General features: G+C 47.2%; 3 protein-coding genes across 5 annotated transcripts; 2 read left to right on the forward strand and 1 right to left on the reverse strand.

Moving 5' to 3' along the window:
* The first annotated feature begins 841 nt into the window (after positions 1-841).
* On the forward strand, positions 842-41822 carry ZBTB8B (zinc finger and BTB domain containing 8B). The gene is made up of 5 exons (XM_075336163.1): positions 842-875; positions 18986-19121; positions 23638-24567; positions 24893-25071; positions 36569-41822. Exons 3-5 carry the CDS (start codon positions 23664-23666, stop codon positions 36860-36862), a joined length of 1377 nt encoding a protein of 458 aa, XP_075192278.1. The 5' UTR covers positions 842-875; positions 18986-19121; positions 23638-23663; the 3' UTR covers positions 36863-41822.
* Positions 41823-119683: 77861 nt separating this feature from the next.
* ZBTB8A (zinc finger and BTB domain containing 8A) lies at positions 119684-188738 on the forward strand. 2 transcript variants are annotated; one of them, XM_075336164.1, is made up of 5 exons: positions 119684-120034; positions 120139-120246; positions 145265-146208; positions 179852-180021; positions 188071-188738. In XM_075336164.1, exons 2-5 carry the CDS (start codon positions 120236-120238, stop codon positions 188386-188388), a joined length of 1443 nt encoding a protein of 480 aa, XP_075192279.1. In that variant the 5' UTR covers positions 119684-120034; positions 120139-120235; the 3' UTR covers positions 188389-188738. The 2 variants fall into 2 exon arrangements, with proteins under 2 accessions (XP_075192279.1, XP_075192280.1); XM_075336165.1 differs by lacking the exon at positions 120139-120246.
* Positions 188739-188814: 76 nt separating this feature from the next.
* ZBTB8OS (zinc finger and BTB domain containing 8 opposite strand) lies at positions 188815-229115 on the reverse strand. Of its 2 annotated transcripts, XM_075336167.1 has the most exons (7): positions 228975-229115; positions 228870-228894; positions 228228-228349; positions 204261-204343; positions 204101-204153; positions 200797-200833; positions 188815-189135 (listed from the first exon to the last, which is right to left on the reverse strand). In XM_075336167.1, the coding sequence occupies exons 1-7, from the start codon at positions 229054-229056 to the stop codon at positions 189049-189051; spliced, it is 489 nt and encodes a 162-aa protein (XP_075192282.1). In that variant the 5' UTR covers positions 229057-229115; the 3' UTR covers positions 188815-189048. The 2 variants fall into 2 exon arrangements, with proteins under 2 accessions (XP_075192282.1, XP_075192283.1); XM_075336168.1 differs by lacking the exon at positions 228870-228894 and having other exon boundaries at positions 228936-229021.
* Positions 229116-288358: the final 59243 nt, after the last annotated feature.

Here is a 288358-nt window from a genome sequence, read left to right on the forward strand (position 1 = left end):
AAAAACGTATCCTCAAAAAACGCAGCAAAAATGCTGTGTGTGAATGCAGCCTTAGATCAGGAATAGAACAGACGTTTATAGGACATTTCATAACTTTCCAAAATTCCTATGAAAAAATATTCAGCACATTCTGGATTGCACCACTGTCCACAATTTATTATATATTTTAGGAGTCGGAGTCGGTGCATTTTATACCGACTCCACAAAAATGAGCTCCGACTCCACAGCCCTGGGACAAAGGTTTCCCAAAAACTGAAAATCCCTTTACAGATCCTGCGTCTTGTGACATTTCCCATTCACTAACAGGAAGCAGAGATCTTGACTCTGGAAGGACAGGAGGCCTAAAGTACATTAGAAAACTGCATAATAAGATTAATAAGAGTCTCTGAAATCATAAGTAATGTGAAGATGGACAGTCAATATGAATATAACCGCTCATGAACCCTGTATGGCTCTGCCTTTCCCACATTCTGCCCACTCCCCTCTCTTCTATAGCTGGAGGCACTGACCCCTCAGTCTGTGCTGCCGGTATACCATGACACACTGCCACAGTGTACACCCACAGCGCGCTGAACCTGCCCACGCCACGGTCCACACCGAGACATGTTTTTTTTCTGAAATGTTCCCATGTGAACAGTAAGTTGCCTTTTGCTACATCCTTTCGGCACTGCACGAGTTAAACAGCCAGTATGGCAGGTTTTCCAGTTGCATGCCGGAATCTGTAGTCAGAAGTCAATAATAGAAAACTGCCTGATCGTCACAGAGACTACAGTTCCCAAAAGTCTCCACGACTCAGGGCGCTTTGATTGGTCAATTAGTAAGTTACGTTTACTTGCTGGGAAGTGTGGTTGCACCGTACAAGATCTGGCTAAAAGGTGAGGCGAATGGGGTATGATATTTTGTATGATTTAGGATAGCGGCTGCTTTAGGTAACAGGTCGCCATAGAGCTGACTGACTTTCTGTACCTCTCCTACACCCCGGGCTGCAGCTAGAAGCAGAATGCTGAGTATGTATGAAGCAAGGCAGCACATATGGGGACCTATGGTGAATGGGGTCTGCAGGATACATAGCCACATTTCTGGGGTCTATGCAGTGTGTTGGGCACAAAGCTGCTGCACTTCATAGCACATTGCCTGTTCTACACAGTGCCTGCCAGTGATTAGTGATGGAATTCATTAATGACCTCCTGGGGTGGAGAGGAAGCGAGCTTATTCTGTATGGAGACTCCTTGGAAGTCAGGATGAGGATGGGAGTCCTCTAATAAGTGCCCCTTTCTTCCAGCCACCCTCCCTGATCAGCACCCCGTGTGGTGCCCCCAGATCTGCAGCTTTTCTGACACTTGTCACATCAACAAAACTTGTGTATTGTGGAGTTACATAAATTGCCGCTCTTTACTGGACTGAAACACCTAGGGCCACAGTCACACGGGTGTTTCGTGAGTTTTACCTCAGTATTTGTAAGGCCACGTGCACACGATGAGTATTTGGTGAGTTTTACCTCAGTATTTGTAAGGCCACGTGCACACGATGAGTATTTGGTGAGTTTTACCTCAGTATTTGTAAGGCCACGTGCACACGATGAGTATTTGGTGAGTTTTACCTCAGTATTTGTAAGGCCACGTGCACACGATGAGTATTTGGTGAGTTTTACCTCAGTATTTGTAAGGCCACGTGCACACGATGAGTATTTGGTGAGTTTTACCTCAGTATTTGTAAGGCCACGTGCACACGATGAGTATTTGGTGAGTTTTACCTCAGTATTTGTAAGGCCACGTGCACACGATGAGTATTTGGTGAGTTTTACCTCAGTATTTGTAAGGCCACGTGCACACGATGAGTATTTGGTGAGTTTTACCTCAGTATTTGTAAGGCCACGAGCACACGATGAGTATTTGGTGAGTTTTACCTCAGTATTTGTAAGGCCACGTGCACACGATGAGTATTTGGTGAGTTTTTTTTTACCTACGTATTTGTAGCCAAAACCAGGAGTGGAACAATCAAAGGAAAACTATAATAGAAACATGAGCACCATTTCTGTATTTCTTAGGCTGCTTTCACACATCCATTTTTCGCCATGCAGCACAATCTGGTAAAAACCAGAAAGAACGGATTTGACGTTCATTGCCGCTGGATCCGTTCTTTCCCCCATAGACTTGTATTAGCACCGGATTGTGCCGCATGGCCTTGCGTTGCATCCGGCTTTTGCCGGATCCTGCATAAATAGCTGACCCGGCGGCCAGATGGAACGCTGCTTACAGCATTTTTTTTGTCTCCGGCGAAAAACCGTATGGCGCCTGATCCGGCGCGAGTTACAATGAAAGCCTATGAGCGCTGGATCCGACATCATCTGGCATATGATGGAATCCAACGACGGATCCGTTTTTTTGAACTGCGTATGCTCAGTAGCACAATGGAGTCATCAAAAACGGAACGAACGTATGGAAAAAACTGATGCAACGGATCCGTTTTTTCGCCACATCCGTTGCATCAGTTTTTTTGCTGGATTGTCCTGGATGGTAAAAAACGGATGTGTGAAAGCAGCCTAACCCACTCCTGGTTTTAGCTTACAAATACTGAACATGTGCACGTGACCTTACAAATACTGAGATAAAATCTCACCAAATACTGAACGTGTGCACGTGACCTTACAAATACTGAGATAAAATCTCACCAAATACTGAACGTGTGCACGTGACCTTACAAATACTGAGATAAAATCTCACCAAATACTGAACGTGTGCATGTGGCCTTACAAATACTGAGATAATATCTCACCAAATACTGAACGTGTGCACGTGACCTTACAAATACTGAGATAAAATCTCACCAAATACTGAACGTGTGCACGTGACCTTACAAATACTGAGGTAAAACCTCCCCAAATACTGAACGTGTGCATGTGGCCTTACAAATACTGAGATAAAACCTCACCAAATACTGAACGTGTGCACGTGACCTTACAATTACTGAGGTAAAACCTCCACAAATACTGAACGTGTGCACGTGACCTTACAATTACTGAGGTAAAACCTCCACAAATACTGAACGTGTGCACGTGACCTTACAAATACTGAGGTAAAATAACAAATACTCACTGTGTGCACGTGGCCTTAACACACACACTGTTCAGGTCCATCCTGTGTTATTGGTCAGCATGACAGAAAATCACAACTTTGATTCATAGTATCCATATGCTACAAACCCTAAATATAAAAAATGCATTAACCCACATATAGATTTATATGTGGGTCATCAAAATTGTAACGTAAAACTGAAAAAGGGGCAACTTTTGACATTTTCATGCCAAACCTAGACAGCGCCGGCAACTTTCAGAAAACTGTAGAGATCGCCCAGATTGGGGCATGGCCAAGTGCACCCAACAGATTTCTTCATAATTCCTGACCTACATTACTCCAGAAGCCTCTGGTGGTTTACACTTTTGGCGGTTCTGTAAATTTATTAAATGAAATCCAAGAGCAGCATAATGTAGGGCCTGAGATCCTGATTTCAGCGGTCACTTTTTGGGCTGCTAGTTTCTTGCAGCAGATTATCACTGCAGGACTAGTAAACCTGCTGCCATGTAGTCATGTTCATGAGCTCTGGCCTCACCTGAGAACAGAGATGGCAGTCATGGTCATCATCTGAAAGCCCCCAACTGCCATGGTACAATGGAAGGTATATCACAGCTGGCATCCAGGGCTGTGGAGTCGGAGTCGGAGTCGTGGAGTCGGAGTCGGAGTCGGAGCTCATTTTGGTGGAGTCGGAGTCGGTATAAAATGCACCGACTCCGACTCCTAAAATATATAATAAATTGGGGACAGGAGTGCAATGCAGAATGTGCTGAATATTTTACTAAATAATAACATTTAGTATAATGCTTATATTTAAGTGAAAAATTTATTGTAGTACAATGTGAACATCAGACATTTAATTGTTTTTATGATACAATAATCAAGATATTTGGATAGAACATAAAATATTTATTGGAATACAACTTTAGAACACAAAAAACTAATAAATTGTAAATATGTAATATATATATATATATATATATATATATATATATATATATATATACACACACAGTGTATATACACACACAAGATATATATGTAATCTACTGTATATTACATAGTGTATTACATATTTACAATTTATTACAGTTTTTTGTGTTCTAAAGTTGTATTCCAATAAATATATGTTATGTTCTATCCAAATATCTTGATTATTGTATCATAAAAATTATTAAATGTCTGATGTTCACATACACATATTCATGTACTACAATACATTTTTCACCTAACTATAAACAATATATGTAGGAGTCGGAGCCGGAGCCGGAGCCGGAGCCGGAGCCGGAGTCGGAGCCGGAGTCGGAGTCGGTGCAAGAGAATTTGAGGAGTCGGAGTCGAAGGTTTGGCTTACCGACTCCACAGCCCTGCTGGCATCTCCCAGGTATGGTGCAGGCTCAGCTCCTGAGACTGCTCCATACATTGGCACCCTACATGTAAGCTGCCAGTATGTTATATATCAGGTCAGGGTTAAGGAATTTTTTATTTCATTTTGCTGTTAATGTAAAATGCTGCACTTTTTTTCCACATGAAAAATGTGTGTTTAAAAACTAAACAAAGAAAACCACTCCATGTGAACCAGCCCCTAGTGTTATGCATTTAAATGTGGAGAATATAATCAGTCTAGGTATCAAATGTAGGCCTTAGACAATAAGGCCATGTGCGCACTTGTGCTTTTTTTCTTGCGTTTTGGCTGCATTTTAAACTGCAGCGTGTCATTGACAATATGCATGCGTTGTGCTTCCCCAGCAAAGTCTGAGAAGTCAGAAATTTCCATGCGCACGTTTTTTTTTTTTTTTAGGCAGCGTTTTGTTTTTCAAATATTTGTCAAAATCGTTGCGTAAAAAAAAAGCAGCATGTTATTTCTTCATTGCGTTTTGGATGCATTTTCCACCCATTCAAATGAATGTGGTATGTCAAAACGCAACCAAAATGTTTAGCTGTGCATTTTGGTTGCATTTTGGATGCATTCTTGTCAACAAAAACGCAGGTCTTTCGGTCGGTCTCTCTTCCTGACGGTCGTCTTTCCCTCTCACCCCCTCTCTCATACTCGCCAATCTCCGGCAAGGCATGACACAGCTGTCACACTGCTCCCGCGGCTTCTCCTGCTTCTGAAAGTGCCGGACACTCATTAGGCCATCTGATATTCACTGCTCCCCCCGCCCACCGGCGCCTATGATTGCTTGCAGTCAGATGAACCCCCACACTGAGTGACAGCTGTCTCACTGCAACCAATCACAGCCACCGGTGGGCAGGTCTATATCGTGCAGTACAATAAATAAACAATAATAAAAAATGGTGTGCGGTCCCCCCCCAATTGATACCCAGCCAAGATAAAGCCACACAGCTGAGGGCTGGTATTCTCAGACTGGGGAGGCCTATCATTTTTAGGCTGCCCCCTAGCCTAAAAATATCAGCCAGCAGCTGCCCGGAATTGCCGCATCTGTTAGATGCGACAGTCCCGGGACCTTACCCGGCTCATCCCGATTACCCTGGTGTGGTGGCAATCGGGTTAATAAGGAGTTAATGGCAGCCCATAGCTGCCACTAAGTCCTAGGTTAATCATGGCAGGCGTCTAGGAGACCCCCCCATGATTAATCTATAAGTGAAAGTAAATAAACACATACCCCCAAAAATCCTTTATTTAGAATAAAAGACAAAAAAACACCCGTTCACCACTTTATTAACCCACCAAACACCCCTCCAGGTCCGACGTAATGACACGAGCTCCCACGACTCTTTCAGCTCTGCTACATCGGAAGCTGACAGAGAGCGGCCATAAAAATACACTTTGTGTTTTTGTGTGAAACACTTTGAAAAGTCTCAACATTTTTTCTCAACATGAAGTTGCACAAACATTTTGCGACTTTTGGCATTTTCACGCCAGTTTCATGTAGATGTGCCTAAGTGGGAAGATCCTGGATGGATGGATGGAGCATTGTTATGCCCGTTAACTTGAACCTGTCAGGTGCTCTATGCACCCAAAACCACGAGCAGTTCTGGGTGCATATTGCTAATCCCTTCCTAACCGTACCAGCATAGACTAGCGTAAATAAAGAGATCTTTAGAAAAAGTATTTCTAAAGATATTTTATCATATGCTAATGAGGCCAGGGACTAGTTGCAAGGGTGTGATTTTCACTGGCTTGTCGGCCCCTTAGCATGTTAGTCGACCCCTGTGGGCGTGCTAACATGCAAATGAATGCGCAGCGTCAGAAGATTATCTCACCTCTCTGCTGCCCTCGCGTTTGAGTCCAGGATTTCGGCTCAGTGTGCATGATCCCGGACTTTCGGTCGTGGGTTTGAAGCCAGGACTCGTACACCTGGCGGTCATGCACACTATAAAGCTGGGTGTAGGAATACTGACTTCAATCCCATGTAGTGCGCATGACTAAAAGACTGGGATCATGTGCACTGAGCTGACGCGATGGCAGCAGAGAGGTGAGCAAGACCATCCTCTGATGCTGCGTATTCATTATCATGTTAGCACGCCCACAGGGACGTAATAACATGCTAAGGCCGGGGCCACACGGGGCACTAATGTGATCCTCGCATGACACTCGGCTCGCGCTGGCAGCACAGCAGGAGCCGAGTGTCACTGTGACTGAGGTCCGGTCATGTGATCGAACCTCAGCTGCGGGGGCGGGCTGTCACTGAGGAGGGGCAGGCCGGCACAGAGGAGTAGAGGGAGGGATTTATCTCCCTCTCTCCTCTGTAGCCTGCTATTGCCATTCTTGCCCTGCACTCGCGGTACACCAGTGTACCGCGAGTGCAGTGTGATATTTCTCTCGCCCCATAGACTTGAATGGGTGCGAGAGAAAGAATCTCGCATTACAGTCTCAGCATGCTGCGATTGTTTTCTCGGTCCGATTGGGGCCGAGAAAATAATCGCTCATGGGTGTTGACACATAGGCTAATATTGGTCTAAGTGGAATGCGATGTTTTATCGCATTCCACTCGGTCCGATTTTCATGCCGTGTGTCTTAGGCCTAAGGGCCCAACTAGCCAGGAGAAATCACGCCCTTGCGACTAGTCACTGGCCTCATTAGCACACAATAAAAGATCTTTAGAAATACGCTTTCTTTGTCGCTCCATTGGGAGACCCAGACAATTGGGTGTATAGCTTCTGCCTCCGGAGGCCACACAAAGTATTACACTTTAAAAGTGTAACCCCTCCCCTCTGCCTATACACCCTCCCGTGCATCACGGGCTCCTCAGTTTTATGCTTTGTGTGGAAGGAGGCACACATCCACTCATGCATCTCCACTTTAGTCAGCAGCAGCTGCTGATTTTATCGGTTGGAAGAAAAGAGGGCCCCCACAGGGCCCCCGGCATGCTCCCTTCTCACCCCACTATGTCGGCGGTGCTGTTAAGGTTGAGGTACCCATTGCGGGTACAGAGGCTGGAGCCACATGCCGTTTTCCTTCACCATCCCTTAGAGGCTCTGGGAGAAGTGGGATCCTAACCGGTCATCCATTCACTGGGACCGGGCTCCCTCCGCAGCCCCTGTGGGAATCTGCCGGACAGGAGTCTATGTATCCTCAGGGACAGGGCCTTGCATCTAAAGGTACTCTGTGTCCCCATGGGGACGGTGCATGGAGCGCTTGTTTCACAGACGCTGCAGCAGCTGCTGGTTTGTGAAGACCGGGACTTCCGCGCCTGTTTGTCGGCCGTGGTATTAAATTTAGTCCCCGGCTTCATTGCGGCCTAGTACCATAACTCCCGCCCCCGGGCCTGCCAGTCAGGGGTAAGGGCGGGACGGCCGACCTAACGTCGGCAGTGAGGGCTGGAGCATACTTTAGGTTTCCTCCCCCCCCCCCCCCCCCCTCACTGATCACTGTAGGGCCCCAGATTCCCGCACTTTAATAGTCGCCGCCCACGGCTCACTCCTCCCCTGAGAGCTTCGGCAGCCATTTTTATACAGCATTCTGCCGGTGGAGGATTTCAGGAACGAGCTGGGAGACCTAAGGCAGGGAATCTGGTGGACACACACGCCGCTTTGGGCGGTCGGTAAGCCACACTGGTCCCCCTAGGGTGCCGGAGTATATATATATATATTGTATATATTTTCTCTGGTTGGCCGGGTTGTTTGCTTTTGGCTATATACCCTCAGTGATCACTCTCCTAGGAGACAACAGCATGTCATCCACAAGGAGCAAGGGCGCTAAGGCAAAGGGTTTTTTTGCAACCTGTACCTCTTGTGCAACTATGTTACCTGCGGGTTCCACCTACCCTCACTGTGAGCAATGCTCGACCCCTGTTGCACTTGCTCAGCCGGAGCCTCGGTCACTAGTTGGCCCCCCGGCTCAGGCAGACCCTCCTGCTTCCCCTGTCCAGGCGGCAGGGACAGAGTTTGCAGTTTTTGCTGAGAAACTCTCTGAGTCACTTTCACAATCCATGGCTCAGTCTATGGACAAATGGTCTGCCAAGCTACTAGAAGCCTTGCAGTCCAGACCGGTCCTTACACAGGCCCCGGGCACTGTTGGATCGTCGCCTCCAGGCCCCTCTCGGTCTGCGCTGCAGCGTGCTCCCGGGGTGGGCCCTAGGTCTCACGTGGAGGACTCCTGCACGGACCACAGTCCCAGACCGGCTAAGCGGGCTCGCTGGGAATCTTCCCCGACTTCCTCACACTGCTCGGGGTCTCAGCTTGAGGACTCTCTGGAGGATGAGGCGGACGTCGCAACTCAGGGCTCTGACCCTGACGTTGCTCTCAATCTTGATACACCTGAAGGGGACGCCATAGTAAATGACCTTATACCGTCCATCAACCAGGTGCTAGATCTCTCTCCCCCAGCTCCACCTATAGAGGAGTCGGCTTCGCAACAGGAGAAACACCAGTTTAGGTTTCCTAAACGTACACGGAGTGCGTTTTTCGATCACTCCAACTTCAGAGATGCTGTCCAGAAGCACAGAGCATTTCCGGACAAGCGCTTTACTAAGCGCCTTAATGACACACGTTACCCCTTCCCCTCTGACGTAGTTAAGGGTTGGGCTCAATGTCCCAAGGTGGATCCTCCAGTCTCTAGACTGGCGGCTAGATCCGTAGTATCAGTTGCAGATGGCTCATCGCTCAAGGATGCCACTGACAGGCAGATAGAGCTCCTGGTGAAATCCATCTATGAAGCCACAGGTGCGTCTTTTGCCCCGGCATTTGCAGCCGTGTGGGCACTCCAAGCTATCTCAGCTTGTCTGTCTGAGATTAATGCGGTCACACGTACCTCTGCTCCGCAAGTTGCGTCTTTGACTTCGCAGGCGTCGGCTTTTTCGTCCTACGCCATGAACGCCGTCCTGGACTCTGCTAGCCGTACAGCGGTAGCATCCGCTAATTCGGTGGCAGTCCGCAGAGCCATGTGGCTACGCGAATGGAAGGCAGACTCTGCTTCCAAGAAGTTCTTAACCGGTTTGCCGTTTTCTGGCGACCGATTGTTTGGCGAACGATTGGATGAAATTATTAAGGAATCCAAGGGAAAGGACTCGTCCTTACCCCAGTCCAAACCGAAGAGACCTCAGCAACGGAAAATACAACCGAGGTTTCGGTCCTTTCGGCCCTTAGCCAAGTCCCAATCCTCCTCGTCCAACAGGCCAGAGAAGGGCCAGAGGAACTCTTATGCGTGGCGGTCTAAGTCACGCCCCCAAAAAAACGCCGGAGGCACTGCCTCCAAGGCGGCCTCCTCATGACTCTCGGCATCCCCTAGCCGCATCCTCGGTCGGTGGCAGGCTCTCCCGCTTTTGCGACGCCTGGTGGCCACATGTCCAAGACCGATGGGTGAGAGACATTCTGTCTCACGGTTACAGGATAGAGTTCAGCTCTCGTCCTCCGACTCGATTCTTCAGAACCTCTCCGCCCCCCGCTCGGGCCGACGCACTTTTTCAGGCTGTGGGCTTTCTGAAGTCAGAAGGAGTGGTGATTCCCGTTCCCCCTCAGGAACAGGGTCACGGCTTCTACTCCAACTTGTTCATGGTGCCAAAGAAGGACGGATCTTTCCGTCCCGTTCTGGACCTCAAACTGCTCAACAGGCATGTGAGCACCAGAAGGTTTCGGATGGAATCTCTCCGTTCGGTCATCGCTTCGATGTCACAAGGAGACTTCCTAGCATCAATCGACATCAAGGATGCTTATCTCCATGTGCCGATCGCACCCGAGCATCAACGCTTCCTGCGTTTCGCCATCGGGAACGAACACCTTCAGTTTGTGGCACTGCCTTTCGGACTGGCGACAGCCCCACGGGTCTTCACCAAGGTCATGGCATCCGTTGTGGCGGTCCTACACTCTCAGGGCCACTCGGTGATCCCTTACTTAGACGATCTCCTAGTCAGGGCACCATCCCGGGTGGCGTGTCAACACAGCCTGACCGTCGCGCTGGAGACTCTCCAGCAGTTCGGGTGGCTTATCAACTTCCCAAAGTCCAAGTTGACACCGACCCAATCACTGACTTACCTCGGGATGGAGTTTCATACTCTCTCAGCGGTAGTCAAGCTACCGCTAGACAAACAGCTTTCGCTGCAGACAGGGGTGCAATCTCTTCTTCGGGGTCAGTCACACCCCTTGAGGCGCCTCATGCACTTCCTGGGGAAGATGGTGGCAGCAATGGAGGCAGTGCCCTTCGCGCAGTTCCATCTGCGCCCACTCCAATGGGACATTCTCCGCAAATGGGACAGGAGGTCGACGTCCCTCGACAGGAACGTCTCTCTTTCCCTTGCAGCCAAAACCTCCCTTCAGTGGTGGCTTCTTCCCACTTCTCTATCGCAGGGAAAATCCTTCCTGCCCCCATCCTGGGCTGTGGTCACGACGGACGCGAGCCTGTCAGGGTGGGGAGCGGTTTTTCTCCACCACAGGGCTCAGGGAACCTGGACCCCGATAGTCTTCCCTTCAGATCAATGTTCTGGAGATAAGGGCAGTGTATCTAGCCCTAAAGGCGTTCCATCGGTGGCTGGAGGGCAGGCAGATCCGCATACAGTCGGACAACGCCACGGCGGTCGCGTACATCAACCACCAGGGCGGCACGCGCAGCCGTCAAGCCTTCCAGGAAGTCCGGCGGATTTTGCTGTGGGCGGAGGCCACAGCCTCCACCATCTCCGCAGTTCACATCCCGGGCGTAGAAAACTGGGAAGCAGACTTTCTCAGTCGTCAGGGCATGGATGCGGGAGAATGGTCTCTTCACCCAGACGTGTTTCGAGAGATCTGTCGCCGCTGGGGAACGCCGGACGTCGATCTCATGGCGTCACGGCACAACAACAAGGTCCCGGCCTTCATGGCACGGTCTCAAGATCACAGAGCTCTGGCGGCGGACGCGTTAGTTCAGGATTGGTCGCAGTTTCGACTCCCTTATGTGTTTCCTCCTCTGGCGATGTTGCCCAGAGTGTTACTCAAGATCAGATCCGACTGTCGTCGCGCCATTCTCGTCGCTCCAGATTGGCCGAGGCGGTCGTGGTACCCGGATCTGTGGCATCTCACGGTGGGTCAGCCGTGGGCGCTTCCAGACCGCCCAGACCTGCTGTCACAAGGGCCATTTTTCCATCTGAATTCTGCGGCCCTCAACCTGACTGTGTGGCCATTGAGTCCTGGCTCCTAGCGTCTTCAGGGTTATCTCAGAATGTCATTGCCACTATGAGACAGGCCAGGAAACCAACGTCCGCCAAGATCTATTACAGGGCTTGGCGGATCTTCTTGTCCTGGTGCTCTGATAATGGTTTTACTCCCTGGCCTTTTGCCTTACCCATTTTTCTTTCCTTCCTTCAATCCGGAATGGACAAGGGTTTGTCACTGGGCTCTCTCAAGGGACAAGTATCGGCGCTCTCAGTGTTTTTTCAAAAGCGCCTGGCAAGGCTTCCGCAGGTCGGCACGTTCCTGCAGGGAGTTTGCCACATAATTCCACCCTACAAGCGTCCGTTGGAACCCTGGGATCTTAACAGGGTACTAACGGCTCTTCAGAAGCCACCTTTCGAGCCGCTGAGGGATGTCTCTTTATCACGTCTTTCGCAGAAGGTGGCATTTCTAGTGGCAGTTACCTCACTCCGAAGAGTGTCGTAGCTTGCAGCGCTGTCATGCAAAGCCCCCTTCCTGGTTTTTCACCAGGATAAGGTGGTTCTGCGTCCTGTACCGGAATTTCTCCCTAAGGTGGTATCTCCTTTTCATCTCAATCAGGATATCTCCTTACCTTCATTTTGCCCTCATCCAGTTCACCAATGTGAAAAGGATTTGCATTCATTAGATCTAGTGAGAGCACTCCGGCTCTACGTGTCTCACACGGCGCCTCTGCGCCGTTCAGATGCGCTCTTTGTCCTTGTCGCTGGCCAGCGTAAGGGTTCGCAGGCTTCCAAGTCAACCTTGGCTCGGTGGATCAAGGAACCGATTCTTCAAGCCTACCGTTCTTCGGGGCTTCCGCTTCCTTCGGGGCTGAAAGCCCATTCTACCAGAGCCGTGGGTGCGTCCTGGGCATTGCGACACCGGGCTACGGCTCAGCAGGTGTGTCAGGCAGCTACCTGGTCTAGTCTGCACACTTTCACGAAACACTATCAGGTGCATACCTATGCTTCGGCAGACGCCAGTCTAGGTAGGCGAGTCCTTCAGGCGGCGGTTGCCCACCTGTAAGAGGGGGTCGTTTTCGGCTCTCTTTTATTGAGGTATTCTTTTACCCACCCATTGACTGCTTTTGGACGTCCCAATTGTCTGGGTCTCCCAATGGAGCGACAAAGAAGAAGGGAATTTTGTTTACTTACCGTAAATTCCTTTTCTTCTAGCTCCTATTGGGAGACCCAGCACCCGCCCCTGTTCCCTTCGGGCTGTTGTTCTTTTGTGTACACATGTTGTTCATGTAGGATTGTTCTTTTGGTTCATGGTTTCAGTTCTCCGAACATCCTTCGGATTGAATTTACCTTAGACCAATTTATAAGTTTCCTCCTTTCTGCTTTTGCACCAAAACTGAGGAGCCCGTGATGCACGGGAGGGTGTATAGGCAGAGGGGAGGGGTTTACACTTTTAAGTGTAATACTTTGTGTGGCCTCCGGAGGCAGAAGCTATACACCCAATTGTCTGGGTCTCCCAATAGGAGCTAGAAGAAAAGGAATTTACGGTAAGTAAACAAAATTCCCTTCTTCTAAGGGCTCATGTCCACTTGCGGTTTTCATGTGCGAGTGCGATCCAATAAAAAATCAGATCGCACTTGCACCAGTGTGACAGTGTCCTCTTGCTTAATTTTCTACGGCATGAATCCTGCTCTCGGTACAATCACAGCATGCTGCGTTTTGTACTGAGTCTCGGCTCACGCGTGTGTAAAATCTCACTGCACTCGCATGTTATGCTACTGCAGTGCGGTGTACGCAGAGACAGGCAACGGAGGAGATAGGGAGAAAGTGCTCCCTCCATCTTCTCCGCTCCTGTGATGCGATCGCAAGATTGCATCACAGTCGCATGACCCTCGGCTGACACCCGCAGCAGAGGCTCATTAGCATATCGCTTCCGATGTTCTCGCATCGGAAGTGGTACACAAGTGGATAAGAGCCCTAGTAATCTCTTTATCTATGCTACTAGATACAGGGACAGTTAGGCAGTGATTTTTTTAAATGGTATAACCAGACAGTTAGGCAGTGATTAGCAATATGCACCCAGAACTGCTCGTGGTTATGGGTGCATATTGCACCTGACAGGTTCATTAATAATGGCAACATTTCTTATGCCAGAATATTACTCCAGTTTTTCACGAGTTAGGCTGCCACATGCAAACGTCGAGTATTGGCAGCGTGCAGAGACCAGCACTGCCGGGTACTCTGACACTGCACACTGATAGGGCTGACACTATGTGCACTATTAATCTGAGCCGGCAACACCGACCACGCTGTCACTGTGCAAATTGTACAATGACCGCGCTGGGACCAGATCAGTCCCTGAAACAAGCAGCACTTATGGCGCTTCGTTTCATGGAGGAGGCACTTGCTGCAGCAGTGACTGTAGCTTCTAACTCTGATGATGCTTTGAGTGTCCCATCATGCACTAGGATTCTCAAACAAAGTCATCAGACATGAAGTAGGGGGAAAAAATCATTAGCAGTTATCATGTAGTTAGGGAACGGTAAGGTATTTTTAATGAAGCCATGTTAGAAATTAGTTTAGATCTAATAAATAGCGATTTAGATTAATTTTCCTACAGCCCTACGGTGATGAGTTTTTGATGTAGAATTTCTACACCTTTCATGTAAATGAGGTTACTTATGTTTTTGAGTGTTATTTTACACAAGTTTTAATTGTATTTTTGATGCTGCATTTTTTTTGTCTTTCTGGTACTGTCATTACTTAAATGAAGAGGTTTTGCTTTTGATACCTCCTGGTAATTGGCTTTGACACAGTCATGTGCGGAGTACATGCATTTTTGGTGCATTTCCACACATAATACTCTGAATTTTATGTGCAGAGTATCTGCAAGAGAAATTGACATGCTGTGGATTTGGAATACGCACTACAGATGAATGTACACTGAGGAAAAAAGTGCACATTGGGCATGAGATATCTATAAATCCCATCCACTTTGAGAAAAGACGCAGCGTCAAAAATTCATTATGGGAACATAGCCATGAGTTTTTAGTGCAGCATACTTAGCTGAGCAAAAACCACGGTATTTATAAAAATTTCATGCCCACTGTTTTGTTTTGTTTTGTTTTTTTCTTTCTTTCTTTACTCTGCATCAACTGACCTGCAGATTGTGTTTGAAATCTACGTCGTCATTTTTTTCCTTTTTTTGTTTTTTTCGGATCTCCCCATAGACTTGCAATAGAAGCAGAAACTCCACAGGTAAAACCCGCACTAAAAACGCATGCAATTTGCATATTTAGAGAAAAAAAAGGAGCCAGCACGACCTGAAATTGGCATGCATCATATAAAAAGTGAAAATTCACAGATTTATTCCAACTGTACTATAATAAAAAAAAAGAGATTTTTAGCAAATAATTGATCAATTTTTTGAGCCACCCCTGCCAACGTCACGGCAAATCTCAATAGGGGGGTCCTACTCTATATTCTGTATTTCATGTGCCATGCGGCCTCCTAGATAAAGTTAAAAGCAGAACCATAATGGAGCACACATACCTGTAACCTGTATATAGCCGCTTCCATGTTGCAAAAAAGGCAATTGTGGATAGAGACCAGCCCAGGTCCCAGCATGTGGAGCAAGCTCTACACATACCAGGACTATATCAGTACTGATCCTCCCAGTGCCAAACAGCAACCATTGATGAAGGCGGACCAGATCCAAGAATGGTGCTTAATTAGCATTGCCTGTGGAAAGGGTGAGGCAACTGAATGTGTACAGCTACCAACAGGAGGAATATATTGCAAACCAAAATCAGGCGTGCATGGTATGGTGATGGTCAGTCACCAGAAATTGTAGCATAACTACAGTCATAACAGAGAAAAAAAGGAGCCTGCACGACCTGAAATTGGCATGCATCATATAAAAAGTGAAAATTCACAGATTTATTCCAACTGTACTATAATAAAAAAAAATGAGATTTTTAGCAAATAATTGATCAATTTTTTGAGCCAATTTGCATATTTATCAGTAAAGTTTTGTCAAATGCTGCGTCAAAAACGTGAAAAAAATGCAAATGTTATTTTTCTTGTATAGTAATGGACAAGGATATGTTAGGAACACACAACAATTTATATATGGATAGGAGAGATGTCCCTCTTGTGGTTGTAACAAAAATCACTTTCTCTTATACATTTTGGTTCTTGCGATTCTGTCCTTTTTCGGTTGTAACCCACTGCACCATTTTACTTATCAATAAAAATGATTGTTTTATTCATCCTCTATATTGACTATATATTGGTTCTATTTTTCCTCCTCTTGGAGCATTCTTTTTTATATAATAATGGGTAGCATGGCAGTAGCGTGCTTCACGTTGCCGGATCTTGCTACTCTTTGCCAATACAACTGCTCCCTTTCCATTTCCCCCCATTCCTTTCTTAAGAATTAAAATAAGACCCTACTGTTTGGAATCTAGCAGACTAAAAGAGATGATGAGATTTTGGGTTGTCTTGTCCAAATAATCTTGGGAGACAGCTTTAAGGGGGCGCTTTTGAGCGAGATGCATGTCCTGTAATTATTCGTTGTCTATTAACAGATAATGAGAGACTATAATATTCGGAATGGTGCTAGTACTGCTGATGATAAAATCAAGCAGCAGCCACAGCACTGGAGCTTATTGCGGTTATTGCCCTTCCCTGGGGATAGTCGGGCACTAGACTGTGCTTTTGCTTTTCTAGCTACCACAAAGCTGTATACTATGTCAGTAGGATCTCCTGACGTATTCCTCCAATGGAAAGCTGTAGGGTCCCATTGTTAAAAACCTGCATACCATTTTTATTTTCACAGGATCCAGTTGTTTGGTATGGCCTATAATCCACTCACTATTCCATCCTTTTAATATTAGCAAGACAAAACAATCACTGATCTCGGGGAGACCAGCCAGAGAAAACACTGCCGGCAGCCAGCAAAGGCGCTCAACACAGTGAAATCCTAGGTGCATTGCCCCATGGGAAGTATGCAAATCAAAAAAGGTCCGTGGAGCCTCTGTTAGGAGTCTCGACAACGAAAATAGCCAGATCTTCCTCCGGGATGAACCTAGCCAAGGAGTGGCTCTTTTTAAGGAGGCCACCATAACCACCATATTAAGTGGCTTTCTTAGTCAATATCCAACTCTTTGACGAGTTTGAAGATATGACAAGGGAAATACCAAGGCCAGGTATTCATCCACCTAGGATTTCACTGTGTTGAGCGCCTTTGCTGGCTGCCGGCAGTGTTTTCTCTGGCTGGTCTCCCCGAGATCAGTGATTGTTTTGTCTTGCTGGTGTACTAGACATTGCTCCCACCTAGCCAGAATCCTACTCCACGTTGATGAGGGGCAATACCCTGAAACAGCTGTCTGTGGATGGATACCTGGCCTTGGTATTTCCCTTGTCATATCTTTAAACTCATCAAAGAGTTGGATATTGAATAAAAGGGTCACTTAATATGGTGCTTATGGTGGTCTCCTTAAAAAGAGCCACTCCTTGGCTAGGTTCTTCCCGGAGGGATATCTGGCTATTTTCTGTGTCGAGACTCCTAACAGAGGCTCCACGGACTTTTTTTGATTTGCATCCTTTTAATATTGTGATATACAAAAATATACCGTCCCGACAGAGGCCATAAAAACGCTTGGTTTGTCCTCCATCAGGATGAAATAAAGTCCTGTACACTTTCACATGCCTGGCAGGGGCGTTAATGTATATTTTAATAAAACATAAGTACATTGTGTGCAGATTATTCATATTCCTCTTATGACTTATTTTAACATGGTTTTAAACATAATAGAGAATGAAAATTAAATATAAAAGTGCCCACACACATTAGATAAATGTCTGATGAACTCATTGGTTTCCGGTCGACCATATAAACCATAGAAAATGTGTGCGGGCATAACGACATTTAAGCAACAGCATATGTAAAGAGAAATAAGGATCAGGCTGGTGAGATTTCAACTTGCCCAATCCTTTAGTTCCTCAATAATCTCCCATCAGAGGTTTATGGCCTCACTCTATTCCCCTCTCCCCAATGAGTCGGAATAAGCATTCGGCAGACAGCTATCTAAGGTGTATGACCACCTTAACGTAACCCTCCACTTCCCCATATAAAATGTAGCTATACAGTTTTCAATGTGTAGTCACTATACCTTATGTCCTCTCATTTGCCTCTCTCTGAGATTGGTGCTCAGATTTCATCTCCAAAATGCAGAAATGTGGAAATGTGGAGTTGGTAGAAATGTGCTGACTAACTGAATTTATTTTTCCATTCTTAATATTGGTCAGTTTAATTTATTAACTTTCAAAAGAATTTAGAAATGATAGAACAAAAAATATATTTAAATTTATTATTAGTGATGAGCGATCACTACAACGTTCGGTACTCGGAACGAGCATTTTGAAGCTTGTGCAGCCTCGATTCGTGTACTGAGTATAATGGACTCTAGCAGTAGGGGACTCAAGCATTTTGAAAATCTCCAGGTAAAAATGCTCAAATCCCCCATTGACTTCCATTGTACTCAGTATATGAGTTTCACCCATCCAACTGCTAATTACGAGTATTGAGCTCCCGAGCATGATAGTGCTTACTCATCACTAATTATCCCTATTTTTCAAACATACACTGATGTTATCATTTTACCAATTATTGGCTATATATGAAGGAGCTAAAATCAAGGTATAGATACATAAAGGCTTTGGACCCTTGACTTATCAACTCCACAGTCTACCCAAAATGGCCATTACAGAAGCAAAAAGTGAAAAGTTTGAACCACTCCTCTCCTGACTGTCATCTGCCACAGAATGGACCAGCACCATTGTCATTGTTACTGATCCATCCCACACCATTGGAAAAACAGGGGCGGCAGGCCACTGCAGCTAGATATTGGCCAAAAAGGTCACATGTTGTGCCTGAAAACTTTATTTTCATCAAAAATTATCATTTTATGGTACACAGGTTGTTTTTTTTTTTTTTTTTTTTTTAAAATATAAATTTCTAATTAGGTTATCAAAGGTAGATTGAACCCAAGTTCTTACATTTGTCACTCTTGCCAAATTAATTTGAATATTTTATAGTTTTGCTGTTATTTGTAAGGTTAGGGAATACGATGACTATTCGCCCTGGCCTGAATTGTGTGCTGTCTGATAGCAGAAGATCCTAAGCTCAGCCTATCTACAGAGCAGTGTTTACAATGTGCATTGTGTGCACAAATTTTAGGCAACTTGGACTCTTATTGCTTGAGAACAGAAAGGATTCTTATTAAGAAGTTGTTTGCAAAGTTGCTTGTTTTTACAACTTACGCCATTTTATGAAGATAACAACTCCCTGTAATATTTGCTTTCTGTATATGTGCTGTTTTTCAGGCCTCACCAGAATAAAGAATCTCTGAAATTACCTATGCTTTTTGGGGAGGCTGCCGTACAGACCGGTGGTACTTCTGCATTGTTGTTTTGACAATCTGCTTAATAGACCTCTCTGGACTCCACATATCAGATAAAGGTAAACACTAAGCAAAATTGTAGACAGCAATCATTTTTACTAGATATATTTTGATTGATCCTGGTTCTTAAGGCCCCTTTACACACTGAGACTTTCTAGCGATCCCACCAACGATCTCGACCTGGCCGGGATCGCTGGAAAGTCTCTAACAGTCGCTGGTGAGCTGTCAAACAGGCAGATATGGCCAACGACGCAGCAGCGATACGGACCTGCAGAACGACCTCGCTGGAAAGGGAACGCTAGCACGCCTATGGGCTGGGTCGCTAACTATGTTGTTGTAACTGTGTCAAACACACCGATGCATGCTGTACAGCAGGAAACAAAGGACCAAAGAATGGTCCTTAACGACTTGTAGCGATCAGCGACCTCACAGCGGGGGCCAGGTCGCTGATACGGGTCACACACTGCAATGTCGCTGGGGAGGTCGCTACTACGTCACAAAACCAGTGACGATACAGCGATATCGCTAGCGATGTTGCAGTGTGTAAAGGGGCCTTTAGATTTACAGGTGACTTTTCTGCCATACAATTAAAAGAAAAAATTGTAATAGTAATAGCCTGTGTGTAGATGTTTTTTCACAATTGAAAGATAACTGAAATGCATAAGTAAATATTCTAGAGAATAGAGTCCCACTTAATCTTATTGAGCACAACTGATAGCAGTATCAGTCAGGAGAATGTGATCTGTATAGGTGGCTTTAAGGGTACTTCACACACAGTGAGATCGCTACTGAGATCGCTGCTGAGTCATGTTTTTTGTGACCTCATTAGCGATCTCGCTGTGTATGACACTGAGCAGCGATCTGGCCCCTGCTGTGAGATCGCTGCTCGTTACACACAGCCCTGGTTCGTTTTTTTATTGTTGCTCTCCCGCTAATAAGCACACATCGCTGTGTGTGACAGCGAGAGAGCAACAATCCTGAATGTGCAGGGAGCGGGAGCAGGAGCCGGCGTCTGACAGCCTGCGGTAAGCTGTAACCAAGGTAAACATCGGGTAACCAAGGTGGTTACCCGATATTTACTTTCGTTACCAGCCTCCGCAGCTCTCACGCTGCCAGTGCCGGCTCCTGCTCCCTGCACACGCTAAGTTAAGCGGTGTGACCTGGTAACTAAGGTAAACATCGGGTAACCATACCCGATGTTTACCTTAGTTACCAGTGTCCGCAGCTTCCAGACGCCGGCTCCGTGCAAGCGCAGCGTCGCTTGCACGTCGCTGCTGGCTGGGGGCTGGTCACTGGTCGCTGGTGAGATCTGCCTGTTTGACAGCTCACCAGCGACCATGTAGCGATGCAGCAGCGATCCTGACCAGGTCAGATCGCTGGTCGGATCGCTGCTGCATCGCTAAAGTGTGAAGGTACCCTTACACACTGCAACATCGCAAACGACATCGCTGTAACGTCACCGGTTTTGTGACGCAATAGCGACCTCCCCAGCGATATTGCAGTGTGTGAAACACATCAGTGACCTGGCCCCTGCTGTGAAGTTGCTGATCGCTACAAATCGTTCAGGACCATTCTTTGGTCCTTTGTTTCCCTCTGTGCAGCAAAGTCTCAGTGTGTAAAAGGACTTTACAGCGACTTCGTTAGCGACTTCCCTTTCAAAAAGCTGCTTTACAACGTCCCCAAAGACTAGCTAGGTCGTTCTGCAGGTCCGGATCGCTGTTGCGTCGTTGGCCAGGTTTGCCTGTTTGACAGCTCACCAGAGACTTTGTAGCGATCCCGGTCAGGTTGGGATCGCTGGTGGGATCGCTAGAAAGTCTCAGTGTGTAAAGGGGCCTTATGAAGCACAGGGTCACAGCCACATGCGCCAGCTGGACTTTGTCATCATACCGAAGCGCGGTGGACTGGCACACAAGCAATTTTTCAACTAATTGTAAATTAAGAGCAATCATTTACAACATGTATTTCAATTCTGCTTAATACCTTTATGGAAATGGGGCACAATTTGAGCCCTGATAATATAATTTACATAGTTTTAATTTTAGATTAATGAATAAGTATCCCATCTTGTATAGTGACAACTCAAAAAGATATATCATAACTTAATGAACCTATGGAACCAAATTGAGCTTGAAGATGAAGGGCCTTTTTCACTCTCAAAATTACTGAGTCCCTCAAGTCGGACCCCACTAATCATAAAGTGGTAACAATATTCCATCACATTGAGGTGGGAATACCCCTTTTAAAAGGGCTCTGTTGTTAAAATTCACAATACAAACTCTTATAGTTTTAAGTTTTGCCTTAGATCTAGTGAGGCTGATGTACATACATTGAAAATACACATCAGAATCACTATATAATCTTGATATTAGGTGCAGGAAACCTTCAAAATTGATTATATAGCATTATTATATAATGTAAACACCACACACACCAACCTGACGTATACTAAACTACACACACACACCAACCTGACGTATACTACACTACACACACACACACACCAACCTGACATACACTACATATTCTCCATACGCCACATGGTGTCCGTAAATAATTGGAGCTAATTTTCCATTCAAATTGTTAGCAGACACCATGTCGCGTATGGTGCTCCCCCAAAAGTGACCCCCATTTTGGAAACTAGACCTCCCAAGGAACTTCTAGGTGCATAGTGAGTACTTTGAACCTCCAGGTGCTTCACAAATTGATCCGTGAAAATGAAAAAGTACTTTTTTTTTTTTTTTTTTTTTCCACAAATTTTCTTTTAGCTTCAATTTTTTTCATTTTCACATGGGCAACAGGATAAAATGCATCCTTTTGTTGGGCAATTTCTCCTGAGTACATAGATACCTCATATGTGGTCATAAACCACTGTTTGGGTGCACAGCAGGGTTCGGAAGGGAAGGAGCGCCATTTTACTTTTTGAATGGAAAATTAGCTCCAAAAGTCAAATAGCGCTCCTTGCCTTCCGAGCCTTGCCGTGCACCCAAACACTTGATTTCCACCACATATGAGGTATCTGTGTACTCAGGAGAAATTGCACAATAAATTTTATGGTGTAATTTTTCCTGATACCCTTGTGAAAAAAAAGCTACCTGGTTGAAGTAACAATTTTGTGGTAAAAAAATATATAAATATTTTCACGGCTCAACGTTATAAACTTCTGTGAAGCCCCCAGGGGTTCAAAGGGCTCACTAAACCTCTAAAAAAAAAAATCCATGATGGGTCTAGTTTCCAAAATGGGGTCACTTGTGCAGGAGTTCCATTGTTTAGGTACCTCAGGGGGTCTCCAAACGCAACATGTCGTCCCCTTACGATTCCAGACAATTTTGCGTTTGAAAAGTTAAATGGCGCTTCTTGCCTTCCAAGCCTTGCCGTGCACCCAAACACTTGATTTCCACCACATATGAGGTATCTGTGTACTCAGGAGAAATTGCACAATAAATTTTATGGTGTAATTTTTCCTGATACCCTTGTGAAATGCTACATTTTATGGCTATAGTAACATTTTTGTGTAAAAAAAAAAAAAAGTAAATTTTCATTTTTTCCTTCCACATTGCTTTGATTCTTGTGAAGCACCTAAAGGGGTAATAAACTTCTTGGATGTGGTTTTGAGTAGCCTGAGCGGTACAGGTGGGGTCACTTTTGGGTATTTTCTGTCACCTAGGCCTCTCAAAGTCGCTTCAAATGTGATGTGGTCCCTAAAAAAAGTTTTTTGTAAATTTTGTTGGAAAAATGAGAAATTGCTGATGAACTTTGACCCCTTCTAACTTCATAACAACAACAAAAAAATTTGGTTTGAAAATTGCGCTGGTGTAAAGTAGACACGTGGGAAATTTTATTTAGTAACTATCTCGTGTGACATATTTCTCAGATTTACGGGCATAAAATTTCAAATTTTGAAAATTGCGCAATTTTCTAAATTTTCGCCAAATTTCCGAAATTTTCAAAAATGAACGCAAAAAATATCAGCCTAAATCTACCACTTTCATGAAGTACAATATGTCACAAAAAAACAATGTCAGAATCGCCAGGATCCGTTGAAGTGTTCCAGAATTATAACTTCATAAAGGGACACTTGTCAGAATTGCGCAAAATGGCGAGGTCATTAAGGTCAAAATAGGCTGGGGAATGAAGGGGTTAAGGGGGGCAAGAACTCAGATTCAGAAGGGGTTGTCAGAGTAGTGCACAACCACTGTAGCTCCGGTAAGTGACCGCTGCTGAAGTGAATGGCATAATATCACTGGGCTCAGTGTTAGGCTGCAGTGACTATGTACTGTATTTCAGATATCTCTGCTGCAGCCAGGTCAGCAATGACCGAGGGCACCAGTGACTATCTGTCCCTGGAGCAGTGAAGGATAGACTGGTTTTACTTTTTGCATAATACAAGCTTTTGGCTTAGGGGATAAAAAAAGGAAAACCAGAAAACACATGTAATCAGCATTATATGTTTAATATTTATTTCATTATTTACTTCACTTATGTTTCAAACTAATCTCACGTAACAATATAATGTCATGAATATATTGTACGTAAAGTTCTTTGACAGTAGCAGTTCTAACAATAATTGTGTTGCAGGTGCCTAGAGTTCGCTGTCGGGAGCCATGGAGATGCCATCATATTACTCCAAGCTCCTTGGAGAGCTGAATGAGCAGCGTAAAAGAGATTTCTTTTGTGATTGCAGCATCATTGTGGAAGGTCGAATATTTAAAGCCCATAGAAACGTTCTTTTTGCCAACAGTGGCTATTTCCGAGCCATGTTAGTCCACTACATCCAAGACAGTGGAAGACACAGCACAGCTTCCCTTGACATTGTGACATCTGAGGCCTTCTCAACTATCCTGGATTTCCTATACTCAGGAAAACTAAACCTGTGTGGGGAGAATGTAATTGAAGTTATGAGTGCAGCAAGCTACCTTCAGATGACTGATGTGGTTAACTTCTGTAAGGCATACATTCGATCTTCACTAGATATCTGCAGGAAAATAGAAAAGGAGAGTTCTTTTGGACAAGCTGATAGTGGTAGTGACGGTCCTAGCAGTGGAAGAGGTGCAGTTGGGTCACTAACAGTAAAAACACCTCGGGGTGATTGTCAGAAAGATCCCCCATGTGGTGATTGTAGTAGCTGCAACTCTGAAGAAATCATGGTAAAGGACCCTACAAATGAAGCCTCTCCAGATGACAAAAGTCCTAGTAAAGTTATAGAACCTAAAGAAGAGTTTGACTCTGATGTAGTGGAAGTAACAGAAGGCGTTCAACCATATCCAATGCAGCAAGATCTGGAGCAAGGAGAAGAAAGTCCGCAAGGCGGTCCAGGAATGGACATATCATGTAATAATTATCATATGAAGCAGTTTTTAGAGGCGCTTTTGCGTAATAGCTCTGCACAGAGGAAAGAGGACGCTGGGCATCACTTTCCTCGAGACTTTGAGTCCAGACAAGAGGAAGCAAGTGTCTCGATGAGCTCCATGATGGATATGCAAGGTGACTGGTATGGTGAGGACGCAGGTAATATATCCATCCAGGTATCATTTCTATTTTTCTACAACATCTTTGTGTCTAACTTACTCTGTTACTTATTGAAAATATTAACAGTTATTCTCTTGATAAAATAAGCAGCATTCTTTTCGTTTAGATAAATGACAACAATAATTATACATATAACACTATAGTAAAAATATAATTCACATTTGTTTTAAAATTTTCATAGAGTAAAACTGTTTACTTCTGTCAATAGAAAGGCAATCCTCTATGATAAAGCAGATCATATAAAAATTGTTACATACAAAGTCAACTCTGTTTTAAGCAGAAATAAATGTGTTTTTTTTACCAGGGGACGTTTTAGTAGTTCCAATTAAACTACACAAGTGTCCTTTCTGTCCATACACTGCCAAACAAAAAGGAATTTTGAAGCGTCACATTCGCTCGCACACAGGAGAGCGACCATATCCTTGTGAAATTTGTGGCAAAAGGTTTACACGTCAGGAGCACCTGCGCAGCCATTCACTTACAGTGAGTATATGGAGTCTTGTATGTCATCCTTTAAAGGGAATCTGTCAGCAGGTTTTTGCTACCTCATATGAGAGCAGTATGATGGAAGAAAGAGACTCTGAATCCAACAATGCATCACTTGGCTTACTGGGTGCAGCTGTTCTGACACAATCAGAGGTTTTAGATTTAGCAAAGCAGCAGAGTCCTGAGGGCTGTCCCGCGCCCACACCAAAATCTCAGTAGAGACTGTACATCAACAGTGAGGTGTTAATCACAGGAGAGGCCGTGTCGGATGACATGGCACGAGCCAGCTTGTCACAGTAGTGATGGTCATCAGGTGATAAAGTCTTTAGTGTAAGTAAACAACAGCACAGAGTCTGATAAGAGAAACACAGTTGATTTGTTTTTTTGAACCCCTACAGCATACTGTCCTCAAATTACATAGCAAAAACCTGCTGACAGATTCCTTTTAACCTGTTACCATTTTGGGCTTTTTAATATATATAACAATTTTGAATCAAAATTAATTTATATTTTTACTCAACAGATGAACTTTGTCAGGATTTGTTTCACTTGGACATTTAAGAAAGTGATGCAATTTTTAATCTTCAACTTTTAATGAACTTGGGCCATCTTTCAGCTTTTGTACTCCAGCCTTAAGGGTGCTTTACACGCTGCGACATCGCTAAAGATATATCATCGGGGTCACGTCATTAGTGACGCACATCCGGCGCCGATAGCGACATCGCAGCGTGTGACACCAATGAGCGACGATCAACTAACACAAAAACGTGAAAAATCGTTGCTTGTTGACACGTCGTTGCTCGTTGACACGTCGTTGCTCGTTGACACGTCGTTGCTCGTTGACACGTCGTTGCTCGTTGACACGTCGTTGCTCGTTGACACGTCGTTGCTCGTTGACACGTCGTTCATTTCCTTAATATCATTGCTGCTGCAGGAACAATGTTGTTCGGCGTTCCTGTGGCAGCACACATCGCTGTGTGCGACACCGCAGAAACGACGAACATCTCCTTACCTGCGTCCAGGATAGTTAGCAATATACAATAAGAAGATCCACAATGATTAACAGACAAAGTAGCTGGACCAATCACTGAGCTAAAAATAATAATAAGACCTAAAACGTAGCTTTTACTATTCAACATATAAAAATGAACTGTAGTTCATAAACGAGTTAAAACCAGGGTTAACAGTCGTCCAAATAAATGGACAATCAGATGGGCCTAAATATGAGGAATATAAAGACCCTAAACAATACGGACTGCCTCAGCTGGCTTGCATTCAAATGGACAATTATGCCATCATAAGCACTATATCCAACTGAAAAAGAATATACACACAAAATAGTTTGTCACATTAAGAACCCCAATTATGGGAAAATATTTCTGTGTGTATTATAGGCAGATAGTCAAACACTGAGGAATTATAAATAGAAGATATTCCTCTCTGATAAGGAATGGTCTTACCACATCCCAGAGTCATAGGCAGGCATTATACAGGTTACCGGCTCAAATAAGGGGGGCTGTTACTCAGCACATCAGATCCCATACAGCCAAATAACCTCAGTCAGGCAAAATCAATGGTTCCCACTCCCAACGTTTCAAACTGGATCATCAGGGGAGTCCAAGTGGGATATCAGCAGTGGACGTCACTAAGCATCGCTTTCACATGACCCTCCACAGGTGCCCGAATCACTACAATATCAATAAACAAATATCAGAAAACCGCCCAGGGAACTGCCGATCAGGCCGCATTTATCGTGCCCCATGGTTATATTAACTCACCACATCCAGGCGTGTGTCAAACCTAATTCAAGCTTGCCGCGCTTGGCATCTGGAGTGACGCTCCAAATATAGCACGGCGCATGCGCGGATTAGTTGAAATTATCATGACGCGCACTCCCAGAATGCCTCCGGGCCGGAAGTTACGCATCATCTAAGGCAGCGTCGCTTAAGAGACGTCACCGTCCTCACCCAATGTCATCACATCCAGGTGAGTGGAACGCAAACAGCTCCATTACATGGATACACACATTAACTCTGCCTAGCAACCTCGGTTCCAAATACCATGGCCGCGATTATAATTATCTGGCATTAGGCACAAATCCAAATAGAAATGCCGGTGTATATATAAGCAATGTCACAGGTCAGGTTTGTACTGTAATAAAAAAGCACTAGGCTAGTGCAGCCAAAAAGATGTAGAAAAGAGACAGATGTGAAAAGGAGATTAAAACAGAGAGCTTATTTAAAGAATAAAAACGAGCCCATTTCAAAAAGCTATCGAAACACAGGGTCAATAAAGAGTCAGTGTTCTAGAGGGAGGGCCAATCCACAGGAGGCGGCCACCAGGGCTGGAGGGGCAAATCATGTAACCTACCCAAGAGGGAGGGGGGGGGGTGTTTTAATGTTTTAAGGAGGGGAAAATGGACAAGAACATCTAAACATGGTTCCCAGAGGACGGCAGGGCCGATGGAACAGGAAACTAAAGTGCATACTGGCCACTGACCCTAGATATAATTGCACACTACTTAACATGTGTGGGTCGGCACCCTACAGTCACCCACGCCCATGGTGCCCCCACTCGGGCGTCGACTTTCCCTCCTAGTAGGACCCTAATCCTAAGGTGCTCCTAGGAAAGGGGCAGTCCGTATTGTTTAGGGTCTTTATATTCCTCATATTTAGGCCCATCTGATTGTCCATTTATTTGGACGACTGTTAACCCTGGTTTTAACTCGTTTATGAACTACAGTTCATTTTTATATGTTGAATAGTAAAAGCTACGTTTTATGTCTTATTATTATTTTTAGCTCGGTGATTGGTCCAGCTACTTTGTCCTTACCTGCGTCCACCAGCAATGAGGAAGGAAGGAGGTGGGCGGCATGTTCCGGCCGCTGATCTCCGCCCCTCCTGTGCTATTGGACGGCTGCCGTGTGACGTAGCTGTGACGCCGCACGAACCGCCCCCTTAGAAAGGAGGCGGTTCGCCAGCCACAGCGACGTCGCAGGGAAGGTAAGTCCGTGTGACGGGTGTTAGCGATGTTGAGCGCCACGGGCAGCGATTTACCCGTTTCACACAACCGACAAGGGCGGGTACGCTCGCTAGCGAAATCGGTACCGATATCGCAGCTTGTAAAGTACCCTTTAGACTGGAGTTACATTTTTGTTATAATCTACACCTTGTGTGGTGTAAATTATAGCATATTTGTTGGGCCACAATAACGCATGCCCCCACCTTTTAAGCCCCACTCATTTTCCCCCAAAAGTTTGCATTGCTAGCATAAAAAAGCAGGGCTGTGGAGTCGGAGTCGTAGAGTCGGAGCTCATTTTGGTGGAGTCGGAGTCTGTATAAAATGCACCGACTCCGACTCCTAAAATATATAATAAATTGGGGACAGTAGTGCAATGCAGAATGTGCTGAATATTTTACTAAATAATATTTAGTATAATGCTTATTTAAGTGAAAAATGTATTGTAGTACAATGTGAACAATAGACATTTAATTATTTTCATGATACAATAATCAAGATATTTAGATAGAACATAATATATTTATTGGAATACAACTTTAGAACACAAAACTAATAAGTACATTTTGGGTACTCACCGTAAAATCTCTTTCTTGGAGCCTTCATTGGGGGACACAGGAAACCATGGGTGTATGCTGTGCTGGGACTAGGAGGTGACACTATGCAAATAAGAAAGTTAACTCCTCCCACGTAGTATACACCCACTGACCGGAGCTGAGGAGATCAGTTTGTGTAAAAGCAGTACGAAGAGAAGCTTGAAAACCAGAACATTCCGGATCCATTGAAGACTTAGAAAAGGGCGGGTGCTGTGTCCCCCAATGAAGGCTCCAAGAAAGAGATTTTACGGTGAGTACCCAAAATCTACTTTTCTTTATCGCTTCATTGGGGGACACAGGAAACCATGGGACGTCCTAAAGCAGTCCCCAAGGGTGGGAAGAGAAAAACCCGAAAACAGGGTTAGCAGAGACAAGATTCCTTGACCGGAACCTGGTCCTAGACCCCGTAAGGACCCCTAACCGGCCAGGGGCCGAAGTACAGGAGAAGAGTTAGAGTACTTAGGGAGTACTAAGAACTAGTGTAAAATACATGGGGAATAGGATGATCAGGAGAAACTGCATCCTCTGAGGTCTGTACCTAAGGAGCTAAGGCGACTGATAGCAATAGGTCGAGCTAAGAAGAAAAAAACCCAACAGGCCCTGGAACTACGTTTGAGAGGGGAAGAATGAGCAAAGAACTAGGGCACCTGGTAGAGGTAGGTGCCAGGTAAGCGGAGGCCAAAGGAGCCTTGGCCCATTATTGCCGCAGGATGATTAGACGGGAAACTGACCGCCTAAGAGGGTGCAAGGGAGTCGAGATACTTGAGAAAAGTGTAAGGGGATTCCGCCATAGGGGAACCTGACCTGTTGATTCTACAGCACCTGAGAGAAGTGACCTGACTCTAGTGGACGAACCAGCCTGCAGGCGGGGAAAAAAATATGGGAGACAATTCCCCTGTGTATGGAAGAGGTCCAGAGAACTTGTGAGGTTCGGAGAAAAAAGACAAGGTTAAGGAGCCAAAGGAATTCCAAGAACCAATTCTCACTATGACGTGACAGACAAGAGAAGGGAGCCCTAGCATCTATAATGACGTGACTGGGAAACTCGAACTCTGGAATCGGGTACTGGGTGACCATTGCGGTGAATTATGGGAAGGAGAACCCCCATGGGGGGAGGGCTCCTGTTAATGACAAAAGGCACAAGACCTGGCATGTATGACCTGAAGTGGGAGAAGGAAGAACCCTTTCGAGGGGGACTCCGAGAAAGGGCTCGGCCTATGTCGTCGGCCGAAGCGCTAGCCGACCAGGGGAGGTCTGAGCATTCAGGGCTCCCTGAAGAATTCTGCTGTGGAAAGTAGACAGACAGTTATATGAAACCTTACAGCTTGTCCGGAAGAGTGGGCCCAAAGACTGGGCCGTCAGGATACTAGAAGTCCCTTGGTGGAGCTGGTCCTCCGTGGAATCAATGCTGGTTAGACGATCCTGTGCCTGGTTCTTAACTTCATCTGTTGACTGTGAGGGGACTGAGGAAATCTGATCTCTATCTGAAAGAGAGAAAATGTAAGAAAAGATATATGGTTTTAAACCTTTACAGTGCCTGGCCGGAACCCTAGTGAGGGGTGCGGCCAAGGCTGTTCTAGACCAAGGAATAGGCAGATACCAGAATTACCACGAACCACCCGGGGACGGTGGCAGGAAGCAAAACGGACAACCTACTGGTTAGCGGACAGAGCTGCACCTTGCCTACCTCATTTGAAAACCAAAATGACAGCTATTTCAAGAAGCGATGCAGCCAACGTACGGTCAAGAGAGAAAAACCCTACCTTGTGGCTACCTTAGATGAATGGTGCGAGGTCGGGTAAGGTCCCGGGCCACTGGGAAGGGACCAAATGAGAGCTGCTGCTGCTGTGCTGCGTCATGGGGTCCGTGGCTGCTGCAGGGAGTGAATCACACGACCCTCCAGTCAGAAGGTCACGTGTTGCCTTACCTCAAGATCACGTTACATGTATGGTGTGAGGTAGGAGATGGCTGCAGATCGCTGAGAAGTGAACTGGCCAGGGAGTCCTGGCTTACCTTCAGGTTACCTGAATGAGTACGCTGAAGCAGGAGAAAACCCCCTGTGTCACTGGGAAGCAACCTGATGACAGTTGCTGCCGTACCACGTTAGGGGTCAATGGAGACCACAGGCCTCAGTCGAAGAAGAAGGAGATACCTGACCCGCCAGGTGAGGTAGTACGTTTGACTCGCTGGGTCGTAAGCGGGCAACACCTACCTGTTACGGTATCCAGCATCTGGTCTGGAGAACGCTAGCCCCTTGGATAGCGAACAGGATCATTGATCTTGAATACTGGCACTGAAAATGACAGTTGCTGCCGTACCTGAGACCACAGTCCTCGCTTCAGTCAGAGATGAAGGAGATACCTGACCCGCCAGGTGAGGTATTACGCTTGACTCGCTGGGTAGTGAGCAGGGCAACACATACCTGTTACGGTAACCAGCTTCTGATCAGGAGAAAAGCTAGTCCCTTGGATAGTGGGCAGGATCAGTGATCACTGAATGTGACAGCTGCTGGCGGGCCGCCTCATGGGGCAGTGCTGGATGGAGCTCTCGCCTAGGTCAAAGATGAGCGGAAGGCTGAACAAGGCACTCAAGCCTGCTGCTGTATCCGGCTTCTGGTGCTGGTAAGTGCTGGCCCATAGGTAAGTGGGCAGGCTCCCCAAATCACTCTCACGCTGTAGTAGACAGGGGGATATAGAAATGCTGCACACAATATATAGAGGGTACGTTTCAGAAATACTAGCACACCGGATGGTGGGTAGGTGGATAGAGAAAACACTGGATAGTGGATACTGGCACCTTGGTAGATGGGCCGACATATAGAGACACAGGTACACAGGCAAGTGGACAGGTCAATGGAACCCTCAATCAGAATGGCGGACGGGTTGATAGAAAAAAAACCTTTAGCACACTGAAACTTACAGGTGCACATAGAGACCTGACACCCTAAACAGTGGGAAGGTTCACACAACGCTGTTACAGTGGTGTAGACAGGTGCGTATGGAAACCCTGTTACACTGAGTAGTGTAAAGGCTTGTGAAAACCCTGATACACCAAAGCCAACAAATGTATGTGGAAACGCTGGCCCACGGAACAGCGGGCAGGATCCCCAAAGCACCTGGGTAATGGAACATCAGGCTTGACACAGACAGTGGCACACTGAGAAGTGAACAGGTACAGGGAAACGTTGGCCCATAGGAGCAGGTCAGTGTCTAGAGAAACGCTGGCCCACTGGATAGTGGACAAGTAGGAGACTAGCACACCGATGAAAACTAGTACATAGAGAAACACAGGCACACTGGTGTCACTTGTGCACAGGTAGAGACTAGTGTAGAGAAAAAGGCAACTGCGCACTGTAACCGTCAGGTGGCACGCAGAGACACTGACACGTGGGACAGAGGACAGTTACATGAATACACAGGGCGTAGGCATGGAACACACTGGAAAAAAAAACTGACCTGTTCACGGAGACACTGGAACGATCACGGAAAGGCCAAGTCATGGAGCGCCGGGTAACAACGTGTGTAGCGAGATGTGAACTTCTGATTGCTGGGTAGAGTGCTATAATCTATCCGTAACCTGACGGATAACCAGGTGTAAGCATAGTACTCTGGGGAAGATTTAGAATGCTGTAGTGACGTTCGTAATTTGTGCCACAGGCGCATAATACCGCTGGACACCTAGGATTAGTAATTAGTGCTACCGGCGGTAATATCTAGACAGAATGGCAAACTGACAATGAACACCCAGAAATCAGGAGCACATCTGGGCTAGGAAGGATGTGAGTACAACACAAGACAGAAGACAATAAAATTGTGCGACATACGGCTGCTTCACAAAGCGGAATTCTAGTGAATGGGCCTGTCCTCTCACCAACAGGACTGCATGTTCAGGGAGAACAGTACTCTGGAGAATGAGCCCTGAGGGGGAGCTTGGTGCCTGTTGGAGGACTCAGATGTGGCGCACTGAATGCTGCAAGATGAGAAGGGGCCTATAATCACTGTCAGAGGGGAGCGCTGGGTCCAGCACTGCCTGCGGGTGAGCGTAGCGTTGCAAACCTGCGGCTGTGGTGGCGCAGACGGCCTGGGAAGGGAGAGTCGCGGCGGTGCCAGGAACACTTACCCGGTCGGTGGAGCGGGCTTGGCGGCGGCGCAAGCAGCGCCCACCCGGGCGGAACACGGGCGTGGCGGCGGCACCGGTGGCTGCAGGGTCGACCTACCCGGGCGGAGGAGGTCGGAGTTCGCAGCGGCGGCAGCGCCGCTTACCCGGAGGGAAGGGCCGGTGAAGGCGCAGGGCTGATGCGCGCTGGGGATTGGCGCCCGGAAGTGACGTCAGACGCCGGGAGGAGGACTGAGGCCGCGCAAGTGGACAAGAGGCGGGAGATTTGAAAAACCCCGCGCGCGGACAGAAGACCGGCTGGGGGCGTGGCCTGGAGGGCGCGCAGATACTGAGGGGGCCGCAAAGCCGGGGGCTAAATTTTGAAGGTAGGCCGCCGGAGGGGGGACGCAGGGTCGCAATGGAGCCACGGGCCGCAATGGAGCCGGGGGCTAAAGTTTAAAGGCAGGCCGCCGGGGGATGGGGGGGGGGGAACGCCGGGCCGCAATGGAGCCGGGGACTAAAGTTTAAGGGGAGGCCGCTGGGGGGGGGGGGGACGCCACGGCAGGGGGGCCGATCGGGAGAGCGCAGCTGGGTGGGGCTCTAAGGGAGATTTGGGACCCCCTGACCCAAATGGTGAAGGGGCAGGAGATTATGTAGACGGGATCCCTCCCCCCCCCATAACCCGGGACGGGGGGGTGCAGAGTACTTACCCTGAGGTCCCGGCTTGTCTTGAGGTGATCCTGGATGCATCCTGGGAGGCGAGTGAAGACATCTCGACGGTCGTCCCAGGGATAGGGGAGACCGGAAGGGTACCTCTCCATCCTAGGTACAGTCTTCGTCCTCCTACCCCACAATCAGACTCGGGAGCGAGAGAGTTTTTGGGGAGGGGGGCAAGGACCATCCGCCTGTCCCTCTGTGCGGATGCCCCCCAAACCGCTTGAAAGTGTTAGGGGGGTAGGGTCCTGCCAGACAGACACGGAGGACAACGGAAGTGGCGGACGGACCCCACTTCTGTGCGACCGGTCTCTATGTGGGAGAGCAGGGTGAGCGATTACACCCTGTCGCCCGAAGAGCTGTGTCTGAAAAACAAAGGAAAAAGATTAATAAAACACAACAATACAAACCTGAGGGGCTGAGAGCAGCCCCTGCGTGTCCAACCTCCTCGGACACTAAGCAAAAACTGATCTCCTCAGCTCCGGTCAGTGGGTGTATACTACGTGGGAGGAGTTAACTTTCTTATTTGCATAGTGTCACCTCCTAGTCCCAGCAGCATACACCCATGGTTTCCTGTGTCCCCCAATGAAGCGATAAACAAAAATTGTAAATATGTAATGCAATATGCAAAATATATATTTTACACACATATATATGTAATCTACAGTATATTACATAGTGTATTACATATTTACAATTTATTACAGTTTGTTCTAAAGTTGTATTCCAATAAATATATTTTATGTTGTATCCAAATATCTTGATTATTGTATCATAAATATTATTATTAAATGTCTGATGTTCACATACACATGTTCATGTATTACAATAAATTTTTCACCTAACTATAAGCAATATATGTAGGAGTCGGAGTCGAAAGTTGGGTTTACCGACTCCACAGACCTGTAAAAAAGTCTCAATGTTTTTGCGCAACTATACGTTGAGCAATATTTTTGCATCATTTGCAATACTTTACAATAGTTTTCTGCCTCAAACTCATGAAACTGATGGTTTTTTTAGCATGACGACTCCCCACTTAAAGCCAAAGCAACTTTTTTATTCAGCTATTCTGTAGTAATGTGTGTACTTTCAATGTAAATTATTAAGCAGCCCATTTATTAACCCCTTCAGCCCCCAGGCACTTTCCGTTTTTGCGTTTTTGTTTTTTGCTCCTTTTCTTTCGAGAGCAGTTACATTTTTATTATTCCGTCAATCTTGCCATATGAGGGCTTGTTTTTTGCGGGACGAGTTGTACTTTTAAATGAAACCATAGGTTTTACCATATATTGTACTGGAAAACAGCAAAAAAATTCCAAGTGTGGAAAAACTGCAAAAAAAGTGTGATCGCACAATAGTTTTTGGGATGTTTTATTCACCGTGTTCACTATATGATAAAACTGATGTATCTATGTGATGCCTCAGGTCGGTGCGAGTTTGTAGACACCAAACATGTATAGGTTTACTTGTATCTTAGGGGTTAAAAAAAATTCACAAGTTTGTCCAATAAAAGTGTTGCACGTTTTGCGCCATTTTCCGAAACACATAGCGTTCTTATTTTTTGGGATCTATGGCTCAGTGATGGCTTATTTTTTGCGTCTCGAGCTGACGTTTATAATGGTACCATTTTTGCGCAGATGCTACGTTTTGATCGCCTGTTATTGCATTTTGCGTAAAACTTGCGGCGACCAAAAAACGTAATTCTGGCGTTTGGAATTTTTTTGCCACTACGCCGTTTACCAATCAGATTAATTGATTTTATATTTTGATAGATCGGGCATTTCTGAACGCGGCGATACCAAATATGTGTATATTTATTTATTTTTTAACCCTTTAATTTTCAATGGGGGGAAAGGGGGGTGATTTGAACGTTTAGGTTTTTATTTTTTAAAACTTTTTTTTTTACTTTTTTTTTTTTATTTTACTAGTCCCCCTAGGGGGCTATAGCGATCAGCAATCCGATCGCTATTATCTATCTGCTGATCACAGCTATACAGCTGTAAACAGCAGATTCAGTCACTTTGTTTTTCCCTCTGCTCTCGGCCGAGGGAAAATGAAAGTGAAAGATCATAGCTGCAGGCGTCATCACATGACCCTGTGCTACGATGGCAACCACCGATAGTCACGTGATAACACACGTGACTTCCGGTGGGGGCAGCGGTAAGTAAAAAACATGGCCGCGCACATTTAGATCTTGCTGCCAGACTTTGGCAGCAAGATTTAAGGGGTTAATGGCCGCGGGTGGAAGCGATTCCACCCGCGGCTAGCAGGCACACATGTCAGCTGTTGAAAACCGCTGATATGTGTGCCGACCGCTGCCGCCTGCCCGCGGCAGGGGGCGGGGCTTAACGGGACACTATCTTGGACGGATAGATCCGTCCAAGGTCGTGAAGGGGTTAAAGCTTTTACAGATAGTTCTGTAAAATGCTTTTAGAAGACGCAGGATTTGGCAAAAATTTTCATCTCCGTTGCTCTAACAAAATGGGCAGAGCTGGGAGGGATCAGGATTGGCTATGTCGGCCGTCAAATTCAGAAAAGTGCCGGCGTTTTTCACTCCAGAAATGCCATCCCAGTCTGTAATTGGAGTAGCTTTTCTGGCAAGATGCGCGGAGGGGCACATGACTGACCTGATGCGTTGAATTCTTTAAGTGGCAAGCCACTTAATGAATTCGGTGCCTCATACTCCAGTGAGCCCTTCAGTAAGACTGCTGTGCACAATGCCAGTCTTAATGAATTGGACCCTAAATATTTGTTATTTATGTTTAGGGAACGTAAGAGGGGTTATAGAAAGAGAACCATTATTATCACCTGAGTTTTAAACTTGCTACTCCATACATTGTGATTAATATATTAAAAGTTGTAGATACTTTGTGTCTCTGCTGACAGCAGAATGCCACTGCCTGCTGGAGGGTGAATAGGAGGCCAAAAAGAATTAGTATTTTAAGGGATTTATTGTCTTGTCATAGCAAGTGGGAACTATACGAGTCCAAAAATGTTATGTAAGAGAATTATGAACTTTTATTTGCTGCATTGGATGAACATGAAAATGTCTCCATTACCTTTTGCTTATCCAGGTCCATCGCTCCAACCGTCCCATCATCTGTAAAGGTTGCCGTCGTACTTTTACCAGCAGTTTGTCTCCTGGTTTGAGGCGCTTTGGTTTGTGCGACAGTTGCACATGTGTCACAACTACAAACGATGACTCCCAGCATCCAGGCAATGCAGAAGCTGCCTCAGAAAGCATGGACAAGGATGATGGAGATGGAGATGGAGATTGGCCTATTTATATCGAGTCTGGTGATGAGAATGAAGCGGCAGAAGAGGATGTTGAAGATAAAGAACAGATACACAGGGAAGTACTAATGTGATGCACACCTAAGAAGATCGTGCTGTCGCCTCTTTACACAGGCCATCTAGGTAGCATCCTACTAGAAAGCTCCTGCCGTCCTTTTTCTACCACTGTTGGTGGTGAGTTGGTTCCAAGCCTTCTTGGTTATACACAGTGCTACTAGTTCAGTAGCAGCAGAACATTTTCTATTTTACTCTTGATTATTTTAGTGCTGTGCACTAAACTCCTTTCTTATCCAATGTCAAATGACCAGTTTAGTTTTGATCTTCATCTCCTGGGATGCTCTTCTTCTGCCTGAAATCTGGGGAACTTGGATAAGACCGACCCCATCCTTTATTCTATTATCACTTTAGATTCAACACAAATTGGCAGTCAATGACTCTTATTAATTTTATCAATGAAAAGGTAAAGTATTAGCATCTTCAGACATTTTTATACACATTCACCCAGCCTGGGCTGGATATCTTGCATAGATAGTTACAGGTTTGTCCTTCAAAATGTTCTTACAATCTTTGCCGCCATATAATGATATTTGTATACATGAACCATCACTTTAGTGGGCATTCACGAATTTTGTGTCACTTTTAAAGGGAACCTATGACTGCAGATAGATTGTAAAATATTTGCTAGCAATTTCACATCAGAGGACCTTCTCTGGCCGTAAATTGCTCCACTGACGTTTAAGTGCAGCCCACGCCATATTTTAAGAAAAACTGTATAAAAGATAAATGATATATAATTGCAAATTCTAGTGAAAACACCTGCTGGTTCAGTGCCTATGCAAAGTGTGCACTGCTGTGTTATACTCTGAAAAATGTCGTGCTCCTTATATTGAGAATACAGTGTGTATCTTCAGCAGATAATGTAGGGCATTATGCCATTCATTATGTGTACCCAATAATAAGTGTTGGCCTTCCAATGGAGAGATCTGTTTCTCCCATTACTGAAATGCTAGTGTTTAGAGATGAGTGGACCCGTGGAAGTTCGGTTCGGCTGCTTCAGCTGGCTTTAGATAAAATTCGGTTTGGGACCTGGACTTGACCTGAACCCCAATGGGGGTCACTAATTGGGCAGTTCGGGTCTCTGCGCACATGCAGCCAGCCATAAAGAGATCACTTACAGGGGGGTTTGCATATTATTTTTTATTTTTTTATTTTGTTTTGGGGGGGGGTGCAAACTACATCCAATAACTCTGCTGTTAAACACCCTAAGCGTCTCACACTAGGCTGAGCACCAAGCTCACCCGAGCACAGTGATGTTCGTGCGTGGTCAGCATATGAGAAGCACTTGATTTCCGAACCCAGACTTTTTTTTTTTTTTTGTGTAAAGTCTGTGTTCTATATAAACACGGAACCTCAGGTTTGCTCATCTCTACTGGTGTTGAAATAGGTAAGATTAATTTAAGAGGACTAACATTCCAGATTAAACTCTGTTGCCAAGTTTCCTAAAGTAACCATTTAATACTAATTTGAAGAGTAAGCATTTTAATAAGTATAACCTGTCACTTTTATGTAGGCTAGAGACACAGGCACTAAAGAGTATTCGTAGTTCTCACAAAAGCATTACTTTGTTAAAGGGATTTTCAAAGGTGAAATAAAACTCTTGTCACTGTGTGACTGCAGCCTGCCAGATCTTGACTAGTGATGAGCAGTTCCGTCGAGGGTCAGTTCACCGGCAGCAAACAAGCTTCGCTCCACAGGCTCGAGCATGACACGAACCCCAGATCCAGTCACTGATAGGAAGTGTGAGTCTCTGCCCACATGCAGCCAGCCATAAGCAGAATACTTCCGGGGGAGGATGGGTGTACTTCTTCTTCAAACTTTTTTTTTTTTTTGTGCACACTACGTCTGATCACACTGTTGTTACCCCTGTGAGCGCCGTTTAAACACTGCAAGCAGCATGCACAGGGCTGAGCACCGAGTGTTATCTGAGCACAGCATTGCTTGCACGCATTTTGTTCGCACGTAAAGCACCCGAACCCTGATTTTTAAAATGTGCTGTTCGATTCAAAAACCGAACCTTAGGTTTGCTCATCTCTAATCTTGACAGTGGGCGATGCACACACTCTCACGATTGCTTGGTATTCCCTAAGCGATTGGGTGGTCACATGATTGCATGTATGTGATTTGCATATTTTTGTTCACATGCCAACTAGTTTCATTCAGCTTTTTTGAATAGAAGAAAATGGGGAGAAGCTGGAGAAGATAATTCGGTGAGTTAACACCAGAATACAAATTGCATACATGCAGTTATTTGATTGCTCACATGGTTGGTGCAAAAAGGGGAATCTTTACTGTGAGCATCACCAACTAGAGTGACTGCAAACTCTCTATTTCAGACTGGAGAACCACTTCAATGTAAAAGTTTGCACATAGATAATAGAAGCTGTGAAGCTTTTCATTCTCTGTATAAATTTGAGAACAGTTCCATTCACTACACACTGCCAGTTTTTGTAACAGAAAAGAAACATGTTAAAGGGGTTGTCCCTCAAAGAAAGTTAATTTTAATCAATAGGTGGCATAATAATTTCCACATTTGGAGGTGTTTGAAAAAAAAAAAAAAAGTTCCTGTGCCGAGATAATCCTATATATGTGTCCCTGCTGTGTACTGTGTAATGGCTGTGTCTGACCATACAGGGACATGGTCTGATCATACCACAGCTCCTAGGCAGGGGAAGAAGTTAAAAAAAAAAAAATAGACATTACAGCACGGGATTGCAAATAATTCTTTCTTTAAGGTAAAACTTTTTTAAAAAACAAGCTGGGAAATGTTTTACCTTACAAAAAGAATCAGCTACGAGCCTCTTCTGTAATGTCTTTATACTTTTTTGTGTCCTTCCCTGAACAGGAGAATTGGTATAAGACCATGTCCCTGTACAGTCACACATCCATTGCACAGTGCGTAGCAGGGACACATAGAATTATCTCCGCACAAGAAAAAAATTTTAAAACCCATCCAATTATTGAATAATTATTATTCTAAGATCTGTTGATTAGAATGAACTTTTAAAATGAACTTTGTTTCTGGATAAAACTCCTTTTAAGTGTTGTTTATGTATTTAAGGCTTAAAAGGACACTAAACCTATAAATCAATGGTGTAAGTAAACTGAAGATGAACTTTTTCCACTGTTTGTAAGTCTGCAGTTTATTCTAGATGTCACTGCGACAGAGAACAAAGTTAATTTTTGCTTACATCTTCTCTTTACCCTACTAATCGGCTGAGGGGGCTTAACAATGTTTACGTCCTATTTCAGACAGCATTGCTGCAGACTATGGGTCTCGTTACATGTAGCGACATTCCAACGATCCTGACAACGATATGACCTGATCAGGATCGCTGGTGCTTCGCTAGTGAGCTGGCAAACAGGCAGATCTAATTAACGACGCAGCAAAAAAACTGCGATCTGTATAACGACCTCGGCGGTCGTTGGGACCCTGTGACAGCAGCTATTCTGACGACTCAGACCTCCATAGAGGCGTAGTGTTTCCACCCATGCGTGCCAACGAGGTCGCTCGTCGTTGTTATGGCGTCAAACACAGTGATGCATGCTGCCCATTGGGACACCAACTATCAAAAAATGAACCAGGACGATTCAGGAAAAAATGAAGTCAGGTACGATCAGCGATATTGCAGCGGGGGGGGGGCGATCGCTGCTATGTATCACACATAACGAGGTCGCTGTTGCGTCACAAAACATGTGACTTTTCAGCGATCTTGCTAACGACATCGCTATGTGTAACGGGGCCTTATTGCTGCAGCCAGTTGTCTTACAATCAGATAAGAGATACTGAGATTATTTTTATAAATCTTACTGTTTTAAATGCAATGTTTGGAGTATAAGGATCAAATGAGAGGAGGATATTAAGGGAGGAATTGCTGGACTTCTGTTTTATTTTTCTTTTGGTGTATTTTTTTTTCTTTCTTTTATGTACAGAGCAACTTTTTAAAAGGATTGTCCAAAGCAGGAAAGTTGATAAAAGAACAAATTCTACTTTCCTGGTAAATCCTCCACCATTTTAGCACCAAGACTTTAGTGGCTCTGCTTGTCTTTGTCAACTGTCTTAGGCCTCATTTACATATCTATTTAAAACATGTATGTTAAAATGTTGGTATAGGTGTTTTGGATCACTGTGTCTGTTTTGGCCATCAGTGTGTCATCAGTTTTTGTTTTTTTTATGGCTGGATAAAGAAATTACAAAGCTTCTTCTATCCTATGCAATGTTTAATATGGGTAGCACATCGACGATGCCTTCTGTGTTCTGTATGTGTTTTTCACGGACCTATACACTTGTATTGGCCTTTTTTATCTGAAATACTGTAAAGAACAAATACAGTACATCTCCCCAAGTTTGCATTGACTCTTGTGTTTATAAAAAAGAATGGAGATGTAAATAACACCATAGATTGTAAAGGGTACGTGTTCCATTAGTAAAACTGATACAAAATGGATGTTTGAATGAGGCCATGTAGGGATGATATGCTGATCATGTGCAGATCGAGGTCTTTACTACCATTACTGCTGACCACCCAGTGATGGACTGCAGTGGTCAAGTGAATCAGGTCAGTATGTCACTACTACACAACCTTTGACAAAGACTGGTGAGCAATAAACTTTTTATTCTTCCAAAATGTAACCCCTCCCCCCCCCTTAAGGGGTGGTCCACATTTTTTTTTTCTTAATGGCCATAAAGCTAACTTTTATGGCATATGCAGAGGTATAAACTGGCTTTTTTCCTTACTCATAGAATTTTTATGGCATGTAGTCAGTGGGGTCTTAGTAGTGAAAATACCACTATTTAGACTTAATGGCCTTAATTCTTACAGGCCCCTTTTGCTACCTTACCTGAGCATAATATCATGTAGGAGATGCTGAGCACAGAATACGTAGTTTTCCATATAGCAATATGTTTTCCATTATTTCTTTTTTACTGTATTTATAATATATATATATATATATATATATATATATATATATATATATATGTGTGTGTGTGTAAACAAACAAAAAACGAACGGGTTGAATTCTGCTCCGAGAGAGCCTGTGACTCCTGCTTCCCTAGTCCACAACCAGTATTTAGTTACCGTAACAGCTTTTCTTGGGTATATGTAAGATATATAATATACAGTGAAGGAAATATTTGATTTCTTGATAATTTTATAAGTTTGTCCATGAACAGTCTATATAATTTTAAGGGTAGGTTAATTTTAACAGTGAGAGAATATCCAAAATAAATTCCAAAAAATCACATTGTATAAATTTATATAAATTTACAGTGGAACCTTGGTTAACGAGAACAATCCGTTCTGGGAGTGTGCTTGTTAACCAAGTTACTTGTTCAGCAAAGCAAGATTTCCCATAGGAAATCATTGCAATGCAGACAATTAGTTCCACAACTTGTTAAATATCCCATCCTGGTCCCATATTCTGCCATTCCACCCACACAAACACACACGCACATATTATATGCTCACCTTACCTTCCGTTCCATCGCCGGCCTGCTGGGACTTGCTGTTCGCTAGCACGGGCTGTGTATCGGGTAACCATGACGACGAGGGAGGAACTTGCGCACCCAGAGCGCTGACGTCAAAGGCAGAGCCGCTTGCCTCTGATTGGTCAGCGCGCTGCCTTTCAGTAGCGTCTGACAGCGGAAGTTCCTGCCTTGTCGCCGATGGTTACCGATACACAGCCTGGAGCGGTGAACTACAGGACCCAGGAGGCCGGCGATGGAACGGAAGGTACACATAATATGCTCACCTTACCTTCCGTTCCATCGCCAGCCTCCTGGGTCTTGTAGGTCGCCGCGAGGATTCCTCCCTCGTCGCGATGCACTGGCAAACTACAAGAACCATGAGGCCGGTGATGGAACGTAAGGTAAGGTGAGCATAATACTGTGCGTGCATGCATGTTTGTGTGTGTTTTGTGCGTGGATCTGTGTGTGTTTGTGTGGACTGCAAGAGCGGGTTAGAGCACGGTGGATGTACGGAACTGGAAGTGTGTGCGGTGAGTATTTTGCTCGTACAGCAAAGCTTTCTCGTAAACCGAGTTACAAATTTACAGAAAGCTTTGCTTGTTAAGCGAAATTCTCGTTAACTGGGTTACTCGTTAAGCGAGGTTCCACTGTATATACATTTTCGAGAGAGAAATAAGTATTTGATCCCCTACCAACCATTCAGAGTTCTGGCTCCTACAGACCACTTAGCTGCTCCTAATCAAGTTGTTACCTGCATAAAGGACTGCTGTCTTAAATTGTCACCTGTATAAAAGACGCCTATCCACAGACTCAATTAATCAGTCAGGCTCTAACCTCTACAACATTGGAAAGACCAAAGAGCTTTTTAAGGATGTCAGGGACAAGATCATAGACCTGCACAGGGCTGGAATGGGCTACAAAACCATAAGTAAGCTGCTGGGTGAGAAGAAGACAACTGTTGGTGCAATGGTAAGAAAATGGAAGAAATACAGAATGAGTGTCAATCAACATCAATGACCATGCAAAATCTCACCTCGTTAAGGTGTCCAGGATCATGAGTAAGGGGAGAGATCAGCCTAAAACTACACTGGGGGGAACTAGTTAATGATCTCAAGGCAGCTGGGATCACTGTCACCAGAAAACCATTGGTAACACATTATGCCTTCAAAGTCCCACTGCTCAAGAAGGCAATGTGCAGGCCAGTCTGAAGTTTGCCAATGAACACCAGGATGATTCGAAGAGTGATTTTGATAAAGTGCTGTGGTCAGTTGAGACAAAAATTGAGCTCTTTGGCCTTAACTCAACTCAGCATGTTTACAGGAAGAGAAATGCTGCCTATAACACAAAGAACACCATCCCCACTGTCAAGCATGGAGGTGGAAACATTATGTTTTGGCGGTGTTTCTCTGCTAAGGGCACAGGACTACTTAACACCATCAATGGGACAATGGATGGAGCCATGTATTCATAAAATCCTAAGTGACAACCTCCTTCCTTCCACCAGGACATTAAAAATGGTTCATGACTGGGTCTTCCAGCACGATAATGACCCAAAACATGCAGCCAAGGCAACAAAGGAGTGGATCAAAAAGAAGCACATTAAGGTCATAGAGTAACCTAGCCAGTCTCAAGACCTTAATCCCATTATTAAACTTATGGAGAGAGCTGAAGCTCTGAGTTACCAAGCGGCAGCCTCAAAATCTAGATGATTTGTAGAGGAGTGAATCAAAATTCGTCCAGACATGTGCGCAAACCTCATTATCAACTACAAAAAAAGTCTGACTGCTGTGCTTGCCAACAAGGGTTTTGCCACCAGGTATTAAGTCTTGTTTGCCAGAGAGATAAAATACTTATTTCTCTCTGCAAAATGCAAATAAATTTATATAATTTATACAATGATTTTTTTATTTTTATTTTATTTTGGATATTCTATCTCTCACTGTTAAAATTAACCTACCCTTAAAATTATAGACTGTTCATGTCTGTCAGTGGGCAATTAAAATTAACTAAAAAGGAAAATGGGGCAATGCAAAAGTTTGGACACCCATGGAGATTAATGTGCTCAGATAACTTTCACCAAGGTTTCAGACCTTAATTAGCCTCTTAGGTTTATTGCTTGTTCACGATCATCGTTAGGAAAGGCCAGGTGATGCAAACTTCACATCTTTATAAAAACCCAACCTCTTCTAACCTTATAACAAAAAACAGCAGACACAGGTTCTTCTAAGCAACTGCCTAGCACTCTGAAAGGATATAAGAAGATAGCAGAACAATTTCAAGTTGCCCTTTACTCAGTTCGAAATGTAAATAAGAAATGGCAGTTAACAGGAATAGTGGAGGCTAAAATAAGGTCTGGAAGACCAAGTCAAATTTCTGTGAGAGCTGCAAACTTAACACAATCTGTATATACTAATATATATATATATATATATATATATATATATATATATATATATATATATATATATATATATATATAAAGCTTAAGATGAAAAGAGGGTGGCTTCTACAAATGGATAATTATCCTGAACACACGTCAAAATCCACAATAGACTACCTCAAAAGGCGCAAGCTGAAAGTTTTAAAATGGTCCTCACAATCCCCTGATTTGAAAATCTGATCCAAAACCTAAAAAGAACAGTGCATGCAAGACAACTCAGGAATCCCACAGATCTGGAAGAATGTTTGAAAATCCCTCAAACACTTGGAAGACTCTTGGCTGGCTACAAAAAGCATTTACAAGCTGGGATACTTAGCAGAGGGGGGTGCTACTAGGTACTAACCATAGAGAGTGCTCAAACTTGGGCATCAGCCCATTTTCCTTTTTTGTTAATATTAAAATGTAAACGATGAAAATATTTTTTGCATAAAATACAAAGGAAATGTGTCATTAACTTTATGCCCTTTTAGAGGTCATTTCATCTTCAACTTTCTCAACTGTTCACAAGAAGAGTAATTTTGACAATGGTATATACACTGTATTTTTCGGATTATAAGATGCACTTTTCCTCATAAAAATTTGAGAGGAAAATGAGGGATGCGTTTTATAATTCAAATGTAGCTTACCGGGAGATGGTGGAGAATTGGCACAGGAGGCAGGGGCAATGCTGCAGGCGCTGTGCTGGTGCTTGCTGCAGGTGGTGAGGCCGGGGCTAGCCTGAAAATATCGGTGGTGTGGGCTTCAAATAATGGCGCCCAGAGTCGTTGCGGGTGCAGATGGAGGTCTCAGCTCATCTCATCTGGGCACGCGCCGCCTCCGGCCCATTGATCTACCAACAGCGGACTTAAGAAAAATGGTGCCTGTAGGAGGTGCATGTGCAGATGAGATCACTTCTTCTCATTGAGCCGATAGCTCAATCTGCGCACGCACCGATTTCAGGCGCCATTTCTTTGAAGCCCGTACCGCCAACAGTGTCTGGATGTTCCCAGCCTCACAGCGCCCGCAGCGAGAATCTGGGATGCCCACAGCATTGCCCTACTCCACCAGCTCTCCTGCGACCCCGCTCCACCACCGCTGTCCTTCCTAATTCTCTCAATTTTCAGTGGTAAACTACAGCTCCTGCTTCACTGAGAAGCAGGAGAAAAGATGTCATGTGACCATAAGTATGAAAATCACATATGAGTGGAGCAGCTATGTGATGAATGCTGGAATCCGCAAACAGAGCTGAATCCTGAAAGTGAGTATATTACATGCTGTTAGGATTGTGCATGCTTCATAATTAGAGGACTTTGTCATGAATCTGTAGTCATTTTAGGTGGCTTCAGAGTTCTGAATTCTCGCAGCACACACGGTGCACACTTTTTTGAATCTCCCATATTGGCGGCAAGAGTGTATGGTAATGTGAGCACAAGAATGCGATTTACATACTTCCTGACAAACTCTGACTAGATGTGTCCGCCCTTGCTCAATTCACTTGTACTGAGGAAGGCCACACATGTCTAGCCGGCACGTGACTATGTGTATGTAAATTGCATACATGCAGTTTCGTGACCTCCCATTCTCACTGCCGACACCAAAGAATCCTAAAAGTGTGCATGCTGTGTGAATTCCGAAGTCTGCAGTAACAGAGTGAGTGCAAACTTTCATAACACATCTTCACTACCCTCATCAGTACAGAAATGCATTACAAGAACCACCAGAAGTACAGTTAGGTCCAGAAATATTTGGACAGTGACACAAGTTTTGTTATTTTAGCTGTTTACAAAAACATGTTCAGAAATACAATTATATATATAATATGGGCTGAAAGTGCACACTCCCAGCTGCAATATGAGAGTTTTCACATCCAAATCGGAGAAAGGGTTTAGGAATCATAGCTCTGTAATGCATAGCCACCTCTTTTTCAAGGGACCAAAAGTAATTGGACAAGGGACTCTAAGGGCTGCAATTAACTCTGAAGGCGTCTCCCTCGTTAACCTGTAATCAATGAAGTAGTTAAAAGGTCTGGGGTTGATTACAGGTGTGTGGTTTTGCATTTGGAAGTTGTTGCTGTGACCAGACAATATGCGGTCTAAGGAACTCTCAATTGAGGTGAAGCAGAACATCCTGAGGCTGAAAAAAAAGAAAAAATCCATCAGAGAGATAGCAGACATGCTTGGAGTAGCAAAATCAACAGTCGGGTACATTCTGAGAAAAAAGGAATTGACTGGTGAGCTTGGGAACTCAAAAAGGCCTGGGCGTCCACGGATGACAACAGTGGTGGATGATCGCCGCATACTTTCTTTGGTGAAGAAGAACCCGTTCACAACATCAACTGAAGTCCAGAACACTCTCAGTGAAGTAGGTGTATCTGTCTCTAAGTCAACAGTAAAGAGAAGACTCCATGAAAGTAAATACAAAGGGTTCACATCTAGATGCAAACCATTCATCAATTCCAAAAATAGACAGGCCAGAGTTAAATTTGCTGAAAAACACCTCATGAAGCCAGCTCAGTTCTGGAAAAGTATTCTATGGACAGATGAGACCAAGATCAACCTGTACCAGAATGATGGGAAGAAAAAAGTTTGGAGAAGAAAAGGAACGGCACATGATCCAAGGCACACCACATCCTCTGTAAAACATAGTGGAGGCAACGTGATGGCATGGGCATGCATGGCTTTCAATGGCACTGGGTCACTTGTGTTTATTGATGACATAACAGCAGACAAGAGTAGCCGGATGAATTCTGAAGTGTACCGGGATATACTTTCAGCCCAGATTCAGCCAAATGCCGCAAAGTTGATCGGACGGCGCTTCATAGTACAGATGGACAATGACCCCAAGCATACAGCCAAAGCTACCCAGGAGTTCATGAGTGCAAAAAAGTGGAACATTCTGCAATGGCCAAGTCAATCACCAGATCTTAACCCAATTGAGCATGCATTTCACTTGCTCAAATCCAGACTTAAGACGGAAAGACCCACAAACAAGCAAGACCTGAAGACTGCGGCTGTAAAGGCCTGGCAAAGCATTAAGAAGGAGGAAACCCAGCGTTTGGTGATGTCCATGGGTTCCAGACTTAAGGCAGTGATTGCCTCCAAAGGATTCGCAACAAATATTGAAAATAAAAATATTTGGTTTGGGTTTGGTTTATTTGTCCAATTACTTTTGATCTCCTAAAATGTGGAGTGTTTGTAAAGAAATGTGTACAATTCCTACAATTTCTATCAGATATTTTTGTTCAAACCTTCAAATTAAATGTTACAATCTGCACTTGAATTCTGTTGTAGAGATTTCATTTCAAATTTAATGTGGTGGCATGCAGAGCCCAACTCGCAAAAATTATGTCACTGTCCAAATATTTCTGGACCTAACTGTACAGGAATGCATCAGCAAATTCACCATCAGTACATGACTACATCAATTGTAATATCAGGTCAGACCCATATACCATTTGTATTTCATGACCCTACAACTCCCAGTATGTCCTTTACAATGGTAAAGAAATACTGTAAATTATTAGCCTGCTGACCATACAGGAACCACATGATCACAAACATTTTCATCCAGGTACCTTTATAGATTGTCTCTGATCAGAGACGTTCTCTTTATTTTCTCCATCTTGTCTTGTTGTCTCTGCAGACTTCCACATTTTCCAGTCGTCTGCAGTACAGCCCGACACAATGCCCTTAAAAATAGCAGCGTGATATATATTAGTGATTATAATGCTCTTGAATAAAAAAAAAAATCTGCCCTATGCTGAACCCGTGAATAAATTGCCCCTCACTGTGTTTCCTGCACAAAATAGGACCCACCCTCTTATGATAAATGCCTATACCATACCCATCGTCCACACTGCCCTCTCCTTTTCATGCTGGGCCCCCTCTTAACACTGTCCTCACACTGTGGCTCTTCTATACTGCCCACCCTGTATACTGTGCCCCCTCATCACACTCTGCATCCTCGGCATATTGTCTCATGCTGCCTGTGCCCTTACACTGTTCTCTCATGCTACTCCCTATCAATTTTAAAGACTGGACCTAATTTAGCCTTAATGTCACAGCATAATGTTTTTATTTTTTTTTTTTGTCATATTCCAGGAGCTGTAACATTGTACTTGTTTCATAAATGGATATGTTTTAAGGGTCTTCATTTGTGAGACGTTATTTGTACATGGCTCATTTTGGGATACATAGAATCCGCTTTCCTGGTGTTTACTAATTTTTCTAGGAAAAAGAGCAGCAATGTTGCGTTTGTTATTGGAAGTTTTATATTTTACACTAGTCGTGCTGCGTAATTACAGTGCTAATGTAATTCTGTAGGTCAGCATGATTAAGGCGATTGCAGTTATATAATTTTATTTACATTTTATTACTTTTTTAAAATAAATACACTGAAAAAAGTGGCTATCATTTTGAGAGCCATAACTTTTACAGTTTTCGTATCAGCATAGCTGTATGATGGATTTTTTTTTCTATGGCAAGGTGTAGTTTTTTTATTGGTACTATTTTGGAGTACATATGGCTTTTTAATTCTACCTATTGGGAGATGGATTAATTTGAAAAAACAAAATGCACAAATGTCATGTAATGACATCTCTTAATTTTGTGCTTTTGTAATTTATTTTCAGCGCAGGTACACATCAGTAAATAGTGATGGCCATAAGTAATCAGAAAAATTGAGGAATAACTACCCAGGAACCATAGTAGATAACAGCACATACTGGTGACCTGTATTTCTATATTCTATATTTGTCTCTTTAGAAAACCTGTTTAAAGGGAACCTGTCAAGTTCAATATGCACCCAGAACCACGAGCAGTTCTGGGTGTATATTGCTGATCCCTGCCTAACCGTCCCTGTATACACTAGTATAGATAAAGGGATCTTTAGAAAAAGTATTTCTAAACATCTTTTACCGTATGCTAATGAAGCCAGGAACTAGTCCTAAGGGTGTTAGTTCCCTTGCCAGTCGCCTCCATTAGCATGTTAGTACGTCCCTGTGGGTGTGCTAACATGTTAATGAATGCGCAGCATCAGAGAATGATCTAAGTCACCTCTCCGGCTGCTTTCGAGTCCAGAGTTTGGGTCATGCGCACTATGAAGCCAGGTGTACGAGTCTTGGCTTCAAACTAAGTAGTGCGCATGACCCAAACTCCAGGATCATGTGCACTGAGCCAAAATCTCAGCCTGAGCCAGACTCGCAAATCTGAGTCTGATGCGATGGCAGCCGTAAAGGTGAGTGAGATCAACCTGTGATGCTGAGTATTTATTAGCATGTTAGCACACCCACAGGGACGTACTAACATGCTAATGGGGGCGACTGGCAAGGGAACTAACGCCCAGTGGGCTAGTGCCCTCGCTCATTAGCATATGGTAAAAGATCTTTAGAAATACTTTTTGTAAAGATCCCTTTTATCTATGCTAGTGTATACAGGGACGGTTAGGCAGGGATTAGCAATATGCACCCAGAACTGCTTGTGGTTCTGAGTGCATATTGGACCTGACAGGTTCCCTTTAACCCATTTCAATGAGTTTAATAGCTTTTTGCATGTACAGTAAATACCTAATTGCATTCTAGAAAATGGCATAGCTAGGTTCTCAGCATCTCCAACTTTGCTATATATTATCCTCTGATAAGGTATGACATGTTTTATGGAAATTATCCTTTGAACTAGAACAATGGGTTCTTCACCTAAAATTTTATACCAAATTGAAAAGATATTCATAAAACAAGCCGGTAACTACAATTTCCAATCATTTCCATGTCATGTGCATCCAGGGGTCTTTTTAAATTTTTATTATTTTGTATTTATATACAAGCATTGATACTGTTCTATGGGGTATGTCCATCCAAAAGAATCCTTCTACATCAAGTACCACAAGAAGTATTTTCATTTGGATTTGCGGCTTTCTTTTTTTCTTGCTTGATAAGACTATGAATATATCCTACAGAATCATTTTATACGGACAGATTCTGCATCTTTATATGTGAGGTTCTCTGTGTCCAAATGTGATTGTGGCAACTGCCTTTGTGAAGAATAAAGGGGATAACCATTAAATGTATGTTTTAATTGTAAATATGGTTTTAAGTAAAGGATTGCTTTTAATGCAACTCCAATGCATGTTAAGGTAGAAATGTAAATGACATTAAAGAAAATTGAATCCACTTTTTTTCTATGAACCAGACCAAATGTCAGTGTCTTTTATGAAATCATAAGCAATGTAGCCTTTTTTGTTTTCAGTTCTGACACAAAAAATATATTCTCTAATGCTATTCTATATATTTAGTACACTGCATCTTATCATTTGACTCTGTATTTTCTCCAAAGGTTAATTATGTAAATGTAGTACATATTTGATATTTATTATACTTTAGTACACATTGGCAAATAAATCCATTCATTGCCGGTCTCTTATTTTACATCATGTTGTGTATGATTTACAGTCTTAATTTTTTACATGCCTTTGCCCTAGGCATAGAAGGTTTAGCTTTGTCCTCCGTTTAGGCTCCGCTCACTGGAGCAGGGGCCATGGAAACAGATGATATTGACTGAGCTATGTCATTTCTGTATCTACGCTATATATCGATATCATAGCCACATTAATAGTTGCCATAGCCCCTCATCCAGTGCTCAGAGCCTGGACAGAGTTATTTTCATTTGTCATGAAAGGCAGGGATAAATCTGTAGTAATTCATGCCATAGGCTGTGCCTCTATAGATTGCTACTGATAGGCAGTCACAATCAAGACTACCACATTGACGGACAATTGTAGTAACACTATACTGTAATTTTATAATTGCCCCTTTACTATAGTGAAGGGTTGGATTCCCCCTATGAACTACAGTTTACTGAAGCACAATGTTTATTAAGAGGAGTATGTTTCTTATTTGATTTCACAAATCTGTTGGTGCCAGAAATTGAAATCTTAATTGTTATTAGTGTAGGTTTGTGCTCTCATTTAGAGTTGAAGGGGTTGTAATACCAGACACAAACCAGGTACCCTTTTTAGAAGGGAAAATTGTCATTTTTAGGCTACATTCCCACATTGAGCTTTACTGACATTCTGATATTGCAGGTTTTCTGCCCCTATTAAGTAAAATTTAATTACTTGCGGTTTTTCACATGCATTTTTTTTCTTCTTGTAATGTCATGTTTTAAATAAAGCTGCTTTGTTTTTGATACTTACTGGTACTTGGCTTTGACAAAATTTTATTAGTATAGAGATGTTTATTCTTTACCTGTTTTTTTTCCCCCAGATATAATGTAAGTCAATGGGAAAAATCTGCAGATAATACACCCCGACTACCCGCATGAGAAATGGACTTGTTGCTCATTTGAAAGGGCGCAGGTCAATTTACACTGAGCTAAAAAAGCAATGTGGGTATGAGATTTCTAAAAATTCCTGTTACGGGCAGTGAGCGTTTGGGGGTGGACCCAGTGGACCATGCACCGGACTCCCCCCGTAGATACAATCAGCAGCGAACCCCTATACAGGAACTGTGTGGTGCACCAACAGAAGGCCTAAATGCACGGCAGCCATGGACCTGTAGAGATAGTCTTAATGTCTGATATAGGAGTACTCAATGGTGGCACCAGGGTACTGGCTCTGATGAAACAGCATAGCGGTGATGGCTCTGGCGTGTCGGCACAGACGGGTAAAGACTGGCCTTTAGGACGAGACAGGATAGATACACAAGACTGGTACAAGGACTTGACACAGTAACATACAGGGACTTGAGAAATAGCAACGCACTATAGGCAATGTTGCTCAGGCACCTCCTGTCAGGGGAGGCAGACATAAATACCTTTAGGGTAACAAATGACCTATAGAATTGCTTCCAGGTAATGGGACACCAGCCCTTTTAAGAAACGGGGCGTGGCCATGTGCGCCGCCTAAGGGGATACACTGAATGCCTGGGTGCGGCCAGGAAGCAGGGAAAGACTGTGGCAGACTCTGGGGCAGGAAAAGGGAGCATGGAAGCGATGGAGAGGAGAGCGGCGACCCCCACCGAGGCTTGGGAGCGGGAGTGTGCCAGGATGCCGTGCTAGGACTGGGCATGGAGACAGGTGAGGAGAAGGGCGCCCCCTCTGGCAACCGGGAGTGTGCAATGGACCTTCGCAGGAACTGGGTGCTACAATTCCATTCAGTTTGCTGAAACTGTAAGACGCTTCGTTTTAGGCTGGAGTTCACTTGCGTGTGACTCGTGCGAATCTCGCTTTGTATCACCCGGCACGGCCTGACACTGGACACAAGCGCTTCAGCTGCATGGAAATACATGCAGCCGACCTGCTCCTGTGAGGAGAGTGTGCGGCCGTGCTGGGTGATACTGATGCGAGACTCTCGTGAGTCATACGTAAATGTTACCCTTAGAAACAGTGAAAATACACTGTACATGCTCACCAAAAATTCATCATGGGCACAGTCTCCTTGTCCACTACTTCTGTCAGTGAACTCTACATGCAAATGAATATTCATCTCATGACAATGGCACCTGTCAATGGGGTGGGATTTTGTAGATATTTCCTTGGATGAAGTGGTTAGTATTAGTAATGTAATAAAGGACAAGTGGTGAATCATTAGAATTAAATTAGTGAAATGTTTCAATGGTTGCTAAAGCAAAATTATAAACATTTAGTTATTAAACTTTTATTGACAAATGCATCAGATTTATGCAAAGACTCAATATTTAGTGTTGTCCCTTTTATTTTATTTAAAAGACTTGTGGTGCAATTTGACCAGTTATTCTCTATCAGCTTCAGTGCCAAATCGTGATTGACGGCGAGCAATTCTTGCCTAATCCGTGCTTGGAGTGCATCACAATTTTTGTGTGTTAGTTTGTCCACCTGCTTTTTGAGGATTGACCACAGGTTCTCAATGGGATTAAAATCTGGCAAGTCTCATTTCCATGGGCCCCAAATTTCAATTTTATTCCGAGTCACTTAGTTATCACTTGTAACATGATGCTCCATCATGCTGGAAAAAGCAATGTTCATCACCAAATTGCTCATATCTGTGGGAGAAGTTTGTCTTTGTAAGATGTTTTTGTTTTTAAAATATCTATATACTGTATACTAAGGTCATGTCTGTCTCTTTAATGTGGACTTGCACAGGTCCGCTAATTTGATGAGCCAACATGTGCAGCTAAGAAGCTCTTAACCAGTTAAAGCCCACTGTCAATCACTGACAGCGAGATGTAACGTACATTGGCGGGGAGTGTACCATTACCCACCCTCATCGGCGGTCCCGTGATGATAGGCATGCATCGATAAGGCCAGTGCCATGGTAGCCTCAAGTCTCAAAGGTTTCATTTAACACCAATGTGTCCTTGAGTCATTCTGACAAACCCTGGCAAAAATTATTTCTTAGGGCTGCGTTATTCCACCTAGTGTCAGTGACCCATGTCTAGAATTCAGAACAAAAATTCCTCTGCCGGCCACTCTCCCTGCTGCAGCTTGGGTAGCTGAGACTTGGCAAGAGAGATACAATCAAAGTACTCACATACAGGGCCTAGGGCTTCAAAAAATGTGTTGACCGGCTGGAGTGATGAAGAGTCAGTCGGAAGAGAAAAGGATTGAGGGTTTTCCTGAAGGAGTGAGATCACAATCCCCACTTATTTGTCACCCCTGGAAGAGTGTGGGCACAGCTCAAAATAAAGCTTGCAGGATTCTTGGAATACAAAAACGTTATCCGGGTGCGCCACCTTGGATTTGGGTATGGTATAGCTAACTGTCAGACCTGCAAACGCTGATGTGGTTGCAAAAAACTGGATCGCAGTTTGTCAGACCAAGGGATAGGTTCTGCAAGGGCCTTTATAGAATACATTTAAGGTCCAGGAGAAAAAAAAGTGGGCCAGTTATAATGTCCTGCAGTGACTACTGGGGTTCCACCAGGTTTAAGGGAATTCCCAGTGAGCACCGCAACTCACAGGATACACAGTGAACACAATACAATAATGAATCCTGGAGAGTGGGGTGGGGTCACCACCTGCCACTCACCTGAGGCTGATCCTTGCACTACCTAACATCCCCATGGAGTTCCTTTCCCCCTCCACTGATTACATGCCTAGGCTCTTGCTTACCTTGAATTCACCCTGGCTATTGAGAAGGCCAGCTAGAGCACTAGTCTCACTACTGGAATAATGCCACACAAGGGAAGGAAGGAAGACAGACAGAGGGAATATATACACAATAGGAAATCATTCCAAGCTCTTCCAATGCAGCTAAAAACCACAGCTGCAACAACTTTTAAGCTTCCTCCAAAAACTAGGTCCTCCAATAATCGTCCTAGTAGTGAAAACAGCCGCTTTATTATGAATTTATTATGGATTGTTGCAATTCTACCCAAGCTCAGCATTATTTAATTGATACTAATTATTCATGATGTCAGACTAATGGGGCTTATTGTTTTTAATATTGGAACACAGATCAGTTTATATTATGACTAAAGGCCGCTTTACACGCTGCGATCTCGCTAGCGTGCGTACCAGCCCCCATTGTTTGTGCGTCACGGGCAAATTGCTGCCCGTGGCGCACAAAATCGCGCGGACCCGTCACACTAACCTGCCTAGCGATGTCGCTGTGACCAGCGAACCGCCTCCTTTCTAAGGGGGCGGTTCGTTCGGCGTCACAGCGACGTCACTAGGTGGCCGCCCAATAGAAGCGGAGGGGTGGAGATTGTTCTGTCCCCACTTAAAGGCGATGGAAGGTGCGTAGTTGTGAGAGGTTGTGAGAATCTTACCTTCGTTTTTCCTATAGGTGGGGCAGACAGGACCAGAGCGCTCCAGAGTGAAACATGCACATGCTGAGATGAAACAATGATGGTTTATTTTCTTCAAAGGTTAGGACATGCAGAGTGCAGTAATCCAAGCACTTGGCATTGTAATTCTCCAGTGATGCTTGCCTCTGAAGCTACTACGTGGTCAGAAGACTTTGCTCCTAGTAGCTCCAATCCAATAAGGGATGTTGTTCTCACAAACTCTGGTTTGGAATGAACATACCAGGATGTGATGCAAGAGGGTCATCAGACACTCCCATGGGCTGGACAAAAGAAACAGGAGCCGAAAGGTCTGACCAGTAGATGGCAGCAGAGACAAGCATGAAAAACATTAAATAACAGTGTTAACTAAAACGAATAGAAACAGCACACTCCCCGTCTGAAATTCACTTTGGGGATTTCACTATTAAGTCCATAATACAACCTGAAAGGAAAGGCATGTTAAATGCAAAAACAAGCTCAATTGAGTCCAAAACAAGAAGGATGGCTCAAAGTTCAGGTCCGGTAGCGTTCATCCTGTAGGGACGCTCTCTATGGGCAAAAGCAGAACAAGTTCGTGGATTGGCCTTGCAAAGGTCTTCGTCTCACCTTTCCTGATGACCTTTAGCTTCACCTTCCGAACATTGCCGTTTTGACTAGGCAGTATCCTAGTAATTAGTCCCATAGGCCAGTCAGTCGTTTTTGTGGTCTGATCTTTCATGAGGACTAGGTCTCCTTCCTTGAGGTTCGGCTTGGGATGTCGCCACTTCTTTCTTCCTTGAAGAATGGTGAGGTATTCCTTCCTCCATCGGTTCCAGAAGTAGTCAGCCAAGTATTGAACCCGTTTCCAGTGTTTTTGATAAGCGTTCGCGTGGGTGAACTCCACTGGGCATTACCGTGATGTCAGTTTTTTGGGTAATAAGAATAGTAGGAGTCAATATGGTTGGTGTTTCTGGATCCATGGTCACCGGCACAAGGGGTCTTGAATTGATAATGGCTGAGACTTCAGCTAAAAGAGTGACTAGAGTCTCATGTGTGAGTCTTGAGGAATTGACGTCCATTAGCATGGAGTTCAAGATGTTGCGTGAAATCCCGATCATCCTCTCCCAGGAGCCTCCCATGTGAGAACTGTGAGGGGGATTGAAGATCCAGGTGCAACCTTTCTCTGCCAGCTGATCTTGGATAGGCTTGGTGTCGATGTTCAGTTCTCTACATGCACCGACGAAGTTGCTTCCACGGTCAGACCTCAGCTGTTTCACTGGTCCTCTGATGGCAAGGAACCTTCTCAAGGCGTTGATTAGGCTGGAGGTATCCATGGACTCTAACACCTCAATGTGAACGGCTCGAACACTCATGCAGGTGAATAACACAGCCCACCGCTTGCTGTTTGCTTGGCCTCCGCGAGTTCTGCGTGTGGACACCATCCATGGTCCAAAAACGTCTAGGCCCACGTTGGTGAAAGGTGGCTCTGTAGAAAGTCTGTCTGTAGGCAAGTCAGCCATTTGCTGGTACAGTTGTTTTCCTCTCGCTTTACGACAGTGCACACAATCGTGTAGTATTTGTGCTACACGTCTCTTCATTCCAATAAGCCAGAGGCCTGCAGACCGTAAAGCACCTTCTGTAATTTGCCTGCCTTGGTGTTCAGTCTTTTCATGGTGGTGTTGGATCAGCAAGACTGTAACATGGTGTTTGTTGGGAATGATGAGAGGATTTTGTTCTGCAACTCCAAGATGAGCCTGATTTAAACGACCACCAACTCTCAGTAAGCCGAAACTGTCGATGACTGGGTTTAAATTGGCGAGAGGACTTCTTAATGGAATCTGCTGTTTGTTGTATAAACACTTCCATTCTATGGCGAATTCACTCTGTTGGAGGTGGCGTATTATGAGGGACTCGCTATAGGAGATGTCCTCAGCAGAAAGGGGTTTGTGGCTGACATGCCAGCAATGCCAGTCTTTGTTTTTAAGGTCCGTATGATAGCATCTGGTAATGTGCACTAACCTAGCGACAGTCCTGACGAGCCTCATCCAGCTGGAGAAACGTTCAAAACGTTGGCAACCGAAGTTGGAAATTTTTTCTGCACTGGTGGCCAGGGTATTGACTTCAGCTCGGACATCTGGATCGTTGTCTGGATCTAGGATGCTGAAGGCTTCCTGGACACCTTCTTCTGACTGTCTCAGCAGGAACTCTGGACCTGTAAGCCAAGAAGAGTTAGCAAAAGAACTTATAGACCTAGGTCTGGTTGCGTGATCTGCTGGATTCAGTTCAGTTGGTACAGGTTCTGCTAGGTTGTTGCAGACTTCCTTGTCCATAAAGGCAACAATATGTTCTCTCATTTCAGGTTTGCTGTTCATAGAACGCTGAAGAGAGTTAAATCTGGTCTGAGCTTGATCTCGGTTGTTTGGGAGTCTTACCCTGGTAGATCGGAAGGGTAATGGAGAGACCCAATGGTTGGTTTTGTCTTTAGAAAACTCACAGTCCAATATTCCGATGAATTCTCTGTCCTCTACTGACAAGGCTACTTTATCGTCATCCTTGGTTGTGAGAAAGACTGGTCTTCCCAAGTTGTCGATATGCAGAGAAGAAGCAATGTCAGGTAGCTGTATTGTGTCTGGAGACTTCTCTTTCACTCCATAGTGAAGAGGACATGGCTTTAGGCAGGTTGTGCGTCCATCTCCATGCACGTAAGTTTTGAAGGAATCAATTCCTGATCGGTCAACGCACACATTTCCTATGACTACCCATCCCAAGTCCAGTCTCTGGGCGTATGGTGCATAGTCAGGCCCATTACACTGCTGTCGCACCTTGTGTACCCTTAGATTGTCTCTGCCGAGCAGGAGTAAAATCTCTGCGTTATTGTCCAGAGGTGGGATAACACTAGCGAGGTGTCTTAGGTGTGGTTGATGAAATGCAGCTTCTGGGGTAGGAATTTCATTCCTGTGGCTGGGAATTTGGTCACATTCAACGAGCGTTGGTAGAGGTATTTCAGTCTTCCCATTGATAGGAGAAGCAATGAATCCCTGGGCTCTTCTGCCACTAGTCTCTATGCGACCCGAGCAGGTGTTCAAGGTGTAGGGTTCTGATGGTCCATTAATTCCGAAGGCTTCAAAGAATTTGGTTCCTGCTAGGGACCGGTTGCTTTGGTCGTCTATGATGGCATACACCTTCATTGCGTTTTCTGGATGTCCCTCGGGATAAACCTTGATGAGGCATATTCGGGCACAACATTGCTGTGTTTGGCCCTCTCCACATACCTCTGAGCATGAGCAGGAGACGGCTGTGGTGGTGTCAGTCTGATTCTTGGACTCCCCGCCATGACTTGGAGTGGGAGTGGTGGTGACTGCAGCCGGTGTGTCTCTAGCTAGCTGGGTTGGGTGCATGGCTGAAACGTGTTTTTCACTATGACACTCCTCACACTTGACGATGGATTTACAGTCCTTGGCCATGTGCTCAAGTGATGCGCAGCATTTGAAACAGATCCCAAGCTCTGTGAGGACTTTCTTGCGCTCCTGTGGGGTTTTGGATCTAAACCCTCTGCACTTGTTCAGTGAATGCGGTTTTTTATGGATGGGACATTTTTGATTGAAAGACTTATCTCGTGATGAGATGGTGTTCTGTTTATCTGTGCGTGCTGCAGGTGATGGTAGTTCCGTCTTCCTAACACTCACAGTGTTCTTAATGTCTCTGCGTTTGTGTATGGCACCTTTATACCTTGATGATGATGTTGCAGCTGCCGAAGTGTTGAACTCTAGGAAGTCGAGGCTGGGGTCATTCCTCATCTGGGCCTGCTCGTTGATGAACTTGCAGAACTGAATAAATGGGGGAAAGGTGACGTCATGCACTCTTTTGTACCTTGAGACTGACATTGCCCATTTCTGCTGCAGACTGTATGGCAGCTTCACCACGATTGGGTTCACTCCATGGGCTGTATCCAGGTAGCACAGCCCAGACAGACGAGGATCTCTTTTGGCGAGCTCCAGCTCCATGAGCAGATCACTTAGGTCTTGAAGCTTGTGGACTTCTTTAAGGTTGATCTTTGGGATGTCCTGCAGTCTCTTGAATAGGGCTTTCTCTATTGCTTCTGCGCTGCCAAAGTTCCAGTCTCTGCCATGCAGCAGCGAGTCCTGCTTCTGCTTGTCCCACATAGACGGTTCTGAGGCTCTTGATACGGTTTGTAGAACCTGGGCCCAACCACTTGATCAGGAGGTCGAGCTCCTGTTCTGCAGTGAAGTTGACATTGGCGATGGCTGCCTTGAAAGTTGCTTTCCAGGCCCTGTAGCTCTCTGCACGATCATCAAATTTCGTGAGACTAGTGTTGATTAGCTCTCTGCTCACCATGAACCTGGCAAACTCAGACATATCTGATTTCTCACCACTTGTTGCCACGATGACTCGTGATGCCCCTGGGGCGTATGGGCCGCCTGGCGTGAATAGATGAGATGTTCCCGGGTAAAATGACGTTGCTGCAGGGTTGAGCTGTGGTTTAGCCTCTGTAGATTCTGATGACTGCTGCTTGAGCTGTGGAAGTGGGTCAGGAAACACTTGGTTGCCATCTTGCCGTGGTGACTGTGTTTGAGAGGGCACCTCTTGGTGACTGTTATTAATTTGCTTGGGTGCTTTAGGTGGCACTGGCACTGGTAGAGGTAAGTTGGAGGTTTTGGTGTTGTCGGCTTGGACGGTACTGAAAACCGGGGTTGCTACAGGTAACTGATTCAGTACATAGTCTCTTGTGGCGATCAACTGGATTGTCTGCTTCCAGTGGTGGCGAGTGAGCTGGATCAGGACCTTGGATCAGTGCTTGCTCAAGTAGTCTCACTTTAGCTAGCGCAACTTCCTCTTCCATCTGTGACCGAAGAATCTTTATCCGAGCCTCCGCTTCTGCCCTTTTGGCTTCCGCTTTAGCAGCTTCTGCTTTTGCAAGGGCTTCTGCTTTAGCGGCTTTTGCTTTTGCAAGGGCTTCTGCTTCTGTCCTTTTGGCTTCTGCTTTAGCGGCTTCTGCTCTTGCAAGGGTTTCTGCTTCTGCCCTTTTGGCTTCTGCTTTAGCGGCTTCTGCTTTTGCAAGGGCTTCTGCTTCCGTCCTTTTGGCTTCTTCCTCTACTTCTCTTTCTGTGAAGGAACGTCTCACCTTGGATTCCTCTGCTCTTATGCGGGCCTCTAGTATCCTGTCGCTCAGGGCTGAGCTTCTTGAGGATGATGACCTGGATGACCGAGAGGAACGTCTAGATGAGGTTGATCGGTGTGATCTGGTTTCTTGCTGGTGAGAGATACGGTGTTCTGCCTTGTCTATGGCATCTTGCACCTTGGCATCTCTTTCCTTGTCTACCTCTTCTGCCTTGCTCAGGTCTGAAAGAGCTTCATCAATTTTAGAGTCTTTTAGAAAGGTAATGTACCTTGTTGACAGTCTCTTGTATCTTTCATGAGCTGTGTTCAGCCGTTCCAGAGCGGCTTGTAAGCATGTGGCATCACCTGATGAGGATTCAAGTCTTGACATGTAATAGGTGACTCGTTCCCACTGTTCCTCCAGGTGTTCACATAGCTCATCTTTCATAGTGTGATAGTTTTCAGTGGCCTTTATCGTGGGTTTGGAAGAGCGCTTCGGTCGGACAACTTGGTTTGCTGAAAGCGTGGGCTCTGCCTCCTGGGCTTCATAATGGACAGTATCAGATTGTATTTGCTCTGTTTCAGCAGTGGGGAACTGTCCAAGGTCTTTTTCGGCCATTTTGATTTAAGGTGTACTGTCTCTTTAAGAAACTTGACTTTTGAATAGGGGTCCAAAAATCGTTGTGCAGCTCTGCAAGGACTCCCTGATGAGATTCCCAAGGTGTCTTTAGCAAAACTTGGGGTTCGCAGTGCAGCGATGTGCAGTAATGAGGTATAATGTACTGCAAGTCTATAGAAGTGGTATGGCTAGAGGGAAACAGCAGGTGCATAAACTGTCCCTTTACAATGCAAGCAGAGGTGACACAGGACGTAGCAGATGGGAGAGCTTCCCCTTAGGCTTGTCCAGGCATGCACTGTGCAGGCAGACTAGTGCACAAGGCTTGTTGCTAGGCAGATTACATGGGAAGTTACAGGGTTCTTAGGGATCTGTAGCCGTGGTATTGAGCTCTTAAGCAGTCTTCTGACTGTTCTGTCCCCACTTAAAGGCGATGGAAGGTGCGTAGTTGTGAGAAGTTGTGAGAATCTTACCTTCTTTTTTCCTATAGGTGGGGCAGACAGGACCAGAGCACTCCAGAGTGAAACATGCACATGCTGAGATGAAACAATGGTGGTTTATTTTCTCCAAAGGTTAGGACATGCAGAGTGCAGTAATCCAAGTACTTGGCATTGTAATTCTCCAGTCTTGCTTGCCTCTGAAGCTACTACGTGGTCAGAAGACTTTGCTCCTAGTAGCTCCAATCCAATAAGGGATGTTGTTCTCACAAACTCTGGTTTGGAATGAACATACCAGGATGTGATGCAAGAGGGTCATCAGACACTCCCATGGGCTGGACAAAAGAAACAGGAGCCGAAAGGTCTGACCAGTAGATGGCAGCAGAGACAAGCATGAAAAACATTAAATAACAGTGTTAACTAAAACGAATAGAAACAGCACAGAGATGAGCGGGACGTAACATCCCGCCCACCTCCTTCGTTCCTCATTGCCGGCGGCCGCAGGTAAGGTGAGGTTCCTCGTTCCTGCGGTGTCACACATAGCGATGTGTGCTGCCGCAGGAACGACGAACTACATCGTACCTGCAGCAGTAACGATAATTGGGAATAGGGGGGCATGTCACCAATTAGCGATTTTGAACGTTTTTGCGACGATTCAAAATCGCTCATAGGTGTCACACGCAACGACATCGCTAACGCGGCCGGATGTGCGTCACAAATTCCGTGACCCCAACGACATCGCTTTAGCGATGTCGTAGCGTGTAAAGCAGCCTTAAGACTTCACGGTTGAAACGGGTGAACAGGATTTGTCCCAATACTGACTTTATTTTATGGATTGATATTTAATAAACAGATTTTTTTTATTCCATGGAACCACTGAAAAATATTTCCCTTTTCAATGTGCTTATCCGCTTGTGACCAACGGTGTTTTAGGTTGTTCATATTTGCGGGTGCGGCAACCTGAACATCTTGGTGAGTTATTTGTTGTTTTTTTTTCTTGGACTATGTAGCTTCTGGATCCCCACACAATCTGCTTCTATCGATGGAGAAAGACATCTGTATGTCCAAAATGCACAGTTACACAGCACTTGTTGAATTCACACCCCTATAATACTCTAAACAAGCGCTTCACGTAAGCTATACAGAGACATGGCTTGTTTCCTCTGGCTGTTCCAGTCCAGCCCGCAGACCTAGAGAGCCAAAGGGCTGAAAACAGTAGACTGTGGGCTGGACCCTGCCCTCCCCTGCCGCTGCTGTTCATTTCCTAATGTCACCGCTATTTGCACCCACAGGATGCAGACAGCGGTGAAAATATTAGCAGAGGATAGAGCCAGCGGCTCCAATCAGCGTGAGGTATGAGACGCAATAATATTACATCATCGCGTGTGCAATGTAGAGCATCAGGTCACCGGAGGCCGTAGGAGGGTGACAACATCAGGGAAACTGGAGCAAGGTAAGTATGTGGTGGGTTTTTTTTCTGGGGCTCATAATGTATATAACAGGCTATGTGGGGGTTTATTCTGTACATATGAAGCTAAGTGGGGCTCATAATGTATATGGGAAGCTATGTGGGGTGCATAATCTATTTAGGAAGCTATTTAAGAGTTCATGTAAGTTCATGTAAGTGGCTATGTGAGGGCTTATCCTGTACATACATATAGGGGTCTATGTGTGGGCTCATATTTTATATAAGGGGATGTCAGCATACTTATTCTGCTCAATATTAAGTGATATTTTATTTTGTAATATGTTAATATTAATATTGACCAGAATTAATTTCAGCCTATTGGTTCAGTCCTCCGCACCATTCACGGTCTATCATGTGGCCCCTTGGAAAAATGAATTGCCAACCCGTTATAGTGTGTAAAAGCTTCATCTAGTGTCATAAATGGAATCTCACATTAAGCAATGCCACTTACCTGGAGTTTTAAAGGGGTTTTCACATGAAAAATAAAATTTTAATCAATAGATATTTAAATAATAATAAGTTTCACATTTGGATGTGTTTTAAAAGAAATGTTCCTGTGCTGAGATAATCTTATATACGTGACCCTGCTATCTGCTGTGTAATGCCGGAGCCTGACCGTACAGGGACATGGTCTGATCATACCACATCTCCTGTGCTGGGGAGGAAGTAAAAAGGTATACAGACTTTACAGCATGGGATTGCAAATTTTTCCTTAGAGGTAAAACATAGTTTAAAAACAGGCAGGGAAATGCTTTACCTCACAAATAAAATTAGATATGATCCCATGCTGTCCTTCCTTTTACACTATTTGCAACTTCCCCTGACCAGGAGATGTGGTAAGATCAGACCATGTCCCTGTACGGTCAGACACAGCCATTACACAGTACATAGCAGGGGCACATATATAAGACTAGCTGTAGTACCCGGGCGTTGCCCGGAATAGTAACTGTCTCTCTGTCTCTCTCCCAGTCTCTGTCTGTGTGTCGCTGTCTGTCTGTCTCTCTCTCTCTGTCTGTCTCTTTCCTTGTCTGCTTGTGTCTATCTCTCTATGGGGAGATAAGGTATGCACACCAGTGACTATGTAAGGGGAATACATGGAATAGCAGAAACTGCTGTGTGAATACTGACTTGAAAAATCCAATAGCTATATGTAAGAGTGAAAATGTGAAAAATGGAATCTGCATTACTGCCATGAACATATGAATCAAGAGAAATTTAGCTACTGAATTGATCAATGCAATAGAGCCCCAACACTACGCCAAAGTATTTCTCTACGTTGGGGTCCCTAGCTTGTGTGTGTCCTCTCATGCAGTTAAAAAACTTACAGTGTATGGGAATTGTATTGCCAATCCATATCATATGCATAAATAGCCTGGGTCTCAGCTTCCCATACACGGTAAGTTTTTTAACTGCATGAGAGGACACACACAAGCTAGGGACCCCAACGTAGAGAAATACTTTGGCGTAGTGTTGGGGCTCTATTGCATTGATCAATTCAGTAGCTAAATTTCTCTTGATTCATATGTTCATGGCAGTAATGCAGATTCCATTTTTCACATTTTCACTCTTACATATAGCTATTGGATTTTTCAAGTCAGTATTCACACAGCAGTTTCTGCTATTCCATGTATTCCCCTTACATAGTTACTGGTGTGCATACCTTATCTCCCCATAGTGATGTTTTTTTAGGTTTTTGCACCCAGTTCAGACTTAGAATGGTGTTCCAAACGTTATTCCTTATTGTGTCTATCTCTCTGTCTGTATTTGTATCAGTCTATCTGTCTCCATCTCTGTGTCTGTCGGTCTCTCTCTATCTCTGTGTCTGTCCCTATGTGTGTCTTTCTGTCTCTCTTTGCCCGCCTGTCTCTTTGCCCGCCTGTCTCTTTCCAGGGCTGGCTCCTTCCAGGGCTGGCTCTTTGCCCGTCTGGCTCTTTCTGTCTCTCTATCCATCTCACCACCAACATCATATTACTTCACACATAAGCTTCTTATACTAACAATTTATTTTGTTCCTATAGCAACAACTGACAGCTGCTATTAATAGCCTATAGCTCCCACCTCCATTCAGATTAATGGAAGCAGGATTTTGGAGATTAACTGTAAAGCGTGGGGTTAAATTTTCCCATCAAAACATAGTCTATGACGTTCCCTGGGTCACATGAGGCGTCTGTGCAAAATTTCGTGATTGTAAATGCGACGGTGCGAATTCCTTTAGCGGAGACACACACACACACACACACACACACACACACACACACACACACACACACACACACACACACACGCACACGCACACACATATACACTGAGCTTTATATATTAGATTATCTCAGCACAGGAACATTTTGTTTAAACACAACCAGTTATGGAAATTATTCTAAGATCTACTAATTAAAATTAACTTTGGTGGGAATCTGCAGGTAAATAATGTTTAAATCCTGTTTACCCAGCTTACTGGAGAAGCGGCTACAGGGAGAAAATGATGGCCTTGTTATATCAAGACTGACGATGTTCACGCCTGTCTTGATAAGGACAGTGAGGTAGATTTAGAGGCTTCCAATTCATAAAGCGGAGTCATGGACTGGAGTAGAATTATTGGCGTAAGGCACATCGCAGCTCATCATGAATTAGAGGAGCTATGGTGTCACGCCCCCGTCCCATCAATGCCTATTTCAGCTGATATGAGAGAAACTTGTGTAAAAACACCAAAAGTCGCAACATTTTTGATCTAACTCCACTTTGCGCAAAAATGTTGCTACTTTTCAATGTGATTTATTCTGGCTTAATTGTTTTGATGAATCCTAAGTTTTGTTCTCCCTGCAGCTGCTTGCTTCCAGTTATTTGGGTGATGTTGGGAAGATGGCTGTAGTGGTTTCCCGGTATATTGATTGACAGCCTGCACAGCACACGCATACTGCACACTGCAGACTGTCAATCAAAGTGCCAGAGTGATTTTCAGCTGCTCTCACTGTTATGAGTGGCGACTGTAACTGACTGACAGGATTTATATGCTATTTACCTACAGATTACCCTTATTGGCTATTTTAAATACTTGAACACTGCTGGAGTCTATTAAAGGTGCTGAAAAATAAAAAGCAAATAAATAAAAAGCAAATAAATACCAATCCTTTAATTGACTACTAAAAAGAAAAAAAAATGCACATAAAAATGTATTTACATCTTGCATAGTAGCATTATGGCTTTCCTGTAATTAAGATAATCAAGATCACAACTATAATCTATTTAGATAAAAACCATGTGCACACACCCAAGTGCATCTCAATAAATTAGAATATCCTCAAATTTAATTTCAGTAAATCAATACAAAAAGGTAAGCGCATATATTATCGCATATATTATATAGTCATTACAAACAGAGTGATCGATTTCAAGTGTTTATTTCTGTTAATGATGAGGATTATGGCTTACAGCCAATGAAAACCCAAAAGTCATTATCTCAGAATATTAGAATAATTACCAAAAAAACACCTGCAAAGGCTTCAGTGTTTAAAATGGTCCCTTAGTCTGATTCAGTAGGCTACACAATCATGGGGAAGACTGCTGACTTGACAGATGTACAGAAGGTTGTCATTCACACACGCCACAAGGGGGGTAAGACACAAAAGGTCATTGCTAAAGAAGCTGGCTGTTCAGAGTATCCAAAACTGTTCAGTATCCAAAAATATTAATGGATAGTTGAATGGAAGGAAAAAGTGTGGTAGAAAAAGGTGCACAAGCAACCGGGATAACCTTGATAGGAATCTTAAGAAAAGGCCATTTAAAAATTTGGGAGAGATTCACAAGGCATGGACTGCTGCTGGAGTCAGTGCTTCAAGAGCCACCACACACAGACGTATCCAGGACATGGGTACAACTGCCGCATTCCTTGTGTGAAGCTACTCATGACCAAAAGACAATGCCAGTAGTGTCTTACCTGGGCAAAGGAGAAAAAAAACTGGACTGTTCAGTGATATAAGGTATAGTTTTCAAATGAAAGTACATTTTGCATTTTATTTGGAAATCCAGGTCCAAGAGTCTGGAGGAAGAGTGGAGAGGCCACAATCCAAGCTGCTTGAGGTCTAGTGTTAAGTTTCCACAATCAGTGATGGTTTGGGGAGCCATGTCATCTGCTGGTGTAGGCCCACTGTGTTTTATCAAGACCAAAAGTCAGTGCAGCCGTCTACCAGGAAATTTTAGAGGATTTCATGCTTCCCTCTGCCAACAAGCTTTTTGATGATAGGAATTTCATTTTCCAGCAGGACTTAGCACCAGGCTGTCCACACTGCCAAATGTACCAATACCTGGTTTAATAATCACAGTGCTGGATTGGCCAGCAAACTCGCCTAACCTAAACCCCATATAGATTCTATGGGATATTGTCAAGAGGAATATGAGAGACACTAGACCCAACAATGTAGATGAGCTGAAGGCTGCTATCCGGAGGCGTAGCTAGTGGTTCAGCTGGGGGGGGGGCATCTTAATGGGCCCCTAATCAGGTAACAACTATGCTAGTGCGCCTTACAGTGGGTATACAGACACCTTAGCAGATGACCGCGCTGTTACTGAAAATAAATCTATACAAAGGCCAACAGCAATATTACCACCATATGGTGATCATATGGTGGCAAATACCAGTCCTGCAGTACATGTAAGAGATAACAGTCCAGTTACAGATAGTGGCTTACAGCTAATGTTTTTTTCTGATTGACCCTTTTCTCGTCTTTTCCATCTGGCCCAGACCGACATGACTTCTCCAGCCGTGACTCATCTGCAGAGATTACAACAAAGACACATCTGACTTCTCACATTTCTAGGACTGTCCTCGTCTATCCCCGACCTGCAGAAATTCCTCATCCTGTTGATACCCCAATACTGAGCCACTGCTGTCGTGTGTGCCCCCTATTACTGCAACTGCTGTGTGGTACAATAACAATGCTCCTTTTAGGCTACATTCACACTTCCGTTGTTTTAAATCCGTCAGGTCGGTCGTTGCGACGCAACGACGGATCCGTCATTTTTTTACATGTCAACTGACGCAACGAATGTGTTATTTCACAGGATTCCGTTCACAGGAATCCTGTGAAAAAAACTGATCCGTCATGTCCGTTACATTTGCTGTGCGTCCGGTTTTTGACGGATCCGTCGTGATCCGTTTATGTTTGGGACAGCCCAATGGGTGTGCCAAACATGCTGGGCATGCTCAGTAGAGCATGACGAAATCCAGCACTGGATTCCGTCATGTGATGGATTACGGCGGAATCCAGCACCATCGACATCCATTACAGCTCTTGACAGATTGCGACGAATACCTACGGAGTGCGTTTTTTTGCCACTCCAAAAAACATTACATTCAGCTTTGCTCCTGCCTGACAGTCAGTCAGTGAATGACTGATCCGTCACTCGGCGGATGCAGCGCAAGGCCATCAGTCACAATCCATCGCTAATAGATGTCTATGGGGGAAAAACGGATTCCTGCAAAATATTTTGCAAGATACCGTAATTCCTCAAGGCAACGGATTGTGACTGATGCAAAACAACGGATGTGTCAAGGTAGCCTTACCGCCCCACATACTAATGCCACCGCTGTACCCCTTACATGGTAATAATGCCTCATTCGTGCCCTCTACATGGTAAAATTGCCCCCTGGAAAATATTGTTGCCTTAGCAAGTGCCCTAGAAAAGTGTCCACATTTTGCCACTAGAAAGTAATAATGCTCCAGTGTGCCCGTGATGGTCACAATACCCTGAGTGCTCCTATAATAATAATGCTTCTTAAGTGTCCATATCAAATATTATAACCCTTTAAAAGTCAAATTTTATTAGTCACACTTAAAATATCCAAAAACCCGTGCAAAATATATAAATAGATAAGGAAAAAGGGAGGAGGGTAAAGTTCTCACCCTAGAAGATGCACCTCCCTCCTGTCCTATACCTACCGCGGAGGTTGGCACCCTAATGAGATGCGAAAGTGGTGCCCCCACTCAACGACGGCTATCCCTGAAAAATCCCTATTAAGCCCTCACAAAAGTCATGAAAAAATATAGTCAATGATGTACGGGCAGGGAATGCTTAAGGTTATTGGGAAGGGTAGTGGACAGGGTACTGAAGACGCACAAGTGAACCGCTATCCAAACATATTATAAATCATGGATGCGGATGGGGGGGTCCTGAAAACATTAGATATAGAAACCTCTTGTTATTCTCCAATCACCAAAGGGGGCAATACCCTCGTGATAGAGAATCTGGTACCCCCAAACTAGACTAACCTCAGGTTGCCCTCCTATACCTTACAAATGGATAAAAAACAGGTATAGAGGTAACAGAAAAGAGGCACAATAATCACAAATGCAAAGCTACCATAGTCAAAAATAAAGTGCTTAGTGCATATAAATAGCGAGATAAAGTGCTAATGCAATGTAATGTGCAAATATCCCATTTCAGCATGTAAAGTGCACATGCTTCAATAAATCAACTAAAGTGCTAATGCATACAGTGCTATAGAGTTTTTGGGCAATCAATTGATAAAAAGAGGAAGTCAAACACTTAACGTGCATAGGTCACATGTGCGTCCCAAACGATATTTCAAAAATGCCTCTGCCTTAATATCTCGCTATTTATATGCACTAAGCACTTTATCAAGTGTGTGTAATTCCCTATCAATTGTTGCACTTTCATATGATATGATGTTTTGTCCTTTTGTATAAATTGCAATTTAAAATGAAATATAGAATATTCCTAAAGGAATATCTACATATGAAATACATGATATTTACTTTTTGATTAGATCTGAAGTTTAGATGAAATTTATAATATTCCGCAAGGCTTATTCTATATATATGAAACCTTGTGTATTTATTTGATGGATTTTCTCCTGCTATACTGTCCAGTCCACTGTATTATGTATAAACATGAATTAATGTGTAAAAAAATCTATTTTTGTACTGGATATATTTTTCATTACTATATGTAATATAATATAGCATATGTTTCTTCTTTTTTATGTTTAGTGTGATTCTGATGAAGGTCTCATATGACCGAAACGTCAACTATCATTATATTGAGAAAAACATTTTTTTCACACATATGAGCCATTATTGAATAAAAATTCTGTTTTTCACGCATTGAATTGTGAGTGCCGGATTTCTCTTTTTCTATTAATTGGGTTTGGACCCTATCCTGGCACCGCCAAAAAGATAACAGAGTGCCATACTTTCCTTCTTTTTGATTATATAATACCAGGACTCGTTCCTAGCTCTAGGTGACCATCCCCTTACTTGATTAACCCTTTAGCCCCGGTGTGGAGTGGAGAACTAGGATTTTGGTTATGCTTTGGTGGTATCGGCACTGGTACTCCATGTCCCAGGGGGTAGGTCCTGCATCCACAAGAGGCTGCAGTTCCTTGTAGTGCCCTGAGTGGCTCAGGGGCACTAAATTCCCCTTTGGTTAAACACAGCACGTCCTCGGGCTGTAAGCAAGATAGAGTTTTATTAAACCGGAATGAAAAGGTAAATTGGTTAATGCATAACATTCTTCCCACACAGGGGAGGCTCAATTCTTAAACGTTACAGCAATCCCCCATCCACCCACCACCCAAAGGTCCTGGTCTCCCGAACCCCCTATGGAGGCAGGTCACCGGTCCCTGTGGTGACCAGGTCTGGGCCATCTCTATCCCAGACCTTTCCTCCAATCTTCCTCTCCTTGTTGGCGGTATCAGTGTTGGCGGTACCTAATGGTAAAAAGGATTACTCTGGGAGGCAGACAGGGTGCAACTATTTACAAGACACAAGTTTGTGTTGGCTGCTGCCAGTCCTGCAGCCTGGGTCCATTTTTATCAAAACATATCAATTTGCAGAAAATCAGGTGACTTTTCCAGAGATTATTCAACCAACATATATAGCAAAGCATTTTTTTTCTCAACATTTTTTACATTAATGACTGTATATTCCTCCTACAGCTCTTACTCTGTATATCTGAGTGGGGGTTGACCTAAGTTGCTTCGGGTCGACCTACCTAACTCTGGTCTCTCATCTAACCCCTGTTGTGTTCTGGTGTCTAGGGCAGGTGTCTCCCTACTGTCTGCAGATGTACTAGGCAATTGTCTACGTATTCTTGGTAAGCCTGTAAGTGTATGGTCTGAGGGCTCTTCTGGGACTGGTTCTTCCTCGGATTGGGGAATGTTAGGACTGGCACAATGATAGCTCCATTGTACTGGGGCCAATTCTCTGGAAAGTCTCCCAAGATGGTATGAATCACTTTTTCTTCTCTTCTACTTGTGGTTGGTTCAGCACCTCTTCTTTTGGTTTCAGTGGTTCTGGTCATCTTTTTAAGTGTTCCCATGAAACAGTGGATGTGGTTTTTCCTTGATCCTTGCTGGTTAGGCAGGTTTTCTGGTTATTGAAATTAGAAAGGAGTACTACATATGGTTCCTTCTCCCATTGATCGTCAAGTTTGTGAAGTCTTCTCTTCTTTTTGAGAACTGTTTCTCCAGGCGTAAGAGGATTAACATCCGCTTTCTTATTGAAGTCTTTTTCTTGTTTTGTTCGACTGCGGTTTAAATTCTGCTCAACATATTCTTGTATTCTTCTATACTGGGCTTGACGGTTAGAGTCCCAATCTTCATCTGATGAGCTGTTTTCTGGCATTTCAACCTCCATTTCGAGATCTACTGGTAGTCTTCCAGGTCTCGCTCTCATGAGATATGCGGGGGTGCATTTTGTGGAGCTTACTGGAATGTTGTTGAACATATCTACCAAATCAGGCAACTTCTCTGTCCACAGGTTTCTCTCCTCAAGTGGTAGAGTTTTCAGCAGATTGATAACAAGGTGGTTCATCTTCTCACACATTCTATTTGTTTGAGCATGGTAGGGTGTAGTACATATCTTTTTACAGCCATATAAGCCTCAGAATTCTCTGAAGATTTCGGCTTCAAAGGCGGGTCCTCTGTCTGTCAATACCTGTTCTGGGTATCCATGAGGTCTGCAGAAATGAGCTTAAAACGCTTTGGCTGCAGTGCTCGCCGTCAGGTCTTTTACAAGTATTACCACCAGGAATCTGAAGTAGCGATCCAACATTGTTAGAGCATAGGTGTAACCTGTTCTACTGGGCATCAACTTGACGTGATCCAGGGCAACAATCTCTAAAGGTTGCTAAGTAACGATGGGTTGTAGTGGTGCTTTTTGACGGTTACCATCCTGTCTTCTCAAGGTACAAGGGCCACAATTTCTGCACCATTCCTCTATGGTGACTCTCATCTCAACCCAATAGAAACAGTCACGCAATAAGGCTTCCAGTTTCTTCCAGCCAACATGTCCTGCTCAATTGTGGTACGCTTCTAGGACTAATGGAACATGGGCTTTTGGTATCACTATTTGACATACCCTCTCATGTGTCTTAGGGTTAGTAAGGCTTTGGCACAGCTTTCCTCGATGAAGATACAATCGACCTCTGTCCTTCCACAACCTCTGAGTCTCTTGTGGGGCTCCAGGATCCAGATGTGAGTCTGGTTGGACTATCAGCTCTTTGATCAACTTGACCGCAGGATCATTATCTTGTACTTCTTTCCATCCATGATGGGGTAATGGATCTAATGTTGTTTCTTTTCGCATACTGTATGGCTGTTGGTCTCTCAAGTCATTTGGGCGATGGAAGGCTGGCAACTCAATTTCTTCCAGTTCATCTTCATCTACCCCTTCATCAGACAGTGAGGCATTCTGGACAGAGGATTGTTGTTGGTGTACACGGTGAATTTTGCAGCTGCCAGGTAATGTTTAAACCTCTCCGTCACAGCCCAGACTAATGCCAGGAACTCCAGCTTGAAGGAGCTGTAGTTTTCGGGATTCCTTTCAGTAGGGCGGAACTTCCTGCTGGCGTAGGCAATCACTCTTTCTCTGCCATTGTGCTCCTGTGACAGCACAGCTCCTAATTGCACGTTGCTGGCGTCAGTATACAGCACGAGAAAAAAAACAGGCCGCAGTCAATATAAGAGGGAACAATAGTATAAGACCAAAGAAGAAAAATTCCCTTAAAAAATAACCTTTAATATGACATTTTAAAAGGTATAATATTAATAATTTATCATTTACCAAAGTGTAACGCTCACCCTAATAGTGTAGGGACAATGAAAAATTACCAGGGGGAGGGAGGGGAAAAAGAAAATATCCCTATTCTATCCCTCCAGTGACCCTACCTAGCAATGGAGGGTATGACGCCCTAGGCTTGTGGCACCCCCATTCACCGACGGGAAACCCTAGAGTAACCCTGGATAGCCCTACACTACACTAGTATGTGCACAAAAGTGAATTAAAATAAACCTGATAATAGAGGTCGTCAACATAATAGTATGACTTATCTGGCTAAAATGTATCAGATCCTCGTGATTAGACGTTGTCCCGACGCTTTTCTCCCTGTTAGCTACACAGGGTTCATCAGGGGACAGTTATAGATAGAGTCCAGGAATAAAATTCCATACTGGTGACAGCCAGAGTCCAGGTGCTGTGAGGAGAATCCCTGAGGACCAACAGGATATGACACACTTTTAAAGTAAGTGGGGATTGAGAGTGAGGCCTGGGCAGCAGAACCGCCCCCTAAAGTTTTGTCAATGCCTAATTATAATATTATCATTAATCTTATGGAGGCCGGCAGCAAAATAAAATTCCCTTAGATACCAGGGCAGATGTGCTAATTATAAACATCATCTCATAATAAACTTGTATACACAGCCGATGATAAATAAAGTTAAATGGTGGAACGCACATGCGTTCCACCACAAAAAACGCGTCACCTGCATGCGACAGATATCCGGCACATAATCAGGTGTGTATCGCATATCTCATTGTCTGTAAATCCGGTAATAAATAAAGTTACTTGGTTGAACGCAAATGCGCTCCACCAATACCGTTGTATACTAAAGCGGCAAACCAATAGTAACAATAGCATGTGACCACTCAGGTCACATGACTAAGGCAGAGGCAGCGGAATGGGACGCAAATGGGTGGAGCGCATTTGCGTCCCCTTTCGGCTACCTCCACCTTAGTCATGTGACCTGAGTGGTCACATACTATTGTTACTATTGTAAACCAACAATTGAAAAACCAGATCCATTATAATACATAAATCCTCAGATATATCTATATTTGACCATGATCCCAACTCATGACAATTTACTTACAAATGACCACTGGTCACTGCTGAGCATATAGGGTCTGAATATTTAGACAGACACATAATTGTAGAAAAAGTTTTACAAATCTTTATTTATATTCATATAAAGAGAGTGCACAAAATAGTCAGACAGCGGTGATTTAAAAAAGTGTAAGTCTGTGCATAAAAACCAACTAACCAGGGCAGTGTGGTCAATAGTACAATTATAATCTGTGATTCATGGCTGGATAGGCATGCAAAAAGGTCACAATATAGCATCACAAAATAACCTAATCAAATATATAACGTATTTTTATGTATACTTCATAATGTGTCAGTGTTCATAATTACAGTAAAGGAAAGGGTTAATACACCTCAATAAATAGTTCATATTTGAAATTGACATTTTAAGGCCAGGCAACTTAAGGTAGGTGATTTGACCTGAGCCGTGCACCAATAGTAATCCCAGTGTCAATAGTATAGTTGTACACAACCAAATAACTGGGCTGAGTAAATCCTCTTAAATAGCCCGTTGGTTAATAGGATAAGTATAGTACCTGGCTGAGGTCAGTCATCACCCCATATATGATACCAGAGCATACCGACCCGCTATTGCCATACGTGTCACGATCACACTGCCCTGCACCTATGAGGATTTACTCAGGTAGTGGTAGTCCGGCTACACCAGAATCTCATCCCGTCAGAGCCAACTTCATCTGTTAAGGATGTTGGGATGCAAGTTATCCCTTTCGATCTGACCGTTGTTCCAAATTAAAAATATTGTGTGTGCACGGCGAAAAAGAATAATAATTAATTGGAAATCAATTATGACTCTTCCTCTCACGACCAAAGCTGAGGCAAAACTGAAATCTTTATTCTTGGACAGCTAGACCACGAAGTAAAAGGGGTGTAAACAAAAGTTTAGTCCAATCAAGTATCGCAGGGCTTCAGGACGTAGAGAGATCTACACATCCTCCAGACTCCAGGAATTTCCTTTGTCCATCTGTCTTGGGTGCAAAACAGGAAATGGCAGCCATCTTCAAGCTGTATACATATATATACATATATATATATATATATATATATATATGTATATATATATATATATATATATATATGTATGTATGTATGTATGTGTATATATATATATGTATGTATGTATGTATGTGTATATATATATATGTATGTATGTATGTATGTGTATATATATATATATATGTATGTATGTATGTGTATATATATATATATATGTATGTATGTATGTGTATATATATATATATATGTATGTATGTATGTGTATATATATATATATATGTATGTATGTATGTGTATATATATATATATGTATGTATGTATGTGTATATATATATGTATGTATGTATGTGTATATATATATGTATGTATGTATGTGTATATATATATATATATGTGTATGTATATATATATATATATGTGTATGTATATATATATATATATATGTGTATGTATATATATATATATGTGTATGTATGTATATATATATATATATATATATATATATATATATATATGTATATATATATATATATATATATATATATATACATGTATATATATATGTATGTACCAGTATGTACTGCGTCTTAAGGAAAAATCACTGAATATGCAATTTACATATATACATGTTAGTAAGAAACAAAAGCATTCACAAATATGTGTATTAGTTCACATCTACTGAACTATATACCTGAGTCTATGAAATGGCTGAATTAAGTATTTTTATATACTCAATTCTTGTCCTCAACAGTCCCCCCTAAAGACTTTACTTCTGCCATTTCTAAATTCTAAGGGTACTGTGTTCCCTTAGGAAGAGAGGTAGAAAGATCTGTTGAAAAACCTGCCTAACTGAACGTTGAAACATGGGCGGAAAGGGGAAAGGGGTTTTCTTCACCGGTTTGAGACCAAGGACTCCTAGGCGAGTCCTCACCCTTTGTAGTTGGACTTTCCCATGTCTCAAGGTTCTCTAAGTCGTCTCTTCTAACTGTTCTGGCAATGCTGGTCTGAGACTGTACAGGGTTTTCTGAAAAGGATAAGTATGAGCAGAACGCTCAGTGCAGCTCTGGTTGATCAACCCTTCTACAATGCGAGGTGTGGATCCATAGATGTTTCTGCGGATTGGATCAGCTCCTCTAGTGTTGACTCATGGCTCTTTCTCGCTTGTCCTTTAGGATCAATCAGTCTCCTGACTGGAGACCATATGCTAATAGCTCTGATTTAAGATCTGGAATTGGAAAATACACCTGATTATCACACTATTCAGTCAATTATATAAAAATATACATGTCTGTGCTAAACCAAAAAATATCTTACATAAAGACCTGTTTATTACGAAAAGTAAACAAAACATATACATTTTATACACGATTTACTAGTTTCCACTTTTCTATAAAATATACACTTTTGTAAACATATTTTGTTACATACCACCTTCATGTGCTTCTCAACAATAACATCGTTTTCTGCACTGGAATGCCTCTGACGATACCTGGAGAGAGATTTACACAACACGCACAAACTTGCATACAACGTGCTCATAATATACATCTATAATCAGTTTGCAGTCTCTAAAAATGGGTAGAGTAGGTGCAGGGTGTTTCTATGGACTCTTTACAGTTTTTTCTCACTTCGTTCTAGGCACTTGTCTTACAAGACTGGGTGAGTCTACCCACCTGGGTACTGAACCCTGGTGTCACCAAAGCACACACTGACAATTGTCTTTCACAGATGTTACCTGGGCCATCATTAAGAAGAGCTCTCATGGCAGAGAAAGCTTACCACCCTTTGTCCACAGACCTTCCTCAGTCAGCTGGCTCCCTGCATGTCACACTCAATTCCTTATTGTTTTACTTGTTCCTGTAGGGATTTAAGAACACAAGGAGTGACAGAAGTCACTGACGTGACAGATGTCACTGAGGCATGGTCGGTATCGGTGAAAGACTCTCAACTCTAGGCCCGTTCACTGCTTCTTGGTCAGCTGCACCTGTGCGGGGATCTCCATCCAATTCCATCAGCTCAGATCTAGACTTTCTCTTCAGCATACCTAATTCATTTGACAACAGGAAAAGATCTACAACCTACAAACACATCTAAAAACTCTTACCCACTCCTGTTCTACCCATCTAGAGAGGCATTCAATGCGGCACTGCCTCCTGTATCGATAGGAGGGGAGAGTGGCTCAAATTTAACTACCTCATGTTGTGTAACCTGTAGCATATCCAGTGCAGAATCGACCACCATCTGGTTTCATCTATAAAAACAAAACTAAAAAAATATACATTAGATCATTCTTATAACTTTAACTCTGACCATAATACAGTTAGTGGTCATCTATACTTCACATGACTGAAAATACTAAATAAATAAACAAACAAACAAATAAGACAAGACTTTCCTATTTCAGTTAACAGATGTACCTCATAGTAATCTAATAAACATAACCTATGGGAAAAAGGTCAACTTCAAAACCTAAATAATATGCCTGCTGCGCCCTCGAAGAAACTGGAGAATATAATTAATACCTTATTCCCCCTTGTTTAATTGTTTATTTACCAATATGGCAAAATTCAGAGTTTTTATACTGGTATTCCCTAAAAGAAAAGATAAAACAGCAGGTAATAAATTAGCTACATACTAAAACCTAAAATGAACAAACACTGAAAATAACGTATATCTTACAACAATATACATTGCTGGGGAATTTTAAAACCTTACGATAAACAACACTGTATCCATAAAGAAAAGAAAAACCTTTGATAGTAGAAATAACTGAGACATGATTAAATGACAGCTGTGACTAGGCGACTAACCTGCAAAAATATATATATTGTTTAGAAATAATCATAAAAACAGAAAAGGTGATAGAGTCACAAAATAAAAATATATTGTTCAAATAAATCGCCATTAAAAAAACAAAACAACACAGAAATTAAATTGCACATTCCATGAAATTTAATATTCCCTATTCAGGTATAAACAGTAAACTAAAAATGGGAAATCCTGAACTCTAAGGGTTAAACCAAACTTACATCACTATTGGGGAAAGACACATTCCATTCTTATCTCTGACTATTTATCAATTCAGTAAAAATTTCACTTACTTATCTTTGACTTGCATGTATTGGATAGCTGAGTAAACAAATATACTATTTATACTTATTCAAATGTGTTTGTCATATATACCAGAGAACACCTCCCACCGGGGATGGGTGGAGAGCTTTGAACAAAGAGCCATTGCGAGAGGTGTGGCTTATGACGTGTACTGCCATCAGTGGGTGTAGCAAGACGGCTGCCACAGGAAGTTCCAGGCACCTGACTTCCGGGTGTAGCATCCATGTTGTGACTCCTGGGTGTACTGGGAGTGGCTGGAACTACGTAGTAAACCAGGGATACTTTTAGTGCCTGTAAATTTGCATTCCAGCATACAAAGGAGAGATTTGATTAGCACCAGATATGATGACTTCTAAAGGAAAACAATGAGGCACAGCTAGAGAAAGACATTTAGTGATTCTACAAACAGCAACACACAGTGAATAGGGTCTTTGTCCTCCAGTATACTCTCACTGGAGATTAATATGAACTTCAGTACATGGGTTGCAGCCTGCCATCTAGTGGTAGTCCAACGATTTTACACAAGTTTTTGCAATCTTTTATATTTTTTCCCGCTTTTTTTTTTTTTGTAACTAGGGTGATGGCGTTCTCAGCTCCTACTAAAAACAACATATTTATTTTTTGAACAGAGTATACAGTGTTCTAATTGGACCGGCCGTTCCAACGGAGTTCTTTCTCGCCTCGTCCGCGTTTATAATGCGCAGACAGTGACTCGCGTCTAATACGCAGGAGAATACGCTAACTCCAACACATTTACCTTAACTAAAGTGAGATCCTTTCCCGCCTCGTCTGCCACGCAGACAGTGACATGCGCCTGAACCGCAGGGGAATATGCTAATTCCACTTTAAGTTAACTGAACCCTTCCCGCCTCGTTTATCTATCCAATATTTAATATTCAATATTTAATATTTAACAAACAGTGGCTGTGTCATCCGCAACACAGGGGAATCGCTAGTTCTCATACTTCTGTTCAAAAAGAAACTCAATTGTAAGAACTGAAAAACGCATGAACCCGTCAGGTTCTGTTCCAATCCAAACCAAAATAACACTTGTCTTTCTTTCAAATCATTACAACTCCTCCGTTTGCTGTACTATACAAAGGCTGCAGCCACCTCCTGTATGTTAGCCCACTGACCCCTCCTTTCTCCTCACTGCAAAGAGCTGCGCTGTCTCTGCCTCTTCACTCCTAGCAGGGATGGGTAATTCACTAACCCCCCCTTGCTTCCTCTCAGCTACAAGATGGCAGGGACGTAGCTATGTAATTCGATTTCTGCTCTTTCTCAAGCAGCCGGTGGACATATGGCCCCCACCCCTTTTTTCTTCCTTTCCCTTAATGTAAAGACTGCAGGCAGTGGGTGATTGTTAACTTCCCCCCCGCTTTCTTTGTGTAAGAGACTGCAGGCACAGCGCGTAATACAACTCCCGCTCTCTGTCCCGTGTAAGCAGCCAGTGAGGGACTGACCCCCCTTCTTTCTAACACACACAGACTTTCCTTCCTGCTGCCCTCTCAGCAAAAGAACGTAGCTGCATCTGTGGGCTCTATCAGCCCCCCTCTCGCATTCTTTGTTCTCAATAGAAAGACTGTCATGCATGTCCCTGGGCTCTACCAGACCCCCGCAGTCTGCCTCTTCGCTCTCAGTGAAGAAGAAAAAAACTGCAGGCACTGGGCTTTCCTCCACTCTCTATAAGTAGCAGCAGGCAATTAACTCTTTGAAAAGTAAATCAGAGCGTAGAATCTACACCTTCCCTATGAAGCTAAGACCTCCGCTCACAATTAGCAATAAAAACAGACGATCAGATCGTATAACCCACGGACCCTATGACGCTATGGGGTCTGGGTCCGTCTCTTTGTTCGTAAACTACCGGCGAAAGATTCAAGCCCGCTAAGGGTCAATAGCGTCAAACCCTTCCTCAGTTCAGGGATCACACCTCTCGCCACAGATCTCCGAAATCGCAGGTAGTACTCATATACATTATATATGACACTTACCTGCTATTTTGAGTGATCAGCTCCTGTTTCGGCGGCCTGTGGGTACTAGGAAACGATCCCCTGGATCTGAGCTAGAGGTTCGGCCAATCTTTCTTACGGTGTATCTCAGCAGTGCCTCCAAATTGTTAAGGATGTTGGGATGCAAGTTATCCCTTTCGATCTGACCGTTGTTCCAAATTAAAAATATCGTGTGTGCGCGGCGAAAAAGAATAATAATTAATTGGAAATCAATTATGACTCTTCCTCTCACGACCAAAGCTGAGGCAAGACTGAAATCTTTATTCTTGGACAGCTAGACCACGAAGTAAAAGGGGTGTAAACAAACGTTTTAGTCCAATCAAGTATCGCAGGGCAGGGCTTCATGACGTAGAGAGATCTACACATCCTCCTTGGATTGGTCAGTCCAGACTCCAGGAATTTCCTTTGTCCATCTGTCTTGGGTGCAAAACAGGAAATGGCAGCCATCTTCAAGCTGTATACATATATATATATATATATATATATACACACACACACACACCAGTATGTACTGCGTCTTAAGGAAAAATCACTGAATATGCAATATACATATATACATGTTGGTAAGAAACAAAAGCATTCACAAATATGTGTATTAGTTCACATCTACTGAACTATATACCTGAGTCTATGAAATGGCTGAATTAAGTATTTTTATATACTCAATTCTTGCCCTCAACACATCTGTCTGAAGGAGTTTTTCTCTCCTTCACCCCATATGAATGGAAGACCAGAAGTCTTGCCCTTCTTGGCTTGGCCCATTAGGAGTTCTTGCAAGGGTGCAGCCATCTTCATGTAACCCTTCACGAACCTCCGGTAGTATCCTACCAGGCCCAGGAACTAGCGTACCTCCTTGATGGTACTTGGTCTTGGCTAGTTCTTGATAGCTGTTATCTTTTCTTTTCAGGGTCGGGGGACACTCCCTCGGCGCTGACCACATGTCCCAGGTACTGGACCGTAGGTTTCAGTAGATGAAACTTGGACGGCTTCTGCTTCATCCCATATTTCGCCAAAGCTTCGAATACCTCTGCCAGGTGTTCCAGACGTTTTTCGTAAGTTTTTGAATATACAATCACATCATCTAAATATAGCAGTACGGTCTCGAACTTGTGGTGGCCCAGTCAGCATTCCATTAGCCTCTGGAATGTTCCTGGTGCGTTGCACAGTCCAAACGGCGTGCTGTTGAATTCACACAGACCCATAGGGGTGGCGAAGGCAGTCTTCTCCAGATCCTCTTCAGCAACTGAGACCTGCCAGTAGCCACTGGTTAGATCTAGGGTAGAGAAATAGGTAGCAGCCTTCAATGCAGCCAGTGACTCTTCAATACGGGGTAATGGATAGGCATCCTTATGAGTGATTTTGTTGATCTGCATATAGTCCACGTACATCCTCATGGTGCTGTCTTTCTTCTTAACCAGAACCAGTGGAGCTGCCCAGGGGCTGCAACTATCTCAGATGACCTAGGCTTCCTTCATGTTCCTCAACATTTCCTTGGCACATTAATAGTGTGTGGGAGGTATAGGCTTATATCTCTCTTTGATGGGTGGATGGTTGCCTGAGGGTATGTGATGTCGTACCCCTTTTATCCTCCCAAAGTCTAGTGGGTGTTTGCTGAAGACCTGTTCATACTCTTGTACTACCCGGTAGACTCCTTGTTTCTGATGTGAGGGTGTAGAATTAGTACCTACATGCAGTTATTGGTTCCAACCCTCTAGCTGATTTTGGGGATTGTCATGTTCTGTCTGTTCCCGTGGGGTTGTGGGTTTCGCTGTCTGGATGGACTCTTCAGTGACAGTGAATAAATTGACAATGGTGGCATACCTGGGCAATTTGGTCTCCTCATTCCCAAAGTTCAACACTCGCACGGGCACTCTCCCCTTGCGGACATTAACTACCCCTCTAGCTGTCAAAACAGTGGGCCAGTGCTCAGAATGTAGTGGCTCTACTACTGTCTGGTAGTCCTGTCCGCTAAGGCCTATGGCCGCCCGGCACCATGTCATCATTTCACTTCTCAGGGGTACCACAATAGGACCAGCATCAATCACCCGTACACTGCCAATCTCCCCACCAGACAAGTTTACCTGTTGCCTCTGCAGGAGGGCTCGGTTTTCTCGCTGCAGGACCCTCTGCTGTCCAGCACCTGCAGTTTCAGCAATCTGTTGGAGCTAAAACAGCACTTCTCCCAAACAGTTTTCAATGACATTTGTCCCCAGAATCATTTTAGGGTTTTTATCACTAGCATCATTCTCTACCACAATCAGTCCTTGGTTCTCTAGCTCTACCCGTCCCACCTTTATGGTCACTTCTTTGAACCCAATCTGAGTCACTAGTGAACCATTGACGGCACAAATAGTAAGGCCTGCATGGGGCCGGTTGAGTTCAGCATCTGACCAGAACGTCTTAACAGTACATAAGGGATGGTTGTTACCTGCGAACCGGTGTCCAACAGGGCAGAGGTAGGGATCCCGTCCAAGGTGATGGAGATGATGGGACGCCCCCCCACATACCGGTCTCGACAATCAGCGGGGCCTTGTTGTCCTATTTCTGGGGATTGGCCCTTGGCCCCAGGTATTGCCAGTTTAAAGGACACCTTCTGGCAAGATGGCCGACTTTCTGGCACCTGCGGCAGATGGGCTGTCCAGATACAGTATAGTGGTCGCTGTTCCTCCCTCGAAGCGGTGGGGTCCTTCTTTCTCGCATCCAAGGAACATCCTCAGGGCAATCAGCTAGCTGGATCTGTTCCGCCGGCTTGTCCTCTTTTTGGAGTTGCATCACCTCTAGGATTCTGGCCACATCTTTACTCAGCTGCTGTAGTTGGAAACACAGATCACTAGGAGCACAAGAGGGCGCTACATGAGGTATATTCTTTGCCACAATTGAAGAAGGAGGCTTCGCTCGCAGAGGGGAGGTGTTGGCTTGCCAGGATTGCGGATTACAGTCAATGGTCTCTGGGGGTTGCAAGGCTTTGATGGCCCAATTTTAAGAACGACAAGTTCACATTTGGGTGCTCCAGGGCCCACAGCCGCAGCTGCTTGCGGTCCTGCACTGACTGTAATCCTGCAGGAATTGCTCCACCATAATTTTATTTCCTCCCTTAATGGGGTCAACAAGCTTTAGGGTCCGCAGTGCTGCCTGCAACCTTAAGGCGTAATCTCTGATACTGTTCTGGGACCGCTGCTTATAGTTATAAAATTCCATTCTGAGCTCTGCCTCACTGCTAGTTTCAAAGGCAGCTTTGAGTTTTTCAATATAGTATTCACTGACTTTCGATCGTCATCTGACCAGGTCTCCACCTCCAACTCGGCTGCACCCGTTAACTATCCCAACACCACAGACGCCCGTTGTCTGCCAGTCATCGCGTACATGTCCAGTACAGTGCAAATTTTCTTTTTAAATCCCGGTAAGGCGTCGGGTTTGCCATCATATTAGGGCAGCCAGGCTGTGCCGGGTACATACGGTAAGGTGATTGGCATTATTGGGGCGGCTGCCATGGCTAAGGGTGCTGCTGCTTGTTCTACCTGAGCAGGTCCCTTAAGGCACACGTCACCCGAATTAACGGGCCTTGTCAGTATCCTGTTTGTGACACCAGAAAAAGAAGCTGTGTCGCCCAGGGAAGGGGGTACTCGGTCCCGGGCGGTTGCAAATGGGAATGTTACTCTAGTGGCGGTTGCCCGGTCCTGTGCCCTGGGGCTTCTCTTGTAAAAGGGGGATTATTTTAAGTAGGGATGAAAGTTAGTGTGCGTGACGCCACCTGCGGGTTGTGGTTAAGGTTGAAGAACCGCTGCTGCGTAATGTGGGTACTCCCAGGGCTGATGGTGGTTGCAGCAATGATGTTGGGCCCTCCGCAGGTAGGGCCGTGGCTGGGAGTTGTGAAGGGCAATAACTGAGACCACACAAGGTTGTAACCAACAGTCTCTACTTACTCCGACCCGTGGATGACTGGTTCAGGTCCCATGGAGTATCAGTGCCAATGTAGTGACCCAGATTGCTCTGTCCCTGGCACTCTCTGTTGATTGGGTTCCCGTAGCATAGAGCGTTTGGGGCCCGGCTGTCCCTTTTGGGGTATTAGTCTCCTTCTCCGTACAGTGGGCAGTGTGGACCCTGTGGGGAGGTAAGTGTCCGAACCCCGATCCTAGTTTACTGCTGATGCCCCCGGATTATTTGGTTCGGTGAAGTCCATGAAGGTGTACACACTGTGCAGGTGATTATCAAGCCGTGTTGAACTGGCGCCTGATCTAGGGCCCTGTGCCCCGTGCGTGCTCCGGTCCCAGCGGTACTTGTCCGTACCCGCCCTGGCGACCTCTCTCCTGTGCCTCTGAGTCACTGTTGCACGGACCCAGCTCGAGCACGTCCGCACACCTCTCTGTGTGCCACAGTTCTCTCTGTCTGACCGTGTGTGTTTCCCCTCCCACCGGGATGGCTAATCCCAGGACTCTTCCTAACTCTAGGTGACCATCCCCTTACTTGATTAACCCTTTAGCCCCAATGTGGAGTGGAGAACTAGGATTTTGGTTGTGCTTTGGTGGTATCGACACTGGTACTCCATGTCCTAGGGGGTAGGTCCTGCATCCCCAAGAGGCTGCAGTTCCTTGTAGTGCCCTGAGTGGCTCAGGGGCGCTACATTCCCATTCTGCACTTTACAAACTTTTCTCCCAATTCTTGTCCCCTGTCTCCTCTGGTTGCATTCCTCTTCATGTACTTTTTTACACTCTGTATCTGTACTTGTATAAATTGTCTGGTGACCGGTTGATGCGGCTGTATTTGAATCCCCTATTAGATTGATGGTTGGGCTACATATGACAAACATTTTTTTTCCCCCCAATTTACCTTTTCTGCCTCCCCTATTTCCACATAGATTGTAAGCTTGTGAGCAGGGGTCTCACTCCTTTTGGTAGCTGTTGAATTTTGATATTCTGTAATGTCTCATATTGTCTGTACATGTCCCCTCTGAATTGTAAAGCGCTGCGGAATATGTTGGCACTATATAAATAAAAATTATTATTATATATGTATAAGGAAGAGCACTGTACTTTGCACAGTCATATTGCTTTTTAGGGGACAGTGCTGTACATGCAGCACCTGACAAAGCATGCTACAGCAGCACGCCACTAGAATCCTCAATGATCAAATGAACAAGTGAGTAGGAGTATGATGTCCCCATTTAAATGGAGCAGTGGTCAACTATGCTAAATGACGTATTCAAAGATTATAGAACTGGCAGAGATAGCAGATAAACCTAAAGATTATGAATGGAGCAGCACTCCAAATGTTCCATTTTGGTCTTGTGCTCGCAAGGATTCCAACAAGTAGGCCAACAACAATAAGGCAGGCTTTACATGCTGAGACATCGCTAGCAATTGCTAGCGATGTCGAGCGCGATAGCCCCCGTTCCCGTCACACATGCGATATGTGGTGATTGCTGCCGTAGCGATAATGATTATCGCTACGGCAGCTTCACACGCACATACCTGGTCAGCGACGTCGCTGTGACTGCCGAACAATCCCTCCTTCAAGGGGGAGGTGCGTTCGGCATCATAACGACGTCACTGCAGCGTCACTAAGCAGCCGGCCAATAGAAGCGGAGGGGTGGAGATGAGCGGCCGGAACATGCCGCCCACCTCCTTCCTTCCGCATTGTTGGTGGACGCAGGTAAGGAGATGTTCGTCGCTCCTGCGGTGTCACACATAGCGATGTGTGGTGCTGCAGGAGCGACGAACAACATCGTACTAGCAGCAGAAACGATATTAAGGAAATGAGCGACGTGTCAATGAGCAACGATTTTTCACGTTTTTGTGCTTGTTCTTCGCTTATTGGTGTCACATGCTGCGATGTCGGTAACGGCGCTGGATGTGTGTCACTAACGACGTGACCCCGACGATATATCGTTACCGATATCGCAGCGTGTACAGCACCCTTTAGACTCTTTTAATCTGTCCTATTTATGGTGGTTTTGCATTAAAGGGGTTGTCCACTACTCACTACTGGGTCAACTTCTTCTCAATACCCATGTATGACACAAATAAAATAATAACACTTATGCTCACCTATGGTGCCAATTTCGTATTGGTGTCAGCACTATTTCTCCTGGGGATTGTTATGTCACGCAATACATGCAGCTAATTAGTGCCGCTTCACTCTCCTCTTATTCTGATGTATCACATGCATCCGAAGGAAAGTAGAGAGTCGTAGTATGCACTTCCTCTGGATGTATGTGATTTGTCGGAAGGCAGGGAGAGTGAAGCAGCGCTGATTGTTATGTGATGTGATCTTTGCAGCCAATGTCACACAATCTCTAGAAGAGGCAGTGCTAACACAGCAGGAGCGGCGCCAGCACTGCAGGTGATTGAAAGTCTTGTTATTTTATAAGGGAAAACCACAGGGATTCAAACAGGTTGTCCAAATAGTGGGATTTCCTGGGCCAAGCTGCACCTTTGGCACTGACTGTATTGTAAAGCCTCAAGCACACATTTGATAAAATTAGTACCAGTGTCATCAGTGTTTTGGATCTGTGTGTCATCTGTGTTTTTCACAGAGGGATAAATAAATTACAAAGCCTTTCCTTTACTTTTCAATGTTAAATAGATATAGGGATGGTACAATGATGCCATCCGTGTGCTGTACGTCTTTTGCCTGGATCTATAGCCTTGTATTGGACCTTGTAATCCGAGCAATCAAAAAATAAATGAACATGAGTATTTTGCATGGAGTCATTGACATAAATTAAAATTATAAGCCATCTCTGGATAGGAGACATATTGAACAAATGGGATTAATTATAAGTGGTGAAGTAAGAAACAAATTAAAACAGGGGTAGAGAGAGGGATAGCTGACAGTTCAAGCTCCATTGAAATAAGACCTTTTGGTGTGAACAGGTAATTGCTATCCAGCAGTTGTACTAGTTTAGACATGAAGTCTTGGATCTCTATATGTAGGGATTGAAAAACATAAAATGTGTCATCTCTGAAGACAGCTTTGCTGAATTTCAAAAGATTGTCTCATACTTTTGGGCACCAGTGGTCAGTGAGAAATATTGGGGTTCGTAGCGATCTGATATTTATGGGAGGTACATTTTCAGCTTTGAGATCACAAGGGGAAATACATGCTTTTATTTAATAATTCTGAGGCCTGCCTATGAGCTACAAATTAAAAACGGGCACCTAGATGACAATACATATATCATATTCCCTATCTGTGGAAAGGGAAATCATGATCAGAAATTTGGAAGTAAAATTTTTTGCCTGGCACCTCCAGGGGCGAAGATATACAGAAACTTGGGGATCTCATCATTTTTAGAGAATGACGCCAAATCCCATGATTAGGGGATTTATGTGTGTGTAACTTGTGTTAATAAAAGCAATCCTCAAATTATGATCTTTGTTCAATGTCAGGAAGACACATTGCCATGTATGGTTGTTGCATGTTTCCTTGGAGTTCTTCCCTACAAAAATCTGAGCCATTTTAAAGACAAAGGTTTATTAATTTTCTTTTGCTTATACCTTTTATATCATGTTATTGTATATGCTGTATTGTTTTGTCGACTTTGTAACATCTTTTGTATATTTTTATAAACACTGCCTACTTTTCGGATTAAATACCTAAAATTTAATAGCTTTTATGCTCTTCTCTATGAACTGAATTGAATCCCCAAAGTTATATGCTACCTGTCAAGAGTGATCAACCAGCCTGTATCAGCGATTGGTGGTGGCAGCTAGTAGTTCCTTTTCTAATTTTGGGGTTGGCAGTGACCATACCGAGGTGTGTGTGTGTGTGTGTGTGTGTGTGTGTGTGTGTGTGTGTGTGTGTATGTACTGTATATATAAACCTGACAGCGCACCTGTAAAGTGAAAACCATTTCCGGTGACTACCTCTTGAAGCTCATCAAGAGAATGCCAAGAAAAAACAAAAAATTATGAAACAACTGAAAATATGTCTTATATTTTAGGCTCTTCAAAGTAGCCACCTTTTGCTTTGATTACTGCTTTGCACACTCTTGGCATTCTCTTGATTAGCTTCAAGAGGTAGTCCCTGGAAATGGTTTTCACTTTACAGGTGTGCCCTGTCAGGTTTAATAAGTGGGATTTCTTGCCTTATAAATGGGGTTGGGACTATCAGTTGTATTGTGCAGAAGTCTGGTGGATACACAGCTGATAGTCCTACTGAATAGAATGTTAGAATTTGTATTATGGCAAGAAAAAAGCAGTTAAGTAAAGAAAAACGAGTGGCCTTCATTACTTTAAGAAATGAAGGTCAGTCAGTCTGAAAAATTGGGAAAACTTTGAAAGTGTCCCGAAGTGCAGTGGCAAAAACCATCAAACGCTACAAAGAAACTGTCTCACATGAGGACTGCCCCAGGAAAGGAAGACCAAGAGTCACCTCTGCTGCGGAGTATAAGTTTATCCGAGTCACCAGCCTCAGAAATCGCAGGTTAACAGCAGCTCAGATTATAATCTTGCAGCGGCATGCTATTCCATCTGGTTTGCGTTTAGCTGGACCATCATTTTGTTTTTCAACAGGACAATAACCTCGAACACACCTTCAGGCTGTGTAAGGGCTATTTGACTAAGAAGGAGAGTGATGGGGTGCTATGCCAGATGACCTGGCCTCCACAGTCACCAGACCTGAACCCAATCGAGATGGTTTGGGGTGAGCTAGACCGCAGAGTGAAGGCAAAAAGGCCAACAAGTGCTATGCATCTCTGGGAACATCTTCAAGACTGTTGGAAGACCATTTCTGGTGACTACCTTTTGAAGCTCATCAATAGAATGCCAAGAGTGTGCAAAGCAGTAATCAAAGCAAAAGGTGAGTACTTTGAAGAACCTAGAATATAAGACATATTTTCACTTGTTTCAAACTTTTTTGTTAAGTATTTCATTCCACATGTGTTAATTCATAGTTTTCATGCCTTTAATGTGAATCTACAATTTTCAGTCATGAAAATAAAGAAAACTCTTTGAATGAGAAGGTGTGTCCAAACTTTTGGTCTGTACTGTGTGTGTGTGTGTGTGTGTGTGTGTGTGTGTGTATATATATATATATATATATATATATATATATATATATATATATATATATTACAGTATATATATATATTATATATATATATATATTATATATCCATGTGTTGAATCAATTGTACATATACTGTACTATCACTGTGAACACCCCAATAATCGTCCTAGTAGTGAAAACAGCAGCAGCCTTGTCCAATGTTGTTTGATTACGGAATTGTCCTGACGATTGGGGGCAGCAGAGTGCTCTTCGTGACAAATTAGTGGCAGCAGTGGGATATCTGCCTTACCCCTCCAGGTGTCTTTCTGACACACTGGTGGCAGTGGTGGGATATCTGTGCGACACCCCCTTACTGTGTTAGTGACTAGAGTTGAGCGCAGTTCGCGGTTCGTGGTTCTCCAGTTCGCGGTTCGAGTGATTTTGGGGGCTGTTCTAGATCGAACTAGAACTCGAGCTTTTTGCTAAAGCTCGATAGTTCTAGTTACGTTCGAGAATGGTTCTAGCAGCAAAAAGCCAAGCTAATTACTAGCTGGCATTGCGCTGTAATAGTGTAAGTCACTCTGTGACTCACACTATTATGAAATTTCAGCGTATAGTGTGCGGGAACAGCGCATTCAGATCACTGCTGCTGGGATAATGGCGATCTCCTTTTTTTTTTTTTTTCCCTTGTCTTCCTTCCCTAAGCGCGCGCGTGTAGTGGGGTGGGTCAGCATGTCAGCCAATCCCAGACACACACAGCTAAGTGGACTTTTAGCCAGAGAAGCAACGGCATGTGTGATAGGATGTCCATGTCACATGTCCCTGCATTATAAATATGGGCATCTGCCCGTCTGAACGCCATTATCTGCCTTCTGCATCTGGGTGTCAGTCCCCGCTGGCGTAGCTCCTGTCTCCGATACTGCTGTGTACGCTCTATACACAGCGCTATACAGAATAGGGATAGCAGTTTCTTTCAGCTCTTGTAAGGGCTAATTACAGCAGGCTCAGAGCCGTAGGTGACAGTCAGGTCCGTGGAAACAGATTTTAACAGCTACACAAGATAACAGCGTCTGTGTAGCTAAGGTCAGGGACTTCCTCGCTGCATTTCCCCATTAGGAGGGATAGAAAGTCAGGCTTACTTTCCTCTACCCAGACCCACAACCCTGCCACTGTACCCTCCTGCCCTTTGCACACTCAAGCTCATTGTTACTAAGCCATTATACTAGCAAACACTGAGTAAACTTAGTGGCATCCTAAAAGTGGCAGTTGGACTTCCATTAGTGTCCCAGTAGTGCAAATCTATTTGCTGCACCTCTGCATTGCACACTCAAACTCATTGTTACTAAGCCATTATACTAGCAAACACTGAGTAAACTTAGTGGCATCTTAAAAGTGGCTGTTGGACTTCCATTAGTGTCCCAGTAGTGCAAATCTATTTGTAGAACCTTTGCATTGCACACTCAAACTTTTTGTTAGTAAGCCATTATACTAGCAAACACTGAGGAAACTTAGTGGCATCCTAAAAGTGGCAGTTGGACTTCCATTAGTGTCCCACTAGTGCAAATCTATTTGCAGCACCTCTGCATTGCACACTCAAACTCATTGTTACTAAGCCATTATACTAGCAAACACTGAGTAAACTTAGTGGCATCCTAAAAGTGGCAGTTGGACTTCCATTAGTGTCCCACTAGTGCAAATCTATTTGCAGCACTTCTGCATTGCACACTCAAACTCATTGTTACTAAGCCATTATACTAGCAAACACTGAGTAAACTTAGTGGCATCCTAAAAGTGGCAGTTGGACTTCCATTAGTGTCCCACTACTGCAAATCTATTTGCAGAACCTCTGCATTGCACACTCAAACTCATTGTTACTAAGCCATTATACTAGCAAACTATGCTGCCAGTTTAAGGGCCGTAGTTGCATTGTCAGGGATAATTATTGTTGTTTATTCCCCTGTTAATAAAGCTAGACCACCGCTGCAATCTACACCACCTCTCAATTTTTACTACCACATTTTAAGTGCACAATCTTGTCGCAATCAAAATGAGTGGCAAAATGACAGATGCTGGTGGAAAGGGGAATAGGTGTGTTGGAAAAGGAAAAAAAGGGTTTGTCCGTTGGGAAGGTGGCAAAGCTCCATTAACATCTGCTGAAGATAGACCATCTTCCAGCAAAAGTAAGATGTCTACTACTTACTGTGGACAATCCAATGTGCTCCCTTTTTTACGGACACGAACAACTGGAACAAAGGTAGATGATGGCCAAAAAAGGAAAATGCTTGAATGGATCTCAAGTGGTCCAACAAGTGCCCTCTCCGCCACCTCAACTACCGCATCCAAAAAAACACCAGTCCTCTGAGTTGTCAGCCCAATCACACTTGCTTTCTCCCAGCTCTGAAGTCTCCATCCGCCCTGCACAGTATGGTGGAACTGAGATGGCTGAGTCTGCAGAGCTGTTAAGTCACACTATAGCCTGGGAATCAGAGGTCTGCTCCCAAGCTACAGTGAGTACAGACCAGGAAATGGTCTGCAGTGATGCCCCGAACCTTTGTGACTCTGATTCAGGCCGTGAGGACCAAGTTTCTGAGCATAATGTTGACCCTTTTTCACAAACTGTAACACCTGTTGTTATAGACAATGAGGAGCATACTGATGACAATAAGACGCAGATACCAGATTGGGATGACAACTTAAATATTCTGTCAGGGCAAGAAGAGGCTCAGTCTGAGGGTGAGGGGAGTGCAAACACAACAATTGATGAGGAAGTTCTAGATCCCACCTACTGTCAACCCACAGTCAGGCACTCGAGGAGGTCAACAGAGGCGGTGGAGGAGGATGCAACCAATGACGAAGTTACCTTGCGCCTTCCTGGACAGAGTCGGAGCACTGGCAGCACGTCTACAACTGCATCCTCAGCCACCACTCTGCCTCTGAGCACTAGTCGGGGTGGATCAGCAGGTCGCATGCCCTCTAAGCCTTGCCTAGCCTGGTCCTTTTTTGACATAGCAAAAGATCGCCCAAATTATGTGATCTGTAAAATTTGTCGTGATTCTGTTAGTAGAGGGCAAAACCTCAGCAGTTTGACAACTTCTTCCATGAATCGTCACTTGAATAAATATCATATGTCTAAGTGGGAAGCTCACCTGTCATGATTCGCCTCCCTATCCACATGGCTAGGGGGCGGAGCCTTCTCTCGGGCCTCACTTCCGGCCCCTGGATGCCTTAAAAGCTGACACTTCCAGTGAACCAGCGCCGGCTATAAGCTTAGCTCTGCTTTGCCTGTGATTGCTGGTCCTGTGAGTGATATCCTGATCTGTCTGTTCCTGTGCCCCCGTGCTCTTGTCTGTGTTCCGTCCCCTGGCTCGTCCCTCCTGTCCTGTGTCCCCCCTCCTATTTCCCCACTCGGTTGCTTCCTCCGGTACTGACCTTAGCCTGACTTTGACTTCGCTTCTGCTTGCTCCTCCGGTCCTGCTTCTGCCCGTACGGTGTTTGACCTAGCCTGTCTGACTATTCCTCACATACCCTGCAGTTCTGCCTCTTAGCTGTGCTGATTAGGCAGTGCATGAGAACGCTGTGCATTTCCTTCCTGGTTCTCATTGCTCTGTGTAGTGTTGTCTGCTGCAGAGCTCTGGCTCCCCCTGGTGGCAGCATTACATCACCGTGCTGCAATGCGGCCTAGCGGAGCAAACCATCCACCGCCTGCCCCTTCCAGTGCATCTGCGCGCTCTTCATCTTCTAGGACTGTGGGGACAGCTGTCACATCTGGTTTTCCACGCACAACTTCCACCACTGTAACCGCAACAGGCGGTTTGCTTGGTAGGTCGTCAGTTGGTTTGGAAGGGGAAACAAGTGCGTGTGTAGAGCTCTCTCAGACATCGATAGCACCAACGTTGGATGAAGGCAACATCATGTCTACGCCTGCACTTTCCTCACAAACCTGCATTTTTCCAGGGACACCCTACTCAATACCATCTACACAGCAGCCAGATCTCTGTTTCTCAGATGTGGGCAAATAAAAGGCCATTTCCTGCGACCCATGACAAAGCTAAGAGGTTGACTTTATCCCTCTGTAAGCTCTTGGCTACCAAAATGCTGCCTTTCCGCCTGGTGGACACACAGGATTTTAGAGACTTTATGTCTGTCGCTGTGCCCCAGTACCAGATGTCCAGTCGCCACTACTTCTCTAAGAAAGGTGTGCCTGCGCTACACCAGCATGTCGCACACAACATCACCGCTTCCTTGAGAAACTCTGTGTGTCAATGGGTGCATTTCATCACCGATACTTGGACCAGTAAGCATGGACAGGGACGTTACATGTCGCTGACTGGGCACTGGGTAACTATGGTGATAGATGGTGAAGGGTCTGCTGCACAAGTCTTGCCGTCCCCACGACTTGTGTGTCAATCCTCTGTCTGTCCAAGTTCCGCCACTGCTTCTGCCTCTTCCACCTCGTCTGAGTCCTCCACCTCCACCCCAAGCCTGCCTGGTCAGGCCACCAGCGTTCTAACTGCGCAGAAGGAATCACACACCCCTCATTACTATGCTGGCAGCAGAGCGCAACGGCATCATGCGGTCTTTAGCTTGAAATGTCTTGGAAATAAGAGTCACACAGCGGCTGAGTTGTGGGCAGCTCTGGAGACTGAGTTTAATAAATGGTTGTCTCCACTCAACCTGCAGCCTGGTAAGGCCGTGTGCGACAATGCTGCAAACCTGGGTGCGGCCCTTCGCTTGGGCAAGGTGACACACGTGCCTTGTATGGCTCACGTGTTGAACCTTGTTGTCCATCAATTTTTAACACACTATCCCGGCCTAGATGGCCTTCTGAACAGGGCATGAAAACTGTCTGCTCACTTCCGCTGTTCAACCACCGCTGCTGAGCGACTTGCATCGCTCCAGAAGTCTTTCGGCCTGCCGGTTCATCGCCTGAAATGCGATGTGCCGACACGCTGGAATTCGACTCTCCACATGTTACAGCGACTATGGCAGCACCGTCGAGCCCTGGTGCAATACGTCATGACGTATAGCCTGGGCCAACGAGATGCAGAGGTGGGGAAGATCACCTGATGGAGTGGTCTCAGATCAAGGACCTATGCACCCTTCTGCACAGTTTCAACATGGCGAAGAATATGTTTAGCGCTGACAATGCCATTATCAGCATGACAATTCCAGTCATTTACATGCTGGAGCACACGCTAAACACTATTCGGAGTCAGGGGGTGGGACAACAGGAAGGGGAGGAACTACAGGAGGATTCATATGCGCAAGAGACAACAACATCACCAAGGTCCAGACGTTCATCATCACCAACGCAGCAGGCATGGGACCATGGGGGACAGGGATCAACAAGGGCGCATAGTAGCAGGCGAAATGTTGAGGAAGGTGCAGGAGAACATGAAGAAATGGAGGACGAACTGTCCATGGACATGGAAGACTCAGCGGATGAGGGAGACCTTGGTCAAATTTCAGTTGAAAGAGGTTGGGGGGAGATGTCAGAGGAAGAAAGAACGGTTAGCACCTCTATGCCATAAACACAGCGTGGACTTGGTCCGCATGGCTGCGCAAGACACATGAGCGCCTTCTTGCTGCACTACCTCCAACATGACCCTCGTATTGTCAAAATTAGAAGTGATGATGACTACTGGCTTGCCACACTATTAGATCCCCGGTACAAGTCCAAATTTTGTGACATAATTCCAGCCATAGAAAGGGACGCACGTATGCAGGAGTATCAGCAGAAGCTGTTACTCGATCTTAGATCGGCTTTTCCACCAAACAACCGTGCAGGTGCAGGGAGTGAATCTCCCAGTTGTAACTTGACAAACATGGGACGGTCTCGTCATCTTCAACAGTCTACCCGTACCAGTAGCACCGTATCTGGTGCTGGTAACAGCAATTTTATTGAATCTTTTCATAATTTTTTTAGACCCTCCTTTGCAAGGCCACCAGAGACAAGTCTGACACATAGTCAACGGCTGGAGAGGATGATACAGGAGTATCTCCAAATGAACATCGATGCCATTACTTTGCAAATGGAGCCTTGCTCATTTTGGGCTTCAAATCTTGAAAAATGGCCAGAGCTCTCCACTTACGCCTTGGAGATTTTGTCGTGTCCAGCTGCCAGCGTTGTCTCTGAACGTGTCTTCAGTGCTGCTGGGTGTGTGCTGACAGATAAGCGCACGCGTCTGTCCAGTGACAATGTGGACAGACTAACGTTCATTAAAATGAACAAGTCATGGATCCACAAGGAATTTACTACCCCTGTGTCATCCTGGGGAGAGTAAATGCTTGTGGATTTGGAATGTGCTTGATGCAAATGTACCTGTGAAGTGTACAACTGGGGCACAACTGCTGCTACTGGAGGGGTGGGTGTCTGTGTGGCCCAATTTTTGGAAAAAAGGGAGACTCTTCTTGGAGTAACCCTTGCTGTGTTTTTTAAAAGGAGCCAAGATGAACAGAGCTGGGATCAGGAAAGACTTAGCTACCTACCCCGGTGTCTTCCTGGGGACGGTTAAGGATGGCGTATTTTTGAATGTGCTTGATGCAAATCTACCTGTGAAGTATACAACTAGGGCACAAGTGCTGCCACTGATGGGGTGTCTGTGTGGCCCAATTTTTGGGAAAAAGGGAGACTCCGCTTGGAGTAACCCTTGCTTGCTGTGTTTTTTAAAAGGAGCCAAGATGAACAGAGCTGGGATCAGGAAAGACTTAGCTACCTACCCGGTGTCATCCTGGGGACGGTTAAGGATGGCGTATTTTTTAATGTGCTTGATGCAAATCTAGCTGTGAAGTGTACAACTGGGGCACAAGTGCTGCCACTGATGGGGTGTCTGTGTGGCCCAATTTTTGGAAAAAAGGGAGACTCTTCTTGGAGTAACCCTTGCTGTGTTTTTTAAAAGGAGCCAAGATGAACAGATCTGGGATCAGGAAAGACTTAGCTACCTACCCCGGTGTCATCCTGGGGACGGTTAAGGATGGCGTATTTTTGAATGTGCTTGATGCAAATCTAGCTGTGAAGTGTACAACTGGGGCACAAGTGCTGCCACTGAAGGGGTGGGTGTGTGTGGCCCAATTTTTGGAAAAAAGGGAGACTCCGCTTGGAGTCACCTTGCGGTGTTTTACATGATTTTAGAAGGGTGTGCCATGCCTATATTTGTGTCTCCTCCTCTTTTTCCTTGTCCAGCTCTTTTGTTTTCGCATGAGTATATGTCCTTGTCACTTTCCCATGTGTTTGTGTTGTGTTGTGAGTTGTTTGTCACCTTTTGGACACCTTTGAGGGTGTTTTCTAGGTGTTTTTATGTGTTTGTGACTGCCTCCCATTGTTTCCTATGCGGTTCGAGTGGTTCGCTGAACCGAACTCGAACGGGACCTCCGTTCAGCGAACCGAACTCGAGCCGAACCACGGTCGGTTCGCTCATCTCTATTAGTGACACATGGGCATATAAATACCACCATAGATCATAATTAGTGTTGAGCAAAGCATGCACGCCACTGTTCGGTACTCGATCAAGCTTCAGGGTGCTCGGGTACTCGTGCTGCTCGGCCGAGTATGGCAGGTACTTGTATGTGCCGTCCCTGAAACAAAGACAACAAAGCACAATCTTGCTTTACTGCATGATGTGTGCTGGCACCCCAGGGAGAGCCACTGGCAGTCTCTGAATGACTCTCACTGTAGTTGAGGCAATGTTTTCGGACATAGTGTATATAAAAAAAAACAATGCCCTCGTCCTTCTGGAAGTGCCCTGTTTATGGCTGGCTATACGTGGGCAGAGCCGAACTGCTCAATCATTGACTTCCATTATTCTCGTTACTCGAGCACTTTCAGAGCATCTGACCTGCTCAATTCGAGTACCAAGCACTTCTCTAATTATGAGTACATGTTGTATCCGTGGAAATCCCCCCCAAGATATAACACATATGTGCAACACGGACACGTGAATGAGACCTAACTGTTGAATTCACACACTTAGGATTCTGCTCTGTTTGCCTGCTCGAGCGGTCTTATGTGACTATAGTGCCCCTGAAGCCATCAGGGAGCTACAAGGTACTGCATCCCCACTAGGATTCAGGGCCTACCCCCCCAAGAACCCAGAAGACCAATGCCGGTAACAACAAAAACATTCCAGTTAATCTCTGTTTTTCCCCAAATTCCCCAAAGACTGGTGCCAGACTAGGGTTCGACCTAATGGACGGCCACCTAGAGGTGGAGCCGATCCAGTCTACTAGACGACCAGATGGGAGGGGCAGACAGTGGGCAGTCAGTCTGTAGTAGTCGGTGACAGAGAGAGGAAGTGAGTGGACGCACTGACAGGAGTTTAACAGTGTGCGACTGTAAGCATTTATAGTTACTATGTTTTTTCAGTTAGCACCTGTTCACATTTGTTGGATGTGCGGGTCAGTTTTTTTATATTTCTAGTGAGTCTTTTTCTGACTGAGCACTCCGCCCTAAGACCTGGCTGTGTTCATAACCATTGTAGCAGGAGCCTAGCTGCCCATACATGGAGGTTTGTAGTCCAAATAGTGGCCTTTTGCCCAGATACGGATGTTTTTAACCTAGATAGTGGCATTTAAGTTAGGTTCCCGGATTACAGAGATATACCTTGCCGTTGGTGTCCAGGCTTACGTGCATTGGCCAATACATAAACTAAATATCTCTCTTTTGCAGTAATGCAGTGCCATATTTTCCTTTGTACAGTTTTGGCTTTTTCAGTGTGCGACTGTATGCATTTATAGGAGTGTAACAGTGACCCGAGGGCCCAGGCTGTTGGTTGCCGGAGGAGTATGGTGGAGTACTCCTGGAACCACAGCACCAACGAGGTACAGAATCCTAGGCCAGGCAGACCTGATAAAATCTGCACAGTGAGGGGACCATCAAGGACCTCACTGACCTTGAATTTTGGGACTCCGTAGCAATGGGAGAACCGGGTAACAGGACTAGAGACTCCGACCCCACAGGGTTCACGCTACCATCATACGGACTACCGTTAAGAGACTACCAGGAGGGGACCCCCGGCCGCTCTAAGCCACGGGGACCCACCAACCAAAGAGAGGTGCATGGAAAAGAAGCCACCAGGTCACTAAACCGGCACTGGGACTAAGGGGACCTGCGGTCAGCACTAGAGATGAGCGATGTTCAAGACTCGAGGTTCGCCATTTTCATGTTCGAGTGATTTTGGGGGGTGTTCGAGACGTTCGACGAACTCGAGCTTTTTGCTAAAAGCTCGACAGTTCGAGTTACATTTGAGAACGGTTCGAGCACCAAAAACGTGGCTTTTCACAGTAAGGCTATGTGCACACGTTGCTGTCTGCATCCCCAGCACAATCCCTCTCTTTTTCCTACTCACCGATCACGGGCGTCTCGCTGCACGGCTGTCACAAATCTCCAGTGGCATTTCCTCTTTTGAAAATGGCGGCCGCTTCATTATTCAATTAGTCATTCCGTGCTTTCCCCGCCCACCGGCGCCCATGATTGGTTGCAGTCAGACACGCCCCCACGATGAGTGACAGCTGTCTCACTGCAACCAATCACAGCCGCCGGCGTGCGGGTCTATATCGTGCAGTAAAATAAATAAATAAATAAATAATAATAAAAAAAAAAATGCGGTTCCCCCATATTTGATACCAGCCAGGATAAAGCCGCACGGCTGGAGGCTGGTATTATCAGGATGGGAGCTCCACGTTATGCGGAGTCCACCACCCTAACAATATTACCCAGCAGCCGCCCGGAATTGCCGCATCCATTAGTTGCGACAGTCCCGGGACTCCACCCAGCTCATCCCGAATTGCCCTGTGCGGTGGCAATCGGGGTAATAATGAGTTAATCATGTCAGGTGTCTCCCCGAGATACCTTCCATGATTAAACTGTAAGTGAAAGTAAATAAACACACACAACGAAAAATCCTTTATTTGGAATAAAAGACAAAAAACACCTCATTTATTAATCCCAAAACAACAATCCAGGTCCAAAGTAATCCACACGACACTGTCAGCTCTGCTACATGAAGATGCAGGGAACGATCTGTGCCCTCTCCACGTAGCACCTGAACTGAACAGCGCTGTAATCTGAGACTTCAGTCTGTAATGCAGACGTCAAGATTACCAAATCTGCCTATGTTTTTCATTAGAGTCAGTAGCTCAATGGTTAGAGCACTTGACTCAGAAGCATTAGGTCACTCACGAGTTCTAGTCCCAGTAAAAAATGTAATTTATTTTTAAATTAGAATTATTTATTTATAATTTTAATTTAATTATGCACTGAGGGGAGGAGCCGGACATCAGCTGTGAGCCACACCTCTAAAATCGGAGCAGTTCACGGAATGAGGCTGCATTGCTCTCTCTCTCTCTCTCTCTCTCTCTTTGTCTCTCTCAGTCTCAGTCTCTCTCAGTCTCTCTCTCTCTTTTTATCTCTCTCTCTTTTTCTCTTTCTCTGTCTCTTTTTCCCTCCCTCTCTCTCTCCTCTCTCTCCTTTCTCTCTCTCCTCTTTTCTCTCTCTCTCCTCTCTCTCTTCTCTCCCTCTGTCTCTCTCTGTCTCTCTCTCTGTCTCTCTCTCTCTTTGTCTCTCTCAGTCTCTCAGTCTCTCTCTCTGTCTTTTTCTCTCTCTTTTTCTCAGTCTCTCTTTTTCCCTCTCTCTCCTCTCTCTCTCTCCTCTCTCTTTTCTCTCTCTCCTCTCTCTCTTTTCTCTCTCTTTTGTCTTCTCTCTCTCAGACCTGGCGATGATCAGCTGATACGGTCACCTGACGGAATCAGCTGACACTATAAGTCGAGCGGTGAGGCCGGCTTTATACCGCCCGGCCGGCTAAACTAACAGCTGATGCTGTCGGACAGGAGTCTGCACACAAGTGTGTAGTTTGTTGTTTTTTTTTGCACTGATGCATCATCTGATTGTATAAAAGCCGTTTATACAATCAGCTGCTGTGTTGTGTGATTCAGGCCCTTGAACCTGAGACGTCATCTGATCGCTTTGCCTTCCAGCAAACTGATCAGATGATATTGGATCCGGATTGCACAGCGCGGGACTCTTGACCCTGGATTACTGCAGAGGGGGGTTCTTTATTTCAATAAAGATGTAGTCACTAATTGTGTTGTGTTTTATTTCTAATAAAAATATTTTTCTGTGTGTTGTGTTTTTTTTTAATCTGTACTAGAAATTCATGGTGGCCATGTCTAATATTGGCGGGACACCATGAATTTCAGGCTTAGGGCCAGTTGATAATATACAGCTAGCCCTAACCCCATAATTACCCAGCAAGCCACCCGTCACCAGGGCAGCTGGAAGAGTTGGATACAGCGCCAGAAGATGGTGCTTCTATGAAAGCGCCCTTTTCTGGAGCGGCTTCGGACTGCAATTCACAGCAGGGGTGCCCGGTGCCGCTGCGGGCTGTAAGCGGTACCATCCCCGCTGACAGGCGGGTTACCATAGCAACGGTGCTCCGATCACGTGACTCCCGGTGCCGCTATTTACCAGCTGTGACAGCTAGTCCCTGCATGTGGGTTGACTCTGTAAAGAGCGCACACATGCAGGAACAGGGAGTCGACCATGTGTCAGAGCATTTCGCCAGTACACGGACATGCTGGAACTATCACCGCGTACCGGAGAGATGCACTGACAGGACCTAGCATGATGTCATAGCCATGTGACCAGTCTGTAGGCAATGAGATAATAGACATGTGACTGGTCACATGCTATTTTGACGCCATGATAGGTCTTATCATCAGTGCTGGTTACCGGGAGGACGCAGTGATTATCGGAAGGAAAAGCGGCGGGAGACAGAGTGCAGGACGCGTCGCGGGGACCTGAAAGTGTAATGGCAATGTTTATTAACTGTATGTGTACATTTATAATGTGTTTTTATGTGTTTGTGTTTGCCTCCCATTGTTTTCAATGGGGTTCGAGAGGTTCGTCGAACGGTTCGTCGAACCAAACTCGAACTGGGCCTCCGTTCGACGAACCGAACCGAACTCGAGCCTTCAGAGGCTCACTCATCTCTAGTCAGCACCAGCCTTCCTCGGGTGACTAGTTTCCATCTGACTGTGAGTAAAGGAACCAGTTACACTGCAACCCTTGTGTGGCCTACCTTCTTTCAACACCCATCTACATCACCTATCCTCTGGGGCCTCACCCTGCTTGTGGAGGGCCTAACATCCAGACTGCCATCAACACCAGCCCCAGTAGTGAAAACTGTGCAGCTGCGCTCCATCTACACAGCCGCAACCCGCAAGTGGCGTCACGTGATAAACTTTCATTTAAATTCCCATGTAAATATCCCCCTTTTAAAAAGCACCCAAGGCACGGAACCGGGCAATGGCCACCAAGTGACATTTCCCTAATTATACAACGCCCAGGACCGAGTACCCCATAACCCTGGGCGACACATGACTGCTTATGAGCGATTTGCAGACTTGTAGCCAATTAACTTGTCTAAATGGAGAAGTGGAACATTGAGAGTAACTGGAAGATTAGTCAGTTAGCACATGATCACTGTAAGTCACACGTGTTGTCACGTGATAACCACTTGAGCTGGTAAACAGCGAAATCCTAACAGTGTCTATATTTGGTTGGTGCTAATTGATTTGCAGGACATGGTCCATCAGCCAATCTGTGGTTGCCTGACAGGAGACCAGAGAACCATTCCCACAGCCCAGCATCCATTGCCCATTTTGATTGGCTACAATGATTCCATGACAACACGCTGTCTAATTAAAGGAGCTGCAGACACCATCAGGTAATAGGTAGTTCTCAGTGCCTTTCCAGTAATTGTTACACTACAACACCTACCATCATGGCAGAGCCCTCCAGGAATTGTCGTTTCAGAACAGCTGGCGGCAGAGCATCAACTCCAAGTGACATGTCATGCTTTGTTCACCTGTGCTTGCTAATTCCTATGTTCTGCTCCATCATAGGACAACAGATAGATTTGTCATATGACGTAACCAATGGTGCCCAATAGACCACATTTACCATGTTGAGATCAGTCAGGGATAAGTCACGGTGTCTACCATATCAGCTGATAAAAGTAGCACACCATGCCGCAATACTTTAGGCCGCCGGTACATGTTTGGTACGTTTTTGCACGTACCGGCGGCACGGAGACACGTAGACCAATGCTACCCTATGGTAGCAGGCACACACACGTAAAACCACACGACACGCGTGTCTGTGTCGTTTGTACGTGTGTGCGTTTTCCCACACGCTCGACATGTCCGTTTTTCGCCGGCATCACGCAGGCACGCACCCGCTAAAGTCAATGGGTCCGTGCCTGCACGGACAGCACACTTAGCATGTCCGTGTGCTACACGTACCGTCAGTGTGCGTTTTTTAGTTAGAGATGTCGGTCAATCTATTTTTTTTTTGGTTGTCAGTCAATTAACCTTTTTTTCTGTGGTGGTCAGTCAATATCCCTTTGTCGGTCGGTCTGTATCTCCTCCTGTCCATTACTTACCGATCCCCGATCACCAGCGCGGCGAAGAACAGCTGTGCAAAAGATATGCGGCTTTAATTATTTTGAAAATGCCGGCCGCTCATTATTTAATCTACTATTCCCTACTTCCCGCGCCCACCGGCACCTATGATTGGTTGCATTCAGACACGCCCCCACAATGAGTGACAGCTGTCTCTCTGCAACCAATCACAGCATCCGGTGAGCGTGTCTATATTGTGCAGTAAAATAAATAATTAAAAAAACAGCGTGCGGTTCCCCCAATTTTTTATACCAGCTATGGTAAAGTCACACGGCTGAAGGCTGGTATTCTCAGGATGGGGAGCCCCACGTTATGGGGAGCCCCCCACCCTAACAATATCAGCCAGCAGCCGCCCGGAAAAGCCACATCCATTAGATGCGACATTTCCGGGACTGTACCCGACTCTTCCCGAATTGCCCTGGTGCGGTGGCAATTGGGGTAATATGAAGTTAATGGCAGCAGCCCATAGCTGCCACCAAGTCTTAGGTTAATCATGGCAGCCGTCTCCCCAAGATAACTGCCATGTTTAATCTGTTATTAAAATTAAATAAACACACACATTCAAAAAATCCTTTATTTAGAAGAATTAAAACAAACAAACACCCTCATTCACCAATTTAATAAAACAAAAAAACCCATCCAGGTCCGCCGTAATCCATGGATGTCCTACAACGCTCTCACCTCTGCTACATGACGCTGACAGGAGCGGCCACACACAATGACCGCTCTCTATCACCTCCAAGCAACAACTGAAGTGAGCCGCGCGATCACCGATGACGTCAGTCAGGTTACTCGTGGCCACCACTGGATTCTTCAACTGTGACAGCGAGTCACCCAAGTGACTAAAGTGAGCTGCGCGATCAGCGAAGAATGATTGATTGCTCTCAGTGAGAGAAACAAAATTAAAATTTTGTAGTTGTGATACCTTTTAATGGCTAAATAAAAATAAAAGGTATCACAACTACAAAATTTTAATTTTGTTTCTCTCACTGAGAACAATCAATCATTTTTCAACTGGCTAACACGGTACCAAAATCTTTTTCTTTTAACCATCAGTGAAGAAGTCACAGGTGAGTTGTGGTGTCGGGTGGGTGACTCCAGCTAGCTGCGGGTAACCTGAGTGACGGCAGCGCAAATGTCGCCGCTAACTTCAGTCACTCAGGGGATTAGCGGACTACGGTGATTCCATCACGGGTTACCGCTAATCAGGACGCCACACACAGACAGAGCCGTGGTATGACCATGAAGTCGGGTGAGGTTCACCCGAGTTCATTCTCATCGCTCGTCTCTGTCTGTCGGCTGTCAGCGGGTATGTAGCAACGACATTTTACAACACACACAGATCAAAACATACGGACACCACACAGACATGACACGTACGCATACACGAACATTCCACACGCACACATGGCAAGTATACACCATCACACGGATGTCACACGTACCGGAGAAACGCCCATAAAAAACGGAACACGGACCTGAAAAACGGAACGTGAGACATGTACGTTTTTTATGCAGAACTGTGTTTTAGGCCTTATCCAGCTCTGTGATGGAGCCTTTGCCTATGGATGTAAAAAGAAGGGAATTTTGTTTACTTACCGTAAATTCCTTTTCTTCTAGCTCCTATTGGGAGACCCAGACAATTGGGTGTATAGCTTCTGCCTCCGGAGGCCACACAAAGTATTACACTTAAAAGTGTAAACCCCTCCCCTCTGCCTATACACACCCCCGTGCATCACGGGCTCCTCAGTTTTGGTGCAAAAGCAGGAAGGAGGAAACTTATAAATTGGTCTAAGGTAAATTCAATCCGAAGGATGTTCGGAGAACTAAAAACCATGAACCAAGAACAATTCAACATGAACAACATGTGTACACAAAAGAACAACAGCCCGAAGGGAACAGGGGCGGGTGCTGGGTCTCCCAATAGGAGCTAGAAGAAAAGGAATTTACGGTAAGTAAACAAAATTCCCTTCTTCTTTGTCGCTCCATTGGGAGACCCAGACAATTGGGACGTCCAAAAGCAGTCCCTGGGTGGGTAAAAGAATACCTCGTTAAAAGAGCCGTAAAACGGCCCCTTCCTACAGGTGGGCAACCGCCGCCTGAAGGACTCGCCTACCTAGGCTGGCATCTGCCGAAGCGTAGGTATGCACCTGATAGTGTTTCGTGAAAGTGTGCAGACTCGACCAGGTAGCCGCCTGACACACCTGCTGAGCCGTAGCCTGGTGCCGCAATGCCCAGGACGCACCCACGGCTCTGGTAGAATGGGCTTTCAGCCCTGAAGGAACCTGAAGCCCAGAAGAACGATAGGCTTCAAGAATTGGTTCCTTGATCCATCGGGCCAAGGTTGACTTGGAAGCCTGCGACCCTTTACGCTGGCCAGCGACAAGGACAAAGAGCGCATCCGAGCGGCGCAGGGGCGCCGTGCGGGAAATGTAGAGCCGGAGTGCTCTCACTAGATCTAACAAGTGCAAATCCTTTTCACATTGGTGAACTGGATGAGGGCAAAAAGAAGGTAAGGAGATATCCTGATTGAGATGAAAAGGGGATACCACCTTAGGGAGAAATTCCGGAACCGGACGCAGAACCACCTTGTCCTGGTGAAACACCAGGAAGGGGGCTTTGCATGACAGTGCAGCTAGCTCAGACACTCTCCGAAGTGATGTGACTGCCACTAGGAAGACCACCTTCTGCGAAAGGCGTGAAAGAGAAATATCTCTCATTGGCTCGAAAGGTGGTTTCTGAAGAGCCGTTAGCACCCTGTTCAGATCCCAGGGTTCTAGCGGACGCTTGTAAGGAGGGACTATGTGGCAAACCCCCTGCAGGAACATGCGTACCTGCGGAAGCCTGGCTAGACGCTTTTGAAAAAACACAGAGAGCGCCGAGACTTGTCCCTTAAGAGAGCCGAGAGACAAACCCTTTTCCATTCCGGATTGAAGGAAGGACAGAAAAGTGGGTAAGGCAAATGGCCAGGGAGTAAAACCCTGATCAGAGCACCAGGATAAGAAGATCCTCCACGTCCTGTGGTAGATCTTGGCGGACGTTGGTTTCCTGGCCTGTCTCATAGTGGCAATGACCTCTTGAGATAACCCTGAAGACGCTAGGATCCAGGACTCAATGGCCACACAGTCAGGTTGAGGGCCGCAGAATTCAGATGGAAAAATGGCCCTTGAGACAGCAAGTCTGGTCGGTCTGGTACTGCCCACGGTTGACCCACCGTGAGATGCCACAGATCCGGGTACCACGACCTTCTCGGCCAGTCTGGGGCGATGAGGATGGCGCGGCGGCAGTCAGACCTGATCTTGCGTAACACTCTGGGCAGCAATGCCAGAGGAGGAAATACATAAGGCAGTCGAAACTGCGACCAATCCTGAACTAATGCGTCTGCCGCCAGAGCTCTGTGATCTTGAGACGGTGCCATGAATGCCGGGACCTTGTTGTTGTGCCGGGACGCCATTAGGTCGACGTCCGGTTTCCCCCAGCGGCAACAGATCTCTTGAAACACGTCTGGGTGAAGAGACCATTCCCCTGCGTCCATGCCCTGACGACTGAGAAAGTCTGCTTCCCAGTTTTCTACGCCCGGGATGTGAACTGCGGAGATGGTGGAGGCTGTGGCTTCCACCCACAGCAGAATCCGCCGAACTTCCTGGAATGCTTGCCGACTGCGTGTGCCGCCTTGGTGGTTGATGTATGCCACCGCCGTGGCGTTGTCCGACTGAATTCGGATCTGCCTGCCCTCCAGCCACGGCTGGAACGCCTTTAGGGCTAGATACACTGCCCTTATCTCCAGAACATTGATCTGAAGGGAGGACTCTGGCTGAGTCCAGGTACCCTGAGCCCTGTGGTGGAGGAAGACCGCTCCCCACCCTGACAGACTCGCGTCCGTCGTGACCACAGCCCAGGATGGGGGCAGGAATGATTTCCCCTTCGACAAGGAATTGGGAAGAAGCCACCACTGAAGGGAGGCCTTGGTCGCCCGAGAAAGGGAGACGTTCCTGTCGAGGGACGTCGACTTCCTGTCCCATTTGCGGAGAATGTCCCATTGAAGTGGACGCAGATGAAACTGCGCAAATGGAACTGCCTCCATTGCTGCCACCATCTTCCCTAGGAAGTGCATGAGGCGCCTCAAGGGGTGCGACTGGTCTCGAAGGAGAGATTGCACCCCTGTCCGTAGTGAATGCTGTTTGTCCAGCGGAAGTTTCACTATCGCTGAGAGAGTATGAAACTCCATCCCGAGATATGTCAGCGATTGGGTAGGTGTCAATTTTGACTTTGGGAAATTGATGATCCACCCGAATCTCTGGAGAGTCTCCAGAGCAATGTTCAGGCTGTGTTGGCATGCCACCCGAGAGGGGGCCTTGACAAGAAGATCGTCTAAGTAAGGGATCACCGAGTGTCCCTGAGAGTGTAGGACTGCTACCACTGTTGCCATGACCTTGGTGAAGACCCGTGGGGCTGTCGCCAGGCCGAAAGGCAGTGCCACGAACTGAAGATGTTCGTCCCCAATGGCGAAACGCAGGAAGCGCTGATGCTCGGGTGCAATCGGCACGTGGAGATAAGCATCCCTGATGTCGATTGATGATAGGAAGTCTCCTTGGGACATCGAGGCGATGATGGAGCGGAGAGATTCCATCCGGAACCGCCTGGTTTTTACGTGTCTGTTGAGCAGTTTGAGGTCCAGAACGGGACGGAAAGATCCGTCCTTTTTTGGCACCACAAACAAGTTGGAGTAAAAACCGTGACCCCATTGCTGAAGGGGAACCGGGATTACCACTCCTTCTGTAAACCACAATTTCAATGTAAGAGGTAGCTATTGCTCCAAAAAACCACCTGATTAAACACCTCTTATGAAAATATATACTTTATTAAATATTCCTAAAAACAGAACATTAGGGATGTTCTCTCTTTCTTATTCTAAAAACACATGAGGATAAAGACAGTTGTGCATGTGCTAAACAGTGTTCAACCCACACCAAGATTCAGCTATAGATAGATGGTTTGTGAAAGGGCATAGGGTTCAGAGGTTCCTCTCAAGGTGATGCCACATCACATATATCCTGTTTATCAACCCCTGTTCATCCTCCCGGGGTCCTCGACCTCTGTTCCTAAAATACGCTCACCCTCACTCTTATAGCTGTTTTAGGCGGGGGTGACCATCACCAGCGTGATAACAAATAGTGCAGGACAGAACCACATTTAACATAGATCATGCGTTAGTTTTCAAGGTTCCTCTAATACAGACCTGGGCAAGGGGCGGCCCGCGGGCCACATCCGGCCCGCCTGCTCTCTGTGACCGGCCCGCCCGTCTTCAGCCGGTGCAGTGGAGCTGGGCTGCAGCGTGCCGAGCAGGGAGAGATCCTGTGCAGGTCCGCACAGTCAGTGCAGGAGAAGGAGCAGCACAGCAGAGCAGACGGAATAATTCATCTTCCAGGACCTGCGATGATGTCACGCCCATGTGACTGTGTGGGAGGAGACACAGGATGCCGGGCAGAAAGCAAAGATACTGAATCCTGAAGGAGATGTGAACACATGATGACTGGTAATAAGATGGGACATGAGGGGGAGGGGGGCTGCAGGGTGAGTGCATATGAGGGCTGAAGACTGACAGAAGGATGTGAAGGGGTGCAGACAGTGTTTGAGAGGGATAAGTTGGGGTACAGGCAGGGTGAGATATGTGGGCATGGTGTGTGACATATGGGGGTGTAGTGTGTGTGATATGGGGGTGCAGGCTGTATGGGGAGCAGGTTGTGTGACATATGGGGGTGTAGTATATTACAGGTGTGCTATATGGAGGTGTAGTATATTACAGGTGTGCTATATGGAGGTGTAGTATATTACAGGTGTGCTATATGGAGGTGTAGTATATTACAGGTGTGCTAAATGAAGGCGTAGTATATTACAGGTGTGCTATATAGGGGTGTAGTGATGTAGTATATTACAGGTGTGCTATATTGAGGTGTAGTATATTACAGGTGTAGTATATGGGGTGTAGTGATGTAGTATATTACAGGTGTATATAGGGGTGTAGTGATGTAGTATATTACAGGTGTATATAGGGGTGTAGTGATGTAGTATATTACAGGTGTATATAGGGGTGTAGTGATGTAGTATATTACAGGTGTATATAGGGGTGTAGTGATGTAGTATATTACAGGTGTATATAGGGGTGTAGTGATGTAGTATATTACAGGTGTATATAGGGGTGTAGTGATGTAGTATATTACAGGTGTATATAGGGGTGTAGTGATGTAGTATATTACAGGTGTATATAGGGGTGTAGTGATGTAGTATATTACAGGTGTATATAGGGGTGTAGTGATGTAGTATATTACAGGTGTATATAGGGGTGTAGTGATGTAGTATATTACAGGTGTGCTATATGGAGGTGTAGTATATTACAGGTGTAGTATATGGGGTGTAGTGATGTAGTATATTACAGGTGTAGTATATAGGGGTGTAATGATGTAGTATATCGGAGGTGTATTATATAGTGGTGTAGTATAATACAGGTGTATATGGGGGTGTAGTATATTACAGGTATATGGAGGGAGTGTAGTATAATACAGGTATAGTATATAGGGGTGTAGTGGTGTAGTTTATTACAGGTGTAGTATATGGAGGGGGTGTAGTGATGTAGTATATTGGGTAGAACTGAGGTAATTATATTAGTCCGGCCCTCTAAACCAATCCCAATTTCTCATGCGGCCCCATGGGAAAATTAATTGCCCACCCCTGCTCTAATATCAATATAGATCTGTTAGGTAGGAGTCAAGAGGCCCACTTAACTAATGGACCCTCTTTGACTCTCCCGACGCGTTTCTCCCCCCCTAACGCAATTTAGGGGATCCTCAGGGGACCAATTCTGATATACTTCATAAATTATCACACCTGAAATATAGAGAGAATAATAATGACCATGATGCATACATGACTATACTATTATTATATATATCAGAGCCCTTCGTCACTCACACAGGGCACTATTCTCGGGTTTTCAGCCAATCGATAAAACATAGTCCTTCTCTGGTATATGGCTTTGTTAGGGGAAGGTTTGGTATCCCTCTCCGTCACTCCTGACTAGTCCCTGTAGGTAGAAAGCATAGTGATAAGACTGCATTCTCTATCCATGTGCGTTCTTTTAGCGCTAGGGCATACACGTGCTACCTGCACTAAGATGTCATCCAGCCTCTTGAAAGGTAGCGGTGGTTTGGATTTGTCTACCGGACGTCTTTTTGTCCACTCCAAAATACCATCATTCAAGCCTGAAAGTCCTGTAATAAACATATATAAATGCAGTCTCTATGTCACCATTGATCGATATAGTGTTAAGGCATGCATGTGCTACCTGCACTAGGACGTCATCCAGCCTCTTAATGTATAGCGGTAGTTTTGAATATGTCTACCGGACGACTTTTTGTCCACTCAAAAAAATCCGCATTCAAAGCTGAACGTCCTGTAATAAAAATATATATATATCTCGATACAGTCTCTCTGTCAATCTTGATAGATATACACACCCCAAGGCACTGATTCTATTACCTGTCAGGGGAATCAAGCAATGCACAATGGAACGACTTTGCAGTTATGCTAATATGCCTGTGCATCCATTCATAGATCTGGATCAAGTCTGGCCACAGTAAGTCCCTGTAAAGGAAGTCATACAAGCATTTTCATATTCAGTGTTCCAGGCAAAATTGCACCCTATATCCAGTGACCAGTTAGCATATACATATCAGGCTGATGAAAATGTTACCTGTAAGGAAAACCATATGCAGAGGAGGAGGAAATAGCTCCCTGTTCTACGAGTTTATCAAACAGACTCTTTTTCAATTGGATCGCCTGTATCCCCTGTAACACAAGGTATATGTTTTGTCTTAGATCTTTTAAATATAAAGCATGAACTTCTCATTTCAGAAGAACAATATGCTGAATTTACCTAGTAAATCTTCCCCTTAATAAACCGGGGAAAAAGGCAGAACGGGCAGTCTGGATGATGACCACGACCTGACCACATCACATCTACCCTGGAGGAATCGGCTGTGAGCTCCCAGCGTTATAGAGTAGCAGATACTCGGGACTGACAGTCCTTGCTGGTGGAGCTCACTACCTGGAAGGTAAAAACCTCTCTATACTAATAGGACTCTGTGAGGCAATCTCTAATCTGCTTAATCAGTCTGTCAGAGATGTTTATTCAGCATATTGTTCTTCTGAAATGAGAAGTTCATGCTTTATATTTAAAAGATCTAAGACAAAACATATACCTTGTGTTACAGGGGATACAGGCGATCCAATTGAAAAAGAGTCTGTTTGATAAACTCGTAGAACAGGGAGCCATTTCCTCCTCCTCTGCATATGGTTTTCCTTACAGGTAACATTTTCATCAGCCTGATATGTATATGCTAACTGGTCACTGGATATAGGGTGCAATTTTGCCTGGAACACTGAATATGAAAATGCTTGTATGACTTCCTTTACAGGGACTTACTGTGGCCAGACTTGATCCAGATCTATGAATGGATGCACAGGCATATTAGCATAACTGCAAAGTCGTTCCATTGTGCATTGCTTGATTCCCCTGACAGGTAATAGAATCAGTGCCTTGGGGTGTGTATATCTATCAAGATTGACAGAGAGACTGTATCGAGATATATATATATTTTTATTACAGGACGTTCAGCTTTGAATGCGGATTTTTTTGAGTGGACAAAAAGTCGTCCGGTAGACATATTCAAAACTACCGCTATACATTAAGAGGCTGGATGACGTCCTAGTGCAGGTAGCACATGCATGCCTTACCACTATATCGATCAATGGTGACATAGAGACTGCATTTATATATGTTTATTACAGGACTTTCAGGCTTGAATGATGGTATTTTGGAGTGGACAAAAAGACGTCCGGTAGACAAATCCAAACCACCGCTACCTTTCAAGAGGCTGGATGACATCTTAGTGCAGGTAGCACGTGTATGCCCTAGCGCTAAAAGAACGCACATGGATAGAGAATGCAGTCTTATCACTATGCTTTCTACCTACAGGGACTAGTCAGGAGTGACGGAGAGGGATACCAAACCTTCCCCTAACAAAGCCATATACCAGAGAAGGACTATGTTTTATCGATTGGCTGAAAACCCGAGAATAGTGCCCTGTGTGAGTGACGAAGGGCTCTGATATATATAATAATAGTATAGTCATGTATGCATCATGGTCATTATTATTCTCTCTATATTTCAGGTGTGATAATTTATGAAGTATATCAGAATTGGTCCCCTGAGGATCCCCTAAATTGCGTTAGGGGGGGAGAAACGCGTCGGGAGAGTCAAAGAGGGTCCATTAGTTAAGTGGGCCTCTTGACTCCTACCTAACAGATCTATATTGATATTAGAGGAACCTTGAAAACTAACGCATGATCTATGTTAAATGTGGTTCTGTCCTGCACTATTTGTTATCACGCTGGTGATGGTCACCCCCGCCTAAAACAGCTATAAGAGTGAGGGTGAGCGTATTTTAGGAACAGAGGTCGAGGACCCCGGGAGGATGAACAGGGGTTGATAAACAGGATATATTTGATGTGGCATCACCTTGAGAGGAACCTCTGAACCCTATGCCCTTTCACAAACCATCTATCTATAGCTGAATCTTGGCGTGGGTTGAACACTGTTTAGCACATGCACAACTGTCTTTATCCTCATGTGTTTTTAGAATAAGAAAGAGAGAACATCCCTAATGTTCTGTTTTTAGGAATATTTAATAAAGTATATATTTTCATAAGAGGTGTTTAATCAGGTGGTTTTACCACTCCTTCTGCCTTCAGAGTGCTCACCGCCTGAAGAAGAGCATCGGCTCGCTCGGGGGGCGGAGATGTTCTGAAGAAACGAGTCGGAGGACGAGAGCTGAACTCTATCCTGTAACCGTGAGACAGAATGTCTCTCACCCATCGGTCTTGGACATGTGGCAACCAGGCGTCGCAAAAGCGGGAGAGCCTGCCACCGACCGAGGATGCGGTTTGGGGAGGCCGAAAGTCATGAGGAGGCCGCTTTTGGAGCGGTTCCTCCGGCGGTCTTTTTAGGACGTGACTTAGACCGCCATGAATCAGAGTTCCTCTGACCCTTCTGTGGCCTGTTGGACGAGGAGAATTGAGACCTGGCTGAGGGCCGAAAGGACCGAAACCTCGATTGTACCTTCCGTTGTTGAGGTCTGTTTGGTTTGGACTGGGGTAAGGACGAATCCTTCCCCTTGGATTGTTTAATGATTTCATCCAATCGCTCGCCAAACAGGCGGTCGCCAGAAAATGGCAAACCGGTTAAGAACTTTTTGGAAGCAGAGTCTGCCTTCCATTCACGTAGCCACATGGCCCTGCGGACTGCCACTGAATTGGCGGATGCTACCGCCGTACGGCTCGCAGAGTCCAGGACAGCATTCATGGCGTAGGACGCAAACGCCGACGCCTGAGAGGTTAATGACACAACCTGCGGAGTAGAGGCACGTGTGACTGCATTAATCTCAGACTGACAAGCTGAGATAGCTTGGAGTGCCCAGACGGCTGCGAATGCCGGAGCAAAGGACGCACCTATAGCTTCATAGATGGATTTCATCCAGAGCTGTATCTGCCTGTCAGTGGCATTCTTGAGTGATGCACCATCTGCCACTGCAACTATGGATCTAGCCGCCAGTCTAGAGACTGGAGGATCCACCTTGGGACACTGAGCCCAACCCTTGACTACGTCAGGGGGGAAGGGGTAACGTGTGTCATTAAGGCGCTTAGTAAAGCGCTTATCCGGAAAAGCTCGGTGTTTCTCGACTGTATCTCTGAAGTCGGAGTGATCAAGAAACGCACTCCGTGTACGTTTGGGAAACCTAAAGCGGAATTTCTCCTGCTGAGAAACTGACTCCTCAATCGGAGGAGCTGGAGGAGAAAGTTCTAACACCTGATTGATGGACGCTATAAGGTTGTTTACTATGGCGTCCCCCTCAGGTGTATCAAGGTTGAGAGCAGTGTCAGGATCAAGAGCCCTGATCTGCCACGTCCGCTTCATCCTCTAGAGAGTCCTCATGCTGAGACCCTGAACAGTGAGATGAAGTCGAGGGAAGCTCCCAGCGAGCCCGCTTAGCCGGTCTGGGACTGCGGTCCGTGTCGGAGTCCTCACCGTGGGACCTATGAGTCGCCCCAGGAGCACTTTGCTGCTCCAACCGAGGGGGGCCTGGGGGCAATGATTCAATAGTGCCCGGGGCCTGTGTTACCGGTCTGGACTGCAAAGCTTCTAGTATCTTAGCAGACCATCTATCCATAGACTCAGAAAGTTTGTCAGCAAATACTGCAAACTCTGTCCCTGTCACCTGGACAGTGGCAGCAGGTGGTTCCAACTGGGCCGAGGGTCCCACCAGTGGCTGAGGCTCCTGCTGAGTGAGTGTCACCGGGGACGAGCATTGCACACAATGAGGGTAGGTGGAACCTGCAGGTAGCATAGCCGCACATGAGGTACAGGTTGCAAAGTAAGCCTGTGCCTTGGCACCCTTGCTTTTTGCGGACGACATGCTGTTGTCTCCTCTAGAGCAATCAGTGAGGGTATATAGCCAAAAGCAATAGTGCGGCCGTACAGAGTAAATGTATACAATATAAGCATATAAATATACACTTCGGCACCCAGGGGGGCCAGCACCTAGTAACAGGTGCGGCTTACCGACCGCCCTCAGCGGTTGTGTGACCACCAGATTCCCTGCCTGGGCCTCCCAGAGCTGTGGAGCTCGTCTCTGAGGTTCTCCAGCGTCAGAAGTGCTGATAGGAATGGCTGCCAGCGTTCTGAGAGGAGAGAGCCGTGGGCGTGCCTCAGAAAGTGCGGGAATCTGGTGCCCCACGGTGCTCAGTGAGGGGGGAGGAGGATACTAAGTATGCTCCAGCCCTCAGCGCTGACGTCCAGTGCAGCTTCCCGCCCTTACCCCTGACTGGCAGGCTCGGGGGCGGGAGTATGCGGTACTAGGCCGCAAAAGCCGGGGACTAAAGTTATAAGCGCGGCCGGCAAACAAGCGCGGTCAGCGCGGTAGTCCCGGCGCACAAACACACCCAGCAGCTGCTGCAGCGTCCATTACACAGGCGCTCTATGCGCCGTCCCCAAGGGGACACAGAGTACCTCAGAGGAGCAGGGCCTGTCCCTGACGATACCCGGTCTCCTGTCCAGCAGATTCCCCCAGGGGCTGCGGAGGGAGCACGGTCCCAGTGCCTGGTGACCGGTTAGGATCCCACTTCACCCAGAGCCCCTAAGGGATGGGGAAGGAAAACAGCATGTGGCTCCCGCCTTTGTACCCTCAATGGGTACCTCAACCTTAACAGCACCGCCGACCAGAGTGGGGTGAGAAGGGAGCATGCCGGGGGCCCTGTTATGGGCCCTCTTTTCTTCCATCCGATAAAGTCAGCAGCTGCTGCTGACTAAAATGTGGAGCTTGCGTGCATGTGTGCCTCCTTCAACACAAAGCATAAAACTGAGGAGCCCGTGATGCACGGGGGGGTGTATAGGCAGAGGGGAGGGGTTTACACTTTTAAGTGTAATACTTTGTGTGGCCTCCGGAGGCAGAAGCTATACACCCAATTGTCTGGGTCTCCCAATGGAGCGACAAAGAAAAACACCTTACAAATTACTATGAATGCTTGTACATTGTACAGTATGATTAAAATGTTTGCCCAGTGTAGCGAGTGCCAGCATATACCCCAATATCTGCCCAGTGTAGCGAATGCCAACACATACCCCAATGTCTGCCCAGTGTCGCCAGTGCCAGCAGATACCCTGATGTTTGCGTAGTGTAACCAGTGCCAGAATAGCCCCATATCTGCTCAGTATAGCCAGTGCCACCACATACCCTGATGTATGCTCAGTATAGCCAGTGCCACCACATACCCTGATGTATGCTCAGTATAGCCAGTGCCACCACATACCCTGATGTATGCTCAGTATAGCCAGTGCCACCACATACCCTTATGTATGCTCAGTATAGCCAGTGCCACCACATACCCTGATGTATGCTCAGTATAGCCAGTGCCACCACATACCCTGATGTATGCTCAGTATAGCCAGTGCCACCACATACCCTGATGTATGCTCAGTATAGCCAGTGCCACCACATACCCTGATGTATGCTCAGTATAGCCAGTGCCACCACATACCCTTATGTATGCTCAGTATAGCCAGTGCCACCACATACCCTGATGTATGCTCAGTATAGCCAGTGCCACCACATACCCTTATGTATGCTCAGTATAGCCAGTGCCACCACATACCCTGATGTATGCTCAGTATAGCCAGTGCCACCACATACCCTTATGTATGCTCAGTATAGCCAGTGCCACCACATACCCTTATGTATGCTCAGTATAGCCAGTGCCACCACATACCCTTATGTATGCTCAGTATAGCCAGTGCCACCACATACCCTGATGTATGCTCAGTATAGCCAGTGCCAGCACATACCCCGATGTATGCATAGTGTAGCAAGTGCAAGCACATACCCCGATGTATGCCCAGTATAGCCAGTGCCACCACATACCCTTATGTATGCTCAGTATAGCCAGTGCCACCACATACCCTGATGTATGCTCAGTATAGCCAGTGCCAGCACATACCCCGATGTATGCATAGTGTAGCAAGTGCAAGCACATACCCCGATGTATGCCCAGTCTAGCCAGTGCCAGCACATACACTGATGTATGTCCAGTGTAGCCAGTGCCAAGATAGCCCCATATCTCCTCAGTGTAGCCAGTGCAAGCATAGCCCAATGTATGCCCAGTATAGCAAATGCCAGCACATAGCACAATATCTGCCCAGTGTAGCTAGTGCCAGTTCATACTCCTATGTATGTCCAGAGTAGCCAGTGCCAGGACAGTCCGATGACTGCTCAGTGTCAGCATATAGCCCGATATGTGCCCAGTGTAGCCAGTGCCATCACATTACCCTGATGTATACCCAATGCTGCTCGTGCCAGCATATACCCTGATATACACCCAGTGTAGCCAGTACCAGCACATAGCCCAAGATCTGCTGTGTACCCAGTGCCAGCACAAACCCCCATGTTTGACCAGTGTAACCAGTACCAGCACATACCCCCATGTCTGACCAGTGTAACCAGTGTCAGTACATAACTCAATGTCTGCCCAGTTCCAGCACATACCCCAATGTATGCCAAGTGTAGCCAGTGGCAGCATATACTCCCATGTATGCCCAGTGTAGCTAGTGCCAGCATACACCCCCATGTCTGCCCAGTTCCAGCACACACCCCCATGTCTGTCCAGTGCCAGCACATACCCCCATGTCTGTCCAGTGCCAGCACACACACCCATGTCTGTCCAGTGCCAGCACATTCCTCATGTCTGCCCAGTGCCAGCACATACCCCCATGTCTGCCCAGTGCCAGCACATACCCCCATGTCCGCCCAGTGCCAGCACATACCCCCATGTCTGTCCAGTGCCAGCACATTCCTCATGTCTGCCCAGTGCCAGCACATACCCCCATGTCCACCCAGTGCCAGCACACACACCCATGTCTGTCCAGTGCCAGCACATTCCTCATGTCTGCCCAGTGCCAGCACATACCCCCATGTCTGCCCAGTGCCAGCACATACCCCCATGTCCGCCCAGTGCCAGCACACCCCCCCATGTCTGCCCAGTGCCAGCACACACACCCATGTCTGCCCAGTGCCAGCACACACCCCCATGTCTGCCCAGTGCCAGCACACACACCCATGTCTGCCCAGTGCCAGCACACACACCCATGTCTGCCCAGTGCCAGCACATACCCCCATGTCTGCCCAGTGGCAGCACACCCCCCCATGTCTGCCCAGTGCCAGCACACACCCCCATGTCTGCCCAGTGCCAGCACACACCCCCATGTCTGCCCAGTGCCAGCACACACCCCCATGTCTGCCCAGTGGCAGCACACACCCCCATGTCTGCCCAGTGCCAGCACACACCCCCATGTCTGCCCAGTGCCAGCACACACCCCCATGTCTGCCCAGTGCCAGCACACCCCCCCATGTCTGCCCAGTGCCAGCACACACCCCCATGTCTGCCCAGTGGCAGCACACACCCCCATGTCTGCCCAGTGCCAGCACACACCCCCATGTCTGCCCAGTGCCAGCACACACCCCCATGTCTGCCCAGTGGCAGCACACACCCCCATGTCTGCCCAGTGCCAGCACACACCCCCATGTCTGCCCAGTGGCAGCACACACCCCCATGTCTGCCCAGTGCCAGCACACCCCCCCATGTCTGCCCAGTGCCAGCACACACCCCCATGTCTGCCCAGTGGCAGCACACACCCCCATGTCTGCCCAGTGGCAGCACACACCCCCATGTCTGCCCAGTGCCAGCACACACCCCCATGTCTGCCCAGTGCCAGCACACACCCCCATGTCTGCCCAGTGGCAGCACACACCCCCATGTCTGCCCAGTGGCAGCACACACCCCCATGTCTGCCCAGTGCCAGCACATACCCCCATGTCTGCCCAGTGCCAGCACACACCCCCATGTCTGCCCAGTGGCAGCACACACCCCCATGTCTGCCCAGTGGCAGCACACACCCCCATGTCTGCCCAGTGGCAGCACACACCCCCATGTCTGCCCAGTGCCAGCACACACCCCCATGTCTGCCCAGTGCCAGCACACACCCCCATGTCTGCCCAGTGCCAGCACACACCCCCATGTCTGCCCAGTGCCAGCACACACCCCCATGTCTGCCCAGTGGCAGCACACACCCCCATGTCTGCCCAGTGGCAGCACACACCCCCATGTCTGCCCAGTGCCAGCACATACCCCCATGTCTGCCCAGTGCCAGCACACACCCCCATGTCTGCCCAGTGGCAGCACACACCCCCCATGTCTGCCCAGTGGCAGCACACACCCCCATGTCTGCCCAGTGGCAGCACACACCCCCATGTCTGCCCAGTGCCAGCACACACCCCCATGTCTGCCCAGTGCCAGCACACACCCCCATGTCTGCCCAGTGCCAGCACACACCCCCATGTCTGCCCAGTGCCAGCACACACCCCCATGTCTGCCCAGTGCCAGCACACACCCCCATGTCTGCCCAGTGGCAGCACACACCCCCATGTCTGCCCAGTGCCAGCACACCCCCCCATGTCTGCCCAGTGCCAGCACACACCCCCATGTCTGCCCAGTGGCAGCACACACCCCCATGTCTGCCCAGTGGCAGCACACACCCCCATGTCTGCCCAGTGGCAGCACACACCCCCATGTCTGCCCAGTGCCAGCACACACCCCCATGTCTGCCCAGTGGCAGCACACACCCCCATGTCTGCCCAGTGCCAGCACACACCCCCATGTCTGCCCAGTGCCAGCACATACCCCCATGTCTGCCCAGTGGCAGCACACACCCCCATGTCTGCCCAGTGGCAGCACACACCCCCATGTCTGCCCAGTGCCAGCACATACCCCCATGTCTGCCCAGTGCCAGCACACACCCCCATGTCTGCCCAGTGGCAGCACACACCCCCATGTCTGCCCAGTGGCAGCACACACCCCCATGTCTGCCCAGTGGCAGCACACACCCCCATGTCTGCCCAGTGGCAGCACACACCCCCATGTCTGCCCAGTGCCAGCACACACCCCCATGTCTGCCCAGTGCCAGCACACACCCCCATGTCTGCCCAGTGCCAGCACACACCCCCATGTCTGCCCAGTGCCAGCACACACCCCCATGTCTGCCCAGTGGCAGCACACACCCCCATGTCTGCCCAGTGCCAGCACACACCCCCATGTCTGCCCAGTGGCAGCACATTCCTCATGTCTGCCCAGTGCCAGCACACACCCCCATGTCTGCCCAGTGGCAGCACACACCCCCATTTCTGCAGGCCTGGTCTCACCCTACATTGCACACAGATGATGTATTATATTGTGGGGTTTCTGCACGTTAGTGTTGCCGATTTGCAGGATAAAACGTTGGCCCTGTACTGTGCCAGTATCCCCCACCCGGGTCACCACATGCCTTTCGCACAGGCACGCCACTCCTCCGGGTGTCTGCACACCCCCCTTAGGCGCGGCCCCTTTAAGACAGTCTCAGCCCTCGGGCGTCGTCACGTGACGGGTCTTTGTCCGAACATTCGGGCGACGGAAACAACACCGGAGAAAAGCGGGTGAGACGGGAAGCGGAGGCGACAGAACACCCGAAAGGGGGCGGTGTCCTGGGTACGTATGTCTGTGGCGCGGGGATACTGCAGCCGGGAGAGCAGTGCACGGTCTCAGGTGACCCGGGGGCGGGCGAGGTGTGAATGTCAGCATATTTCCTGCAGGACTATCGCAGCATCACACTGCTGAGCAGCCCGGGCTTCAGAACGCACCGCCGACATGGACCGGGGACTGTGGGATTCGGGTCACTGAGACCGGCTGATGGAAGGAAGGTAACGGACGAATATTAGAAATGGCATAAAGGGTGGAAGGGGGGCAACGGTAGTAGCAATGCACCGGCACCGAATCTCCCGGTAAGGGTGTGGCATATGACAGGCAGCATTGGCTTCCAATTACGTTTCTACGGTGCTAACATTCCGCCTCTTCTTGAGTGACAGATAGCGGAGCGAATGGCTGTGCCCGCCCTTAGTCCCGCCTTTACCGGCGAGGATGGTGGCCAATAGCAATTGCAGTTATAGACTAGGTGCTGCTGTGATTGACACGTCACTCCACCAGTCAGTGGCCTGTTATAAGGGTTCATTTTGCCTGTGTGACAGCTATTGTGGTGTCAGTGGTAGATGGCTAGGGCCGAGGGGGCTCAGTACACGGCTCTGCCCCGATACCTGGGGGGCCGAGGGGGCTCAGTACACGGCTCTGCCCCGATACCTGGGGGGCCGAGGGGGCTCAGTACACGGCTCTGCCCCGATACCTGGGGGGCCGAGGGGGCTCAGTACACGGCTCTGCCCCGATACCTGGGGGGCCGAGGGGGCTCAGTACACGGCTCTGCCCCGATACCTGGGGGGCCGAGGGGGCTCAGTACACGGCTCTGCCCCGATACCTGGGGGGCCGAGGGGGCTCAGTACACGGCTCTGCCCCGATACCTGGGGGGCCGAGGGGGCTCAGTACACGGCTCTGCCCCGATACCTGGGGGGCCGAGGGGGCTCAGTACACGGCTCTGCCCCGATACCTGGGGGGCCGAGGGGGCTCAGTACACGGCTCTGCCCCGATACCTGGGGGGCCGAGGGGGCTCAGTACACGGCTCTGCCCCGATACCTGGGGGGCCGAGGGGGCTCAGTACACGGCTCTGCCCCGATACCTGGGGGGCCGAGGGGGCTCAGTACACGGCTCTGCCCCGATACCTGGGGGGCCGAGGGGGCTCAGTACACGGTTCTGCCCCGATACCTGGGGGGCCGAGGGGGCTCAGTACACGGTTCTGCCCCGATACCTGGGGGGCCGAGGGGGCTCAGTACACGGCTCTGCCCCGATACCTGGGGGGCCGAGGGGGCTCAGTACACGGCTCTGCCCCGATACCTGGGGGGCCGAGGGGGCTCAGTACACGGTTCTGCCCCGATACCTGGGGGGCCGAGGGGGCTCAGTACACGGCTCTGCCCCTATACCTGGGGCAGCACTGCTGGGGCATGTGTTCTGTGTCACCACCAATGCAGTGCCTGTATTGGTCTACTGGTATGCATCAAGTCAGGGGAGGATACAGCAGAGACTATGCTTATTTTTAGCTCAGACTAAAGCTTTCCCCTTAATTACCTGCACTTTAATAGTGGGGTGCTGCCATATGGCAGGATTGCACAGATCAGGCCGAGGTCACAACGGCGGGGATGCACAGATTAGGCTGGGGTCACTTTTTTTATATGGTGGGATTGCACAGATCAGGTTGGGTTTTTCCCACTTAAAGCATTGCCCAGATCTGGATACATTGTAGTTGTTAACAAGCCAAGCATTGCGGCTGATGCATGTTCTGTCCGTGCACCCCAGAATGTAAGGTGCTTCCAGGAGAAGAAGCTTCCTGTGTCAGCCTATCTGCACCATGTCATTCTTGGTTTCCCTGGCAGCTGGGGGGCTAACTGGTGTCCGCTTAGGCTACTTTCACACATCAGTTTTTTGCCATCAGGCACAATCCGGTAGAAAAACTAATGCGATGGATCCGTCGAAAAAAACTGATCTGCCGCATCATTTTTTTCCATCCGTTTCTTCCGTTTTTCAACGGATCCGTTGTGATACTGATCATGCTCCGTTTAATAAAACGCATTCAGTCATATAGGATTCCATTATACAACATGCCGGTTGGCGCCAGATCCGGCGTGGTCTGTTTTTTTTTGCCGTTGTCAAAAAAACATTCCATGCTGCGTCCTTTCTAGCAGGCGGGCGAAGACATTTTGCCGGATCCGGCAGATGCCAAATGCAACACAAGGCCATCCGGCACAATCCAGAGCTAATACAAGTCAATCTAATATATAAAGCTGTATGTATGTATGTATGTCCACTAAAGAAATCCGCACCGTCGCATTTACAATCACAAAATTTTGCACAGACTCCTCATGTGACTCGGGGAACATCATAGACTATGTTTTGACGGGAAAATTTAACCCCTGCGTTTTACGGTTACTCTCTAAAATCCTGCCTCCATTAAACTGAATGGAGGTAGGAGCCACAGGCTATTAATGGCAACTGTCAGTGGTTGCTATAGGAACAAAATAAACTGTTAGTATAAGAAGCTTCTGTGTGAGGTAATATGATGTCGGTGGGGAGACGGGGAAAGAGACAGACACAGAGATAGAGACAGACTGATGCAAATACAGACCGAGAGATAGAAACCGACATACAACGAAAGAGACAGACATAGAGACAGTTACAATCCCGGGCAACACCCAGGTACTACAGCTAGTGGGAAATAAAATTGATCCGGCGCCAGATCAGTTTTATCCGCACTTCGCTGGATTGTGCATGACAGAAAAAAAACGGATGTGTGAAAGCAGCCTTAGACAACCTACAAGAGCATGCCTATCAGTGCAACACTATACCATATATTCCAAAGAACTATACAAGCTGACTAGGGAATATTGCTTCAAGTCCCTTAGTGTCACAAAAAGGAAAATAATGAAATAATGAATGTCATTAAAAAAACAAACACAAATTTCAAAAATATATGTAAATATTCAAATTGTCTCTCCAGTAAAGGAGACAAACTCTAGCACAGCGCCACCTATTGGAAGTAGCGATCCTAAAAGTATAATATATGTAAACATTGTTGAGTATACAGGACATGAAAACAGAAGATCAGTTAATGCAGAGTAGATCACCAGGTAAAGAATTATACAGCTCGTACCATATAGGTATGAACAGCTGACGTAGCATGAAAGAAGAATATTAATTAGCATTAGAACAGATGGCACCAAATTATATTTAGCAGGGCTAGCCTTATATTGTAAGGTGGGAAGAATATGGATAACATAAGGTAATGCGATGGTAATATACCCAGCAAAGTATTAGGCTATGTCCGCATGCTGCATCTTGAGTGTATCTTGCATCTTCGTGCATCTTTTTATCCTGTGGTCGCAGCTTGTGGCCCAAAAAACGTATGGCGTTTTTGTTAATGCGTTTTTTAAAGGAGAAACCAAAATATGATAGGATAATTGATAGCTAGAATAGAAAGAATTAGAAACTCCAACAGAATCTAACAGAATAGCTCCAAATAGTCATCTAATGATGATCTACTGCTGATTAATCAGTGATTTTTATCAAAACTACACTAAGCAGCACGATGCTGAAGTTGGTTTCTTATTCGTCCAGTTTCTTATTCAGGGCTGAAGTTGGTTTCTTATTCGTCAGTTTCTTATTCGGCAATTTAGTTTTTTCAGTTTTTTATGCATTTATCAACAAAAATGACACATCACAATAACAAAATACAATGCACTGATGAGCCCTAATATACATACACTCAAAACCAGCTGCGAAGATTACAAAAACTGGCAAAAAAATGGGCATCAAAGTGGGCACCGAAGTATGTTAGTGAAAGGGTTAAATGGCTTTGGGCCACTAATCTAACACCAAAATTGCATATCTAGTGATGCCTCTAATCAAACTCAAGTGTCTCCAGCCTGGCCCAAAGGGGTTCTGGGCATCAGAACTGGCATCAAAGTGGGCACACAGCCAATTTTCACAGATTTGAATAAGTAACCAGTGTTTTTGAGGGGTTAAATGGCTTTGGGCCACTGATCTCACACCACATTTACATACCTAGTGATGCCACACATCAAATTCAGATCACTCCAGCCTGGCCCAAAGGGGATCTGGGCATCAGAACTGGCATCAAAGTGGGCACACAGCCAATTTTCACAGATTTGAATAAGTAACTGGTGTTTTTGAGGGGTTAAATGGCTTTGGGCCACTGATCTCACACCACATTTACATACCTAGTGATGCCACACATCAAATCCAGATCACTTTAGCCTGGCCCAAACAGGATCTGGGCATCAGAACTGGCATCAAAGTGGGCAAAACCCCAGTTTTCACAGATTTGAATAAGTAACCAGTGTTTTTGAGGGGTTAAATGGCTTTGGGCCACTGATCTCACACCACATTTACATACCTAGTGATGCCACACATCAAATTCAGATCACTCCAGCCTGGCCCAAAGGGGTTCTGGGCATCAGAACTGGCATCAAAGTGGGCACACAGCCAATTTTCACAGATTTGAATAAGTAACTGGTGTTTTTGAGGGGTTAAATGGCTTTGGGCCACTGATCTCACACCACATTTACATACCTAGTGATGCCACACATCAAATCCAGATCACTTTAGCCTGGCCCAAACAGGATCTGGGCATCAGAACTGGCATCAAAGTGGGCAAAACCCCAGTTTTCACAGATTTGAATAAGTAACCAGTGTTTTTGAGGGGTTAAATGGCTTTGGGCCACTGATCTCACACCACATTTACATACCTAGTGATGCCACACATCAAATTCAGATCACTCCAGCCTGGCCCAAAGGGGTTCTGGGCATCAGAACTGGCATCAAAGTGGGCACACAGCCAATTTTCACAGATTTGAATAAGTAACTGGTGTTTTTGAGGGGTTAAATGGCTTTGGGCCACTGATCTCACACCACATTTACATACCTAGTGATGCCACACATCAAATCCAGATCACTTTAGCCTGGCCCAAACAGGATCTGGGCATCAGAACTGGCATCAAAGTGGGCAAAACCCCAGTTTTCACAGATTTGAATAAGTAACCAGTGTTTTTGAGGGGTTAAATGGCTTTGGGCCACTGATCTCACACCACATTTACATACCTAGTGATGCCACACATCAAATTCAGATCACTCCAGCCTGGCCCAAACAGGTTCTGGGCATCAGAACTGGCATCAAAGTGGGCAAAAACCCAGTTTGCACAGATTTGAATAAGTAACCAGTGTTTTTGAGGGGTTAAATGGCTTTGGGCCACTGATCTCACACCACATTTACATAACTAGTGATGTCGCACATCAAATTCAGATCACTTTAGCCTGGCCCAAACAGGTTCTGGGAATCAGAACTGGCATCAAAGTGGGCAAAATCCCAGTTTTCACAGATTTGAATAAGTAACAAGTGTTTTTGAGGGGTTAAATGGCTTTGGGCCACTGATATCACACCACATTTACATACCTAGTGATGCCACACATCAAATTCAGATCACTCCAGCCTGGCCCAAACAGGTTCTGGGCATCAGAACTGGCATCAAAGTGGGCAAAAACCCAGTTTTCACAGATTTGAATAAGTAACCAGTGTTTTTGAGGGGTTAAATGGCTTTGGGCCACTGATCTCACACCACATTTACATACCTAGTGATGTCGCACATCAAATTCAGATCACTTTAGCCTGGCCCAAACAGGTTCTGGGCATCAGAACTGGCATCAAAGTGGGCAAAACCCCAGTTTTCACAGATTTGAATAAGTAACTTGTGTTTTTGAGGGGTTAAATGGCTTTGGGCCACTGATCTCACACCACATTTGCATACCTAGTGATGCCACACATCAAATTCAGATCACTCCAGCCTGGCCCAAACAGGTTCTGGGCATCAGAACTGGCATCAAAGTGGGCAAAAACCCAGTTTTCACAGATTTGAATAAGTAACCAGTGTTTTTGAGGGGTTAAATGGCTTTGGGCCACTGATCTTACACCACATTTACATACCTAGTGATGTCGCACATCAAATTCAGATCACTTTAGCCTGGCCCAAACAGGTTCTGGGCATCAGAACTGGCATCAAAGTGGGCAAAACCCCGGTTTTCACAGATTTGAATAACTAACTGGTGTTTTTGAGGGGTTAAATGGCTTTGGGCCACTGATCTCACACCACATTTACATACCTAGTGATGCCACACATCAAATTCAGATCACTCCAGCCTGGCCCAAACAGGATCTGGGCATCAGAACTGGCATCAAAGTGGGCAAAAACCCAGTTTTCACAGATTTGAATAAGTAACCAGTGTTTTTGAGGGGTTAAATGGCTTTGGGCCACTGATCTCACACCACATTTACATACCTAGTGATGCCACACATCAAATTCAGATCACTCCAGCCTGGCCCAAACAGGTTCTGGGCATCAGAACTGGCATCAAAGTGGGCAAAACCCCAGTTTTCACAGATTTGAATAAGTAACCAGTGTTTTTGAGGGGTTAAATGGCTTTGGGCCACTGATCTCACACCACATTTACATACCTAGTGATGCCACACATCAAATTCAGATCACTCCAGCCTGGCCCAAACAGGTTCTGGGCATCAGAACTGGCATCAAAGTGGGCAAAAAACCAGTTTTCACAGATTTGAATAAGTAACCAGTGTTTTTGAGGGGTTAAATGGCTTTGGGCCACTGATCTCACACCACATTTACATACCTAGTGATGTCGCACATCAAATTCAGATCATTTTAGCCTGGCCCAAACAGGTTCTGGGCATCAGAACTGGGATCAAAGTGGGCAAAACCCCAGTTTTCACAGCTTTGAATAAGTAACCAGTGTTTTTGAGGGGTTAAATGGCTTTGGGCCACTGATCTCACACCACATTTACATACCTAGTGATGACACACATCAAATTCAGATCACTTTAGCCTGGCCCAAACAGGTTCTGGGCATCAGAACTGGCATCAAAGTGGGCAAAACCCCAGTTTTCACAGATTTGAATAAGTAACCAGTGTTTTTGAGGGGTTAAATGGCTTTGGGCCACTGATCTCACACCACATTTACATACCTAGTGATAACACACATAAAATACAGATCACTTTAGCCTGGCCCAAACAGGTTCTGGGCATCAGAACTGGCATCAAAGTGGGCAAAAACCCAGTTTTCACAGATTTGAATAAGTAACCAGTGTTTTTGAGGGGTTAAATGGCTTTGGGCCACTGATATCACACCACATTTACATACCTAGTGATGCCACACATCAAATTCAGATCACTCCAGCCTGGCCCAAACAGGTTCTGGGCATCAGAACTGGCATCAAAGTGGGAAAAAACCCAGTTTTCACAGATTTGAATAAGTAACTGGTGTTTTTGAGGGGTTAAATGGCTTTGAGCCACTGATCTCACACCACATTTACATACCTAGTGATGCCACACATCAAATTCAGATCACTCCAGCCTGGCCCAAACAGGTTCTGGGCATCAGAACTGGCATCAAAGTGGGCAAAAACCCAGTTTTACAGATTTGAATAAGTAACTGGTGTTTTTGAGGGGTTAAATGGCTTTGGGCCACTGATCTCACACCACATTTACATACCTAGTGATGCCACACATCAAATTCAGATCACTCCAGCCTGGCCCAAACAGGTTCTGGGCATCAGAACTGGCATCAAAGTGGGCAAAAACCCAGTTTTACAGATTTGAATAAGTAACTGGTGTTTTTGAGGGGTTAAATGGCTTTGGGCCACTGATCTCACACCACATTAACATACCTAGTGATGTCACACATCAAATTCAGATCACTCCAGCCTGGCCCAAACAGGCTGGAGTGATCTGAATTTGATGTGTGGCATCACTAGGTATGTAAATGTGGTGTGAGATCAGTGGCCCAAAGCCATTTAACCCCTCAAAAACACTGGTTACTTATTCAAATCTGTGAAAACTGGGGTTTTGCCCACTTTGATGCCAGTTCTGATGCCCAGAACCTGTTTGGGCCAGGCTAAAGTGATCTGTATTTTATGTGTGGCATCACTAGGTATGTAAATGTGGTGTGAGATCAGTGGCCCAAAGCCATTTAACCCCTCAAAAACACTGGTTACTTATTCAAATCTGTGAAAACTTGGGTTTTGCCCACTTTGATGCCAGTTCTGATGCCCAGAACCTGTTTGGGCCAGGCTGGAGTGATCTGAATTTGATGTGTGGCATCACTAGGTATGTAAATGTGGTGTGAGATCAGTGGCTCAACGCCATTTAACCCCTCAAAAACATCAGTTACTTATTCAAATCTGTGAAAATTGGCTGTGTGCCCACTTTGATGCCAGTTCTGATGCCCAGAACCTGTTTGGGCCGGGCTGGAGTGATCTGAATTTGATGTGTGGCATCACTAGGTATGTAAATGTGGTGTGAGATCAGTGGCCCAAAGCCATTTAACCCCTCAAAAACACCAGTTACTTATTCAAATCTGTGAAAACTGGGGTTCTGCCCACTTTGATGCCAGTTCTGATGCCCAGAACCTGTTTGGGCCAGGCTGGAGTGATCTGAATTTGATGTGTGGCATCACTAGGTATGTAAGTGTGGTGTGAGATCAGTGGCCCAAAGCCATTTAACCCCTCAAAAACACCAGTTACTTATTCAAATCTGTGAAAACTGGGGTTCTGCCCACTTTGATGCCAGTTCTGAGGCCCAGAACCTGTTTTGGCCAGGCTGGAGTGATCTGAATTTGATGTGTGGCATCACTAGGTATGTAAATGTGGTGTGAGATCAGTGGCCGAAAGCCATTTAACCCCTCAAAAACACCAGTTACTTATTCAAATCTGTAAAACTGGGTTTTTGCCCACTTTGATGCCAGTTCTGATGCCCAGAACCTGTTTGGGCCAGGCTGGAGTGATCTGAATTTGATGTGTGGCATCACTAGGTATGTAAATGTGGTGTGAGATCAGTGGCCCAAAGCCATTTAACCCCTCAAAAACACTGGTTACTTATTCAAATCTGTGAAAACTGGGGTTTTGCCCACTTTGATGCCAGTTCTGATGCCCAGAACCTGTTTGGGCCAGGCTAAAGTGATCTGTATTTTATGTGTGGCATCACTAGGTATGTAAATGTGGTGTGAGATCAGTGGCCCAAAGCCATTTAACCCCTCAAAAACACTGGTTACTTATTCAAATCTGTGAAAACTTGGGTTTTGCCCACTTTGATGCCAGTTCTGATGCCCAGAACCTGTTTGGGCCAGGCTGGAGTGATCTGAATTTGATGTGTGGCATCACTAGGTATGTAAATGTGGTGTGAGATCAGTGGCTCAACGCCATTTAACCCCTCAAAAACATCAGTTACTTATTCAAATCTGTGAAAATTGGCTGTGTGCCCACTTTGATGCCAGTTCTGATGCCCAGAACCTGTTTGGGCCGGGCTGGAGTGATCTGAATTTGATGTGTGGCATCACTAGGTATGTAAATGTGGTGTGAGATCAGTGGCCCAAAGCCATTTAACCCCTCAAAAACACCAGTTACTTATTCAAATCTGTGAAAACTGGGGTTCTGCCCACTTTGATGCCAGTTCTGATGCCCAGAACCTGTTTGGGCCAGGCTGGAGTGATCTGAATTTGATGTGTGGCATCACTAGGTATGTAAGTGTGGTGTGAGATCAGTGGCCCAAAGCCATTTAACCCCTCAAAAACACCAGTTACTTATTCAAATCTGTGAAAACTGGGGTTCTGCCCACTTTGATGCCAGTTCTGAGGCCCAGAACCTGTTTTGGCCAGGCTGGAGTGATCTGAATTTGATGTGTGGCATCACTAGGTATGTAAATGTGGTGTGAGATCAGTGGCCGAAAGCCATTTAACCCCTCAAAAACACCAGTTACTTATTCAAATCTGTAAAACTGGGTTTTTGCCCACTTTGATGCCAGTTCTGATGCCCAGAACCTGTTTGGGCCAGGCTGGAGTGATCTGAATTTGATGTGTGTCATCACTAGGTATGTAAATGTGGTGTGAGATCAGTGGCCCAAAGCCATTTAACCCCTCAAAAACACCAGTTACTTATTCAAATCTGTAAAACTGGGTTTTTGCCCACTTTGATGCCAGTTCTGATGCCCAGAACCTGTTTGGGCCAGGCTGGAGTGATCTGAATTTGATGTGTGTCATCACTAGGTATGTAAATGTGGTGTGAGATCAGTGGCCCAAAGCCATTTAACCCCTCAAAAACACCAGTTACTTATTCAAATCTGTAAAACTGGGTTTTTGCCCACTTTGATGCCAGTTCTGATGCCCAGAACCTGTTTGGGCAAGGCTGGAGTGATCTGAATTTGATGTGTGTCATCACTAGGTATGTAAATGTGGTGTGAGATCAGTGGCCCAAAGCCATTTAACCCCTCAAAAACACCAGTTACTTATTCAAAACTGTGAAAATTGGCTGTGTGCCCACTTTGATGCCAGTTCTGATGCCCAGAACCTGTTTGGGCCAGGCTTGAGTGATCTGAATTTGATGTGTGGCATCACTAGGTATGTAAATGTGGTGTGAGGTTAGTGGCCCAAAGCCATTTAACCCCTCAAAAACACCAGTTACTTATTCAAATCTGTGAAAATTGGCTGTGTGCCCACTTTGATGCCAGTTCTGATGCCCAGAACCTGTTTGGGCCAGGCTGGAGTGATCTGAATATGATGTGTGGCATCACTAGGTATGTAAATGTGGTGTGAGATCAGTGGCCCAAAGCCATTTAACCCCTCAAAAACACTGGTTACTTATTCAAATCTGTGAAAACTGGGGTTTTGCCCACTTTGATGCCAGTTCTGATGCCCAGAACCTGTTTGGGCCAGGCTAAAGTGATCTGTATTTTATGTGTGGCATCACTAGGTATGTAAATGTGGTGTGAGATCAGTGGCTTAAAGCCATTTAACCCCTCAAAAACACTGGTTACTTATTCAAATCTGTGAAAACTGGGGTTTTGCCCACTTTGATGCCAGTTCTGATGCCCAGAACCTGTTTGGGCCAGGCTGGAGTGATCTGAATTTGATGTGTGGCATCACTAGGTATGTAAATGTGGTGTGAGATCAGTGGCCCAAAGCCATTTAACCCCTCAAAAACACCAGTTACTTATTCAAATCTGTGAAAATTGGCTGTGTGCCCACTTTGATGCCAGTTCTGATGCCCAGAACCTGTTTGGGCCAGGCTGGAGTGATCTGAATTTGATTTGTCGCATCACTAGGTATGTAAATGTGGTGTGAGATCAGTGGCTCAACGCCATTTAACCCCTCAAAAACATCAGTTACTTATTCAAATCTGTGAAAATTGGCTGTGTGCCCACTTTGATGCCAGTTCTGATGCCCAGAACCTGTTTGGGCCGGGCTGGAGTGATCTGAATTTGATGTGTGGCATCACTAGGTATGTAAATGTGGTGTGAGATCAGTGGCCCAAAGCCATTTAACCCCTCAAAAACACCAGTTACTTATTCAAATCTGTGAAAACTGGGGTTCTGCCCACTTTGATGCCAGTTCTGATGCCCAGAACCTGTTTGGGCCAGGCTGGAGTGATCTGAATTTGATGTGTGGCATCACTAGGTATGTAAGTGTGGTGTGAGATCAGTGGCCCAAAGCCATTTAACCCCTCAAAAACACCAGTTACTTATTCAAATCTGTGAAAACTGGGGTTCTGCCCACTTTGATGCCAGTTCTGAGGCCCAGAACCTGTTTTGGCCAGGCTGGAGTGATCTGAATTTGATGTGTGGCATCACTAGGTATGTAAATGTGGTGTGAGATCAGTGGCCGAAAGCCATTTAACCCCTCAAAAACACCAGTTACTTATTCAAATCTGTAAAACTGGGTTTTTGCCCACTTTGATGCCAGTTCTGATGCCCAGAACCTGTTTGGGCCAGGCTGGAGTGATCTGAATTTGATGTGTGTCATCACTAGGTATGTAAATGTGGTGTGAGATCAGTGGCCCAAAGCCATTTAACCCCTCAAAAACACCAGTTACTTATTCAAATCTGTAAAACTGGGTTTTTGCCCACTTTGATGCCAGTTCTGATGCCCAGAACCTGTTTGGGCCAGGCTGGAGTGATCTGAATTTGATGTGTGTCATCACTAGGTATGTAAATGTGGTGTGAGATCAGTGGCCCAAAGCCATTTAACCCCTCAAAAACACCAGTTACTTAGCCAATTTTCACAGATTTGAATGTGTGCCCACTTTGATGCCAGTTCTGATGCCCAGAACCTGTTTGGGCCAGGCTGGAGTGATCTGAATATGATGTGTGGCATCACTAGGTATGTAAATGTGGTGTGAGATCAGTGGCCCAAAGCCATTTAACCCCTCAAAAACACCAGTTACTTATTCAAATCTGTGAAAATTGGCTGTGTGCCCACTTTGATGCCAGTTCTGATGCCCAGAACCTGTTTGGGCCAGGCTGGAGTGATCTGAATTTGATGTGTGGCATCACTAGGTATGTATAAGTGGTGTGAGATCAGTGGCCCAAAGCCATTTAACCCCTCAAAAACACCAGTTACTTATTCAAATCTGTAAAACTGGGTTTTTGCCCACTTTGATGCCAGTTCTGATGCCCAGAACCTGTTTGGGCAAGGCTGGAGTGATCTGAATTTGATGTGTGTCATCACTAGGTATGTAAATGTGGTGTGAGATCAGTGGCCCAAAGCCATTTAACCCCTCAAAAACACCAGTTACTTATTCAAATCTGTAAAACTGGGTTTTTGCCCACTTTGATGCCAGTTCTGATGCCCAGAACCTGTTTGGGCCAGGCTGTAGTGATCTGAATTTGATGTGTGGCATCACTAGGTATGTAAGTGTGGTGTGAGATCAGTGGCCCAAAGCCATTTAACCCCTCAAAAACACCAGTTACTTATTCAAAACTGTGAAAATTGGCTGTGTGCCCACTTTGATGCCAGTTCTGATGCCCAGAACCTGTTTGGGCCAGGCTTGAGTGATCTGAATTTGATGTGTGGCATCACTAGGTATGTAAATGTGGTGTGAGGTTAGTGGCCCAAAGCCATTTAACCCCTCAAAAACACCAGTTACTTATTCAAATCTGTGAAAATTGGCTGTGTGCCCACTTTGATGCCAGTTCTGATGCCCAGAACCTGTTTGGGCCAGGCTGGAGTGATCTGAATATGATGTGTGGCATCACTAGGTATGTAAATGTGGTGTGAGATCAGTGGCCCAAAGCCATTTAACCCCTCAAAAACACCAGTTACTTATTCAAATCTGTGAAAATTGGCTGTGTGCCCACTTTGATGCCAGTTCTGATGCCCAGAACCTGTTTGGGCCAGGCTGGAGTGATCTGAATTTGATGTGTGGCATCACTAGGTATGTATAAGTGGTGTGAGATCAGTGGCCCAAAGCCATTTAACCCCTCAAAAACACCAGTTACTTATTCAAATCTGTAAAACTGGGTTTTTGCCCACTTTGATGCCAGTTCTGATGCCCAGAACCTGTTTGGGCCAGGCTGGAGTGATCTGAATTTGATGTGTGGCATCACTAGGTATGTATAAATGGTGTGAGATCAGTGGCCCAAAGCCATTTAACCCCTCAAAAACACCAGTTACTTATTCAAATCTGTAAAACTGGGTTGTTGCCCACTTTGATGCCAGTTCTGATACCCAGAACCTGTTTGGGCCAGGCTGGAGTGATCTGAATTTGATGTGTGTCATCACTAGGTATGTAAATGTGGTGTGAGATCAGTAGCCCAAAGCCATTTAACCCCTCAAAAACACCAGTTACTTATTCAAATCTGTAAAACTGGGTTTTTGCCCACTTTGATGCCAGTTCTGATGCCCAGAACCTGTTTGGGCCAGGCTGTAGGGATCTGAATTTGATGTGTGGCATCACTAGGTATGTAAGTGTGGTGTGAGATCAGTGGCCCAAAGCCATTTAACCCCTCAAAAACACCAGTTACTTATTCAAATCTGTGAAAATTGGCTGTGTGCCCACTTTGATGCCAGTTCTGATGCCCAGAACCTGTTTGGGCCAGGCTGAAGTGATCTGAATTTGATGTGTGGCATCACTAGGTATGTAAATGTGGTGTGAGATCAGTGGCCCAAAGCCATTTAACCCCTCAAAAACATCAGTTACTTATTCAAATCTGTGAAAACTGGGTTTTTGCCCACTTTGATGCCAGTTCTGATGCCCAGAACCTGTTTGGGCCAGGCTGGAGTGATCTGAATTTGATGTGCGTCATCACTAGGTATGTAAATGTGGTGTGAGATCAGTGGCCCAAAGCCATTTAACTCCTCAAAAACACCAGTTGTTTATTCAAATCTGTGAAAATTGGCTGTGTGCCCACTTTGATGCCAGTTCTGATGCCCAGAACCTGTTTGGGCCAGGCTGGAGTGATCTGAATATGATGTGTGGCATCACTAGGTATGTAAATGTGGTGTGAGATCAGTGGCCCAAAGCCATTTAACCCCTCAAAAACACCAGTTACTTATTCAAATCTGTGAAAACTGGGGTTCTGCCCACTTTGATGCCAGTTCTGAGGCCCAGAACCTGTTTTGGCCAGGCTGGAGTGATCTGAATTTGATGTGTGGCATCACTAGGTATGTAAATGTGGTGTGAGATCAGTGGCCCAAAGCCATTTAACCCCTCAAAAACACCAGTTACTTATTCAAATCTGTAAAACTGGGTTTTTGCCCACTTTGATGCCAGTTCTGATGCCCAGAACCTGTTTGGGCCAGGCTGGAGTGATCTGAATATGATGTGTGGCATCACTAGGTATGTAAATGTGGTGTGAGATCAGTGGCCCAAAGCCATTTAACCCCTCAAAAACACCAGTTACTTATTCAAATCTGTGAAAATTGGCTGTGTGCCCACTTTGATGCCAGTTCTGATGCCCAGAACCTGTTTGGGCCAGGCTGGAGTGATCTGAATTTGATGTGTCGCATCACTAGGTATGTAAATGTGGTGTGAGATCAGTGGCCCATTGCCATTTAACCCCTCAAAAACATCAGTTACTTATTCAAATCTGTGAAAACTGGGTTTTTGCCCACTTTGATGCCAGTTCTGATGCCCAGAACCTGTTTGGGACAGGCTGGAGTGATCTGAATTTGATGTGTGTCATCACTAGGTATGTAAATGTGGTGTGAGATCAGTGGCCCAAAGCCATTTAACCCCTCAAAAACACCAGTTACTTATTCAAATCTGTAAAACTGGGTTTTTGCCCACTTTGATGCCAGTTCTGATGCCCAGAACCTGTTTGGGCCAGGCTGTAGTGATCTGAATTTGATGTGTGGCATCACTAGGTATGTAAGTGTGGTGTGAGATCAGTGGCCCAAAGCCATTTAACCCCTCAAAAACACCAGTTACTTATTCAAAACTGTGAAAATTGGCTGTGTGCCCACTTTGATGCCAGTTCTGATGCCCAGAACCTGTTTGGGCCAGGCTTGAGTGATCTGAATTTGATGTGTGGCATCACTAGGTATGTAAATGTGGTGTGAGGTTAGTGGCCCAAAGCCATTTAACCCCTCAAAAACACCAGTTACTTATTCAAATCTGTGAAAATTGGCTGTGTGCCCACTTTGATGCCAGTTCTGATGCCCAGAACCTGTTTGGGCCAGGCTGGAGTGATCTGAATATGATGTGTGGCATCACTAGGTATGTAAATGTGGTGTGAGATCAGTGGCCCAAAGCCATTTAACCCCTCAAAAACACCAGTTACTTATTCAAATCTGTGAAAATTGGCTGTGTGCCCACTTTGATGCCAGTTCTGATGCCCAGAACCTGTTTGGGCCAGGCTGGAGTGATCTGAATTTGATGTGTGGCATCACTAGGTATGTATAAGTGGTGTGAGATCAGTGGCCCAAAGCCATTTAACCCCTCAAAAACACCAGTTACTTATTCAAAACTGTGAAAATTGGCTGTGTGCCCACTTTGATGCCAGTTCTGATGCCCAGAACCTGTTTGGGCCAGGCTTGAGTGATCTGAATTTGATGTGTGGCATCACTAGGTATGTATAAATGGTGTGAGATCAGTGGCCCAAAGCCATTTAACCCCTCAAAAACACCAGTTACTTATTCAAATCTGTAAAACTGGGTTGTTGCCCACTTTGATGCCAGTTCTGATACCCAGAACCTGTTTGGGCCAGGCTGGAGTGATCTGAATTTGATGTGTGTCATCACTAGGTATGTAAATGTGGTGTGAGATCAGTAGCCCAAAGCCATTTAACCCCTCAAAAACACCAGTTACTTATTCAAATCTGTAAAACTGGGTTTTTGCCCACTTTGATGCCAGTTCTGATGCCCAGAACCTGTTTGGGCCAGGCTGTAGGGATCTGAATTTGATGTGTGGCATCACTAGGTATGTAAGTGTGGTGTGAGATCAGTGGCCCAAAGCCATTTAACCCCTCAAAAACACCAGTTACTTATTCAAATCTGTGAAAACTGGGTTTTTGCCCACTTTGATGCCAGTTCTGATGCCCAGAACCTGTTTGGGCCAGGCTGGAGTGATCTGAATTTGATGTGCGTCATCACTAGGTATGTAAATGTGGTGTGAGATCAGTGGCCCAAAGCCATTTAACTCCTCAAAAACACCAGTTGTTTATTCAAATCTGTGAAAATTGGCTGTGTGCCCACTTTGATGCCAGTTCTGATGCCCAGAACCTGTTTGGGCCAGGCTGGAGTGATCTGAATATGATGTGTGGCATCACTAGGTATGTAAATGTGGTGTGAGATCAGTGGCCCAAAGCCATTTAACCCCTCAAAAACACCAGTTACTTATTCAAATCTGTGAAAACTGGGGTTCTGCCCACTTTGATGCCAGTTCTGAGGCCCAGAACCTGTTTTGGCCAGGCTGGAGTGATCTGAATTTGATGTGTGGCATCACTAGGTATGTAAATGTGGTGTGAGATCAGTGGCCCAAAGCCATTTAACCCCTCAAAAACACCAGTTACTTATTCAAATCTGTAAAACTGGGTTTTTGCCCACTTTGATGCCAGTTCTGATGCCCAGAACCTGTTTGGGCCAGGCTGGAGTGATCTGAATTTGATGTGTGGCATCACTAGGTATGTATAAATGGTGTGAGATCAGTGGCCCAAAGCCATTTAACCCCTCAAAAACACCAGTTACTTATTCAAATCTGTAAAACTGGGTTGTTGCCCACTTTGATGCCAGTTCTGATACCCAGAACCTGTTTGGGCCAGGCTGGAGTGATCTGAATTTGATGTGTGTCATCACTAGGTATGTAAATGTGGTGTGAGATCAGTAGCCCAAAGCCATTTAACCCCTCAAAAACACCAGTTACTTATTCAAATCTGTAAAACTGGGTTTTTGCCCACTTTGATGCCAGTTCTGATGCCCAGAACCTGTTTGGGCCAGGCTGTAGGGATCTGAATTTGATGTGTGGCATCACTAGGTATGTAAGTGTGGTGTGAGATCAGTGGCCCAAAGCCATTTAACCCCTCAAAAACACCAGTTACTTATTCAAATCTGTGAAAATTGGCTGTGTGCCCACTTTGATGCCAGTTCTGATGCCCAGAACCTGTTTGGGCCAGGCTGAAGTGATCTGAATTTGATGTGTGGCATCACTAGGTATGTAAATGTGGTGTGAGATCAGTGGCCCAAAGCCATTTAACCCCTCAAAAACATCAGTTACTTATTCAAATCTGTGAAAACTGGGGTTCTGCCCACTTTGATGCCAGTTCTGAGGCCCAGAACCTGTTTTGGCCAGGCTGGAGTGATCTGAATTTGATGTGTGGCATCACTAGGTATGTAAATGTGGTGTGAGATCAGTGGCCCAAAGCCATTTAACCCCTCAAAAACACCAGTTACTTATTCAAATCTGTAAAACTGGGTTTTTGCCCACTTTGATGCCAGTTCTGATGCCCAGAACCTGTTTGGGCCAGGCTGGAGTGATCTGAATTTGATGTGTGTCATCACTAGGTATGTAAATGTGGTGTGAGATCAGTGGCCCAAAGCCATTTAACCCCTCAAAAACACCAGTTACTTATTCAAATCTGTGAAAATTGGCTGTGTGCCCACTTTGATGCCAGTTCTGATGCCCAGAACCTGTTTGGGCCAGGCTGGAGTGATCTGAATTTGATGTGTCGCATCACTAGGTATGTAAATGTGGTGTGAGATCAGTGGCTCAACATCATTTAACCCCTCAAAAACATCAGTTACTTATTCAAATCTGTGAAAACTGGGTTTTTGCCCACTTTGATGCCAGTACTGATGCCCAGAACCTGTTTGGGCCAGGCTGGAGTGATCTGAATTTGATGTGTGGCATCACTAGGTATGTAAGTGTGGTGTGAGATCAGTGGCCCAAAGCCATTTAACCCCTCAAAAACACCAGTTACTTATTCAAATCTGTGAAAATTGGCTGTGTGCCCACTTTGATGCCAGTTCTGATGCCCAGAACCTGTTTGGGCCAGGCTGGAGTGATCTGAATTTGATGTGTCGCATCACTAGGTATGTAAATGTGGTGTGAGATCAGTGGCCCATTGCCATTTAACCCCTCAAAAACATCAGTTACTTATTCAAATCTGTGAAAACTGGGTTTTTGCCCACTTTGATGCCAGTTCTGATGCCCAGAACCTGTTTGGGCCAGGCTGGAGTGATCTGAATTTGATGTGTGGCATCACTAGGTATGTATAAGTGGTGTGAGATCAGTGGCCCAAAGCCATTTAACCCCTCAAAAACACCAGTTACTTATTCAAATCTGTAAAACTGGGTTTTTGCCCACTTTGATGCCAGTTCTGATGCCCAGAACCTGTTTGGGCCAGGCTGGAGTGATCTGAATTTGATGTGTGTCATCACTAGGTATGTAAATTTGGTGTGAGATCAGTGGCCCAAAGCCATTTAACCCCTCAAAAACACCAGTTACTTATTCAAATCTGTGAAAATTGGCTGTGTGCCCACTTTGATGCCAGTTCTGATGCCCAGAACCTGTTTGGGCCAGGCTGGATTGATCAGAATTTGATGTGTGGCATCACTAGGTATGTAAGTGTGGTGTGAGATCAGTGGCCCAAAGCCATTTAACCCCTCAAAAACACCAGTTACTTATTCAAATCTGTGAAAATTGGCTGTGTGCCCATTTTGATGCCAGTTCTGATGCCCAGAACCTGTTTGGGCCAGGCTGGAGTGATCTGAATTTGATGTGTGGCATCACTAGGTATGTATAAATGGTGTGAGATCAGTGGCCCAAAGCCATTTAACCCCTCAAAAACACCAGTTACTTATTCAAATCTGTAAAACTGGGTTTTTGCCCACTTTGATGCCAGTTCTGATGACCAGAACCTGTTTGGGCCAGGCTGGAGTGATCTGAATTTGATGTGTGGCATCACTAGGTATGTATAAATGGTGTGAGATCAGTGGCCCAAAGCCATTTAACCCCTCAAAAACACCAGTTACTTATTCAAATCTGTAAAACTGGGTTTTTGCCCACTTTGATGCCAGTTCTGATGCCCAGAACCTGTTTGGGCCAGGCTGGAATGATCTGAATTTGATGTGTGGCATCACTAGGTATGTAAATGTGGTGTGAGATCAGTGGCCCAAAGCCATTTAACCCCTCAAAAACACCAGTTACTTATTCAAATCTGTGAAAATTGGCTGTGTGCCCACTTTGATGCCAGTTCTGATGCCCAGAACCTGTTTGGGCCAGGCTGGAGTGATCTGAATTTGATGTGTGGCATCACTAGGTATGTAAATGTGGTGTGAGATCAGTGGCCCAAAGCCATTTAACCCCTCAAAAACACCAGTTACTTATTCAAATCTGTGAAAATTGGCTGTGTGCCCACTTTGATGCCAGTTCTGATGCCCAGAACCTGTTTGGGCCAGGCTGGAGTGATCTGAATTTGATGTGCGTCATCACTAGGTATGTAAATGTGGTGTGAGATCAGTGGCCCAAAGCCATTTAACCCCTCAAAAACACCAGTTGTTTATTCAAATCTGTGAAAATTGGCTGTGTGCCCACTTTGATGCCAGTTCTGATGCCCAGAACCTGTTTGGGCCAGGCTGGAGTGATCTGAATTTGATGTGTGGCATCACTAGGTATGTAAATGTGGTGTGAGATCAGTGGCCCAAAGCCATTTAACCCCTCAAAAACATCAGTTACTTATTCAAATCTGTGAAAACTGGGTTTTTGCCCACTTTGATGCCAGTTCTGATGCCCAGAATCTGTTTGGGCCAGGCTGGAGTGATCTGAATTTGATGTGCGTCATCACTAGGTATGTAAATGTGGTGTGAGATCAGTGGCCCAAAGCCATTTAACCCCTCAAAAACACCAGTTACTTATTCAAATCTGTAAAACTGGGTTTTTGCCCACTTTGATGCCAGTTCTGATGCCCAGAACCTGTTTGGGCCAGGCTGGAATGATCTGAATTTGATGTGTGGCATCACTAGGTATGTAAGTGTGGTGTGAGATCAGTGGCCCAAAGCCATTTAACCCCTCAAAAACACCAGTTACTTATTCAAATCTGTGAAAATTGGCTGTGTGCCCACTTTGATGCCAGTTCTGATGCCCAGAACCTGTTTGGGCCAGGCTGGAGTGATCTGAATATGATGTGTGGCATCACTAGGTATGTAAATGTGGTGTGAGATCAGTGGCCCAAAGCCATTTAACCCCTCAAAAACACCAGTTACTTATTCAAATCTGTGAAAATTGGCTGTGTGCCCACTTTGATGCCAGTTCTGATGCCCAGAACCTGTTTGGGCCAGGCTGGAGTGATCTGAATTTGATGTGTCGCATCACTACGTATGTAAATGTGGTGTGAGATCAGTGGCCCAACGCCATTTAACCCCCTCAAAAACATCAGTTACTTATTCAAATCTGTGAAAACTGGGTTTTTGCCCACTTTGATGCCAGTTCTGATGCCCAGAACCTGTTTGGGCCAGGCTGGAGTGATCTGAATTTGATGTGTGTCATCACTAGGTATGTAAATGTGGTGTGAGATCAGTGGCCCAAAGCCATTTAACCCCTCAAAAACACCAGTTACTTATTCAAATCTGTAAAACTGGGTTTTTGCCCACTTTGATGCCAGTTCTGATGCCCAGAACCTGTTTGGGCCAGGCTGGAGTGATCTGAATTTGATGTGTGTCATCACTAGGTATGTAAATGTGGTGTGAGATCAGTGGCCCATAGCCATTTAACCCCTCAAAAACACCAGTTACTTATTCAAATCTGTGAAAATTGGCTGTGTGCCCACTTTGATGCCAGTTCTGATGCCCAGAACCTGTTTGGGCCAGGCTGGAGTGATCTGAATTTGATGTGTCGCATCACTAGGTATGTAAATGTGGTGTGAGATCAGTGGCCCAACGCCATTTAACCCCTCAAAAACATCAGTTACTTATTCAAATCTGTGAAAACTGGGTTTTTGCCCACTTTGATGCCAGTTCTGATGCCCAGAACCTGTTTGGGCCAGGCTGGAGTGATCTGAATTTGATGTGTGTCATCACTAGGTATGTAAATGTGGTGTGAGATCAGTGGCCCAAAGCCATTTAACCCCTCAAAAACACCAGTTACTTATTCAAATCTGTAAAACTGGGTTTTTGCCCACTTTGATGCCAGTTCTGATGCCCAGAACCTGTTTGGGCCAGGCTGGAGTGATCTGAATTTGATGTGTGGCATCACTAGGTATGTAAGTGTGGTGTGAGATCAGTGGCCCAAAGCCATTTAACCCCTCAAAAACACCAGTTACTTATTCAAATCTGTGAAAATTGGCTGTGTGCCCACTTTGATGCCAGTTCTGATGCCCAGAACCTGTTTGGGCCAGGCTGGAGTGATCTGAATATGATGTGTGGCATCACTAGGTATGTAAATGTGGTGTGAGATCAGTGGCCCAAAGCCATTTAACCCCTCAAAAACACTAGTTACTTATTCAAATCTGTGAAAATTGGCTGTGTGCCCACTTTGATGCCAGTTCTGATGCCCAGAACCTGTTTGGGCCAGGCTGGAGTGATCTGAATTTGATGTGTGGCATCACTAGGTATGTAAATATGGTGTGAGATCAGTGGCCCAAAGCGATTTAACCCCTCAAAAACATCAGTTACTTATTCAAATGTGTGAAAACTGGGTTTTTGCCCACTTTGATGCCAGTTCTGATGCCCAGAACCTGTTTGGGCCAGGCTGGAGTGATCTGAATTTGATGTATGGCATCACTAGGTCTGTAAATGTGGTGTGAGATCAGTGGCCCAAAGCCATTTAACCCCTCAAAAACACTGGTTACTTATTCAAATCTGTGAAAATTGGCTTTGTGCCCACTTTGATGCCAGTTCTGATGCCCAGAACCCCTTTGGGCCAGGCTGGAGTCACTTCAGTTTGATTAGAGGCATCACTAGATATGCAATTCTGGTGTTAGATCAGTGGCCCAAAGCCATTTAACCCTTTCACTAACATACTTTGGTGCCCACTTTGATGCCCATTTTTATGCCAGTTTTATAATTTTTGCAGCTGGTTTTGAGTGTATTTATATTAGGGCACATCAGTGCATTGTATTTTATTATTGTCATGTGTTATTGTTGTTGTTAAATGCATAAAAAACTGAAAAAACTAAATTGTCGAATAAGAAACTGACGAATAAGAAACCAACTTCAGCCCCGAATAAGAAACTGGACGAATAAGAAACCAACTTCAGCATCGTCTAAGCAGCCCAGTAAATGACACATCGCTGGAATCAGGATCTCTGCCCCTACATTATGCTGCTCTCAGATTAGGTGGCAAAACCTGGTTACAGATTTCCTTTAACAGTCCCTATCCTTAGACAGGTGCCATTGTCATGAAATAATGTAATTCTTTCACCTGACTGTAGCTTTAAAGTTATGGCTTTTGGATGAATGAAGCGAGTTGCAACATGTGTTATCACACTATGTATCCATATTTGTTCTCAATGTAACACAAGGGCATCCTCCTTTAATAGGTCATTTGTGGAATAACCCCAGAAAAGCAATAAAACGCAGGAGCTCCTCTTTATCCCTGTCAGCTAATCCCAATGTCTTTATATGTTGATATTTTATAGTGAGCCCAGTGAAAATGTCTGTTAACTATTTTAACAGTAAGGCCCCACTTCATAAAGGTGTGTACGCCATTTTTGTACTACAAATAATGCAAAATTTCACGTTGCGCAAAAATGTTGCCGTGTTTATGCCAGCCCTGGCCAGCTTTGTGAAAATAGGCCACTCATCTAAAAGTTAATGCTACTTTAGTGGTGTAGTTTTGGCAGAAATATACCCCAGTGCCTGACTAGAGTAATTTTTCTAATATACTCCAGTTGTAAGGTGTGCGTAATACATTAAGTGGCGTGCATTTCTTAAAGGGAACCAGTCACCAGATTTGGGGCCTAGAAGCTGCAGCACCACCAGTAGGCTCTTACATACGGCATTCTAACATTCTGTATATAAGAGACCATGCCGCTGGTTAGGACGTAAAAATCACTTTATAATACTCGCCAAAACGGTCGGTGTGGTGCAGACTGGTCGGATGGGTATCTCCGTTCTCCAGGTCTGGCACCTCCTCTTTCGGCCATCTTTGTCCTCCTTCTTCTGAAGCCTGGGTGCATAACGTGTCCTACGTCATGCACACTATCCGGCATTGAGGTCCTGCGCATGCGCACTACAATACTTTGATCTGCCTTGAGCATCAAAGAGAGAGGACCCCTATGTGCATGACGTAGGATGCGTCATGCACGCAGGCTTCAGAAGAAGGAGGACAAAGATGGTCGAAAGAGGAGGTGCCGGCACCGGAGAACAGAGATACCCATCTGACCAGTCTGCACCGTACCGATCGTTTAGGTGAGTATTATAAAGTGATTTTTACGTTCTATACAGCATGTTCGAATGCTGTATATAAGAGCACACTGGTGGTGGCCGCCGGTTATAGTCACCAAATCTAGTGACAGGTTCCCTTTAATGAATTAGGTGCACATTACTCCAGAGGACCCTTTCATTACCACTAGCATGCACAATGCCATTCTTACTAAATTGGGCCCTAAATATATTTTGGTGAATTTAGTTCCTCTAAATTTTCAATGGGGGCCTTCTAAACATCATTGACAGGCAATGGTTAGGAAAAGAAGGATCAAGAATGTTTGATTTTAACTAGCCTAATTTTTTTGTTACAAAAGAAGTTCAATCTGATAGTGACTTATATCTCCAATATAAAAAAAAATATATATGCATTCCCTGCAGAGTGTGGGAGCTGTTGGACTAAAGCGGGCTTTACACGCAACGACATCGCTAACGAGATGTCGTTGGGGACACGGAATTCGTGACGCACATCATTAGCGGCCTCGTCAGCGACGTCGTTGCGTGTGAAACGCACGAACTACTGTTAAACGATCAAAATTATTCACCTAATCGTTGATCGTTGTCCGGTCGTTCTAATCCCGATTATCGTTGCTGTTGCAGGACGCAGGTTGTTCGTCGTTCCTGCGGCAGAACACATCGCTATGTGTGACACCGCAGGAACGAGGAACTACATCGTACCTGCGTCCGCCGGCAATGAGGAAGGAAGGAAGTGGGCGGGATGTTACGGCCGCTCAACTCCGCCCCTCCGCTTATATTGGGCGGCCGCTTAGTGACGCCGCACGACCCGCCCCCTTAGAAAGGAGGCGGTTTGCCAGCCACAGCGATGTCGCTAGGCAGGTAAATATGTGTGACGGGTGTAAGCGATGTTGTGCGCCACGGGCAGCGATTTGCCCGTGACACACAACAGACGGGGGCGGGTGCTTTCACCAGCGACATCGCTAGCAATGTCGCTGTGTGTAAAGCCCGCTTAAGGCCGAATTCAGACGTCGGTATATCGCTGTATCAGTAAAGACCGCAGTTTATGGACTGGCCTCAGACCTCTTGACCCAAACTTGACTCATATGTGCCTATGAGCTGTCAAGTTTGGGTCTGGAGCCCCGCTGCCAGTTCGTGCATTGCTGTCGTACGCTTTTATCAAGAATACTTTCTTTTTAAAGCGGTTGTTTGACATCATGATAATAATGAGATCTGAGAGGTTGTGACACCTGGCACTCCCAATAATCATCTATTTAAAACTCCACCAACAACTTGATATGAACAGAGCTGAGCAACTGAAGCTCTCGGCAATGGCCAGTTCACTGTCGACTGTGCCGTACTGTTTTGGTTCCATTCACTTTTGGGTGACGTCGGAGATGAAATTAGCTGATCGATTGGGGTGCATGGTATCGCACCCCCACCAGTCAGATATTGATGCCTATTCCAGGGATGGGTCATCCATGCCATATAATCAGAGAACCTCTTTAAGCTGTATTTTGAGTGGATTGTTTTAATAGAATTCGAAACCTAAATCCTGTATTTCTCCCACAAGTAATTTTTCGCTCACCAACCTTTTCCTCTACTACACAGTATACTGGGAAGGATGGATTTCTCCTCTCACCATATTCGACTCCTGCAGCAGTTGGATGAGCAGAGAAAGAAGGACCTGTTTTGTGACTGTCAGATCATGGTAGAAGGTCAGATGTTCAACGCTCATAGAAATGTACTGTTTGCCAGCAGTGGATATTTTAAAATGTTGCTGTCCCAAAGTTCGAAGGATGTGAGTAAGCCCACGACCGCTACCTTTGATGTTTTCTCTGCCGATACGTTCACTGCCATCCTAGATTTTGTGTATTCTGGCAAATTACCCCTGTCTGGGCAGAATGTCATTGAAGTTATGTCAGCAGCTAGTTATTTGCAAATGACTGATGTCATCAGCGTATGTAAAATGTTTATCAAATCCTCCCTTGACATCAATGAAAAGGATAGGGATGGCTTTTTTAGTTTGTCTGACAAAGACAATGGCAGCAACGGTACTGGATTTTATGCAGCTGGGTGGAGGACTGAAAACAGCCCAACACACGCTCATGAAACTGCAGAGCATAGTCGTTTTATCGCCGGATACAACTACCCCCCTCCTGTCAACCCACGTTTGCATCGCCCTTTCTCTAAACATTCCCGTAAACCAGAGCATATCCGTAAGCACCGCAGGAGGTTAATGACTGAGCCCTTGAACCCTGCATGCCTTACATCAATACCGTTGGGCGACCTTGTGGGTGGTTCTGCAGAATGCATAGTCCATGATGAAGAGAATACAATGCAGGATGAAGAACCACAATCGCAGGAAAAATTGGTGTGCTCAAAGCCTGAAGATGATGATGATGATGATGAAGGTGACACAGCTCAAAGCTGGCCAGAGTCACCACAGCATGTTGATTCGGGAGACCAGGACCTGGCTCCACTTATCTCCAAGGCGGATGAGTTGTACAAAGCGATGCCTACCATCTTGGGAGTTATGTCTGGTTGGAGCGAAGGTAAGAGTTCTGTATGTCCATATTTAATTTCTATTCATGAAAATAAGTCTGTATTTGACTTAACCAATGACTTCCCAAGTGTTACATCATCATAACAGTGCATACATAACTGTACTACATGGAACGTTATGTCAGAAATGCATGAATCCCATTATTAATGGTCATATCCTAAAAGGAATGCATGCTTTATTAAAAGGGATCTATCGCCAGATCACACAAGTTACTAAAGCACTTTCAACTACCCTGTTTCCCCGAAAATAAGACACTGACTGTCACAAACCACCGGGGGGGTCACTCAGAAATCCCCCGCGCTGGCTACCAGTACGTCACGATCGGGGGGTAACAAGCAGGAGTCAACCCTCCTTTATACCTCCCGACCGACAGACAGAGCACGTGACGCGCTCTCTAGCGCCCCTCTTATAGTCAGGCCAATTATGGAATTGCCCGACAATAAGCAAGGAGGCCGCTATACTACTTATGCCGATTATTGAAGGGTCCCCGGTGAGAGTAGGGTATATATTCCCCCGACCTCCGCGGGCGGAATATATAATATCTTCCCGAATCTCACTGGCCTCCCCACAATAATCCTTGGCACAACTCGCTGCCACCAACCGCTTCACGGTAACTATTAGCCGAACACACAGACGTGGGATTCAAGATCGAGATAACAGAACAGCCCAAGATTAATTATATAATTTAATCGCCTAAAGCACACTAGAAACTACAATATATACAATAGGGAATCTACAGAATATACAGTTATGTCAGAGTACAGTTACAATCAAAGCATGGGTTACAAACAGGCATACACAGTTCCAGCAGTTACCTTGTGCGTCTGGCCACAGGGGGGCGCTGTAGACCAGGTTTCTAGGATCCTTCCCACAGATGTTTCCTACACGTGACCCCCAGCGAAAGAACCCTGGAAAATGGCCGAAGTAGGGTTATCAACCTGGGCAAATCCAGGTCCCCTCCTACCTTCGTGACCTCAGAGGGAGCACTGCTCCACCCCTGGCTTGAGTTATGGACAATATCCCAACATGGAATATGGGCCATAACTTTGCCTGGGAGCGTCGTAGGCAGACGCCAACGCTCTCATTGTGACAGTTATGAATTTAGCTACAGAACGAGGGGACTCATGACCTGTCTGCCAGTTCCCCATTGGCTGATATCACGCCGGGGGTATTTCCCAAGCCCCCGCTCCCATAAAAAAGGTGTGCCAGCATCGTCCGCATGCGCAAACACCATTTTTATGGTTGCCATATTTATCGGAAATATGGCTTGCGAGATATGAACCATTTTTTACTGGAGTCGTTCTGTCTGGCTAGGTCCATAGCCTTATAATGAGATGCAACTCTTGTTACAGGGTGACGGCAGGGAGTCATCCTGTGTCCTTTGTTCCCACATCACCTAATTTCCATATCACAGGAGATAGCCATGGGTATGTGTTGCTGGGATGTGACACGTTCACAGATGCTGGACATCTGAGAACAAGAAGGGAGGGGGCACTGCCAGGGAGTGATGAGAGCGATTATGACTGGAAATCATGATTTATCGTCATATCTCCGGATTTACCTCACACCTCCCCCCTTTTGAGGACGCTAGGGGGCAGCACACTCCGGTGTTCCCCCGTGCGCCCGTCCGCGACCTCTCCTTGTCGGGACAGCCCGTCTGCGTTACCGTGGTCACGGCCCCTTTTGTGGCGAATGGTGAAGTTGTATTGCTGGAGCGCAAGGCTCCATCGCAACAATCGCCCATTCGTCCCAGAGACGGTGTGCAACCAGCTGAGGGGATTGTGGTCCGTCTCCACGATGAAGTGGCGCCCGTATAGATAGGGTTGCAGACGCTGCAGGGCCCACACTATGGCCAGGCACTCCTTCTCCATCGTGGAATAGGCCACTTCCCTTGGTAACAGCTTCCTGCTCAGGTACAAGACTGGGTGCTCTTGGCTCGCAGAGTCCACCTGGCTGAGCACCGCACCGAGGCCGAAGTCACTGGCGTCGGTCTGTACTACAAACGGCCGCGTGAAGTCGGCTGCCTGTAGCACGGGCGGGCTGGACAGGGCGTCCTTTAGGGCCCGGAAGGCTGTCTCGCAGTCCATTGTCCAATCGACTGCAGAGGGCAGCTTCTTCTTGGTGAGGTCCGTCAAGGGCTTTGCCAGGCTACTATAGCATGGAACAAACCTCCTATAGTACCCAGCGGTCCCCAAGAAGGACATCACCTGCTTCTTGGTCCTGGGGGTGGGCCAGGATGCGATGGCCTCCACTTTCTCAGGCTCGGGCTTCAGTGTTCCCCCGCCTACCCGGTGACCGAGGTACTGGACCTCGCTCATGGCCAGCTGACACTTGCCCGGCTTGATGGTCAAACCTGCCCGGTGGACCCGCCTGAGCACCTGTGCTAGATGCTCTAGGTGATCTTCCCAGGTGGGACTGAAGACGGCAATGTCATCCAGGTACGCGGCCGCGTACCCTTCAAGTCCCTTGAGCAGGGTGTTGACCATCCGCTGGAAAGTGGCAGGGGCATTCCTCATCCCGAATGGCATCACCGTGGACTCGTACAGTCCAAATGGGGTAATAAAGGCAGAGCGTTCCCTGGCCTTGCGAGTCAGGGGGATCTGCCAATATCCCCGGCTCAGATCCATGATGGTCAGGTACTGAGCCCCGGCCAACTGATCGAGCAGGTCATCGATGCGTGGCATTGGGTACGCATCGGCGACCGTGACCGCATTGAGCCCCCTGTAGTCCACGCAGAACCGAGTGGTTCGGTCCTTCTTAGGGACGAGGACTACAGGCGAGGCCCAAGCGCTGTTGGATGCCTGGATCACCCCCAGCTTCAGCATCTCGTCAATCTCCTGGCGCATGTGTTGCTGCACCTCCAGGGAGACCCGATATGCTGAACGCCGGATCGGGGGATGATCCCCAGTGTCCACGTGATGGACAGCCAAGTCAGTCCTTCCGGGCTGGTTGGTAAACAACCCCCGGAAGGGGTGTAGGGTGGCCCACAGCTGGGACCGTTGGTCCTCCAAGAGCTGGTGGCCAACCTCCACATCCTCAATGGATCCGCCTGCCCTAACCTGGGCTAGCATATCCAAGAGGGTTTCCGCTTCTCCCTCCTCGGGCAGGTTGCACACGGGGAGCGCACATGCCTCCCGCTCATGATGTGCCTTCATCATGTTCACATGGAAGGGCTTCCGCCTTCCACGGGCAGGGTCCAGGGTGACCAGGTACGTTACAGGGTTGAGCTGCTGGTACACGAGGTATGGGCCTTCCCAGGCTGCCTGAAGCTTGTCCTGTGGTACGGGGACCAGTACCCACACCCTTTGACCCACTTGGTAGGTCCTCTCACAAGCGTTCTGGTCGTACCAACGCTTCTGATCGGCCTGGGCTTGAGCCATATTGTCGTGTACCAGTTGCGTCAAGGCCTGCATTTTGTCCCGGAAGCGCATGACATACTCGATAACCGACACTCCAGGGGTGGCCAAATCCCCTTCCCAAGCCTCTTTCACCAGAGCCAGGGGGCCCCGCACACGTCGCCCGTACAGGAGCTCAAACGGTGAGAATCCTGTTGAGGCCTGTGGAACCTCCCGGTAAGCAAATAACAGGTGTGGGAGATACCGCTCCCAGTCACGCCCATGGGAGTCGACCAACATCTTAAGCATCTGCTTTAAGGTGCCATTAAACCGCTCGCACAGGCCATTAGTCTGTGGATGGTACGGGCTGGCCACCAGATGTCGCACCTGGACTTGCTTACAGAGGGCCTCCATCAGCTGGGACATGAATTGGGTCCCCCGGTCAGTGAGCATTTCCTGGGGAAAACCAACTCGGGAGAAAATCTCCAGCAATGCGGTGGCCACCTTGTCAGCCCGAATGGACGACAAGGCCACTGCTTCTGGGTACCGGGTGGCATAGTCCACTACCGTCAGTATGAAGCGTTTCCCGGAGCTGCTGGGGATGGCCAGCGGGCCGACCAGATCCACAGCCACCCTCCTGAAAGGCTCATCGATGATTGGCAGAGATACCAGTGGGGCTTTGGGGTGTGGCCCCGCCTTCCCCACTCTCTGACAGGTTTCACACGAACGGCAGTAGGCAGCCACATCGGCCCCCATTTTTGGCCAGTAGAAATGCTGGTTTAACCTGGCCTTGGTCTTAGCGATCCCTAGGTGTCCGGCCATCGGAATCTCATGTGCGATCCGCAACAACTCCGTCCGGAACGGATAGGGTACCACTAACTGTCGGTCCCTGGGCCACGCCTCCGGTGAACCCTGCTGGACCGTGGCCCGGTACAGCCGTCCTTGGTCCCAGACCACTCGCTCCGGGTCCGAGTCCGAGGGAGGCTGTGCCGCCTGCTCCTTAAGAGCTTTCAGGCTGTCGTCAGCTTCTAACGCTGCCTGAAACCCCTGACTAGATGTGGCCAGAATCGACGAGACTGTCACATCTTCGGTCAGTACGCCGGGACCTGTGTCCTGGCCTCCACCTGACTCGGCTGCCACTTGGTCAGAAGGGGAAGAGCTATCGGACCTCCGGGAGGCCCCTTGGCTTCCAGCACTCCCACTGCGGGTGACAGCGGCCACAGCCGCTGCGACCGTGGGTCGTGCCTGCTCCTCCTCCGTTCCTGACCAAGTCGCCGGTTCAGGCAGACCTACCTGGCTTCCTGACACCCCGGTTGTGGGGGAACCATGCACCGAGATCTTACCTGGGAGCACCTCCGCTCCTGGACCGGCCCCAATCTCACCTGCCTGTTCCCCTCCTGCAGCAACAGAACCCCGCTGTGAAATCTCTGGGGACCCCACATTTGCTGTGGTAGCCCCCACCCCACACACTGGTCCTCCCCCTGCAGCACCCTGCTCTCTGCTTATCCCTGCAGAGGGCAACAGATCCCAGCTCACAGGCTGATTACTTGTAGAGGCATTGTCACACCTTTCTCTGACCCCCTCCCCTGTCACAGCTGCGGCTGTGTGTGTGTCTATGGTGTCTGTGCAAGCAGAAATATCAGAGTTCACTCCCTCCTCCCTTACATCATTCATAGATAACACATTAACATTGTCCGGAGGCCTGTCAGTACTGGCTGAAGGTTCAGCCCTTGGGGGGGGCCCAAACTGGGAGGTTATCTGCCCCAAATCTGTCCCAAGTAGCACGTTTGCGGGGATCCGATCAGTTACCCCCACCTCCCTCACCCCTCGCCCTGCGCCCCAGTCCACATAAATGTCAGCAACAGGCAGCGCCGGGTCAGTGCCTCCAATCCCGGAGACAGCGAGGGTTTTTCCAGGGATCAAGTCTTGGGGGGACACCATCTCAGGCCGCACCAGAGTCACCTCCGAGGCGCTGTCTCGCAGTCCTATGGTCACAGACCGGCCGACGGTGACAGGTTGGAAGCTGTCCAGGGACCTACCACCACCCCCACCCACACAATACACCTTGGGCGGCCCTTGGGACGGGGACGGAGCCGGGGCCTTGGGACGCTGAGGGCACATGGCCTTGAAGTGTCCAGGTAGGTTGCACTGGTGGCACCGTCTTGGCTCTGCCACGGGCCTGGAGAGGGGAGTTGAGGGGGACACCCCCTGCAGTCTAGGGGCAGGTGGGGCAGTCGCAGAGTTCATCTTACCCCCTCTCCAGGTGCTGCTGGTGGCTGCTCTCCTGGCCTCAGGAGCCCGATTGTTGGTGTAGTCATCGGCCAGGGCAGCTGTAGCCGTGGACCCCTTTGGCTTCTGGTCTCGGATGAACTGGCGGAGATCCTCAGGGCAGTTCCACAAGAGTTGCTCCGTGACGACCAAGTCCAGGATCTCTGGCCCGGTGGAAAGCTGCAGGCCTTGGGTCCAGTGGTCGGCAGCTCGGGCAAGTGCCCGCCGGTGGTCAGCCCAGGAGTCCTTTGGTCCCTTCTGCAGGGTCCGGAACTTCTTGCGGTAGGACTCCGGAGTGAGGTTGTACTGTTGGATCAGGGCCCGCTTGATGGTGTCGTAGCCCTGATCTGCCTCAGCAGGCAAGTCCCCAAGGATTTCCAGGGCCTTACCCCTTAAACGAGGGGTCAGGTATTTGGCCCACTGGTCCTTGTCCAGATGGTGCTGCAAGCAAGTCCGTTCAAAAGCAGTCAAGAAAGAGTCCAAGTCTCCATCCTTCTCCAGCACTGGGAAGTCCTCAACACGGACCTTTGGAAGTTTGGTGTCTTGAAGGTCACGTGTGGCTGATGAGGGCCGGAGCCGAGCTAGCTGCAGCTGGTAGTCACGCTCGGCCTGTTGCTGTCGCTCTTCACGTGCTGCCTGCCGCTCCGCAGCCTCACGCACTGCTTGCCGCTCCGCAGCCTCAGCCTCACACGCTGCCCTGCGCTCTGCCAGGAGTTCCTTGTAGCCCTCCTGGTCTCCAGCCTGGAGAAGGGCCATAGCCATTTGAAGAAGGCTATCCGAGCCTCCCAGGCTCGGTGGAATGGCACGTGGTGATCTGCGGCCCGCTGCGGAGCCTGGTGATTCACTGTCCATTTCAGAGCGGAGGACTGGCATCTGGCTCGTTGAGGACCCTTGGGCGAGCTCCTCCTCATCTTGTCCAGCAGTGCCAGGTTGTGCAATGTCCTCTGCAGAGCTGTTCTCTGGCGTCGGGCTCTTGGAGGGCTCGTGGACAACCTCCTCATCGTCTCTGGCCTGAGCATCGGCCATTCCTTTGGCTTTGCTCCTGGTGCTATCAGCCATTCTTGCAGACTTTTGGTCACTGACACAGAACTGACACCTGATGCCTCCACACACCTTACAGTATCTGCACTCTGACACTCTAGTGTTGGTCTGGTCTGAAGACCCCAGCAGCCACAGCTGCTGCAGGCAGTCTTTAGTGTCTGGGAGTATGGGTCTCACACTCACACACACTATTATCTCGATCCCACCGCTTGCCACCAATATGTCACAAACCACCGGGGGGGTCACTCAGAAATCCCCCGCGCTGGCTACCAGTACGTCACGATCGGGGGGTAACAAGCAGGAGTCAACCCTCCTTTATACCTCCCGACCGACAGACAGAGCACGTGACGCGCTCTCTAGCGCCCCTCTTATAGTCAGGCCAATTATGGAATTGCCCGACAATAAGCAAGGAGGCCGCTATACTACTTATGCCGATTATTGAAGGGTCCCCGGTGAGAGTAGGGTATATATTCCCCCGACCTCCGCGGGCGGAATATATAATATCTTCCCGAATCTCACTGGCCTCCCCACAATAATCCTTGGCACAACTCGCTGCCACCAACCGCTTCACGGTAACTATTAGCCGAACACACAGACGTGGGATTCAAGATCGAGATAACAGAACAGCCCAAGATTAATTATATAATTTAATCGCCTAAAGCACACTAGAAACTACAATATATACAATAGGGAATCTACAGAATATACATATGTCAGAGTACAGTTACAATCAAAGCATGGGTTACAAACAGGCATACACAGTTCCAGCAGTTACCTTGTGCGTCTGGCCACAGGGGGGCGCTGTAGACCAGGTTTCTAGGATCCTTCCCACAGATGTTTCCTACACGTGACCCCCAGCGAAAGAACCCTGGAAAATGGCCGAAGTAGGGTTATCAACCTGGGCAAATCCAGGTCCCCTCCTACCTTCGTGACCTCAGAGGGAGCACTGCTCCACCCCTGGCTTGAGTTATGGACAATATCCCAACATGGAATATGGGCCATAACTTTGCCTGGGAGCGTCGTAGGCAGACGCCAACGCTCTCATTGTGACAGTTATGAATTTAGCTACAGAACGAGGGGACTCATGACCTGTCTGCCAGTTCCCCATTGGCTGATATCACGCCGGGGGTATTTCCCAAGCCCCCGCTCCCATAAAAAAGGTGTGCCAGCATCGTCCGCATGCGCAAACACCATTTTTATGGTTGCCATATTTATCGGAAATATGGCTTGCGAGATATGAACCATTTTTTACTGGAGTCGTTCTGTCTGGCTAGGTCCATAGCCTTATAATGAGATGCAACTCTTGTTACAGGGTGACGGCAGGGAGTCATCCTGTGTCCTTTGTTCCCACATCACCTAATTTCCATATCACAGGAGATAGCCATGGGTATGTGTTGCTGGGATGTGACACGTTCACAGATGCTGGACATCTGAGAACAAGAAGGGAGGGGGCACTGCCAGGGAGTGATGAGAGCGATTATGGCTGGAAATCATGATTTATCGTCATATCTCCGGATTTACCTCACACTGACTTTATATTTTTACACACACACACACACACACACCCCGAACACAGTCACACATCAGACAGCATACACACATCACTTCTTCTCCCTGTGCTCTCCGGTGGGCGGTCCCAGCAGCTGTGCTGCACGCCATCCTCTGACTCCTGCCGACACTCACAGATCCGATCGCATACATTCTCACACATCAGACAGCATACACTCTCTCACCCACACACACACACACACACACACACACACAATATTGCACATACGCGCGCACACACTCGCAACATCCGGAGATACCACATGCTTCCGGCCATGTGATCCTTGGCAGGTCCTGGAAGATCACTGCACGCACAGTATCGCTGCCGAGAAGCAAGCGATATTGCTGAATGTGGTGAGTGTGTGGATGCGATCTGATCTGTAGTGTGTGTGTGTGTGTGTGTGTGTGTGTGTGTGTGTGTGTGTGTGTGTGTGTTTTCCGCCGCAGGACCTTGATATGCTCACCTGCTCCCGGTCGGCGTCTGGTAAGTATGATCGGGGGTCTTCTTTCTTCTGTCTTCTCTCTTCCGGGGGTGCCCGCTGCCTATAATGAAGTGTCCTGCAGTGTCTTTAACTTTTTCACGGCTGCATGACACTTCATTATTGACCGTAGCTAGGTCTTATTTTCAGGGGATGTCTTATATTAAAGCTTCCCTGAAAACTCCTGGGAGGTCTTTATTTTCGGGGGAGGTCTTATTTTCAGGGAAACACGGTATATGTTAAAATGACTGTATAATTTATTTATTTTTTCTTGTAAATAGACCAGCCTCGTCAGGTGTTTTATCTATTTAATAATATATACAGTATCCTTTCATTCTATCATGAAAGCTGGTGAAAAATTATAGAGATGGGTGCGCTTGCAGATATCTGGCCTCAGTGGGTCCGGCTGAACCTTTTTTTTTTTTTTTTTTAAAAAAAAAAAAAAAATTGGGACCGGACTTGAACCCGAACATCTGCCCGGGCACTATATAAGTCTATGGGGACTCTAACATTCTCTGTAAAATGTTGAGAGAAAGGGCTAGGGGTAGGACAGTTATACTCAGTCTCCCGCGCTCGCTCAATAACTCTCATACATATTCACTGCTTGCCTCACCCATTGTCAGTTACAGTGTCTGTGATTGGTTTCAGTCAGACCGCGCCCCCACCCTTTGTGACAGCATCTGTGATTGGCTGGAATCACACACAGTGTCCCTATCGTGGTGTAAAAATAAATAACTGAAAAACTGGCATAAGGACCCACTTATATTGTGATACTCAGCACAGTTGAAGCATACAGCTACAGGCTGTGAGCTGTCATTAATGCCTTATACAGAGGTGTATCTAGGCTTTCCAGCACCCGGGGCAAGAATTCAGTTTGGATTCCCCCCCCCCCCCCCCACCAAGCAGTTTGGGTGGTCGTCATGTGACCAATCACTCATACGTGTTTTGCACACTTAGTCACGTGATGACGAGCTTCTCTTCATAGTTCTCTCAATGCTCAATGAGAAACGTATGAAGAAAAGCTAATTGTCACATGCAAGAATGAAAATCACATAGGAGTGGAGTGGCCATGTGGCTACAGCTGGAACCAGCAAGCAGAGCTGAATTGTGACAGTGGGTATATTACACGCTGTTAGAACTGAGGAAACCTCACTGCTTAATTTTATAACTAAAGGAGTTGTACAGGCTTGCGATGAGTCTGCAGTGATTCTATTCGTGACTTCAGGCTTCTTTATTCTTTAAATGCATGCTCTTCACACTTTTACAATTCTCCGGTGCCAGTGACGAGCATGGACGATCATGTGAGCACAATTATGAGATTTGTATACTTTTGGCCACATTCTGATGTGTCCAGCCTTAGTCAATTAATTTTCATTGAGCATGTCTGTTCAGCACGTGACCACATCTATGTAAATCGCATACTTGCAGCTTTGTAACCTTCCACTTTCACCGCCAGCATAAGAGAATCTTGGCAGCGTGCAGTGTGCACACTGATAATTCAGAAGTCTGCAGTCACATAAAGTGACAGTGACTGCAGACTCATCACAAACTTGGACAACCGCTTTAATGGTTCTAACAACAAAAATAAAAACATAGTAACCCTTAACTTGTCAAACGGCACAAGACTTTATCAAAGAGATTGTCCACTACTTTAACATTGACGGCCTATCCTTAGCATAGGTCACCAATGTCTGATTGGCTGGCGTGCCAGGTGCTGGACCCCGATCATTCACCTCTTGTAGGTGCCGTGTCGGTGGTGGCAGGTGGCTGGAAGTGCTCAGTTCTGGATCTGCCCCGCCTTATGATAGTGGCAGCAGCCTCCTATTAAAATCGATGAGGTGGATGTGCAGTACCCTGCCGCGAACACTATTAGAGCACGGAGCAGATTCAGAAATAAGCATTTCCAGACACCTGCATCATAATCCGCTGATCAGTGGGGGTCCCATTGTGCTCACATCAGAAGCAATGCGCAAGTAGGTCCAAGACCTAATGATGGTACATAGTATCACAAATAAACATTTACATTCAGGTACCTTTATAGATCATGTTGTCTCTGAGTTTCTTTCTAATCTTCACCTTGTCCTGACGCCATGATGACTTTTCACATTCACATCTAGTCTCTGCAGATTTCCATCTTCTCCGGTCTTCTGCAGCACATCCCAGCATGATACCCCTAAAAATAGCAGGACGAATTAGAATACTCCTATTTAAGAATATCTGCCCTACACTGTGCCCCAGAATAAATGAGCCCTCACTATGTTCTCTGCACAAAATATGACCCCACACTGTCCCTCTTATGGTACATGCCCTCCACATTGCCCTCTCCTTTCCATACTGAGCCTCTTCACGCTGTCCTTAACACTGTGTCCCCTTATACTACCCAGTTTTTATACTGCGTTCTCGCTCTCTCATCACACACCCCTCCTTGCTATGGCCTCATACTGTCCTCCCATTCTGCCCCCTCCATACCGCCCCCTCCACTACCCAGTCTCCATTCTGTTCCCCCTCACATTTTTCTGATCCCTTACTGTCTCCTCACTATTTCCTGCATGTCCATATAGTTTTCCCCCCTCACGCCCCATTCTGCCCACTTGCACCTCATAACATGTAACTCTTTATTCTGTGTCCTCAAAAATTCTTTCCGGTTTACTCCCCATACCATGTCTGTATACAGCACCCCTCTCATCCTCTCTTTCCCCGTACAGGACACCTCATCCTCTCTCTCCCCATACATCACCCTTCATCCTCTCACTCCATACTGAGTCCAAAGATAGTTCCCTCGCCCCATCCCCTGTCCCTTCATACTGAGTCCACTGATAGTTTCCTCTCCCCTTCCTCTGTCCCCTCATTCTGTGTCCATAGATTCCTCACCCCATACTGTTCCTCTACGGTGTCTTCAGCTCCACACTGGAGCACTTATCATTAACGTTCTCTGCCGCCTCTACGCTGCGGCCCTGACTTCCGGGTCAGCAGTGTGATCAGCTGACCTGATCACATTACAGCCGTCTCTATGACCCGGAAATCGGCGCCGGTGGGCACTGCGTCAATTGTCCTCGCGTCTGACAGATACAAGGACAATTGAGCAATGGGAGTCGCGCGCTACAGTTTGTATGAGTGCGTCGGTCAGCGTGACAGCTGCGCTCAGAGAATGGCAGACTTCCACTGTGAGGCGGTAAACGCATCCTCCAGGGAGACTTTTACAGCGCCGCATCAGGCAGTGCGACAGCGCCCCCCTGACAGTTGCGCCTGAGGCAGATGCCCCGCCAGCCCTCCCCTAGATACGCCTCTGCTGTTTATTACCCGGTTGCCACCGCACCAGGGCAATTGAAATGAGCAAAGTAATGTGCCAGGATTGTTGCATATAATGAATGCGACAATTCTGGGCAGCTGCAGGCTGCTATTTTTAGGCTTTTAGGGTCTCCCAAAGCATGAGAATACCAGCCAGTCCAGCTTGTTTGCTTTATCTTGGCTGGCTATCAAAATTGGGATTATTTAAATAGTGGGTTGGGTTTTTTTTGTTTGGGGTAAAAAAAAAACCCCAAACCCCTGCATAGAGTCCTCTTCTCTTGATACATAACCAAAATAAGCAAATTACTGGGGGCTGCAGCCTGTAGCCGTATAGTTTCTGTGCTGGATATTATAACATGGGGGGGACCCTATGCCAATTTTTTAAATTTATATTTACACTACTATAGGGATTGTAAACAATAAATACATGGCTAATTTATTGATACACTGAGGGATACACTTCATAGAACCCCTCAGGAGGGGTGCCAACTTCAAAAAGAAACATTGTAAACACAGAACAAAGAAGGGAATGGCACAGAGATAATTGCAAAAAGTGATTTTATGGAATAATAAAATATTTTATATCAAAACAGTCAAGATGTATGCGAAGGGATGAAAGAATTGAAGTCAGTGGTGTAAGTGGATTAGTTAATATAAGAGAACACAATTGAAATGACATAAACCATACCACCACTCACAAACCCTGCCAAAATGATGGAAGAATGTATACAAGCCAGGTAAGTGGCCCCAATGTTTATAACCCATCCAAAATAAGGAAATTATGAAATAGGAGACCAATTATAATAGAGCCAAAGGCACAAGGTAATCAGTAAAACCGGTCCCATATCATAAAATATACCCAAGGCGTCACAAAAATTATACCAGTGAGACTGTAGTGGGTATGATGGTAACAGGAGAATCCTCTGGGTCAATGTGAATGTACCAAGAAAAATGAAAAGGACAAAGGAGGGCGATTACAACAGTCACAAAAGGTCCCTTTTAGTAGTGTGGAGGTAATACTACAGAGAAGAGGGGGACTTCTGGATGGGAGAGTAGTTGAGCTGTAGAAGATAGGGAAAATAGATGCACCATTGATAATTATCAAAGAAAAAGAGTAAGGCCCAGATACATAAACCTGTATGAAACAGGGAATGCCAAAGGGAAGACAATAAACGGAAAAAAGATATTTAACACTGATGCATCTTTAATTCTACCTGTGCCCAATAGATAACAAATAGTCATAGGTCATAGAGGTAAGCCTATAGTGAGTGTGATAGTAAAAACCACCTGTAGGTAAACAATGTACCTAAGAAGATTTGAGAAGGACACCAGGAGGGCAACTACAAGGGAATCACAAGAAGTCCCGCTAGATTGTATGAGGATCAGGTACCCCATGGATAATATGTGAAGTCCCTACCTGTGCTTAATGAAAATCCATATAGCATGGGGGTAGGGGATCTACAGATATGAGGTGATGGACCCACTGATCACCACGAGAGGTGTCGGAAGATATAAGAGAGGACTGGGGGGGATGGGAGGACCGTGTCAGCGGATATCAATAAAAGTAAGTGCAAAGTGCACCGCTATCACGGGCCATGGAGCTGAATAGGAGGCCAGAATTACCTGGTGGAGTGGCAGAGCTTGGTGGCAGGTCCCGACGTCCGTTTCGCTAGGCGCTTTTTCGAGGGAGTACTACTATAGGGATGCAGACAGTGTGATTCCAACCAATCACAGACACTTAGACAGCGCCACCCCTGCTTTATGTAACTGCAACCAATCAGAGGCCGGGACTGATTATGGGCGGGGGAAGCAGTGAATATGTATGAGAGGCAATGAGCGGACCTAGTAGTAGTGTTAGGGCTCGTGCTCACTTTTTTTTTTTTTTACGTTTCTTTGTTTTAAGCTTTAGCGTCACATTGTCAAAATGCATGCGTTCTGCGTCCCCAGCAAAGTCTATGAGAATCATGCAAAATCCGTGCGCATGTTGCTTTTTTGAACGCAGTGTTTTGAAAGTCAAAAGTTTGACAATCTCAGTTTAAAAATGCAGCATGTCAATTCTTTTGAACGTTTTGGCCGTTGAAATCAATGAGTTGTTGAAAAACGCTACCAAAATGCTAAGAATTGCGTTTGCACTGCATTTTTTGTTGCGATCCGCATGTTTGACATTACAAACGCAGCTCTTTCGGTCTCTCCCTCCCACCTCCTCTCTCATACTAACCGGCGCGGCGCTGCACGGTGTTCACACTGTGTGGCGGCTTCTCTTTTGAAAATGCCGGCCGCTCATTATTCTATCCCATATTCCCTGCTTCCCCCGCCCACCTGCGCCTCTGATTGGTTGCAGTCAGACACGCCTCCACGCTGAGTGACAGCTGTCTCACTGCAACCAATCACAGCCACCGGTGGGCGTGTCTATATTGTGCAGTAAAATAAATAAATTTAAAAACAAAAAAAAAAACCATGAGGTTCCACCCAATTTTGATACCAGCCAGGGTAAAGCCACACTGCTGAAGGCTGGTATTCTCCGGATGGGGAGCTCAACGTTATGGGGAGCACCCCAGCCTAACAATATTAGCCAGCAGCCGCCCGGTATTGCCGCATCCATTAGATGCGACAGTCCCAGGACTCCACCTGGCTCATCCCGAATTGCCCTGGTGTGGTGGCAGTCGGGGTAATAAGGAGTTAATGGCAGCATCCCATAGCTGCCACTAAGTCCTAGATTAATCATGACAGGCGTCTCCCCGAGATACCTTTCATGATTAACCTGTAAGTTAAAGTAAATAACACACACATCCAAAAAATCCTTTATTTGGAATAAAATACAAAAAAACACCCTCTTCCACCACTTTATTAATCCCCAAATACCCCTCCAGGTCCGACGTAATCCACATGAAGTCCCAAGACGCTTTCAGCTCTGCTACATGAAGCTGACAGCGAGCGGCCATAGACCACGACCGCTCTGTCAGCTCCACGCAGCGACTGAGGTGAGCCGCGCGATCAGCGATTACGTCACTCAGGTTACCCGCGGTCACCGCTCTCAAGTGGAGGACGCAAGCTGTGGCCGCGGGTCACCTCAGTGACTGCACCACTGATCGCGCTGCTCACTTCTGTCACTCAGGGGATTTGCGGTCACCGGTGAGTCCTTCACGGGTGATCGCTAATCAGGACGCGACATGACAATGAAGTCGGGTGAAGTTCACCCGAGTTCATTCTGATCGTGCAGCTCTGTCTGTGTCTGCTATCATCTGCCATTCAGCTCTGCTACATGGCTCTGTCTGTGTCTGCTGTCAGCGGCCATGTAGCAGAGCTGAATGGCAGATGACATAGTAAAAACGGATCCCATATGCATCAAACACGCATTACACACGCTCTGCTATCCTTGAAATCATAAAAAAAAAAAAAGGAAAGCACTTGCATTGCACACTGACCTAACGTGAACTAAAATCAGCCGAGTTTTTTTTTTCAGCGAACTCGGACCGATTTTACTCGCATAGATGGGTTTCCAGCCTGAAAGGAGATCTGTGACTATTATTGATCCAGCCATGGGCCCACCCCTCTGGTCCATCAAGAGTCACTCATCTCATCAGTCTATTCAACCTTTGAAACATGTGTCTTCAGATATGTCTTGGCCCCGTTTTGATGTTTCCAATTGTGTCTTGATCAGTTATGGCTGGGTTTCAGCCTTCCTTACCTTGGCCATGTCTGAGCACTGAACATTTTGTATTTCTGGGCCCTCCAGGGAGGTTGTAGTTCTATAATGACTGCACTGGAGGATATTTCCTGGTTGTCTCATGTTTGATTCTTCTTACCTAAGTGGCAGTTAATGTGTCGCTAATCAGGCCGCGACACACAGACAGAGCCGCAGGAAGACAATGAAGTTCGGTGAAGTTCATCAGAGTTCATTCTCATCGCCCGGCTCTGTCTGTCTGTTGTCAGCGGGCATGTAGCAGAGCTGAATTGCCGGGGGACCCCACTGACAAAAAATGCATCCAAAATACATGCGTTTTGGATGCATTCTTTGTCAAATCTGCCAGAGGGTATGCTTTTTTTTTTTTTCTGTACTGGTCAGGACGTAGTGTGCGCACGAGCCCTTATCGACCTTCCCTGCGGCTATAAGTATAAGGGCATGTGTGTGTATTGCATGCATTTACGCTGCGTCTAGCACTGCAGCGTAAAAATGAGTCCTACGTACCCTACACAATCTATAAAGATTGTGCATAATTCTTGCACACGATGCTTTTTTGAACGCAGCGATTTGGATGCTAAAATTTTGATCCGAATTGCTACGTTCAAAAATGCAGCATGCCACTTCTTTCGTGCGCTTTGGATGCAGCTCATGCTCTGTCTATGGGAGAGGCAGCATCCATAGTGCATGAAATCTGCATTTATTCTGCTGAAACACTGCATACATTATGCAGTGTTTCTGCAGTGATTTGAAGCGCACATGTGCTGACAAATCGCTGCAGAAATTTCAGCATGTATGTGCGCACACAGCCTAACAGTTTTGCTTTATTCCTTATTTTCTTTTCTACATTTCGATCATTATCCAGGTGACTGAACAGTTACACAGATTTCCACAAGAAGTCCTTGTTTGGGGTCTGTGCACGGACACTAGGTATCTGGTATGGACCCCGAACTTTACCGTTTGGGTTCGCCCATCACTAATTATAAACCAATCCCTTTTTTCTTTTTACACGCATCAAAAACAGTCGGCACATGATTGAGAAAGTGCAGCCAATCACTGAGGGGCTCTGCAGATATATAGTGATTACCTACAGTGCTGTTGACATTACATCATCATCACTGCATCTGATCTACAGAGAATGGACCAGTGAAAAGGCAGCGCTGGTCCCTGGGAAATTGTGTAAAACCTCATTTGTGAGTTTCTTTTTTGGGTTGTATCACTGAGCCTACAGCGTAATTTCGGTGAAATGAGATAACCTTTTTAACTGTAATCTTTGTTAGCTATTTAATAGATTTGAAAACACCGGAAATTTTTTTTTTTAAAATGTTCTTAAGAAGGTGTTTTGATGTACATATATTTGAAAGAAAGGATTGGTTTATGTTTTTTGTTTGTTTTTTTTTTGTTTTTTTCACATGAGAGGTTCCCGTTAAGGCTAAGTTTCAACGATGAGCTTAAAACTCTACATATTTTCACCATGAAGAGCATGCTGGATTAATGGTGCCAGATCTGTTTGACTGTTTTGTCTTATTTTGCCTTTAATTTCATTAATACTTGCAGAAAATCTGTAACCTCCAAAAAAAAATCACCAAATACTCGTAGTGGAAATGTAGCCTAAGTGACTACAGATGGGTGGTCATTTAATAGCCTTTTTAGACAGGACGACCATACTTCCATGTATACAGAATGATTTTGCGCATAGAAAATCGTTCTTGGCAACATATGTCCTGGCTACACAAGGTAAACAAAATATCTTTTGATTAGCTAGCCTGATGTGACATCATCACAACATGAAGCAAATGTGACATCGTGCAACACCGGCTAATCAAACAAGCAGCAGATACTGTCACTTAAGAGGTTTTCAGGGCTATCTTCTAGCAGCCATAGATTATCGACATAGCCAATGGATTAGGTCCTGCCAAACTATTTGCGCCAACTCTACCACTAACCGGTCACAAAAGCAGTTGGAGGAGTAGCTAAATATGCTCTTTTCCTGAGTGCTTAGAGGTCAGAGGAAAAGTTAGATGCTCGTGGGATGCATTGTTTACATGGTTAGCGCTGAAATAGGTTTTTAAAACCCTGATGCACATTAGACTGTCTAAAAAGGTTTAAATGGATTCTATCAGTATAGAATGAGACTGTTCAAACCCAGTACCGGCGCTTGGTGCACCCTTGGCGTGGCCACATTTTTTCTACAATAACAATAAAAGCAGTACTTTCTTCTGTCTGAGGTCGCCAATTGTCTACATTGGCTACATGTAGGTATGGCACATAATCACTGGCCGCTCAATAAGTCACTGAAGTGTATTGAAAAGGCTTTATAGGTTTTGCACTGAATGTGCACTAAAGACTCCTTCAGACATCTTTGTTTTTCACAGATGGAATAAAATAATTACATGATCTATGAGTCTGTTCACTTGTTATCTTTACAGTGTGTCCTCTTGTGCCCCCCCCCACCCCACCCCACCCCACAAAAAAGGGGTATAAAAAGGCAGGGTTTGAACACCTGCAAAATGTTTGCATAATGGGGAGGTCTGCACATTTGTTTTTTTTCATGCCACTTTGGATCAGCTTAGCCAAAATGCGTGGAGTTGCGGCAAGAGGGTGGCTATGCCTCCCTCCTACTATCTAATTCAGGGGTCCCCAACTCTAGTCCTCAAGTGCTGCCAACAGTGCATGTTTTCAGGATTTCCTTAGCATTACATGGGTGTTGAAATAATCACCTATGCAGGTGATTAAATTATCACATGTGCAATACTAAGGAAACCCTGAAAACATGCACTGTTGGCAGCACTTGAGGACTGGAGTTTGGGACCCCTGGTCTAATTTATAGAATTCCCTAGCATTTGTGGAGTAACGCTTGGAGGTGCACATCACTTACTAGAGGTGCTAAATTTATTATGCAGCGTGGCCTCTTAGGCACACGGATTATTTGGTGAGTTCTTTTACTTCAATATTTGTAAGCCTAAACCAGGAGTGGGTAAGAAATACAGAAGTGGTGCTCGTATTTCTATTATACTTTCCTCTGATTGCTTCACTCTTGGTATTGACTTACAAATGCTAAAGAAAAAAGCACCAAATACTGTGTACGCTGTCAACACTAGTGTATCATGAGTGTGCGCCATGCCAGTCTTGATGTATCGGCCCCTAGGGTCACTGACTAGGAAAAGATTGAGAAACCTACATTTCATTTTGTTTTTATGTTAGAAAAACTAATGGAACACTGATAAATACACAACCAAAATTTTCTCCTGCACACTGATGGAATTCGGTCTGCTATTTTTCCACTTCTAAAAAAAAATGAAAACAAAAAAATAAAATGGTTGATTAAGTGAAGTCTTGTAAACCATTATTAGGCAAGTGGTACTTTCCCCAGATCATAATTTCTTTTCATATTATCCAACTCCAAGCAGTATAAACCTGAATGCTTGTTGGACGAAGCAGATCAGATGTGTAATGAGGTAGGATACCAACTCCCTTTATCAACTTGTGCACGATTATTTGGCAGCTTGTTTGCCACAGGCATGTGAGCGAAGAAACAGATTTAACTGGCTTTGGCATCATCACAAAACCACCAAACGTTTGGTTGCAAATGGCACATTAACTGCCACTTGGGTAAGAAGAATCAAACATGAGACAACCAGCAACTATCCTCCAGTGCAGTCATTATAGAACTACAACCTCCCTGGAGGGCCCAGAAATACAAAATGTTCAGTGCTCAGAGACATGGCCAAGGTAAGGGAGGCTGAAACCCAGCCATAACTGATCAAGACACAATTGGAAACATCAAAACGGGGCCAAGACATATCTGAAGACACATGTTTCAAAGGTTGAATAGACTGATGAGATGAGTGACTCTTGATGGACCAGAGGGGTGGGCCCATGGCTGGATCAATAATAGTCACAGATCTCCTTTCAGGCTGGAAACCCATCTATGCGAGTAAAATCGGTCTGAGTTCGCTGAAAAAAAAAAACTCGGCTGATTTTAGTTCACGTTAGGTCAGTGTGCAATGCAAGTGCTTTCCTTTTTTTTTTTTTTTTTTTTATTATTTCAAGGATAGCAGAGCGTGTGTAATGCGTGTTTGATGCATATGGGATCCGTTTTTACTATGTCATCTGCCATTCAGCTCTGCTACATGGCCGCTGACAGCAGACACAGACAGAGCCGCACGATCAGAATGAACTCGGGTGAACTTCACCTGACTTCATTGTCATGCCTTGGCTTTGTCTGTGTCGCGTCCTGATTAGCAGTCACCCGTGAAGGACTCACCACTAACCGGTGACCGCTAATCCCCTGAGTGACTGAATTGAGCAGCACGATTAGTGCTGCTGTCACTCAGGTTACCCGCGACTAGCTGGGTCCTCCCCACCCCACTGTGACTTCATCGCTGTCACTCAGGCGACTTGCTGTCACTGTTGGAGGATCCAGCGGTGGCCACGAGTTACCTGAGTGACATCATCGCTGATCGCACGGCTCACCTCAGTTGCTGCGTGGAGCTGACAGGAGCGGCAGTATTCTTCTGCAGCTAATGTCACCTTCATGTAGCAAAGCTGGAAGCGACGCGGGACCTCCGTGGATTACGTCGGACATGGATGGATTTTTTGGGTACTTAATAAAGTGGTGAACGAGGGTCTTTGTTATTGTTTATTTTAAATAAAGGATTTTTTTACTGTGTGTGTGTTTATTAACTTTAATTTACAGGTTAATCATTGCGGGTGTCTCAGACGCCTGCAATGTTTAATCTAGGATTTAGTGGCAGCTATGGACTGCCATTAACTCCTTATTACCCTGATTGCCAACGCACCAGGGCAAATCTGGAAGAGCCGGGTACAGTCCCAGAACAGTCGCATCTAATACATGCGGCCATTCTGGGCGGCTGCTGGCTGATATTGTTAGGCCGGGGGGCTCCCCATAACGTGGAGCTCCCCATCCTGAGAATACCAGCCTTCAGCCGTATGGCTTTATCTGGCTGGTATTAAAATCGGGGGGGGGAGACCGCACGCGTTTTTTTTTTTTTTTTTTTAATTATATATTTATTTTACTGCACAGCATAGACACGCCCTCAGGCTGCTGTGATTGGTTGCAGTCACACGCCCCCACGCTGAGTGACAGCTGTCTCACTGCAACCAATCAGGCGCCGGTGGGCGGGGAAAGCAGGGAATACGAGATTGAATAATGAGCGGCCGGCTTTTTCAAAAGAGAAGCCGCCGGAGCAGTGTGAACGCCGTGCAGCGCCGCGCTGGTGATCGGGGATCGGTGATTATGAGAGAGGGGGGGAGAGGGATAGACCAACATGGACAGAGAGAGAGGGACAGAGAGTGACCGACCAACAGATTGACAGAGAAAGAATAGAGACAGAGAGGGAGAGACCGACTGACAGAGAATAGAGATTGACAGACATTTTGAGACCTCACTCGTTTCCAGTGTTTTAGGAAACATGCGAGAAATGTATTTAGAAAATCGGATGTCACTAGGATGGTGTGAGTGCCCGTCCAGTGACATCTGATTATTTACACGCTCCCATACTTTGCATTGGAAAGACTCGCAGGAGAAACTCGCCAAAACGCAGCATGCTGCGATTTTTTTCTGTCAGATTTCTCAGTCAGAGCTGAATCATTCCCTAACATGTGTCAGAGTGCAATGCGAGATTTTCTCGCATTGCACTACTGCGAGAAACTCGCAAGTGAGAAGCCGGCCTCACTCAAATGCCAGCAAGGTGGAGGTTGGGTCCCGCTATGGGCTGGAATTATTTAAAAATGGGCTAGTTGGACCTTCTCAGGTTGAAAATTGACTTAAAATCCTCTCCCAAACCTACCAGTTTTTAGACGACACTTTGTACAAGCAGTGGTGCTGAAAAAAAACTGCATTTTTATGCTGGACAATGTTCCATCTCATGTATCAATGTACTATATTGCTTAGCTAGCTAATGAAGGCCTTAAAGATAAAGAAAAATGAGACGTAGATTTAGGATAGGTTCACACACTGCGTTTTTTTTTTACGCTGCGTTTTTGTGCGGTTTTGTGGGAAAAACGCACAAACGCACCCCGAGGCAAAAAAACGTGGGTGCGTTTTACCGCGATTTGGTGCGTTTTTGCTCACTGCGGTTTTATGCATTTATTATCAGTGAACAATGCCATTAAAGAAAAAAAAAAGTGTAATTTTCTTCAATATGCAGACAGCTGCAGAACTACAAGGCTCAGCATGCTCCATCCAGGACTGTATACTGGAGGGAGAGGCCGGGGCGAGCAGAACTACAAGGCTCAGCATACTCCATCAAAATGACATCGGCTTCGCCATATTTTTGTATGCTAGCCAGGTACAGCAGGCAGGTACAGGCTGCCCCCAACTGCCTATTTGTACCAGGCTGGGAACCAAAAATATAGGGAATCCCTTTTTTTTTTTGTTTTTTAATCATGAGATTAAAGAAGAAAAAAAAATTACGTGGGCTTCGCCCAATTTTTGAGTCCGGCCAGGTACAACTAGGCAGCAGTGGATTGGAATTCGCAGTGCAGGGTGCCCATGCTTTCTGGGCACCCCCGCTGCGAATTGCAGTCCGCAGCCACCCCAGAAAATGGCGCTTTCATAAAAGTGCCATCTTCTGGCGCTGTATCCAACTCTTCCAGCTGCCCTGGTGACTGGTGGCTCGCTGGGTAATAATGGGGTTAGGGCTAGCTGTAGATTATCAGCCAGCCCTAAGCCCGAAATTCATGGTGTCACGCCAATATTAGACATGGCCACGATGAATTTCTAGTAAAGATAAACAAAAAAAAAAAAAAAAACACAAAAATATTTTTATTAGAAATAAAACACAACACAATTAGTGACTCCATCTTTATTGAAATAAAGAACCCTCCTCCGCAGTATTCCTGGGTTAAGGGTCCCGCGCCGTCCAATCCTGATCCAATATCATCTGATCGGTTTGCTGGAAGGCAAAACGATCAGATGATTTACATCCTTGATCCGGATACATCACATGACACAGCAGCTGATTGTATAAACGGCTTTTATACAATCAGCTGAAGCATCAGTGCAAAAAAAAAAAAATAATTATGTGCTGATTACTGGCAGCTCTTGGAGCGGAGTCTGTTCCCGTCCGATCGCTGCAGGAGCTGCCGGTAATCAGTGATGAAGTCATCTAACGGCATCAGCTGATAGGTGAAGCCGGCCGGGCGCCAGCGTCACCGCGAGACTAACGATCAGCTGATGCGTCAAGTGACCGCATCAGGTGATCCACCGCCAGGTCCTGCAGCCATTGGACGTGCCCGGGGAGACTGCACCCAGCCGGAGCAGCGGTACCGGGAGAGGAGCTGAGAGCGGACATGGCATCGGGAGTTTGCAGACAGGTATGACTTTTTTTTTTTTTTTTTTTCCTGCTGTTCACTTTTGATTTCACAGCTGCCTCCATCTCCTGCCCTTACATGGCGCCGCACGGGAGCAGACACGCTTCTGTGTTTACTGACAGAAGGAATCCTCTTCCTGTGCATGTCACTTTACTACCCACCCCTTGTGTTTATAGCTGCGTTTTTAGTCATAGAAATGCACTAAAACACAGCTATATTTGCACTTTGCGGTTTTCATTGCATTTTTGAACATCTCATTGAACTCAATGGGTGGAAACCGCAGTGAAAAATGTAAAAATAATTGACATGCTACGTTTGTGTGCAGCACAAAAACGCAGCTAAAAAGAAAAAAAAAAAACTGTGTGCAGACAGCAAAAATGAAAACTCAGACTTTGCTGGGGAAGCAATGTCACTGCGTTTTCTGAGCAAAAACGCACCTAAAAAACGCGCAAAAACGTTGCGAAAAGCGCACTGTGTGAATTTACCCTTAATCTGAAGGAAACCAGTCACCTCTCTGAACAGTGTCGTGGAGGCTGTGGTTTGCGCTGCCCAATCGGTTAACAGATTAAGAAAGTGACAGGCTCCATGGATAAGTTTATGACTTAAGAACTAGAAGGTGGCCCGATTCTAATGCAGCGGGTATTCTAGAATTTATTGTGTAGTTAATGTATGATTTGTGTGAGAGAGATAGATGATGTTGCGTGTAGCTGCCAAGTGTTTGTGTAGGGTGTTGTAAATGTTCTGGGTGTTGTCTGGGTGTGGGGTATGTGTGTTGCGTTGCTTGTGGAGCGCTGAGTGTGTGTGTGTGTGTTTTGGGGGGGAGGTATGTTTTGTGCAGTGTGTGTTGGAGGAGGATAATGGGAGGAGGAGTCGTGGGGGGGAGAGGAGGATAATGGGAGGAGTCGTCGTGGGGGGGAGAGGAGGATAATGGGAGGAGTCGTCGTGGGGGGGAGAGGAGGATAATGGGAGGAGTAGTCGTGGGGGGGAGAGGAGGATAATGGGAGGAGTAGTCGTGGGGGGGAGAGGAGGATAATGGGAGGAGTAGTCGTGGGGGGGAGAGGAGGATAATGGGAGGAGTAGTCGTGGGGGGGAGAGGAGGATAATGGGAGGAGTAGTCGTGGGGGGGAGAGGAGGATAATGGGAGGAGTAGTCGTGGGGGGGAAGAGGAGGATAATAGGAGGAGTAGTCGTGGGTGGAAGAGGAGGATAATGGGAGGAGTAGTCGTGGGGGGGAGAGGAGGATAATGGGAGGAGTAGTCGTGGGGGGGACAGGAGGATAATGGGAGGAGTAGTCGTGGGGGGAGTGGAGGATAATGGGAGGAGTAGTCCTGGGGGGAGAGGAGTATAATAGTAGTAGTCCTGGGGGAAGAGGAGTCTAATAGGAGGAGTAGTCCTGGGGGGAGGTGTATAGGTGCCCAATGTGTGTGTGGGGGGCGTGGCCGAGCGGGCAACTATGTAAAGCTGTTTCCATAGTTACCCAATGTGTATCATGGTTACCAGCCTACGCCGGCTCCGGGACACGTGTGCCGGGAGCCAGGGTAAGCTAGTAAGCATGGTACACATCAGGTAACTATTCAAAGCAACAGTGCTGGTTCACTTTTTGTTTGTTGGTCTCCTGCTGTGCAGCACGCATCGGCGTGTTTGACAGCGGGAGACCAACGATCTGAATGGGCAGGAAGCCGGCATATGCTGGTAACCATGGTACACAATCAGGTAATTACGCAAAGTTGTTTCCATGGTTACCCGCTGTGTACCATGGTTACCAGCGTACGCCGGCAACCCCAGCAACGCGAGGGTATGTTTCGGCTGGGTTGCCGATGTGGGCTTCCGGGGGTGCAGCACTCACCTGGGAGTCGGGGCTCCGTGTGGGTTTGGGGAATGCGTGCGGGGGGCGGGGCCAGGCCAAGCGGCCAATGCGTGAAGGGGCAGTGCCTGGCCAAGCGGCCAATGCGTGCGGGGGGTGGGGCCAGGCCGAGCCAAGCAGCCAATCCGTGCGGGGGGGGGGGGGGGTGGTGGCGGGACCAGGCCGAGCCAAGCGGCCAATGCGACGGTTGTCACTGTAATGACGTCATTTTTGTTAGACAGAATAAGGCAATTATATATAGATAATGGCTGTTACATTGGTTACTGATTTAATTATGATTTTTTTTAAAAAAGTGTGTGTGTGTGTATATGAAATATATACCTGACCACTACTAATCAAGACACAAGTGGAAACCTCAAAACTGGCCCAAGAAAGTGTGTGTGTATGTGTGTGTGTGTTTATAAATATACACAATATAGATATCTAATATCTGTGTCAATATGCACCCAGAGCCCTGAGCAGTTCTCGATGCATAGACAGGGATTAGCACTAACAGTCCCAGCCTATAGTAGCATAGATGAAGGGATCTTTAGAATCCCAGAGTGTCTATCTGCTATATCTTCCTTCTTCTCCTCTCGCTTCCTAAAGCTCAATGTGGCTAAAACTGAACTGATCATCTTTCCTCCATCTCACCTACACTCTCTACCTGATCTATCTATTACAATAAATAACATCACGCTCTCCCCAGCACCCAAAGTTCGGTGCCTCGGAGTGACCTTTGACTCTGCCTTGTCCTTCATACCACACATTCAATCCCTCACCACCTCCTGTCGTCTTCAACTCAAAAATATTTCCAGAATCCGTCCCTTCATCAATTCTCAATCTACAAAAATGCTAGTGCATGCTCTCATAATCTCCCGCCTCGACTACTGCAACATCCTCCTATGTGGTCTCCCTGCTAACACGCTCGCCCCTCTCCAGTCCATCCTTAATTCTGCTGCCCGACTGATCCACCTCTCGCCTCACTACCACCCCGCTTCTCCTCTCTGCATGTCCCTTCACTGGCTCCCAATCTTCCATCGTATCCAATTCAAACTACTAATACTGACTTACAAAGCCATCCACAAATTGTCTCCTCCATATATTTCTGAACTAATCTCTCGCTACTCTCCAAAACGTAATCTCCGGTCCTCCCAAGATCTCCTTCTCTCCTCCTCTCTCATTCGCTCCTCATGCAACCGCCTCCAAGACTTCTCCCGAACATCCCCAGTCTTCTGGAACTCACTGCCTCAACACGTCAGATTATCTACTACACTTGCAAACTTCAAACGGAACCTAAAGACTCATCTGTTCAGAAATGCCTATAACCTTGAATGACCTCACTGCCCCACCACCGTGCGGAGCTGCCGCCCCACCACCGTGCGGAGCTGCCGCCCCACCACCGTGCGGAGCTGCCGCCCCACCACCGTGCGGAGCTGCCGCCCCACCACCGTGCGGAGCTGCCGCCCCACCACCGTGCGGAGCTGCCGCCCCACCACCGTGCGGAGCTGCCGCCCCACCACCGTGCGGAGCTGCCGCCCCACCTACACCCCACCTACTGTCTCCTCCCCATAATCCTATAGAATGTAAGCCCGCAAGGGCAGGGCCCTCTTCCCTCTGTACTAGTCTGTCTACTGTAACTTGTATATGTATTTTGTATGTAACCCCCTTCTCATGTACAGCACCATGGAATCAATGGTGCTCTATAAATGAATAATAATAATAATAATAATAAAAAAGTATTTCTAAAGATCCTTTGATATGCTAATGAGGCCAACAACTAGTCACAAGGGCATTATTTCCCTTGGCTAATCGGCCCACTTAGCATGTAAGCACACCCTCAGGGGCCTGTTAACATGCTAATGAATGCACAGTGTCAGAGGCATGGTCGCTCTTACCTTTCTGCTGCCACCGCTGGTTTTTGGCGCAGTGCGCAGAAGTTCCAGGACGTCCAGTATGAAGCCGGGACGCGTACACCAGGTTTCATAGTGCACATGACCACAAATTTGGGGACTTCTAATCAAGCGCACTGAGCCGAAAACCAGCAGTGGAAGTAGAGAGGTGAGCATGATCATGCTGCTGACGCTGCACATTCATTAGCCTGCCCACAAGGGCATGCTAAGAGAACTGACTAGCCAAAGGAAATAAAGCCCTTGTGACTAGTCCCTGGCAGCATTAGCATATCATAAAGGATCTTTTAAAAATACTTTTCTAAATATCTCTTTATCTATGCTATTAGTTAGATACAGGGACAGTTAGGCAGGGATTATCAATATACACCCAAACTACTCGTGGGTCTAGTGCATATTGCACCTGACAGGCTCCCTTTAACAGATGAAACGCAACTGATGGAACACTTGTTTTTAATTTAGTTGCCCAATAATTCTGCACACATAGATGTTCTAAGAGGGGGAAAACCCCTCACTTTTTACTTTCAAATATTCAGGTAAATTTAACCCATTGGACTGATTGACAGTACTTTTAGTTGATTTAATAATAAAAAATTACACTGATTAATAATTGTGCACACAGTATAGGTTTGTGGTTCCTGGAACTATAATTTTCTCTACAGATTGGCCTGCTTAAGCCTAAACATGAGTTACTGGATTGATCAGGAAGGTAATGATTTCCTTACTGAGCCAGTAAGTTCATATGAGTAGATCAAGAAAAAAGAGAATTTTGTTTACTTACCGTAAATTCTTCTTCTTATAGTTCCGTAATGGGAGACCCAGACCATGGGTGTATAGCTTCTGCCTCCAGAGGACACACAAAGTACTACACTAAAAAGTGTAGCTCCTCCCTCCGAGCATATACACCCCCTGGATAACCAAATATAGCCAGTTTAGTGCAAAAGCTGAAGGAGAATAGCCACCCACAAGTAGAGATAGAGCAAAAAACCGGAACAACCGGAGCCTCTGTCTACAACAACAGCCGGTGATAACACACGGAACAAGAAACTGCCAACAGGCAACAGGGAGGGTGCTGGGTCTCCCATTACGGAACTATAAGAAAAAGAATTTATGGTAAGTAAACAAAATTCTCTTTTTCTTCATCGTTCCTATGGGAGACCCAGACCATGGGACGTCTCAAAGCAGTCCATGGGTGGGAAATAAACAGGAAAACTGAGAAGTAGGCGAAACCTAACTTCACAAATGGGCGACAGCCGCCTGAAGGATGCGTCTGCCCAAGCTCGCATCTGCCGAAGCATGAGCATGCACTTGGTAGTGCTTCGAAAAGGTGTGCAGACTAGACCAAGTGGCAGCCTGACAGACCTGCTGAGCCGTAGCCTGGTGCCTGAAAGCCCAAGAGGCACCGACAGCTCTGGTCGAGTGTGCCTTGATCCCCGGCGGGGGAGGCACTTGAGTACCCTGGCAGGCATCAGAAATGGCCGACCTAATCCAACGAGCCAGGGTCGGTTTAGAAGCAGAGAGGCCCTTGCGCCGACCTGTGGTCAGCACAAAAAAAGAGGTGCACCGCCTAAGAACAGCGGTGCGTGACACATAGATCCGGAGCGCCCGCACCAGATCTAAAGTATGCAACGCTTTTTCAAAGCGATGAACAGGAGCCGGACAAAAGGAAGGCAATGAAATGTCCTGGTTAAGGTGGAAAGGAGATGCCACCTTAGGGAGAAAGTCCGGAGTCGGACGTAGAACCACCTTGTCTTGATGAAAAACCAAAAAAGGTGACTCCGAAGAGAGAGCAGCTAAATCAGAGACTCTCCTGAGGGAAGTTATGGCCACTAGAAAGACGACTTTCTGTGAAAGACGAAACAAAGAAACCTCCCTAAGAGGCTCAAAGGGGGGTTTCTGCAAGGCCGTGAGAACCAGATTAAGGTCCCAGGGATCCAAAGGCCGCCGGTAAGGCGGAATGATGTGAGAAGCGCCTTGCATAAAGGTGCGCACCTGAGCCAGCCGGGCGATACGCCGCTGGAACAACACTGACAGAGCCGAGACCTGTCCCTTGAGGGAATTGAGGGATAGTCCTAGCTGCAGACCGGACTGTAGAAAGGACAGGATGGTCGGCAAGGAAAAAAGGCCAAGGGGCATGGCCGGAAGACCGACACCAGGACAGGAAAATTCTCCAAGTCCTGTGATAAATCTTGGCCGAGGAAGACTTCCGAGCCTGAGTCATAGTGGAGATGACTTCGGGAGGAATGCCGGAAGTCGTCAAGATCCAGGACTCAAGAGCCACGCCGTCAATCTGAGAGCCGCAGAATTCTGGCGGAAAAACGGACCTTGTGAGAGAAGGTCTGGGCGGTCCGGGAGATGCCACGGCACCTCTACGGACAGATGGAGCAGGTCTGGGTACCAAGCTCGCCTGGGCCAGTCTGGAGCAATGAGGATGACCCGACGGCCCTCCATTCTGATCTTGCGCAGGACTCTGGGCAAGAGAGCTAGAGGGGGAAACACGTAAGACAGACGAAACTGGAACCAATCCTGAACCAGCGCGTCCGCTGCAAAGGCCTGAGGATCGTGGGAGCGAGCCACGTAAACCGGAACCTTGTTGTGTCGGGACACCATTAGATCCACTTCCGGAGTGCCCCACTTGCGGTAGATTGACCGAAACACTGCCGGATGCAGAGCCCACTCGCCGCTGTCCACGGTTTGACGGCTCAGATAATCTGCCTCCCAGTTTTCTACGCCTGGGATGTGGACTGCGGATATGGTGGAATTGGAGTCCTCCGTCCACTGAAGGATGCGTTGAACCTCAAACATTGCCAGGTGGCTGCGAGTCCCGCCCTGGTGATTGATGTAGGCAACCGCTGTCGCGTTGTCTGACTGGACTCGGATGTGCTTGCCCGCCAACAGGTGGTGAAAGGCTACGAGAGCTAGGAGCACAGCTCTGATTTCCAGCACATTGATCGAGAGGGCCGATTCGGACGGAGTCCAAGTGCCCTGTGCTCGGTGGTGGAGAAATACTGCTCCCCAGCCGGATAGACTGGCATCCGTGGTGAGAATCACCCAGGACGGGATCAGGAAGGAGCGTCCCTGAGACAGAGAGAGGGGCCGAAGCCACCACTGAAGAGAGCTCCTGGTCTGTGGCGACAGAGCCACCAACCTGTGCAAGGAAGAAGTCCGCTTGTCCCAACAGCGGAGAATGTCCAGCTGCAGAGGACGCAGATGGAACTGGGCAAAGGGAACCGCTTCCATTGACGCCACCATCTGACCCAGCACCTGCATTAGGTGTCTGATGGAATGACGGCAGGGCCTCAGCAGAGAGCGCACCGCCAGATGGAGGGACTGCGGTTTGACTAAGGGCAGCTTGACAAGTGCCGGCAGAGTCTCGAATTGCATCCCTAAGTACGTGAGTTTCTGGGTCGGAGTCAGAGTGGACTTGGGCAGATTGACAAGCCACCCGAATTGAACAAGAGTGGCGAGAGTGAGCGAGACACTCCGCTGACAGTCTGCACTGGATGAAGCCCTGACTAGAAGGTCGTCCAGGTAAAGAATCCCTGCCAACCCCTGGAGGTGCAGAACCGCAACCACTGCTGCCATGACCTTGGTGAATACTCGAGGGGCCGTGGCTAACCCGAAGGGGAGAGCCACGAATTGGAAATGTTCCTCTCCGATGGCTACGTTTTGCAAACGCTGGTGTGAAACTGCAATTGGCACATGCAGATAGGCATCTCTGATGTCGATGGATGCCAGGAAATCCCCTTGGGTCATTGAAGCAATGACTGATCGCAGAGACTCCATGCGAAAGTGCCGCACCTGAACATGCTTGTTGAGAAGCTTGAGATCCAGGATGGGCCGGAAGGTACCGTCCTTTTTGGGGACTAGGAAGAGATTTGAGTAGAAACCTCTGAACCGTTCCCTGGCGGGAACCGGTACAATTACTCCGTTGGCCTGCAAGGATGCCACAGCCTGAGAGAAGGCGGCGGCCTTGGAGCAGGGGGGAGTTGACAGAAAAAATCTGTTTGGCGGGCTGGAAGAGAATTCTATCCTGTAGCCGTGGGAGATGATCGGAGACGTGTTGAAACCACACGTCGCCAAAGTGGGAGAGCCTGCCACCGACCAAGGACGTTGCTGGCTCGGCCAGATAGTCAAGAGGAGGCTGCCTTGGTGGCAGCAGCTCCTGCGAACTTCTGAGGACGCGGCTTCGTGCGCCAGTTGGGCTTCTGGTCCTTGGCTGAGTTAGTGGACGAGGCCGAGGGCTTAGAGGACGACCAGTTAGAGGAACGAAAGGAACGAAACCTCGACTGGTTCCTGCCCTGGACAGGTTTCCTGGTTTTAGTCTGTGGCAAGGAAGTACTCTTCCCGCCAGTAGCTTCCTTAATAATCTCATCCAGATGTTCACCGAACAGCCTGGACCCAGCAAAAGGGAGCCCATTAAGGTACTTCTTTGAAGAAGCGTCTGCCTTCCACTCTCGAAGCCACAAGATCCTGCGAATAGCGAGGGAATTAGCCGAAGCCACCGCAGTGCGGTGAGAAGCCTCCAGCATGGCAGACATGGCGTAGGCTGAAGCCTGGGAAGTTAAGGCAACCATTTCAGGCATAGAGTCCCTAGTGAGGGAATGCATCTCCTCCAGAGAAGCAGAGATGGCCTTGAGTGCCCACACTGCTGCAAAAGATGGGGAGAACGAGGCCCCTGCCGCCTCATACACAGATTTGGCCAGAAGGTCAACCTGGCGGTCAGTGGGATCCTTAAGTGAGGTGCCATCAGCCACAGACACAACTGTCCGGGATGAGAGTCTAGACACCGGAGGGTCTACCTTTGGTGAGTGAGCCCACTCCTTGACCACCTCTGGTGGAAAAGGAAAACGGTCATCAGACCCACGTTTTGGGAAGCGTTTGTCAGGACAGGCCCTGGGCTTGGTCACAGTGGCCTGAAAACTGGAGTGGTTAAAGAACACACTCCTTGTTCTCTTAGGCAAGGTAAACTGGTGCTTTTCTGCCAGAGAGGGTTGTTCCTCTGATACTGGCGGATTGAGGTCCAGTATAGAATTAATGGATGCAATCAAATCACTAATATCTGAGTCACCCTCGGTCAGATCAATGGGGCACATGGAGGTAGCGTCCGAGCCCCTAGAAAAGACATCCTCCTCGGCCTGCGAGTCAGCTCGTGAATCAGAGCCGCGGGACGAGGAAGGAGAGGGGACCCTGCGTCTCCTTTTAGGAGGACGGGGTCTGGGAGCAGATGAAGAATCCTCTGTGAGCTCTGGAGAGCGAGCCGAAGCAGCAGAGGCGCCCTGAGAAGGGGGCTGATGCATGCTCAGCAGAGTCCGGGACAGCTGTCCCATGGAGTCGGCAAAGGACTGGGAGATAGACTTAGAGAAGGATTCTACCCAAGCCGGGGGTTCAGCCACCGGGGCCGGAGCAGCCGGAGAGACCACTGGAGAGACTCCAGGCTGAGGCACCACCATGTTAGAGCAGGCATCACAATGTGGATATGTGCTCGGTTCAGGCAGTACGAGCTTACATGCAGTGCATATGGAGTACAGCCTTGCTCCTAGTGTGAGACATGCTGCTGAGGTGGGGGCTCTGCCAGAATGACCCCCAGAGAGTGTATAAGAAGGTCCACAACCGGAGGTTGTGGCTTACCAGACCGTTTGTGTGCCCTCCGGATCCCACAGCTCGGACCCCCAGACAGATTAGCAGAGATGCTGCAGCCAGCGCCGATCAGTGTGAGAACTCTGATAAAATGGCGCCGGAGCGAGGAGAGGGGGCGGGGCTTAGTGAGAGCGGGATCTGGAGGGCCAAGGAGATATACAGGGGAGTGTCCTCCCCTGAGCCGAACGGCCGGTGGGCGGAGCTGCACTGTCCCCTTGCATGACTGACATGCAGGGGCAGTGAAAACGAAACTAGGCCTCAGGCGAAGCCGGGGCCTAAATTTTACAATGCGGCCGGCGCGCAGGCACCCTCGGCGCGGTTCTCTGGTGAAAACCAGAGAACCGGCCGGAAATGTCACAAAGGTTAAATAACACACTCTCCCCAACATTAAAGTGCAAGGGACCCCCCTGACAATAACGTCTCAATACTTAGCTTGTGAGACGCAGGGCCAGGTTCCCTGAGGGATGAGTGCTCCGTCCGGCAGGATCCTGAAAGGGCTGCGGATAGAGACCGGTCTCTTGCAAGGCAGGGAGAACCGTGCTGGCTCCCACTTAAAGCCAGAGCCCGAGGGATGGTGAAGGAGCGCGGCATGTAAGGCTCCAGCCCTGAAATCAACCTTAACAACACCGCCGACACAGTGGGGTGAGAAGGGACATGCCGGGAGTCCAGGTTTGGACTCTTTTCTTCAAACTCTTTAAAATCAAAAATCAGATGAGAATGCATGTGTGGATGTGTGCCTCCTGAACACAAAGCATTGAACTGGCTATATTTGGTTATCCAGGGGGTGTATATGCTCGGAGGGAGGAGCTACACTTTTTAGTGTAGTACTTTGTGTGTCCTCCGGAGGCAGAAGCTATACACCCATGGTCTGAGTCTCCCATAGGAACGATGAAGAAAATGCGGATTCGCCTGTTTGCGCAGATTTTCGTGGCAAGTTATTCTCCGTAAATGTAATGGTCCTTATTGTACTCCATTGTCTCTCCAGTTCCCAGAGCATAATAAATGTTAGATGTGAAAAGAAAAAAAAATATTTTTCTGCTTGCCTTACCACTCACCTCTCCGGCTCCTCTGCTCATCGGTCACTTGTTCTTGGTGTGAGGACCGGACATCTGTAAGGTGCTTGTATGTTCTAACAACCAATATACTGATTACAAGAAAAAAGTGTGCAATAAAGTACATAAATTCAAAACCGCTACTAAATTGTATGTACGTACTGGAAAATGCCTATTGTATTCTCATTATACAACTTTTCTATTGATAGATGATCTGAGTCCTGTGAGGTTTAAGTGTCCGTTCTGTACACACACTGTCAAACGCAAAGCTGATCTTAAGCGCCATCTGCGCTGTCACACAGGAGAGCGGCCGTACCCTTGTGAGGCCTGTGGAAAGAGGTTCACACGTCTGGAGCATCTCCGGAACCATTTTCAAACTGTATGTATTAAATTGCTGCAAATATACTAATTTAGATTGGTCATTTTGTGTATCCTGTTCAGTGTACTTTTTTTAAAAAAAAAAAATTTATACTGAAAAGATGTAGCAAGATGACAACACTTTGCGCCCCCCACCCCCAGCCTTTTGCTGGGCATCATATGCATGCAGAGTTGGTTAGTAATAATTATACACAGTAGGGTCTTTACCTGTTGAGACAGCAGGTATGAATTTTATCATAAACACTGATCTCTGATCTCTTAGCTCCACAAGCTAGCATGTAGTGAGAATAGAAAGCATTGAAGTGGCACTCCCATCAAAATTTTTATCCTCATAATATATTATCCTATTATATAGCACTGTATACCTAAAAGCTTTTTGCCCTTCTACCCAGTTAATTCCTTTCTTTTCCATCATGTCCATGACCTCACATGATTGAAAACAGATCCTTTTCAGCTCTATGTAGAAGAAGGGAATTTTGTTACTTACCGTAAATTCCTTTTCTTCTAGCTCTTATTGGGAGACCCAGACGATTGGGGTATAGCTACTGCCCTCTGGAGGCCACACAAAGCACTACATTAAAAGTGCAAGGCCCCTCCCCCTCTGGCTATACCCCCCCGTGGTATCACGGGTTCTCCAGTTTTAGTGCCAAAGCAAGAAGGAGGAAGCCAATAACTGGTTTAAACAAATTAACTCCGAATAACATCGGAGAACTGAAAAACCGTTCAACATGAACAACATGTGTACCCGCAAACAACAAAAAAACATCCCGAAGGACAACAGGGCGGGTGCTGGGTCTCCCAATAAGAGCTAGAAGAAAAGGAATTTACGGTAAGTAACAAAATTCCCTTCTTCTTCATCGCTCTATTGGGAGACCCAGACGATTGGGACGTCCAAAAGCTGTCCCTGGGTGGGTAAAGAAATACCTCATGTTAGAGCTGCAAAACAGCCCTCCCCTACGGGGTTGTCACTGCCGCCTGCAGGACTCTTCTACCTAAGCTGGCATCCGCCGAAGCATAGGTATGCACCTGATAATGCTTGGTGAAAGTGTGCAGACTGGACCAGGTAGCTGCCTGGCACACCTGTTGAGCCGAAGCCTGGTGACGTAATGCCCAGGACGCACCCACGGCTCTGGTTGAGTGGGCTTTTAGCCCTGAAGGAACCGGAAGCCCCGCAGAACGGTAGGCCTCTAGAATTGGTTCTTTGATCCATCGAGCCAGGGTGGCTTTAGAAGCCTGCAACCCCTTGCGCGGACCAGCGACAAGGACAAAAAGTGCATCGGCACGGCGCATGGGCGCCGTGCGGGAAATGTAGATTCTGAGTGCTCTCACCAGATCTAGAAAACGTAAGTCCTTTTCATACCGGTGAACCGGATGAGGACAGAAAGAAGGCAAGGATATATCCTGATTAAGATGAAAAGAGGATACGACCTTAGGGAGAAACTCCGGAATGGGGCGCAGCACTACCTTGTCCTGGTGGAACACCAGGAAGGGAGCCTTGGATGACAGAGCTGCCAGCTCAGACACTCGCCGAAGCGATGTGATCGCAACAAGAAACGCCACTTTCTGTGACAGCCGAGAAAAGGAAACTTCCTTCAGAGGCTCGAAGGGCGGCTTCTGGAGAGCAACTAGTACCCTGTTCAGATCCCATGGATCTAACGGCCGCTTGTACGGGGGCACAATATGACAGACCCCCTGCAGGAACGTGCGCACCTTAGAAAGACGTGCTAGACGCTTCTGAAAAAACACGGATAGTGCCGAAACTTGCCCTTTAAGGGAGCTGAGCGACAAGCCCTTTTCTAACCCCGATTGCAGGAAGGAAAGAAACTTGGGCAATGCAAATGGCCAGGGAGACACTCCCTGAGCAGAGCACCAGGATAAGAAAATCTTCCACGTTCTGTGGTAGATCTTAGCAGAATTCGACTTTCTAGCTTGTCTCATTGTGGCAACGACTCCTTGAGATAATCCTGCAGATGCTAGGATCCAGGACTCAATGGCCACACAGTCAGGTTCAGGGCCGCAGAATTCTGATGGAAAAACGGCCCTTGGGACAGTAAGTCTGGTCGGTTTGGCAGTGACCACGGTCGACCGATCGTGAGATGCCACAGATCCGGATACCACGACCTCCTCGGCCAGTCTGGAGCGACGAGTATGATGCGGCTGCACTCGGATCTGATCTTGCGTAGCACTCTGGGCAAGAGCGCCAGAGGCGGAAACACGTATGGGAGCTGAAACTGCGACCAATCTTGAACCAAGGCGTCTGCCGCCAGAGCTCTTTGATCGCGCGACCTCGCCATGAATGCCGGGACCTTGTTGTTGTGCCGGGATGCCATTAGGTCGACGTCCGGCACTCCCCAGCGGCGACAGATTTCCTGAAACACGTCCGGGTGAAGGGACCATTCCCCTGCGTCCATGCCCTGGCGACTGAGGAAGTCTGCTTCCCAGTTTTCTACGCCTGGGATGTGAACCGCGGATATGGTGGATGCTCTGTCCTCCACCCACATTAGAATGCGCCGGACTTCTTGGAAGGCTTGCCGACTGCGCGTCCCTCCTTGGTGGTTGATGTATGCCACCGCTGTGGAGTTGTCCGATTGGATTCGGATCTGCTTTCCTTCCAGCCACTGTTGGAAGGCCAGTAGAGCAAGATACACTGCCCTGATCTCCAGAACATTGATCTGAAGGGTGGACTCCTGCGGAGTCCACGTCCCCTGAGCCCTGTGGTGGAGAAACACTGCTCCCCACCCTGACAGACTCGCATCTGTCGTGACTACTGCCCAGGATGGGGGCAGGAAGGATCTCCCCTGAGACAATGAGGTGGGAAGGAGCCACCATTGTAGAGAGTCCTTGGCCGTCTGGGAAAGCGAGACTTTCCTGTCCAGGGACGTTGACTTCCCGTCCCATTGGCGGAGAATGTCCCATTGAAGTGGGCGCAGATGAAACTGCGCAAAGGGAACTGCTTCCATGGCTGCCACCATCTTCCCTAGGAAATGCATGAGGCGCCGCAAGGGATGCAACTGGCCCTGCAGGAGAGATTGCACCCCTGTCTGTAGTGACCGCTGTTTGTTCAGCGGAAGCTTCACTATCGCTGCTAGAGTATGAAACTCCATGCCAAGATACGTTAGTGATTGAGTCGGTGATAGGATCGACTTTGGAAAGTTGATGATCCATCCGAAAGACTGTAGAGTCTCCAGCGTAGCATTCAGGCTGTGCTGACATGCCTCTTGAGAGGGAGCTTTGACCAATAAATCGTCTAGGTAAGGGATCACTGAGTGTCCCTGAGAGTGCAAGACTGCTACCACCGCCATGACCTTGGTGAAGACCCGTGGGGCTGTCGCCAGACCAAATGGCAGAGCTACGAACTGAAAATGGTCGTCTCCTATCACAAAACGTAGAAAACGTTGATGTTCTGTAGCAATTGGCACGTGGAGATAAGCATCTTTGATGTCTATTGAGGCAAGGAAGTCTCCTCTGGACATTGAGGCAATGACAGAACGCAGGGTTTCCATCCGGAACCTCCTGGCGTGCACATGTTTGTTGAGCCGTTTTAGGTCCAGAACAGGACGGAACGAGCCGTCCTTTTTTGGAACCACAAAGAGATTGGAGTAAAACCCTTGCCCTTGTTCCTGAGGAGGGACTGGGATCACCACTCCTTCTGCTCTTAGAGAGCCCACCGCCTGCAACAGAGCATCTGCTCGGTCTGGATGTGGGGAGGTTCTGAAGAACCGAGCTGGAGGACGAGAATTGAACTCGATTCTGTACCCGCGAGACAAAATGTCCGTCACCCACCGGTCTTTGACCTGTGACATCCAAATGCCGGAAAAGCGGGAGAGCCTGCCCCCGACCGGCGATGCGGAGGGAGGGGGCTGGAAGTCATGAGGTAGCCGCTTTGGAAGCGGTACCTCCATTTGCTTTCTTGGGGCGCGTGTGAGCCCGCCACGAATCTGAGTTTCTTTGCGTCCTCTGAGTCCCTTTGGACGAGGTAAATGGTGTCTTGCCCGAACCTCGAAAGGACTGAAACCTCTGCTGCCACTTTTTCTGCTGAGGTTTGGTTGTTCTGGGTTGTGGTAAAGAGGAGTCTTTACCCTTGGACTGCTTAATGATGTCAGCCAATGGCTCGCCAAACAGTCTATCTCTAGATAAAGGCAAACTGGTTAAACATTTTTTGGAACCAGCATCTGCTTTCCAGTCCTTTAACCACAAGGCTCTGCGCAAAACTACCGAATTGGCGGACGCCATTGAGGTGCGACTGGTCGATTCTAGGACCGCATTGATAGCGTAAGACGCAAACGCCGACATCTGCGTGGTAAGGTGCGCCACTTGCGGCACTGCTGGATGTATGATAGCATCCACTTTTGCTAAGCCAGCTGAAATAGCCTGGAGTGCCCATACGGCTGCGAATGCCGGAGCAAACGACGCGCCGATAGCTTCATAGACAGATTTTAACCAAAGGTCCATCTGTCTGTCATTGGCATCTTTAAGTGAAGCGCCATCCTCCACTGCAACTATGGACCTAGCTGCGAGTTTGGAAATCGGGGGGTCTACCTTTGGACACTGTGTCCAGCGCTTGACCACCTCAGGGGGGAAAGGGAAACGCGTATCTTTAGATCGTTTAGAGAAACGCCTTTCTGGGTGAGCGTCGTGCTTCTGGATTGATTCTCTGAAGTCAGAGTGATCCAACAAAGCACACAATTTACGCTTGGGATAAAGGAAACGAAACTTCTCCTGCTCCGCAGCCGCCTCTTCTGCTGAAGGGGCTGGGGGAGAAATATCCAACAGCCTATTGATGGCTGAGATAAGGTCGTTTACCATGGCATCCCCATCAGGGGTATCCAGGTTAAGAGGGGTTCCAGGAGTGGATTCCTGATCACTCTCATCAGACACATCACAGGGAGACTGATTGCGCTGAGACCCTGAGCAGTGTGATGACGTCGAGGGTCTTTCCCAGCGAGCTCGCTTAGGGTGGCTGGGGCTATCATCTGAGTCATAATCCTCGGCCTGTGAAGCCGGGGACCCCCCTGTGGGCTGGATTAATTCCAAGTGAGGGGGACCTGAGGACAGAGGCCTCGCCGTGCCCAAAGACTGAGCCCCATGCATAGATTGCAAGGTTTCAAGGATTTTTGCCATAGTCACAGACATATTATCAGCAAAAACTGCAAAGTCTGTCCCTGTCACCGGGGCAGAACTTACAAGCGTCTCAGCCTGGGTCACTACCTCTCCTGACTCCGGCTGGCGAAGCAGCACCGGGTCGGAGCATTGCACACAATGGGGGTCATCGGAGCCTGCTGGTAGATTAGCCCCACATGCAGCACACGCAGTATACACAGCCCTAACCTTGGCAGCCTTGCGTTTTGAGGATGACATGTTGCTGCTTCCACAGAGCGATCTGGGATATGCAGCCAGAAGCGACCTCACAGTGCAAGAAATACAATCTCTCTATATCTTACACAGTACACCGATACACCGTGAGGCACTAGAGGGACCAGCACAGAAAAATCGCTTACCGCCCGCTTAAAAAGCGGGTGTGTGGTCGCCAGATAGCCCCTAGACCAGGTCTCCCAGAGCCTTGCGTCCTTCCTCCAGCCAGACATGCATGTAATGGCTGCCGGCGTCCTGAGAGAGAAGGGGGGCGGGCCCTGGGCGTTCCTGACTAAGAGCGGGAAGCTGCTTCCCTCTGTGCCTAGTGTGAGGGCTGGAGCATGTAAACCAGGCTCCAGCCCTCGTCGCTGCTAGCGAACAGCGTCTCTCCCCTACCCTGAATGACAGGGTGGGGGCGGGAACGAATCGGAGCTGCCGGCGTCCTAGGCCCAAAAAGCCGGGGACTAAATTTATAACCGCCGCCGCCGTAAAAGCGCGGACGGCGGATCCCCGGCGCACCACAAGTCACAGCAGCGCCGCCCGGTCCAGAGGGGGTCGGCGCTGCGTTCCCATACACAAAAAATCCCCCAGTAATCTGTAGGGATACTAACTCCAACGTTGTGGTCCCCGGCGCACTACAACACCCAGCCAGCCCGGAGTGTGTCTGTGCCTGCCGGGGACACAGAGTACCTGTATGATGCAGGGCCTGTCCCTGATCGTACTCCTGCTCCGTCTCCATCAGGTTCTAATGGGTCTGTGGATGGAGCCCGGCGTCAGAGCTGAGAGGCCGGCAGGATCCCACTTCCACAGAGCCCTACCAGGGGATGTGGAAGGAAAAACAGCATGTCAGGCTCCAGCCCTGTACCAGCAATAGGTACCTCAACCTTACAACACCATCCAGGGGTGAGAAGGGAGCATGCTGGGGACACTATATGTGTCCTCTTTTCTTCCATCCGAAATAGTCAGCAGCTACTGCTGACTAAAATCTGTGGAGCTATGCATGGAATGTCTGACCTCCTTCGCACACAAAGCTAAAACTGGAGAACCCGTGATACCACGGGGGGGTATAGCCAGAGGGGGAGGGGCCTTGCACTTTTAATGTAGTGCTTTGTGTGGCCTCCAGAGGGCAGTAGCTATACCCCAATCGTCTGGGTCTCCCAATAGAGCGATGAAGAAAGAAGAACCTTCTTTTCCCTGCATGACTCACCCCCCCTCTTCAACTCCTGACTCTGGTTCTCCGCTCCTACCCATGCCAGGGACTTTGAAATGATGAGTCATGGAGAGGAGAGAAAAAAAAAAAAAAGCCTGTTTCTACATAGATCTTAGGATTCAGCTAGTCTGTATTTAATCATGTGAGGTCATAGATGGAATACAGCTAGACACTGCTGGGTACATCAGAGGGCAGGAGCTCTGTTACCGATCTCCACTGCTGCCATTACATAGGAGTAAGAGGAGTGTGAGGAGACTGACATCATGGGAAACGTAGTCTGTTAGGCTATGTTCACATAGCATTTGGCCTTACATTGTTCAGTGGCTCTGTTGGGGCTTGCATTTGAATCTCCGCAAAACTGGGGGTATGCACTAATGAGGACATTGACTAAGGCCTCTTTCACACGTCAGTATTTTGCATCAGTGTTTCATCAGTATTTGGATGCCAAAACCCGGAGTGTCTCTGAAACGCAGAACATGTCAGACTTTCAATTATAGTTCTTCTCTGTAAATTCCACTTCTGGTTTTGGTATCCAAATATTGATGAAACACTGATGCAAAATACTGATGTGTGAAAGAGGCCTCATTATGTAGATGGAGTCTCAGTATGCGTCTGTTGTGCATAAGTTTCATTCGTATACACCTATTGGAGGTGGGCAACAACACATAGTCTACTATCTTGCTGCCTGCCTCAACTAGATGCATATGGTCAAATTATGCAAGGCAGAGCAGAAAGTGATGACTGACTATAATTATGTCCATGTCCCCATCGTGCATAGGCACGAATAATGTTTTGCTGGGCTTTGGATGCAAGTCCCAAGGGAACCACTGAACATAGGGCCAGACGCTATGTGAAGCAAGCAAGAGGGAAAGCATATCAGGGGTCTGAAGAAATCCAAAGATGGAACATCAACAAATACTGGAATACACAAGTCTTTTCCTATACTGGCAAAAAAACCCCCACACACTTTGCTGGAGTGCTGCTTTTAGAAAGCTGCCCAAATGTAGAGATTTCAGTGGTGATCCTAGGGTCCAGTCAATGGTTTGGATCTATTGGTGGTATGCTTAGAAGGGTTTGGCTGTATGGGTCAGTTCATTAGCCAAGACAGATGCCTTCTCTGGCTCTGAATCAGCTGTGATAGAGAAGTTGGCTGGTTTAGCTGCTGGAATGAGCTAGTCAGCCTATAGTCCTTTCTGTTCTGTGCAGGGTGGACATGATTACTACCTTGCGAACAAAAGTAATTCTTCAGTCACATGTTTGAACAGTTTATCTTGTATTTTACGCCAGGAATGGCATTATTTCCTGTCACATGGAAGGTTTTACTTTTGAAATTATTTAACTTTTTTGGGACAAAATATTGCAACAATGGTTTGCATTAACACTTTAGCAAAATTTGCTACATCCAAATCTATACTTTAGGAATTATATGCAGTCAATAGGTATTATTAGTATTCCATAAACATGCAATTTCCTATCCCTTCAACCTAGATCCATGAAGCCGGCAAACTCATCTGCAGGCGTTGCAAACTACCCGTCACAGAGGTCACAGGTCGAGTAATTCAAGATGGGACAAGACGATACCGTTTATGTCATCCGTGTTTATCAGAAGCTGGTTTGGATAATGTCAACTTTGATTTTGGGGATGACCAGCCCCTAGTGCTACCACCTGAAAATGAGCGGGAGCAGAGTTGGAACTTCAAAGATGATATTAAAGAGGAGAACAGTGGAGATCGCCCAGAATCAGAACTTGTTATCCAAGAGGTAGAAGACAGTGAAGAGGAGGATTCAAAATCCCGAATAAAGTGAACAAGCAAAAACTGAACTTTAAAGAACTTTGATTGGTATCCTTGTGATCCCTCACAAAACTGGCTTTGATGTTAACACCTAAGTAGTGTTGTAGTTTTATCTGTGTCCATGGCCGTTTTTATTGATTTGCCGTCTTGTGCACCACTCCTTTTAGTAGCAGCAGTATCATATCTTATACAATGACATTTTAGTCTCAATCCCTGTTTTCCTCATGAAATGGCAATGACCAACTTTCCCTTTCTTGTAAATATCTGGTAAAAACCCACCTCCCCCTTGGCACTATGAAATATTCCTCTGTATGTTAAATATGATATTTCTCAAAGGTTAACTGTAATGAAATATAATTTTTACGAATGCTCCATGTTTAGTTACTAAAGCACAAATGTGACAACACCACAAAATTACCAGCAGCCTACAGGATACAAATAACAGTAAATAAAAATAGCTTTATTTCGGCTCTTCAGTGCAAACAACAAATGGTTTTAAACACTTGCCATAAGTATACGCCACCTTTCAGTGCAGATTGCATCAGCGCTTCACCCAAACAACAATTTCCTTTATTAGTAGCATTCTAAAAGTGCTGAGTGCAGAAGGTAAGACATCTCCATGGTTATGCAATAAAATCTTTTCAGAGAGGATAAAGATTAATTCTAGAAACCTTCAAATGTCAATTATGACAAAAACCTCAGGCTTCTCTTCTTCATGGATCTGCATGGCTGAATATGTAATGGCTTTCACTTCTGTGCCCTGGCAAAAGAAGAGGCAATACAGCATGAGGACATAGACATTGCCTTATACAGTGGAACCTTGGATTACGAGCATAATTGGTTCCGGGAGTGAGCTCTTAAACCAAGTTACTCTTATATCAAAGCGAATTTTCCCATAGGAAATAATTGAAATTCTTTCCACAACCCAAAATTTACTGTATTTATACAAACTTATTACAGAAATATAGAATGTACTGTATGATACAATTATTACAGTACACTAATACAAAATACTGTACATGTAAAGTATATTAAACTGTACTTTTGCTTACAATAGAATTGTGTGCGGGAGGTACAATGAAGGGAATTTTGTTTACTTACCGTAAATTCCTTTTCTTCTAGCTCCTATTGGGAGACCCAGACAATTGGGTGTATAGCTACTGCCTCCGGAGGCCACACAAAGTATTACACTTTAAAAAGTGTAACCCCTCCCCTCTGCCTATACACCCTCCCGTGCATCACGGGCCCATCAGTTTTGGTGCCAAAGCAGGAAGGAGGAAACTTATAAAATTGGTCTAAGGTAAATTCAATCCGAAGGATGTTCGGAGAACTGAACCATGAACCAAAAGAACAATTCAACATGAACAACATGTGTACACAAAAGAACAACAGCCCGAAGGGAACAGGGGCGGGTGCTGGGTCTCCCAATAGGAGCTAGAAGAAAAGGAATTTACGGTAAGTAAACAAAATTCCCTTCTTCTTTGTCGCTCCATTGGGAGACCCAGACAATTGGGATGTCCAAAAGCAGTCCCTGGGTGGGTAAAAGAATACCTCGATAAAAAGAGCCGAAAAAACGGCCCCCTCTTACAGGTGGGCAACCGCCGCCTGAAGGACTCGCCTACCTAGGCTGGCATCTGCCGCAGCATAGGCATGCACCTGATAGTGTTTCGTGAAAGTGTGCACACTCGACCAGGTAGCCGCCTGACACACCTGCTGAGCCGTAGCCTGGTGCCGCAATGCCCAGGATGCACCTACGGCTCTGGTAGAATGGGCTTTCAGCCCTAAAGGAATCGGAAGCCCAGAAGAACGGTAGGCTTCAAGAATCAGTTCCTTGATCCACCGAGCCAAGGTTGACTTGGAAGCCTGCGACCCCTTACGCTGGCCAGCGACAAGGACAAAGAGCGCATCAGAACGGCGCAGGGGCGCCGTGCGCGAAATGTAGAGTCGGAGTGCTCTCACGAGATCTAACAAGTGCAAATCCTTTTCACAATGGTGAACTGGATGAGGGCCAAAAGAAGGTAAGGAGATATCCTGATTGAGATGAAAAGGGGATACCACCTTAGGTAGGAATTCCGGGACCGGACGCAGAACCACCTCATCCTGGTGAAACACCAGGAAGGGGGCTTTGCATGACAGCGCTGTTAGCTCAGACACTCTCCGAAGTGATGTGCCTGCCACTAGGAAGACCACCTTCTGCGAAAGGCGTGATAGAGATAACTCTGAGGACGCTAAGAGCCAGGACTCAATGGCCACACAGTCAGGTTGAGGGCCGCAGAATTCAGATGGAAAAATGGCCCTTGAGACAGCAAGTCTGGTCGGTCCGGGAGTGCCCACGGTCGACCCACCGTGAGGCGCCACAGATCTGGGTATCACGACCTCCTCGGCCAGTCTGGGGCGACGAGGATGGCGCGGCGGCAGTGGGACCTGATCTTGAGTAACACACTGGGCAGCAGTGCCAGAGGAGGAAATACATAAGGCAGTCGAAACTGCGACCAGTCCTGAACTGATGCGTCCGCCGCCAGCGCTCTGTGCTAGTGGTTGATGTACGCGACCGCCGTGGCGTTGTCCGACTGTATCCGGATCTGCCTGCCCTCCAGCCACCGCTGGAACGCCTTTAGGGCTAGATACACTGCCCTTATCTCCAGAACATTGATCTGAAGGGAGGACTCTGGCTGAGTCCAGGTTCCCTGAGCCCTGTGGTGGAGGAAGACCGCTCCCCACCCTGACAGACTCGCGTCCGTCGTGACCACAGCCCAGGATGGGGGCAGGAAGGATTTTCCCTTCGACAAAGAAGTGGGAAGAAGCCACCACTGAAGAGAGGTTTTGGCTGCCAGTGAAAGAGAGACGTTCCTGTCTAGGGACGTCGACCTCCTGTCCCATTTTCGGAGAATGTCCCATTGAAGTGGACGCAGATGAAACTGTGCAAAGGGAACTGCCTCCATTTTCCCTAGGAAGCGCATGAGGCGCCTCAAGGGGTGTGACTGGGCCCGAAGGAGAGAGTGCACCCCTGTCTGCAGCGAACGCTGTTTGTCCAGCGGAAGCTTCACTATCCATCGGTCTTGGACATGTGGCCACCAGGCGTCGCAAAGGCGGGAGAGCCTGCCACCGACCGAGGACGCGGTTTGGTGAGGCCGAAAGTCATGAGGAGGCCGCCTTGGAGGCGGTTCCTTCGGCGGTCTTTGTAGGACATGACTTAGACCGCCATGCAGAAGAGTTCCTCTGGCCCTTCTCTGACCTGTTGGACGTGGAGGAACGGGACTTGGCTGAGGACCGAAAGGACCGAAACTTCGATTGTATTTTTCGTTGCTGAGGTCTGTTTGGTTTGGACTGGGGTAAGGACGAGTCCTTTCCCTTGGATTGTTTAATAATTTCATCCAATTGCTCGCCAAACAAACGGTCGCCAGAAAATGGCAAACCGGTTAAGAACTTCTTGGAAGCAGAGTCTGCCTTCCATTCGCGTAGCCACATGGCCCTGCGGACTGCCACCGAATTGGCGGACGCTACCGCTGTACGGCTCACAGAGTCCAGGAGGGTGTTCATGGCGTAGGACGAGAAGGCCGACGCCTGAGAAGTCAAAGACACAACTTGCGGAGCAGAGGTACGTGTGACCGCATTAATCTCAGACAGACAAGCTGAGATAGCTTGGAGTGCCCACACGGCTGCGAAGGCCGGAGCAAAAGACACGCCTATGGCTTCATAGATGGATTTCATCAGGAGCTCTATTTGCCTGTCAGTGGCATCCTTGAGCGATGAACCATCTGCCACTGCTACTACGGATCTAGCCGCCAGTCTAGAGACTGGAGGATCCACCTTGGGACACTGAGCCCAACCCTTAACTACGTCAGGGGGGGAAGGGGTAACGTGTGTCATTAAGGCGCTTAGTAAAGCGCTTGTCCGGAAATGCTCTGTGCTTCTGGACAGCATCTCTGAAGTTGGAGTGATCGAAAAACGCACTCAGTGTACGTTTGGGAAACCTAAACTGGTGTTTCTCCTGCTGCGAAGCAGGCTCCTCTATAGGTGGAGTTGGGGGAGAAAGATCTAGCACCTGGTTGATGGACGCTATAAGGTCATTTACTATAGCGTCCCCTTCAGGTGTATCAAGATTGAGAGCAACGTCAGGATCAGAGCCCTGAGCTGCGACCTCCGCTTCATCCTCCAGAGAGTCCTCATGCTGAGACCCCGAACAGCGTGATGAAGTCGGGGAAGGTTCCCAGCGAGCCCGCTTAGCCGGTCTGGGACTGCGGTCCGTGTCGGAGTCCTCACCGTGGGACCTAGGTGTCACCCCAGGAGCACTTTGCTGCGCCGACCGAGAGGGGCCTGGGGGCGATGAACTCACAGTGCCCTGGGCCTGTGCTACCGGTCTGGACTGCAAGGCTTCTAGTATCTTAGCAGACCATCTGTCCATAGACTGAGCCATGGATTGTGAAAGCGACTCAGAGAGTTTCTCAGCCAGAACTGCAAACTCTGTCCCTGCCACCTGGACAGTGGAAGCCGGCGGTTCTACCTGAGCCGAGGGTCCCACCTGTGCCCGAGGCTCCGGCTGAGTGAGTGCCACAGGGGCAGAGCATTGCACACAATGAGGGTAGGTGGAACCTGCAGGTAACATAGCCGCACAAGAGGTACAGGTTGCAAAATAAGCCTGTGCCTTGGCACCCTTGCTCTTTGCGGACGACATGCTGTTGTCTCCTCTTAGAGTGATCAGTGAGGGTATATAGCCAAAAGCAAATAATGCGGCCGAACAGAGAAAATGTGTACAATATATATATATATATATATATATATATATATATATATATATATATATATATATATATATATATATATATATATATATATATATATATATATATATATATATATATATATATATATATATATATATATATATATATATATATATTACACACTTCGGCACCCCAGGGGGGCCAGCACCTGGTAACCGGTGTGGCTTACCGACCGCCCAAAGCGGTTGTGTGTCCACCAGATTCCCTGCCTGGGCCTCCCAGAGCTGCAGAGCTCGTTCTGAAATCCTCCACCGGCAGAAGTGATTATAACAATGGCTGCCAGCGTTCTCAGGGGAGGAGGGAGCCGTGGGCGTGACTAATAAAGTGCGGGAATCTGGTGCCCCACAGTGCTCAGTGAGGGGGGAGGAGGACACCAAAGTATGCTCCAGCCCTCACTGCCGACGTCCAGTCGGCCGTCCCGCCCTTACCCCTGACTGGCAGGCCCGGGGACGGGAGTTATGGTACTAGGCCGCAGAAGCCGGGGACTAAATTTAATAACGCGGCTGACAAACAGGCGCGGTCGGCGCGGTAGTCCCGGTCTCACAAAAACACAGCAGCCGCTGCAGCGTCTGTAACACAGGCGCTCCATGCAGCGTCCCCAAGGGGACACAGAGTACCTTAAAGATGCAGGGCCCTGTCCCTGATGATATCCAGTCTCCTGTCCGTCAGATTCCCCCAGGGGCTGCGGAGGGAGCCCGGTTCCAGTGAATGGTGACCGGTTAGGATCCCACTTCTCCCAGAGCCTCTAAGGGATGGGGAAGGAAAACGGCATGTGGGCTCCAGCCTTTGTACCCGCAATGGGTACCTCAACCTTAACAGCACCGCCGACTTAGTGGGGTGAGAAGGGAGCATGCCGGGGGCCCTGTGGGGGGCCCTCTTTTCTTCCATCCGATACAATCAGCAGCTGCTGCTGACTAAAATGTGGAGCTTGCGTGAATGTGTGCCTCCTTCAACACAAAGCATAAAACTGATGGGCCCGTGATGCACGGGAGGGTGTATAGGCAGAGGGGAGGGGTTACACTTTTTAAAGTGTAATACTTTGTGTGGCCTCCGGAGGCAGTAGCTATACACCCAATTGTCTGGGTCTCCCAATGGAGCGACAAAGAAACAAGCAATGTGCTGTACTGGTTAGCAGAAAGAAAGTACAATACTGTATCCATAAATACAAATTGATAGACATGCTATATAGTATATACTGTACTGTACAATGGTATACTGTATAGAGTACATATGTACAGACATTTATCTCCAGAACGGGTTAGAGCGTGGTGAAAGGACAGAACCGGAGTGTGCACGGTGAGTATTTGCTCTTATTGCAAATCATTGCTCTTAAACCAAGTTACAAATTTGTAAAAAGCTTTGCTTGTCTTGCAAAACGCTCTCAAACCAAGTTACTCTTAATTCAAGGTTCCACTGTACATTATTTCTAGTGATAAGTGAGCAGTTGATGCTCAAACTGGCGCAACTTGTGTACAGAGTATAATTGGAGTCTCAAGCAATTTTCCAGAAGATTTCCCTGATAAATACTCAAGTTCCCCACAGACTTCCATTATACTAGGTTACACAAGTCATGCCAAAATCCAAGCATCAACTGCTCGTGCTCACTTATCACTAATTATTTCATATTCATCACCAATATGTCACCTCAGAGTTCAGCTATATTAAAAGCTTAACAGTCAGTCATTTTTATTTCATAAATCGATAGTACACATGAAAATAAGCACCTGTGTAATATATCAGAGGAATTTGCTTCTTTCTCTCCCAGAATTGATCAGTCATTATCAACATTCTCTATTCTGGGGTAAAATCTGTGTTCAGTGAGGACTTTCCCAGTACTGAGATAGGAGATGGGAGTGTTAGGCTATGTGCGCACATTGCCTTTTTTTTTGTGACCACAAAAATGGTGTTTTTGTAGGGTTTTTTTCCTGTGTTTTTTCCAATGCATTGCATGGGTGAAAACCACTGGCAAAAACGCAGCATGCGCACATGGCCTAGCTGATGAGATTCTATGATGGTGGGAGAAGGGAGGAGCTAAAGGCAGAGCTCTTTTCTCGCCTATTTACTAGGAGATGGGAGTTGTTACTGATGAGATGCTATGTAGATAGGTGAGAAAGGAGCTCTACATTTAGCTCTTCCCTTCTGCCGCCATCATAAAATCTCATCAGTAACAGCTGCCATCTCCTATCTCAGTAATGGGAAAGTCCTCACTGAATACAGACTTTACCCCAGAATTGAGAATTTTGATACCTGATCAATTCTAGGAGAGAAAGGAGCAGATTCCTGTGATTAGTAACTGTGTAATACAGCTTATTTTCATGTTTATTATTTCACAAATCAATAGTGTACAGCGGTTACACTTTAAAGGCAATGTGTTAGTAATAAATGGCTCCTGTGAAATAAATTAATTTTCCCTTGGTAGGCGCACTAGCAGTAAGTCAACCAGCCAGCATTGTTTAACCCAATATTTGCAGGTAAAGAGCGTTTTCGGATGGGACAAGTTCCTTTTAACTACTGCAATGTGCCAGTTGGCCAGCCACCTTCACACTGCGCTAATGATGTGCTAACAAACACATCTTCTCCATGTCAAATACAAGATATGGAGCTGAAGGGATCAGAGCAGGTATCTGAAGTATTTTTGTAAGTTGTATAACTTGTTATTTTAAGTACATTTAAGCCTATTTTCATTTAAAGAGAACCTGTCAGGTCCAATATGCACCCAGAACCACGAGCAGTTCTGGATGCATATTTCTAATCCCGGTCTAACCGTCCCTGTATACACTAGCAAAGAAAGAAATCTTTAGAAAAAGTATTTCTAAAGATCTTTTACCGTATACTAATGACAAAGGGGACTAGTCCTCTGGGCGTTGCTTCCCCTTGCCAGTCGCCTCCATTAGCATGGTAGTATACCCCTGTGGGTGTGCTAACATGCTAATGAATGCACAGCGTCAGAGAATGAGCTAACTCACCTCTTTGCTGCCATCGCCGCCCGACCCTGGATTTTGGCTCAGTGCGCATGACCCTGGAGTTTGGGTCATGGGCACTACTTCAGTTAGAAGCCAGGACGCGTACACCTGACTTCATAGTGCACATGATCCAAACTCCAGGGTCATGCGCACTGAGCCAAAATCCAGCGGACGCAATGGCGACGAAGAAGTGAGTGAGATCATCCTCTGATGCTGCACATTCATTAGCATGTTAGCATGTTCACAGGGATGTACTAACATGCTAATAGAGCCGACTGGCAAAGGGAACTAACACCCAGGGGACTAGTCCCCTCGCTAATTAGCATATGGTAAAAAAAACTTTAGAAATACTTTTTCTAAAGATCCCTCTATCTTTGCTACCAGATACAGGGACGGTTAGGCAGGGATTAGCAATATACACCCAGAACTGCTCGTGGGTCTGGGTGCATATTACACCTGACAGGTTCCCTTTAACTGGACAAATGTCCTACTGAATACCAATCTTCTAGCATTTTTATTATTATTTTACAGTGGTCAAGCTTACAAACATGTTCCTGGCAATACATTTTTTTTTTAGGTTGACAACATCCATCCTCTTCCTATCTGTGTTCTACTAATATTTATGCCTATGTAAATATTCAAAGGTCATTGTGCAGAAAAAGTGGACCTCTTGCTACCTGACATCTGAAAAAGAGCGGCTGGTTTGTCATTGAGTTCTCTATCAAATTGTTTACTTAAAGTGGTTGTTCAGCCATAGTCCAGGTGACTGTCGGAGAACGATACACACACTGTCACCATTCCCCTTTATTACATGTGTGGGTGGCCAGTCTCATGGCAAAGTACATGATCTGCAAATCTCCAGTCAAAGACTAGTCTCATTTGCCTTCTATCAATTCTCTTCTATTGAGAAAATTCGTATGAGACTAGACGAGACGTGACCGCAAGTTTGCAGATTGTTTTTCTTCTGAGACAGGACAAGCCTTTTATCAATTTTTCTATGAAACCACCTTGTAATTATGATCTGAGACAATTATTAACACAATCACGTGCAAGCTAGTAAAATGTGGGAAATTATACTGCCATCACGTTTATATTTATTCCGTGCTGACTAATGTAATAAATATTTATAAAGGGTAGAGCTCTAACTTTCATACTTCCTTTTAGAAGTTCTTAGGCCAAAGAGGCCATAGCACTGGCGAGCTAGAGGTGGCACTGTGCAGAGAAAATGCTGAAGATCAGGGCCTGCCTTAATATGTCTTTCACTTGGGCTGTCAGCTAACCATAATACATGTTATAGCTTACTTATATGCCATAGGCTAAATGGAAAACTAAAAATTGTAGGCTTCATGCCGCTGGTGGTTACCAGTAGCTTGGGGTGGGTCTTACTGCATACAAATTATAATTATGTAAAACCAACTAGACCGAATTGTAAAGTGCTGAGGAACATGTTACGGCAATAGAAATAAAAATTATCATTATTAACAATTGGTAGCACAAAATTCTGACCTTCATATTATAAAACTAAGTTTTTGGATATTAAAGGGAATTTGTCAGAAGAATAAACCTTCCTGAGCAGTTTATATGGATACGCAGGTCATAGAAAGTAATACATAGTAAGAAAAATGTGGATTGTAAGTGAGCTGTTAAAGGGGTTGTCCACTACTAGGACAACCCCTTCAAATTCCGCTTGTTTCCACAGTTAAAATAAAAAGAACCTGTGCTCCCCTCCCGTTCCCGTGCCGTACCAGCGGTGTCGGTAACATTGTGACGTCACACAAGTCCCGCATCCAATCACTGCCGACTTCTCTCTTCAGATCAAATGAGTTAATCTACAGGAAGTGATGCTGCAGTTACCACTCCCTCGATTGCTCATTTGGTCTAAAAGAGTGGAGAGAAGCCGGCGATGATTGGGTGCGGGGCTCATGTAACATCACAATGTCAAGTGAGCCCCAAACTGCTGTTACTAACAGTGCTGTTAAGGTACCAGAACGGTAGAGGAGTACATGGTCGTTAATTTAACTGGGTCAAACAAGTGGAATCAGAAGGGGTTGTCCTAGTAGTAGACAACCCCTTTAAGGTCTATGGGTCAGACAAAGATCTTCATTGGCATCTGCCTCTAGATCTTGCCAGTGTGAGACATGTAGATGAGGCATGTATATTAGCAGAGCAATTGGTCAGTTAGTTTCCCATTGGCAACATCCCCTTTTATTTAAAATGAGCTATAGAGGCAGATTCTCAAAGAGATCTATGTCAGGCCCATAGATCTTAACAGCTCATTTACATATTCAGAAAACGTGGATTTCCCTGGAATGAGACATCAGATCTCAGTTATCAAGTTAACATTTTATTCAACTTTTTGTGACCTGCATGCCCATATAAACAAATTAGGAGGGTTGATTCTAATGGCAGATTCCCTTTAACTCCTTAACCGAGTAATGATGGATAAAGTCAGTCATAAGTCGGCTCCCTGCTTTTGATGCAAGCTCGCATATCGAGCCTGCATCTTCATCAGCAGATGATAGCTGAAGTATTCAGCCATTATCTGCCTCAAATAGACGTTGGTGGGGCCAAGCAGCATTTAGCGCAATGCAATTGTGAGATGCTGATAAGTTGCACTGACAGCCAGTGGTCTGCTGAAGACCTGTTTATCATCAAAATACTCCTGTAAAAGCCAACCCATGGCAGGCATTCATAGGAGAACATGATTATTGTTATATACCGCAATGCTGTGGCATTGAGGTATCTAGCCCATGCAATTAGATGATTGCAGGTTAAAAAGTTCCTTTAGAGGAATATCAAATACAGTGTAAAGTTAAAAATATATTTCAAATCACCCCATTTTAGACAACTAAAAATGAACAACAAAGAAACACATTTGGTATCTGTGCTTTCGTAAAAATCTAATTATCAAAATATAAAATTGATCAACGGTGTAATGACCAAAAAAAAATAAAAAAAATAAATAAAAATAAAATCAAAAAAACTATAGAATTACAGTTTCTCAGCTGCTGCAACAAAACATGTATACCCCAAATTGATATCAATAAAAAAAAACGACCTAGAGAATCATATTGCCAGGTCAGTTTTATCGTAAAGTGAATGGTGTAAAAAAAAAAAAAAAAAAAAAAAAAAAAAGAATTGCACTTTCTTTGGTGTTTTGCCACACTTTCAAGGACGTTATATGACAACATGGATGGTGTCATGCAAAAGTACAACTTGGTCCCAGAAAACAAGCCCTCACACGGCAATATTGACTAAAACGTTTTAAAAAGTTATGGCTGTTGGAATAAGGAGAGGTAAAAACGAAAGATTACGTATTTTTCGGACTATAAGACGCACTTTTTCCCCCCAAATGTAGGGGGAAAGTCTTATAGTCTGAATGTGGCTGTGGAGAATGAGGGTGCTGCGGTGGAGCGGGTCATCGGGGGCACACGCAGGCTGTAGTAGCGCCTGCAGCAGCTCCTGCAGCAACCACGTGGGCCCGCTCATTACGTATGCACGCCTGTCCTCCCGCCCATCATCCCTCAGCGCTGAAGCCAGCGCTGACAGGTGGGCAGGGGGTGCGCGTATAATTAACAGCTGGCCCGCATGATCACCCCTAGCAACTACAGCCTGGAGTGATTATGTGCGGCTGTATTCACTGTCCCCCGCGCATCATCATCAGCGCGGGGTGCAGTGAACATTACGGTATACTCACCGGTCACTTCCCTGCAGCATCACGATCTCCTCCTGTCTGTGCCGGCCAGCTGATCTGTGTATAGAGTGGTGAGCACAGCGATGACGTCGTCCCTGTGCGCGCCGATAGTCTCCATGCAGGTCTGCTGACAGGCAGACAGGAAGAGGAGCGATGCTGCAGACAAAGGTGACGGCTCCACACAGATCAGCGGTGCTACTGCCGCCACAGACAGGGGGTGGAGCAATGCTGCATGGAGCGAGGAAAGGGCAGTATAAACGGTTTTTTTTGTGTGACAAAGGATACATGCCATATAGCAGAATGGGGGTATAGGGCGGCACGGTGGCTCAGTGGTTAGCACTGCAGTCTTGCAGCGCTGGGGTCCTGAGTTCAATTCCCACCAAGGACACCATCTGCAAGGAGTTTGTATGTTCTCCCCGTGTTTGCGTGGGTTTCCTCCGGGTACTCCGGTTTCCTCCCACACTCCAAAAACATAGTTAGGGACCTTAGATTGTGAGCCCCAATGGGGACAGTGTTGCCAATGTATGTAAAGTGCTATGGAATTAATAGCGCTATATAAATGAATAAATTATTATTATATATAGCAGGATGGATGGAGGTATATAGCAGGATGGGGCCATATAGCAGGATGGATGGGGGTATATAGCAGGATGGCAGTATATAGCAGGATGGGGGTATATAGGAGGATAAGGGCATATACCAGGATGGGGTACATATATACAAAGATGAGGATCATATACAGGGCAGGAGGATCATTACCAGCCTGGGGTACCTTAGTAGAGAATGAGGACATTACCCCCATAACGGTGTCAGCAGCAGATCCTCGCCATGACCATATTTTTTGTTTAAAATTTTATTTTCCTATTTTCCTCCTCCTCTAAAACCAGGATGCGTCTTATAGTCCAGTGCGTCTTATAGTCCGAAAAATACGGTACATTGTCTAATAGAAAAAACACTCATGGAGTAATAAAAGGATTTACCTGTGGGTGCTTGGATAAACTAAATTCTTCTCCCCACCTGCGAGAAAAAAAAAAAAAAAAAACCCCACTTAAAATCCCTGCATCAAAACGTGCACTAAACACACCCCGATGTATTAGATTTATAATCAGCAATATCCAGCTAATAAGACTCAAATACCAAACTGCAAGGAGAAGAAAACCTTTATGAAAGTGAACAGAACCTATCAATAGTAAATGAATAATTACATACACCTTAAAGCACACTTTTAACTTCATAGAACTCTTCAGAATAAGCTATCCTGTGTGTCTACATGAGGGCTAACACTATTTTTAGCTAATGACCTTTATCCTTTAATTTCACCCCTGCGCAGTCTCCAATTTTCATTTGTCTTTGAGCCAATCGGTGGAGACCAGGGTTGCCAACTGTCTGAAAATTCCAAGATAGTCCGTTAAATTAAGGAACTTTTTCCCCTGTCCATAGAAAGAAAAAAAAAAAAAAAAAAAAAAAAAGAAAGATGCTTCTGGAGAGTTTTGTACACATTTTTATAACTGTATTTATCACCCTTTTACAGCTCACCATGACTGCAGCTAATGTGGTCTGTCCAGAAAAAAAATTAAAAAGTCAAATTGGCAACCCTGATGGAGACTAGCTGCTGTGATGTCTCCTATACACAGCACACACAGAGATATACTACTGCTCTTCTCTGTAGTTAGCGTCTAATAAATGCTATCTGAACCATAAATGGGAAAGGGAAAGCAAGAAATGGCTCATAAGTGGAGAAAAAAGATGTTTATGTTAAAATAAAGTAGAAAAGTTTATTAAATTTACTTGATATGTTGACTTATGCAGTTTAATAGTCAGAGGCATTTTAACAATTAGTAAAGTAAACATAAATACTAACTTTACCAAGATCCACAGGACAACCAAAATTCAGAGTATCTCTTTAAAGGAGTGGTTCACTACTCTGCAATAGTGGCCACATCGCTGTAAAATTGATAGGGAAGACTTTTTTCAAATACCTTGTGTAGTACATTCTGCCTTAAGGGGTGAAATTGCGGTCCTCTCATCCCCATCAAAAGACTCCTGGGTTCCGTGACCTCTGAAATTTGGTGACGTCACGTCAACATGCAGTAAACCCGACATCACCACAGCTGGCCCCAGTCTCCCTGAGTGACTGGGCTGTGGGTGGAGTTTAACTGCTTGTCACAGCCCAGAATGTTGCACGTTCTTTCCTTTGCTGCAGAGCGCTGAAAGCAGGATCGATGCTGGCTTGTGACAAGCGATGAAACTCAGCCCACAGGCCAGTCACTCAGGGAGACTGGGGCCGGCTGCGGTGATGTTGTGGCACCCTGCGGTTATGTAGCCGCAGTGATATCTGCTTGGTGCAGTAAGGGATTTCCACATTGGAAGTACTCACAGACAACACTTTCCACCCTTCCACCCCAGGCCTGAAGGGGGAGCTCTACTTAACTGACGTCAGGCGTACTGGCTGATGTCAGTTGAAGTCTCCTAGACATTCAAATTGCTGGGGGCAGAGAGGCAGTTGAAACCGATCGGGTCCAGTACAGGACTTACAGAGGAAGCAACCTGAAAACAGTGCTGTGTTGGGCCAGTACCAGGGAAAAAACGCCTAGCAGTGTGAGGGATCCTGAGTGAGGGTCGGAGGCAAGGCGAGACACAGAAGGGGTGAAAAGACCAGTTTGGTTCACCCCAGAAGAAGCAGCCCGGACACCGCAGTCAGAGTCTGCACGAGTTCAGTCATGCCCAGCAGAAAAGTCCAGAAGGCGAGGGGGACTTCAGTCTCCTGGCGCAGGAACAGAGCCAGGGACCGCAGTAGAGTTAGTAGTACCCAGGAGAACGGTTCATTACGCCTGCTATACAAGTGAGAGGCACAGGAGAGTTTCAGGGCCAGGTTTGAAACAGACACACAGTAACAAGGAGGCCTCATAACTCACAGATGTGGAAATCCCAACTGTCACCTGAGCACCCAGACTGTACCCTGGAGATAACCCTGCTAACATCAAAAGTACAGAAAGAAAGACCCGGTGTTTGTGTGTGACAGTCATTCCTATCCAAGGTCCTGCTCCTACTACAGACTGTATTTGCCTGAACATGGGGAGCCGCATCTCAGTGGCCTTGTAGAGACCAATATAAAGACTTGTAAGCTGTCTGCCTGTGTGTGAAATCTCAATCTTTTCCAAAGGTCCTGGGATCCCGCTCCACCTGTGTGGAGCAATAATACCTTAGCTACGCCATCACCACCTGCCCCGGGAAACAGGCAGCGCAGCGACGGCCCACATAGCCGCAAGACCACATGTGGCATCAGAGACTTTGTTCCACTGTAGATATAATAATCATCCCCTTTTTTTTTTATGAGACACTGCCAAGGTAACAGAGTTGGACCCCGCCACCGCTGACATCCCAAGACTAGTCAGGCCTGGTACAGAGTACCCTCGGCCCTGGGACGGGCGTGTCATTGTCAGGTCAACTGGAAGTTGGCGAGACATCACCAGATCTCAGAGATCACGTGATGGGAATGAGCGGACCACAATAGCACCACTCAGAGGCAGAATGTACTACACAAGGTATTTGAAAAAAGCCTTCCCTATGAGTTATACAGCAATGTGGCCAATAATGCTGAGTAGTGAACCACCTCTTAAACTTTACAGCTAACTGGAAATACTGCATACGCATGCAATAAAAAAAAAAAAAATCGTCACCCAATAAGTACACACAGCCCAGCACCATAACGTGTGTTTCACTCCCACTAGAGGATTTAGACCTACCATCACTTTGTCGCTTTGGGGGGCACCCCAACCCCTGTGTCGAATCACATAGTGTATAAAGAAAAAACACAAAGAAAATAGATGTTTTTCAGCTCACCAGTCTGTAGATCTAGACGTCCATTCGGGCCAGTGCACGGTATCTGTGGTTGGCTTCCACAGGTGTAGCAATCATTGAAGGGAGGAGGGGATGAAAAACAAACCAGCACTGATGTCTGTAAAATTCAATTAAAATTTTTACAATTGAATTTTACAGACATCAGTGCTGGTTTGTTTTCCATCCCCTCCTCCCTTCAATGATTGCTACAGTGTATAAAGCTCACTTCTAAGCCTACTCCATACATCTCATGTTCACATTTGCAGTACATGTGTAGCAATTTCCTAATCTACTCGACATGCAGGAGTGGTTTGGGAAAAATATGAATATGAGTACATTTTTATAATACACCTCTTGAATACGAGCAAAAATGTATTACAAGTTTGCTTAATGGTCTACAATTGAGAAGCTCATCGCTCTCCTTTAGATTGAGAAATTACTTACCCAATAGAACGGATCTTAAAATTTATTCTGTCTATCTGTAGTACTTTCACCTCCTAAATTAAAAAAAAAAAAAAAAAAAAAAAAAAAGGAAAGGTCATTCTAGGTACAATCTACACAGATACTAGTGACTTCCTGACTTCCATCACTATGAAATACTCACCCGAGGTACAAAGTACTGGTCAGCACTGAACTTATAGAGCCACTCATCCAGGAAGTTATACAGCAAGGAAAGCATATCATTCCCTAAGGAAAAAAGTCAGATATTGAGATTCAGACATCTGCAGCATAATTATAGAAAATCAGCTTTATTTATTAGTGTGTATCATTATTACAAGTGTTTAAGCATATAAAAGAATACGTGATGATGCAGAAAGATTTAATTACTCAAATGGCTGCACTGGAATTTCTACCTTAATTTTCCAAAAGAAAACCAGAAATGAGAACCCTAAAAATCTTACAAAAACAGAACAAACATGACTCTTGACCAAAGTTTTGGTTTTTTTTTTCCTGTTGCTTATACAAAAATCAAGAACAAAACTGGCAGGATAAAACAAGACCATCACATGCAGCAATAAAATAATTGATGATATACCGTATTTTTCAGACTATAAGACGCACCGGACTATAAGACGCACCCTGGTTTTAGAGGAGGAAAATAAAACTTTAAGCAAAAAAATGTGTTCATGACACACTGTTATGGGGCGAGGATCTACTGCTGACACTGTTATAGGGGTAATGTCCCCAAATTCTCTACTAAGGTACCCCATCCTGGTAATGATCCTCCTGCCTTGTATATGATCCCGCTATAAACTCCCATCCTGCTCATATACCCCCCATCCATCCTGCTCATATTCCCCCCATCCATCCTGCTCATATTCCCCCCATCCTGCTCATATACCCCCCATCCTGTTCATATACCCCCCCATCCTGTTCATATACCCCCCCATCCTGTTCATATACCCCCCCATCCTGTTCATATACCCCCCCATCCTGTTCATATACCCCCCCATCCTGTTCATATACCCCCCCCATCCTGTTCATATACCCCCCCCATCCTGTTCATATACCCCCCCCATCCTGTTCATATACCCCCCCCATCCTGTTCATATACCCCCCCCATCCTGTTCATATACCCCCCCCATCCTGTTCATATACCCCCCCCATCCTGTTCATATACCCCCCCCATCCTGTTCATATACCCCCCATCCTGTTCATATACCCCCCATCCTGTTCATATACCCCCCATCCATCCTGCTCATATTCACCCATCCATCCTGTTCATATACCCCCATCCTGTTCATATACCCCCCATCCATCCTGCTCATATACTCCCATCCTGTCCATATAGACCCCATCCATCCTGCTCATATACTCCCATCCTGCTATATGCCCCCATCGTGCTCATATACCATCCTGGTATATGGCCTGTATCCTATAGCACAGAGAAAAAAAACAAACGTTTATACTCACCTTTTCCTCACTCCCTCCAGCACCGATCATCTTCATCTCTGCGCCGCTGACCTGTGTGTGTGGAGCCGTTCCCTTGCAGCATCACAATGTCTTCCTGTCTGTGCCGATCAGCTCAGCACAGATCAGCTGACCGGCACAGACAGGAAGACATCGCATGCTGCAGGGGGACGGCTCCACACACGGGGAGGGGTGAGTGTACTGATTCACTGCACCCCGCGCTGATGACGACGCGCGGGGGGCAGTGAATACAGCCGAACATGATCACTCCAGGCTGTAATTGCCAGGGGTGATCAAGCAGGCCGGCTCTTTATTATGCGCGCGTCCCTGCTCGTCCTCCCGCCCACCTGTCAGTGCCGGCTTCTGCGCTGAGAGATGGGCGGGAGTATGGGCGTGCATATGTAATGAGCGGGCTCACATGGTCACGGCAGGCGCTGCTACTGCCTGCTCGTGCCCACCGATGACCCGCTCCACCGCAGCACCCTCATTCCCGGCCGCAGCCCTATAGTCAGACCATAAGACGCACCCCCAACTTTCCCCCAACATTTGAGGGAAAAAAGTGCGTCTTATGGTCCGAAAAATACGGTACATTAAAGTGTAGCAGATACAAAACAAATGACATGTATAAAATAAAACTATAGAAAGTAGTATGGAAAGGATCCTAAACTAAGTAGAAGAAAAAACGAGAAATAGAGAAGAAAACAAAAAAGGAGGGGAGGGGGACGGGACATACGAGGGGGTGAGTTTGGGAAACACCCTAATGTTGGATAAGGCTCGCAGACAACAGTAGGAGTCAGGAAGGGATCATTCTCCATATTCCCTGCACTGTTGGAATTCCATCCAGTAGTACCAAGTTTTGTAGAAAGTATTCTGTCTACTCTAAACAAAAGGCATTAGGGCCTCCACATGCAATAGATCATTAAACTTAGTAAACTAGAGAGCCAAGCTAGGTGGATTAGCTAAAGTAAATGGATGCAAGCACAGCAGACATTACTGGCACTCTCAAAGGAGAACATTAGTAAGTACAGCCAGGAGTCTCACAAAGTTGAAGGAGGAACAGTTCTGGACATATTTCTGCTTCATGTCCGGTGACCAGCCTAATTATTCTCTTCATATCAATCCAGAAGAGTTGTAGAGCAGGGCAGGACCAAAACATGTGCAAGAAATTGTCTCATAACTCCTACCATAAATACTTTATCGAGGGGAACATATCGTTTAATTTCGCTGGCACCCTATCCCATCTGGTCAACATTTTATAATTCACTTCTTGTAGACGTGAAATTAAAGAATATTAAAAAGGAAGGTGTTGCTTTTTTTTGCATTAATAATATTGATTATGAAATCAAGTATTTTTAATACAAAATTAAAATTCCCTGTTTATATAAATTCTAGTTGTATCGAAGCACTGGGGGCTACCATTTTGGATTTGCTGTGTGTAACGACAGTTACTCACCTCAAATATGGCAGCCCCTGTGCATAGAAGACAGTTGTCGCTCTTCGACCCTATCTCCTGAACTGTATCTGCTTCCTGCTGTGAACTGGAGGCGCCCCCCTGGGCTGTCCAGATCACAGCAGAGGGAGGAGATCACCACCATCTTTGTGGAGCTCACAGCATATGCTGTGTGCTGCACTTTGCCCCTGTCACCCATCGAGATGTGCGAGTACCGTCGCCGGGCTATCACCGCTAAACCTTCCCCCTTATTCTCCCCTCCCCCTGATCTAGTGTGCTCACCTTGGGCCTCCGCTCCTTAGCTCAGTGGAGCACGGTATACTGAGGAGCAGTATACATAGGCGTGCGTGCGACAGAGCACTGCTGGATCGGGACGTCCAAAGTGCTATGTGGGGAGCACTATGCAGCTGTCCTTGGTGACACTTTAGACATATTAGGATCACTTTGCAGTCACGAACAAAATGGCTCCGCACTGTGATCCTAAACTTTATCTTCACTTATGTTTTTGGAAACACCCAGATTGGGAGGGGGAGGTGACATCACACACAGGAGAGCAGATTCTGCCCACTTTTACTGCACTTGTAATGTGAGCTAGTTCTACAGTAGGATTTCAGCAGCTGCTCTTTGTCTTGTGCCCACAGGGCTTTTTTTCATGCTTTTTTAACCAATAAAAAGCAAGGAAAATGCAATGCAGCAAAGACAGAATCGTGACACGCTGTGCCCACAGTGCTTTTTTCCCTGCTTTTTTTGTTGCTGAAAAAGAAGCGACATGTTAATTGTTTCTGCTTTTTTCCCTATCTCAATACATAAGAAGCAGCATGAAAAGAATCATGAAAACATGAAAGGAAGCATACAAAAAGCAGCTTTTTTTGTGCTGAAGAAAAAAAAAAAAAAAAAAAAGCACTGTGGGCACATAGCATAGAAAATATCAAACGCTTATTTTTTTAATATGTTGCTCAATTAAAAACTATTTAAACATAACATTAATACTTTACATTTTTTCAGTTATTGAAATTTTTTTCTTTTTTTGGATAACACCTTCCCTTTAATGGATGACAGACAAAACCTTTTTCCATTTGATCAGCTGTTTGAAGCACCACAAAACTGTAGTGATGATAATGATAGGGTGAGATCTTTACCCCTTCACCCTGGATCTTATTTTTACTTTCCTGAACAGCCCAATTTTTTTTCAATTCTGACCAGTGTCACTTTATGAGGTAATAACTCTGGAACGCTTCATTAGATCCCAGTGAGTCTGAGACTGTTTCTTCGTGACTTATTGTACTTCAACCCCTTAACGACCCATGACGTACTGGGTACGTCATGGATCGTGTGCAGTTAATCCCCGCCCCCTGCCGTGGGCAGGCGGCGGCCATCCGCGCACATATCAGCTGTTTTCAACAGCTGACGTGTGCCTGCTAGTCGCGGGTGGAATCGCTTCCACCCGCGACCATTAACCCCTTACATCTAGCTAACAAAATCTGGCAGCAATATGTATATGCGCGCCGCCATGACAGTGACTTACCCCGCCCCATCGGAAGACACGTGACATGATCACGTGACTTTCGGTGGTTGCCATGGTAGCACAGGGTCATGTGATGTAACATGAGTTACTTCCTCTCAATGCCGGAATACAGCCGGCATTGAAAGTAAAGCAGCGTATCTGCAGTTCTCAGCTCTGTAGCTGTGATCTGCAGATAGGGCACAGCGATCAGATTGCTGATCGCTATAGCGCCCTAGGGGGACTAGTAAAATAAAAAAAAAAATAAAAAAAAGTTTTAAAAAATAAAAAAAAGAAACCTAAAAGTTCAAATCACCCCCCTTTCACCCCATTGAAAATTAAAGGGTTAAAAAAATAAAAAATATACACATTTGGTATCGCCATGTTCAGAAATGCCCGATCTATCAAAACATAAAATTAATCTGATCAGTAAACGGCGTAGCAGCAAAAAATTCCAAACGCCAAAATTACGTTTTTTGGTTGCCACAAATTTTGCTCAAAATGCAATAACAGGCGATCAAAACGTAGCATCTGCGCAACAATTGAACCGTTAAAAACGTCAGATCGAGACGCAAAAAATAAGCCGTCACTGAGCCATTGATCCCGAAAAATGAGAACGCTATGGGTTTTGGAAAATGGCGCAAAACGTGCGCCACTTTTTTTGGACAAGCTTGTGATTTTTTTTTTTTATCCCCTTAAATACAAGTAAACCTATTGATGTTTGGTGTCTACAAACCCGCACTGACCTCAGGCATCACAATGACATCAGTTTTACCATATAGTGAACACTGTGAATAAAATATTCCAAAAACTATTGTGCGATCACACTTTTGCAATTTTTCCGCACTTGGAATTTTTTTGCCGTTTTCCAGTACACTATATGGTAAAACTTATGGTTTCATTTAAAAGTACAACTCGTCCCGCAAAAAACAAGCCCTCATATGGCAAGATTGACAGAAAAATCAAAAAGTTACGGCTCTCGGAAGAAAGAGGAAAAAAAACAAAACGGAAAAACACAATGCCCGGGGGCTGAAGGGGTTAAGTTACTGGTAAATTTAGTACATTTTTTGTGTTTATGAAAAACCTCAAATTTTATGCTCCTAAACCAAAGAATTAAAAGGGTGGTTCACCCATATTTATTAGTTATATCGATGTTATGTTGAGAAACAATGTTTCTCTCAAGTACCTTATGTTGGTAATAGTGCCTGTGAGAGGCGCTATTGCAGACTGCTGTTCCCCATACCTGAACCCCGGGCTCCGTGAAATCGGGATCCGGTAAGGTCACGTCAACTTCCTGCTGACCTGACATCACCGCGGCCGGTCACAGTATTCCTGAGTCACCGGGCTGTGGGCGGCGTTTCACCGCTCGTCACAGTCCAGCGTGTCTCCTGCTTGCAGCGTTCTGCTGTGAGGAGCTGTGAAACTTCGCCCACGGCCCATCACTCACGGACACTGGGGCCGGCTGCGGTGATGTCAGGTCAACAGGAACTTGACGTGACATCACGGAGCCCGGAGGTCAGGCGATGGGGAACAGTGGTCTGCAATAGCGCCTCTGACAGGCACTATTGCCAACATAAGGTATTTGAGAGAAACATTGTTTCCCAACATAATATCGATATACCAAATAAATATGGGTGAACTACCCCTTTAGGTCACACAAAACAGTTAATACATATTTCCCACATGTCTACTTTACATCAGTACAACTTTGGATTATCAGCAATTTCATTTTTTCAACAAAATCACATTTGAAGTGACTTTCAGAGGCCTAGATGACAAAAAAAAAAAAATAAAAAAAAAATACCCCAAAGTTACACCATTCAAAAAAAACTGCACATCTCACACTGCTCAAAACCAAAATGGAAAAAATTCATTAACACATTAGGCGCTTCACATGAAATAATACAATGTAATTTTATTTTTTCCCACAAAAATGTTACTTTAACCCCAAATTTTGTATTTTAACAAGGGTAACAGGAGAAAATCCACCATATAATTTACTGTGCAATTTCTTCTGAGTACACAGATTCTCCACATTTGTTGGAAATCCACTGTTTGAGTGCACGGAAGGGCTCGGAAGGGAAGGTGCCTTATTCAACACAAAAATGGCTGGAATCGTTAGCGGACGCCATGTCACATTTGGAGAGTCCCTGATGTGCCTATACAGTGGAAACCCTCACATTTGACTGCATTTTGGTAACTAGACCCCGCACCTCACCCTGTTCCACAGGCATCATTAATTAAGCACCATTTACTTGGACCTGCTCCACCTTTATCCATGGCTGCTGGTCTGACACTGAGGGCCAGTTCTGACATTGTGCTAGTGTATGTGGCCTTGCTGCATATGCTGGCACCTGGACTGCCTTTATTCGCAGTTGTCTGTCTTTGCAACATGGGAGCGGTTCGGAGATGTCACAGGTATATGTGTTGCTTTTATATGGTTCTGCTTATTAAAATATTTAGATGGCCATATGGCACAATGGTAATTTATACAATATAGAGTAGGACCCCCCTATTGAAATTTGCCGTGACGTGGCAGGGGTGGCTCAAATTATTAATCAATTGTTTGCGAAAAATCTAATTTTGCATTATGGTACAGTAAGGAATGAATTTGTGAATTTTACACTTATTTGTTGCATGCCATTCATAGGCAGTGCTGGCTCCCCCCTCCCCACATGTGACTGTACAGTACTGTTTGGCCCCAAATCAGAGCACTGGAGGGAAGGAGCGCCATTTTATTTTTGGAGCACATATTTTCCTATAATAGTTTGTAGACTCAATTTGGGAAGACTCTAAGAGCCAAAACAGCAGAAACCACCTCAAGTGACATTTTGGAAATTACACCCCTCTGAGAATTAATCTATGGATGCAGTGATGATTTTGTCTCTGGAAAACACCCATGGTGTCAAACACAGTGAATGTTGCAGAAATAAAAATTGCAAATAAGCCCTTGTTGTGCTCAGTATATTGTAGTGGCTGTACATTGTACCCAGCTTGTGCTTCTGGAAACCTGCACCCCGTAAATTAAGCGGACTTCCTCACTACAACAATGCCAAACATGTGGATGTTAACTGTGGTTTAGGCACATTGTAGGGCTCAGAAGGGAGAGAGGCATTTGGATTTGATGCAGCAGATTTTGCTTGATTTCTTTTTAGGGGAGCAATAGCGCTTATCCAGGCGCCACTTCTGGCAATGAGAGCGAAGACCAGGCGGTGATTGCGTGGGCACAGCGCCTGTGATCGCCATGACGTATCCAGTATGTCATTGGTTGGTAACCCCTATCAGACCATGACATACTGGGTAATACAAAAATATTTAGGCGTGCACACTCCGAGGATTTTTGAGGTGCCAGTGAACTAAGTGAAAACTCAAAGTCCAAAAATCAAGAAAATCACTGCACTCTCCAGAGATTATTTTCAAACGTGTTTTTTTTCTGTGTGAAGTTTGCAACTGTATAAACGTTTCGTCCTTAGTTTAGGCCTTGCTCACTAGTCGCTCCTCAATTATTTTTGATGGGAGATTACTATGGGAGGGATAGCACCACAATAATCGGTAATCTCAGCGTATTGGACACGATATATGAATGGCAGTTGTCTCTTTAGGATCACTGTCCTGTAAGGCAGGCCCTTTCCCTTGGGATTAATTAGGAGAACTGTTTAGCAAGTCCTCGTTCATGGATTATGGCAAGTACAAAAAAATGAACTAAATATTTTGTCTATTAAGCCTCAATTTATCAGCTCTTAATACTTAAAGATGTGTTTTGTGCCCATTTAACTAGTTCCTAACCTTAGTTCTCAGATGAAAATAACTCTAAATTTTGTGAGAAGAAGACATCTTTAATATCGCATACACAAGGCCTGGGTTCAACCTGCCATTGAAATAACGAGGCCAGTTATATCTGCAAATTGTGGATGTGAGTGGGTCCTAGTTCAGTTGTGTTCACCCGTCCACATGGCAGATGGGTGCAGAAGCTTCCTGCCATTGCACGCACTATATTCAGCCGTAAAATAGGAGAAATTGTATATGTTGGGAAGCTTTTCTGCCTGGGGAAAATTACTAGCAAATGAACCCCACATGGACCAGTTGTAGCCTATTCTATTCAGACTCAAAACACGTTTGTCTGAACCAGAGTGGGAGGATTATACTTTCTAATAAAATTTTTGTTAAAGCATATAATAAAAGCACCACTGCTATTGTTTTTTTTTTGCTCTGCTGGAGTGCTGCTTTAAATGCAAGCCCCCTGCCCTTGGAATATACTCACCTTCTGGCAAATTCATTATTGTTGTCGCTCTGGTGATTTGTGACCTGCTGGAAACTCCAGTGTTTTATGGAGAGCGTGCCCGAAGTCACAACGCAATACAAGTCTATGAGAGCCTTATTCAGGCTCTCAGAGATGCATTGGGAGCTTGTGACGTAACTTCTGACTTCCGTCCAACCAGAAGTTACTGTCACAAGATGTCACTGCGGAACCGGAGCGGCATCGGTTAACTGTGAAGACGCCGAAAGGTGAGTATAAGACAGGAGGCTTAGATTTGGTCATGATTAAGAACTTATACAGCTCAAAACAAGTAGAAAGGTTCTACATCTATTTTATTTTATTACACCTACTTTTAAACTATCTCCAATAAACATGTTTTCGATTTTGAATTTTCCTTTAAGAATGCTGGATATACCTGCCCTTTTTCTTACGTTAAGATTTAAATCGCCACAAATTTTGCTGCGGCCATTCATCATGAAAATGTTAAAGGGGTGGTTCACCCATATTTTTTTATTGTCTAGATCAGGGGTGGGGAACCTCCGGCCCGCGGGCCGCATGCGGCCCGCCATGACCTTTTGTGCGGCCCCCGGGCAGATTCCCGGGGGCGCAGTACTCCGGCCACCGCCGTGGTTTTACCGGCCGCCGGCCCTTTAAATCTCCACATGTGCTGCTTGAACGCACCAATGAGCTCTTTCGCTAGCAGGTGTCAGCGTGCTCAGAACGCGACTCTGTGGGTGGGTTTAGCGCTCTGCGTGCGCTTCCGTCCCACAGCATTGTGACGCCCCCCTCACCGCCCCTTCTCTGGTACAGCGTGCCCCATTAGTGAAGTGTGCCGCCCGCTCCCCTGCGCCTCCCGCTCACCGGTGCCTCGTGCCCCATCAGTGAAGTGTGCCGCCCGCTCCCCTGCGCCTCCCGCTCACCGGTGCCTCGTGCCCCATCAGTGGAGTGTGCCGCCCGCTCCCCTGCGCCTCCCGCTCACCGGTGCCTCGTGCCCCATCAGTGGAGTGTGCCGCCCGCTCCCCTGCGCCTCCCGCTCACCGGTGCAGCGTGCCCCATCAGTGGAGTGTGCAGCTCCCAGTATGTGTACCGCCCGCTCCCCTGCGCCTCCCGCTCACCGGTGCAGCGTGCCCCATCAGTGGAGTGTGCAGCTCCCAGTATGTGTACCGCCCGCTCCCCTGCGCCTCCCGCTCACCGGTGTAGCATCGTGCCCCATCAGTGGGGTGTGCAGCTCCCAGTGCTGTCTTCTTTCCAATGCTGTGTACCCCCTAGTGCTGTCTGCGTTGCCCCCCCACTTAGTGCTGTCTGCGTTGCCCCCCCACTTAGTGCTGTCTGCGTTGCCCCCCCACTTAGTGCTGTCTGCGTTGCCCCCCCACTTAGTGCTGTCTGCGTTGCCCCCCCACTTAGTGCTGTCTGCGTTGCCCCCCCACTTAGTGCTGTCTGCGTTGCCCCCCCACTTAGTGCTGTCTGCGTTGCCCCCCCACTTAGTGCTGTCTGCGTTGCCCCCCCACTTAGTGCTGTCTGCGTTGCCCCCCCACTTAGTGCTGTCTGCGTTGCCCCCCCACTTAGTGCTGTCTGCGTTGCCCCCCCACTTAGTGCTGTCTGCGTTGCCCCCCCACTTAGTGCTGTCTGCGTTGCCCCCCCACTTAGTGCTGTCTGCGTTGCCCCCCCACTTAGTGCTGTCTGCGTTGCCCCCCCACTTAGTGCTGTCTGCGTTGCCCCCCCACTTAGTGCTGTCTGCGTTGCCCCCCCACTTAGTGCTGTCTGCGTTGCCCCCCCACTTAGTGCTGTCTGCGTTGCCCCCCCACTTAGTGCTGTCTGCGTTGCCCCCCCACTTAGTGCTGTCTGCGTTGCCCCCCCACTTAGTGCTGTCTGCGTTGCCCCCCCACTTAGTGCTGTCTGCGTTGCCCCCCCACTTAGTGCTGTCTGCGTTGCCCCCCCACTTAGTGCTGTCTGCGTTGCCCCCCCACTTAGTGCTGTCTGCGTTGCCCCCCCACTTAGTGCTGTCTGCGTTGCCCCCCCACTTAGTGCTGTCTGCGTTGCCCCCCCACTTAGTGCTGTCTGCGTTGCCCCCCCACTTAGTGCTGTCTGCGTTGCCCCCCCACTTAGTGCTGTCTGCGTTGCCCCCCCACTTAGTGCTGTCTGCGTTGCCCCCCCACTTAGTGCTGTCTGCGTTGCCCCCCCACTTAGTGCTGTCTGCGTTGCCCCCCCACTTAGTGCTGTCTGCGTTGCCCCCCCACTTAGTGCTGTCTGCGTTGCCCCCTGTGAGGTAAATCCTGGGATATGAAGAGGAATTATGACTAGAAGTCATAATTGCTCTCATCACTCCCTGGCAGTGCCCCCCTCCCTTCTGGTTCTCAAATGTCCAGCATCTGTGAAGGTGTCACATCCCACTTACACCTCCAACAGCCATCTCCTCTGATATGGAGATGAGATGTTGTGCGGACAATGGACACAGGATGGCTCCCTGCCGTCACCCTGTAACAAGAGTTGTATCTCATTAGCAAGGCTTGGAAGTAGCCAGACAGAACGACTCCAGTAAAAAATGGTTCATATCTCGCAAGCCATATCTCCGATAAATATGGCAACCATAAAAATGGTGTTTGCGCAGGCGGACGATGCTGGCACACCTTTTTTATGGAAGGGGGAGCTTGGGAAATACCCCAGGCGTGATATCAGCCATATGGGAACTCGTAGACAGGTCATGAGTCCCCTCGTTCTGTAGCTAAATTCATAGCTGTCACAATGAGAGCATTGGCGTCCGCCTACGACGCTCCCAGGCAAAGTTATGGCCCATATTCCATGTTGTGAATTTGTCCATAACTCCAGCCAGGGGTGGAGCAGTGCTCCCTGTGAGGTCACTAAGGTAGGAGGGGACCTGGATTTGCCCAGGTTGATAACCCTGCTTCGGCCATTTTCCAGTGTTCTTTCGCTGGGGGTCACGTGCTCTGTCTGTCGGTCGGGAGGTATAAAGGAGGGGTGACTCCTGCTTGTTACCCCCCGATCGTGACGTACTGGTAGCCAGCGCGGGGGATTTCTGAGTGACCCCCCCGGTGGTTTGTGACATATTGGTGGCAAGCGGTGGGATCGAGATAATAGTGTGTGTGAGTGTGAGACCCATACTCCCAGACACTAAAGACTGCCTGCAGCAGCTGTGGCTGCTGGGGTCTTCAGACCAGCTCAACACTAGAGTGTCAGAGTGCAGATACTGTAAGGTGTGGGGAGGCATCAGGTGTCAGTTCTGTGTCAGTGACCAAAGTCTGCAACAATGGCTGAGAGCACCAGGAGCAAAGCCAAAGGAATGGCCGATGCTCAGGCCAGAGACGATGAGGAGGTTGTCCACGAGCCCTCCAGGAGCTCGACGCCAGAAAACCGTTCTGCAGAGGACAGCGCACAACCTAGCAATTATGGACAAGATGAGGAGCAGCTCACCCAAGGGTCCTCAACGAGCCAGATGCCAGCCCTCCGCTCTGCAATGGACAGTGAAGCACCAGGCTCCGCAGCGGGCCGCAGATCACCACGTGCCATTCCACCGAGCCTGGGAGGCTCGGATAGCCTTCTTCAAATGGCTATGGCCCTACTCCAGGCTGGAGACCGGGAGGGCTACCAGGCACTCCTGGCAGAGCGCAGGGCAGCGTGTGAGGCTGAGGCTGCGGAGCGGCAGGCAGAGCGGCAAGCAGCGCGTGAGGCTGAGGCTGCGGAGCGGCAGGCAGCGCGTGAAGAGCGCCAGGCAGAGCGTGACTACCAGCTGCAGCTAGCTCAGCTCCGGCCCTCATCAGCCGCACGTGACCTTCAAGACACCAAACTTCCAAAGGTCCGTGTTGAGGACTTCCCAGTGCTGGAGAAGGATGGAGACTTGGACTCTTTCTTGACTGCTTTTGAACGGACTTGCTTGCAGCACCATCTGAACAAGGACCAGTGGGCCAAATACCTGACCCCCCGTTTAAGGGGTAAGGCCCTGGATATCCTTGGGGACTTGCCTGCTGAGGCAGATCAGGGCTACGACACCATCAAGCGGGCCCTGATCCAACAGTACAACCTCACTCCGGAGTCCTACCGCAAGAAGTTCCGGACCCTGCAAAAGGGACCAAAGGACTCCTGGGCTGACCACCGGCGGGCACTTGCCCGAGCTGCCGACCACTGGACCCAAGGCCTGCAGCTTTCCACCGGGCCAGAGATCCTGGACTTGGTCGTCACGGAGCAACTCCTGTGGAACTGCCCTGAGGATCTCCGCCAGTTCATCCGGGACCAGAAGCCAAAGGGGTCCACGGCTACAGCTGCCCTGGCCGATGACTACACCAACAATCGGGCTCCTGAAGCCAGGAGAGCAGCCACCAGCAGCACCTGGAGAGGGGGTAAGATGAACTCTGCGACTGCCCCACCTGCCCCTAGACTGCAGGGGGTGTCCCCCTCAACTCCCCTCTCCAGGCCCGTGGCAGAACCAAGACGGTGCCACCAGTGCAACCTACCTGGACACTTCAAGGCCATGTGCCCTCAGCGTCCCAAGGCCCCGGCTCCGTCCCCGTCCCAAGGGCCGCCCAAGGTGTATTGTGTGGGTGGGGGTGGTGGTAGGTCCCTGGACAGCTTCCAACCTGTCACCGTCGGCCAGTCTGTGACCATAGGACTGCGAGACAGCGCCTCGGAAGTGACTCTGGTGCGGCCTGAGATGGTGTCCCCCCAAGACTTGATCCCTGGAAAAACCCTCGCTGTCTCCGGGATTGGAGGCATTGACCCGGCGCTGCCTGTTGCTGACATTTATGTGGACTGGGGCGCAGGGCGAGGGGTGAGGGAGGTGGGGGTAACTGATCGGATCCCTGCAAACGTGCTACTTGGGACAGATTTGGGGCAGATAACCTCCCAGTTTGGGCCCCAACCAAGGGCTGAACCTTCAGCCAGTACGGACATGACTCCTGACAATGTCAATGTGTTATCTATGAATGATGTGAGAGAGGGGGGAGTGAACTCTGATATTTCTGCTTGCACAGACACCATAGACACACACACAGCTGCAGCTGTGACAGGGGAGGGGGTCAGAGAAAGGTGTGACAATGCCTCTACAAGTAACCAGCCTGTGAGCTGGGATCTGCTGCCCTCTGCAGGGATAAGCAGAGAGCAGGGTGCTGCAGGGGGAGGACCAGTATGTGGGGTGGGGGCTACCACAGCAAATGTGGGGTCCCCAGAGATTTCACAGCGGGGTTCTGTTGCTGCAGGAGGGGAACAGGCAGGTGAGATTGGGGCCAGTCCAGGAGCGGAAGTGCTCCCAGGTAAGATCTCGGTGCATGGTTCCCCCACAACCGGGGTGTCAGGAAGCCAGGTAGGTCTGCCTGAACCGGCGACTTGGTCAGGAACGGAGGAGGAGCAGGCACGACCCACGGTCGCAGCGGCTGTGGCCGCTGTCACCCGCAGTGGGAGTGCTGGAAGCCAAGGGGCCTCCCGGAGGTCCGATAGCTCTTCCCCTTCTGACCAAGTGGCAGCCGAGTCAGGTGGAGGCCAGGACACAGGTCCCGGGGTACTGACTGAAGATGTGACAGTCTCGTCGATTCTGGCCACATCTAGTCAGGAGTTTCAGGCAGCGTTAGAAGCTGACGACAGCCTGAAAGCTCTAAAGGAGCAGGCGGCACAGCCTCCCTCGGACTCGGACCCGGAGCGAGTGGTCTGGGACCAAGGACGGCTGTACCGGGCCACGGTCCAGCAGGGTTCACCGGAGGCGTGGCCCAGGGACCGACAGTTGGTGGTACCCTATCCGTTCCGGACGGAGTTGTTGCGGATCGCACATGAGATTCCGATGGCCGGACACCTAGGGATCGCTAAGACCAAGGCCAGGTTAAACCAGCATTTCTACTGGCCAAAAATGGGGCCGATGTGGCTGCCTACTGCCGTTCGTGTGAAACCTGTCAGAGAGTGGGGAAGGCGGGGCCACGCCCCAAAGCCCCACTGGTATCTCTGCCAATCATCGATGAGCCTTTCAGGAGGGTGGCTGTGGATCTGGTCGGCCCGCTGGCCATCCCCAGCAGCTCCGGGAAACGCTTCATACTGACGGTAGTGGACTATGCCACCCGGTACCCAGAAGCAGTGGCCTTGTCGTCCATTCGGGCTGACAAGGTGGCCACCGCATTGCTGGAGATTTTCTCCCGAGTGGGTTTTCCCCAGGAAATGCTCACTGACCGGGGGACCCAATTCATGTCCCAGCTGATGGAGGCCCTCTGTAAGCAAGTCCAGGTGCGACATCTGGTGGCCAGCCCGTACCATCCACAGACTAATGGCCTGTGCGAGCGGTTCAATGGCACCTTAAAGCAGATGCTTAAGATGTTGGTCGACTCCCATGGGCGTGACTGGGAGCGGTATCTCCCACACCTGTTATTTGCTTACCGGGAGGTTCCACAGGCCTCAACAGGATTCTCACCGTTTGAGCTCCTGTACGGGCGACGTGTGCGGGGCCCCCTGGCTCTGGTGAAAGAGGCTTGGGAAGGGGATTTGGCCACCCCTGGAGTGTCGGTTATCGAGTATGTCATGCGCTTCCGGGACAAAATGCAGGCCTTGACGCAACTGGTACACGACAATATGGCTCAAGCCCAGGCCGATCAGAAGCGTTGGTACGACCAGAACGCTTGTGAGAGGACCTACCAAGTGGGTCAAAAGGTGTGGGTACTGGTCCCCGTACCACAGGACAAGCTTCAGGCAGCCTGGGAAGGCCCATACCTCGTGTACCAGCAGCTCAACCCTGTGACGTACCTGGTCACCCTGGACCCTGCCCGTGGAAGGCGGAAGCCCTTCCATGTGAACATGATGAAGGCACATCATGAGCGGGAGGCATGTGCGCTCCCCGTGTGCAACCTGCCCGAGGAGGGAGAAGCGGAAACCCTCTTGGATATGCTAGCCCAGGTTAGGGCAGGCGGATCCATTGAGGATGTGGAGGTTGGCCACCAGCTCTTGGAGGACCAACGGTCCCAGCTGTGGGCCACCCTACACCCCTTCCGGGGGTTGTTTACCAACCAGCCCGGAAGGACTGACTTGGCTGTCCATCACGTGGACACTGGGGATCATCCCCCGATCCGGCGTTCAGCATATCGGGTCTCCCTGGAGGTGCAGCAACACATGCGCCAGGAGATTGACGAGATGCTGAAGCTGGGGGTGATCCAGGCATCCAACAGCGCTTGGGCCTCGCCTGTAGTCCTCGTCCCTAAGAAGGACCGAACTACTCGGTTCTGCGTGGACTACAGGGGGCTCAATGCGGTCACGGTCGCCGATGCGTACCCAATGCCACGCATCGATGACCTGCTCGATCAGTTGGCCGGGGCTCAGTACCTGACCATCATGGATCTGAGCCGGGGATATTGGCAGATCCCCCTGACTCGCAAGGCCAGGGAACGCTCTGCCTTTATTACCCCATTTGGACTGTACGAGTCCACGGTGATGCCATTCGGGATGAGGAATGCCCCTGCCACTTTCCAGCGGATGGTCAACACCCTGCTCAAGGGACTTGAAGGGTACGCGGCCGCGTACCTAGATGACATTGCCGTCTTCAGTCCCACCTGGGAGGACCACCTAGAGCATCTAGCACAGGTGCTCAGGCGGATCCACCGGGCAGGTTTGACCATCAAGCCGGGAAAGTGTCAGCTGGCCATGAGCGAGGTCCAGTACCTCGGTCACCGGGTAGGCGGGAGAACACTGAAGCCCGAGCCTGAGAAAGTGGAGGCCATCGCATCCTGGCCCACCCCCAGGACCAAGAAGCAGGTGATGTCCTTCTTGGGGACCGCTGGGTACTATAGGAGGTTTGTTCCATGCTATAGTAGCCTGGCAAAGCCCTTGACGGACCTCACCAAGAAGAAGCTGCCCTCTGCAGTCGATTGGACAGTGGACTGCGAGACAGCCTTCCGGGCCCTAAAGGACGCCCTGTCCAGCCCGCCCGTGCTACAGGCAGCCGACTTCACGCGGCCGTTTGTAGTACAGACCGACGCCAGTGACTTCGGCCTCGGTGCGGTGCTCAGCCAGGTGGACTCTGCGAGCCAAGAGCACCCAGTCTTGTACCTGAGCAGGAAGCTGTTACCAAGGGAAGTGGCCTATTCTACAATGGAGAAGGAGTGCCTGGCCATAGTGTGGGCCCTGCAGCGTCTGCAACCCTATCTATACGGGCGCCACTTCATCGTGGAGACGGACCACAATCCCCTCAGCTGGTTGCACACCGTCTCTGGGACGAATGGGCGATTGTTGCGATGGAGCCTTGCGCTCCAGCAATACGACTTCACCATTCGCCACAAAAGGGGCCGTGACCACGGTAACGCAGACGGGCTGTCCCGACAAGGAGAGGTCGCGGACGGGCGCACGGGGGAACACCGGAGTGTGCTGCCCCCTAGCGCCCTCAAAAGGGGGGAGGTGTGAGGTAAATCCTGGGATATGAAGAGGAATTATGACTAGAAGTCATAATTGCTCTCATCACTCCCTGGCAGTGCCCCCCTCCCTTCTGGTTCTCAAATGTCCAGCATCTGTGAAGGTGTCACATCCCACTTACACCTCCAACAGCCATCTCCTCTGATATGGAGATGAGATGTTGTGCGGACAATGGACACAGGATGGCTCCCTGCCGTCACCCTGTAACAAGAGTTGTATCTCATTAGCAAGGCTTGGAAGTAGCCAGACAGAACGACTCCAGTAAAAAATGGTTCATATCTCGCAAGCCATATCTCCGATAAATATGGCAACCATAAAAATGGTGTTTGCGCAGGCGGACGATGCTGGCACACCTTTTTTATGGAAGGGGGAGCTTGGGAAATACCCCAGGCGTGATATCAGCCATATGGGAACTCGTAGACAGGTCATGAGTCCCCTCGTTCTGTAGCTAAATTCATAGCTGTCACAATGAGAGCATTGGCGTCCGCCTACGACGCTCCCAGGCAAAGTTATGGCCCATATTCCATGTTGTGAATTTGTCCATAACTCCAGCCAGGGGTGGAGCAGTGCTCCCTGTGAGGTCACTAAGGTAGGAGGGGACCTGGATTTGCCCAGGTTGATAACCCTGCTTCGGCCATTTTCCAGTGTTCTTTCGCTGGGGGTCACGTGCTCTGTCTGTCGGTCGGGAGGTATAAAGGAGGGGTGACTCCTGCTTGTTACCCCCCGATCGTGACGTACTGGTAGCCAGCGCGGGGGATTTCTGAGTGACCCCCCCGGTGGTTTGTGACACCCCCCCACTTAGTGCTGTCTGCGTTGCCCCCCCACTTAGTGCTGTCTGCGTTGCCCCCCCCACTTAGTGCTGTCTGCGTTGCCCCCCCACTTAGTGCTGTCTGCGTTGCCCCCCCACTTAGTGCTGTCTGCGTTGCCCCCCCACTTAGTGCTGTCTGCGTTGCCCCCCCACTTAGTGCTGTCTGCGTTGCCCCCCCACTTAGTGCTGTCTGCGTTGCCCCCCCACTTAGTGCTGTCTGCGTTGCCCCCCCACTTAGTGCTGTCTGCGTTGCCCCCCCACTTAGTGCTGTCTGCGTTGCCCCCCCACTTAGTGCTGTCTGCGTTGCCCCCCCACTTAGTGCTGTCTGCGTTGCCCCCCCACTTAGTGCTGTCTGCGTTGCCCCCCCACTTAGTGCTGTCTGCGTTGCCCCCCCCACTTAGTGCTGTCTGCGTTGCCCCCCCCACTTAGTGCTGTCTGCGTTGCCCCCCCCACTTAGTGCTGTCTGCGTTGCCCCCCCCACTTAGTGCTGTCTGCGTTGCCCCCCCCACTTAGTGCTGTCTGCGTTGCCCCCCCACTTAGTGCTGTCTGCGTTGCCCCCCCACTTAGTGCTGTCTGCGTTGCCCCCCCACTTAGTGCTGTCTGCGTTGCCCCCCCACTTAGTGCTGTCTGCGTTGCCCCCCCACTTAGTGCTGTCTGCGTTGCCCCCCCACTTAGTGCTGTCTGCGTTGCCCCCCCACTTAGTGCTGTCTGCGTTGCCCCCCCACTTAGTGCTGTCTGCGTTGCCCCCCCACTTAGTGCTGTCTGCGTTGCCCCCCCACTTAGTGCTGTCTGCGTTGCCCCCCCACTTAGTGCTGTCTGCGTTGCCCCCCCACTTAGTGCTGTCTGCGTTGCCCCCCCACTTAGTGCTGTCTGCGTTGCCCCCCCACTTAGTGCTGTCTGCGTTGCCCCCCCACTTAGTGCTGTCTGCGTTGCCCCCCCACTTAGTGCTGTCTGCGTTGCCCCCCCACTTAGTGCTGTCTGCGTGCCCCCCCACTTAGTGCTGTCTGCGTGCCCCCCCACTTAGTGCTGTCTGCGTGCCCCCCCACTTAGTGCTGTCTGCGTGCCCCCCCACTTAGTGCTGTCTGCGTGCCCCCCCACTTAGTGCTGTCTGCGTGCCCCCCCACTTAGTGCTGTCTGCGTGCCCCCCCACTTAGTGATGTTCGTGCTCTCTGTGCTGCCCTAGTGATGTGTGTGCCACCCCAGTGCCGTCTGTGCCCCACAGCAATGCTTACGCCTCCCTGTGACCTAGTTATGTCTGTTCCCCAGCCCCTCTTGTCATGTATATGCCCCCAGCATCTCCTGTCATGGATATGCCCCAGCATCTCCTGTTATGTGTATGCCCCAACCCCTCCTGTGATATATACATCACATTGGAGATGCTAGGAGGCATATACATCACACGCTGGGGTATATACATCACATTGGAGATGTTGGGGCTGTACATATCACAGGAGCGTCTGGGCGCATATACCTCACAGGAGGGGCTGGGCGCATATACCTCACAGGAGGGGCTGGGCGCATATACCTCACAGGAGGGGCTGGGCGCATATACCTCACAGGAGCGTCTGGGCGCATATACCTCACAGGAGGGGCTGGGCGCATATACCTCACAGGAGGGGCTGAAAGCATATACATCATAGAAGGGGGCTGGGGGCATATACATGTGTGATGTAGGTGTCTCCTGTGATGTATATACAGCAGTCCCAGCGTCTCCTGTGTGATGTATATCCCAACAGCCCCTTCAGTCATATATGTGTCTCCTGTGATTTATATACACCAGTCCCTGTGTCTGTTGTGTGATGTATGTAGTCTACCAATATTATTATCACAAAGAGTTGCCTGCGCTCCAGACCGAGACAAACCTGGAAAAGAGAGAAGCAACATAAGTATCACCGAACATCACAGCCGCACCAAAGAGAAGCCGCTCCAGCCATTACAGTAAGGGTGAGTTAAACTGTTTGACCAAATATAGTTGGTTCATTTTCACATTGATAATTTTGTGCGGCCCCCGAAGGTTGGCAGAAATTTCCAAATGGCCCCCGGCAGCAAAAAGGTTCCCCACCCCTGGTCTAGATCGATATTATATTGAGAAACAATGTTTCTTTCAAATACCTTATGTTGGCAATAGTGCCTGTGAGAGGTGCTATTGTAGACCGCTGCATTTCTATTGCAGACCTCGGGGATTCGGTGACGTCACGTCAAGTTCCTGACACCGCGGCCGGCCGCAGTGTCCGTAAGTGATGGGCTGTGGGCAGTGTTTCACCGCTCGTCACAGCCCATCAGCTCCCTCCTCCCTCACAGCCGAGCACTGCAAGCAGCAGACACACTGGGCTGTGATGAGCAGTGAAACACCGCCCATAGCACAGTAACTCAGGAAGACCGGGGCCGACCGCAGGGATGTGACATGTCTAGAACTTGACGTGATGTCACCGGATCCCCGAGGTCACGGAGCAGGGAACAGCAGTCTGCAATAGCGCCTCTCACAGGCACTATTGCCAACATAAGGTATTTGAGAGAAACATTGTTTCTCAATATAATATTGATCTAGACCAGGGGTGGGCAATTAATTTTCCCACGGGGCCGCATGAGAAATTGGAATGGTTTTATAGGGCCGGACTAATATAATTAACTCAGTTATACCAAATACTGTATAAAGTATATACACTAACCCTTCATAAACAAATAGTAAGTCCTAAGCCACACGGTGAGAAAATCGGTGCGAGTGGAGTGCGATAAAACATCGCATTCCAATCGGACCAATATTAGCCTGTGTGTCAACGCACATGAGTATTTTCTCAGCCATAATCGGACCAAGAAAACAATCGCAGCATGCGGCGATTGTAATGCGAGACTCCTCTCGCACCCATTCAAGGGAATGGGGCGAGAGAAAAATCGCACTGCACTCGCGGTACACCGGTGTACCGCGATTGCAATGCGAGAATGGCAATAGCCGGCTACGGAGGAGAGAGGGAGATAAATCCCGCCCTCCCCTCCGCAGTGCCAGCCCGCCTCTCACAACTGAGGTCCGCACGCACAGTCGGACCTCAGACGCAGGGATACTCGCATGACACTCGGCTCGACACGCGGCCAGTGGCGAGCATACATACTGGCCCTGGTGGCCAGTGGCGAGCATACATACTGGCCCTGGTGGCCAGTGGCGAGCATACATACTGGCCCTGGTGGCCAGTGGCGAGCATACATACTGGCCCTGGTGGCCAGTGGCGAGCATACATACTGGCCCTGGTGGCCAGTGGCGAGCATACATACTGGCCCTGGTGGCCAGTGGCCAGCATACATACTGGCCCTGGTGGCCAGTGGCCAGCATACATACTGGCCCTGGTGGCCAGTGGCCAGCATACATACTGGCCCTGGTGGCCAGTGGCCAGCATACATACTGGCCCTGGTGGCCAGTGGCCAGCATACATACTGGCCCTGGTGGCCAGTGGCCAGCATACATACTGGCCCTGGTGGCCAGTGGCCAGCATACATACTGGCCCTGGTGGCCAGTGGCCAGCATACATACTGGCCCTGGTGGCCAGTGGCCAGCATACATACTGGCCCTGGTGGCCAGTGGCCAGCATACATACTGGCCCTGGTGGCCAGTGGCCAGCATACATACTGGCCCTGGTGGCCAGTGGCCAGCATACATACTGGCCCTGGTGGCCAGTGGCCAGCATACATACTGGCCCTGGTGGCCAGTGGCCAGCATACATACTGGCCCTGGTGGCCAGTGGCCAGCATACATACTGGCCCTGGTGGCCAGTGGCCAGCATACATACTGGCCCTGGTGGCCAGTGGCCAGCATACATACTGGCCCTGGTGGCCAGCATACATACTGGCCCTGGTGGCCAGCATACATACTGGCCCTGGTGGCCAGCATACATACTGGCCCTGGTGGCCAGCATACATACTGGCCCTGGTGGCCAGCATACATACTGGCCCTGGTGGCCAGCATACATACTGGCCCTGGTGGCCAGCATACATACTGGCCCTGGTGGCCAGCATACATACTGGCCCTGGTGGCCAGCATACATACTGGCCCTGGTGGCCAGCATACATACTGGCCCTGGTGGCCAGCATACATACTGGCCCTGGTGGCCAGCATACATACTGGCCCTGGTGGCCAGCATACATACTGGCCCTGGTGGCCAGCATACATACTGGCCCTGGTGGCCAGCATACATACTGGCCCTGGTGGCCAGCATACATACTGGCCCTGGTGGCCAGCATACATACTGGCCCTGGTGGCCAGCATACATACTGGCCCTGGTGGCCAGCATACATACTGGCCCTGGTGGCCAGCATACATACTGGCCCTGGTGGCCAGCATACATACTGGCCCTGGTGGCCAGCATACATACTGGCCCTGGTGGCCAGCATACATACTGGCCCTGGTGGCCAGCATACATACTGGCCCTGGTGGCCAGCATACATACTGGCCCTGGTGGCCAGCATACATACTGGCCCTGGTGGCCAGCATACATACTGGCCCTGGTGGCCAGCATACATACTGGCCCTGGTGGCCAGCATACATACTGGCCCTGGTGGCCAGCATACATACTGGCCCTGGTGGCCAGCATACATACTGGCCCTGGTGGCCAGCATACATACTGGCCCTGGTGGCCAGCATACATACTGGCCCTGGTGGCCAGCATACATACTGGCCCTGGTGGCCAGCATACATACTGGCCCTGGTGGCCAGCATACATACTGGCCCTGGTGGCCAGCATACATACTGGCCCTGGTGGCCAGCATACATACTGGCCCTGGTGGCCAGCATACATACTGGCCCTGGTGGCCAGTGGGGAGCATACACACTGGCCCTGGGGTTGCTGAGGGCACAAGTAGGCAGCACTGCAGCAGCAGAGCCTGACGGCTCCTCTGGCTGCCTTCTCTGAGTCCCCTGTGTGTCTGCTTCTTCTATTGCAGGCACAGGGGGGACCTGATAAGACACAAGTGCTGCTCCCCTGCTCCCCCCTCCTGCAGGCACTCTGCTCTCTACCTGCTGCTACTGGTGCACTTACCTCAATTGCAGAACAGACGTTTTTGAAGTGGCCGCTGTGCAGATGAGCCGGTCACATGTGAGGATCCTGGGTAGAACGGGCAGGCAAAGGGTGCGTGGCCAGTATCAACAGCAGCAGGAGGGAACAAGGAAGGCATCCGAGGAGTGTGTGTCCAGCATTCAGAGGGGGCGTAGACAGCAAAAGGGGCGTGGCTAGGAGCACAGACGCCATGGAAGGCATCCAGAGACTGTGACCAGCATCCAAAGGGGCATAACTGGCAGCAAGAGGGGGCGTGGCAGCTGCTAATCACTGCACTGCGGGGTACATAGCTCCCAGCAGTGAGAGCTGAGCTGAGGCATAGATCAGGCCACGCCTCCAACTCCGAGCTAGGACCAGGTCTGATCTAGACAATAAAAAATATGGGTGAACCACCCTTTTAAACTTTATTCTCTAGAGTCTAAACAACTCCTTTAAAACGAGGACCCATCACTAATTTTGCCTGACATGCCTCACTTTGATTCTGCTGTCCACCTTTTCTCCAGGCACTTTACTAACATGAAGTTCATGGTTATATGAGACAAATAAAGGAGTGTTGTGTGAGCAGCGGAGAACCGAGGACAGGTAATCACTGGCACAGTTCTTGACCTCGATGGCCTTTTTTATGATTAGACAGTGTCATACTCGGATAAAAATCCATCCCCACAGAGCTGAACGAAAGGGCCATTTGATTGATAAACCACCACATTAGGTGTTGGTAATTTTGGCTCTCTGTATCTCCACAATTCATTAAATAAAAAAAAAAACAACAACAACAAAGACATTTTTACGCAGACTCCTGCTACTATGTGCAGGAATGTATGGTTTATAAGACAAAAATTGGTAAGAGGCCTTCTTTAACAAACATCTATCTCTCTATAATATATACACACACACATATATATATTATATATATATACACACATATATACACACACACACACACACCTAGGAAATGGAATGTAGAACCCTACTCATGCATGGGGACTTGGAATAACGAGGCTTTGGTCCCTATAATATAACGTGGCATTCATTTTGGCAGAGTGTAATGACGCATTGATGTGTATGTTCTATCAGGATACTAGAATAGTATAAAGCGTCCCGGATGGAGCGTGTATCGGGTAATTAAGAAGCGACGTGGATCTCAGGTGACGATGATTGATATTTACAAACATAGTGCTGTGAGAAAAGAATTCCTAAATTATTCAGGAGCACTCACCTTCTATTTGCACCTCCACTGTATCTATAGGCTCCACAGTCTCTATGTCCGTCATGTAATTAAACATCGCCATGGCACACTGTTCAAACGCTTCCTCCAGCGTTTCACCCCATGCGTGGAGCCTGTAGACAAACACAATATGCCACCTGTGAGTCTAATGCTCTATAACCAGGCATTCCAGATCTACAAGGCCCCTAAAGTAATACATAGCAGCCTCTCCTTGATTGACAGGTCTCTCCTACATGTGTCAATCATGGGGGGCGGCAGAAAACTAGTCCGGTCTCTCAGTCCTCACTGACTTTTCAAACTACATTCTCTCTAAAATGCTGCAGCGTTTCAGAGTACATTGTGCAGGAGGTCTGGATATAATGAGACCACAGCCCTGGGAGCAGCAGGGACAGATTTCACACGTGGGGCAGACACTGGCTGATCACCTCGGTCTGGGCACCAGTGGGTGGCAGGAGACCAGTACTCCCCCCCCCCCCCCCCCCATCACACACATCTGCTTCTGGCCAGTGGAGCTGAGCATAATAAACCCACGTGATCAGATCCAAGTGAGCAGCAGCTCACTGACGGATCTGCTGTGGAATCTCTGCTCCCAGACACAAACTACCGTCACCAAGCACCGCAATGGAAACATACTGTACGTCCGCGGTGTGATCCAAATCTGAAAGAGACAAGGTGGCGGATTAGTGAGCAGTGCCGTACACAAGTGCTAGCATACAGGAGGGCTGCAGCCGCACATACACTCATACTTCTTCACCACAGCCGGGTACTTGGCTTTCACAGCGGCCTGCTCCTCCGATATCGTGTAGTAGCGCTCGTCCATTTCTACCGGAGCACACAAACCGCACACTTCCGGGTGATCTGTCACTTCCCGTCACGTGACTGGACTACAACTTCCGCCCCTTCAGCGCTAACCAGATTGTGGAGGTGCAAGGATCGCATAGTCTCTGTACTAACTGCGCATGTGCAGTATGTGAGCAGTTAGCATTAGAGCAGGAATGGTGAGAGCCAAGGCAGGTCCACATATAACAACGCATTTTGCTGCACGGTATGGGTTTACCACAAGGGTGTGTTGTGCACATGGCTAGGGCTGAGTGGACCCGTGGAAGTTCGGGTTCAGCTTGACCTTAGGTAAACGTTTGGTTCAGGAACCGAACTTTACTCTGAAACCAATATAAGTAAATGGAGACCTGAACTTCTGTCCTGTAAAATGGTCATAGTAAGCGCTGGGGCTACTCAAGGAAGCGAAATGGGGGTAAGAGGAGGACAATTGCCCTGCAAAAAATGTGGATAGGGAATAAAAAAAATAGTGAGGTTTCCCCTATTGGATATTACCAGCCAAGGTAAAGCAGACAGCTGAGGGCTGCAGCTTGAAATTGCCACTGCACCAGGGCAATAGGGAAGAGCCAGGTAACGTTCAGGGGTTGTCACATCTAATAGATGCAACAATCTTGGGCAGCTACAGATTGCAATTTTTAGGCTGGGGGGCCCAATAAGCATGGGTCTCCACAGTCTGAGAATATCAGCCCCCCCACTGTCAGGCCTTATGGCTGCGTATCAAAATTGGAGGGGAATGTTAAAATTATTTAAATAATAAAAAAACTGCATGTGATTCCTCTTATTTTAATACACAGCCAAGATAAGAGCAGGGCTGGGGCTGCAGCCTGTAGCCGTATGCTTTATCAGTGCTGGGTATTATAATATGGGGGGGACCCTACACCAATTTTTTTATTTTTTTGCCACGATAGACACACATAGCATCTGTGATTGGAAGCAGTCAGCTAAATTTGAAATCAGGTTAATTTTTATTAACCAAAAAAGTACATAAGGCTGCTTTCACACATCAGTTTTTTGGCATGAGGCAAAAAAACTGATGCGACACATCCAGCAAAAAAACGGATCAGTTGCATCAGCTTTTACCATCAGTTCCTTCAGTTTTTTGACGGATCCGTTGTGATTCTGAGCATGCTCAGTTCAAAAAACGGATCCGGCGGCTGTATCCGTTTTTTGACGCATTACGCCGGATCCGGCATCCATAGACTTCCATTATAAAACACTACATACGACACCAGATCCGGTGTGATACGGTTTTTCGCCAGAGACAAAAAAAGTTCCACTCAGCGTTCCATCCGGCCGCCAAACAAGCAAATTTTGCCGGATCCGGCTAAAGTCGGATGGAACGCAAGGCCATCCGGCACAATCTGGTGCTAATAGAAGTCTATGGGGGAAAAAACAGATCCGGCGGCAACAGACGCCGGATCCGTTTTTTCAGGTTTTTGCCGGATTGTGCCTGATGGCATAAAACTGATGTGTGAAAGCAGCCTGACACATATAACAGTCTAATTCACCGCAAGACCATTACGGCGAGAAGAAAAAGAAAAAGACCATCTTCAGTCACAAAAACAACACCCAAATTATACAATGAACAGTGCACCTGCAGTCCATACCCATCATCAATACATGCTGCAAGGTAAATATTCCATTTCAGTATGCTACCCATGACATAAAATACACATCTTTTCCAGCAACCATATGTGTTTCAGAGATGTATGAGTCCACCATGATCCAGTAGACTATTAACCAGTTCCTACCACCATTTTTAAGCGCCGGATTCTGGTCCCCATAGACTTATATGGGGACTGACGTCTGGCCACATATCTGTGGTAATATCCGGGCTGGAACCATTTTCTTTTTTTAAATTTGATTAGTCCCGCAGATCCCGGATATCTACAAGTCCGGCCATCACTAGTTATAACCTGTCAAAGAGACACTGGTCAGAATTGCAAAAAATGGCCTAGTCATTAAGGTGAAACAGTGATGAAAATAATTTCATTTTATTAGTAGGATAAAAATGACTGATGTCTGAATAAGGCCCAAGTAACAGAAAGATTTAACTATCAAGTCCATCAGTGAGCTCACGTATAATGGCTGGGTCTGAAATCGTCTCCTGAATGATTATTAAGCTGATTTATGACAAATCAAAGTTCAACTTGTATTTGGTGATAAAAAAGCTTAGAGTGCATTCACACGTCCACCTGAAATATTTGAGTGTGATCCAATTTGTTATTGGACAACACTCAAATTCCTAGAGTCTCACAGAACCATTCACACATCTGTGAAAAATCACAATCCTAGATCGAGATCCATGACACTGTCCTATTCTGATCTGATGTTGATAATAAGGGATTGTGCACACAACTTTATTAATCGCATGTGTGGAATCCAGTTACTCATCAAATAACACACTGATCCACTGTCACTAGGTGTGAGGGAATAACAGGGGGCCAGGGTGCCTAGACTGGCCCTCAGGCTAGGGGAACCATAGCTGTCCCTACTCCCAGAGATATGTCTAATGGTGACAATGTCTAAGTAGCCTTCATTGCCCTGCTCCTGGCCAGCCATGATCTAATACCCCCTCTTCCCCACCCCAGGGGAGGACCGGGACAGAACTGGTGAACCAACAGATATGGACAAATGGGGAAACCAAAACTGTATCATGCAGCATGCTCACACAGAGTTAGCAGACAAATGATAAAGCGCAAAATAAAGATCAGGGAGGAAATAACCAGACAACAGGAGGAATTCCATAGCATACCAAGCAACACACAGTAAAACACAAGTTACCGAAACACAACAGCACACGGACCAGATTAGGAAAAGCTATAGTTGGCATGGGAAGACAGATTCCTCCATGTTAAAAAGGCGGAGAGTAACTATGATAGGTCTCCCGCAACATGTGATCTAAAAGGTAACCAGCAGGCTAACAAAAATTAACTTCTGCTAGCCTGATCATTAATGAGCACAAAGCTGGTCGACGCCAGAGCCTGTCTGTGCAACTCTGATACTCCACACTGCTTCTAAGTCTGTAGTCCGAACAGCGTCTGATGCCGCCATGACATTCGGCAAGTTAAGAGCCAAACACTGTGCGAAACCCATGTTATTCAATAAAGCAGTACAGATGAGCGGGGGGAGGGGGGGTGTTTCTGATACCGATTTGGCATGAGAAAAAAATCTCAGCATGCTGCAATATTACTCTGAAATCGGAGGAGACTCAGACATTCACATCTATGGGTGTTGCAAAAAATCAAATACATAGGTAAAAACGTCCAGCTCAATGAACATGTTCTTCTTTATTTTCTTGACTATTCAAACAGGGTACATTACATTATAAAAAAACGCTATCATAGCATCCACATCTACGCGTTTCAGGTGTATAACCATCCTTGATCATGACTAGGGGTGGTTATACTTTTTCACCGCTAGATGTGGATGCTATTTATAGTGTTTTTTTTAGAAAATCATGTAGTGTCCCACTTTGAATAGGTAGGAAAATAAAGAAGAATCTGTTCATTGATCTGGACATTTTCACTTTTGTATGCTGTATTCAGGCCATGGCAGAGTCCTTGTCCAAGCTCTGAACAGGAGGTGGAGATTTGTAACGGTGAGCTGGATTTTCCATTATACTGCTAAAATAATCAATTGCCACAGCATGGCATCTGACTTTTATAGATAATTACAATTTTGTACCATAGGAAACTGTAAATGCTCCTGTAAATTAATAACTGCTTATCAAAAAATAGATTTCACACAGATTACAAGTGAGTAAAAATTGTACAACTTTTCTGGATAAAAATTAGACCGATTTTTTTGTACAGTTGCGTAACCCTACAGAATAGGACATACTCACTCTGTGTGCTGTCTGATAAAAAAATTCAGGCACCACACAGACATGTACACTTTTTTTTAATAGTTTTGTCAGGCTACATTGACACAACATTGTCTACTTTTGTATATGCTAAAAAAAATATCCATAAAAAAAAGGATAACACATAAATGACCTCCAGGAAGCCGTCTATTTATTTTTCTCACTTTCATGAATTTAATGGCAAGAACATAAAGTCCATGGATTAGACAAACATTTCAATGAATAAATCCTTTTGCGTGAAAACTGGCAAACAACATCAAGAGGGCGGAGGAGCTACAGATTGTAAACATCGCTGATATTTACCATATTTCAGGAAGCTGTCCTTGCGCTGTGAGGGTATGTGCCTGCGATCAGGACTCACAGCGTTCAGAAAGCAGCGAGTCCTGACTGGGGGGGGCGCATGTCTCCTCCGCAGGTGAACGCAGGAGACCGCAGCTGACTGTGCCCACGATCAGGGTTCGGTGCGCTGCGGGCTCCTCGCTGTGTTCTCCCTACAGAGGACGCATGCGATTCCGCAGCAAACAATTGACATGCTGCGGTATGGAAAGACGCACCACAAGTCAGTGTTTGCTGTTTAAAAAAAGAAGCATAGTGGGTATGGAATTTCTAGAAATCCATCCACTGTGCTTGTACTGTACAACGCATCGGTTTGGACGCAGCTGAGGTAGGCTGCGTCCAAACCACTGCAAATACTGATCGTGGGCACCACTGGCGGACATATCGCATGTGCAGCCGGTTCAGCCGCACAGGGGACCGAAGGTTCAGGGGGCCATTGCTCGCTGGTCAGTAATGAGGGCAATCTGACCTGTTGTCCGGAGCTCCAGGCTCCGGGAGGTCCCTGGTCAGATTACTCTCATCACAAGCAGCGTGCGGGGCAGGCAGCAATCCTGCAGCTCTGCACAGTCAGTGCAGGCAGCGGAACACAGTAATTTGTCCTTTGTTCCCTGCCGGCACTTCCTCTGTGACACACGCGCGCCCTGATGTCGTCAGTACGGCACGCGAGTGTCATTTAAAAGTTCCCATATAGATCTGAAAATAAGGAGCGCTGATAGTGTAACACCAAAGTGATCAGTGGGGTATACCTGGAAAATATACACTCACCTGGATCAGTTGTGACAGTCACAACCACTAGTGCGCATGAGATAATGGCGTCTGCTGCAGCCCCACGTGGATGAGCATACAAGATAAGGCAGAAAAGGGGTTAATGCTACGCATCAGCCAAATGAAGACGTATAATGTTGATGAAGATGAGTATTCTTTTATTTCATAGGTCTACGCGTTTCAAGGTGACAACCTCTTCCTCAGGACCAATGCATCAACAACAAGTTGATGTCACCTTGTTGTTGTCACCTTGAAACGCGTAGACCTATGAAATAAAAGAATACTCATCTTCATCAACATTATACGTCTTCATTTGGCTGATGCACAGCATTAACCCCTTTTCTGCCTTATCTTGTATATTTAAAAGTTCCCGGCAGAAGAAGCAGCGCAGCCTGGACCTGTACAAGAAGCAGCAGCGGCGGCAGGGGCCCCTACAATATGGGGGGTGTAGTGATGTAGTATATTGCAGGTGTATTATATGGGGGTGTAATGATCTAGTATATTACAGGTGTAGTATATGGGGGGTGTAGTGATGTAGTATATTACAGGTGTAGTATATGGGGGGGGTGTAGTGATGTAGTATATTGCAGGTGTAGGCTGTAGTACATGGCGGGGTGTAGTATATTACAGGTATAGTACATGGGGGGGTGTAGTATATTACAGCTGCAGTACACGGGGGTGTAGTGATGTATATTACAGGTGTAGTATATTACAGGTGTATTATATGGGGATGTAGTATATTACAGGTATATTATATGGAGAAGTAGTATATTATAGGTGTAGTACATGGGGGATGTAGTGATGTAGCATATTACAGGTGTAGTACATGGGGGGTGTAGTGATGTAGTATATTACAGGTGTATTATATGGGGGTGTAATGATGTAGTATATTATAGGTGTATATAAGGGAGTGTAATGATGTAGTATATTACAGGTGTAGTATATGTGGGGTGTAGTGATGTAGTATATTGCAGGTGTATATAAGGGGGTGTAATGATGTAGTATATTACAGGTGTAGTATATGGGGGGTGTAGTATATTACAGGTGTAGTACATGGGGGGTGTAGTATATTACAGGTGTATTATATGGGGATGTAGTATATTACAGGTGTAGTATACGGGGGGTGTAGTGATGCAGTATATTACAGGTGTAGGGTGTAGTATATTACAGGTATAGTACATGGGGGTGTAGTATATTACAGGTGTATTATATGGGGATGTAGTATATTACAGGTGTAGGGTGTAGTACATGGGGGGTGTAGTATATTACAGGTTTAGTACATGGGGGGTGTAGCATATTACAGGTGTCTTATATGGGGATGTAGTATTTTATAGGTGTAGTACATGGGGTGTAGTGATGTAGTATATTACAGGTGTAGTACATGGGGGGTGTAGTGATGTAGCATATTACAGGTGTAGTACATGGGGGGTGTAGTGATGTAGTATATTGCAGGTGTATATAAGGGGGTGTAATGATGTAGTATATTACAGGTGTAGTATATGGGGGGGTGTAGTGATGTAGTATATTACAGGTGTAGGGTGTAGTACATGGGGGTGTAGTATATTACAGGTTTAGTACATGCGGGGTGTAGCATATTACAGGTGTCTTATATGGGGATGAAGTATATTATAGGTGTAGTACATGGGGGGTGTAGTGGTGTAGTATATTACAAGTGTATTATATAGGGGTGTAATGATGTAGTATATTACAGATGTAGTATATGGGGTGTGTAGTGATGTAGTATATTGCAGGTGTATATAAGGGGGTGTAATGATGTAGTATATTATAGGTGTAGTATATGGGGGGTGTAGTATATTACAGGTGTATTATATGGGATGTAGTATATTACAGGTGTAGTATATTGGGGGTGTAGTGATGTAGTATATTACAGGTGTAGGGTGTAGTATATTACAGGTATAGTACATGGAGGTGTAGTATATTACAGGTGTATTATATGGGGATGTAGTATATTACAGGTGTAGTATAAGGGGGATGTTGTGTTGTAGTATATTACAGGTGTAGTACATGCAGGGGTGTAGTATATTACAGGTGTATTATATGGGATGTAGTATATTACAGGTGTAGTATATTGGGGGTGTAGTGATGTAGTATATTACAGGTGTAGGGTGTAGTATATTACAGGTATAGTACATGGAGGTGTAGTATATTACAGGTGTATTATATGGGGATGTAGTATATTACAGGTGTCTTATATGGGGATGAAGTATATTATAGGTGTAGTACATGGGGGGTGTAGTGGTGTAGTATATTACAAGTGTATTATATAGGGGTGTAATGATGTAGTATATTACAGATGTAGTATATGGGGTGTGTAGTGATGTAGTATATTGCAGGTGTATATAAGGGGGTGTAATGATGTAGTATATTATAGGTGTAGTATATGGGGGGTGTAGTATATTACAGGTGTATTATATGGGATGTAGTATATTACAGGTGTAGTATATTGGGGGTGTAGTGATGTAGTATATTACAGGTGTAGGGTGTAGTATATTACAGGTATAGTACATGGAGGTGTAGTATATTACAGGTGTATTATATGGGGATGTAGTATATTACAGGTGTAGTATAAGGGGGATGTTGTGTTGTAGTATATTACAGGTGTAGTACATGCAGGGGTGTAGTATATTACAGGTGTATTATATGGGATGTAGTATATTACAGGTGTAGTATATTGGGGGTGTAGTGATGTAGTATATTACAGGTGTAGGGTGTAGTATATTACAGGTATAGTACATGGAGGTGTAGTATATTACAGGTGTATTATATGGGGATGTAGTATATTACAGGTGTCTTATATGGGGATGAAGTATATTATAGGTGTAGTACATGGGGGGTGTAGTGGTGTAGTATATTACAAGTGTATTATATAGGGGTGTAATGATGTAGTATATTACAGATGTAGTATATGGGGTGTGTAGTGATGTAGTATATTGCAGGTGTATATAAGGGGGTGTAATGATGTAGTATATTATAGGTGTAGTATATGGGGGGTGTAGTATATTACAGGTGTATTATATGGGATGTAGTATATTACAGGTGTAGTGTATTGGGGGTGTAGTGATGTAGTATATTACAGGTGTAGGGTGTAGTATATTACAGGTATAGTACATGGAGGTGTAGTATATTACAGGTGTATTATATGGGGATGTAGTATATTACAGGTGTAGTATAAGGGGGATGTTGTGTTGTAGTATATTACAGGTGTAGTACATGCAGGGGTGTAGTATATTACAGGTGTATTATATGGGATGTAGTATATTACAGGTGTAGTATATTGGGGGTGTAGTGATGTAGTATATTACAGGTGTAGGGTGTAGTATATTACAGGTATAGTACATGGAGGTGTAGTATATTACAGGTGTATTATATGGGGATGTAGTATATTACAGGTGTAGTATAAGGGGGATGTTGTGTTGTAGTATATTACAGGTGTAGTACATGCAGGGGTGTAGTATATTACAGGTGTATTATATGGGATGTAGTATATTACAGGTGTAGTATATTGGGGGTGTAGTGATGTAGTATATTACAGGTGTAGGGTGTAGTATATTACAGGTATAGTACATGGAGGTGTAGTATATTACAGGTGTATTATATGGGGATGTAGTATATTACAGGTGTAGTATAAGGGGGATGTTGTGTTGTAGTATATTACAGGTGTAGTACATGCAGGGGTGTAGTGATGTATATTACAGGCGTAGTATATTACAGGTGTAGTATATGGGGGATGTAGTTATGTAGCATATTTTATATATATATATATATATATATATATATATATATATATACAGTGCCTACAAGTAGTATTCAACCCCCTGCAGATTTAGCAGGTTTACATATTCGGAATTAACTTGGCATTGCAACATTTGGACTGTAGATCAGCCTGGAAGTGTGAAATGCACTGCAGCAAAAAAGAATGTTATTTCTTTTTTTATTTTTTTTTTTAAATTGTGAAAAGTTTATTCAGAGGGTCATTTATTATTCAACCCCTCAAACCACAAGAATTCTGTTTGGTTCCCCTAAAGTATTAAGAAGTATTTCAGGCACAAAGAACAATGAGCTTCACATGTTTGGATTAATTATCTCTTTTTCCAGCCTTTTATGACTAATTAAGACCCTCCCCAAACTTGTGAACAGCACTCATACTTGGTCAACATGGGAAAGACAAAGGAGCATTCCAAGGCCATCAGAGACAAGATCGTGGAGGGTCACAAGGCTGGCAAGGGGTACAAAACCCTTTCCAAGGAGTTGGGCCTAGCTGTCTCCACTGTTGGGAGTATCATCCGGAAGTGGAAGGCTTATGGAACTACTGTTAGCCTTCCACGGCCTGGACAGCCTTTGAAAGTTTCCACCCGTGCCGAGGCCAGGCTTGTCCGAAGAGTCAAGGCTAACCCAAGGACAACAAGGAAGGAGCTCCGGGAAGATCTCATGGCAGTGGGGACATTGGTTTCAGTCAATACCATAAGTAACGTACTCCACCGCAATGGTCTCCGTTCCAGACGAGCCCGTAAGGTACCTTTACTTTCAAAGCGTCATGTCAAGTCTCATCTACAGTTTGCTCATGATCACTTGGAGGACTCTGAGACAGACTGGTTCAAGGTTCTCTGGTCTGATGAGACCAAGATCGAGATCTTTGGTGCCAACCACACACGTGACGTTTGGAGACTGGATGGCACTGCATACGACCCCAAGAATACCATCCCTACAGTCAAGCATGGTGGTGGCAGCATCATGCTGTGGGGCTGTTTCTCAGACAAGGGGCCTGGCCATCTGGTCCGCATCCATGGGAAGATGGATAGCACGGCCTACCTTAAGATTTTGGCCAAGAACCTGCGCTCCTCCATCAAGGATCTTAAGATGGGTCGTCATTTCATCTTCCAACAAGACAATGACCCAAAGCACACAGCCAAGAAAACCAAGGCCTGGTTCAAGAGGGAAAAAATCAAGGTGTTGCAGTGGCCTAGTCAGTCTCCTGACCTTAACCCAATTGAAAACTTGTGGAAGGAGCTCAAGATTAAAGTCCACATGAGACACCAAAAGAACCTAGATAACTTGGAGAAGATCTGCATGGAGGAGTGGGCCAAGATAACTCCAGAGACCTGTGGCGGCCTGATCAGGTCTTATAAAAGACGATTATTAGCTGTAATTGCAAACAAGGGTTATTCCACAAAATATTAAACCTAGGGGTTGAATAATAATTGACCCACACTTTTATGTTGAAAATGTATTAAAATTTAACTGAGCAACATAACTTGTTGGTTTGTAAGATTTATGCATCTGTTAATAAATCCTGCTCTTGTTTGAAATTTGCAGGCTCTAACTTATTTGCATCTTATCAAACCTGCTAAATCTGCAGGGGGTTGAATACTACTTGTAGGCACTGTATATATATATATATATATATATATATATAGTTTTCAGATTACAAGATGCACCTTTCCTCCCAAAAATTTGGGAGAAAAATGAGTGGTGCGTCTTAAAATCTGAATGTAGTTTACCAGGAGGTGGAAAATGGGCGCTGTGCTGGCTGAGGTTGGGGGTGTGTGGAGCAAGGTGGTGTGGAGCTGTGCTGGCTCCGGTGGGTTAGATGCTCTGTCGGCAGTGCGGGGCTGTGCTGGCTGCGGCGGGTGAGATGCTCTCTTGGTGGTGCGGGGCTGTGCTGGCTGCAGCGGGTGAGATGTTCTGTCGGCTGTGATGGCTGTGGTAGGGGCTGTGTGGAGCAGGGTGATGCGGCGTGTAAGATGCTCTGTCAGCGGTGTGGAGCAGGGCGGTGCGGAAGGCGAGATGCTCTTTTGGTGGTGTGATCTTCAAACAATGCCGCCAGGAGTCGGCACGTGCACAGATGAGATCTCAGATTGTCATTGAGCCAAGAGCTCAATCTGCGCAGGCGCTAATTCCGGGGGCATTTCTTTGAAGCCAACACCACCAGTATCTGGGACAGCAGCTGCACCACCCTTTTTCACACAGCCAGTGTTGAGGATAAAGAATTGAGTATCCAAAAATACTTAATTCAGCCATTTCATAGACTCAGTTATATAGTTCAGTAGATGTGAACTAACACACATATTTGTGAATGCTTTTGTTTCTTACTAACATGTATATATGTATATTGCATATTCAGTGTATTTTCCTTAGACTCAGTATATACTATATGTATAGCTTGAAGATGGCCACCATTTCCTGTTCTCCACCCAAGACAGATCGACAAAGAAATTCCTGGAGCCTAGACTGACCAATCAACGGAGAATATGCAGATCTCTCTACGTCATGAAGCCCTGACTTACGATACTTGATTGGACTAAAACTTTTGTTCACACCCCCTTACTGTTTGGTCTAGAGTCTCTTTCAAACAATAAAGAACACACTTGGTTAAGAGCCAGTCATGGAGATAGACATAACTGACTTTGCTGTGCAGTTATTCATTCTCGTGTGCACACATGACATTTTAATTAGAAACAGCAGCCGGATATCAAGAGATCCTTTGAGTCTCATCATCATCGTCATTCTGACCTTGACAGTTGGCGCGCCAAGTGTGGGGCTACCGAGAAGAGTGAGTCAGAGCTTCCACTTTCCGGACGTCTGAGGCTGCTCCACAAGTATCCAGGTGTTGCTCGATATCAAGGATTGATCACCCTTCGTTTCCGCGGTAAGCATCATATACATTGTGTGTGCTGTTTTACCTGTGGATCGAGAGACACCTGGCGAAAGGGGGTGGTCACTAGTCCGGAGAATGGTAGTGCACCGGAGACCTAACGGTGTGACTGTCGCTCGCCGGTGACCGAGAGAAACCCAGACCCTATAGGTGCTGGCTTTTAGGTCTTTTGTAAAGTATCCGGCTGTCTGCATTTCTCCACTAAGAGGAAAGTTTGTGTGTGTTAGGAATGCGAGAGGGGGGAGCACATCCTTACATTCTTACACTCAGAGGAAGCAAAAAGGTGGGGGCCATATGTCCACCAGCTGCTTGAGACAGAGCGGAGATCATATTACACAGCTCGGTCTCTGCTGTCTTTTAGCTAAGAAGCAAGGGGGTGGAGGGTGAAGAGGCAGACGCCGGGGGGGTTAAAACAGCGCAGCTCTTTGGAGTGAGGAGAAAGGAGGTGTCAGTGGGCTAACATACAGGAGATGGCTGCAGCCTTTGTATAATACAGCAAACAGAGTTGTAATGATTTGAAAGAAAAACAAGTGTCATTTCGGTTTGTATTAGAGAGAAATTAACGGGTTCATGCATTTTTCAGTTTTTTAACTTGTTTGTTTTTGAACAGAAGTATGAGAACTAGCGATTCCCCTGTGTTGCGGACACAGCCACTGTTTGTTAGATATTAAATGTTAGATATTAAATATTAGATATTAAATATTAAATATTAAATATTGAATGTTGAATATTGAATGTTGGATAGATAATAAACGAGGCGGGAAGGGTTCTGTTAACTTAAAGTGGATTTAGCGTATTCCTCTGCGTTTTAAACGTGAGCCACTGTTATGAGGGGGTAGGTCTTCATAACGAGGCGGGAAAGGAACTCACTTTAGTTGAGGTAAGGGTGCTGGAGTTAGCGGATTCTCATGCGTATTAGACGCGAGTCACTGTCAGCGTGTTACAAACGCGGACGAGACGAGAAAGGACTCCATTGGAACGGCCGATCCAATTAAGCACTGTATACTCTGTTCAAAAGATAAATATGTTGTTTTTAGTAGGAGCTGAGAACGCTGTCGCCCTAGTTACAAAAAACGGAAAAAATATAAAAGATTGTAAAAAGTTGTGTAATATCGTTGGACTACCACTAGATGGCAGGCTGCAACCCATGTATTGAAGTTCAGATTAATCTGTAGTGAGTTTATAATGAAGAACAAAGACCCCATTCACTGTCTGTTGCTGTTTGTAGAATCACTAAATGTTTTTCTCTAGCGGTGCCTCATTGTTCTGCTCTAGAAGTCATTATATCTGGTGCTAATCAAATCTCTCCTTTGTATGCTGAAATGCAAATTTACAGGCACCAAAAGTATCCCTGGTTTACTACGTAGTTCCAGCCACTCCCAGTACACCCAGGGAGTTACAACATGGATGCTGCACCCGGAAGTCAGGTGCCTGGAACTTCCTGTGGCAGCCGTCTTGCTACACCCACTGATGGCAGTACACCTCATAAGCCACACCCCTCGCAATGGCTCTTTGTTCAAAGCTCTCCACCCATCCCCGCTGGGAGGTGTTCTCTGGTATATATGACTAACACATTTGAATAAGTATAAATTGTATATTTGTTTACTCAGCTATCCAATACATGCAAGTCAAAAATAAGTAAGTGAAACTTTTACAGAATTGATGTGGAAAGATCTGTTCACATAAAATCAATTGGTATTTTAAAAGTCCTGCAGCATTATATCATAAAATAAAATAGAGGAAGGTAAATATATATATCTTTGTACTGTGTTAGTTACTTTAAAACAAAAATTGTAAACGACTTACCCATACTGATGTCAAAATGTATCAAATCCATTTGTAAAAAGGAATTAGGAAAAATGTATAATGCATCCAATGTACATATGGGTAATGGATGTGTCCACTGCTACGTCTTTGTTATAACAAAGGATGAGGTTTTTTTCTTTTTCCTCTCTCGCTTTTAAGAGACAGGGATGGAATGTGTCTTGATGGAATGTGTCTCTCTCCAATAGTGACGTAAGTTTGGTTTAACCCTTAGAGTTCAGGATTTCCCATTTTTAGTTTGCTGTTTATACCTGAATAGGGAATATTAAATTTTATGGGATGCGCAATATAATTTGTGTTGTTTTGTTTTTAATGGCGATTTATTTGAACAATATATTTTTTATTTTGTGACTCTATCACCTTTTCTGTTTTTATGATTATTTCTAAACAATTTATATATTTTTGCAAGTTAGTCGCCTAGTCACAGCTGTCATTTAATCATGTCTCAGTTGTTTCTACTATGAAAGGTTTTTCTTTTCTTTATGGATACAGTGTTTATTGTAAGGTTTTTAAAATTTCCCAGTAATGTATAGTGTTCTGAGATGTACGTTACTTTTAGTGTTTGTTCATTTTAGGTTTTAGTATGTGGCTAATTTATTACCTGCTGTTTTATCTTTTCTTTTAGGGAATACCAGTATAAAAATGCTGAATTTTGCCATATTGGTAAAATAAACAATTAAACAAGGGGGGAATAAGGTATTAATTATATTCTCCAGTTTCTTGGAGGGCGCAGCAGGCATATTAGATAGGTTTTGAAGTTGACCTTGGTTTTGAAGCTGACCTTTTTCCCATAGGTTATGTTTATTAGATTACTATGAGGTATATCTGTTAACTGAAATAGGAAAGTTTTGTCTTATATGTTTATTTGTTTATTTATTTATTTAGTATTCTCAGTCATGTGAAGTATAGATGACCACTAACTGTATTATGATCAGAGATGAAGTTATAAGAATGATCTAATGTATATTTTTTAGTTTTTGTTTTTATAGATGAAACCAGATGGTGGTCGATTCTGCACTGGATATGCTGCTGTTTACACCACATGAGGTAGTCTAAATTCGACCACTCCCTCCAATCCTATTGATACAGGAGACAGTGATGCATTAAATGCCCTCTCTAGATGGGTAGAACAGGAGTGGGTAAGAGTCTTTAGAGGTGTATGTAGGTTGTAGATTTTTTCCTGTTGTCAAATGAATTAGGTATGCCGAAAAGAAAGTCTAGATCTGAGCTGATGGATTCGGATGGAGATCCTCGCACAGGTGCAGCTGACCAAGAAGCAGTGAACGGGCCTAGAGTTGAGAGTCTTTCACCAATACCGACCATGCCTTGGTGACATTGGTCACGTCAGTGACTTCTGTCACTCCTTGTGTTCTTAAATCCCTACAGGAACAAGCAAAACAACAAGGAATGGACTGTGACATGCAGGGAGCCAGCTGACTGAGGAAGGTCTGTGGACAAAGGGTGGTAAGCTTTCTCTGCCATGAGAGCTCTTCTTAATGATGGCCCAGGTAACATCTGTGAAAGACAATTGTCAGTGTGTGCTTTGGTGACACCGGGTTCAGTACCCAGGTGGGCAGATTCACCCAGTCTTGTGAGACAAGTGCCTAGAACGAAGTGAGAAAAAAAACTGTAAAGAGTCCGTAGAAACACCCTGCACCTACTCTACCCATTCTTAGAGACTGCAAACTGATTATAGATGTATATCATGAGCACGTTGTATGCAAGTCTGTGCGTGTTGTGTAAATTTTTCTCCAGGTTTGGTCAGAGGTATTCCAGTGCAGAAAACGATATTATTGTTGAGAAGCACATGAAGGTGGTATGTAAAGAAAAATGTGTTTACAAAAAGTGTATATTTTATAGAAAAGTGGAAACTAGTAAATCGTGTACAAAATGTATATGTTTTGTTTTCTTTTTGCAATAAGCAGGTCTTTATGTAAGATGTTTTTTGGTTTAGCATAGACATGTATATTTTTATATAATTGACTGAATAGTGTGATAAACAGGTGTATTCTCTAATTCCAGATCTTAAATCAGAGCTAGTAGTATATGGTCTCCAGGCAGGAGACTGATTGATCCTAAAGGACAAGCGAGAAAGAGCCATGAGTCAACACTAGAGGAGCTGATCCAACCACAGAAAATTTATGGATCCACACCTCGCATTGTAGAAGGGTTAATCGACCGGAGCTGCACTGAGCGTTCTGCTCATACTTATCCTTTTCAGAAAACCCTGTACAGTTTTAGACCAGTATTGCCAGAACAGTTAGAAGAGAGGACTTAGAGAACCTTGAGACATGGGAAAGTCCAACTACAAAGGGTGAGGACTCGCCTAGGAGTCCTTGGTCTCAAACCGGTGAAGAAAACCCCTTTCCCCTTTCCGCCCATGTTTCAACGTTCAGTTAGGCAGGTTTTTCAACAGATCTTTCTACCTCTCTTCCTAAGGGAACACAGTACCCTTAGTATTTAGAAATGGCAGAAGTAAGTCTTTAGGGGGGACTGTTGAGGATAAAGAATTGAGTATCCAAAAATACTTAATTCAGCCATTTCATAGACTCAGTTATATAGTTCAGTAGATGTGAACTAACACACATATTTGTGAATGCTTTTGTTTCTTACTAACATGTATATATGTATATTGCATATTCAGTGTATTTTCCTTAGACTCAGTATATACTATATGTATAGCTTGAAGATGGCCACCATTTCCTGTTCTCCACCCAAGACAGATCGACAAAGAAATTCCTGGAGCCTAGACTGACCAATCAACGGAGAATATGCAGATCTCTCTACGTCATGAAGCCCTGACTTACGATACTTGATTGGACTAAAACTTTTGTTCACACCCCCTTACTGTTTGGTCTAGAGTCTCTTTCAAACAATAAAGAACACACTTGGTTAAGAGCCAGTCATGGAGATAGACATAACTGACTTTGCTGTGCAGTTATTCATTCTCGTGTGCACACATGACATTTTAATTAGAAACAGCAGCCGGATATCAAGAGATCCTTTGAGTCTCATCATCATCGTCATTCTGACCTTGACACCAGGACAGCCTACGCAGCCAGCACAGCCAGCCACACAGCAGCCAGCACAGCCGGCAACACAACAGCCAGCACATCCAACCACACAGCAGGCTGCTACGCAGCAGCCAGCACATCCAACCACGCAGCAGCCAGCACAGCTGGCCATGCAGCAGCCAGCGTTTCCCTACTCCAGCACTGCCCCTGCCTCCTGTGACCCCACTCCACCACCGCTGCCGCCCCCCCCCTACAGTAAGACACTACTGGAATATAAGATGGACCCCATTTTTTATTTTTACCTTTTTTATCTCTAAATTTAGGGTGCGCCTTAGATACCGTATTTTTTCATTTAATATATATATATATATATATATATATACACACACACAGTACATCAGTACATGTACAGTATGTATATATATATATATATATATATATATATATATATATACAGTGGCGTAACTAGAATTTGATGGGCCCTGGTGCAAAATTTGTACCGGGGCCCCCCCTGTACGTGCACCGACACTTAGGGTACGGGATAATGACACTGACACTCGGGGTACAGGATTATGATGCTGACACTTGGCTCTTACCCTCAGCACACAGCTTTCCCATGTTCTGATATCCATCTTGTCCTCGGCACCCAGCTTTCCCATGCTCTGCTATACATCATTCCCTCAGCACCCAGCTTTCCCATATCAGAGCATGGGAAATCTGGGTGCTGAGGGAAAGAGCCTTTTTTCCTCAGCATAAAACGTTCCCATCCCATGTTTGTATCTTTGTCCCCCCTCGTATATAGTTCTTCAAAAACTATAATGGCCCCCACATAGCCTTCCATATAGTATAAAGGGTCCCACATAATCCTTCATATATTAGAATACCCTTCCATAGTCCTCCATGTATTATAATGCATTTCCCATAGTCCTCCATGTATTATAATTCACCCCATAGTTCTCCATGTATTATACTGCACCACAGTCCTCCATGTTTTATAATGCACCCCCATAGTCCTCCATATATAAAGTAGCCTCCATATATTATAATGTAGCCCCCATAGTTCTATATGTATTACAATGCAGCCCCATAAACCTTCATATTGTATTATGCAGCCCCATACTTCTCCATGTACAATGCACTTATATAGTCCATGTATAAGGTGTCCTTCATGTTTATTATGCAGCCCCATAGACCTCCATGTATCATGCAGCCCCAGAGACCTCCATGTGTCATGCAGCCAGCCCCCCCAGGGTCTCCATGTGTCATGCAGCAAGCCCCTTACCAGGCCTCCATGAGTCATGCAGCCAGCCTCACGCCCCCCCCACCCCAGGACTCCATGTGTCCTGCAACCAATTTCCCCCGCAAGGACTCCATGTGTCCTGCAACCAGCACCTCCCAGGGCCTCCATGTGTCCTGCAGCCAGTGCCTCCCCAAGGACTCCATGTGTCCTGCAGCCAGTGCCTCCCCAAGGACTCCATGTGTCCTGCAGCCAGCCTCCCCGTGTACTCACTGATTTATAAAAAAAAAAATTAAAAAAACAAGTACTCACCTCTCCTCCTTCCACTGCAGTTCTGTCCTCACCTCTACTTGTTTCACCGCTGTCCGTCCTCACTTCTGTCATCGTTCCCCCGTGGCTCCGGTCGGCGTCCTCCTGTGCTCTGTGCTCTCACCACACACAGCAGTCGCACAGGAGGGATGTCACCGCGCAGACACAGGGGAAGACTGATGATGCATAGAGCGGCGCTGGCCACTCTATGCAATATCAAAGCAGAGCGCGGTGAGAGACGGGAGCGCGGTGAGAGACGGGAGCGCGGTGACGCCACTGCTGACACCAGACAGGGGGTGCCCGGTGTCAGCAGCGGCGACTGGGTCATATAGCAGCCGCCGTGTGGTCTGGTGCAGAACAGCGCAGCTCCTCTCACAGAAAGGAGCTGGCTGCTGATCTGCCGGGCGGCCGCGGGCCGCTGACCTCCGAGGCCTGGTCGCAATCGCGACCGCTGCGACCGCGGTAGTTACACCCATGAGGACAGGTATATATATATATATATATATATATATATACAGTTCACAGTTTAGCATAAATTCTGCAGCTTGTCAGTGTACAGTTCAGTAAATGCTGCTGCAGGAAATCCTTATAAAATGAAAAATAAAATACTTTTTTGGCATAAGATGCACCCCAGATTTAGAGGAGGAAAATAGGAAAAAATAAGTTTTAATGTTGAAGAGGGTCCATTTTATAATCCCAGTGCGTCTTAATCCTAATGCTCACCAGGGGGGAGCGGCAGTGGTGTAGTGGCTTGGGAAGGTCACAGGAGGGTCGCGATTCTGCAGGCTTGGAGGAGGGGGTGTTGCGGCTCAGGAGGGTCAGCGATGCTGTGGCTCGGGGTGTAGCCATGGGCGCATTTGAATCCCTCGGCTATGGCTTACCAGGGCGGTGGTGGTGGAGCAGGGTCACAGGATGCGCTCAAGGTTGTTGCAGCGGCCGCCATTGATCTGCGGGCGGGTTGTGGAGGTGTCACAACACAGGGTGTCATGGCGGCGGGTAGTCTGTGGAGGCAACTCGACGGCAGATGCATTGAGCTGACTGCCGGCTCCATTGAATCATCCGCGTTTGACGAGATGGACTTCAAGAAAATGGCCGCGGAGGTGGTGCGTGCGTAGATAGGACTCCATGGCCATTTTCTTAAAGTCCATTGTGTCAATCTGCGCAAGCGCTGCTTCTGTGGCCATTTTCTTGAAGTTCATCGCGTGAACTGTGAGCGATTCAATTGAGCCTGCAGTCAGCTCAATGCACCCGCTGCTGAGACACCCTCACAGCCCGCCTGCCCGCAGATCAATGCTGTCCACGCGACACCTCTGAGCGCATCTTATGAGCCCGCTCGATCACCGCCGCCTTCATAAAGCCATATCTGTTTTGTAAGATGCATCCTCATTTTACCGCCAGTTTTCAGGGGAAAAAAGTGCGTCTAACAAAGCGAAAAATATGGTAAATGAGAATTCTGAAGTATTGTGAACACGTTCAGGATCTTTTCCTTGCAGATTTGGTTGTAGAAAAAAAACCTGCAGCATGTCAATTCTTTCTGTGTTTATGCTGCGTTTTCCCCATTAAAAGTAATGGAAAAAAAAAACGAAACCAAAAATACATATAATGCACCAAATTGTGGCAAAACCCTTTGTTTTTGCTGCAGCATTTCTCCTGCCAGTAGATGCAGACTTGATGCAGAAATTTCTGCAAACAAATCTCCATCTTGTGCACATAGCGTTACAGTGTAATAGCACTCAGCAGTGCACAGTCATTTAGCCATATATAGTGCAAAGGACCTGGCTGCCTTCAACAAACTGCTCCAAATGCGTCCCCCACTGCTTACACTCATTGTATGGCACTGATTCTGTGGGTTGTGACCCCCACCAACTCATAGATCAGCCTCAGTCCCTTATCCCCCATCCCCCCAGATTCTAGTGTTCCAAGCACTGGCAGCTTGGTGAATCTTTACATGTTATAATAAAGATATAATGCAAAAAGGGCCAGATCCACTTTTCTGCATTATAGTTACTGTTGACCCTGTCCAGCACATGGCTGCCCATTACTACAGAGCTAATGGGAGAGGGAGGCAGCAGAAGCTGAGCGTCACAAACAAGTCACAAACTTTGTAACTGTGTCGGCCACTGTCTGCAGCCTCCAGTCCTGACCTGAATCTTCATTTCCTGCACTGCCGGCCCGACATGCATCCACAGTCACAAACACTAGCCAGTCACTGTCTCCATACCCTGGCTGTAAAAGAGTAGATGACGCGGCAGGCAGTCAGCCCGAGGTCACAGGTAAAGAGGCTAGAGGGGGCGGAGCCGGCCACTTGTAAAAGAGATCGTATAGTATAGTTACAAGTTAAAGGGGTTATCCGGCTTCTTTGACTTTTTTTTTTTATTTCCCTATTGGGCTACATTGGGGCAGGTAAGTAGATAGAGACCACTTACCTGCCCCGCTGTCAGCCCCTCTCCCCCGGCTCAGAGCGGTCATGTGACCGCTCCTGCCGCGATTTTGCTGCTTCCGGTCTTTGCACGTCTACATGGGCAGGGCCATGTTGACATGCAAATGTGGAGCAGCATGTCACCTCCCTGCTGGGTGTCTACAGTGCGAGGAGTCACCGCCCCCTTCCCTGCACCCTCCCACACATTCCCCCGCACCTCCAGTAACCTCCCCCTGCACTGCTGTGGGGGTCCGTGACCTGGGGGCGGGGCCTGGCGGCAGCTGCCGTGGTGTCAGCTCCAGCACCGGGCCCCCTGCCCAGGATCGCACATTCAAATGTACCGGCATCACAGATCACCGATGCCGGTACATTTGAAAGTGCTGATGAGAAGCAGCGCAGCGCTGCTTCTCATCACTGTCCCTCCCGCTGTCTGTGCAATCTGCAGCACAGCGGTGACGTCACTACTGTGCTGAACAGAGCACAGACAGCGCACGAACGTGCAGGAGCGGCTGGGACCGAGGACAGGTGAGTATGTACTCCACATGTGTTCCCTATGGGGATGGGGATGGGGGGGCTGGCAGAGCCATATGTGTGCGTGTGCAGAGCCATGTGTGTGCGTGTACGGTGCAGAGCCATGTGTGTGCGTGTGCGGTACAGAGCCATATGTGTGCGTGTGCGGTACAGAGCCATATGTGTGCGTGTGCAGAGCCATGTGTGTGCGTTTACGGTGCAGAGCCATGCGTGTGCGTGTGCAGAGCCATATGTGTGCGTGTACGGTGCAGAGCCATGTGTGTGCGTGTGCGGTACAGAGCCATATGTGTGCGTGTGCAGAGCCATGTGTGTGCGTTTACGGTGCAGAGCCATGTGTGTGCGTGTGCAGAGCCATATGTGTGCGTGTGCGGTACAGAGCCATATGTGTACGGTGCAGAGCCATGTGTGTGCAGAGCCATGTGTGTGCGTGTACGGTGCAGAGCCATGTGTGTGCGTGTGCAGAGCCATATGTGTGCGTGTGCGGTACAGAGCCATATGTGTACGGTGCAGAGCCATGTGTGTGCGTGTGCAGAGCCATGTGTGTGCGTGTACGGTGCAGAGCCATATGTGTGCGTGTGCGGTACAGAGCCATATGTGTGCGTGTGCAGAGCCATATGTGTGCGTGTGCAGAGCCATATGTGTGCGTGTGCAGAGCCATGTGTGTGCGTTTACGGTGCAGAGCCATGTGTGTGCGTTTACGGTGCAGAGCCATGTGTGCGCGTGTACGGTGCAGAGCCATGTGTGTGCGTGTGCGGTACAGAGCCATATGTGTGCGTGTGCAGAGCCATGTGTGTGCGTTTACGGTGCAGAGCCATGTGTGTGCGTGTACGGTGCAGAGCCATGTGTGTGCGTGTACGGTGCAGAGCCATGTGTGTGCGTGTACGGTGCAGAGCCATGTGTGTGCGTGTGCGGTACAGAGCCATATGTGTGCGTGTGCAGAGCCATGTGTGTGCGTGTACGGTGCAGAGCCATGTGTGTGCGTGTACGGTGCAGAGCCATGTGTGTGCGTTTATGGTGCAGAGCCATGTGTGTGCGTGTACGGTGCAGAGCCATGTGTGTGCGTGTGCGGTGCAGAGCCATGTGTGTGCGTGTACGGTGCAGAGTTCGATGTGGGGCTGTTATTTGCAATGCTGTAGTGATACCAGGTCAGGTGCTGGGGAAGAATATACTGACAGGGAATGTGTGTGCAGGGGGCGGGCAGAGGGTGCGGCTGGACACTGGGGTGGGGCTGGACACTGAGGCTGGGCGGTGACAGCTGTGACTGGGAGGTTTTGCACAGGAAGTGGTCAGTTTGCTAGAGCTGAATGTAAACAAGAAGCTGCAGAGAATAAAGGTATAATTCAAGAGGAACAAAAGTTAGAAAACAAAAAATAACAATGTAGGTGTGATTTATATGACAATACAGCACAGATAAACTCAAACATTTTTGTTAAGCTAATGTCGGACAACCCCTTTAAGTAATGCAGCTCTCGCTCCCTGACACGATCAGCTGTTTATCTTCAGGGCGGGCCCCTAACCTCCCGGGCCCGGTCGCAGTGGCGACCGCTGCGACCGTGGTAGTTACGCCCCTGTATATATATATATATATATATATATATATATATATATATACGGTATATATATATATATATATATATATATACGGTATATATATATATATATATATATATATATATATATATACACAGTACACATCAAAAGTTTGGACACACTTCATCTCTAGAACAACTGTTAAGAGGAGACTTTGTGCAGCAGGCCTTCGTGGTAAACTAGCTGCTAGGAAACCACTGCTAGGGACAGGCAACAAGCAGAAGAGACTTGTTTGGGCTAAAGAACACAAGGAATGGACATTAGACCAGTGGAAATCTGTGCTTTGGTCTCATGAGTCCAAATTTGAGTTCTTTGGATCCAACCACCGTGTCTTTGTAGAAAAGGTGAATGGATGGACTCTACATGGCTGGTTCCCACCGTGAAGTATGGAGGAGGAGGTGTGATGGTGTGGGGGTGCTTTGCTGGTGACACTGTTGGGGATTTATTCAAAATTGAAGGCATACAGAACCAGCATGCCTACCACAGCATCTTGTAGCGGCGTGCTATTCCATCCAGTTTGCGTTTAGTTGGACCATCATTTATTTTTCAACAAGACAATTACCCCAAACACACCTCCAGGCTGTGTAAGGGCTATTTGACTAAGAAGGAGAGTGATGGGGTGCTACGCCAGATGACTTGGTCTCCACAGTCACCAGACCTGAACCCAATCGAGATGGTTTGGGGTGGGCTGGACTGTAGAGTGAAGGCAAAAGGGCCAACAAGTGCTAAGCATCTCTGGGAACTCCCTCGAGACTGTTGGAAGACCATTTCCGGTGACTACCTCTTGAAGCTCATCAAGAGATTGCCAATAGTGTGCAAAGTAGTAATCAAAGCAAAAGGTGGCTACTTTGGAGAACCTAGAATATAAGACATATTTTCAGGTGTTTCACACTTTAAGCATTTCATTCCAAATGTTTTAATTCCTAGTTTTGATGCCTTCAATGTGAATCTACAATTTTCAGAGTCCTGAAATATATATATTTTAATATTTTCAGCATTGTCGCTTAGGATTAAAGTGTGAGCTTGAACTGTCCACACTATAATCATTATTAACACCCTCGGTTACATACGACAGCAAACCTGTAATTACTGCCAGCCTTACTGGAGCAGTGGCTACAGGGAGAAAATAAATTGTATTCTCACTGCAACCACATACTTCCCATCATTAGGAGATGTAACAGTCACAGGTCAATATACTGTGATCACCTCACTACCCGCTGTGTACTGTGTGTATACAGAGCCGACTGTCCATAAATGTGTCAGGCAGTAATTACAGAACACTCACTATATTGTTTAAGCAGAAAAATTGACCCATGGTCAATATTAATGTCTTATACAGGTTATGGTGAAATCTCAAACAAGGATAATTCGCACCCATAATAGACTCCAGTATAGGCACACACCACCAATTGAATACAAAAAAGACAACAATGAAGTTAATTGTGGAAAAAAAAAGAGATAATCTTTATTCGAACAATACAATAATAAAAACACGATCGAAAAAGTATGCATGCAAAGGGGGTGATAAAGAAAGTGCCTATAGCTCACCAAGTAAGGAACCCTGTGTAATAAAATAGGGACTAGTAAGTGTATATTCAGAAAAGAGTCCAGCAACAGTTACAAGCTGAGTTTAATGAGAGTTTAGTTACTTGACGATTATAGAAAATATGGGTATGCTCATATGAGCGTATGACTCGCACAAGTGCAATGCGAGAAAAGTTCTGTTTTGACAAATGGGAGGCCTAGGAACAGAAGGGGCAATATTTGAATTTTGGAGAGAAAATTTAGCTGAAATAGATTGCAGGGATTATGTCGCATTCGCAGAGCCCCATAAAGTCCCAAAACATTAAAACCCCCCACAAGTGACCCCATTTTGAAACTAGATCCGTCATGCAATTTATGTAGTGGTGTGTTCAGCATTTTGTACCCATAAGTGCTTCACAGAATGTTTTAAAATGTCGATATGAAAATGATGGTTGTTACATTCCAGCTAAAATGATATTTTAGACCAAAATTTGTAATTTTGATAATGGCTAATAGGAGAAAATGGACCCCATAATTTCTTACTCAATTTCTCCAGAACACAGCAATACTCCATACATGGTCAAAACTAATGTTTGGGCACGTGGCAGGGCTTTTTATCTTTTAAACACAAATTTGGAGAACATACTGCGTTTACAGAGCCCCTTAGGTGCCAAAAATGCAGAAACACCAACATGTGACCCCATTTGGCAAACTAAACTTTATAATGAATTGATTTATTGGTATGGTGAATTTTTTTAACGCACAAATGACACAGAATTTTATTAGATTGCGCTGTGAAAACAAAAAATGTAGGGTTTTTCCGCTAAAATGTTACTTTAGCCTCAAAAGTTTAATTCACACAAGGGTAACAGGAGAAAATGGACAGGGCAATTTGTTATGCAATTTTTACCAAACCTGGCAGTACCTCATATTGGTATTTACAATGCAGATTCCATTTGAATAGATTGTGGCCTCCATTAGCCGAGCCCCTGAGGTGCCAGATCAGCAGAAACTCCACAGGGGTGTAGTGAGTATTTTGTACTGACAGGTGCCTTTCAGAATTTTATAACATTGGAACATGGAAATATAACATTTTAGTGGTAAAAATTTGTATGTTTTATAAGATGCAAATTTGTCAGTTACACAATGCGTAAAAGCTGAAAATGAACTTCACAATTTATTGTGCAATTTCTCCCAAATGTGATGATGCCCTATATGTCATCAGAAACTACTGTTTGGCCACATGGCAAGGCACAGCAAGAAGGGGCACTATTTGGCTTTTAGACCACAGGTTTTACTAAAATAGTTTTCGGTTGACATTTGCAGATCCCCCAAGGTGCCAGAACAGCCGAAAACCCCCAAAAGTGACCCCATGGTACAAACTGCACCTCTGAAATAATTTATCTGTGGCTGCAATGACTATTTTGTAGCATTCATGCCATGCTCTTTTTGTGGAGAATTACAAATATGCCAGTTTAGTGCCCATACAATGTGTGTCCATATATTGTAATGACCCCACACATTGTGCCCAGCTTTTGCTTCTGGAGAGATAAAATGTTAAAGTGCGCGCTCCCCACTACAATAATGCCACAATAGTGGCTACTTATTGTGGATTAGCACACTATGGGGCCCAGAAGGAGGGGTTATTTGGATTTGGGTGGGCACATTTCACTGGATGTTATCCGGCGGGTGGGAGCCATATCGCTTTTCCTGAGTGTTCGTTCTACCAGTAACATTGGAGCCCCTGATATTTCCTGTAACAGATGATAGACCTGAGTAGGGGCTTGTTTTGTTCGGAATAAGTAGGGATTTTATTGGTAAAATTTTTGGGGTACAGAACATTTTTTGATCACTTTCAGCATAATGCTTGGATCACATTGTTGTGTTCTGCGCTGACCCCTACATCAGGGTTTCCATGTAAATCCTCCCAAAACTCCTGTGGCAGATGGAAACACTTTAGCCTATGTTTGGCATCTGTTTTGCTGGTGTCCTCTTTTTAGGCGTGCTCAGAACTATGGTCATCCACATTTGTGTGCTAAAAAGATGCCTAAAATGAGGGGCATTGCAGGGCCAGAGACAGAGACCAGACAGAGTCCAAATTGTCTCCATATGCCTCATTAGAGTGAGTAGTTCCAATTGGGATTTTGTCTGTATCGCGGTTTTTGAGATTTACACAGAAACCCCAATGTACCGTAAGTGCTCAGTGGAGAGCACAGGATTAATGTCAAAAGAGCCTTATTCCGATTTTTGGGAGGTAGAATGAAGAAATAGTGTGGCGCCCCTGACCTGGTCAGGCACCACTGAGTACTGCACCCATGCTGGGGACAGTACAACACAGGTAATCCAGAAGGCTGACCGAGGTGTGACTACACAGGCGCATAGTGATCAGGTCTCACACATTTACCTTTGAGAGGACCCCTGGGGATCCCAGGAGGGGGCGAAGCCGGTGCGAAGCCTCCATCTCCACTCGAGGGGTGTGGTGGAGAGCCTGGTTGCTAGGTGGCGTAGGCAGGCACAAAAGGGAGAAGGAGGAGAGCAGTCTGAAGCAGAGTGGGGAGGAGTGAGGAGCATGGAAGTGGAGCTCAGACAGGAGCAGCAGTGCAGGTCCCACGAGTGAGCCGGTTTAGTGTGCAGCTCAGGGAGAGCAGAAGCGGACCCTGGAGCTGTTGCAGTCTAACAGCGTCCGCGCAGTAACTACCGACGGGGGAGAACGGTCACCTAGTAGTGCTACCCGAAATCCACACACAGCTAAAGAGAGAGCAACGGAGTGGAAAGTAAGGAGACTGCCAGGGAGTTACCAGGCCCAACGGGTAGCAGGTCCCAGTGCAGGGATAGATTCACCTTTCCTTTGCCAAACCTGCATGAGGGGGCACTTTACACCCCCAAGACCACACTACAGAGTCCGCAGCCACGTAGCCATAGTTAGGGCCCATAGTTCACAGGAGGCAAGCAGCCGGAGTGTCCTGGTCCAGGCTACAAGCAAACGGGCCAAAAAGAAGGGGAGAGAGGCACCAGCAACTTCCCTGGGTGACCCCCATAGGGACTAAAAGTCGGGGTTACCCCAAAACGCAAAGGGCTAAGGAAGGCGAGTCGGTAGCCACCCTCATCAGTCAGCCTGAAGGATACCTGGTTCCAGCCTGGTTCATCCCAGCTACGCCCGGGTTACTCACCCTGCCATCTTCAGTGAGTAAAACCCCTGAAAGACATTCTTCTTGTGTTGAGTTATTCTGCGCCTTGTGGTTCTACACACTTACACAGGGCCCTGGGGCTTGCCTCACTCTCAGGAGGCTATTACAACTGACTGCACCCACCATCAGCCCCAGGCATCCCTTAATCTGCAGTGGCGGTCCCCACTGACCGCAATTCTGAGAGTGGCGTCACGACAATCCTAGAAGAAGGTTCCCTACCTGTGACCAGACAAGATCCATCCACGTGGAGTCCCTGAAGGTAATGCACCGACACTACACTGGTGGGGCTTCACATCTGGCGTCACGAACAGGATAAGGACTAGACCTGTTCAGACAGGTGACCATGTGCCTGGGCGGTCCGCTTGAAAAATTGGAAGCGCCGCCATATTGCCACCATGAAAAGCGCGCTGAAAAACAACAGCAGCCCGCGCTGGGAGAAGTTACCGCCCACGAAGAGGTGTGGCTACCCAGAGATCCCCTGCAGAGTCCTGACCTCGCAAGTGATGAGAGCGGAGGCGTTCAGAGACGTCGGGACAGAAAGGGAGCCAGAAGCCTGCTGTTAAAAGAAGGAGACGCAGAGGAAATGGCGTCTGGATGCAGAGACCCAGAGCCAGGCTCCGCTGCCTGGTGGTATCAAGAGCTTGCCCAGTTCTGCGACCAACTGGAGGCCAGGGTTATACGGCAGATCAGCGAGGGACGCACGGAGCTTCTGGAGATGGCTGCGGCGGTTCAGGCCTACGAGGGGAGAGCCACGCGACGAGTGCCAGACCGAGCGGCGACGACTCAGACCCCGATGATGCCACCGATGGGTGAGTCCAGTGTTGCCCCTGCCAGCGCGAGTGCCCCGACCCCTGCTGCCACGCCCGCGGTCCCTGAAGAGGCGCCCGGCGCGGCGACGCTGAATCAGGCCGCAGCCACGCCAGGTGCGGCCCGCCAAGCCCAGGCCGCCGCAACGATGCCCAGCCCGGCCCGCAAAGATCCGGCTGCCACCGCGACCCTCCTCCACGCCGCCGGTGCGACGCTGACCCAGGCCGCCGCCATGCTAGGCCCGGCCCGCCAAGACCCCACCGCAGCAGCGACGCTCGTCCGCGCCGCAAGTGAGGTGCTGAACCAGGCCGCAGCCACGTCAGGTGCGGCCCGCCAAGCCCAGATCGCTGCAGTGACGCCCAGCCCGGCCCGCCAAGAACCGGCCGCAACAGCAACGCCAATCCAGGCCGCCGCAGCGATGCCCTGCCCGGCCCGCCGAGAACCGGCCACAGTAGCGATACCCGCTAAGACTCCAGCTGCGACCCTGATTGAGACTGCGACAGCGACGCTGATCCAGGCCGCCGCAGCGATGCCCTGCTCGGCCCGCCAAGACCAGGCCGCTGCCACGCTAGGCTCGGCCCGCCAAGACAAGACTGTACCACTGTTTACCCCGGCCTGTAAGGCCAGAGCAGACACCGCTCCCCAGTCCAAGGAAGTCCCTGCTGGGGGAGGACCCCGAATACTGGAAGCTGAAGGCTGACCTAGAGGCCCAGTTCCCACAGGAGATGGTGGACCGGTATCTGCTCCCTCCGCACACCCCCAGGAAGACTCCGGCAATATCCACGCCAAAAAGTCCACCGCCCTGGCCTGCTGATGAAAATCCATCCCTAGCGCTGCCACAAGAGGAGTGCTCAGAAGAACTAAGGGGGAGAGGAGGACAGAAGGCTGAGGAGCTGACCCCGGAGCCATCAGCAGTGGATCCATGCCCAGAGCCAGAGATGTTGCCATACTCCCGCTGGGATGAAGAGGAAGATTTGTCCAAAAACCTCACCTGGGAGCCTGCAAGCAGTGAAGTAGCAACCCAGCAGAATCCAGCCCGCAAGACACGGCGCCGCAGCAGAACAAAGTTTTCCCCTGCACAGCAATCTCCAGATAGGAAGGATGAAGTAACAGCCAGAGACTTGGAAGAGAAACGGTCTTTAAGAAGAGCCAAATCGCAGGTCAGAGGCCCACTTTGTCGTGGAGTTGTGGAAGACTTCAGCTTGAAGAGTGGATATGGTTTCATAGTTGCACCTGGTATGAAAGAAGGCATCTTTGTGAACAGAAGGGATGTTAGAGCCCATTTGCCTAGAGGACATCCAGGAAGAAACCTACGGACAGGAGACTCAGTGGAATTCACCATGCACCAAGGAGAACGCGGATGGTATGCACTGGATGTTACACCATGTCCCAGCAATCCCTACAGAAACCCTATACTACAAGATAAAGAAGATACAGAAAAAGAAACAGACACAGAAGAAGAGGAAAGAAAAGACAAAGAACCCATTGATGAGACCACTACAGATGATGACAGAGATGGAGAAAGCAACAGGTGCCGCAGCCCTACAGGCCCAAGCCCTGGTAAGGAGGAATCTGTGTAAAGCATGTAAAGTAAAGTACAGAAGTTAAAGTTTTGACAAGTTTGCAACGTTAATGTTCAAGAAATGTGCCCACATGAACTAATGTGAGAAACCCATGAACCTTAAGGCTATGAACTGGCTATAGCCACAAACTCTCGCAGTGTTTATAGTTACCCCAGAGGTACCACCACCAGAGCCAGCCTGTTTAGGGGCCTGGCTCGCCTGCAACCAGGGAGCACGCCTGTTTATGGGGCCTGGCTCTCCACCACAAAGAGGGTACCTGGTCAGCACCAACTGTGGAGGCCGCCTCTACATCCTGCCAGAAGAGGCTGAAGGCGCGGCTCCACCAGGCCAGGTATACCCTGAAACCACCAGACCATGAAAGCCGCCTCTACATCCTGCCAGAAGTGGCTGAAGGCGCGGCCAACGTGAGAGGGTTTTGGGTGGGTTAACGGACTTGTGGGTGGAGGGTGGTGATGTATGGTACCTGGTGGTTTTAAAACGTTTTACCATGTTTTACTGTTTTATGCATTTTAAAATGTTGTCTTGCAACCCGAGGACGTGCTGGTGATAACTAAGGGGGAATGTGGCGCCCCTGACCTGGTCAGGCACCACTGAGTACTGCACCCATGCTGGGGACAGTACAACACAGGTAATCCAGAAGGCTGACCGAGGTGTGACTACACAGGCGCATAGTGATCAGGTCTCACACATTTACCTTTGAGAGGACCCCTGGGGATCCCAGGAGGGGGCGAAGCCGGTGCGAAGCCTCCATCTCCACTCGAGGGGTGTGGTGGAGAGCCTGGTTGCTAGGTGGCGTAGGCAGGCACAAAAGGGAGAAGGAGGAGAGCAGTCTGAAGCAGAGTGGGGAGGAGTGAGGAGCATGGAAGTGGAGCTCAGACAGGAGCAGCAGTGCAGGTCCCACGAGTGAGCCGGTTTAGTGTGCAGCTCAGGGAGAGCAGAAGCGGACCCTGGAGCTGTTGCAGTCTAACAGCGTCCGCGCAGTAACTACCGACGGGGGAGAACGGTCACCTAGTAGTGCTACCCGAAATCCACACACAGCTAAAGAGAGAGCAACGGAGTGGAAAGTAAGGAGACTGCCAGGGAGTTACCAGGACCAAACGGGTAGCAGGTCCCAGTGCAGGGATAGATTCACCTTTCCTTTGCCAAACCTGCATGAGGGGGCACTTTACACCCCCAAGACCACACTACAGAGTCCGCAGCCACGTAGCCATAGTTAGGGCCCATAGTTCACAGGAGGCAAGCAGCCGGAGTGTCCTGGTCCAGGCTACAAGCAAACGGGCCAAAAAGAAGGGGAGAGAGGCACCAGCAACTTCCCTGGGTGACCCCCATAGGGACTAAAAGTCGGGGTTACCCCAAAACGCAAAGGGCTAAAGAAGGCGAGTCGGTAGCCACCCTCATCAGTCAGCCTGAAGGATACCTGGTTCCAGCCTGGTTCATCCCAGCTACGCCCGGGTTACTCACCCTGCCATCTTCACTGAGTAAAACCCCTGAAAGACATTCTGCTTGTGTTGAGTTATTCTGCGCCTTGTGGTTCTACACACTTACACAGGGCCCTGGGGCTTGCCTCACTCTCAGGAGGCTATTACAACTGACTGCACCCACCATCAGCCCCAGGCATCCCTTAATCTGCAGTGGCGGTCCCCACTGACCGCAATTCTGAGAGTGGCGTCACGACAATCCTAGAAGAAGGTTCCCTACCTGTGACCAGACAAGATCCATCCACGTGGAGTCCCTGAAGGTAATGCACCGACACTACACTGGTGGGGCTTCACAATAGCAGTACAGGAATAGTTCCTTTTTTATTTCAGTGCAGTTCACTGTGCGGTATTAGTGATAAGATGGATTTATTCTACAGTTCGGTGCGATTACAGTGATACCAGATTTAAATAGCTTTTTATGTTCTGTTTCTATAACACAGTAAAATGCTTTTTTATAATAAATAGTTTTTCCATCGCAATATTCTGAAAGCTGTAAGCTTTTTATTTTTTTAGCAAAGAGGGTTCTATAAGGGCTTATTTTTGATGAGTTGTAGATTTTTGGGGTAACATTTTGGAGAACATAACATTTTTTGATCGCTTTGTATTCAGATTTTTCAGAAGAAAAATGAGTAAAACCCAAACCAGAAATTCACTTATTTTTTTTGTTAGATTTTTTTTTTTTTGAGCAGTTCACTTTGCAATAAAAGTGGTAAAACCGATTTATTCTTCGGGTCAGTATCGTTACAGCAATACCATACTTACAGTATATTGCTTTTTTATGGTTTTCTACTTTAACACACTAAAATCTATATTTTGCCAAAATTAACTTTGCCATATTCTTTTTTTTCCAGATGAGCCATACTAGGGTTTGTTTTTTTTGCAGGACAGTTTGGCATTTTAATTTCTACCATTCATTTTACATATGACTTTTTGATCTCTTTTTAGTCAGTTTTGGTGTTAATATGTATAATCTTTCTTTATTGAATAAAAGAGGAAGAAAAAGAAAATAACATACAAATAACCAAGGATACAGAAATGGCTTCACATGTATCACCATTATATGAATAACAGTACTATAAACTTTTTTTTTTTTTTTTCAACTGATACACTACATCCTGCCTAATATTAGAGCTATCCACTTCGTTCTGTCTTCCTGTATCACTACTCAGAACTGACATTTGCATATTCAAGGAGCAAGAATAAAAAAAAAAAAAAGAGAAAAGAAAAAATGCCAGCCCTCACTTGTTTACTTTATGATCACCTCCATCACCTGGCTCATTCTTTTTAATGAGAACTCCTTGTACTCAAAATCTAGTATAATCTTTAAAAATAACCAACTCCTTCCAAATTCACCTGTATCGAGATAAGAGAGAAAAAAGTAACGATAGAAATAATAAACATACATAGACTGGAAAAGTAAGCTTTAAGAAGATAAAGAGAACATCCAAGGGTTTGGGAGGGGAAAGGGAGGTAGCCACTTATGAAGCCTATCCTGTTCCGTACACTAACTGTTGACGTTCCACTAAGGCTCAAAATAGAGTTTGGTAACCTTCTGTGCCTTTGAAAAGTATCCAAGACATCCAAATTTTCACGAACCTCTCGTTGTGTCCCTCTGCTTCTGCCATTAATTCTTCCATATGGTAAATATACTCAAATTCCTGCGTCCACTCCCTCAAAGCCAGAACCTCTTTTGATCTCCAGTGTCTGGGTATCACTGCCCTAGCCGCTGCCAGACAGAACCATAGAATATCTCCTTTTTGGGCTTTAATTGAGCCCGGGAGCATTGACAATAGAGCTATTTGAGGGGTCTGTGGCACTACTGTCCCAGTTATTTTTGTATATGTTTGAAAAATTGCCTCCCAGAATGGTTTAATTTTGGGGCAGTCCCACCATATATGCGTCATCGTCCCCCGGACTGTCTCACAGCGCCAACACTCCTCAGCGACAGAAGGGAAAATCCTGTGCAGCTGTATCGGACACTGATACCATCTTGTCAAAATCTTATAGTTTTTCTCTTTTGTGTACCCTGCCGTTGACAGTTTATGTGTGAATATATATGCTCTCTGTTTTTCTGTGTCTGTGAAAGTCGTCTCCAGTTCTTCTTCCCACTTTGTCATATATTTGGGATCTGAGTCCGCGGAGGGAACTGCCTGACCTATCAACTTATATATGAGGGACATCAGATGTAGTGGTATTGAATCCTGCATAAACAATTTTTCAAAGGGCAAAACCAGTGTGTCTGACAGACTTCCTATTCCCCGTGACCTAGAGTTGACAAATGAATAGAGTTGTCTGTATTCAATCCAGGACAATATCCGATGGGGTTCCATATTTTGCATATCCGAGAAAGATCTCATGCTGGATCCTGCGAGGGTGTGATAAATCCTACCATCCTGTTGTACATTCCATCTCAAAAAGTTAGTCCGGCCAACTCCTGGGGGAAATTCTGGGTTGGAAATGATAGGTGCTAGAAGGAAGGGGCACCCCACCAACCCACCTTTCCTTTTTACCTGATCCCATACCTTCAACGTGGCTCTAATCAAAAAGTCTGCCGAAGATAATCTCACCCCCTCTCTGGACTCCAGCCATGGAAGATATTTTAAGGGAGTTGAAGAGCTTTCCTGTTCAAGTGTGACCCATTTCTTAACCTTGTCGTTAAAATGCCAGTCAAACAGTCGAACTAACAGGGCCGCCTTGTGATATCCACGCATGTCTGGAAGTCCAGCGCCCCCAGTAGTAATATGCCGTGTAAGTGTATGGTATTTTATTCTGGCTCTAGAGTGCCCCCATATAAAGTGAGTTAGAGCAGTCCTGAGGGTCCAAAAGAAACTAGCGGGAGGGAGAATCGGCACTGCCTGAAATATATAGAGAAACCGGGGTAGTATATCCATCTTAAACGTATTGATACGGCCAAACCAAGATATGGGTTTTCTATGATATGTCCGGAGCTCTTTGACTGTTCGTGTTAATAATGCTAAGTAATTCATAGAGTACAAGGATCCCAGATCTGCGGGGACACTTATGCCCAAATATTTGATAGCCTGGGATTGCCACTTAAATGGGAAGTTACTTTTAGCCAGTAACACCTCCTGTGGCTGCAGCGTGACATTCAAGGCCTCCGATTTCACATAATTGACCTTAAAATTACTTAGATCCCCAAATCTCTCGAACTCTGCCAACAAGGAAGGGAAAGTAATGTGTGGCTGAGAGACATATAACAACAAATCGTCCGCATACAGCGCTGCCTTATATGTCTCTCCTCCTATTCGCATACCGTGCACACTGGGACTTTTCCTTATCGCATTAGCGAGGTGTTCCATTGTAAGTACATACAACAGCGGGGAAAGAGGACACCCCTGCCTGGTTCCATTTTTAATTATAATAGGTTGTGATAAGAAACCATTTGCCTTTATACGGGCCGAAGGACAGGTATATAAAGCTGGTGTCACACATAACGACGACGACAACGACGTCGCTGCTACGTCACCATTTTCTGTGACGTTGCAGCGACATCCGGTCGCTACCGCTGTGTGTGACATCCAGCAACGACCTGGCCCCTGCTGTGAGGTCGCCGGTCGTTGCTGAATGTCCAGCTTCATTTTTTGGTCGTCACTCTCCCGCTGTGACACACACATCGCTGTGTGTGACAGCGAGAGAGCGACGAAATGAAGCGATCAGGAGCCGGCACTGGCAGCTGCGGTAAGCTGTAACCAGCGTAAACATCGGGTAACCAAGGGAAGACCTTTCCCTAGTTACCCGATGTTTACGCTGGTTACCGGCCTCCGCTCTTGCTGCCAGTGCCGGCTCCTGCACTGTGACATGTGGCTGCAGTATGCATCGGGTAATTAACCCGATGTATACTGTAGCAAGGAGAGCAAGGAGCCAGCGCTAAGCAGTGCGCACGGCTCCTTGCTCTCTGCACTGTGACATGTAGCTGCAGCACACATCGGGTTAATTAACCCGATGTGTACTGTGCCTAGGAGAGCAAGGAGCCAGCGCTAAGCGCGGCTCCCTGCTCTCTGAACATGCAGCACAGCGACGTTATGATCGCTGCTTCTGCTGTGTTTGACAGCTAAGCAGCGATCATAACAGCGACTTACAAGGTCGCTGTTACGTCACCGAAAATGGTGACGTAACAGCGACGTCGTTGTCGCTGTCGCTTAGTGTGACACCAGCTTAAGGCCATTACCTTATCCACGAAGCATGTACCCAGCCCTATTTGCTTTAAAGCCTCCCTCAGGAAGTCCCAATGTACACGGTCAAATGCTTTTTCTGCATCCACCGATAATATACCCAGTGGATGAGACGAATTTTTGGCATGAGCTATCAGTAGTAGAGTTTTATTAACATTATCCCGCGCCTCCCTCCCCTGTATAAATCCTACTTGATCCGTATCAATGATGGAAGGAAGAAGGGGAGCAAGCCTATTAGCCAGAATCTTGGAGTATAGTTTTATGTCTACATTGAGTAGAGATATTGGTCTGTAATTAGCCACCAAGGTGGGATCTTTACCAGGTTTCGGAAGAACCGTAATATGTGCCTCCAGTGACTGAGCTGCAAAGGGGGTGTCCCCTGAAATTGCATTAAATACCTTTGTTAGGAATGGAGTAAGCATTTCTCGAAATATTTTATAAAATGTAGGAGAAAATCCATCTGGGCCTGGACTCTTCCCATTTGGAGTATTCTTAATAGCTTCTCCCACTTCCTCTTCCGAGAACCTGCTTTCTAATTTTAGTACCTCCTCATTTTTCAGAGTCGGTAAGGCTGTGTCCGCCATATATCTCTCAATGCGCTCAGTCAATGCCTGTGGCTCCATATCAGAGAACTTCCCTCGGATATTATACAGATCCGAGTAAAACCCCCTCAATTCCTCCAAGACCTCTGTCGGATTGCTCGTCTCCCCTCCCCCTCGCCGCCTCACTCCAGGGATGAATGTTGTGAGATTACGGGGATGCAACAGGTTTGATAAAGATCTGCCGCATTTGTTGGCGTGCTGATAAAGGAAACGTTTATAATGATTGCGATACCGGAGATATCTTTCATTCAAAAAAGTCCGAAGTTCCTGTCTACATTTTGTAAGTTCCGTCAGTGTCTCCCTCAACTGTCTATCCTTATGTGCTGTTTCCAACTCCTGAATCTTGTCTAATAACTCTTTTATTCGGGTATTTCTCATCTTCTTGATTCGTGCCCCATGCTTTACCAGCACCCCTCTAATTACACACTTAAATGCCTCCCACTGCAAAGGCAGCGAAGTGGGGTCCGATTCGTGAGTGGACATGAAGACCCCAACCGTATCTCTGATATCAGACATGCAAATTGCATCTTTAAGCAGGTTATCATTGAGTCTCCACGTCCACTCCCGTCTCCGACCATCTGGGGGGGAAAAAGCCAAGAAGATGGGGGCATGATCAGACCACACAAAGCTTCCAATCGTGGGGTCCGGTCTCCAGGCCAGCACACAATGGCTGACCAAAAATAAATCTATGCGGCTGTATGAGTCATGTGGAATGGAATAAAAGGTATAGTCCCTACCCGTAGGGTGTATGCTACGCCACACGTCATTTAGTTGCATCCGATATATGTCCCGCTTCAGGGACGCCAGTCGCTTCAGGGATATGTTGCTCCTTCCGGCCGATGTGTCTACTAAGGGATTTAAAGACAGATTAAAATCACCCCCCACTATCATTATTCCTTCCGCGAACTCAGATAAAACCTGTAAAAAGGCCTTACAGGTCTGTGTCTGCTCCACATTTGGAGCATACCATCCTGCAACTGTGTATACGGTATCAGAAATCCGAAGCTTAATTATGACATATCTACCCTCTGCATCCTGTTTCATGTCAAGGATGGAGTGTGGCAGGCTTCTATGAATGGCCAGCGACACGCCCCTAGACCGAGATTCAGTGTTGGCGCTGTGGAACCATGTCACATAGTTACGGTCCCTCAAAGTTGGGATATGTCCCACCTTAAAATGTGTTTCCTGAAGAAGCAGTATATGGACTCTCTGTTTGTGCATTTCTGTTAGAATTTGGGCCCGTTTTTGTGGTGTGTTAAAACCTTTTGTGTTTAAGGATCCAAATTTCAATTCCACCATATTTGTTTTGTTTTCCTAGCTACCTGACATACAAGGGAAGGACACAAGGGGGTAAAGAATAGAAGTCAAGAAGGGTTACTTCAAAAAAAAAAAAAAAAAAAAAAAAAAAAAAAAAAAGAGTATAGATGAAGATTTAGGAAAAGAAAAGATCAGAACAGAGAATAAGATTTATACAGTACCGTAGTACGTAGATAGAGCACCAACGACGATGGCCAAGGACCTCAGTCCACCTTTATTGTTGGGGGAAACTATGTCTAGCTATACCTTGTCCTGCACGGTATAGCGCCCCTCAAAGTGAGGTGGTCTTTCCAGGGAGATTCACTGCCCACCGGCGCGGTTCTGCACCACCTAAGACAAGTATACTTCCAACTGCATTAAACCAAGTAACAAGTTGAAACCCATTCCAGTTTACCTTACTATATCACTACCCCATATACCTCCCCTCTGTTTGAACAGCGAACAATATCCTGAAAATATCCCCTCTATATATCCAGCCCTATTATCGCTTAACTTTAACAATGGACATTTTTCCAAACATCAACTATGAAGTATTTCTTGTCCGCAACAATCAGGTTCCCTCCCCTGTCACCAGAGAAGCTCTAGAACCCCTTCTCCGACCAAAAGGACTCCAGACTCAGCCAAGGTCCATAGGAGCTCCTCTTCTCCTCCTCTGAGGAACTACGGCATGTGGCTCTACCCCAGGAGCCCCCGGGGGTAGAAATGGCCAGTCCCGGATCGTCACTGATGGAATTTGAAGGGCTGCGGTGAATGCTGGTATCCCTCCTGGGTGACTGAGAACGTGCATCCTTCCCGCCCTCCGGACTCTTAAGCGAAATGGAAAGCCCCAGGTATATGGTATGTTGCGCTGACGTAATATGTCCAATAAAGGTTTCAGGGCCTTCCTTTTCTCGAGCGTCCATCTTGACAGGTCAGATAAAATTAGGATCCTGTGTCCCTGATAAAATATATTTCCAGCCTTCTGTGCTTGAGCCATTATATTATCTTTAATTTTGTACTTGTGTACTTTACATATAACGTCTCTAGGGTGCTCTGGATCCATGGCCTTCGGGCCCAACGCTCTGTGTGCCCTGTCTAGCTCCAGTGGAGAATCAATAGGCACTTGCAGTATATCATTGAAAATATGGCATAAAGTCCCGTTAAGTGCTGTATGTTCCACCGACTCAGGGAGGCCACGTACTCTGATATTATTTCGCCGGTTTCTATTTTCGACGACATCTAGCATATCTGCTAAATACTGAAGCTGTATAGTATGAGATGCATATCCAGCTTCTTGTTCTGTCACTTTAGAGGACAGTGACTGCACTGAGGATTCTGCTGTTGTGACTCTTTCTCCTAGCTGTTGTACTTCGTCCTTGAGTCCATAGAGTTCAGCCTTATATGAGTTCTCTAGCCTGGAGATATACTGCTCCATGTCATTTTTTGTGGGAATATTTTTAATGTGTGCACTCAGCTCTCCAATACTCCTCCATAGCTGGCTAATATCTTGGCCAGCCTGCGCCCCCTCCTGGCTATTCATTTGAGAACTGTCCATGTTTGGAATTCTTCCATTAACCACAGTTGTATCTATTATCCTTGTGGGATGCATTGTTGTATTTATCTGGGCTTGCTTGCCTCCTTCTTTCTCTGGGCTGAGCTCTTTATCAGCCCCATCTTTACATGTGCTCTCCAGACGCCTCTCCTCAGGCATTACTCTGCTCCCTCCCCCGCTGCCTTCCTGGTTGTTGTGCTTTGGCGTCTCAGCGCCATCTTGCGCTTCCAGCGCTGATATACCAGGCATCCCTGTTACACCCGACCGGTCAGCACTCACCGCTCCCTGGGCCGCCTCCACGCTCACCGCTACCTCTGCTGCCTCCACCACTTCTCCAGTCTCCGGTGCGGCTGCCATCTCCCTGCTGAGCGCGCAGCTGCTCCTGGTGACCATGGATGCATCGGCCATCTTAGAAGCAGTTCCCTTCGGCGCTGTCTGTATCATATACCGCCTTATACTCTGCGCTGAGGTACTTGGTCGGGCTGGGGTGGGCTGGGAGTCTTCCCTCTTCCTCCTGTTTCCCATTCGCGTTATGGGGCTCCTGTGATGTGTCTCTGATGTGGTATTTCCCCGCGCCGGCTGAGGAGCTGTTCAAGCACACGTCTTTATCCCACCATGGCCAGGCCACGCCCCCCAGTTTTGGTGTTAATATAATGAAAAATTTCCATTTTTGGTGTGTTTTTTTTTTTTATTTCAATTTTAAAATTTTCGCCATATGGAATAAGTAATGTGACTTTTTTTTTTGATTGGTTTGTTCTGGACTCAGCAGTACTAATCATGTGTACATTTCTTTGTTTACTTTTGTTTGAACCCAAAAGCTGTGTTTCAGGAAAATTACTTTGCCTTCAGAACACTCCTCTAAGGCTAAGTTCACACTTGCGCTGTTTTGCATCAGTCACAATCCGTTGCCTTGAGGAATAACGGTATCCTGCAAAATATTTTGCAGGAATCCGTTTTTTTCCCCATAGGCTTCTATTAGCGACGGATTGTGACTGATGGCATTTTGTTGCATCCACCGATGACAGATCAGTCGTTTACTGACTGACCGTCGGGCAGGAGCAACGCTGAATGTAACATTTTTTGTGTGCGGTGGATCGTTTTTTTACTGTGAGCATGCGCAGAGTAAAAAAACATGATGACTGTAAATTCAGTTCCAGCAGCAGGAACGATCAGCTGATTGCCCGGCGGCTGGCTTTTGTGAGCGATCAGGTGATCGCCTGGCCGCCGGCTGTGAACAATCAGCTGATTGCCCGGCGATTGGCTGTGAACGATCAGCTGATCGCCCGGCGGCCGGCTTTGAAAGCCAAACCGGCTGCCGGGTGATCAGCTGATCGTTCACAAAAGCCGGCCGCCGGTAAAACAGTAAAAAAAACAACAAAAACAACATATCGTTTTTTTGCAGCATCAGTCACATCAGTTGTGCCACTATCTGCAAAACATTCGTTGCATCAGTCACACAACTGATTGTGATTGATGCAAAACAAAGCAAGTGTGAACTTAGCCTTACAGTTGTATGTCGTAGTATAATACAACTGACAACTGCAAGTGATGTGGGCATAGCTACGATGCTCACATGATCACAATTATGCAATTATGCAGATGTATGCCAAACCAGAAGAAACTAAAAATATATATTTTTTTATATTTTGCGCAATTAAAAACAAATAATATTTAAACAAAACATTAAAACATTAATACTTTACATTTTTTCAGTTAATCCTTTTTTTTTGGACGACACCTTCCCTTTAAGGGCAGCATAGGGGTAATGCAATTTGTGTCTTCCTAGCTGTAAAGAAATCTACAACTCCTAGCAGGTCCTGAAGATCTGTACCTCACAACATACTGGAAGTTGTAGTTTTCTTTACAGCTGGAAAGCCATAGTTCCCCAACAGATTGAAGAGAAGAGTTAAAAAGTAATTGTGAAATTAATGTATGCGCTTTTTACTTCTAACTTGCAGATTTGGAACATATCTTTTATGACTTTGATTGGGTACACCAGATGTGATTAAGTTGCATTTTTCTGTTGTAATTTTCCAAACTCAGGGTAAAAAGGCACTTAATTTAGCAAAATTACAACAAAAACTTACCATGATTTTATTATTTTGACATGTTGCCTTCTGATGTGACTTTGGGGTTGCGGGGTCCATGAAGGAAGGAGACTCTCCCCAGCCAGGCATCAGACAAGATGTTACCTCAGATGCTGTAGTACATTTAAGGGGAACCTGTCAGGTGTAATATACACCCAGAACCATGGGCAGTTGTGGGTGCATATTGCTAATCCCTGCCTAACCGTTCCTGTATACACTAGCATAGAAAAAGGGATCTTTAGAAAAAGTATCTCTAAAGATCTTTTCTCTTGTGCTAATGAGTGTGGGGACTAGTCCCAAGGGTGTTATATCCCCCGACTAGTCCGTCATCTTAGCATGTTAGTATGCCCACAGGGGTGTACTAACATGTTATTCAATGCAGCGTCACCAGCGGTGATGCGTGTACCTGTGTTTGCTGTGACCGCGCCTCTGAATGCCGGGCACTTCCAGTCATGCACAGTAGACCTCTCTGAAGCCACGACACGTACACCTAGCTTCATACTGCGCATGAGCGGAAGTGCCCGGCATTCAGAAGCACGGTCACAGCGAATACAGGTACCGCTGGTGATGCTGAATTGAATAGCTTGTTAGTGCACGCCTGTGGGGGTACTAACATGCCAAGAGGGCGGCTAGCCAGGGAATATATGTGCCGCCCCCGCGTCAGCAGCCTGCCACCGCTGCTCGGATCCGGATCCGCGGTGGCTTGAGGGGTCTCCGGACCCGGGGGTCGGGGTCGCGAGGCCACTCGGAATTAAAGGGGGTTATTTACAGGGGATTGTATGGACAGTTCATGACGCCACCCATGGTGCGTGGTAAGATGCAGTAGCACCGCTGCAATCGGGAGTACCCAGTGGCGATGGTGGGGGCAGCCAGATGTTTAACCCCTCCATGAGTAGGGGGAATGCCCTGGGACTCGGTGTTGGTGACGGGAAGGTGCCGTTGGGACGGTTGGGGGGGTCGTTTGTGTACTCACTCAGTCCAATAACACTAATACCGACAACTGTGGTAAACCAAAGTTCTGGACACCGCTGCCACTTGGAGGGAGCACGCCTGGATCCCGTGCCCGTTGGTGTTGCCTGTTAATCTGTGACCTTTTCCTTGGCACCTTGTCCTCTAGTTGGTCCCTATAGTATGAAACTAGTCGGGTTCCGCTCACCAGTATGGCTAACTGGGTGAGCTTGCTCTCAGGATTCACGCTTGGGATTTTCTGGACCATGTGAGTGGAAAGTCCTATCCCCCTCGTTGCGCTAGTCCCCCGATTTTGGAGCGGGTGGAGAACGGATCTTGAAGGCTCCGTCCTCGTCGGGTAAATTGTCAAGACGCCTGAAGCTTCTTCCTGACCTAGGGTCCATGTACCCCGTAGTGCCCTGGCCCCTGCTCGGTGATGGCACAAGACCGCTGGATGTTCTCCTAGACAGTCAGTGCCCCATGTCACGATCCACTGCGACCGGGTTCCAGCTCCTACCAGGTCCAGACCAACATCTGCCACCTAGTAGTCTCAAGGAGCCCAGATCCAGTTCTCTCCTCTAACACTTCATCGCTCTGTGACCTCTCCTCTAGAGAGTCACTCTCCAGCTCACTGTCTCCTGACACTCCTGACCCTCCCTTACCAACCCCCCAAGTGGGCGACCCTATTCCACTCAGGTCAGCCACTGGTGTGTCTGGTGGGTGTGGTGCAGAGTGTTCCTAGGATTTTAATTAGCTGTTCTTGGCAACACCAATGGTTAGGGGTCCGTAACCAAGGAGGAGGTGGATATTGTGCAGAAGGGCAGATTGCACAATACCCTGTGACGACCTGATAGGCCAGGGCGTCACATATAAACGCCATTGGGACTAATCCCTGCACTTATTAGCATAACATAAAAGATCTTTACAAATACTTTTTCTAAAGATCTCTTTATCTATGCTACTTGATACAGGGATAGTTAGGCAGGGATTAGCAATATGCACCCAGAACTGCTCGTGGTTCTGGCTGCATATTGCACCTGACAGGTTCACTTTAATAACCTACTCATTTTACTATGTGGATGCAGAGGTTTAGATGAAAATGAAGATATAAATGTTGCTCATGGGAGGGAGAGCATGCGCAAAGCAGAGCAGTGCCAGTTGGGAAAGCTGCAAGAAGAAGGCACTTTTCTTGGCTCAAGGGCCCACTGTGCATTCACTGGTGGGCCAGTCCAACCCTGTTTCTAAATATTTAAAAGTTAATCTTGCAATTTTCACACTGCTCACTATTATTTACAATTGAAAACTCGTACTTCCTGTTTTCTGTAGACACAGGAACATAGGCAGCAATAGACAGGCTTTGACTCATTGACTCTCATAGAAGTATTTTCGTGACAAAAGTCAGAAGGCAAGGAAGTGAGCTGTGAACATAATGAGTGGTGCATTCTGTGTTCTCTACTGTTTATAGAGGTGTTACCTATCATAGTAATATTATTTGAGTTAATAAGACTGCTAAAAAGTCATCTGTACAAAACAGGAAGTGTGCCTAGTATTAAGGCCGCTTTACACACTACGATTTATCTGACAATCTCAGTAGCGATGTGACACGCCCAGATCGTAGTTACAATTTGCCGAGATCGCACATAGGTCGTTTATTAGCGTTCACACGTAACGATCTCAAAAATGACGCAGCATCGTTCAGCGATGTATTGTTTTACCAGGGCAGTCGTTTTGATGTTGTTCGTCGTTGGCAGGGTGCCAAACGTACCAATATGTCTGCTGCGATCCAAACGACGAACAATATTTTGAAAATGAACGACGTGTTAGCGATCAACAATTTTCAACCTATTTACGATCGTTTGGAGTCGCACGTAGGTGTCACACGCAACGACATCGCTAACGATGCCGGATGTGCGTCACGGAAACTGTGACCCCGCCGACATATCGTCAGATAAATCGTAGTGTATAACGCCGCCTTTAGACCATGTGCCCACGGGAGAAAGTAACTGCGGATTTTGCTGCGGAAAACCCGCGGATTTTCTAGATTTTCCAGATAAATCCGCGGGTTTATGCAAGTACAGACACTCCCCATGTTATTCTATGGGATTTGGGGAGTGCTGTATCAATGCTGTGGTATTTGCGGCTGTGGAAAATGCCACGGATTTCCCGCTGCCTCATGTAACTGCATGTCAATTATTTATGCGGAATTATCTGCGGAATTCCTGCCTTTCCACTATGGAGATACAGGGCGGGAATTTCTCAGGAATTCCGCACGAAATCCACACTGCTTCCACAGGTTTACCGCAACAATTCCGTAGACATACCACGGCAATGGATAGCTGGGGATTCCAGGGAGTTGCTGCGTAAACTTGCGGAAATACCTGTACGAAAGTCCACAGGTACATTCTCCCGTGGGCACATGGCGTTAAGCGGGTTTTACACGCTGCGATCTTGCTAGCGAGATCGCAAATGATCGTACCCGCTCCCGTCGGTTGTGCGACACGGGCAAATCGCTGCCCGTGCCACACAACCTCGCTTACCCCCGTCACACGCACTTACCTGCCCTTCGACGACGTTCTGGCCGGCGATCCGCCTCCTTTCTAAGGGGACAGTTTGTGCGGCGTCACAGCGACGTCACACGGCAGGCGTCCAATAGAAGCGGAGGGGCGGAGATGAGCGGGACGTAACATCCCACCCACCTCCTTCCTTCCGCATTGCCGGTGGAGGCAGGTAAGGAGATGTTCGTTGCTCCTGCGGTGTCACACATAGCGATGTGTGCTGCCGCAGGAATGACGAACAACATCGCTAATAAGCAGAAAAGATTTTTTGTTTCAGGACGACCTCTCTGCGGCAAACGATTTTGACCGCTTTTGCGATCGTTTAAGGTCGCTCATAAGTGTCACACACTGTGATATTGTTAATGACGCCGGATGTGCGTCACAAACACCGTGACCCCGACGATAATTCATTAACGATATCGTAGCGCGTAAAGCCCGCTTTAGGCTTATTAGACAATGTAAACAATTCCAACATTTCTGCTTTGTTTTTTTATTCTTTAATATAAACAGTGATATGGAAAATTGAAAACAATAGTTTGAAATGTAGTAGAAAACAAGTTTAATATAAAAATCTAATTTATCTATTGTGTCCTTTTCTCATTACATATGAAATGGGTTATGCAGGGAAATAAAAAGTCCTGCCGACTGTCAAAATCTAAAGTAATGTATTTATGTACTATGTAACTCTGTATCAATAATGTGGTTCCTATATGGTCTGCAGTCTAACGATGACTAGTAACAATAATTTCAAACATCTCCTAACCATTGTAAGGACATACTGGGAGTTGTAGGTTCATGCAATACAAGTCTATACAGCGGGGATTGACCTGGAATTGTAATTGATCACTGAAATAAAATTGGTTCTGTAATCATATACTGTTGTTGATTTTGGTACTCTATTCTGTACTGATGTTGGTTCCTGTGTTGTATTTCTGTACTTTTGATGGTTCTGTATTCATGTGCTGATGGTGATTCTGGTCCCGGTATTCATGTACTGATAGTGGTTTTCGTGCTATTTTAATTTACTAATGGTGGTTCTGGTGCTATATTAATGTACTCAAGCTTGTTCTGGTGTTGTATTCATGTACTAATGATGGTTCAAGTGATGTATTTGTGTACTGATGATGGTTTTAGTGCTGCATTGATGTACTATTGGTGGGTATGGTGCTGTATCCTGTATAGATGGTGTTTTTGGTGTTGTATTTATGTCCTGATGCTGGTTCTACTGATGATGGTTCTGTTTTCATGTAGTAAATATTTTTTTGGTGCTGTATTCATGTACTGATGATGATTCTGTATTCATGTACTGTTTGTGGTTCTGGTGCATTATGGTGCTGCATTCATGTACTGATGGTGATTCTAGTTTTATATTCCTGTACTGATGGTGGTTTTGGTGATGTAGTTGTCTAACTGATTATGTATTAATGTACTGATGATGGTTCTGGTCTTGTATTCATGTTCTGATGATTGTTCTGGTACTGTATTAATGTACTGATTGATGGCTGTGGTGATGGATTTGTGTAGTGATGATGGTCCTCGGAATGTATTCATGTACTGATGATTGTTCTGGTGCTGTATCCTGTACTGATAGTAGTTCTTGTGTTGTATTCATGTACTAATGATGGATTGGAATTCATGTTCTGATTTTGGTTTTGCTAATATATTCATGTACTGATTATGGTTCTTATGGTGGTTCTAGTGATTTTTTGTGTGCTTATGATTTTGGTGCTCTATTGTTGTAGTCTTGGTGGTTCTGGTACTGTATGCATGTACGTATGGTGGTTTTGGTGATGTATACTGTGCTGATTGTGCTCTGATTGTATTCATGTACTGATGATGGTTCTGGGGATGTATTCATGTAGTGAGATTGGTATTGATATGTATTCATGTACTGATTGTGGTGCTGCTTCTGGTGATGTATTTAAGTAATGATGATGGTTCTGGTGCTGAATCAATGTACCGCTGATGATTCTAGTGTTGTATTCATGTTGTGATGATGGTTGTAGTGATGCATTCATGTACTGATGATGGTTCTGTATTCATGTACTGATGGTGGTTCTTCTGCATTATTCATGTACTGATGATGGTACTAGTGTTGGATTCATGTACTGATGGTGGTTTTACAGCGTTAGTCATGCACTGATGCTTCTGGTGTTATATTCATGTACTGATGGTGGTTCTATTGATATATTCTTGTATGTTTCATTGTTATGGTAATGAATTCATGTACTGATGGTGGTTCTGGTGTTGTATCCCTTTATAGGGGACACGTGATTTGTCTTATATACTGTAATACTATGGTATTGTAGTAGATAGTATAAGTGACCAGACAAACGCAGTTTCAAGTCCCCTAAGGGGACAAAATAAGAATGAATGTGTACTGTAAAAGCAAAACCAAAAAAACATTAACGGAATTGCTTTCATTCACTGCAGGTTTATATTGTATTATGGGTAGGGGCGGCATTTCAATTCTCACCTCAAAGAGATGGAAAGCTAGAATCGGCCTTGGGCTGATCAGACTATGATTGACAGCCACTCGTGGTCAAGCAATCACTCAGGTTTGAGATAAGCGGAAAAGAGGAGCAGTCTTTCTGCATGCAGTGTCTATAGCAATTCATTAGGGCAAATAAAAGAAGTAAAGAACAGGCTACAGGATCCTGAGCTTTGAGGTCTTTTAACCCTAGAACGCATACCTTGGGCCTCGCAGGTCTGCTAGGTCACTTGTTTTCTATGGTAGATTTCTATGGTTGTTCGTTCTAGGGTTAATGAACACTGAAAGAAACTGCACTTTTTTTTAATAGGTCCCCAGATAATACCTTGAATGCCCAAAAAGGTCTGGTCTTTAAAGGAAATCTGTCAGTAGGATTTCACACCCCAAACAATTTGCATGTAGTTTTATAAAGACAAGTCCAGCTATTTCATGGCCAGTCCCTGCCTCCATTACAGAGAAATCAGCATTAGAATTGATATGCAAATTGCAATGGTAAATCTGAAGCTTATGTCACTCCAGGTCTATTCCCCACCCAGCATTGCCTCCTCCTCCTTGACTGACAGCTCCTTTGCCTGAAGTCACACAACATGGAGGCTGTCAGTCAAGCAGGAGGAGATCTACAGCCTCATTTGCATATCACTAAAAACACATTTCTCAGTAACTGAGGAACAGTCTGGCCATGTAAAGTATTGCTGGGCTTGTCTTTGAAAGCTCTTTATGTGCTGTAAAATGGTGAGTGTGGTGCCTTTAGTACTACAAGATTCATTATGGCGTGTCTGCATTCACATACCTCCATCCATGGGTGTGTCCCATATGTTATAATGGTGTCTGTTTGTTTGGCACATGGCCAGTGTGTAAAGGCTGGGATACCTCTGGAAGGATTCTCTGAGACACAGAGGATACGCATGTACTGAGCAGGAATGGATTGTTGAACTAGTTTTGGGTTCCTTTGAAGCCACAAGACTTATATTATGTTGCTGGAGAGCCGCTTTATGTGTATGCAATAAACTTGCTAGACTCTTAGGCTATGTTCACACAGGGAGTCATTTGTTATGTGCATTTTGAGTGCATATTGAAAGTGCATCTCATTTTCTGAAAACGCACCCGTGGCAAAAACGTATGCATTTTACCACGTTATTACCGCGTTTTTCCCAACGCATTTTGTCAGTGAAATCTATTGACTGAAAGGCTCAAAAATGTGGTAAAAACGCAAAAAGATTTGACATGCTGCATCTTGGCTGCATCTTGAAAAACGCAGTCAAGATACAGCCAACAAAAGATGCCGAGTGTGGACTGCAAAATAAAAAATTTCATAGACGTTGCTGGGAGAAAGAAATGCATGCATTTTGGTGCAGCTTTGTGACCTCAAAAATGCACCAAAAACGAAGCAAAAGATGCCCTGTGTCAACTAAAGGGTGCTTTACACGCTGCGAGCGTAGGCAAAACTAGGCAAAACTTCGCTCCACATCATGCCTCTAACACCGATCCATCGCACAGTCGTCTTATCTCTGGGGACCCCCAACTGAAGGCCATTAGGTCTAATGCCCGCACGAAAGCGCCCCAATAGACATATGAGTGACCTAGCACCCACACCAACAATGGTAAACCTAGGAGACAAAAGGTGACAACATGTGGGGGGGTGACATGGGGGAGGGAAATGGTAATCAGGACCATGCAAAAATTCCACCAGAGACCCACCCCAACTCTGAACATCTTACAACAGGGCAGGCCGAACGTAAGATTTATACCTAGCCGATTCCCAGCATCCAATCTTGCGGACAACCTGCGCGCTCAGGCCCCAACGAGCCGCCATTCCGGAAAGAATGGGACACGAACTCTGCCTCGTTGAGACCGCAACACTCCGGAAGATGCAGACAAACTGGTATCCGAACAAGGCTGACCCGTCTTGATGAGACAAAAAGGACCCCGTGCGGGTTCCCTTCACCTCCAGAAACGACGACGCCTGTCTAACTGGACACTCCACTAAACCCGGTACACCCCACAGTTCCACCACGTGGCCTCGACCCAACTGATCCGTTTTGGACCGTTTCAAACAACACCGTACCGCATCCACCCCACATTCCACATCCTTCAACAACAAACCTCTGTGACTCTTTGAGTTCCTACTAACCAGCTCACTAATCCTAAAAGCACCAAAGAAGGCCAAAACAAACGCGGCCCCAAATAAATGACATTTATAATCCGAAAAACACACCTGAGGCAATACCGAAAGCAAATTACCCAGTAGTTCAAAAGACACAGGGCGCCTAAGGTCCTGACGCTCCCCTGTCTTACGGTAGCCCTTCAACACCTGACGCACCATGAAATCTTTAGTGATGTCCTTTCAGCCCAGCAATTGCCACCGACTTTTGGATCAATTCCCAGGCTGGTCGCAAACCAGGTCCCACAACAAGACGGGCCATACGGGCTCCTGCTGCTTCGCATCCGGCACCAGCACTCGAAAACGGTCCCACTGGAAGCGAGATAAAGCGTCAGCCACGGAATTCAATACTCCCGGCACATGTACTGCACAAATCCACAGATTAAACTCCAAACATTGCAACACGAAATGCCTCAAAAGATCCACCACCGGAGGGGAATCAGCTGTCAGCTTATTGACACACTGAACTACCCCCAGGTTGCCACACAAAAAACACACCTTTCTGTCTCTCAAGTCTTGTCCCCAAACCTCTACAGCCACAACAATAGGAAAAAGTTCCAACAAGGCCAGATTCCTAGTCAAACCAGAAACCCACCAAGATTCAGGCCACTTGCCGACACACCATCTTCCCCCAAAATATACCCCAAAGCCACTGGACCCAGCCGCGTCCGTATAAAGGACCAACTCCTCATTTGATACCACTTCCCGAATCCACAAGGAACGGCCGTTATACATGTGTAAAAAACGGGACCACACTCTAAGGTCTGCCTTGTGCTCGGCCTTCAGACGTATAAACCGCAAAGGGTGCGACACGCCGGCAGTGGCTTGGGCCAAATGACGAGAAAAGACTCTTCCCATTGGCAAAATCTTACAAGCGAAATTAAGCTTTCCCAGAAGAGACTGCAAATCAAACAACTTGACCTCTAGCAAGCGGCACTCCATGGCAACCATATCCAACTCAATTCCCAAAAACGTCAAAACTGTAACCGGACCCTCTGTCTTCTCAGGTGCCAACGGAACGCCAAAGCGGCGAGCAACCTGCTCCACTGTCCGAAGCAAAAGGGTACACTGCGAAGATCCTGCAGGTCCCATACACAAAAAATCATCCAAGTAATGCAGCACTGAATCCAAGCCCGCCTCCTCAATTACCCACTCCAAAAACAACTAAACTTCTCAAAATAGGAACATGAAATTGAACAGCCCATAGGCAGACAACAATCTATGTAAAACTTGTTCTCCCACAAACACCCCAAAATGTGAAAACTGTCTGGGTGCACAGGTAAAAGGCGGAAGGTGGCCTCAATGTCAGTCTTCGCCAAAAGTAAACGCCGTCCCAACTTCCTCAGCCATTCCACCGCCCTATCAAAACGAACATACGATACCAATACTAACTCAGGATCAATACTATCATTCACCGACCTACCAGTAGGATAGGACAAATTGTGAATAAGCCGAAACTTATTAGGTTCCTTTTTTGGAACCAAACCCAATGGGGACACCACCAAGTCAGGCAATGGAGAAGCATCAAATGGCCCCGCCATCCGTCCTAATTCCATCTCCTTATGCAACTTCTCTGAAATGATCTCTCCATGTAAGCGAGTCGACTGCAAATTCTTCAAACGAAGCTTGCCAGGCTCAACAACTGACAGTATTTTAAAACCGAAACTAAATCCCTCCCGCAACAATTCTGCCGCCTCCTGATCTGGGTATCTACTTAAAAACGGCACCATACGATCTACCCTCACCGGGATCCTCTCTTTTTGCCAAAGACTCTGCGGCCTTCCCTTTTCCTTTCCTAAAGCACTTGAGGTAACTGTGGTTGCCGCCACAGCCCGAACACTCGTGCTTGAACCGGCAGTTGGACCCAAATCGGCATTCCTTTTCATTGAACTGCCAACAGATGCCCTTTTTGGGCCCCGGGGAGGCGAGAAATGACCCCCCGCCGCAACTCCCTGGAAAGGACTGCGAGGCAGACCTCGGCGCAGCCATCAGCCGCATCCATAAGCTAATGTCTTTGTGATCCCACCGCAGACTGGGTCTAACCCCTTTCCGCTGACGAAACTGCTCGTCATAACGTAGCCAAGCAGTCCCCCCATAAGTCCTGTACGCTTCACTTATTGAGTCCAGATAACAAAACAGAGCCGAACAATTGTCCGGAGCCTTTTTCCTACCACGCTGGCCAATATCACAAACGCTTGTAACCAATTATGGAAAGTGCGAGGAATAAGGCGATAACGCTGCCGCTCCACCTCATCTTTTCTACTCTCATCCGGTTTAACCCGATCAAGGTTAAACTTCTCCAAAGGAAGCAAAGAAAATATTTCCACGTACTCGTCTCTCCATATTTTCTCCCTAACCTCCTGTTTCAAATGCGCCCCTAACGGCCCATCGAATCATACATACACCTCCCCTCTCGCCTTCTCGTCCAACCAGACTGCATCTGTGACGCCCTGGGCAAGCCAGGGGTCACAGGTCATGACACCACCACACACCCCACATTCCCTGCAGGAACACCAAGGTCAGAACACAAAACCCTTGTTGCCTTCCTCCAGGGGCTGATGTCCACACCAGGGGGTGGGCCAGGTGGTTGGCTCCGCCCACCGAGGAGTTCACAGTCCTGGAGGCGGGAAAACCAGGCAGATTAGTTGGAGAGGAGTTTTAGAGGAGAAGTGAAGTGGTAGAGGAGCAAGAGAGAGGAGTTAAGGTGGAAGAGAAAGTGACAGTTAAGAGCCTGAAGTTGGTCCGGGTGTATGCCCCGGCCTGAGACAGCAAGGTTGGCAGGCGGTGGTGACCGTTTACAGGAGAGGCTGATCAGAGGTTGCCGAAAGGACTGTGGACGGGTGGTGGCCCGGCGGTACCGGAGCGGTATACGTAGAGAAGCCAGCACCATTGGCAGGGGCCTTTCGGATCCCGACAAGGCTAGGTGTCGCCGTGAATTTGCCAAATCCGTCAGTGAAGGGGACCTCCTGGGTCTCCCAACAGCTAAAGTCCCGATTAAAGGCAACCGTCCAACCATATTGGAGAGACACCGCCACCGCCAAGGCACCAGTTTCTCAGGGCCAGCGCCTGCGGGCAAAAGAGGGGCTCCTCCGGCTCATATCCAAGCTGGGGAGCGGGTTACCGGTGGGAATCCATCGCTACCAACAACCGTATTTAGGTGCAGGAAAGAGACAGTCACCGCTAACTTGCAGGGAACATCAACACCGCAGCCGTCCGAGGGAGCCGTCCAACCAGCCCCTTGTTTACCGTGAACTGTGTCATCATCCTTGGGCTGAGTGAGTACCTCCATGCCGTGTGGTACAGCGCTGCCCCTGCGCCCCTGCACCCCAACAGGCCCCATAACCCGCCTGTCAACCATCCTAACTCTCCATCATCGGGCCCCGGGACCACCAACCCCCCTACCCACGGAGGGGAGGGCCAACATCTAGCTGCTCCATACCATCACTCCCGGGATCCCCATACAGAGCAGCGGTGGTGTCCACACAATCACCACAACCGTGGGCGGCGTCACGGACAATAAATCCCCAAAACCAATCCCCCCCTTTTCACTCACGGGCGAGGAGCACCGCTCGAGTCCCCGGGATCCGGCACATCGCTCGAGCCACCGAGCAGCAGAGGCCGCAGCAGCAGCGGCAGCCGGACCCGAGCAGTGGGAGAGCGCGGCGTCCCCTCCTCCGCCCGTGACACCTTTACCGTAGCCGCTGACAAGGTCACTGGAGCCGCCAAGCCCGACACACTAACACCACTTCCACTAGCTACTCCACCAGCTGTGGAGCCCAAGTTATCCTGTACCCCCACACCAGACACACCCTGCCAAAGCGTGCTAGGGCCCCCCAAGGGGGTGAATAGACCCCTAACTAACCGCAACAATTCGGACACCACACTGCCATCACCAGGCACCACATTCAGACCCTGCCCACCACTCAGGCCACCAGGCAAACCACCCATACCACATTCAAACCCTGCACGCCACTCATCCCACCAGACTCACCACCAACCGCAAAACCAGATACACTAGTAATAGGAAAAAACCGTGGTCTTACCAGGCTGACTCCGGGAGGGGCCCGAAACAGCCGTCACATGTCCTCCGTGTCGTGCTCCATCCGGTTTGTTGCCACCAGTAATGTCATCCGCGATGCCGTCCTCTGCAATGTTGTCCTCCTCACTGGACCCTGGTCCAGGGAGCCCACTGTCCGGCAGGCTCGACCTGTAACCTGATCCGCCAGAAAATTCAAGGGCATCAGGTGCGATCCCCGGCGCACCATGCGCTGACCATCCTTGTGTACTTCTTGGGGCATGCCTGAAGGCGTCCCCGCGCGATCCTTATGCCCCCAATGCCGCCGCCGGCCTGACCCCGCTGCTCCAGGCAGCCTCCTGAACGCTGTTGCTGTCGCCGCTGCCACCAGAGCCCTATGCTCCTGCACAGGCCCCGCCCGCCGATCCTCTGAAGGCCGCCGCACTTCTGCCCATCCGCCAGCGGCTGTTGCTGCTGCAGGGTGACGCGCTGACACTTCCAGGTTAGCTGACACCGGCGCCGAGGCACGTGACCACGTCGCTAGACCACGTGACCGCGCAGGGCCACGTATCCATGAGGCGCGCGTCACCACTGCGCGGCGCGACCCGGAAGTGGAGGGGGGGCCGGCCACGTCACTCACCGCCCCGCAACCTTGCTGCCTGCGGCCCGACTTTCTCTTCAGGCCCTGCGATTGTGGCGCCCTGGACAAGCCAGGACGTCACAGGTACTACAACAACACACCCCACACCCCGGTTAGGCACATCAGTCACACACACAAATCCTTGTTGCATCCCTCCAGGGGCTGATGTCCACACCAGGTGGGGTGGAGCCAGGCGGTTGGCCCCACCCACCGAGGAGTTCACAGTCCTGGAGGCGGGAAAGGAAGAGAGTTGAGTTAGGGAGAGTGAAGTGGATGGAGGGAAGTGGTAGTAGAGCAGACTGACCGTGTCCGGGTACGTGGCCCGGGCACAAACAGCAAGGTTGGCAGACGGTGGTGACCGTCTGCAGGCGAGGCCGATTGACGCACAACCGTAAGGACCGTGGACGGGCGGTGGCCCGCCGGTACCGGACCGGGGAGCGAAGAGAAGCCAGCACCATTCGGCAGGGCCTACGGACCCCGACCAGGCTTGGAGTCACCGTTAAACCGGTCAAATCCGTCAGCGACGGGAACTTCTGGGGTTTCCCAGCAGCAAAGACCCGACTGAAGGCAACCGCTCAACCGTGAAGGGAAATACAGCTACCGCCACAGCTAGAGTTCCCAGGGCCAGAGCCTGCGGGCATAAAGGGGCTCCTCTGGCATATACACCGCTGGGGAGCGGGTTACCGGTGGGAAGCCATCCGAGCCGACAACACATCACCGATGCAGGGAGAGACAGTCACCGCCAACCTACCGGGAGTGACCATCGCAGCCGGCTGCGGGACCCGTCCATCCAGCCGTTTTACCAGAGACTCCGTCTACGTCATTGGCTGAGTGAGTACCATCGTGCCGTCTGGCACCGCGCTGCCCCCGCGACCCTGCACCTCACCAGACCCCGCCATCCACCTTTCAGTCACCATCATCGGGCCCCGGGACCACCAAATCCCCCTATCCACGGAGGGGAGAGAAAAACATCTCGGCTGCTTTCTGTCATCGCTCCTGGGATCCCCGTCCAGAGCAGCGGTGGTGTCCCAACCTCACCACAACCGTGGGTGGCGTCACGGACAAAATCCCCAAACCAAACCATCCCCTTTTCACTCACGGGCGAGGAGCGCCGCTCGAGTCCCCGGATCCGGCCCACCGCTTGAGCCACCGAGCAGCAGCAGCAGCGCCGGACCTGAGCGTTGGCGAGCGCAGCGCCCCGCCGCCCGCGACAACTTGGCATCACGAACAGGATCAGACACCTCTACTAACCAGTAGAAGTGCGCCTTGTGTCCCGCCGGAGGTGTCCGGACGAAAAGTTTCAGAATCCGCCATCATGGGCGCGAAAAGTTCCCCGCTCGAGCGTCTTCCCGAGCAGTGGAGGCGCGAAAGCCGAAGCTCCGCTCCTGAAGAGGAGGTGCCGGAAAGAAACCAAGGGGGGACGAATGGCGTCCGGCCGCATGTAAGACACTGCTATAAAAGCAGGGACGCCAGGACTCTGCGGCCATCTTTGGTTCCTGGAAGAGGCCGCTGCAACGATGCACCGTCCAACCAGCAACACCGTAGTCCCCGCGCCCGCACCTGGTACCGCGGCGTGGGTGGAAGCCCGGACCGTCCAGCTAAGCAGCCGTCTGCAGGTCCGTGTGCAGCTCCTCCTGGATGAGTGGGAGGCCGACATGGCGGACGTGGTGGCAGCTATGCGGAGACGCGAAGTGGAGGAAGAGATGGAGAGGCGGGTAAGCGACCCACGCCCCTGTAGTCCGAAGGGATCGGCCGTAGCGGCTGAGGGGCCCGGTCTGCGCCTGTTCACCCTGCTGCCTCCCCCGCTACCCGTATTAGTTGCTACTACCCCGCTACTAGGCCCGCTACCTGCCCAACCGGTAGCGGTACCCTGCCCGTCCGCCCAAGCGGACCGACCTGCAGTCGAAGCCTATAACCGTCTTGAACCGCTCCCCTGGAAGCTGCTGAAGACAGAGCCCGTCGGCGGAGATGTACTGGAGGCACATGCAGTGACCGTGCCTGGTCCCGTACCGACTCCGGCAGCCCGTCCCATGCAGGAGGAGGCGGAGGTCAAGCGGGAGAGGAACCCTGTACTCATCCCCCACGCCTCGGCTGAGGCTGCGCCGGGTCGTTGCTGTGAGGCAGCACCCCAGGCCATGACACCGCGGGATCTTCCACAGAGGGCGCCAGTGGTAGGCAGCGTGGTGGAAGTCTCGCGGGGCCCAACCCACGCACAGGGGCAAGTAGTAGCCCCTTACTGGGACAGGGAACCGACCCCGCTGGGCCGAGAAATTGCGGAGAGGGAGAGGCTGAGAGCTGAGATGATAGCCCGCACCATCAGAGAAAAAGAGAGCCTCCGCAGAGCCACCTTCCGGGTACGGGGACCGATCCACAAGGGGCAAGTGAGGAGATTCGATGTCCGTCGGGGATACGGGTTTATCTTTGAGCCAGGCCTGGAGGCCAAAGTTTTCGTGGCCCGCCGGGACGTCAATGCCCACTTACCGGAGGACCACCCGGACCGTAACCTGCTCCCAGGGGACCTGGTACAATACACGCGGCACTGTGGAGAGAGGGGCTGGTTTGCCCTGGACACCAAATTGAGGGGCAGTCAGGAGGCCCAAGCACCGGCCCAGCCCCCTCCTCCGGCCGCTGTGGTGGACCAGCAGTCATGTCAGCGGTCCCTCTGCCGCAAGTTGTCCCCGTTGGGACCACCAGTACCGTTGTTAAGTGAATGTATGAAAAAGTAACCGAATGATTAGATTAAATCAACCGAAGATGTTATCCGATTTGCAACCGTGATTGAAACGGCCGTTGCCGGCAACTAGTCCCCGTTGGGACTTTCTGCACCGTTTGCGTAAGGAACTACTTACGGACACGCCCGAGAACTTGCAGGGCAACCACAAACTTGTGGCATGTAAATAATTGTTGGCATACATCCGTTACCGCCTCCGGAGAGGCAGATTGGAGGAAGGGCCCGCAGTGGAGTAGGCTGGGGCCCGGCCACCACCTGGACCGGTGGCCATCCTCCGGGGGTCAGGGGTCCCCCATGGATGTGGGTCCCCTGAAAGGGACTGTACCCACTCGGGCAGCTTGGTGATGGACTGAGGCAAGGGGTGCTGCCCACTTCTTAGGGGCAGCATCAGGGCCAGGTTGTTTGGGCGGGAGAGAGCGGAAGCCGTTACCGTTAATAAAATTGACTACCGTTAGCAACGTTTAAGAAAGTGCCTCCCGTAAGGGAAGATTTATAAAGCAATGCTTATGTTGAATGTTTTATATGTTTTCTCCTTTTTCAACAGTTACAAAATAAAACCGGTGATGGACAGGCAGCCAACGGATGGTCTGCGTTTAACCAAGGGGGAATGTGGCACCCTGGATAAGCCAGGACGTCACAGGTACTACAACAACACACCCCACATCCCGGTTAGGCACATCAGTCACACACACAAATCCTTGTTGCCTCCCTCCAGGGGCTGATGTCCACACCAGGTGGGGTGGAGCCAGGCGGTTGGCCCCACCCACCGAGGAGTTCACAGTCCTGGAGGCGGGAAAGGAAGAGAGTTGAGTTAGGGAGAGTGAAGTGGATGGAGTGAAGTGGTAGTGGAGCAGACTGACCGTGTCCGGGTACGTGGCCCGGGCACAAACAGCAAGGTTGGCAGACGGTGGTGACCGTCTGCAGGCGAGGCCGATTGACACACAACCGTAAGGATCGGGGACGGGCGGTGGCCCGCCGGTACCGGACCGGGGAGCGAAGAGAAGCCAGCACCATTCGGCAGGGCCTACGGACCCCGACCAGGCTTGGAGTCGCCGTTAAACCGGTCAAATCCGTCAGCGACGGGAACCTCCGGGGTTTCCCAGCAGCAAAGACCCGACTGAAGGCAACCGCTCAACCGTGAAGGGAAATACAGCTACCGCCACAGCTAGAGTTCCCAGGGCCAGAGCCTGTGGGCATAAAGGGGCTCCTCTGGCAAATACACCGCTGGGGAGCGGGTTACCGGTGGGAAGCCATCGGAGCCGACAACACATCACCGGTGCAGGGAGAGACAGTCACCGCCAACCTACCGGGAGTGATCATCGCAGCCGGTTGCGGGACCCGTCCATCCAGCCGTTTTACCAGAGACTCCGTCTATGTCATTGGCTGAGTGAGTACCATCGTGCCGTCTGGCACCGCGCTGCCCCCGCGACCCTGCACCTCACCAGACCCCGCCATCCACCTTTCAGTCACCATCATCGGGCCCCGGGACCACCAAATCCCCCTACCCATGGAGGGGAGAGAAAAACATCTCGGCTGCTCCCTGTCATCGCTCCCGGGATCCCCGTCCAGAGCAGCGGTGGTGTCTCAACCTCACCACAACCGTGGGTGGCGTCACGTACAAAATCCCTAAACCAAACCATCCCCTTTTCACTCACGGGCGAGGAGTGCCGCTCGAGTCCCCGGATCCGGCTCACCGCTCGAGCCACCGAGCAGCAGCAGCAGCGCCGGACCCGAGCGTTGGCGAGTGCAACGCCCCGCCGCCCGCGACACAATACCATCTCTTCTGGCTCCGCTGCCGCCGCTGCCGGGGGTCTTCTGCTGGGGCTCCTCCTCCGCTGCCGGCTCCGTGGTGTAATCTTCGGGCTGAGACGCATAGGAGGCCAAGATCTTCGCTGCCGCTTCGGAGGCAGAGGGGTCCCATCTTCCGCTCCGCCGCCGTCACCGGACCATCGCTGCAGCAGCTCTTCCATCCGCTGCTGGCCATGCTGCTCCACCATCTTCTTCATCTTTTCCATGAGGGCCTCCATCTGGTGATGTGAGGGGCTGGGGAACCTCCATCATGACGTCCTTGTACAGATCTTTGTGTCCTTCTAAATCTAAATACTCCCAGTCCTCCATGGAGAAACGATTAAGGACGCCATCCAAGGTAAGAATGCCCACCCTCACCCCTGACCTGACCTATATACGACCCCTCTCTAGCACCAACCCCTGACCAATCAAACTGACCCCCCTTGATCCTAACTGACTCCCAAATTTCTCCCCTAGCTTTCTCACACAGCCTGCAATTTACACTTAATCCTATTAACAAGCCTATGGCCTTGCATCGCTCCTAGTCATGCTTCCCTCCCTTAGGCCTGCGACACACATCCGTGCCGCCGGTATGTAACGGGGGCAGGGGGCGCCTCAGGGGGTGTAGTCGGGTCCCCTCGCCTTGTGGGCCGCAGGCTGAACCCCGGCCCAGCCGTTACTTGCAAAACAGGTGTGTTGTTGGGGCAGAGTGTGAATGCATGGGGCCCATTCATGACAGCATTCTTTCTGTGCTCTCCAGCTCCTTCTTCACTTTCAGGAAAGAGACAATTGCAGGCAGCAGATAAACCAAACACCGATTTATTAAACAAAGCTTCCATCTTTTTGTTTGCAGCAGGCTTACTTTAGTACGTTACAAGTTACAGGTCCTTTTCTACAAAAACGGTTTCCTTTTCTCTACGGGCACTTTCCTTTGCCTGCAGGGGACATACGTTAACCCCCTAGTAGCTGCGCTCTAGCCCGGATTTACTGTAGGGCAGATCCAGCACACACTACCGGCTCTGGATAAGTTCTCACCTCTCCACTTCTTTGTCAGGGCACTAACCTTCGCCTGCAGGGGACACT

This window comes from Anomaloglossus baeobatrachus, chromosome 2 (assembly GCF_048569485.1).
Source record: "Anomaloglossus baeobatrachus isolate aAnoBae1 chromosome 2, aAnoBae1.hap1, whole genome shotgun sequence".
In the NCBI taxonomy this organism is placed as follows: domain Eukaryota; kingdom Metazoa; phylum Chordata; class Amphibia; order Anura; family Aromobatidae; genus Anomaloglossus; species Anomaloglossus baeobatrachus.

Coding starts and splice junctions, on each gene's coding strand:
- ZBTB8OS (XM_075336167.1), bottom strand. CDS start 229,056: ATGGACGAGCGCTACTACACGATATCGGAGGAGCAGGCCGCTGTGAAA. Junction 204,344..228,227: donor AGTGGAGGTGCAAATAGAAG/GTGAGTGCTCCT, acceptor TTTTTTCCTTAG/GGAATGATATGCTTTCCTTG. Junction 189,136..200,796: donor GTTTATCCAAGCACCCACAG/GTAAATCCTTTT, acceptor TTCTTTTGCCAG/GGCACAGAAGTGAAAGCCAT.
- ZBTB8A (XM_075336164.1), top strand. Junction 146,209..179,851: donor TATGTCTGGTTGGAGCGAAG/GTAAGAGTTCTG, acceptor TTCTATTGATAG/ATGATCTGAGTCCTGTGAGG. Junction 180,022..188,070: donor TCCGGAACCATTTTCAAACT/GTATGTATTAAA, acceptor CCTTCAACCTAG/ATCCATGAAGCCGGCAAACT.
- ZBTB8B (XM_075336163.1), top strand. CDS start 23,664: ATGGAGATGCCATCATATTACTCCAAGCTCCTTGGAGAGCTGAATGAG. Junction 24,568..24,892: donor CTGGTATGGTGAGGACGCAG/GTAATATATCCA, acceptor TTTTTTTACCAG/GGGACGTTTTAGTAGTTCCA. Junction 25,072..36,568: donor TGCGCAGCCATTCACTTACA/GTGAGTATATGG, acceptor TTGCTTATCCAG/GTCCATCGCTCCAACCGTCC.